The sequence below is a fragment of the Taudactylus pleione genome, unplaced genomic scaffold, assembly GCF_031769625.1.
Source record: "Taudactylus pleione unplaced genomic scaffold, aTauple2 ptg000025l, whole genome shotgun sequence".
NCBI classification, from domain to species: domain Eukaryota; kingdom Metazoa; phylum Chordata; class Amphibia; order Anura; family Myobatrachidae; genus Taudactylus; species Taudactylus pleione.
Window position 1 is genome coordinate 3,736,195 of NW_028284427.1, and position 288,358 is coordinate 4,024,552.

At 42.7% G+C, this 288,358-nt stretch overlaps 1 protein-coding gene and 1 pseudogene across 1 annotated transcript; both read right to left on the reverse strand.

The window, feature by feature from the left end:
- Positions 1 to 61,887: 61,887 nt before the first annotated feature.
- On the reverse strand, positions 61,888 to 220,498 carry FGF18 (fibroblast growth factor 18). The gene is made up of 4 exons (XM_088451459.1): positions 220,388 to 220,498; positions 188,999 to 189,185; positions 83,584 to 83,690; positions 61,888 to 62,154 (listed from the first exon to the last, which is right to left on the reverse strand). Exons 1-4 carry the CDS (start codon positions 220,496 to 220,498, stop codon positions 61,888 to 61,890), a joined length of 672 nt encoding a protein of 223 aa, XP_088307585.1.
- Positions 220,499 to 238,808: 18,310 nt separating this feature from the next.
- LOC148539631 (5S ribosomal RNA) lies at positions 238,809 to 238,927 on the reverse strand (annotated as a pseudogene).
- Positions 238,928 to 288,358: the final 49,431 nt, after the last annotated feature.

Consider the following 288,358-nt stretch of genomic DNA (forward strand, 5'->3'; position numbering starts at 1 on the left):
AGCTGCAGTTGGCAGTAGGGGTGTGCACTTGCCACTTTTCGTGTTTTGGTTTTGGATCTGGATCTTTCTTCGTGTTTTGGATCTGGATTGGTTTTGCCAAAACCACCCTTCCGTGTTTTGGGTTCTGGGTTTTGTGTTTTGGATCTTTATTTTATTGAAAAAAAGCATAAAAACAGCTAAAATCACAGAATTTGTGGGTTTTTCTGCTTCTATGCTATTATTAACCTCAATAACCTTAATTTCCACTAATTTCCAGTCTATTCTGAACACCTCACACCTCACAATAGTGTTTTTATGTCCAAAAGGTTGCACCGAGGTAGCTGCATCTTACTATGCTAAGAGATACGAGTGGGCGGCACAAACACGTGGCCCATCTAGGAGTGACACTGCAGTGGCAGACAGGATGGCAGTTTGAAAAACTAGGCCCCAAACAGTACATAATGCGAAGAAAAAAAAAGGTGCAAGATGGAATTGTCCTTGGGCCCTCCCACCCACCCTTATGTTGTATAAACAGGACATGCACACTTTAGCAAACCAATCATTTCAGCGCCAGGGTCTGCCACACTACTGTGGCTGAAATGATTGGTTCATTTGGGCCAACACAAAACAAGCTGGCAATTAATCTGTCCCTGCACAAACTGGCTCTACGGAGGCAAGATGTCGTCCTCATCCACCGATTCCTCACCCTCTTCAGTGTTGTGTACATCCTCATCTTATTTCCTTAATATGAAAGGTCTCAACCCATTTCACAAATTCTTGCTGGAACTTCTAGAGTTTATTCCCAATAGAAATTATTTCACTTTCAATGATAAATTCTTTCTGCAGACACGTGGGACTGCAATGGGCGCAGTCTGTGCACCCACGTACGCCAACGTATTCTTAGGATGGTGGGAGGAGGAGCATGTTTTCAACGATAGAAATGAGATCTATACATGCCATGTAATAACTTTGCAACGATACATCGATGATATTTTTATGATCTGGCAGGGGACGGAAGCGGATTTACATCGTTTTATAGATATCCTAAATGACAATAATTTCAACTAAAACTGACCAGAAATATCAGCAAGAATATGGTTAATTTCTTAGATCTTAATATTATCATTGGAAATGAGGGCCGAATTGTGACTAAACTCTATCGGAAAGACACATCTACAAACAGTGTCCTCCACCATAACAGTTCGCACTTTCCTCCAACCGTGAGGAATATACCCAAGGGAGAATTCTTAAGATTAAGGAGGAACTGCTCCAATAACCATACTTTCAGAGAAAAGAGTGTGGAACTATCCCATAGACTTCTCAATAGAGGTTACAGTAAGCGCTCCATTAAACATGCCCAATACCAGGTATCCATGATGGAGTGTCACACGCCGGCCTGGAGACCCCAGAATCAGACCCCGTCGCTTACCTGTGCGGGCGCTGACCCGCGCTGTCTTCTGGCTCCCGCGCTGTACGCTCCTTCCTCTTCTCCCAAGGCAGTCTCCGCTGTTGTCCTCCGGAGGGTCCCGCTGCTGTGCTGCTGCCACGCCGGCTCCTGCTCACCACTGGTCCCCGCTGACTACCTCCAGGAAGCGCTGTCCTCCGGTCCATGGGCGCGGCCATCTTGGATTGCCCATGTGACCCCACTACCACCAATGAGGAGCCTTCTCCTTCTCTCTCAGCCTGTCAGCTCCCAGTGTCCACTATAAAAGGATCCCCAATGCTCACACAAGTTGCCAGTGCAACTAGTTTCTTAGTTTAGCTAAGTAGCCTTCCCACGGCTATCCAGCCGCTCCACGTAGCCGCTCAGCTACCAACGTCTACCCACGGCTATCCAGCCGCTCCACGTAGCCGCTCAGCTACCAACGTCTACCCACGGCTATCCAGCCGCTCCACGTAGCCGCTCAGCTACCAACGTCTACCCACGGCTATCCAGCCGCTCCACGTAGCCGCTCAGCTACCAACGTCTACCCACGGCTATCCAGCTGCTCCACGTAGCCGCTCAGCTACCAACGTCTACCCACGGCTATCCAGCCGCTCCACGTAGCCGCTCAGCTACCAACGTCTACCCACGGCTATCCAGCCGCTCCACGTAGCCGCTCAGCTACCAACGTCTACCCACGGCTATCCAGCCGCTCCACGTAGCCGCTCAGCTACCAACGTCTACCCACGGCTATCCAGCCGCTCCACGTAGCCACTCAGCTACCAATGTCTACCCACGGCTATCCAGCCGCTCCATGTAGCCACTCAGCTACCAACGTCTACCCACGGCTATCCAGCCGCTCCACGTAGCCACTCAGCTACCAACGTCTACCCACGGTTATCCAGCCGCTCCACGTAGCCACTCAGCTACCAACGTCTACCCACGGCTAACCAGCCGCTCCACGTAGCCACTCAGCTACCAACATCTACCCACGGCTATCCAGCCGCTCCACGTAGCCACTCAGCTACCAACGTCTACCCACGGCTATCCAGCCACTCTACGTAGCCACTCAGCTACCAACGTCTACCCACGGCTATCCAGCCGCTCCACGTTGCCACTCAGCTACCAACGTCTACCCTAGGCTATCCAGCCGCTCCACGTAGCTTCCTAGCTATCTCGTTACTGCCACATTCCTCAAACTCCTGTCAGTTCGCTGCACCCTCTCATGCGGAGAAACTTCATTAAGCCAAGCCTCCTCCAGCGAGCGTCTGCGCCAAGTAATACAGATCCAAGGCCCAGTCCGGGAACACAGCTCCTAAATTCCACGCTTGTGACAGTTTGCACTGGCCCGATGGACTCAGCAAGTGGTCAAGGATCTGGGATAGAAGCCTCGCAGGATGTACTATCCCGTCTGGAAAGACAGGAGACCTCTCAGGCTCAGCTGATCCAATTTATCCAAGGTATGTCGTCACGCCTGGACAACATTCAGTCCTTACTGGCTCATCCCGCTCCCGCTGGCTCCCAAGCCGCCTCTCCTCCTGTGGTGTCACCTGCTCCTCCAGTTCTACCTCCTGCTCGTCTTCAGCTCTCCCCTCCGAGCAAGTTCGATGGCAACCCCAAATTATGCAGGGGTTTTTTAAATCAATGCGAAATCCAATTCGAGCTACAATCCACCAACTTTCCAACAGCCAGAACCAGGGTGGCATATATCATCTCTCTACTCTCTGGCCTAGCACTCGATTGGGTCTTGCCCCTTTGGGAGAAGTCGGATCCCCTGCTCTCCAACTACCCCGAATTTGTTGCTACATTTCGCAAAATCTTTGATGAACCCGGAAGAACCACCTCCGCATCAGCTGATATTCTATGCCTCCGTCAGGGCAGCAGGACCGTCGGCCAATACGTAGTCCAGTTCCAGACTCTGGCTTCAGAACTCAATTGGAACGAGGATGCCCTCATCGCTGCCTTCTGGAGTGGCCTTTCTGAAAGGCTCAAAGACGACCTAGCTTCCCGTGACCTTCCAACCAGTTTGGATGGGTTAATCTCTCTCTGCAACAAGGTGGATCTCCGTCACAGGGAGCGTGCCTTGGAAAGAGGCAGATTTGATCGTGGAAGGCCACGTCCAGTTTCCCGCTTACCCTCTCCTCCTCTGGGCGAAGAACCCATGCAGGTCAACCGCTCTCATTTATCGGCTGAGGAGCGTCAGAAAAGGCAGAGGCAGAACCTCTGTATGTACTGCGGATCTCCTCAACATTTAGTTAAAACTTGTCCCATTCGTCCGGGAAACACCTCCTCCTAACTTATGAAAGAGAGGTTAAGTTAGGAGTTGCCATTGAATCACAAAGGAAGTCTGATTCCACCATCCAGGCTCATTTAAAGTATCCTCGAGGTTCCAAAGCTGTATTAGCTCTCCTGGATTCCGGAGCGGCAGAGAACTTTGTCACTACTGAATTTGTCCAGAAGCATCAAATCCCCATGGAAGCATTGCCTCGAGTCATCACTTTAACCGCCATCGATGGTAGTCGCATTTCTAGTGGAACCATCACCCATCGTACAACACCACTTAAACTTACCATTGGGGTGCTCCATTCCAAACAACTATCCTTCCTAGTGATTCCCAAAGCCTCTCATTCTTTAGTCCTCGGATTACCCTGGCTACAGAGACATTCACCTCAAATCGATTGGACCACCATGCAAATAATCTCCTGGGGTTCCAATTGCTTCAAAGGTTGCCTTCAGCGGGTAATACCTATCAGATCTTCCGTTGTACGGGACTCTACAGACCTGCCCAAAGCCTACGATGGGTTTCAGGACGTCTTTAGCAAACAGAGCGCAGACCTGTTACCTCCCCATCGTGATTGGGACTATCCCATAGATCTGATTCCCGGGAAGAATCCTCCTAGGGGCCGAACCTATCCTCTATCTCTCCCTGAGACTCAGGCCATGTCGGAGTACATTACGGAAAACTTAAATAAAGGCTTCATTCGACCTTCCACATCTCCAGCAGGGTCTGGATTTTTCTTCGTAAAAAAAAAAGATGGTGGCTTGCACCCGTGTATTGACTACCGGGGTCTTAATGAAATAACTATTAAGAATCGCTACCCTCTTCCTCTCATTACTGAGTTATTTGATAGAGTCAAGGGAGCCACAGTTTTTTCCAAACTCGACCTAAGAGGAGCCTATAATTTAATTCGTATCCGTCCAGGCGATGAATGGAAAACGGCCTTCAACACCAGGGATGGGCACTACGAGTATCTCGTTATGCCCTTCAGCCTCTGTAATGCTCCGGCTGTCTTCCAGTTTTTCGTCAATGAAATCTTCCGGGACCTCTTGTACAAGTGTGTGGTCGTTTACTTAGACGACATTTTGAGTTTTTCTCAAGACCTCCAAACTCATCGAGACCAGGTCAAACAAGTCCTTCTGAGGTTGCGGTCCAATCAACTGTTTTGCAAATTAGAGAAGTGTCTGTTTGAGGTCTCAAGTGTACCATTCCTGGGATACATTATCTCCGGAACAGGCCTTCAAATGGATTCGTCAAAACTACAAGCCATTCTTGATTGGTCTCTTCCTTCTTCCTTAAAATCCATACAAAGATTCCTAGGATTTGCCAATTACTATCGCAAGTTTGTAAAAGGTTTCTCGACTCTGGTAGCTCCGATTACAGCCCTCACCCGCAAGGGAGCAGATCCAACTATATGGCCCGTCGAAGCTACCTCTGCATTTCAACTTCTTAAGCAAGCCTTCATCTCCGCTCCCATCTTAAAGCAACCAGACTCCACCCAGCCCTTTATCCTGGAGGTGGACGCATCCTCTGAAGGTGTCGGTGCAGTGCTCTCCCAGCGATTTAAAGATGAAAAACTTCATCCCTGTGGTTTCTTTTCCCGGAAGTTTTTGCCTGCAGAGAAGAACTACACCATTGGAGATCAAGAGTTACTCGCCATGAAACTAGCCCTCGAAGAATGGCGATATCTTCTAGAAGGAGCTCATTACCCCATTACCATTTTTACTGACCATAAGAACCTCCTTTATCTTAAATCTGCAAATTGCTTGAACCCTCGTCAAGCCCGGTGGGCAATGTTTTTCTCCAGATTTAACTTCAAAGTCTCCTATCGCCCCGGTTCACAAAACCTCAAAGCCGACGCACTCTCCCGTTCCATGACGAGCAACCCTGATCTACCCATGGAACAGCCCCAACCAATCTTGAATTCCGCTTCCTTCGCCTCTACCCAATTGTCTTCTATACCCCCGGTTGGGAAGACTTTCGTCGCTCCGGAACTCCGCAAGAGGTTATTGCATTGGGCTCATGCTTCCCGGTTCTCTGGTCACCTGGGTATGGATAAAACCCTAGAATTTATCCAGCGGTCCTATTGGTGGTCTTCGATGAAAAAGGACGTCAGGTCTTATGTGTCTTCATGCATCAAATGTGCCCAACACAAGATACCTCGGCGGGTTCCACACGGTCAACTCCAACCTCTTGCAATTCCATCTAAGCCATGGACTCACCTATCTATGGATTTCATCTCTGATCTTCCTCCATCTCGGGGCCACAACACAATTTGGGTTATCGTTGATCGTTTTTCTAAAATGGCTCATTTCGTACCACTTACTGGGCTTCCGTCTGCACTTCTACTCGCCCAGAGCTTTATAAAAGAGATCTTCAAGCTCCACGGCCTTCCTCAAGAGATCATCTCCGACAGGGGAGTACAGTTCGTAGCGAAGTTCTGGAGGTCACTCTGCTCAGCCCTTCAGGTAAAACTCAAATTTTCTACCACTTATCATCCCCAGACCAATGGTCAGACCGAAAGGGTCAATCAAGACCTGGAACAGTTCCTGCGCACTTTTGTCTCCTCCTCCCAAGATGACTGGATTGAACTTCTTCCTTGGGCCGAATTTGCCCACAATAATCATTATCACACGTCCACCAGCTCAACTCCTTTTTTTACAGTTTTTGGTCAACATCCTCGAGTGCCAGATTTCCCTCTTCTTCCCACATTAGATGTGCCTGCGGCCAAAATGTCCCTTCAACGATTCTCCAACATCTGGGAAAAGGTTCGTTCCTCTCTGACTAAAACGTCAGCCCGGTACAAGAGATTTGCTGACCGCCAAAGATGAGCGGTTCCAAATTTCCGACCTGGGGATATGGTCTGGCTCTCTACCCGAAACCGAAGACTCCGAGTACCCTCGATGAAATTTGCTCCGCGATTCATTGGTCCATTCCCAATCATCAAAGTCTTGAATCCTGTGGCTTACAAGTTAAAGCTTCCTCCATTTCTTCGCATTCCAAGTTCCTTCCATATTTGTCTTTTAAAACTACTAGTCTTAAACCGATTTCAGAAGGTCCTGCCTAAAGCTTCTAGTGTTCAAACACAGCAGGGAGAGGAGTTCGAAGTTGACAGAATCTTAGATTCCCATTGTCGATACAACCGTCTTCAATACCTTATCGACTGGAAGAATTATGGTCCGGAGGAACGAATCTGGATAAATGCCTCCGATGTCCATGCACCCCGTCTGGTCAAAGCGTTCCATGTGAAATTTCCTCATAAACCAAGGAAGTGTCCGGTGGCCACTCTTGAAGAAGGGGGTACTGTCACACGCTGGCCTGGAGACCCCAGAATCAGACCCCGTCGCTTACCTGTGCGGGCGCTGACCCGCGCTGTCTTCCGGCTCCCGCGCTGTACGCTCCTTCCTCTTCTCCCAAGGCAGTCTCCACTGTTGTCCTCTGGAGGGTCCCGCTGCTGTGCTGCTCCCACGCCGGCTCCTGCTCACCGCTGGTCCCCGCTGACTACCTCCAGGAAGCGCTGTCCTCCGGTCCATGGGCGTGGCCATCTTGGATTGCCCATGTGACCCCACTACCACCAATGAGGAGCCTTCTCCTTCTCTCTCAGCCTGTCAGCTCCCAGTGTCCACTATAAAAGGATCCCCAATGCTCACACAAGTTGCCAGTGCAACTAGTTTCTTAGTTTAGCTAAGTAGCCTTCCCACAGCTATCCAGCCTCTCCACATAGCCGCTCAGCTACCGAAGTCTACCCACGGCTATCCAGCCGCTCCACGTAGCCGCTCAGCTACCAACGTCTACCCACGGCTATCCAGCCGCTCCACGTAGCCGCTCAGCTACCAACGTCTACCCACGGCTATCCAGCCGCTCCACGTAGCCGCTCAGCTACCAACGTCTACCCACGGCTATCCAACCGCTCCACGTAGCCGCTCAGCTACCAACGTCTACCCACGGCTATCCAGCCACTCCACGTAGCCACTCAGCTACCAACATCTACCCACGGCTATCCAGCCGCTCCACGTAGCCACTCAGCTACCAAAGTCTACCCACGGCTATCCAGCCGCTCCACGTAGCCACTCAGCTACCAACATCTACCCACGGCTATCCAGCCGCTCCACGTAGCCACTCAGCTACCAACATCTACCCACGGCTATCCAGCCGCTCCACGTAGCCACTCAGCTACCAACGTCTACCAACGGCTAACCAGCCGCTCCACGTAGCCACTCAGCTACCAACATCTACCCATGGCTATCCAGCCGCTCCACGTAGCCACTCAGCTACCAACGTCTACCCACGGCTATCCAGCCGCTCTACGTAGCCACTCAGCTACCAACGTCTACCCACGGCTATCCAGCCGCTCCACGTAGCCACTCAGCTACCAACGTCTACCCTAGGCTATCCAGCCGCTCCACGTAGCTTCCTAGCTATCTCGTTACTGCCGCATTCCTCAATCTCCTGTCAGTTTGCTGCACTCTCTCATGCGGAGAAACTTCATTAAGCCAAGCCTCCTCCAGCGAGCGTCTGCGCCAAGTAATACAGATCCAAGGCCCAGTCCAGGAACACAGCTCCTAAATTCCACGCTTGTGACATGGAGAGAGAAAAACTTATCTTCTCCAATAAAAAGAATAACCCCGATACCAACAAAATACGATTTTTGGGAATTTCTGCCATGAATGGCGGCAGCTACAGGATATAGTAAATAAACACTGGCATGTCCTCTTGCTAGATTTAAATTTGAGAGATGAATTGGAGCAACAAGCATCCTTTAGTTGGCGGAGATCTGCAAACTTGAAAGATAAATTGACTATGAGTCATTTCAATGTAAACTCTAGGAAGACCAGTAAAATTCAGGGTACTTTTCCCTGTGGGAAGTGTAAGGCCTGCCAATATATGACAAGGATGCACACAGTAAGGGACAGGTTCCACAATACCATGGAAATCAGACAATTCTTCAATTGCAATGCCATGGGGATAGTCTACTGTTTGGAATGCCCTTGCAATAAAAGATATGTGGGGATGACCACACGACAATTCAAACAAAGATTACTTGAACATGTGGGAAATATCAGAAACGCCTCAAGTGACTCTCTAAAAATGAAGAAACTTACATCAGTGGCTAGGCACTTTTTGGAAAAACATGGGGGTTCCCCCACAGATCTCAAAGCATTTGTCTTGGAACATGTGAGATTGGGAATCAGAGGAGGGGACCTTACTAGGGTCCTCCTACAGAAGGAAAGTCAGTGGACTTTTAGACTTCAAACTGTGAACCCCTTTGGTCTTAATGAGCACATTAATTATACAGCCTTTTTAGGATAACCATTTTCTGCACACTAGATGTCATTTGGTACTTACAGTAGGATAGTATATTAGTATTTGTACCAAGTCTCGGTTTTTCTTATTATATTTATATTAACTCTTCATTTGGTTCTAATATTTATGTCCTCTTTTTGCTCCTTTACTTTTATGATTTAGTTTTTATGTCACATTTTTATTCACTGTTATAATTTGATACTCACATTTACACAAGTATATATTATTATATTGGACTCTTTTTCTATACTTTTATTCTTTCATATTGTCCATAATAGACTTTCCTTTCACTTATTCACTAATATTTATAATATTTATTGTATTTTTACATTTTCTATGCCTCATCCTTCCATCATTTATGATCATATACACTTATATACACCAAATCATGGAGACACAGAGTTCCTACCTATTTATTGTAATTTTTTTATTTTATTATATATATTTTTTTATTTTAATTTTTTTAATTTATTTTTTTATTTATTTTTTTGTTTTGAAATAATTTTTTGTTCTGAAATATCTGCTCATTTTGTATTATATATAAATGTGTTTATCATTGGAGTTTTTTATTGGAATATAACACTTCTTTATTAATTTGTTATTATATTCGATTTGGTTTGACGTGCTTGCTATTAAAATTGTGTTTATTATTTATGCTATTGGAGATCTCTATATAACACTCTTTCAATCAGTTATTTATTTATTTTGTATCTACCTATTATTATCAGGAGCGTTTCAATGAACACATTGATGTGCATCTAATAGCCAGCACTGACACTCCATTCCCCTGTCATATTATCAGAGACCGACCTTTTCTAACCCGCCCACCATATGATTGGTTTCACTAAATGTAGTAATGGCCGTCTGATTGGCTGCCATCACCTTTATAGATGGCCCGCCTCCGTGATGTCACGGATCCAACTAATGAAGCCGTGTCAGGTGAAACGCGCGTCTTGCTTCCGGGTAGTCTCCGGAGTGCACGTGGAGACTCCCGCTGTTGGGACAACACTGCTGCTACACAGCCACTATTGGTATCAGGTATTTACTCTTTTCGAGGGACACCTGGGCAGCACCATCTCATTTAATGTTCCCCCTGCACTGTGATCTCATATCAGAGGGGTGAGTCGTGTCATTTGCTGACCCGGTGATGTTTTCTCCTTTTTTCTCAATCCTTTGGGTTGAAGTGGAGTGTTAGCGGTGCCGGGGAGCCAACGATTGGGAAATCTCTCTTATTTATTCTGGCACCAGGAATATTATATCACTTAACTATTACCACTGAACACTCTTATCTGTTCTCCAGGTGTATCATATTCTCTCACTGTCCCGCTAGGTAGCCTGAACTTTATACAGCAGGCTATTTATGGAGTTGACAGAGGAGTCTTTTTGGACATCTATCTGACTATTTTTCATACCCTCATGGTATATGAGTTAGGTCCGCTCATGCTCCATTCACTACAATATGTACATGGAGTATAGCAGCAACCTACCCCTTACTAATAAGTGAGCGGTTACTTTTCTATTTCTATTTTAGTATAATACCTTATTTTTTGCATTTTCCTTCATGTCCTTAACTTTCATTATATCTTTATGATTTATATGTAATTTTGAATATGTGAATATTTTTGTGCTGTGGTCTTCATAATTCAGCATTGTGCGAACGACTCATTTATCTGGACATGTATGATGTATTATGCCGCAATTTTTGTTGGGCAATATATGCTTTCTGAATAATTGATTTAGGGACATACAGAGGATAATTGGTGGGTGGACATATTCCACCACAATATTTAGATGTAGCAGCGTTTTGTCTCAATATTTGATATATATTATTCTGATTATCAAACTTATTGTTATTTCATTAGATTTTTCACCCTGGCTATTTTCAGATTTTATTATGGGTGTGCTATAATGTATCATGTTTTTGCAACTATTAGAGACCATATGTGATGTCTTAAAACCTATATTCATTGTACTTGGTTACACAATATAAATCATTTGTGACTATTTTTTGGTCTCCTGCATGTTGTATATCTTTATATGAGACTTCTATTTTCTATTAAGAAGAGACTTTGTTTTTCATACCCAATCACTAGCAGGTAACCATCGGATGGTTATTTAATTTGGTATATTCTTTAATACCCTGCTTTACTATATATATGTTGTTTGTCCTCCATTTTGTCTGTCCTGAATTTTATCTATATTTCTTAATAAACGTTAAGTTTTATTTTTTTAAGCAGAAGAACTGTGCCCCTACAATATAGAGTACTTTCTTTTTCCTTTCTTTCACTACATCCTCATCTTCACAGAGTATTAATTCTTCCCACTGGAATCCACCACCACAGGTCCCTCTGTACGTTCTGGAGGCTGGTCTCCCTGGAAGAGTTGATAATTCATTTTTATGAACATCATCTTCTCCACATTTTGTGGAAGCAACCTCCTACGCCTTTCGCTGACAAGGTTCCCGGCTGCACTAAACACTCTTTCGGAGTACACACTGGAGGGGGGGCAACTCAGGTAAAATAGAGCTAGTTTGTACAGGGGCCTCCAAATTGCCTCTTTTTCCTGCCAGTACAGGTACGGACTGTCTGACATGCCTACTTGGATGCTGTCACCGATGTAATCCTCCACCATTCTGTCAATGGTGACAGTATCATATGTAGTGACAGTAGACATGTCAGAAATTGTTGCCAGGTCCTTCAGTCCGGACCAGATGTCCAAACTTGGTCCTGCCTGCCCTGCATCACCGCCAGCGGGTTGCTTAGGATACCTAAGTTTTTTCCTGGCAGCCCCAGTTGCGGGAGAAAATGAAGATGGAGCTGTTGACGTGTCACGTTCCGCTTCAACTGACAGTGTTTTCACCAGCAGGTCTTTGCACCTCTGCAGGCTTGTGTCAGCTGGAAAGAGAGATACCACATAGGCTTTAAACCTAGGATCAAGCATCTGAACTGACTTCACATGTGGCAAGTTCGAAGGGCTGGAGAACCTTGCACAACACGGAAATCATTCTCCACTGCGCTTGAGTCAGGTGCATACCCCCTCCTTTGCCTATGTCATAGGTGGATGTATAGGCTTGAATGGCCTTTTGCTGCTCCTCCATCCTCTGAAGCATATAGAGGGTTGAGTTCCACCGCGTCACAACCTCTTGCTTCAGGTGATGGCGGGGTAGGTTCAAGAGTGTTTGCTGGTGCTCCAGTCTTCGGCACATAGTCGCTGAATGGCGAAAGTGGCTAGATATTTTTCGGGCCACCCAAAGCGTCTCCTGCACGCCCCTGTCGCTTTTCAGAAAATTCTGCACCACCAAGTTTATTGTGTGAGCAAAACATGGGACGTGCTGGAATTTACCCAGATGTAATGCCCGCACAATATTGGTGGCATTGTCAGATATCACAAATCCCCAGGAGAGTCTAAGTGGGGTAAGCCACTGGGCGATGATTTCCCTCAGTTTCTCTAAGAGGTTGTCGGCGGTGTACCTCTTACTGAAACCGGTGATACACAGCGTAGCCTGCCTTGGAACGAGCTGGCGTTTCTGAGATGCTGCTACTGGTGACGCTGCTGTTGTTGCTGCGTAAGGTGATACATCTACCCAGTGGGCTGTCACAGTCATATAGTCCTTAGTCTGCCCTGTTCCACTTGTCCACATGTCCGTGGTTAAGTGGACATTGGGTACAACCACATTTTTCAGGACACTGAGGACACTTTTTCTGACGTTTCTGTATAGTCTCGGTATCGCCTGCCTAGTGAAGTGGAATCTAGATGGGATTTGGAACCGGGGACACACTACCTCCATCAATTGTCTAAATCCCACTGCACTAATGGTGGATACCGGATGCACGTCTAACACCAACATAGCAGTCAAGGCCTCAGTTATACATTTTGCTTCAGGATGACTGCTGTCGTACTTCATCCTCCTCGCTAAGGACTGTTGGAGGGTCAACTGTTTAGTAAAAGTAGTGGTGTTCCTACTTCCTCTCTGGGATGATGAACGACTCCCAGCAGCAACAGCAGCAACAGCAGCAGCGGCAGCAGTAGGCGTAGCAATGCAGGATCCTCTGGAGGAATCTCGGATAGGAGAGTCAGTCATGCCAGTGATATGGCCTGCAGGACTACTTCCGATCCTGACTAAGGAGGAAATTGACGAGGAGGGAGTTGACGGTGTGGTTTGCAGGCGCTTGGATACAACAGGACAACGGGATTTAGGTGTCCCTGGACTGCTTACGGTCTTAGCCAAAGTTTCTGAACTTGACAGTAACTTTTTATGAACACGCTGCTGGTGCCATATAAGGGACGTGGTTAATGTCCCTACCCCTACTTATTTCACCTTTACATATGGTACATATGGCAATACAGTTGTTGTCCGAATTTGGATAGAAATATTGCCAGACCAATGAGGTGGAATGTTTGGTCTTCTGCCTAGGCATGACCGTGATGGGCTTTTTCATCCCACGGACAACAACTGTCTCCCCCGGAGCCTGATTTAAACAAACCACATCACCATCAGAATCCTCCTCGCCAACTTCCTCCTCAGCGCCAGCTACACCAGTATTCTCATCCTGTTGTACTTCAACAGTGACATCTTCAATTTGCATATCAGCAAGTGGACTGTGGGGGTCATTCAGACCCACTCACGAGGGAAGTTCGTTCGCAAGCTGTTCGATGTTGGGCGAATTCGCATGCGCACGACGGAGGGAGCTCCGTCGTGCGCATGTGCGAGACCCGAATAACGACGGCAAAGCCGTCATTACAGGTCTCGCACCAAAGGGGGCGTACTGTCAATGGTGACTGACAGCACGGCCCCTTTGGTGGGAGTGCCGGGGGCATGGCTGTCAGATGGAGGCGTTCCCATAGGAATGCCTACCGTCTGAGTCCTGCCCCACTGACATCAGTAATGATGTCAGTGGGAGTGATTTTGGCTCTGATAGTGCCAAAATCACTCCTGGGCTTACGGCCACGAGACCCTACCGCAGGGTCTCGTCGCAAGCCCAATGGTCGCGATGGTCTTGACCATCGCGACCATCAACATGGACGCTCGCTATAGCTGTGGACGATAACCCACAGCTATTCAAGCGTCCATGAGGCCGCTCCAAAAACAGATAGGAGGGCTCTGATTCAGAGCTAGCGCACTGGTCAGAGCGTTCGGCTCTGAATCAGGCCCAGTGGGTGCTCCTTTCAGCATTTGCAGGGGGCGTGCAAACGGTGGAAAGAGCCACCTCTTCCCGTCCAGTGCTGGGAAGGTCAGGCATCGCAACCACCACCATACTTGGACTCTCCTTGGGGATTTATGATATCTTCTTAGAACGCACAGTTCTTCGCTGTGCTTTTGCCAGCTTAACTCGTTTGATTTTTTTAGTGGGAGGAGGGCTTCCATCATCATGTGAAGCTGAACCACTAGTCATGAACATAGGGAAAGACCTTGGTCCTCCATTTATGTTATATTGATATATACGTGCGGCTAAGGTGCACACAAGCACAGAAAATAATTTTTTATTTTTGTTGGAGACTAGGGCACTTTGTGGGTTACACCACCCTTTAAGAAATGAGCCAGCCGGCTCTTTACTTATGGGACGCAGGCGCACGCTTGGTGCTGCTCCTTTGTTGATGCACGTGCAGCTACAGTGCACACAATTCACAAAGACAGAAAAAAAAGAATTTTTTATTTTTTGTGGATCGCACTTTGAGGGTTACACCACCCTTTAACACACAGACGCACACTTGGCGCTGCTGCTTTGAGGATGCAAGTACAGTGCAGACAATTCACAAACACAGAAGAAAATGTTTTATTTTTGTTGGAGTGCACTTTGGGGGTTACACCACCCTTTAACACACAGACGCACACTTGGCGTTGCTGCTTTGAGGATGCACGTACAGGGCACACAATTCACAAACACAAGAAAATATTTTATTTTTGTTGGATTGCACTTTGGGGGTTACACCACCCTTTAACAGACAGATGCACGCTTGGCACTGCTGCTTTGAGGATGCACGTACAGTGCACACAATTCACAAACACAGAAAATATTTTTTTATTTTTTTTGGAGTGCACTTTGGGGGTTACAGCACCCTTTAACGGACAAGCCAGCCGGCCCTTTACTTATGGGACAAAGGCGCACGCTTGGCGCTTCTCCTTTGTTGATGCATGTTCAGTCACAGTGCACACAATTCACAAACACAAAAAATATTTTTTTATTTTGTTTGGAGTGCACTTTGGGGGTTACACCACCCTTTAACAGATGAGCCAGCCATCCCTTTACTTATGATACAGGCGCACGCTTGGCGCTACTTTGTTGATGCACGTGCGGCTACTGTGCACACAATTCACAAACACAAAAAATATTTTTTTATTTTGTTTGGAGTGCACTTTGGGGGTTACAGCACCCTTTAGTGGTCAAGCCAGCCGGCCCTTGACTTATGACAGAGGTGCACGCTTGGTGCTACTTTGTTGATGCACGTGCGGCTACTGCGCACACAATTCACAAACAAAAAATATTTATTTATTTTTTTTGGAGTGCACTTTGGGGGTTACAGCACCCTTTAATGGACAAGCCACCTGGCCCTTTACTTATTGGACATAGGCACAACGCTTGGCACTGCTCCTTTGTTGATGCACGTGCAGCGTCAATGCACAAAATTCACAAAAACAGAAAATAATTATTTTTTTTTGGAGTGCACTTTGGGGGTTACAAGCCAGCCGGTCCTTTACTTATGGGACACAGGTGCACGCTTGGCGCTGCTCCTTTGTTGATGCACATGCAGCCACAGTGCACACAAATCACAAACACAGAAAATAATTTTTTATTTTGTTTGGAGTGCACTTTGGGGGGGTTAAAGCACCTTTTAATGGTCAAGCCAGCCAGCCCTTTACTTATGCACGTGCGGCTACTGCGCACACAATTCACAAACAAAAAATTATTTTTTAGTTTTTTTGGAGTACACTTTGGGGGTTACAGCACCCTTTAAAGAACAAGCCAGCTGGACCTTTACTTATGGGACACAGGCGCACTGCTTGGCGCTGCTCCTTTGTTGATGCACGTGCAGCCACAGTGCACATAATTCACAAAAACAGAAAATCATTTTTTATTTTTTTTGGAGTGCACTTTGGGGGTTGCAGCACCCTTTAATGGACAAGCCAGCCAACCCTTTACTTACGGGACACAAGCGCATCACTTGGTGCTGCTCCTTTGTTGATGCACGTGCAGCCACAGTGCACAAAATTCACAAAAACAGAAAATATATATATATTTTTTTTGGAGTGCACTTTGGGGGTTACATCACCCTATAACAGACAAGCCAGCCAGCCCTATACTTATGGGACACAGGCGCATGCTTGCTGCTGCTCCTTTGTTGATGCACATGCAGCTACAGTGCACACAATTCACAAAGGCAGAAAAAAAAGAATTTTTTATTTTTTGTGGATCGCACTTTGAGGGTTACACCACCCTTTAACACACAGACACACGCTTGGCGCTGCTGCTTTGAGGATGCACGTACAGTGCACACAATTCACAAACACAGAAAATATTTTTTTCTTTTGTTTGGAGTGCACTTTGGGAGTTACACCACCCTTTAATAGACGAGCCAGCCAACTCTTTACTTATGACACAGGCGCACGCTTGGTGCTACTTTGTTGATGCACATGCGGCTACTGTGCACACAATTCACAAACACAAAAAAATATATTTTTTTATTTTTTTTGGAGTGCCTTTGGGGGTTACACCACTCTTTAACAGATGATCCAGCTGGCCCTTTACTTATGACACAGGCGCATGCTTGGCACTACATTGTTGATGCACGTCCGGCTACTGCGCACACAATTCACAAACACAAAAAATAATTTTTTATCTTATTTGGAGTGCACTTTGGGGGTTACAGCACCCTTTAATGGTCAAGCCAGCCGGCCCTTGACTTATGACACAGGCGCACGCTTGGCGCTACTTTGTTGATGCACATGCGGCTACTGCGCACACAATTCACAAACAAAAAATACATTTTTATTTTTTTTGGAGTGCACTTTGGGGGTTACACCACCCTTTAACGGACAAGCCCGCTGGCCCTTTACTTATGGGACACAGGCGCACCGCTTGGCGATGCTCCTTTGTTGATGCATGTGCAGCCACAATGCACAAAATTCACAAAAACAGAAAATAATTTTTTATTTTTTTTACAGTGCACTTTGGGGGTTACAGCACCCTTTAATGGACAAGCCAGCTGGTCCTTTACTTATGGGACACAGGCGCACGCTTGGCGCTGCTCCTTTGTTGATGCACGTGCAGCCACAGTGCACACAATTCACAAACACAGAAAATTATTTTTTATTTTGTTTGGAGTGCAATTTGGGGGTTAAAGCACCTTTTAATGGTCAAGCCAGCCGGCCCTTTACTTATGACACAGACGCACGCTTGGCGCTTCTTTGTTGATGCACGTGCGGCTACTGCGCACACAATTCACAAACAAAAAATAATTTTTTATTTTTTTTGGAGTACACTTTGGGGGTTACAGCACCCTTTAAAGAACAAGCCAGCCGGTCCTTTACTTATGGGACACAGGCGCACCGCTTGGCGCTGCTCCTTTGTTGATGCACGTGCAGCCACAGTGCACAAAATTCACAAAAACAGAAAATATATATATATTTTTTTTGGAGTGCACTTTGGGGGTTACAGCACCCTTTAACGGACAAGCCAGCCAGCTCTGTACTTATGGGACACAGGCGCAAGCTTGGCGCTGCTCCTTTGTTGATGCACGTGCATCCACAGTGCACATAATTCACAAAAACAGAAAATCATTTTTTTATTTTTTTTGGAGTGCACTTTGGGGGTTACAGCACCCTTTAACGGACAAGCAAGCCAGCCCTTTACTTATGGGACACAGGCGTAAATTGCTGCTTTGTTGATGCACTTGCAGCCACAGTGCACACAATTCACAAACACAGAAAATAATTTTTTATTTTGTTTGTAGTGCACTTTGGGGGTTACAGCACCCTTTAACGGTCAAGCCAGCTGGCCCTTTACTTATCACACAGGCGCACGCTTGACGCTACTTTGTTGATGCACGTGCGGCTACTGCGCACACAATTCACAAACAAAAAATAATTTTTTTTTTTTTTTGGAGTGCACTTTGGGGGTTACAGCACCCTTTATCGGACAAGCCAGCCAGTCCTTTACTTATGGGACACAGGCGCACGCTTGGCGCTACTTTGTTGATGAATGTGCGGCTACTGTGCACACATTTCAGAAACACAGAAAAAATATATTTTTTTTGCACTTGGGGGGAGCACCCCTGATGGTCAGAGCACCCCGTGGACATCACTACAGCACCCCTTTAGGACTGGGACACTGCACAGGACTTTGGAGTGGACACAGCCCCTATGGACAACTGACTGCACAACACAGTCCAGCCAGCCCCTATGGACTTTGGAGGAGTGGACACAGCCCCTATGGACAACAGCAGCACAGCACAACACAGCCAGCCCCTATGGACTTTGGAGGAGTGGACACAGTCCCTATGGACAACAGCAGCACAGCACAACACAGCCAGCCCCTATGGACTTTGGAGGAGTGGACACAGGGCCTGATTCAGAGCCGGACGCTCTGACCAGAGCGCTCACTCTGAATCAGGGCCCTCCTACCTAAACTTTGGAGCGGCCTCCTGGCCACTCGCTTAGCTGTGGGTGACCACCCACAGCATATGCGAGCGGAAAAAAAGATGGTCGGGCTTGTGACTAGACCCTGCGGTAGGGTCTCGTTGACCGCAAGCCCTGGAGTGATTTTGGCTCTATCAGAGCCAAAATCACTCCCACTGACATCACTAGTGATGTCAGTGGGGCCGGACCCAGACGGTAGGCGTTCCCATGGGAACGCCTCCGTCTGGCAGCCACGCCCCCGGCACTCCCACCAAAAGGGGCATGCTGTCAATCAACATCGACAGCACGCCCCCTTTGGTGCGAGACCTATAACGACGGCTACCCCGTCGTTATTCGGGTCTAGCGCATGCGCACGATGGAGCTCCCTCCATCGTGCGCATGCGCACTAGGGCACCATCGACCCACTTGCGAGCGCTCAGCGCTCGCGAGTGGGTCTGAGTCAGGCCCACAGCCCCTATGGACAACAGCAGCACAGCGCAGCACAGCACAAGACTACACTGCACTACACTACACAGCCCAGCCAGCCCTAACTCCCTCCCTCCCTCTTCACTGTCCATAGCCAAGTGAGAAAATGGCGCCAACGCGGGTATCTTATATAGAATCCTAAACCCGCAAGACCCGGAAGGCGGGATGATGACGTTTTGCCTCGATTTCAGATCCGAGTCAGACGGGAAAAGTCGAGCCTGACTCGGATCGGCCTCAGATCGGCGGGGCTCGGGGGGGTTCGGATTTCAGAAATCCAAACCCGCTCACCCCTAGTTGGCAGTCCTGGCTCGAAGGGGGCTTCTAGTCTCCTGTTGGATTCCGGCATGGATCCTGATTCCAATGCTTCTCTTACAGTCAAGTCCCTGTGTCAATTTCTGGCAGCTTTCAAGACAGATCTTACTCAAGACCTTACTGCAGCCATTCGAGGTGAAATCTGAGCTTTCTGCTATCAGTACCGGTACTGAACATATGGAACGTAAGATGGAGGAGCTGGTCGTTTCACGAAACGATCTTATTTCTACCCATGACCAGCAACTATTGAAAATGGAGGCCTTTAAAAGATAAATCGGCAGATATAGAGGATCGCTCTCGGAGAAATAATATCAAAATTCTGGGTATTCCAGATTCTGGGCCTGATTCAGACCCACTCGCGAGCGGCTGTCCGCTCGCAAGTGGGTCGATGTTATGGACTGAGCATGCGCACGACGGAGGGAGCTCCTTCGTGCGCATGCGCCAGACGCGACGAGCGAAGGAAAGTCCTTCGCTCGTTGTGTCCGATCAAAGGGGGCGTGCTGTCAATGTTGATTGACAGCACGCCCCCTTTGGTGGGCGTGCCGGGGGCGTGCCTCCCTGACGGGGGCGTTCCCACGGGAACGCCTCCCGTCAGTAGCCGGCCCACTGACATCACTAGTGATGTCAGTGGGAGTGATTTTGGCTCTGATAGAGCCAAAATCACTCCGGAGCTTGCGGTTCAAAACCTCAACCGCAGGCTCCGACTCGCAATTTCGATGGACGCGATGGTCTCGACCATCGCGGCCATCACAATGCACGCTCGTATAGCCTGTGGGTGGTGACCCACAGCTATACGAGCGTCCAGGAGGACGCTCCATGAAAATGGAGCCCGGCCCTCATTCAGAGCGTACTGCTCAGAGCGTACTGCTCTGAATGAGGGCCTCTGTCTCTATTTCAGAATTATGATGCTCTTCCGCAAATTGCTTCCTAACGTGGATGATAAAGACCTTCTTATTGATTGTGTCCACCGTCTCCCCAGACCTCTTTTCTTTTCAAGTTCCCTTCCGAGAGACGCTTCTCCGTATCTCTCTCACTAGGCGTGAACGGTATTCTCCCCATTGAAGTTTATGCACACACATGCCTTAGATGCGAACATGCGAGTCACGCCATCCATGCTGCGATGCACTCGAACCGCGGCATAGATGAGCATGGCTACATCTGTATTCGCAGGGCTGCAAGGTTTTATGGATGTGAGATAGCGGTAGTGGGAGGTAGTGATCGTCTCTATGCTGGTAGTGCGACGGCATTGTGATTGCAAATATTAGCATATTTTTGCAGCAGACCTGCATGCAATTATGGAGCTGCGATCGCAATAGCGATCCTTAATGAATCAGGCCCATAATCTGCTTATTGAGTGGTCTTGTATAACACAATACTAAGTTAATGTCAGAATGACTGACATATTTTCTTTAAGGTCTTCATAATATGTGTGCGCTATATAACTTAATAATGTTAACACTTCTGAAGTTAATGTTGAAAGTGATGCAAACCAAGTGCTTGTCAGCAGGTGTGTGTAGCTAGGCATGGGTTTTCCCTCCTGACTCAGATCCGAAAATGAGGCAAAACTCGTCATCCTCCTGCTGTCGGATTGTCACTGGTTTTAGATTATATAAAGGTCCCCACGATCGGTGCCATTTTCATTCCGGCTGTGGAGAGAGAAGCTAAAGCTAGCAGAAGTAGTCAGTCTCTGTCAGTCACTCAGTGTGTGTCCAGTCAGGGTCTTGGCCTGAAGGCTGCTGCTACGTTGCCAATAAAGGGGCTTAGGCTGCAGTAAATAAAGGGGGGCTTCCTTCAGTGGGTGTTGCAGCTGCTGTGTCACTTGTCCTGTCAATTAACTGTGGCTGCTACTGTGTTGTGTCTATCAGGCTAGGGCTGCAGTCCATAAAGGGGTGCTATGTTGTCCAGGAGGGTGCTCTGTTAATTAGGGGTGCTCTTCCCCAGTGTAAAAAATGACAGTATTTTTTTCTTTTCTTGTTTTGTGTGTGTGCTGCTGCCTCCACGTATTTGTGACTCTGCAGGTGGTCTGTCCGCACTCGGCATGGGTGCTTTGTTGTCCATAAAAATGGGGTGGTGTCTGTGTTGTTCATCAAGGGACTGCTGTCTCATTCAGGGGTGCTCTTCCCCAGTGTAAAAAAAATAAAAGTGTTTGTGTTCATTAGCAACTTAGCTGCGTTATTATTGTTTGGTGGCACTGCCGGCCAGACCACAGTTTATTGTTCACGTATTGTGACACTATAAGTCATAGCGCAGTGTGTTATTCTTATTCATAAAAATTATTGTGACACTAAGTGGTAGCGCAGTGTGTTATTCTTTTCTTATTCATAAACACCTCTTGTGACACTGTAAGTGGTAGCACAGTCTAATATTAATATAACAATTTCATTTCTTTCCTCAATCGTGAATAAATGATTATCTACACGCCGACTACAAGACCACAACAAAGTGCTAAATAACATGCGTTATATATAAAACATAATGACATCACTGTAAGTAGCAGCGCTGTGTGTTATTCTTTTATTATTCATAAATACTGTAAACTTGTGACACTGTAAGTGGTATCGCAGTGTGTTATTCTTATTCAGAAACATTCTGGTGACACTGAGTGGTAGCGCAGTGTGTTATTGTTTTCTTATTCATAAAAAAATCTTGTGACACTGTAGGTCATTGATACCGCAGTGTAATATTTAAAATTGGTACAAATTGAAATGTGTGCTGTACCCCACTTCATTTGTGTTTGTTGATATGGAGAACAATCAGTTGAGAGGAGAACAGGAATCGCATACTAGGCTGGAGCTGCTGCCAGTGCCACCAGGCATGACAATACTAATCCATATACATCATCTATTAAGCCCTGTATGACATTGGGCATTGGGATTAAGTCAGGGCATCTAAACTCAAGAACCAATATTTTACAGTGGTAAAGGAAAAACATCAAAGGGAAAGTTAGCTGCAGAAAGACATAAAATTGTCAATATGCCTTTCAACACATGAAGTGGCAAGAAAAGGCTAAGGCCTTTGCCTTTATTTATGACTGGTGGTTCTGCCTCTTATGATAATGTAAGCACAAGTGAACATGCTGACATAGAAATCAAGGATGCTTCCGTGGAAGCGCACCAGGATGAGCAGAATATTTGTGTAGCTGACGCTAATAAGGATGTTGTTGATAAGGATGTTGTTTGTGTAAATCAGGCACCAGTGGAAGAAACAGTTATTACCCATGATAAGGAGAAGCCCATTGTCATGCCTGGGCACAAGACAAAAAAAATCCACTTCTTATGTGTGGAATTATTTCTACCAAAATCCGGACAACAATTGCCAAGTCATCTGTACCCTTTGTAAAGCCAGAGTAAGTAGAGGTAGGAACCTTAACCATATAGACATATCCTCCCTGTTTCATCATCTGCAGCGCATCCATTCAAAAGTTTTTGTGTTTTGTGTTGACTCATCTGCATCACCAGTGGGTCTTTTAGGAAAGTATAGTTTTTTCATGGCATATGCACTTGCTGGAGAAACTAAAGGAGAAGCCATCACTTAATCATGTGCCACTTGAGCTGACAATTTGCTTACCATCAACTCTTTGCATCTCTTCAGATCTGTGTCCATTCGGAAGAAGAAAACAACATACTGTATGACTTAAACCTTATATCTTAAATCTTGCGTTTGCTCTGTTCAGCTTGTCCACATATCTGTGGTTAAGTGGACAGTGGGTACAACGGCATTTTGGAGGACGCTAATTAAGTTTTTTTTAATGTCCCTTTACAGGTTGGGAATTGCTATTCTAGTGAAGTAGAATCTTGAAGGGATTTGGTAGCGTGCACACAGGACCTCAATTAACTGTCTAAAACCCACTGAATTATTGGCGGATATTGGACGCACATCTAATACCAGCATAGATGTTATGACATCAGTGATCCGATATGCAACTGGGTGACTGCTGTCATACTTGCTCCCCCTTGCAAAGGATTGTTTAACAGTCAATTGTTTTTTAAAGTACTACTAGTAGGCTTCCTGGTCCCCTTCTGGGATAAAAATCCACTCCCAGCAGCAACAGTAGGCTGGATTCTTCTGGGGACAGGACTGATGTGAATGAGTAATTTTTGTAAATGCCTCACCTCCTCCCTCATACATTTTCTTCAGAATCAAAAAATTCTGTTAAATTTACTACTAATCAAATCTTCCTTTCCCTGCCTTCAACTACATACATAATACAACTTTTTCAGGCCTCTTGAATAATAAAAACATTTGTTTCCTGATGTGCCATGTTGGAAGTTGAACTGCCACTGCTGCTGCAATCTTTGACATGCGGTTGCTGAATGCCAAAAATATCCAGAAATGTTTATGGCCACAGAGCATCTCTTGCATGCCCCTTTCATTTTAAAAAATTATTCTGAACCACCAAGTTAATTTTGTGGGCAAATTATGGGACATTTTGTTCACTCATGCTCTCCCCTCCTCCCTCATAAATTTTCTTCGGAATCAAAAAATTAAATAAAATTTACTACCAATCAACCCTTCCTGTCCCTGCCTTCAACTACATACATACTCCAACTCCCCAATGCCTCTTAATTAATGAGAACATATGTTTCCTTATGTGCCATGTTGGAAGTTGTTTGTGCCACCCACTGCTGCCGCTTAGCTTAGTCAGCCAGCTAGCTTGTTGCAAATCTGGGCCTAAACCGGATGAAAACAATATTGTGAGCTGTGAGGTGGTGAAAATTTACTGAAAACTAGTGGAAATTAATGTTATTGAGATTAATAATTCTGTAGAAACAAAAAAACACAAATTATGTGATTTTATCTGCTTTTATCAATGTAAAAAAAATAAATAAAAATATAGATCCAAAACCAAAACACGCAAGGGGTGCTTTTGGCAAAACCAAATCCAGATCCAAAACACAAGGAGATACAGATCCAAAACCAAAATACGGGGGTCGGTGCACATCCCTAGTTCACATACATAATTTTTTTTACAATATGCGTTAAAGTGTGTTTTCTAGGCTTTATTAATTCCTGTGTATTACAGTATTGTAATGAAGTCCTTAAATATGGCTTTTACTGTTTACTGTTTCTTTCAGTTTTAAGCCCATACTGCAGTCAGGGAAAGTTCATTGTACAAACTTAATGGAACAAAACTGTACATGTAGGTGGCAGCAATCACTTTTAGATGGATTAGCCTCTGATAACAGATATACCAGAATATTTAAACATGAAATTATTAAAGGGTATAAGTAGTATCTTTAAAAATACAATTTATTTTTATGTGGAGAAACATAGGAACCAAAACCTTTTTAATGAGGTAGTTTTGGGAGGGGGGGGGGGTATTTTTCAATTTGCCCTGGGCGCCAAAAATCCTAGATATACCTCTGCTGAAACCTAAACACCTCCATCCCCCCACTACTATGGTGTTTCCGTCTATTAAGACCTCACTTATTGTTTGGGATAAATTAGTTTCCTCTGTTGAAGAAATGTCCCGCCACTCCTCTGCCCTTTCTCTTAAAGCTATTGCAAAATTGATCCCAAATCTTAATATATCTTTATGGAGCTCCAGGGTACTTACTACCTTAGGGAATATTACGGATGGTGGTACCCTAATGCCATTTTCTACTCTACATAGCCGTTACTCTCTCCCTTTCACCGAAATGATTAATTACTTTCAAATTCAACACTTGTTTATTAGTGTGGTATGCTCTCTATGGCCAATACATCCAACCTGTAATATTATATGGTCTCAGCTTAGCCGAGGGGGAGTATTTCCTTTTGGTATCAACTGCTTTTGGGATTATGTTCTGTTGTTAAATCTGCCTCTCAACTTCGTTTGGAATCGGGTTTAGTCATCCTATTTCTGAAGCCCAATGGCCTAAAATCTATGCTATGTCTTTTAAAATGTCAAGATGTATGAACCATGTTGAAATGCATGTTAAATTGTTAAATAGATTGTACCTCACCCCTGACAGATTACATACTTTCTACCCATCCTGTACTAAGATTTGTTGGTATCAGTGCTGTCAACATTGCCTGGAAAATGGGCGCTGCGGGCATTTTCTTGGCGTTTTGCACATATGCAGTAGGGAAAACACTGGGAAAATGGTCGCGGCACCATTTTCCAGGTGACCTGCGCATGCATTGTAGACTCTGGGCACACTCTAGTCTACCGGTGCAGCACTGCACTTAGTGCACAGCCGGCCACCAGAGAGAGAGGAAGGGGTCACAGACAGAGACTGCACATGGGCCCCCTTCTCTCTTGAAACACCCCTGATTAGGCCATATTTGTATTGCAGCACGAGCTGCTTTGGCTCAACACTGCAAACAACCACTCTGCCCCCTTTATTTTGAAGGTATTCCATAAAGTCCATTTCCATTTCTTAATGGAGACAGAATATATACCATATCCCTCTTCCTTATCTTCTCCAATAATGCAGTGGATGGTGTGGCAGGAGTATGTTACTGATGAAGAGGGTGCACAATTTGTTCATAATCCTTTTTTGTCTGACCCTTTACCGTTTAGTTTGAATTAAACCATGGAAATCTTTCTGTGATGCTGACTGGGGGTCAGATAAGGATGACTGTAATCCAAACATGGGATACCTGCTTGCCACTGAGGTGGACATGACACTTACAGAAACTGCCAAGAAATCCTTATGGTTCAAAGAGACTTTATGTGAGTTAAGTTTTCTGAGTCAGGATCAACATTGAGTGTGACAACAAGGGTGCAATCAACTTATACTTAACTACGGAAGCACATTACCATTAGACATCACTTTCTCTGTGAGTTAGTGGAGAAAGTCTGTTAACATAACCTTTGTACAAGTGAAGATAATGTCGCAGATATGTTAACAAATGGACTGACATTGATATGCTCTTTAGATAAATGTTTTTTTAATTCATTTTCCTGTTATTGTATTATATTTTGTATTTTATCTCTTATTTGTTCAATATTGTTTATTGTATTTTTTATGCTGTTTCTATTATGGAGTGTACCCCTGATATGTTCTTTCCCTTCCCCATTCCCCTCTTTTTTTGTTTTGTATCCTTCCCCTTTATATTTTGAAAAATGTAATAAATACTATTGACGATTAAAAAAACAATACACTTTACATATCTCAACAAAGTGCACCAGTAACCAGAAACATGGGGTATGTAATAAACTATGAAACAAATCAACACTTCAAACATATTCCAGTCCATATCTGTTTCAGGAACACATTTAGTAGTTGTGATGTCAGCCCATTTGTTAAGATAACCTTTGTAACAAGTGAAGATAATGTTAACAGACTTTCTCCACTAACTCACAGAGAAAGTGGTATCTAATGGCAATGTGCTTCCACAGTGAAGTATAAGTTGATTGCACCCTTGTTGTCACACTCAATGTTGATAGGCTCATCTTGACTCAGAAAACTTAACTCACATAAAGTTTCTTTGAAGCATAAGGATTTCTTGGCAGTTTCTGTAAGTGCCATGTACTCCACATCAGTGGTTGATAGGGCAACAGTGGGTTGCTTTCAGCTTGCCCACCTGATGGTTGCATCTGCTAGCACAAGCAGGTATCCCATGTTTGGATTACAATCATCCTTATCTGACCCCCAGTCAGCATAACAGAAAGATTTTGAAAACTCTAATTTTAAGGAAGTTAAACCCAAGTATTTTAGTATACTTTTACCTGAGGCCCAGTGTTGTATCTGAGGGTTAATGGCAAACTGACTCATCCAGCTCACAGCATGTGTGGTGTCTAGACGAGTTCCAATGGTTGCATACATTAAACTTCCAACAGTGCTCTGAATAAGGAACTTTCTTCATATCCTCTAAATTTGCCTTGTTTATTAGTGACATGACTTTTGTTAGTTTTTGTTAGTTTTGTGCCTTTGTCAATGGGAGTACTCACTGATTTTGCATCTGACATGGCATACTTAGTATTTCTTCAATATATCCCTCTTGATCAATTGTGACAGTTCATTTTTTAAAGTGATGTAAGATTCTCAAGCCTAAAGCTTTGTACACACTATGTTATGTGACCTAGCTGACAGTGGGGGTTATTCAGATCCGCTCGCGAGCGGCAGTACGCTCGCAAGCGGGTTGATGTTCCTCACTGCGCATGCGCACAACGCCCGAGGAGCGACAGGCTTTCCATTGCTCCGGGTCTCGCACCAAAGGGGGCGTGCTGTCGATGTTGATTGACAGCATGCCCCCTTTGGTGGGCGTGCCAGGGGCGTGGCGGCCAGACGGAGGAAACACCTGGATGAGAGTTCTTTGAGTCTGAAAAACATGCAAGTTTGCATGTTCTGTGGCTTTATTACATTGGCTGAGTGTTGTCTGTAACAAAGTGGACACACTGAACATTATGGTCAAAATACCAGTTAAAACTAGAGATGAGCCAGGACATTTTTGCTGGTTTTGGTTTTAGATCTGTATCTTGTGTTTTGGATCAGGATATGGTTTTGCAAAACTGCCTTTGCGTGTTTTGGATCTGTATTAGTTTCTAAAAAATCATAAAAACAGCTGAAATCATATAATTTGGGCCTTTTTGTTCCTACAGTATTATTAACCTCAATAACAGTTATTTCCAGTCAGTTTTGACCACCTCACAGTTCACAATATTGATTTCATCCAGTTTAGGCCAAAAGGTTGCATCGAGCAAGCTGGCTGACTAAGCTAAGCGACAGCAGTGGGCATTGTCAGGATCAGCTGTTACTCACTGTGATGCTGGCTTCCCCTGATTAGCCTTGCGGTCAGACACCAGTTGCGGTGGCAGGTGACACACTGAGTATTCTCCCCGAGGCCCTGTTGACTTCCACGCAATACTCCATATCGGAGTTCCCGTGGCAGTGGTCATGGGCTCAGCCAAGTTGTCTTTCTCACCTGACTGGACCCTCCACCAATGGTAGCCTTGCCAGCTCTCAGCTGACTCTCTCCTTCAATGGACTGCTACCTAAGGGTATAAAGCAAGACTCCAGCAAACATTAAGTTGCATGAACAACTTCGCTTCTGCAGTAGCTGCTTGCTTCAGATTGCTGTTCTAGGCTCCACGCTGTTGTATCCTGAATGTGCTTCCACCAGTCTTTGCTGTATTACTCCAGTGTGCTACATCAGGCAATGCCGATATTTTTCAGTGATATTCAACATCGGTCACTACCAATATTCTCCAGTAATATTCGTCATGGGTCACTATCAATATTCTCCAGTGATATTCATCATCGGTCACTATCGATATTCTCCAGTGATATTAATCATCGGTCACTATTGATATTCTCCAGTGATATTCATCATCGGTCACTACCGATATTCTCCAGTGATATGCAATTGAAAAACTGGGTACATTTGAAAATCTACCATGTTTTGCCCACCCAATCAACTTGGTGGTTTAGAAATTTTTTTAAAAATGAAAGGAGCATACATGACCTGCTGTCTGTGGCCAAACAATTTCTGGACATTTTTGAGATTCATTAACCACATGTAGAAGATTTCAGCGGCTGTGGCAGTGCAACTTCCAACATGGCACATCTAGGAAATGAGAGTTGCACTGCTGTGGTAGACAGGACGGCAGTTTAATAAACTTTAAAAATGTTAGTCATCTACGCCAAAAGACCGTCAGCAATGCCCCAAACAGTGCACAGTACTTATATATCCACTGGGGTACAGCCTGCAGCATCACAGCACTTATATGGATACTATTTGAAAAAATTGGCTGCGCTCAATTCATCACACTAGGTATATATATATTATGAACCACACTATAGTGAAAAATATATAAAAGGATATTTAATATGGCAGTATTGTACACAGATAAAATTATTCAAAAATATGTGGAACATATATATGTTCCTGATAGAAAATACATACATACTTGCAGCGCTTGTGCTTTATGTATCCGTCACTGGAAGTAAAAATGCTCCTGACGAAGGTGTGTAGACACACGGAAACGCGTTGAGCCCATATAGCTGATCCTGTGGTATCTGATCTAAAAAGCAGCCACCTTTCTCCCTTCAAGCGGACCCACCATCCTGACTATTATACAGTAATATGCTCTCTCAAACAGAAAGACTCCAGTGATTCCTAAACAGCTAAGGAGCTAATATCGAGAGCCACATTCCTCAACTGCTCCTGCAGATACCTATTTCCACCGCTCCTTCGTATACAGGGGGAGTTCGGTCGGGCATCTAAACCAGTGTGAAGCTTCACCGGGTAGTTTGTCCATCATGTGAGACCGCAAGCGACTGCTCCCAGGTGTTTGTGCAGCTGAGCCGGCCGGCGGCTCCACCAGTAATTACATACCACTTGATATGGAGCGAAGCAACAATACTAAGAGTTTCCGTGATGAGAAGGAGATATTTTTACTTCCAGTGACGGATACATAAAGCACAAGCGCTGCAAGTTTTGGGATAGACACAGCATTATACGTGGAATACTGAGACTCCTGATCTGTAGATCACAGACATTATTTCTACCAGAATCGGGTGAGCTCATTCCGTATTATCTAATAGCAACATTCTATCCAATTGCTGCAATAATTTACAAGCTGCCACAGATACAGTGTATCTATATTCAAGAGAAACATTTTACTCATTCTTTTTCTGGCATTAATATGACCAGGAATACTGACTACATTCATTCAATTTGTTTTATTTCTTATTGATATCAATTATTTGTTGTTTGTATGTATGTATGTATTTTCTATCAGGAACATATATATGTTCCACATATTTTTGAATAATTTTATCTGTGTACAATATTGCCATATTAAATATCCTTTTATATATTTTTCACTATAGTGTGGTTCATAATATATATACCTAGTGTGATGAATTGAGCGCAGCCAATTTTTTAAAATAGTATCTGAAGCAATCACACAAATTCTTCTTTTTGGCAGCAGTCTCTTCTCACATAGCAGATCATCTAGGAAGCGCTATCTTCTTCAGTTTTTTTTTATATACTTATATGGATACACTGTATACTTATATGGATATAACTGAAGAAGACAGCCTGCAGCATCACAGTGTTTATATGGATACCGTGAGGTACAGCCTGCAGCATCTCAATACTTATATGGATACACTGGTGCATGGCCTGCAGCATCACAGTTCTTATATGGATACACTGGTGCATGGCCAGCAGCATCTCAATACTTATATGGATACACTTTTGCATGGCCTGCAGCATCACAGTTCTTATATGGATACACTGGTGCAAGGCCTGCAGCATCACAGTTCTTATATGGATACACTGGGATGCAGAATAAAAAACAACAACTACATTTTAACTTTTTTTTTACTTATTTTTTTTACATTTTTTAAAACTTTTCTTGACTTTTTTTTATAGCCCCTGGATGGACAGCACAGCCCCTGGATGGAGACTCAGCACACAGCCCCCTGGATGGAGACTCAGCACACAGCCCCCTGGATGGAGACTCAGCACACAGCCCCCTGGATGGAGACTCAGCACACAGCCCCCTGGATGGAGACTCAGCACACAGCCCCCTGGATGGAGACTCAGCACACAGCCCCCTGGATGGAGACTCAGCACACAGCCCCCTGGATGGAGACTCAGTACACAGCCCCCTGGATGGAGACTCAGTACACAGCCCCCTGGATGGAGACTCAGGGCCCGATTCAGAGCCGGATGCTATTTGCGCTCGCTCGTTCAGAAAAAGAGGCCGGATATTTAAATAGAGCGCTCACTCTTTGCGGTCTGTTGACGCCTCTATGTCTGAGCGAGCGAACAAAATATGCGCTCGCTATTTTGTAAAGACGCCCCCTGGCCGTTCGCATCCTACGTCATCTCCGCTATTTATTAGATTAATCGAGTACATCGAAAGGCGTCTGAACTGCTCGCAGTGCTTGTGGTTGGATTTTCCTACCACAATCATGCGAACAGTTCAGGCTAAGAGACAACCAAGTGACGTGGCCGATGACGCTGCTTTGTTAATTATGCACTCCCATTAAACGCCTGTTTTGACCGTTTGGCACGCCTGCGTTCGGATCTCCACTCCCCGTTTTCAAGCACCTTCCCCTGTTACCACCCACAAATGCCTCATCCTGTCACTCAAATTACCAGGCACTCGCTATTTTGCGAACACACGATTTCCGACCGCACTGACTGGTTGGCGCATGCGCATTACGACCCATGCGCAGATGTGCAAACATCGCTCGGAGCGAACGAGCGGCCGCTTACGAGCAGCTCTGAATCAGGCCCTCAGCACACAGCCCCCTGGATGGAGACTCAGCACACAGCCCCCTGGATGGAGACTCAGCACACAGCCCCCTGGATGGACCACTACATCTCGCCTGTCTGCAGATAATTTTCCACCTTGTTGAGCAGAAGTGCGTCCCCAACATCTCACCTGTCAGCGAATCATTTGCCACTTTGTTAAGCAGAAGTGCGCCCTAGACTTCTCACCTGTGTTCAGAGCAATTGTTAAGTTTGCTGTCACTACAGCATGCAGCCACAGTACCACTGCCACTACAGTATCCAGCCTCAGTTCTGCTGTCACTACAGCATCCAGCTCCAGTACTGCTGTCTCTACAGCATCTAGCCACAGAACCACTGTCACTACAGTGTCCAGCCTCAGTTCTACTGTCACTACAGCATCTAGCCACAGTACCATTGTCACCAGGGCCGTAGGGAGGATGGGATGGCCGGTACCTCCACACAGGGCAGAATCCTTCCAGGGTCACTGGCCACACACTTTCCGGCTCCGGAGGTCTGCAGGAGTAGACGTCTTGCAGTGGTGCGTGGCGCACCAAGAAGGCCAGCGGATGGTCCCGCTCGCCGTTCCTTCCTTACCTGTATGGAAAGGTAAGTGCTCAGGGGGAGGAGGGGGGCAGGGGGGAGGGAGAGGGGCAGCAGTGCTGCACAGGGTGCATTGCCATCCAGGTACGGCACTGATTGTCACTACAGTATCCAGCCTCAGTTCTGCTGTCACTACAGCGTCCAACTTCAGTACCGCTGTCACCACAGTGTCCAGTCTCATTACTGTTGTCACTACAGCATCCAGCCTCTTTACCACTGTCACTACAGCATTCAATCCTCAGTGCCATTGTGCTTCCTTGTTCCACTGGTGTAAAGATTGGAAGCTATACAGAGGTACAGCATATTTCTGGAAGAAACATCCACTAGGGCCACCGTAGCAGAATTCTCTATTCCCGTGAGTGCCAGTCACCTGATCAAAGGACCGTGACCTGCCAGCTGGGTGCAGCTAAACCCATATCCTGCTTGGAGGGGTCACTGGAGACCACCTCCCGGCTGGTTAGACTCTGCACCTTTGGTCAAGTCTCGCCAACGACTGGTACTCGTGGATGAGAGCAGCTTGTGTACAGGCCCCATATCTCAGACTTCCTCTTAGCCCTCAGCTTGCACCCCTCAGCATGGAGTTCCATACAGCTGGTCGTGACAGTTTGTTAAGGCCAAAAAAAATATGCAAGCCACTGGGTTGGAGGATAAGATTAGGGTTTTCAAGTTGCTTTCTTGAGTGGAGGCTCATGAGACATTTCTGGGGGTTGTGGGGCAACACCTGTAAGAATTTTCGGGAATATATCATCTCCAGCTACTTTTCGAGTGCCACCAACGAAATCGCCTGTACCTGGTTCTTCTGAGACTCTCAGTCCACTCTCCTCTATGGCAGGTGAAAGCTTTAAGTCTTGTTTCCAGTGGGCATAACCTCCTTATAAGTTTTTCTCAGGTTTTGGAACAACCAAAAGACTTCAGGAAGACTTCAGACTGCCTCTTAGCCCTGAACCTCAGCTTGCACCCCTCAGCAGGGGATTCCATACAGCCGGTTGTGACAGCCATTGCGATCGGGACTGCAATCGCAGTGACTACGCAGACCTATCATAGAGTGATTGACAGAAAGTGCAGTTTGTGGGTGGTAGTGTGTGGGGGGGGGTGGTCTGCTGAACGCAGGTGTGCCAGTGCGTATGAACGCTGTTGTAGAGGCATGCATAAATTAGCCACTGCGATGCCCTAAGCAGCCTGAGGCCTGATAGCATGCGTGGAAGTTAGCAATTTCTGAGTAAGGTCAGGACTTGTGTAAGTGTGTGTGAGATTGTGATGGTAATCGATTTTACTGATGTTTTTGCAGTCTTGCTAAACATTACAGATGTGTGTAAGGTTAAGTGGGCGTCCTTAGCTAGTGCAGCGACGGCATTGCGATGCATACTATCGCAGTTTAACCCTATTGCATTTGCAGTTGTGTTCCATTGTGAATTAGGCCCTTAGTAATTCTGTGATGATTGTCCTCGATTCTGAGCATCAAAAGTAGTGATGACAGATTCCCCTTAGACAAATTGCAGATATGAAGGACATATTTAAAGATTTTCACATTTAAAAACTAGAGTATTAACTTAGAATTGATTCTTGGTAAATTGTCATTCTATTGAATTACATGTTGTTTTCTTTGTTAACATCACTTATAAGCACCAATAAATTGCATTTCTATATTCTAATATAAAACTGAGTCTCAGAATATATTTTAATGATTGACATAGAATCAAAAAAGTGGCAAAGGCTTACAGGGATTAAAGACAACTAGTAGAAACCCGTCGAAAGTGACAGTTTTCTTTTAAAAGAATAAACTCATATCAAGCAACTAATGTAAACTTTATTTTATTGACAACATTTTTTTACAAATTCATTCCAGGAGTTCAGTAAAGACAATATTTTGAGTCCATCCATTTGTGGCATCTAATCCAGGTGCATCCTCGTGAGTGATTTTTACTGGAACAGAGGGCCTGATTCAGACCCGCTCGCGAGCGCTGAGCTGTTGGTCTGTATTTCATGTGGCCTATTCTTATCCAATCCACATTCTCTATAAGTAAACAGTAAAGGGTATAGCATCGGGTCAGTGAGTTGATGCAGTGAGTTGATATTTTTCAGGTATTCAGTCCCAGATCCCTTAGGGAAGACCTTCAATTCATAGTTTCCTGGAGGATCACCGTCTTTGGTCATGAAAATGGCAGTGATTTCATCTGCTGACGGCAAATTGAATCGGTTCTTGCTCTGGTCATGGATGTCAGGTGGTTCTGATAGTAAAAACATTTGAACTTTGTATGGCTCCCTGCTTTCCTAAGTGCCAATTCATTCTCTGCCTTCTCAACTTCTGCCATCATCTTGTACTTGTGGACTAAAGGGTTGACTTTGAGCATCATTTCATGCAGTTCAGTTGCTTCAGAAGTGTCAATAATGTAAAGTTGTGCATAAGATCGCTCAGAAACATTCTGGGGATGCAAAGGGTCAAATTTGTAATGGAACTGGCCATTTATCTTAAAAGTATATTGGCCACGTCCTACAGGTAAGAAAGCTTCATTTGCAACAAAAGAAGCTAATGACATCGCACTGTTGTATTTCCTGATGTTGTCTAACCACTTGCCTGGCACGGTCGTATCAGATACGACCACACCAGGCTGAGCTTTCCCTGACATGGTCGTATCTGATACGACCAGTCATAAATGCCCACCTTCTGGTCCCTCTGCAAGCATGACTACCTCTCCAGCATATCCCGATCACTGCTGGCCACAGTGATTGGGCAGCATCGACAACCCCCCTCCCGGTGCACTGCCATTGAAGCAGCAGCCACAGCTCATGTAGCCGCAGCTGTTGCTGTGACCCGATCACTGTGGTCAGCAGTGATTGGGCAGCCAGCCCCAGCAGCCGTGGCTCTGGTAGCAGCTGCTGCTGCTATGTATCCGGGCCGCCAGCGGGACACCCTCCCACTGTGGCTCCGGAACTACAGTGATCACTACTTGATCATTGTGTAGAAGCAGCAGCGGCTCTGGTAGCCACCGCTGCTGCTATGTATCTGGGCCGCCAGCGGGACACCATCCCGCTGTGGCTCCGAACTACAGTGATGTACCCAGGCAGCCTAGCAGCGCCCCGCACACTCCCTCCCCGACCTCAGCTCCTCCTCCTCCCCCCTCTGGTTCTGACCTCAGCTGCTTCCTGTGACCTGTTTACGTCTGCTCCCTGGTACCGTCTCGATCCTGTGTCCACCAATACCTGAATAGGGGAACCTAACCTTAGGGCAGTGACCTGTGTGTCGGATGCAGCCAAGCCCATACCTTCTTGCGAGGGTCCCTGGTGAATACCGCCGGCACATTAGACTCCGCGCCTCAGGTATAAGTCTAGCCAATTCCCTAAATATGGGCCGCATCCACATTCCATCCGAGAGTTGTGACAGAATACTCTGGCCGACAACATTTATGCTACTGGTAATCCATCACCATGAGACCTGCTCGAGAACTTACTTGCTAGAGTCGAGAAGCAAGGACAAGACCAGGCTCAGATTATGCAGTGTTTGCAGACACTGATGCAACAAGTCGGTGTCGCTCAAGCACCTCCGGTACAACTAGGTCCATCTACCACGGCACCAGCCGCCGGGGCTTCCGCACCAATACGGATTCTGAATCCAACAAAGTATGATGGGAACCGACAGGCTGTCGTGGATTCCTGAACCAGTGCTTGATCCAGTTCGAAGTCCAGGCAGCAAGTTTCTCTTCAGACAGAACTAAAGTGGCTTATATAATCTTGCTATTGTCAGGTCAAGCACTGGCTTGGGCCTCTGCATTGTGGAAAAGGAATGATCCGCTTGTCAACAACAGTGCAGAGTTTCTGAGAGCCTTTCGGAAGGTCTTTGATGAACCTGGACGAGTATCCTCTGCCTGGTTGGCCATCTTGCAACTGAAACAGGGGAACCAATCTGCGGGACAGTATGCCATACAGTTCTGAACCCTTGCTTCAGATTTGGGGTGGAACAATGAAGCCTTGGTTGCCGCATTTATGCAGGGACTGTCGGATCAAATTAAAGATGTCCTTGCATCCAGGGAATTGCCAATGTCCTTGGACGACTTGATCTCCTTGTGTATCCGAGTAGACCTTCACCACAGAGAGAGAGCACGAGAAAAGGAACAGTTCTCTGGGTGAGATGGTATCCAATCAAAATATCCATTGGGCCTCAAGTTTATGTAACAATGAGTTACTCGATCACCACCTCTTGGCTGTGGGGGGATCCAATCTATCATTCTACACCTCAGGGATGATAGCTGATGGCCATTTTGTTGCCAATGTCTGGCCACTGGTTTATTGGAATCATCAGTGCTAATTGCAGCCTGTATCGAGCTTCTGTGATTCGCCATCCGATCTCTAAATTTACAAGTCGTGAGGCCCACATAGGCTAATCCCCAAGGACATGTAATCAGGTATTTCACATGATCCAACGCGCAATATAGATTAAATTGAATCGGTATCCCACTATGGGGGTGGGGAAATGTTGAACCGGTCACCATAGATCGACATGTCATACAGTTTGGGCACTTAAAACACCCCTTCTGTGTTGATTTGAGCCATGTTTCACCTGATTCTCTATCTGGTTGGCATAAGGGACGCATCAAAAGTTGTTTCAAGTTGGGACCTCTTCGATAAGCCATAATAGGAGGCCTTTGCATATTTTTGCTTCAGAGCTGGATCGGTGGCCAGTATCGGCCAATGTTGTTTGAATGTTTTATTGAGTTTATAGGCCTTATTGTCATATCGGCTTGAAAAAATCATCCTATTAGGACTGGCTGCATCTGGTGTTAATGATATGGTGGTTATTTTTCTTCTTGCCTTTAACAGGCATCTCTCAATGACAGTGCGCAAGTAACCACGTTCAATAAATCATGCCTTCATGTCCAAAATTTGTCTCTCAGACATTTTTTCCTCAGAATTTAGCTGCAAGACTCGTAGGAACTGGGAGATAGGCAGGCTCTACTTTAACCTTGGAGGATGTTGGCTGGTTGCATATAGTAACGTGTTACGATCAGTCTCTTTCCTAAATAAGGTAGTGTATAGCCTCAGGTCTATTTTAAAGACTGTCACGTCCAAAAAATCAATGGAATCCTTATTATTTTTTGCAGTAAATTTGACTGGACTATTTAGGCCATTGAGAACTACCACCATCTCCCAGAACCTCTCCTCTGTATCATTCCACACTACAAATACATCATTTATAAAATGATTATATTGTAGAATCATTGGGCCAAATCAGGGTAGAATATTGGTACATTCATATTTGTGCATATGTAAATTAGCGTAAGCTGTCGCTAAATTACTGCCCATGGCGGTCCCGGAGCACTGCTTATAGAATTTGCCCCATAGTGGAAGTGATTTTCAACAAGTACCACTTCCAATAGCTCAAGTTTAAATTCAATCGGTGGTCCATTATGGCCAACCTTCTGCATAGACTCATGCATTGCCTCAATACCCTCTTCATGTGGTATGATGGTATATAGGGTGTTTACATCTAGAGTAGCTAGTAGCTAGTAAAGTCTCCTCACCAATAGATTCAATCCTTTTGATCTTATCTAGAAAGTCACCTGTATCTCTTAGGTAACTAGGGGTCAATTGAACTATTGGCTGCAAAAAGCTATCAATAAACTGTGCTATGGGCTGAAGTACAGAGCCCTGGGCTGAGATTATTGGATGCCCAGGGGGGTTCTGTAGGGTCTTATGAACTTTAGGGAGGGCATATAGTATGGGGCATTTAGGATGATCCACCATCAAAAAATTACTCACTGCTTCTTCAAGCCAACCATACTGTACTGCTCTATGAATCAAAAGATCAACTTTTTTCTTTATTAAGTGCATAGGATTGCCAGTGCATAGCCAGTATGTGTTAGTGTCAGCTAATTGTCACCGAATTTCACTGTCATAACTATGCCAATTCATTATTACCACCGCACCCCCTTTATCCGCAGGGCGGATTACAAGGCTGCGATTATTCCTTAATGTTTTTAATGCTGCCCTTTGATCTTTGCTTAAATTATCATAGGCAGTCTGATTCTCAGTATTCACAATTTCACTTTCAGTGATCCTTAAAAAGGTCTTAATGCTTGCGTTAGCAGATTGAGGATCAAAGTTCCCTGGTTTTTTAAAAGACACCTGATTAACAGTCTCACTTGATTCGGAATCAGCAAAAAATTCCCTGAGGGGGAGCTTCGTCCCAAATCTAAAGTGATCCACCTGAAACTCAAATGGATCATGTCGTAGTGTTGGGACAAAGCTCAAGCCCAGTGATAACAGTGAGGTCTCAGCAGAAGATAATTGGTGATCAGACAAATTAAAGATAAGATATGTGAAGGAATCCCTGCGCTAATTAATATGCATAAGGGTTGATATGGATGAACTGACAATCACCACACTGCTATAATTATTTATAAATCTTTACTTATAATAAAATATAATATAACTATATCAAATTGACCGGTCAATGTACAATGTAAAAGTCACCATATTATAGTGATGCAATTCTTAGATACACTATCACAAAAATGTAATGCTGAGAGAAGTGAATCCAAAACATAAAAAAACATATAATATGCAATAGGTGTCTTATATTAAATGTCTCTCATAGATAGTCTCAATATAAGAGATAAAAAACAAAAAGCAAAAATCAATCATCCAGGTCACAGGGAAAATATTGGAATGTTTCACACTAAACGTGTGATCCCGCTGCAATGCTCTCACCAAAGCGCTGATCCTATGTAATATCAGACAGCCGGCTCCATATTATTAGGAATCCTGGGAGGCATCTAATGTTCAGCTCCGTTTAAGTAGATGACATAATGTCTATTTCCAGGTAAGTAAAGCCAGGTAATTGCTGGAGGAGGCTGCGTCCACGGAGAGACAGTGTATGAGCGGCTCACCTGATGGTGCAGTAAAGGTGCTTCAGCCGCGTCTCAATCCCAGCCTCTACTCCGACTGCCAGCAAACGTCATCCGGGGTCACTGAAATCCACGTCCCAGCTGCTGAACACCACCAATGTGTTTAAATGAGTCCCAATGTGTCCTGGAAGGATACCTCTCACCGGTTTCGCTCCACAATATTGGGGCTTTATCAATGATACAATGTCGCGACATTGTATCATTGATGTAACCACAAGATTAACCTCTATTAATCTTGCGGCTACGATGTAGCGGTTCCCACCATAGACTTCAATGGGGATTTCTCACCTTAGAAGTCTATGGGAGACACAGGCTAGCCGCATTCAGCTAATCAGGGAGCTGCTCCGACGGAGATGCTCCCTGATTGGCTGGCGGCCCCTTCACTGACGGGGCACACGTGTGCCCCAGTAATTTACGCGGAGCAAAGGTATGTGTACAAACATACCTTTGCTGTGTCCGGAATGGATCGGGTTTTTGCGCTTTTTTTATATTAACCCCTTGGATTGCTAGTGGATGTGATCGACGCATAGGAGAGGTGAGTATGGATTTTTGTTTTTCAGGTACACCCCTATGGATTACTTTGGATACTAGGTGAGTATGTGTGAGTGTGAGTGTGCATGTATGTTTTATTAAAATTTTACATTCACGTTGTATGTTTGTTTATTTACGTATTTCTTTAGTTGTGGAACTACAAGTGCCAGCGGGCCCGTAATGCCCCGCATGCTGATATTTGTTGTTCTCCAAATACCAGCATGCAGGCGAGGCTTGCTGGTACTTGTGGTTCTACAACTAAAGACAATATGGAAACTTTATTTTTACACTTTACACTAACACTATCAACCCGGCACCCACGGGCATAGGGTGCCGGGGATAGCCCCGGGCTATCAGTCTAGGCCTGGGGTGCCCTGGAGAGGGGGGCCCCTTTATTGTGGGGGTCCTCAACTCCCCAGGGATCCCCGGCCTGGACTGACTAGCGGTCAGGGATAATGCTTTGGCTGGGGAAACCGGTGAAAGGTTTTCCCTGGCTGTGGCATTATCCCCCCGCTAGAAAGAGTTCGGTGCTGGTTCTGGAATTTTCAGGGGACCCCTACTTGTTTTGTCCCCTGATATTCCAGAACCAGGACCAGCTCAACAAAGCCCTGTGCTGGTTCTTAATATACAGGGGCCCCCTACGCATTTTGGCCCCTGTATTTTTAGAACCAGAACAGGCTTTATAAAGCCCGGGGCTGGTTATGCTTTTGGGGAGGGGGTGCACGTCATTTTTTTAAAAAAAACAACATTTTACATAAGTACACACAGAAACATGTACATATCTCATGGATATGTGCATGTTTCTGTGTTAATCTGACCTGCTCAGGATGTACTCGCTAGCCTGAAGCAGGTCTATTATTTGGGGACTTTTGGTAATCTTTTTTTTGCGAGTCTGAAACAGACACTCTATTACATTGGGCAAGTTGATTGTTTTCAATGTGAAAACATCTGGATGCGAGTTTGAGAATGGAGAGTTTTAGTAACTCTGAAAAATGCGAGTTTTAGTGAACAGACACCCTATTACATTGGAGAGTTGTGAAAAATTGCGAGTTTAGCACCAAACTCGCAATTTACCAAAACAGACTACCTATTACATTTGGCCCTATATGTTTTTTATATTTTGGATTCACCTCTCTCAGCAATACATTTTTGTGATAGTGTATCTAAGAATTGTATCACTATAATATGATGACTTTTACATTGTATATTGACCGGTCAATTTGATATTGTTATATTATATTTTATTATAAGTAAAGATTTATAAGTAATTATAGCAGTGTGATGATTGTCAGTTCATCCATATCAACCCTTATGCATATTAGTTAGTGCAGGGGTTCCTTCACATATTTTGTCTGTCCAACACACCCGATTCACAGGTGTGTAACTGTGTTACCACTAGCACATTTTTTTTATCTCTGCTGCTTTATACAACAATTTTTGCAACACACAGGCAGGGCTGCCATTAGAAATTGTGGGGCCCGGGACTGACAAAATAGGCAGGGCCCCTGGGCCCTCCACCCCCCTTCCCCCGCTACCGCATGAATCATGACTTACCTTATAGCCTTGAAGAATGAGCCTTCCTTCTGCCATTCTCCTCCAGGTCTGTCTGGCGCTGCTCATCACATGCCACGGCTCCTCTGACATCTTCCTTCCAGCGGCGTGTCATGATGTCATGCGCACCGACTCCAAAGGAAAATAAAATTTGTATTGAACACCGGCATACGCAGGATTTTCGGGGGGGGGGGGGGGGTCTTATATACCCACACATATGCACACATATATAATATATACAGGGTATAGCATATATATATATGTGTACATACATACATACAGAGTTTCAACGTTTTGAGATTTTATTATCTCGTCTTCAGGATACATCCTGAAGACGAGTTAATAAAATGTCGAAACGTTGAAACTATTTGCCTAGCTTTGTTGCATTATTTTGGAGTGCCTCCGTTCACTTGCTGCATTTGGATCTCTTGCTGGGACACCTTGGAGGGCACCCGTGAAGTTTATCTGAATGGTGTTTGGAGTGCTGCCCGTCTGGTGATTTATATATATATATAATTATATATATATATATATATATATATATATAGTTCATTCCTTTAGTGTGGTGTAGCAACCACACACAAAAAGGAAAAGGCGTCACTCCTGGACTTTGTAAAAAAAATATTATATTAAAGTCATCAAATATACAAATAGTCTGGTCGACATTTCAAGGTCTTACGACCTTTTCACAGTCCTGATGAAAAGGTTGTAAGACCTTGAAACGTCATCAGACTATTTGTATATTTGATGACTTCAATATAATATTTTTCACAAAGTCCAGGAGTGACGCCTTTTCCTTTTTCTGTGTGGTTGCTACACCACACCATAGGAATGAACTTTATATACGCTGCAGGAAGGCACCTGGTGGTATTCTCTTCTTCCTGAGTGCCGAGCGACAAGCTGCATATATATATATATATATATATATATACACACACATATTATACAGTTTATAGCAAACATGTATATATTATATATAACACACATATACACATTAACACATACATGTACATATATACACACTAACACAGGCATACACACACAGTAGATACACTATAACACATACATATATAATACACATATATACACACTAACATATATATATATATATTATATATATATACACACTAACATACATACACATATATACACTGTAACACAAACATACACATATATACATACTAACATATATATATATATATATATATATATATATACACACTAACATATATACACTGTAACACATACATACACATGCTAAAACACAGTACATACTTATTATTACTTACATTTTGATGCAACAGGAGGTTGCTAATGATAGCGGGCACCTCGCATCATTAGCCCCGCCCCCTCCACAATGCCGCGATTCGTGGGTGTATGGGGGGTGGAGCTTGTCACCTAGGCTCTGCCCCCATTGCAGTCACAGGCTGTAGAGGGGAATCTGGCCGGCCCATGGGAAGGGGAAGGGTAAGTGTGAGCTGTACATCGGGGGTAGGATCGGGCACGGGCCCCCTCCCATACTGCAAGGGTCCGGGCACGGGACTCTAGTCCCGGCAGTCCCCCCCTGATGGCGGCCCTGCACACAGGTAATTTGAGTTTATATATTTAAATTTAGTCCTACTAGCGCTGGATGGTTGTTTTTAGTTTGAAATTAAAGATAGGGTTCACATCCGCTTTCTGCGACGACTTCTCCTTGCAACCGCCCCTCCGCGGGTGTGGTCTACATCTTTTGGGGTAATGATCACTCCTGCCCCTTCTACTCCTTGACCTTAAAAAACACTCGGGGGTAAGGTATCTGAGTGATCAGTATCAGAAGCAGTCGCAAAAGAAGCAGTGTCATCCGTATCAAGTAAAACAAAATATCACAAGATAGCACATATGCCACCAATACACCTTTAAGACATATGCACACAACTATCCTTTGTGGGGTATATGATACAGAGTTGAGAGGCTCAAACAGTACTCCAGTGAAAAATTATTACTCTTAAAAAAAAATCTTTCATATAAAAAATATGAAAAAATCACGTAAGACAGATAACTGGATCCAATGCAGCAAGGGCTCACTGTATATATTCATAGCAAAGTTTTCTTATTTTAGAATAGGTAGAGAAAGGAGGGGGATTTAACCCCCTATTGTACCTCAGCACACTGAATAATACCTGCAACAATATATGAAGACTATATGGTCATAGAAATTCAGAGATATTAGTTGCATGCATTTGCAAATACATGGGAGGCTGCTGGGCCACGTCACGGCTTCTCTGTTACCAGCAGTCCCTAACACTAAGGGGTTCACGTCCGGGGTGCAGTGCACCCCAAAAAACGTCCAGCCCAGGACCCCCCCAGGGCATCACACGAAAATGGAAAAAGAGTGACAGTGCAGTGTAAAGTATAGCTGTGTGTGAGTAATCATTAAGTGTGAAATGAGAGGTTAAAATATATGTGAAAATACATGAATAATAAACAAACATAAAAGGTGATGTGAAAAGCAACTATGTGTATTAAGTGGTGATGCCCTGAGGAGGCCCAGCAAGACCAGTCCCGGGGGCCCTACGCCCAAATGCTCACCCCAAATGTAAAATATACCAATTCTAAGGCCTCATGATAAAGGCACATATATAATTTTGTCAAATGTAAGGCCTCATGATAAAGGCACATACATAAATGCATCCAAATTGAGAGCCAGCTTACCTGGGAGTCACCCCTGGGAACTCCAACTAGCACTACTAAAACCAGCATGCCCTACTAATGCTGGCTCCTTCATGCAACTCATAACAAACAAACAAAAATGGCAGCTGCTCAATCAATCTAGCAGTACTAATCAGGTGCATGAAAGGGAGGGGTCATACTAAGTAGAGAAAGGAGGGGGATTTAACCCCCTATTGTACCTCAGCACACTGAATAATACCTGCAACAATATATGAAGACTATATGGTCATAGAAATTCAGAGATATTAGTTGCATGCATTTGCAAATACATGGGAGGCTGCTGGGCCACGTCACGGCTTCTCTGTTACCAGCAGTCCCTAACACTAAGGGGTTTATGTCCGGGGTGCAGTGCACCCCAAAAAACGTCCAACCCAGGACCCCCCAGGGCATCACACGAAAATGGAAAAAGAGTGACAGTGCAGTGTAAAGTATAGCTGTGTGTGAGTAATCATTAAGTGTGAAATGAGAGGTTAAAATATATGTGAAAAATACATGAATAATAAACAAACATAAAAGGTGATGTGAAAAGCAACTATGTGTATTAAGTGGTGATGCCCTGAGGAGGCCCAGCAAGACCAGTCCCGGGGGCCCTACGCCCAAACGCTCACCCCAAATGTAAAATATACCAATTCTAAGGCCTCATGATAAAGGCACATATATAATTTTGTCAAATGTAAGGCCTCATGATAAAGGCACATACATAAATGCATCCAAATTGAGAGCCAGCTTACCTGGGAGTCACCCCTGGGAACTCCAACTAGCACTACTAAAACCAGCATGCCCTACTAATGCTGGCTCCTTCATGCAACTCATAACAAACAAACAAAAATGGCAGCTGCTCAATCAATCTAGCAGTACTAATCAGGTGCATGAAAGGGAGGGGTCATACTAAGTAGAGAAAGGAGGGGGATTTAACCCCCTATTGTACCTCAGCACACTGAATAATACCTGCAACAATATATGAAGACTATATGGTCATAGAAATTCAGAGATATTAGTTGCATGCATTTGCAAATACATGGGAGGCTGCTGGGCCACGTCACGGCTTCTCTGTTACCAGCAGTCCCTAACACTAAGGGGTTCACGTCCGGGGTGCAGTGCACCCCAAAAAACGTCCAGCCCAGGACCCCCCCAGGGCATCACACGAAAATGGAAAAAGAGTGACAGTGCAGTGTAAAGTATAGCTGTGTGTGAGTAATCATTAAGTGTGAAATGAGAGGTTAAAATATATGTGAAAAATACATGAATAATAAACAAACATAAAAGGTGATGTGAAAAGCAACTATGTGTATTAAGTGGTGATGCCCTGAGGAGGCCCAGCCAGACCAGTCCCGTTTATTATTCATGTATTTTTTCTGGGCTGGACGTTTTTTGGGGTGCACTGCACCCCGTACGTGAACCCCTTAGTGTTAGGGACTGCTGGTAACAGAGAAGCCGTGACGTGGCCCAGCAGCCTCCCATGTATTTGCAAATGCATGCAACTAATATCTCTGAATTTCTATGACCATATAGTCTTCATATATTGTTGCAGGTATTATTCAGTGTGCTGAGGTACAATAGGGGGTTAAATCCCCCTCCTTTCTCTACTTAGTATGACCCCTCCCTTTCATGCACCTGATTAGTACTGCTAGATTGATTGAGCAGCTGCCATTTTTGTTTGTTTGTTATGAGTTGCATGAAGGAGCCAGCATTAGTAGGGCATGCTGGTTTTAGTAGTGCTAGTTGGAGTTCCCAGGGGTGACTCCCAGGTAAGCTGGCTCTCAATTTGGATGCATTTATGTATGTGCCTTTATCATGAGGCCTTACATTTGACAAAATTATATATGTGCCTTTATCATGAGGCCTTAGAATTGGTATATTTTACATTTGGGGTGAGTGTTTGGGCGTAGGGCCCCCGGGACTGGTCTGGCTGGGCCTCCTCAGGGCATCACCACTTAATACACATAGTTGCTTTTCACATCACCTTTTATGTTTGTTTATTATTCATGTATTTTTCACATATATTTTAACCTCTCATTTCACACTTAATGATTACTCACACACAGCTATACTTTACACTGCACTGTCACTCTTTTTCCATTTTCGTGTGATGCCCTGGGGGGGTCCTGGGCTGGATGTTTTTTGGGGTGCACTGCACCCCGGACGTGAACCCCTTAGTGTTAGGGACTGCTGTTAACAGAGAAGCCGTGACGTGGCCCAGCAGCCTCCCATGTATTTGCAAATGCATGCAACTAATATCTCTGAATTTCTATGACCATATAGTCTTCATATATTGTTGCAGGTATTATTCAGTGTGCTGAGGTACAATAGGGGGTTAAATCCCCCTCCTTTCTCTACTCAGTATGACCCCTCCCTTTCATGCACCTGATTAGCACTGCTAGATTGATTGAGCAGCTGCCATTTTTGTTTATTTTAGAATAGGTGCTAGAAAACTTGCACTAGGGCAACAAATAATATTATTCCAAAGTTCAGCACTCACAAAAACATATCCACAGCAGCGGGGTGCCCATCAGCTGTATGTCCAACGTCCAGGAATTCACCAGCAAATATATTTGGAAAGGATGGCACTCACCAGTAAATGCAGTTTAGTTTAATAATCAGGTCATATTAGGCTCACATACAAAGCGACGTTTCGGTCCTCCAAGGGACCTTTTTCAAGCAGTACTGCCTCATAACTGTGTATCCAGACAACAAATACAGGTCCCAGGCATAGAAGTCACACCTACCTGTATCAGCCAGCCACTTAAATAGTGCCCTCACAGCACCTTTGCCGCCTTCATCACCGCGTGCGTTCCACTGCTGGACCGCAACTCCCGGAAGTGATGTCACTTCCTCACCGGCGGACTCGTCATGGCAACAGCAAACAATACTTCATAATTGCAGATATAGTGGAGATACCTTACCGCTATTGTCCAACCACATATACATCACAGCTCCAACTCACCACAGGCTATATGGTGGGCATCCGTGCAGGCATCAAGTGAATAGATGCAAAAAGTGCTAATACACTATATATATTTTTTTCAATATATACAATCTTTCTCTTAGAAAATATCAGTTATGATTGATATTGCTTTTGGAATATAAAATAATATAAAAATTACATACAGGTTTTAGAAAAAAAAATATAAAAATTAGTAAAAAGTAGTTTTTTGATAATATATAATATGTTGGTATAAGTATAAAATTGTATATAGGTGATTATATTATACTATGTTCTATAGATTAAGATCAGCCGGCTGCCTACATGGTTGTACCTCTTTAAACCTTACATTCATGTACACACATACAGTATATTCTCCATTATATGCTGCACTCACGTTAACCTATTGGGCTTTATATATATAGTGTATTAGCGCTTTTTGTATCGGACGTGAACCCCATAATGTTAGGGACGCCAGTATAGAGGAGCCTTGACGCTTGCCTGGCACTTATTCATATATTTGCAAACGTATGTAACTAATACCTCTGAATTTCTATTATTATGTAGGATTCAAGTATTTTTGTTGATATTGCTGCAGTGTGCTGGAGGGAATCTCTTTTTTTCTCTGTGGTTCAGTGTAAACCCCGCCCTTTACAAGCACCTGTGCAAAGTCATTAAGCTGATGTGAGCGACCCCCATACTTTGCAGTACTGTGAGGCATGAAGGGAGCCAGCATTGGGAGGATATGCTGGGCCATATAGTGCCATTTGGAAGTTTCCAGAGTACCTTCTAGGTGAGTCAGCTCTCGGCTTATACATGTGCGGTTATCATGCAGTACATTCATTTGTAATTATATGACCCAGAGTGGGTGCTACTATTTGGTAGAAACAATTATTTTGGGGTGAGCGTTTGGGCGCGGGGCCTCCGGAGTTGCTCTGGCTGGGCCTTTTTCAGGGCATCACCACTTAATTCACATGATATTTTTTCATCACTGTTAGATTTGTTTGTCTATTATTTATGTAATGTTAACTCTTTCTCATTATATTAACACTTATTGATTTATCTTTACACTTCACTATCAACTTTTTTCCCTTTTTCGTGTGATGCTATGGGGATGGTTCTTGGCTAGATTCTTTTGGGGTTCCCTGCGTCTCGGATGTGAACAACATAATGTTAGGGACGCCAGTATAGAGGAGCCTTGATGCTGGCCTGGTGCTTATTCATATATTTGCAAATGTATGTAAGTAATACCGCTGAATTTCTATTATTATTTAGGATTCAAGTATTTTTGTTGATATTGCTGGAGGACAAATCCCTTTTTTTACTGTAGTTCAGTGTAAACCCCGCCCTTTACAAGCCCCTTTGCAAACTCATTAAGCTGATGTTAGCAAATACCATACTTTTTGTTTGCAGAATATATAGATATACAGATGTATCTTTTTATATTTTTGCTGCAATTACACTAAAAAGCCCTTCTTGGCACGCCACGTCCCATGAGGCTCTGTTAGCACCGGGCGTCTTCTTTATGTCTTTTTTCGACGTAAATGCATCTAAGTCGCAATGTGAGGCAAATAGGACTCACATGCAGACTGTACTGATTAATTTAATATGCAACACTTGTATATCTGAGTACGACTAAAGGCCCCCATACATCAGAGATTGATTGCAAATTGCACAATTGCTGCAATCGATTGTGTATAAAACTCTTTCCCTTTTTCAATCGATTGTGGCAATTATGCAATCTGCAATCAATTGAAAAAGGGAAAGATTTTTATGCACAATCGATTGCAAATTGCTCGATTGCTGCAATCAACCTCTGATGTATGGGGGCCTTAAGTCATACTCAGATATACAAGTGTTGCATATTAAATAAATCACTTTCTGAGGGGTCTATTTAGGAGATAAAGTGAATGGTGATAAAGTACCAGTCAATCAGCTCCTAACTGCCATTTTTCACACACAGCCTGTGACATGGCAGTTAGGAACTGATTGGTTGGTACCTTATCACCATTTACTTTATATCCTAACACAGCTTAGTAAATAGACCCCTGAATCTGTATACAAAGTGCAATAATGTAGCAGCTGCAACTTTTTTCATTCCAAGTTATACCTAACTTTCTTACTGACAGCCAGTTGTCTATTTATACCTTGCAAACAAAGAGTTAATTTCAGTATAATAATATTTCATGAGGTAAAGTGCTGGGAATGAAGAGTAATATAAACTGAGGAATTGTAGTGAAGAAAGGGTTAATTTTGGCATTCTGATGTTGCATTGCTCTTATTGAATATATTATATGCATAAACAGCAGAAAAACTGCATAGAGAAATTTTAACCATATAGCAGGGTGTACGGTCAGTGAATAGTATACAATAGTCCAAATTAGTAAAAACAAAAAGTATAGTCATCCATAATAATGTATAATTTAGCTATACTTTGTAGAAGGACCTTAGCAAAAGGACCTTTCAAAAATTGCCAGAATAAATATAGTTGCTCAGGTCGGTGACATGATTACTGGAAAATGGCATAGCTTGCATCTTAGACAGGTCTTTTAACTTGACAGTATCTCTATCCAGGTCTTAATTTAGCAGATGGGGTCCACCGGAGGTCAGCTTTGGGAAACCACGAAAGTTTATGGAAAGGTATATTACCCCTTCAGTTTCTGTACCTGGAAGTGATGTGGAGTGAGGGCGGCAGTGCTGTTCCCTGCCCATACAGTCTACAAAAAAAGAAAGTTGTCCCCTCACGGGCTCGCTTCACTCGCCATACAACTGGCACAAGATTATATTCCCCCTCTATGCCCACGTGCATTATAGGGAATGAGGTTGGACAGTGGCTGATGACGTCAGGCTACAAAAACTGAAGGGGATCTATCCACTTCCTAACACCTAGTTATTTTACTACAATCCTTGTATTTCCATAATACATATACACTGCCTTCTAGTTTTAACAAATGAAATCCCTCTCCGCAATATGGCTAAATACTTATTTATTTAGCAATATTGGTTGCCTTTAATTCTCAGAAATGTTGGTGCCATACACTGTGTAAGGCAGGTTTAAGAAGAAAAAAAAAAAGAACAATTACCATGAGCCCATTAGCAGGTGAGGTGAGTCTTCAATGTAAAGTATTTCACTGAGGTATTTGAAAGATCTCCTGGATCAAAAAAAAATAAATACTAAATCAAAATGTTCTAAAGAATAAGACTATGGCTATGGAGCCTGTTGTGATGTTAGCCCTGAGTCTATATGTGTAATAAAATTACACTGTTGTCATACAGTATGTTTTAGTAACAGTATATAAACTATTATGTTGCATGTCCCATTTGTTCTCTGTGTTTTTATTTTTGGAGTTCTCCTTCCCAGTCTACAAGCGTCAAAGCTTCTGAACTGATAAAACATTGTCCTCCAAAGGATTTTTATTAGAACCCTTACAAAGCACTTCATGGCATCTCGTTTCAGAAGATACTAAATTTTGCGACCCTACAGATTCCCCCAACTTGCCCTGAAATCAATGCACTGGATGATTTTATGTAAAATGATACATATTTTGCTTATATTCTAAATTAAACTTTAAAGAAGAGTGCAACCCAACATAACACCATTTAATTGCTTCCATTGTCTTGCATTCATGACTACTAGGTAAAAATGACCATTACCATAAATACAATACATATTTTTTCGAAAGTACAAGTGCTTCAATGTACATACTGCAACTTGTTAAGCCATACGCATATTTCTAACACAAATTATTACTAAAATCAAGTGTAGTGTAATGTTAAAGAGCGGAGGTACAGGCACAGGCAACATAAGTTTGAAGTAATCATTTATTGTATTGAATGCAAAACAATACATATTATTATTCATAACAAGGTCTGGACTAGCTGTCAAGAACTTCCTGAATTAAATGTTTTTAATATGACTTGTTTTAGTAATTTATTTAGAAGTAACTTAAATACATGAGTAAGCCTAGTCTTTTGACTGGCATCATTTAGAATAATATCAAGAAGTTAAAGTGGTTGGAACATAAAAAACTATACCATAAACATATCATAATACTATGAAACCTAAAACTAATTGTTAAAGTTTATAGTAAACTTCACAGATAAACAAAATCTTCAATAATTTATCAGAACTAAAGATATTGTACATTATTCTGTGGTCAGTGGGGAAGCATTTTTATTTACGTCTATACACCTTGCTTCCTACCTATAAAAACTTCATGGAATTTGATATCACACGTGTGATGGCGATATCTGCAGTACATAATATCTTAAGTCGTTATGTGGTCTTAGAACGTTTGAATATATACAATATGATACTTGTGAATGTCACAGGATGCTCTTTCACAGTAGTACCTCCTTATTTGGGGAAACACACAATTGTGAGAAAAGATGCCAGCAATGTTTGCTCTGGGCTATGGGAGAAGTTGGGTTGATCCAGGGGTGTTCTGTTATAAATGCAGACTTTGCATTTCTGAAGACGCAGAGATCATTTCTCAAGCCTATAATGGGACCTTCCAAACTTTGGGAATGTATATAGGTGCACTTTGAGTTTTTGACCAATGTAATCAAAGATGTCAAACAAGTGTAACATGTGATAGTCGATATGTCCTCTCACTCTAGTGATTAATTTGGCCAATAAAGATAAAAATTGGTTATTTTAAATAAAGGATGATTGGTGTTACAGTGGAAGATTTATTTTTTTGCTGTTTTCACTATTCCAGCCATCCACATCCACCCTGCTCCCTTCTACAATAACCCTAAAATAGTGCATTCACTAGCAGAAAGTGTTTATGGCACATTCTGCAGTAACTGGTTCAAACCTCCCAACAACCCTGTGCAGTACAAACAACATCCTGACTTCATGGAAAAGTCCCATGAAATGGAAACTAACATCTGGGAGACATAGTGAATTGTGTGTGTGTGTGTACAGTGAAATGTGTTAGTTGGACAAGTAGATGGACCTACTGATATAAAGAAGCACTGAGGAGCCACATTTTTTTGCAATTTCTAAATTACCCTTTATGTATAGCTTTATTTCACCAGTTACTTATATAGCTCCAGCATATTCTGCTTTGCAATTGGGAACAAACAGTAATAGAACAAGACTTGATAATAACAGACAGACAAAGAGGTAATAGGGCTTTGCTGGCAAGCTTACTATAGGAAAATAGGCATTCATACACAAAGATAGATGCTACCTATTGATATTGGTCCAGCCAGATTGCAGAGGTTCTTGGTGGGCTGTATGATCCACTCACACAGGACTGTTGGCTTAGGGTTAGGAGGAGGTGAAAGTGAAGAAAGAGAGAGTATGTAAAGTTATGTATGGACTGTATAGAGGGGGTGTAATTGGGTAGGCTAATTTATGGAGGTTATGTGTGCGGTTCTGGAATTTGATAAACTTGTCTGAAGATTTGAGTTTTCAGGGAACGCTTGAAGGCTTGGAGACTAGAGGAAAGTCTGATTGTGCATGGAAGGGCATTCCACAGAGTGGGTGCAGCCTGAAGAAAGTCCTCCAACTGAGCAGGTGATGTGTGTGGATTAGAAATGTAAATCTTGTGCTAAGCGGAGAGGTCGGTTGGGAGACATCTTGAGATAAGCAAAGAGATTAATGTTGGTATAGTTTGGTTAATAGCCTTAAGTGTAAGTAAAAGTATTTAATTTTGAATTAAGCAGAATACAGGTGACCAATGGATGGATTGACAGAGTGGAGTAGCAGACGATGAAAGTTAGCCAAGAAGATCAGCCTTGCAGTGCCATTCAAAATTATTTCTAGTGGTGGGAATCTGTTTTGGAAAAGATCAATAAGGAAACTATTGCAATAATCAATGTGGAGGATAATGAGTGCATGAATTAGAGTTTTTACTGTGTCTTGTGTAAGATATGGTCATATTCTGGATATGCTTTTTAGATGAATGTAAAATGATTTGGAAACAGATTGGATATGAGGAACAAAGGACAGTTCACTGTAAAGGATGACACCGAGCTTCTGGGGTAGGGTTGATTGTTGCATTACAGTGATAGAGATATCAGGTTGGTAAATACAATTGGCAAAGTGGAAATATTAATTCTGAGATGACACCCAAGATTTCAGTTAATGCCCCCTTCCAATCATTCTGGCTTGAGGGAAAAAAGGAGAGTCATGGTAAAACTTACCTTGGTTAACATTCTTTCTTCGAAGTTCATATGGTCCACAGGGAGACATTGGGGTGTAGGTGGGACCTGGAGGACCAGACACCAACAGCAAAGATTTTTAATCCCAGGATGCTCTGGTCCTTCCCCCTATACCCCACCCACAGCCTGAGGGAACTTCAGATTTGTTAACAAACCCAAAGCAGGAGCAGGATAGGAGAGAAGGAAGACTGGTACACTCAGGAATCACACTCTCACACAGAGAAGGAAACAAGTGACCAGGAGAAGACAACCCATAGAAGCTAGGAGCGTCAGGGCGGGTGCCCTGTTAACCCTATGGACTTTGAAGAAGAAAAGAAGATTTATGGTAAAACGTACCTTGGTTAACTCTTTCTTCAGAGTCCATAGGGCTGCACAGGGAGGCATTGGGGATGTCCCAAAGCAGTTGTTCAAGGGCAGGAATGCTCCTGAGCTGACAGGAGAGCCCTATGCCCAAAGGAAGCATCCTGAGAGGCAAATGTATCAAAGGCATAAAACCTAAGAAAGTTGTGGACAGAAGACCAGGTAGCCACTTTGCATAGTTGTTCATCTGAGTCGCCACGTCAAGCTGCCCACGAGGGACCCACAGAGTGAGTAGAATGAGCAGAGACTGTAGTTGGCACAGGAAGGCCCATCTGCATGTAAGCCTGTGAGTCATACAAATCCATCTGGCCAGAGTCTGTTTGGTAGCTGGCCATCCCTTTTTATGGAATCCATATAGGACAAGAAGGGAGTCCGATTTCCGGTTGGAAGAAGTACGGTCCACGTAGTTCAAGAGCAATGACCACATTCAAAGAAGCCTCACCTGCCGAGAGGTCTGGTGAATTAGGCTGAAACCACAATTTCCTCATTCAGATGGAAGCGAGAAACCACCTTGGGAAGGAAGCCTGGGCATGTTCAAAGAACATCCCTGTCCTGATGAAATGTCAAAATGGGGGAGTGACTTGAAAGTGCCCCTAAATCAGATACCCTACAGGCAGATTCTATAGCCAGAAGAGTCTTTGCAGTGAGCCATTTGACATCCACTGATTCCAGGGGTTCGAATGGAGGTTCCTGAAGTGCTTGGAGAACCACTGATAAATCCCTTGGAGCCATAGGAGGAACAAAGGGAGGTTGTATTCATAGAAAACCCTGCATGAAGGTGTGAACATCCGGTATAGGAGCAATTCTGCACTGAAACCAGATAGACAAGGCAGAGATGCTAGGCAGAGGCCTAGATCCAATCCAGCTTGAAGAAAGGCAAGAATGCTAGGAACCTGAAAGACTTGAGGGTCATAGTTTCTTGGAGTACACCATTGGAAATATGTATGCCATATTCTGTGGCAAATCCTGGCTGAGGTTGGTTTACATGCTTTTAGCATGGTCTGGACCAGAGAGCTGGAACAACCCTTAGCCGTTCGGAGGGATGTCTCAAGAGCTAAGCCATTAAAGACAGACGAGCTAGGTCTGGATGTAGACATGGACCCTGAGACAACAGGTCTACTCATAGAGGAAGCTGAAGAGAAATGTCTATGGAGAGCCTTTGAAGATCGGAGTACCAGTGACGTCTGGGCCAGGCTGGAGCTATTAACATGACTGTGCCTCCATCCTGTCTGATCTTTCAAGCACTCGAGGAAGCAGGGATATTGCAGGGAAGAGATATGCTAAACGGAAGTTCCATTTCACTGACAATGCGTCTATGAAGGCCGCTTCGGGGTCCTTTGTTCTGGCTCCATAAATTGGAATTTTGTTGTTGTGTCTGGAAGCCATGAGATTCACCTCCGGAATACTCCATTTGTCAACTAGAAGCTGAAAGACTTCCAGATGTAGAGACCATTCTCCTGCATGCACGTCGTGACGGCTGAGGAAATCCACCTCCCAATTGAGAATCCCCAGGATGAACACTGCGGAGATGGCTTGGAGATTGCGTTCAATCCAGGTGAGAATGTGGGACACTTCTGTTATTGCTGACTTTATTTTATAGGGAGAGGTGCGCTCAACTGATCAAATTTGCTGTGTGTGTATTCAAAACTGACAGTATAGAAAATAGAGATTAGCGCTAGCACAAGTCACAAACAAATGCAGAAAACATACATTACATTTCTGCAATGGCACGAAAATCAACTTCACAGACCACAGTGGCTGGTAGGATATAGTGCTGTATAACCTGGTCCGTGAGAGAGGTATACAGGGAGACTGGACCCTGCGTTTCCCGGATACCTGCTTGCCTAATATGGCTGCTGGCATCTCTAAGGGGGCGGAGGTTGAAGGAGGAAAGCTCAGGGTACACCAAGATTGCAGAGTGCCTTATCCCCATGTCTTTACAATATGCCTCTGCGCCAGTATCGTTATGCCCCAGTGGTCTAGTGGAGTAGTGGGTGAGCCAGTGTCCATATCAGCGCCTCCGGTCTGTCTGCTGAGACCAGAGGCAGGACTGCACTAAGATGCGGGTCCCCGCAAAATGGGGTTCCGTCTTACCTGTCCCCTGGATTCCGGGCTGCAGTCTGGGGTCCGGGGAGCCTGCTAGCTAGTCCTCCTTCGAGCCCAGCCGGGAGTACCTAGCACAGGTTTGGTGTAACGGCGCCGTGGAGGGGTGATGGAGCAGCAGCACAGATGTCTGGAGGACAGTCTGGTGCTGCACGCCCATTTGGTAAAAAATAAAACAGTAAATAAAATTAAAGCTTGGGCTGCTTTATGCAGCCCTTTGTTACAATGGTGGTCCAGCTCCTTCAGGACACCAATGAAACTGACATGCTGTGTGCAGGGTATAGGGGGGATGGAGCTGAGCATCCTGGGATTGAAAAGCTTTGCTGTTGATGTCCGGTCCTCCATGTCCCACCTACACCCCAATGTCTAACTGTGGTGCCCTATGGACCCTGAAGGAGAAACTTATTTTATATTTGTTCATTTAATTGAGTAGATAAAAACTTTGTTGTTCTAAATCCACCATAAACTAAAATAATAATTTTGGATTTAGCTTAATGAGATAAAATAACAAATGAATGCTTCCATGTTTCTTACACTGGTCCCATATGGGTCTCGTGATGCCATGCCATGGTCTCCTCTTTCCTAAACAAGCTGTATATATGTACAGATGTCCCTACTATGTAAAACATGGAGGTGGCCAGCCATCAGCTTAGCTTACTTCAAACAGGCCAATTAGAAGGAGTAAATAGGTATGGGGATTGTTAAATCAATTGAGAAGCTCAGCAACAAAGCATATATGTGTAAGAAAAGGAATTGGTATGTTCAAATCCCAACGCTGGAAGACCGGTATGACAAGATCCCGACAGGTAATTTTTTTTACTATACCTAACCCACCCCCCCTAACCCTCCTTTAGGGGTGCCTAACCTCCCCCCTAGTGCCTAGCCCCTCCATAAGTGTCTAAACCTACCGCCCCCCCTCCCCACACCCTAAACCTCCCAGGGGGGTGCCTACATCCTGTAAGAAAAATGATATACTTTTTTATTTAATCTATTTGAATATATGTAGTTAGTTTTTTTTGTTTTACACGGAGTTATACTTTACTGGGACCCAAGTTGGTAATTTAAAATTTAATATTTTTAATAGGTATGCACTAAAATCTCACTATATTAAATTTGCTAAGATGGTGAAACATAAAAAGTTAGAATTGTGCAAAAGAGATGAAAATTAATGTGTACAATAAAATATGCAAAACAAAACCGTTATCAATTTGTCATTGTTTCAATATGATCAGTGTTTAGTAGCATAGTGGTTTATTACTTATTATAGTTTATTCTGTTATTTATGTTGCAAATAATTATTTCTAAGGTTAAATGCCTTCATCAGCTCCTAGAAGTAGCAAATTGTATCAAACAATGCAGTGACTAATATTGTGTATAGTCAGTTTTCCAAACTGATACAATGTCTTCTCTTCCTATACTTAGATGCCTTATCCTTATGTATTGCCATGCAATGCTTATAGTGATTATTTGTTAGCTATGCAGTATACACAAATATATGTTGTAGTTCTGAGTCTCTTAGCTGTAAGGTTAAATCCCACACAGCAGGTACATGTTAGTATATAATTGGTCAACACACCTAGTATTAATGGGTCTCCACTACATGTGATATATAATAGTAGTAGTTCCCATTATATCATACTTCTTTTCATCATGATAGAAATATCATCACCCCTATGAGAGATATGTATAAATATAAAAATAATGTCTGATTAAATTGGACATCAAATGGAAAGATATAGAAGATCTGACATAAAGGAATAATTTATATGTTTATAGCGGATAAACTCAAAATCAAATTTTATATAGGATATCTATCTGAGAAATCATAAATAAAAACATCAGATGATGTGTTTTAACATTATACTTAATATTATGAAGTAAATTGTTCATATTTATATTTTAAGAAGTGGATGTTGATGGATTACTATTAAGATTATACTACCATTCTAATAATATTAAACATGATTGATTTGCTGACAACCAATCAGAATTTAGGGAACATAAATCACTGTCGCTATGTATACTTCTTTCCATCATGATAGAAATATCACCACCCCCTATGAGAGAGATTTATAAAAATATCTGATTAAATTGGACATCAAATGGAAATATATAGACGATCTGACATAAATGAATAATTTATATGTATATAATGGATGAACTCAAAATCAAATTTTATATAGGTTATCTGTCTGAGAAATCACAAATACAAACATCAGAGGATGTGTTTTAACATTATACTTAATATAATTAAATAAATTGTTCATATTTATGTTTTAAGAAGTGGATGTTGGTGGATCACTATTAAGACTATACTACCATTCTAATAATGTTAAACATGATTGATTTGCTGACAACCAATCAGAACTTAGGGAAGGGGATTTAAGGAAAAGGAAATTACATGACAGGTGATGCCTTGAGAAAGCCTAACTGGTGAAACATCTGTAGGCTATCTGTAACTGATTGTCAAGGTCATGTAACTAAAATTCAATGTTAAATATGTTGATATATGCATATAAATCCCAGCCATTGATGTCAAAGTAAAATGATATATGCACTATACATAGTGCTGAGACTAATTGCTATTGCCTACAATTAGTGAAAGCTATGTTAAATATATGAGGCCTATACTCCAGCTACTGATGTATAAAATGATACATGTACTATACGCAGTGCTGGGAATGATTGCAATTGCCTAAAGGTTCAGCTGCACTATTGTATACATGAATACCCAGAGCTGCAAAGGTTAACATTTTTACCTATAAAATCTTTTTTATGGTATGTGATTCACACACACATGATGTAATGGGAACTACTACTATTATATATCACATGTAGTGGAGACCCATTAATACTAGGTGTGTTGACCAATTATATACCAACATATACCTGCTGTGTGGGATTTAACCTTACAGCTAAGAGACTCAGAACTACAACATATATTTGTGTATACTGCATAGCTAACAAATATTCACTATAAGCATTGCATGGCAATACATAAGGATAAGGCATCTAAGTATAGGAAGAGAAGACATTGTATCAGTTTGGAAAACCAACTATACACAATATTAGTCACTGCATTGTTTGATACAATTTGCTACTCCCTTCTAGGAGCTGATGAAGGCATTTAACCATAAGAAATAATTATTTGCAACATAAATAATAGAATAAACTATAATAAGTAATAAACCACTGTGCTACTAAACACTGATCATATTGAAACAATGACAAATTGACAACGGTTTTGTTTTGCATATTTTACTGTACACATTAATTTTCATCTCTTTTGCACAATTCTATTTTTTTATATTTCACCATTTTAGCAAATTTAATCTAGTGAGATTTTAATGCATACCTATTAAAAATATTAAATTTTAAATTACCAACTTGGGTCCCAGTGCACCCATTAAAGGTACTTATTTTTCTTCTTTGTATATGTGATTTCTATAATGTTTAAGTAGTGGGTAGCACCTCAGCAAGCTTTATATTTATTCTGTTGATACCGATTAATTGATTAACAGCTAATTGGAGAGAGGACCAAATAAACTGTAAACTATTAATTACAAAACAGATGGCTGATGCAGGATTGGTGCTCTATTTGTAACTACTGGAGTTATACTTTAAACTTGACATCCATATACTGTATGGGTCCTGATTCAGAGATGGACGCCAATGCAATCGCAGCTGCGATTTTGCACACAATACAACAGCAAAAATATGCTGTCTGCAAAGATCACCCAAGCATACGAACACCCACTGCTGCCTTCTTACCTTCGTGTGAGGATGCATAGCTGTGTAAATATCGATAACACCGCCGCACATCGGGAGCTATCTTGGCCTTGCAGCAGGTTTGGCGTTGGGAGCTCTTCAGACATGCAGAGCTGCTTATGCGCTCACAGTTGTAATTTAATGGACAGACAGCCTGCATTTCTCAGACCACCCCCAACGCTGGCAACCTGTCACTCACTCTGCAATGGATTCCTATGCGTCCATATCTGAATCAGGCCCACAGTCAACTTGAAGAAATGAAACAACAAACTTATGAGTGGAGTGATGACATAGCCAGCCTTCACCAGTAATCAGTCACATCGCTACAAAACACTGTACTTGCCATGAGTTTCTTTTAAAAAAAAAAAAAAAAAAATTATATATATATCTATACACACAGGTTGAGCCTCCCATATCCAAAATGCTTGGGACCAAGGGTATTTTGGATATCGGAATATTCCGTATTTTGGAATATTTGTATACCATATTGAAATGTCTTAGGAATAGGGCCCAAATCTAAACACAGAATGCATTTATGATTCATATACACCTTATACACACAGCCTGAAGGTAATTTTATACAATACTTTCAATAATTTTGTGCCTCAAACAAAGTTTGTGTACATTGAACCATCAAAAATCAAAGATTTCACTATCTCAGTCATGCTAAAATATTCCGTATTTTGGAATATTTGCATATGGGAGACTCAACCTATATATATATATATATATATATATATATATATATATATATATATATATATATTATATATTTATTTTTTTTTCAATTCTATTTTAACATTCTGTTTTATTATAACATTGAACCAATTTGGAGCAAGCAGTCTACATTTGAAAAGGTAAATCAGAATGCCAAAATCTGACAATCTTGGATACAAACATCTGTAAAATAATAAAATATTTATAGGGAATAAGCTGGAGATACATTTTCCATCAACTAACCTGTTTATTTTTCACATGTATAGACACCAATGAATTAGAGATCACTATCGAAAAGTTACTGTACATGTCAATTGTCAACATATGTGTGAATGTGTTTTGGTACCGACAGTGGGCTTTATGCTATTCTGTATGCTCATGCTGAATGAACTTTTGCTTTTCTGGAAAAGCAGGAGCGCATAACACCTTGCACAGGACATTATGTAACTACAACCAATAATTACAACAATGTTCCTCAAAACTCCACAAGGTCACATCCTAAAACTGCAGCAGGAAATTGATTTGCCAAAATAAACTGATTATATAATACATATATATAAAACTAAGTGTATATATATATATATATATATATATATATATATATATATATATACATATATATATATATATACACAGTACTATGTCTTTTGCATGTACTGAAATATATTTACAAAAGTACACATTGTTTGTGAATGTTAGGAAATCTTACCTAAAATGCATTCAGGCTTTTAACCCTGTATATGAAGGTATGCTGGCTGGGTTATAGTACACAAAATAATCTCTTCAATACCTAAGCTTGTAGCAATACCAACAAGTACCTATTTATGCTGAGAATAATAATAATGTGTTCCTGAAATGCTGGCTATCCAGATAGCTTATCAGTTCATTATATTAAATGTAACACATGAACAAGAAAAACTTGTTAACTGAGTTAAAATAAAACACATTTTGTGAAAAATGCATTTTTGTTAGCATTGGTTTTGTTGTTAGATATGTCTGAAATACTGAGGCAGCATTACTTTGTTTATTTTGTATATACAAAAGTGCAATAAATAGCTATATACATATTATAGATGGAAGAGAGGCACCAAATCTACATAGTGCACATTTTTCCAGTAAAATGTGAAAATCACAACTACCATAGTTTTTCCAATAAACTGAATTAAACAAAATGTTTAAAATGTTGGAAAGTGACCAAAAGTAATTTCCAAATGTTCTTGTAAAAAAAAAATAACATAGACTTCACATCTTAATACTAATATACACACACCACATTTATATGTAGCTTGTTCTAATTGATTGTATCAGATGATGAAGTCATTTGTATGTATTAGCAGCATTCTTTAAAAGTGAGCCTAGTGCAGGATCACACAAATGTGACACCTTATGTCATTAGCATGAAATACTGTATTGAGAATTCCAAAGAAACTCAATGACTCATTGTGCTCACTCAGTTACTTTGCTAAAGGTGGCAGCAGGTAATAAATAGGATATTGCAAATCAATCATCTCACTTAGGGAGAATAAAGAAAAGAGCTTTGGTTCTTGTTGTTGGTTCTCTGCACAGAAGCTATGCATTGTAAAAGATGATAGCACCTACATCAGTTCAAATAGAACAAAGTCTTTTCAAGTCACAGTGAAGTCTCCCAGCATTCCTGGTTACAATTTTTAAACACAAAGTACAAAAATAAAGCTTTATCCTCATTTTTTTTTTAAACTCACAAATATTCCTTTGGTGCAGTAATGTTGTATGAGTGACATTAATCCATTTAAAGATTATTTAATAAAACCTCTTTTGCAGAAATCTAGTGCAGAGCTATATCTAAATACCTAAGTGCCGTGTTTTTGGTTTCTTTTTACATAATATCTTTTGGAATAAATACTTAGCACTTTTTTATTACACAGAAATCCTATCTTGTTTTGCTCTAGATTTAAACTTAAGGTTGTTTTATTAAATAAGATTGTTTGTTTTTTCTTAACTTGGCTTTGTGGGACGTATTCTTTTAGTCCTCTTTGTTACTGTGGTGTATTTGAAAGGCTTCTGCAGCTCCACCAAACCTTTTGGGTATCTCTTCATAAAATGCACGTCTTGTTGGTTCTCTCTCGTTTTCGGGCCTTTCCGGGGCCTTCCTTTTTTGGTGAATCCCACATACCAGCCTGAGTATTTAGCTGACATAAAAGCTGTGTAGTTGTTTTCTAGCACTTTTTCAATGAAGACACACTCCTTGCTAGTTCCATCGGGCTGAAAGATACATAAACGAAAATAAAATAAGTACTGCATAATATTTTTTACATAGAAGTAGACCTGTAGATGGTTGTTGGATCTCCCTCCAGAACAAACTCTGCCTACTGTATTGTTTTATTTTTTCCAAAGGGTGGAATGCAACACGGGGATTTTAGTCCGTATTACCTCAAATGGGGAAAGATATTGCCTGTGAGATCGGGGATGGGGTAAGTTTTTATCTATATTTCCCGTGTCTATGCAGCTCGGCTGAAGTTGTATTCTGGGCATAAGGTTATTAGAATTAATTAGAGAAACACGCCCCTTAAGGAAAAAAAGGGGTGTAAACACACACTTTCTGCTATAAAGACCTGGTCATTTTTTCTCACACTCACACCTTGAAAAAGACCTATATATGGTTGAAACACATTGATGTATCACTCTGAAATGCTGGTATCCTGATCCTAAGAAGGTACTGCTGAGTAGGGGGAGCGTTAACACCCCTATAAGTATGAGATTGTGCCTTTCATAAAAGGTCATTGATGGTGCGCATTTTTATTGTGTTTGTGGTTACATGAATAAATGTTATGGTTTTACACTATGGGCCGTATTCAATTAGGAGCAAAAAGGCAGAGGCCGGACTGTTTGCCATCAACGGAGGTTTTGCCGCGCGTCCCCGCATTCAATTGCAAATGTGCGAAAACGGGACCCGGCGAAACTGAAATTGGCAAAAAGTTCAGTCAGTTTTGGGGAAGTCAGGCTGACACCCCTCTAAAGATGCTCTGACATGGGGGTTCACCCCCGAATAGCCCTACTAAAGGTATTTGGGGTTTTTAAATGGTTTCAATAGGCGCTATTTATTTATAGGGTGCAGGATGGTTCCCAAAACATTGCACCCCAAAACCCCAATTCTGAACTTTTTTCTGCCGGGTATTCATAGGCAAAACTTTTTACATTGCATTGTGTTATCGCGCTGGAGAAACTACGCTAAAATTGAATATGGGGATAAGTTGAAACCGGCAAAAAAGACTTCATCGGCAAAAAAGTATTGCCGAAATGGACTTTTCGAATTCTAGTTGAATACAGCGTTATATATGTTGTCCCCCTAACCTTGTTTTTCATATACCGAGTCAACGTTTGTGCTGACACCGACAGGCTATAGTGTTGAAATAAACCCTATACTGTTGGAGGAACCAGGTTATTTGTCAGAAGCTTTTACAGGATTTCTAGTGAAGAATCTCCATTCTACAGAAAAGTGACTATATTGTCTTTTGGTGTTCTACCTTGAATCTTTTTGACTGTGGGACCTACTATTCTGGGATTTAGTATCACCTTTTGTGCTTTATTTGACAGTACCTAAAAAGAGCGCTTGAGACTATATCATTATTGTTGATTATATGGGGCATATGTATCAAAGCTTGATGTGAGATATATATCACCAACCAATCAGCTCTTAACTATAATTTTTTAAACACAGCCTTCAAAATGTAAGTTAGAAGCTGATTGGTTGGTGATATATATCTCACATCAAGCTTTGATACATATGCCTGGTTTGTGATTGGTGGAGATCACTAGGAGCATGACATATTTCTCAGCAGCTAGGACAAAAGTATTCATTATTAGGATGGCGGGACAGTCCCATAAAACTTGCATTTTTAGCAGAGCTAGTGGCCTTCTCAATAATGAAATGTTGAAATCCTGACTGTATATTGATTTAAACTCGAGATTAACATTTTATATATTAATACTTCTCTTCTTCTTAGAGGCCCAGTTGTCTGCAGCTTTTTCAAAATTGAAATCTGTAGGGTCTGGTCCCTCTACTGGCATCAGCATCAGATTATTTAGGGGTCTATTCATTATGTTAAATATCGGGGTCCGAGCGGCCCCCGATAATTAACATACTAACTCGCCGCTAGTGCCAGAGCAATTCATCATTGCTCCGGCGCGGAGACAGCTGATCCGAAAATCAGCTGTCTCCACGAAGCAGCTAGCAGCTTCACCTTTTGGAGCAGTGAAACTTAGCACTGCCGAGCCGTCTTGGCAATGCTAGTGCGCCTGCATGACCCTGAGTTCATGCATGCGCTCAAAGCCCTGATGTTCGATGGAAGGAGCCGGACAGGGGTGGAGGGATTCGAAAGGATCCATCTTCGCAACCTTGGGACTCCTTCACATAGGGAAAGAGCAGGGTGTGTGTTGAGAGTGGGAGCAAACCCCATCTGAAGATGGTGAGTGCTCAGCAGTCAAGCTCCGAAAACATTGTATTTTCGGAGCTTGACGAATTTCTGTCCCCATTCCAGTGTATGAGGACATCAGGCCACATCAGAAGTGAAAGGTAAGCAGGAGATATATTTGATATTTCCTGTTTTACCTTCACTTCATTTCTATAAAAGCATTTTCTCCTACTTTTGTAGAAATTCAGTGATGATGAATAGACCCCTTAGTGTGCTCTGCTGCATGCCAATAATTAAACAGGTCTAAATTTTAGAGTAGAAAATTCTCTTAGAGCTGACCAGACACTTGGTTTTTGCACACAAATATTTTTTTTTAAAAGCGACCCTGATACTGCATCACTTAATTTTTTTGACACAAAAAACAAAATCAAGAGCTGACTGGATACTGCCCACTTGCTTTTTGCACACAAATATTTTGTTAAAAGCACCCCCCGATATTGGCCAATGTTTTTTTGGACACAAATACATTTTTTAACAGCAGTCCAGATACTGCACTAGTTGATGTTTAGACACAATTTTTTTTTAACAGCACCCAGGTATAACCCGAATGCTTTTTGGACACAAAACATTTATTAAGAGGAGACTAGACACAACATGTGTCCGCTGAAACGCAGAGGGTGGATGCAGGCGATCTCTCCACTCGCTTCACTGTTCACTGGCAACCACATGCCCTTTCTTTTACACTGGTGGAGGAATAGCTCTGCCCTTCAATCTGACGCCTTCCGGGAACTATAACGAGGCCACTGACATGGCCAATAAGTTGTGCTGATGTTCTATATGAAAGATCAGTGCAGAGTGACGTTTGGGTTTGGCGGACCGCACTACACAGTAACAAGCACACCGTCGCCAGGTAGTACACTCTTACTACCCGGCGGTGGCGCCCACTGCTGGAGCCGGCCTGGAGCTCACTCATGAGCTCCACCTTCCGCCTCCCGCAGTAGGTGATGGGAGAGACGTCATGTCTTTATATGAAATTAGTTTAAATGTATTTTTTACTTTTTAATTTCTTTCATTGTTGTTGGTACCTAGTAGATGAGCAAATTTTACATTTTTATAGGTTATTTACATACATTAAACGTTTGTCTAGAAGGTTTTAACCCCTTCTTTGACGCTAGTAACCTCATTTTGGACACACTTGATTGCACAGACAATTTATGCACTAGACATACTTTGCTTGCATCTCACTTGTAGGCATTTATATCTTCATCAGCATTTTCAGATTGTAGACACCTTTCTAGCACTGGCACTTTAAATATCTTGCACATGATACCTTATTGAAAAAATGTTATTCTTATATTATATTGATTTTAAGCACTGTTTGGTTCTGGTTATCAAGTCCACCGTTCACTATTCTTATGCAAATTGCAGATCACCACTGCTTTAAATCTCTTGATTGCGTCAGGACCGTTAAAGACAAGCAGCATCAGAACTCATCAGCATGCTCAGAAGAAACACTACATTACTCACCCCAAAGACGCTCCCTATATGCGACCCAGGCAAATCTCTCATACTCCTCAGCTGTGACCAATGATACACAGCCCGCATGTCTGCTCCCCGCTTCGGCTACACTTCCGGTGCTCACCCGGCATCCCTGCGTTCCACAGGTATGACGCGCTTCCTGTTGTGTGGAGTTTGCATATTCCACATCTCCAATAACAAGGCAAGCAAACCTCCGCTTCACTCGTGCACTCCAACAGAGGACACACTTCTCAAAACCTATAGATCCATATCACTAACTGCTTAGTGGCACACTTCAAAGTGCCAACAAGGATCCATACCCAAAAAACTTTATAAATCCATTATCTAAGATTGTTCCCTTGCCTAATCGCATCATAGGACTGCCTCAAGGAGTGAGTAACTAACAAGGTGCTAAAGTATAACCCTGTAAACCCAAAACACAAATCTTACCAACTCTACATGCTTTTAAAATCCAAAGAGACACAGAAAATAAATGAAAAATAATAAAGGAAAAGTAAAGAACGAACTTATACACAACAGAAATGATACAAATACTGCATAGCCTATTTAACCAATTATTCCCACACTTCAGAGAAAGCATTTATAATTAATGTTTTCATTAAGGCCCCTTGGTGCAATCATATCCAGCATAAAACTCCAATGGGCCTTTTTTTTGCAACAGCAAGTTGTCCCTGTCACCACCCCTATCTGACTTGGGCACATGGTCAATCAGCATTGATCTTAACATGGCTACTTGACTTGTCACATAAAGAAGTGTATTCCTATCTGTAGCTTTATGGAATAATGCTGTACCAAGAGAACCATCATGTTTAAAGATGGACACATCCAAAAATTTAATACTTTGCATCTCTACCCTACTTTTGAATTTAATAGGAGTCTCAAGTGCTTTCAACTCCTTAACCAGATTTCTAAATGAGTCGGCAGTGCCACGCCACAAAATCAAGACATCATCAATAAACCTAAAATAGTGCAGAATGCTGGGACCAAACTTTGGGTAGATGTAGATGTATTTCTGCTCATACCCCATTACCTAAAGGCCCACCTCTCATCTTCAATACAGGTTCCAGATTGTGCTCTCGAATTATACAATGTTACTCTATTAGAGGGTAAGCTTGGAGCACTTCTATAGAAACTACACAAGATTCACCTAATAGTTAGCCAAGCATCTGTGGTAGCTGGCCACACTGCCTCTGGTGGCTGGTCATACCCCTTATGCTCTAGTTTGACACTGCATTCATTCCAATGGGCTCCTTCATATTAATTAACAAATTTCAATGTGACTTTTTAATTGCTTAGATATAAAAAAATATAAAATTTATTTTAAAATGCTTTAATTTCAATTTAAGCTCTAACACAATTTGAAAAATAAAACAAGTCCATCATAAAGTACCATTTAAAGTGATACAATATTTAAAATTCAATTTGCCAAAACCTTGAAACAATGATTCAATATTGCAAAAGTAAAAACAGTATAATCACACAGAAAGCAGGATTTAAGCTAGTTTAAAAATGTGTGGCTTTTTCAAGGGTCCTTGGTAGACTGCTACTGACTGTAGGATAGTTGTGAATTTATGATTTTTTTAAAATTAATAATATTATTACATAATGATAAATAAATCAATTCAGCCAATATTGAGGCAGTACTTAAAAAAAATAGTTGTTTTTTTCAGATTTTTTTGTGATTTGGAAATGTAGTCATCTGAGACCAAAGCCTGCCAGATATATCCATGAAACTTGGCATGAGGTAAGCTTTTGTGCTAGACTGTGTTTTTGTTTAAATTACATTTATCCAAATTGATAAAATAAGTTTAAATGTTAAAAAAAAAAATAGACGTTTTATGAGAAAAGCATGCCCCAGTATAAACAATCAGTACAGGACATGTGTGTGCCGGGGGGAGGCCTGTCAGGAGTTCAATGACCTCACAGTGGCCTCTTTTCACTTACTGTTAAACTTAGATTTGAATTAAACAGACCCCTGGTATTAATAACAATATCCGAGGCTAGGGGCTTTCATGGTCCTCTTCCAAGGTGGGGGCTTGTTATAAAATAAATTGCTCACTAATGACTTTTGGTTGAATCTTCAAATAAAAAGGGAGTGTGGGGGAAGGGGGTTAAAACTATTTTATGAATTATCACAAAATCCTTGTGGATGAAGCTAGTAAAAGTTACTTGCCCTGTTTTTTTCTATTAAATAAGACAATAATTTTAATAAATATTATTATTTTCAATATATAAAATATATTTCTTTCTATTTTTATTGTCTTTTTAACAATATACTGGACAGCCTTTGACACACTTTTTTTTTTAAATTAGTCAGATTTCTTTAAAGAAAGTCTTTGGTATTAAAATTACAACAAATTGCAGAAAACATGTGGCTCTGGATTGAAAGCTGAACACAGAAATGTTAATCTGGAAAGCAGCCAGATGAATCTGAGACATGAAAATAAGAAAAAAAATCATATTTCTTAATTCCCGTAAAATGTTAAATTCAAACAACATTTTTATTTTAAATTTCCGCAGAGAAAGAAATTTTCTTAGGTCTATGATTACACGTTTTTTTAAGTGTTCTATATTAAAGGGCAGCATACAGAGTAAAATCTTTTTTACCTACTAAACAAAGATAACTATTTTTTTATGTAACATGCCTTAGCTGAAATAGATAGTTGCTTCTTCCATAATATTATGCATGGGTTGTTTATCTGTGATAATCAGGGTGAAGGGAATAATTAAAAAAAATATTAAGCAGGCACAACTGGTGCAACAAAACCACGTATTTTCTTCTGGGTTCTTTTTTCGTTTTTTCGAACAGCTGGTGAACATATTTAAACATTCCTAAGGCAAAAAATATTCAAAGCAAGTAAACACAATTCACACACATGAACAAAAATCCATTGCTCAGCAGACAGAATCAACCTACACAGGAAAGAGTCTCTTTTTTCCAAAAGACACAGAGGAACTCCGTCTGCTTAAATGCTATCTGGCAAAAGCCAGGAACTTCCCGCTGAGCTTGTTCCAAATTAAATTTTATACTCATCCGACAAGCTTGACACTTACAGTGGGCACTCCAGTAAAGTAAGCGCTCAATTTTAATAAGACAAAGTACATAACAGCACAATGTTTTGGGGATTAGTGCGCATCCATGATCAGTTTCATAACTGCACCTAACAGTGCACCAAATAAAATTAATACAAGTGCAGGAAAAAATCAACAAATTATACTATTCAGCACATTGGAATGACGTTTTAAATGAAAAGTACATATTGCAAAACAATAAATAAAACAAGCTAATCACATAAAAGAAGCATGACTCAGTTAAGTCCTTGTTTTAAAGTTTCATAAAGCATCAAGTGATAAATAATGCCATACCCTGAAACACATTTGAGTAATAGATGTAAAGCAAAGCATCAGAATAAAATCCACAATTCTCAACCAAGTACCTGCTAAAAACAGTGGACCAAATATACAATTTCAGCACTCCGTCCTACACCATTCTGCCAGGTATTTGTTCCTACAATGACAGGAAGCTCTTCTCTCCCTTCAGAGATCTCAGGACAGATTAAGGCAATAAACTGAATTCTTAATTATGTTCCCTTAAGATACTTCTTATCAAATTCCAGTGTCACTTGTACATACCAAAGAGAAGGATATTTTTCTACACTTACAGGGGTATTCAATATGAAACGTTAACCTCGCCGTCGAAGTTTTCACCGCACATCGGAGATTTTGTCGTCGAAAAAGTATCCAGCGTGCCCCCGCTTATACCCGTATTCAATATGAAATCGTCGAAAACGGCACCCGGCAAAAGTGAAATCAGCGAAAACTTCGCTGATTTTTGGGGAAATCACCCTAACACTCCCAAAAAGATGCTCTGACATGGGGGATCACTCTGGATACCCCCGATTAGCCCTGCTGAAGGTTTTTGGGGTCTTTAAACTGGCTCAATAGCTGCTATTTTGGGGATTTGGGAAGGTAGTGAAGAATAGTATTTAGAAGTTTTTTTGGCTGAAAATAACTAGTCCCAGCAAATATGGGGTACTTGAAAATGGGGGTGAGCATATTTAAAAGTTGCTAAAGTGAACTTTTAAAAAATGTGAAAAATCCACTTGCTGTAAACACCTGCAATGAAAAAAACACCTGGGGCATACTTGGGGACCCCCCTAGATTGTAGTTCGCTAGTTTTTAACTTTGTACCCCCCAATTTTTTTTTTCGCCCCCAAAATGAAAGTGCTTATTTGGGGTCCTCTGAGGTATTTTTCAAAAAATTTTTTACACAGTTTACCTTTGGGAGACTGTCTGAAGGTTGCAGAGTGGTTTCGGAAATGTTGCACCCCAAAACCCCAATTCTGCACTTTTTTTCGCCACCCATTCCTTGGTGATACTTTTTCGCAGGGTTGAATGCAATATACTTTTCGCACCGGCGAAAAGTTTTCAAATTGAATACGGTGTAAAAGTAAAACCAGCAAAAATGACGTCATCCGAGCGAAAACCTCGCAGAAACTGCGTTTTGGCTCCATATTGAATACCCCTATTAGCCCCAATATCATCAATCCAGTTAATGGCTGTATAGGTACTTCTGGTATGTTCTCCTTGTACCAAGTTTAAAAAATTATCGAGACTTGTCACCCACTGTCTAATAAAACATTGCAAAAATGTTCATTAATGATTGCAGATACTGAAGGGATGAGCCCCATTAAACTTCTGGTAAGTCTGCACCCCTCCACATACTCCTATAGCACACTGCTGCCATTTTTCATCTTGCCCCGGGCACCAAATACCCTAGTTACACCACTGAGTCTGACCCTGAATGCAGCGAATAAGAAAATGCTTACAGAATTTCTAACCCTAAACCTACAAACAAAGTTACAGCTTGTATTGTTATTAGTCTTCCACACCACAAATTATGACACAAATAACAAATAGTAAAATTGGGCAGCACAGACGGTGTAATGGTTAGTGTTACTGCCTCACAGCACTGAGGTCATGGGTTCGATTCCCACCACGGCCCTAACTGTGCGGGGTTTGTATATTCTCCCTGTGCTTGCGTGGGTTTCCTCAGGGTGCTCCGGTTTCCTCCCACACACCAAAAATATACTGCTAGGTTAATTGAGTCACACCAAAAAATTAACCCTAGTGTATGCGTGTACATGTGTTAGGGAATATAGATTGTAAGCTCCACTGGGGCAGGGACTGATGTGAATGTCCAGATCTTCTCTGTAAAGCGCTGCGGAATATGTGTGCGCTATATAAATAACTGGTAATAAATAAATAGGGGGAGTTTCCAGTCATCTACAAACCCCTCCCCCCTCTGCTGGTCCCATCCCAGGGATTAGTAACCTTAAAGCATGCAGCTTTGGATCTTCCTGATCTGTTCCATTCCAGTAAATGATAAGCATCAGTCTATAATAAAAGTTTGCTGTATGATATAGCAAGAATGAGGAAATGGCTAAAGCGGCAGATAAGTAAAGAAGAGGTCAGCAATAAGTAGAATCCAAGTCACTGCTAAAAACTCTCTTCAGGCATCATTATTAATATGAATATAGCTGCAAGTTATGGAAGGAGCCCGGTGCCAGTAAGGACATACATTCAGTTTTTATATATACAGTATTCTAATGTTTTCAAGTTTTTATTTTCACTTCTCCAATTAAACTATTAAGTTAATAGGTTGAAGTATTTATGTATTGTACTTTTTACTTGTGTGGAATACAGGTACAACAGCACACAAAACACATCCATGAGTCTGTTAAATTAATATTGCATAACTCCCAACATGACCCTCTCCAGGAGGGACACAATGCTCTGGACCTGGACTGCCCTGGTAATTTATGATTGGTGGCGGCTCCAGAGGTGGGGATGCAGTACAGTCCAAAATTCAAATAGGGGAGTTACACCAACTGCCAGTGAGTCCCAACCAGTGATGTTTGGCAGCGTGTGAAATGACAGTTGGTGTGGCTCCCCTATATGAATTTTGAACTGTGCTGCAGCCCCACCTCTTACCAGGGAAGACCAGGACCACCAGAGCATTGTGTCCCTCCTGGAGAGGGTCATGTTGGGAGGTATGATATTGTATGATCTGTTTATAAAGGGATATCTTATGATTTGTTTAGAAACACAAAATCTATTTACAATGTTATTTGTCCATGTCTTAATATGTTTTTAATTGAATTTTTTTTCAAGACCTTGCCAATGATGACGCCAGGGCCGGATTAACAAGGGACGGGTGGAGCTGCAGCTCCAGGCCCTCCCATCAAAACAGGCCCACAGCATCTGTCCTGCTGCTATAGGCAGGACATTTTTTCCTGCTTCAGCAGCCTGCTAGTGGCCATCCGAGGCCCCGCCCCCATCTGTGGGCCACGACCCCCCCCAATAGGTGAGGGGTCACCTATTGGGGCTTAATTAAAGATGCCCCGGCAATTAGAGACTGCTCGCTATTGATTTGTTGCCTGGAAGGGACACGTCACAGCAACACGGCTCTGCTTCCTCGAGTTCCTCTATTCCACTCAGCCCCACCCCCGTGATGACTGTGCAGTAAGCAGTTGTGTGTACAGCCTGTAACTACTGATGGATGTAAAGTGGTCTTTCTACTTCAACAATCCAGATTCCAGGACCAATTAATTCAGATGCAACATACATAAATGTATGTATGTATGTATGTATATATAATATAGTATTTATAATATATATAATGTGTAACACACATATACTTTACACTCAGCTGGTGTTCTTTGGCACTTAGTTATTTTGTGTATGTAATGTATGTATTATATGGACTTTTTTTATTCCCTTTTCTCATTTCTCCCCATGTTCTGCCCCACCATGTTCCTCCCATCTCCACCTGTGTGCCTCCTATCTTTCCATGTTGTTGAATCGGTCTTCCTCCTGTCTCCCCCTGTTTTTCCTTCCATCTCTCCTGTTTTTCCCCCTGTGTTCCTCCCAGCCTTTCTCCTTCCCGTCTCTTCCTGTTCTTTCCCATTCCTTTTGTCTCTGCCAGGTCACTGTGCAGACATTCCATGTGGGTTCCCATGTGCAACCGCAGATGCCTTTTTTTATATGTGGCAGTCACAGGGGCGGATTGGGCCACCGAGACAATGGGTAAGTTCCATCCTCCCCTTTGCCAGGCCGGCTTACCCAGCTTGCTAGGCCGGGCCACTATGCCTACCAGCCCAGGCTGATGATTTATGCTACTGTCACTGGCCGGTTGGTGTACGCCGTGGATCGCAAAACCGGAAGTTGTTAAAGACTCCGGCTAGCAGGCACTTCCGTGTGCTGTTAGCCAGGAGCAGCTCTACAGCTAAACCTGCACAGTGATCCTGGCAGCCGGCGTGCCCTGCAGTTACGGGGTCTGGCTCTCCTAACATGCCTGGTCTCCTCGCTGGAAGCCCGGGAAGATAGGCAGCAGTGGTGCCTAGTAGCGGGGAATACACAGGGGAGGACACACAGATTCCAGTCCGGCCCAGGGAAGGGAAGTCCTGCCCAATGCCCATGGACACACACAGGCAGGCAACCAGGCTCTCACCCTCCATCAGCAGTGATAATATGCAAGGTGGTCTGTAGATGAGATGAGACCCCCCCAGTCCAGCTCAGCTCCCAGAGCCAGCTCTCACCAGGCAGGGAAACATTGAGGGTCAGCCCAGGAAGAAAGGCCTAGCAGTGACCAGAGCTGTCCCTGTTATTTATCACAGCTATAGTCAGTCTCTGGTCTGAGATTTCTATATTGCACATTCTTACACATAAATGCATACCAGGGAAGGGGCTTGTAGCAGCATTAGCAAAAAAGTCGCAGACGCAAGGAAGTCTGCGACTGTGTCCAACTCAGAATCAGACCCTATGAGGAAGGATTCCGCCCCCTTGACAGGCCCCACTCCATCAACAGTCCCCGCCCCCATTAGGGTTGTTTTCATAAATTTCCCAGGCTCGTTTTCCATCCCAATCCGCCCCTGGACAGTCACCAGCTGGTGTTGTAGAGGAGCCTCAGTTCAGGCCGAGGGGCCCATTTATTATTGTTTATTTGCAGCTATATCCACAAAACAACCACAAATATTAAGTTTCCCCCAGATGTATATCTCCAATACCTGCTGCAATCTCTTCATTCCTGCTGGCAGCCGCAACCCCCATAGGTTTTTATGGGAGATGCGATGCTGCCAAATTTACAAACAACCGGAATACGATGCATTCCAGATATTGGCCCCTGTAGCTAACGCCATCTGAAGATGGTGTTAGCCGCTGTAGCCTATGGGCTACACTGTGCATAATTATCTGGTGGAGGGTTCCTCCAGAATCTTCCCCGGCTATGGCAGGTGTGCATGGGCAGTCAGCATGACTGCACATGCTCAGCAGTCCCAGCAGCACTCCAGGCACATAGCAGGGACTGGATCCTTTCGGAGCGCCTATCCCTGCATGTGCCGGATGATACGTTCCGGTGATATGATCGCATTTTGCAATGCGATCATGGGTGATAATGTCATGCCCCCTAGTGAACGAATTGGTGTGGAGGTGGTGGGTTGGGGGGATGAGTGGAAGTAGGGAGGTGGGTGACAGTTAGAAGAATATATTCTAACTATTAATTACATTTAAGGCAGTCTATATTATTAGCATCTTGTAGTTGCCTTTAAAGTACTTTCCCACTATTAGTAGACTTTCCCTAGACAGTCTTAATCAAAAGACAGGGGGCCTAATTCAGAGGTGCACACTATGTTGATGCTGCATGCAAGTGCCCGATATCTTCAGCCTACATATGCGTACGAGTCACACTGCATATGTGTCCAGATGGTTATCGCCAGGAGTTGCAGAGCAAATTTGGATGCAGAGAAAGGCAAGTTCAGTGGCGTTCCTGGGAGGTGGCAGGGCGGTAGCTAGCCAAATGCGGGTGCGTCTAGGTCAGCAACTGAGTCTTTTGTTACAGTTGCACTGGCACCGGTGACCATGTTTAGTCAGACATTCTGCACCACCACAGGGCCGGTGCAATGTCCAATGGCGCCACCAATGCAGGGCCGCAACTAGGGGGGCCTGGAGGTGCACGTGCACCGGGTGCTCCGCTGCAACCGCCGCCAGTGTCTTCCAGCCCAGCGTCGCAGGGGGGCTCCAAGCCGGACACCTGCTGACATTTTATTACCAGCTGGCACCCGCCTCCTTCCCTGCAGTGCCGCGGTAGCCGGAGGCTTGAGTTCTCTCCTGAACTCCAGCTTCCGGCTCTCCCCACGGTCACTATTGGAGAGATGTCATGACGTCGCTCCCATAGTTCCGAGGAGCAGCTAGGCGGACCGGACGGCGGCAGACATAGGATCGGGGTTTAAGGTAAGTATTGTTTTTTTTGTGTAAGCGGCATTACCATATGGGCATTACCATATGGGCCCTACTACAGGGGCATTACTATGGGCACTACTACAGGGGCATTACTATGGGAGCATTACCATATGGGAACTACTTTATGGGCACTACTACAGGGGCATTACTATGGGAGCATTACCATATGGGAACTACTTTATGGGCACTACTACAGGGGCATTACCATATGGGCATTACTATATGGGCACTACTACAGGGGCATTACCATATGGGAAATACTGCGGGGCACTACTACAGGGGCATTACCTCAGGGAACATTACTATAGGTGCACTGCTGAAGGGGGATTTACTATAGAGGCACTGCTGCAGGGGGCATTACTATGGTGGAATTACCAGGGAGGGCGCCAAATTACTGTCTTGCCCCTGGTGACAAAAATCCTAATTTCGGCCCTGACCAATGGTGTATGTTTGTGTGCACAGCGGCGGATTAGCACCACAGCTGGTGGGTGTCTCATTAGATGCAGTGACAGCTGCAGTAGTGTGCACCTCTGGCCCTGAGTACTCATACAGTTCTTCTATATTATATATACCAGTTATCTCTGTATATTAAGTGACATCTTTATTTATTCTATCATTGGTGGCTGTGTGTTCTCTCTAGCAATTTAATTTCACATGTATTGTAGTTATGATATGTCAAGTGACTGTTATAATGTATGTTCCTTGTACAGCACTGAGGACTCTTTGTCGCACCTTAAAAATAAATAGGGATAATAACCTTGATGTAGTGTGGTGATTGGGGTGGTTTCGGAGTGGTTGTGGTATAGTGTTGGGGCATTGATATTGGGTGGGCATAGTAGTATTGCGGTAATGAGTGGTATTGCTGTAATGTGGGTTGGTATTGGCAATTACTGTAATGTGTAGCATTGGTGGGCTATTGCTGTAATGTGGACAGGCTTGGTAATTTCCAAATCAGGTACTCTCAGGTACAGGGGTAACATCCAGCCCTTGTATAAATGTTACCCTCTGTACCTAAGTGTACCTAATTTTGAAGATACAGATTACTATGCACACATTGGGATTCGAGGAAACACCATATAGAGAATTCAGATCAGCATTGACCAAAGTGGTTTTAAGTTACATACGCAATTGTCTATGAGTTATAGTACCAAATTTATTGGTGCACAGTGTGTGCCACCCATATATATATCTACTATATAAAAATTAAAATGTGTCCTTCTGTCTTTCTATACAAATCCACAGTTTACAAACCAAGATCATGAAATTTTACTAACAAGCGTATTAAAACACGGCGGAGGTCTCTAAAATAAATTGAAATCGAAATTACTGTTAATTTTTAAATAATTAAAAAACACATTTTTGCATAGCATTCGCCCTCTTCAGGTCAGGTACGGAATTAGAAAAGGATTTAGCCCACAGTTTACAAGCCAAGATCTCTCATGGGTCTACACCTAAAACACCAAAGAAGAATGAAAGCATTGTCCTGTTAGGTTTATTGTTAGATGCAGATTTGGAGTACATTCTTCTTGGGCCATCTGCAAGGTCAATAATAAAAATATTAATTTTATTTTTGTTTCATTTCATAATTTGATTTTATAACATGCATTTTGCTAAATACTAAGGAATTATGGAATTTTATTCTGTAGCATATAATCTAAGTCTCTAAACATCATTTACTATGGCTCTCGCATGGAGTTTACAGTACTTTTTAAATGCTGTATGAATTTATTAGGGATGAGCGGGTTCGGTTCTCAGAGAACCGAACCCACCTGAATTTCGGGGATCCGGGGAAATCCGAGCCAAGCTCGGATCTCCCTGCCTGCCCCGGATCCCTCACCTGAGGCTAAACCTCGCGATGCCGCTGTCGGGTCGCAAGGTTTTGTATTGAGCGGGCTTAACGCTGATTGGCTGAGTGAGCCGTCTGTCACGGCTCTCAGCCAATCAGCGTTAAGCCCATTTAATATGCACACAGGAAGCAAAAGAAGATGGTACCCGCCATCCCTCGCTGCCTGACACCGCCGACACCCCCCATTGCCGACACCGCCGGCACCTCTACTGGCAGCATCCCCCGCTGCCTATACTGCCGGGATCCCTGCAATGCTGCCCCACATACTCAGGACACCCTTAGTGACCCCTACACTGCCGGCACTCCCACACTGAGGACACCACCAGCACTCCTGTACTGCCGACACGGTCAGCGCACATGCACTGAGGACACCGCTGGCACCTCCCCGCTCTGCTGATACCACCGGCATCCTGCATTGGGAACACCCTTGCACTGCCAACACAGTCAGTAAACCTGCACTGAGGACACTGCTGGCACCCCCGCACTACCAAAAGTTCATGGTTAAATGGAATTTCACAAATCGCCAGTGTTTAATTTATAAAGTTTAGGGTGGAATTCAATTATCTGTCATATTTTACCGTGTGCTAATTGATCTCCCGGGGCTATTAAATTAACCCCAAAGGCAACTCGCAGGCTGCACTTAATGGGATTTATTTCGGGTCTGATCAGACATGAAAATAAATCTCCATTATCGAATGTGTTAACGGGTGCCGTGTGTTAACGTGGGCGAATCACACCACGTGGGAACTATCAGTAGCCGGAGCCAATCAGTGGCCGCTCTACAGTCAGCGCGGCCGCTGATTGGCTCACGGGACGTGCCAGCTCCGTGCATATCCCGTCAGCTGGCATTCGGGAGCTATCAGTATGTGTGGCAACACACATACTGATAGCTTTTGCGTGGTTCGTGTAAAATCTAGGGATGAGCGGGTTCGGTTCCCTGAGAACCGAACCCACCCGAACTTCGGGGATCCGGGGCGATCCGAGCCCAAGCTCGGATCTCCCTGTCTGCCCCGGATCCCTCTCCCGAGGCAAAACCTCGAGATCTGCTGTCGGATCTCGAGGTTTTGCCTCGAGCGGCCATTTAAAAAAAAATGCCTTTGCCTTTAATGGGCAAAGTGCTGATTGGCTGACAGAGCCGTCTGTCACGGCTCTCAGCCAATCAGCATTATGGTGCTCATTTGCATGTAGCACGGACTCGTGAGATCCGTGCTACATGCATCTGTGTGATTGACAGTGACACAGAGCACAGATGGGTCAGTGAGACCCGTCTGTGCTGCTGTGTATTTCAATGACACAGATGCACGCACGGACCAGGAGATCCGTGCTACTTGCATCTGTGTCATTGACACAGAGCACTAACGGGTCCGTGAGACCCGTCTGTGCTGCTGTGGTAAATAAAAAAAAAAAAACCTGTGTAAAAAGAGAAAAAAATGGCGTGCCCCCCCCCCCCAAAAAAAGAGCAACCAGCCCCGGGCATTAGTGACCCAGTGCTGGGTGTGCTTAAATACAGGGGACAAACGACATAGGGGTCCCCTGTACTTAAACACAACCAGCACCGGGCTAGTCAGAACCAGAGCTGGTTGCCAAAATACGGGGGACAAACGACGTAGGGGTCCCCCGTATTCTGCGCAACCAGCTCTGGGCTCTGATCCGGTCCTGGTTCTGGAAATACAGGGGAAAAAAATGAGTAGGGTTCCCCTGTATGTTCCAGAACCAGCACTGGACTTTTTCTAGCGGGGGGCTGATGCCACAGCCAGGGGAGCCCTTTCACCGGGCCCCCCAGCCGCAGCATCAGCCCTGACCGCTAGTCAGCCCAGGCCGGGGATCCCTGGAGAGCTGGGGACCCCCCCAATAAAGGGGTCACCCTCTCCAGGGCACCCCAGGCCCAGGCTGATAGCCCGGGGCTATCCCCGCCACCCCTGGTGGCGGTGGGTGGCGGGTTGATTGTGTGGTGTGGTGTAAATAAAGAATATCAAACATTGTCTTTACAAGTAGAACTGCAAGTCCCAGCAAGCCTGCCCCGCATGCTGGTACTTGGAGAACCACAAGTACCAGCATGCAGGGCATTAAGGGCCCACTAGTACCTGTAGTTCACCTGTAAAAAAATGTTTAAAAAAAACACAGGACACACACACCGTGACAGTATAAGTTTATTAAACATACATACACACACACACACACACACACATGTACACATACTCACCTATGTAACCCTGTAGCATCGGTCCACTTGTCCGGTAAAGTATCCATAGGGGACCTGTGAAAAAAAACATACTCACCATCTCCTATGCGAGGTTCTGTCCTCTTCGTTCCAAAGTAGGCATCCCCGGACTTGGCAAAAAAAAAAAAACGAAAACGCGATCCACGAACTTAGTACCGTTCTATAGAACGGTACTTCCCGAATGAGAGCTTAGCGGCGGGGTATCACCATGGAAACCCCGCTGCTAAGCGTTCATTGGCTGAGAGAGGCCATCTCCCGTCTCTCTCAGCCAATGAACGGCTCCCTCCATTGTAGTCAATGCTGGGAGCCGCAAGGTTATTAAAGTTTACCCTGCGGTTCCCACCATTGACTACAATGGAGGGAGCCGTTCATTGGCTGAGAGACGGGAGATGACCTCTCTCAGCCAATGAACGCTTAGCAGCGGGGTTTCCATGGTGATACCCCGCCGCTAAGCTCTCATTCGGGAAGTACCGTTCTATAGAACGGTACTAAGTTCGTGGATCGCGTTTTCGTTTTTTTTTTTTGCCAAGTCCGGGGATGCCTACTTTGGAACGAAGAGGACAGAACCTCGCATAGGAGATGGTGAGTATGTTTTTTTTCACAGGTCCCCTAGGGATACTTTACCGGACAAGTGGACCGATGCTACAGGTTACATAGGTGAGTATGTGTACATGTGTGTGTGTGTATGTATGTTTAATAAACTTATACTGTCACGGTGTGTGTGTCCTGTGTTTTTTTAAACATTTTTTTTACAGGTGAACTACAGGTACTAGTGGGCCCTTAATGCCCTGCATGCTGGTACTTGTGGTTCTCCAAGTACCAGCATGCGGGGCAGGCTAGCTGGGACTTGCAGTTCTACTTGTAAAGACAATGTTTGATATTCTTTATTTACACCACACCACACAATCAACCCGCCACCCACCGCCACCAGGGGTGGCGGGGATAGCCCCGGGCTATCAGCCTGGGCCTGGGGTGCCCTGGAGAGGGTGACCCCTTTATTGGGGGGGTCCCCAGCTCTCCAGGGATCCCCGGCCTGGGCTGACTAGCGGTCAGGGTTGATGCTGCGGCTGGGGGGCCCGGTGAAAGGGCTCCCCTGGCTGTGGCATCAGCCCCCCGCTAGAAAAAGTCCAGTGCTGGTTCTGGAACATACAGGGGAACCCTACTCATTTTTTGTCCCCTATATTTCCAGAACCAGGACCGGATCAGAGCCCAGAGCTGGTTGCGCAGAATACAGGGGACCCCTACGTCGTTTGTCCCCCGTATTTTGGCAACCAGCGCTGGTTCTGACTAGCCCGGTGCTGGTTGTGCTTAAGTACAGGGGACCCCTACGTCGTTTGTCCCCTGTATTTAAGCACACCCAGCACTGGGTTACTAATGCCCGGGGCTGGTTGCTCTTTTTTGGGGGGGTGCACGCCATTTTTTTCTTTTTTTACACAGGTTTTTTTTTTTTTTTTTACCACAGCAGCACAGACGGGTCTCACGGACCTGTCATTGCTCTGTGCCAATCACACAGATGCATGTAGCACGGATCTCCCGGGTTCGTGCTACATGCAAATGGGCACCATAACGCTGATTGGCTTCCTGTCTGCCACTGCAGTGCCACTCCTAGATGGGCCACGTGTTTGTGCCGCCCCCTTGTGTCGCTTAGCATAGTCATCCAGCTTCCTCGGTACAACCTTTTGGCCTAAAAACAATATTGTGAGGTGTGAGGTGTTCAGAATAGAGTGGAAATGAGTGGAAATTAATGTTATTGGGGTTATTAATAGCGTAGGAACAAAAAAAGGCCCATTTATGTGATTTTAGCGGGTTTTTTTTATTTTTTAAGAAAAAATCCAGATCCAAAACACAAAACCCAGAACCCAAAACACGGAAGGGTGGTTTTGGCAAAACCAATCCAGATCCAAAACACGAAGAAAGATCCAGATCCAAAACCAAAACACAAAACACGAAAAGTGTCCGGTGCACACCCCTAGTAAAATCGATTTTTGTTTTGCCAAGTTCCTGGATTACTGCGGAGACCAGCACCAGGATATAGGTGAGTATGTATTTTTTTTTGCAGAGCCATTCATTAAGGATATTCTACTGGACAAGGGGACAGACACATCTGTTATAGGTAAGTATGTGTGAATGGGTAGGTGTGTGTAATAAAGTTATACTGTCACGGTGTGTGTTTTGTCTTTTTTTAACTATTTATTTTACAGTGAAGTTACAGGTCCCGCATGTCTGCTGGCACGTGTTGTACCACAAGTTCAAAATGGCAGGCATGCTGGCACTTGTAGTTCCACTGTAAAACACAATAGTTTTACATTATTTGGCCCCCCCCATTACCTCCATACCCACCGAACCAGGGGTATGGGGAAGAGCCCCGGGCTTCAGCGTAAGCCTGTGGTGCTCGAGAGGGGGGGGACCCTTCTTTGGGCGGTCCCTGACTCCCCCGAGATCACCGGCTTGCGCTGACCGATTTGGGGTGCTAATGCTTTGGACCTGGAGTCCCGGTGATTGGGACTCCGGACTGTGGCATTAGACCCCAGTCGGTTGGGTCTGGTGCTGGTCTTAAATATAGGGGGATCCCCACGTTTTTTTTCCACCTATATTTAAAACCAGAACTGGTCCCTGCAGCCTTGGGTTGGTTTCTAAAATACTGTGGAACCCTACACATTTTGTTCCCCATATTTTTAGAAACCACCACTGGCTGGCAAGCCTGGGGCTGGTTTGGCTTTTGGAGGGGGACCTTATGTCATTTTTTTTGTAAATTTTTACCCCTTTTTTTTACAGGTTAAACAAAACGGGAATTTTCGGGACATATTCAAGGGACCCCCCCTAAAGATGTGTAGACATAGGGGATCACTAAGGGTACCCCCATTTTTAACTCCTGAAGGAAGTCGGGGTTTCTAATTGAATTTAAAAAAAATGCTTTTTGGGACTTAAAAATATGCTAATACCCATTTTCATGTACCTTAAATTTGATGGTACCACTTTTAAAAATGAAAAAAAAAAGCTAAGTGCTCTTCTGCATCACTTCTTCGGGAAAAAAAACACCAGCCGCGGCTATTTAAAAACCAGACTTTGTTTTGCAGCCAAAAACGGGGTACCCATAGTGATCCCCCATGTGTGGACATCTTTAGGGGGGTCCTAGGATTATTTCCCGAAAATCCCCTTTTTGTTTTGCGCCGATCCAAGTATCCCCTGGTCCCGTTTTCGCCTACTTTCAAATTCAATACGGGGATACGCGGGCACGCGCGTGATACTTTAACGCCTACAAAACAGGCGAAGTGAGCGTTAAGTCCGGGCCGCGTTAAATTATCGTGGCTCGGCTCAAATTGAATACGGGCCTAAGTCTGTGAACTTATCAATTATTCTATATGCTAACGCCCGTTAACATGTTCATTTAACGAGCATTAAAAAGGGGCTTGGTGAAAAAGGGTCTGGAATTGAATAGCCCCAGACGAAGTCCAAAGCTACCACCCTTTTTCACCCCCATTAATTTAACAGGGCTACTTGAATTCAGCCCTTAATCTCACCTATTCAAAGTAGTGCAGGACTTCGTCTTCACTCCTTTCGGCAAGTACACAAACATATACACAAAACGTTTTTCTTAGTTTTATCTTAGTCAGATTTCACAACTTTACACAACAATACAATAACAGGTCACCTTATACTTTACTACCATGATTCAAATTAATATTTGCTCATACCATGGGGCTTATTCAAAGATGGGAGCAAAGGAAAAAAAGTAGGTAACTTTGGAAACCATGCTGCACTGCAGGTGAGACAGATGTAAATTATGCAAAGATATTTAGATTTGGGAGGGGTGTGTCCAACCTCAATCTAAAATTGCAAACTATATATAACACTATCCAGTATTTGTGGGCTACATGCAAAAGCCGCCATTATTTAGCCTGCATGCAATAACAAAAAGTATGTGCACCCCTTCCATTGGATTGTGGATTGTTCCAGATAAAAAGTTACTTGCTTTTTTTTTTTTTTTGCTCCCAACTCATAATTAGCCCCAATATCTCTACTGTGGCAGCAAAGTCTAAATTTGTCATTGTGGATATGAGCAATAATGTAAAATATTAAATAAAAATGATCAGACAATGTACATTGTTTTTTCTAATGACACATTTTAAAACTGCATAGTGAAATTAGTAATTTGATGACACCATTACCAGGGCTTCTATGACAATCCTGCTTCTTGACACTGGAAACTTAATTTACGAGCGAACATTTCTAAAAATTCATACTACCGATGTACTTGGATAGGTTGTTCTGCTTGTTTTACTGCATCAGGCATCCAAAATGTAGCCTGGACCAGAGAAAACATCAGGCTATAAGGATGGTTTGCTGTCTTTAGTAGTATATAAATGACTTACCTTCCCAACAAGCTTGCCTTTTCGATTCATGCAAAGGTAAAATTCTGTCTCTTTTCCTTTAATCCGGACTTGACTGCCAAAAGTGTCAGTTTCCACTAGCAGCTGGGCTTAGAAAGAAAAAAAGAAACATTATTTAACTGAGCTGCATTACTGTTATTTGTGCGAGTAATATAATAATAATAATAATATAACATGTACAAGTATGCATATATCTAATATATAGGGCTCGATAACAAATTAGCCGCAATGATCTCGCATGTTCGAGTTATCACGGCAATAGCCGTGTTTTATGCAACCAAACCTCGCACAAAAGTGCTTGCAGCCCCATAGGGCTCCGAGCAAAATTGTGCAAATTCGGGCATAGAGCCGGCTGTGAGGGGTGCAAGATACGGTGCCGTCACCAGCGTTTTAACGACATGACAACAGCAACTTGCACCCTTCACGGCTAATTGGATGGACCCTATAGATAGATTTAAACTGGTCATACTTCCATATTTACTAATGTATGCAAATTAGGAAACATGCATCTCAATACGTGGGTTTTAAAAAAAATTCGAAATATATTTTAGAGCCATGGTTTTAAACCTGGGGTAATTCATCAATAAACAGCATTAAAATGATTCAGTTTTATTCAAATTCAAGCTTATGCTTTCCCCATAAATTAGCTCCTTTTGTCATCTCTGTGTACAAGACGGCGGCTGAGTCATTAGCATACTTTCACAAGTGCGGATCTGACCTGTGTCATTTCAGTGGCTGCATCCTTCTATATCTTCTTTCTCAAATAACTTGTAACTAAATGAAACAGTACTGACAAGGGAAATGGGAAAGAGGGAAGTGGCTTAAACAGCAAAATATACAGGGCATGATACAGAGTTTGGAATAGAGTATAAACTGTGCATCTTGGTAAAACCATACTGCACTGCAGGTGGGGCAGATGTAAAATGCGCAGAGAGATTTAGATTTTGGTGTGGCGTGCCCAAATTGAAATCTAAATTGCAGGGAAAAAATAAATCTGTATAGCATTTGTGGGCTACATGCAAAAGCAGCCAGTATTTACCCTGCATGCAAAAAAAAATTATGTAATTGCACCCCTTGCCTTGCAACATGGTTTGTTCAGGTACAGTTACTTGCTCTAACGTATTCCCAAATCTGAGATAGCTCCACGGTACACAATTATAATGTTATGAAACTGACTGGACTGAGGGCCTGATTCAGACCCGGTCGCAAGCGCTGAGCGCTCGCAAACGGGTCGATGGTGGCCCAGAGCGCATGCGCACGACGTAGCCGGCTCTGTCGTGCGCATGCGCGAGACCCGGATAGCAACGGGTAATCCGTCGCTCCGGGTCTCGTACCAAAGGGGGCGTGCTGTCGATGTTGAGTGACAGCACGCCCCCTTTGGTGGTCAGGCCGGGGGAGTGGATGCCCAGACGGAGGTGTTCCCATGAGAACGCCTCCGTTTGGGGCCGGCCCCACTGACATCACGAGTGATGTCAGTGGGAGAGACAAGGGTCTCGTCGCAAGCCTGATGGTCGTGATGGTCTTGACCATCGCGACCATCTTCCTGGCCGCTCGCTATAGCTGTGGGTAGTCACCCACAGCTATGCGAGCGGCCAGGAGGCCGTTCTAAAAAAAAAAATAGCCTGGTCCGGATTCAGAGCGAGCACTCTGTCAGAGCGTCCGGCTCTGAATCAGGGCCTGAGTTTACACACCCTCTCAGCCCTTGTGATGACAACATCTGTTACAATTCCTGATCAATGATTCCACATGTGTGCTCCATTAGACATGGTGACATCTCATAGTCTGAAGGTGTGGAGTTCAGTGTGCTGATATATGGGCTGTGTGACTTGATGGTGGAGCAGTTATCACTTGTGCGTGAGCCGGAGTATGTCCCTCAGGCACCTGTTCCCCTCAAATGTGTTCTCATCAGATTAGATGATATAACTTTTTGCCCAGCTTGTCCTTCCCGCAGTGTATTTGCATTTGCACAGTCTTGCCTTGTGTGAAAGGTATCAATCTCTGTGCAGACTTGGCATAATATGCCTTCGCTGATTTCTTAGCAATGGCTGTAAATGTGATTCAACTCTTTGTAGCTGCGATTTAACCATGAGCATCATGGTACTGGCTAGTGGTGGAACTTCCAGAGGCAATGGAAGTATTTGCCTCCGGGTGCCAGCTGTCAGGGGGGCACAGATAAATCCTTCTATAAACGCTACCTGCACCCTGCTTATCACTGCAGTGGTGCATGCAGTTGGTATAGCTGAATCAGGTCCGGGCAGCCACTGTCGCTTGATGGTGGCTTCCTGGTATAATAATTATGTATTTTTTTTCTTTATTGTGACACCACACCGATAACAGAGGAGCCAGCCACACCGCTAACAGAGGAGCAGCCGCCCAGAAGACAAGGTAAGTGTGTGTGGGCTGCAGATGATGGCTGCAGAGACATAAAAATGATGGCTGAGGTGATGGAAGGATGCTGGCTGAGAAGACAGAAGGAGGCTGGCTGGGAGACAGAAATGGTGCTGGCTGAGACAGAAGGGGTGCTGGCTGTGGTCGCTGAAGGGGGTTGGCTGGGGAGACAGAAGGGGTGCTGGCTGGGGCCACAGAAGGGGGTTGGCTGGGGCCACAGAAGGGGGCTGGCTGAAAAGAAAGGGGGCTGGAGTGATAGCAAAGTGCTGACTGATGAAACTGAATGGGTCTGGAAAGAAAGAAGGGGGCTGGCTGACTGGAGAGGCAAAAGGGGACTGGTTGGGGAGACAAAAGTGAGCTGGCGAGAGAGACAGAAGGGGACTGGCGAGAGAGACAGAAAGCGGCTGCCTGGGGAAGCAGAAGGGGACTGTTGAGAAAGAAGGTAGCTGCTGGGGAGACACTGGGATATATTGAGACAGAAGTGCATGTGCTAGCTGGGGGTGGCATTATTGTCTATTTCTCCTCCAGTCACTGGGTATAAACGTACGCCCCTGGGACTGGCAAGGAGTGACAGCAGGCGTTGAGCTGCCAAAGGCAGAACATTTGTAGGAAGGTTACAGACGTTCAAGTTTCTCCAACAAATACTTGGCAGAATGCACTTCCATCACTGCAAAGCCATTGAATTCTAGGTACAAAAGGTTGCAAGTAACATGCTGAAAGTCCCAAGTCTGCAAATTCTTTGTATTCTCCGTTCATGCATTGCCTAAAATTGTCTGTCATGAGGTGTCATGGAATGCCCACAAACTGCAAAGTGTTGCTTGTATTTAGCGTGATACTGGATAAGTTAGGTAAGTACAGTAGTCATTTCCCCTGATGTTCTTTCGTTCACCATTCGAAAACATCTGCCATGGTGGTTGAACAGGGCATGCCAGGAATTTTATTGTTTATTTAGTTTGATAGGAATTATACAAGTTACATGGTGTACACTGGGAAACTTCTCTTTCAATTTCATCATAGATAGATGACCAAAAAATGGCTGCCCTTGGCCAACATTTTATGGCATTGATACCTAGGTAACCCGGATTCATTTTTTCTATATAATACTTTTGCAGGGATTATGGGGCTGATTCATCGGTGTACGCAGTTTATATATATTTCACAACTGGGCGATGTTTTGTCTACTGTGCATGTGTCTGAGCCGCACTGTGCATGTGTTGCGATGGTTATGCGATGGCGGTCGCAGTGTGGATTTTGACACATTTTGATTGACAGCCAGCGACCTTTTGGAAGTGGTGACTAAAATACAGGTGTGTCACTACTGTTTTCGGGGGGAGTCGCAGCCAGCGACTGCATCTTAGGACACAATGGTTCTGTCCCCAGTGTCTCAATTGCGATGGACTTTCTGAGCAACCATAGGGTTGCTCCAAGGTCCGATGGTGCCACCTATGTTCCCATTGTTCATCCGATGCTGCATCTTTGGATGCAAGTGGCGGATCTGAGAAGCTGCCAGCAGGCGTCTCTCTAAAAGGGACAGCTCCTGTGACATTTGCATATCTTATAAGATCCACTGCGACTGAAGATGCAGCTCAGATCTGATTTGCATCCACCTCTGTATCAGGCCCTATGCCCTCATTTCCTGTTAGTCAATCCATCCATCATGGCAGAGAGAGCAAGGGATATGTAGTTAGTCATTCAGAGAAAGCATTGAAGTACAAGTTTATTCTTACGGGGTGGTCTGTTATACATATATGGATTCATTTTTATCAGGGGTTAGTTTGATTCCTTTGTTCATTAGCAAGTGACTCAAGTATAAAACCCTGTAGACTCTGAAATTACATTTGTTAGGGTACAACTAGATTAATTTCCCAAGGACTTGATGTAGGTATCATTAATTCTATACTGAATTTTACTGCAGAGTATTCCACCTCCTGTGCCTGGTTTATTAATTATTCTAACAAGTAACCAGCAAATTCTACACTGAATCCATGTGCTATTGTTTCTAATGCCTTTTGATTTGTAAAAGTAGTTAATTTGATAGAAGGATTCTCTCCAGTCTATTGACTGCAGTGTAGGCATGATTTATTTCTAGTCCTAGAGGTTTGGTATGTGTTGCCTGTTTACTTAAGCCATTTTATTGCAAGCTTTCTTTTGGATGGCCAATGGGGATTTTTCATTAATTAGTGTCCACAGTTGCCTGCATCTCTGTATAATACTACTTTTGTACCTAAATTCTGAGTCTGACCTGGAGGTTGGAACAGGGTTCCAAACCGGATCAGATCCGGAATTTAGGCGGCGCCTTCCCAGGATATTCTCAAGTCGGCGCCGTTCACACCGGAGCCAGGTCTGCAGTGACCCAGCTTTTCCGGCGTTGAAGTGGATGCTTGGAGATGATATCATCTCCAAGCACCACTGACGCCGGCCAATCAGCAGGCATGTGGCACTATCCAGGTCATCGTGACCCGTATTGCGCCGTTTGCACTGCAAGGTTTCATGGGTTATTCTCGGGTAAAACCCTGCAAGTTACCTGGGTTGGATTGCGCGTCACTCCATCCGGGAATCCAACCCAGTCCCCTTTTACACCAAGGAGCTACCCGGGTTAACCCTGCAATGACATGGGTTTTAGCTCTGGTGCATTTTTTCAAAGTGCATTTTTTTTAAGTGCTAAACTGTAGCATTATACCTGTGTTAAACCAAAGATAAACAGAAGGAGAATACTCTAAGTTCCATCTTTCAACAATCCACTCGATATTAGGACAAACATAACAAAGAATTGTAATTCAAAAACTCATCACAACAAACCTCGGCTGTCTACATATCCAGGACTGTTACAACTGGACTCCCTGAACGGTTGCGGTAAGAACTCAACACTTCTATTGCTATTAATAATGCTGGCCTTCTGATTTTCACTTATATCTCAATGCATACCGTATTGGGGTCCATGTCCGTTTGCCTCTTTCCACTTGGAAATACTGTCTTTTGTCTTAGATCTCTTGCCTAGCCTCACATCCTTTATCTGCTTACAGTCTACGTTATTATTCAAAATCTGCACACATTAGATCCCCACATTTATTCCAATCAATAACAATCTTGTGTTAATGTGCACACATATTTACCAACACTGTTCTTTCACTTGCATTTCTGCAAATCTCTTGCATTCATATTTCATTTATATTTCCAATTTTCATCCGTCTAGTTTACTTATCAACACCATGACAAGGTTTTCTTCAACTCCCTCCTTCACTCAGTCTCTACCTAATCCTCTGCTCTGCCCCCTGCTTCCACCTTTATCCTTTCCCCCTTGTCTCTTCCACCTCCTGCTCCCCCCTCCTCTGTCTGCCTACTCTTCCCTCCTCTCCCATTACTCCACTTTCATCCTGTTGTACCCCCCTTTGTCCTACTACACCACCGCTAAACCCTTCTCCTACACTCCTCTCTCTGTCACTTCATCCCACTGCCATCCACATCTCCATCCCTGCTCACCACCTACAGGTTCCCTTTCTAGCTCAGGTGCCGCACCATCGCTAAACTCTATTCATATCGGCCCCCCAAATTAATCCCATCTCCATGTTACAGCAACACTAATAATCTTATTCATATCTCTTCCACAAATGCTATGTCTCTATCCTGTACCCTCTGGAATGCCAGGTCAGTCTGCAATAAACTGGTCCCCATCCATGACCTTTTTATCTCCAACTCCCTACATCTCCTAACCATTACTAAAACCTGGATTTCACACTCTGACACCACTTCTCCTGCTGCTCTCTTCTCTGAGGGCCTCTCCTTCTCCACCCCTCCACCCCCCACCCCCGGCATGGGGGTCGCCATGGTGGTGGTATTTGGGTCCTTCTCTCCACCAGTTATCTCTACCAGCTAAATCCCTCTGAACCATCACACATTCCCCACATTTGAGGTTCATGCTATACGCCTCTCCAACCATTAAACCTCATCGTATCTGTCATTTACCATCCCCCTTGCCCTCCCTCCAAATTCCTTGACAACTTTGCTTCCTGGCTCCCTCACTTCCTCTCCTCAGATCTTCCCTCCATTGCCCTAGATGATTTTAATATTCTTACTGACAATCCCACAGAATCCTCTGCCTTTGAACTCCTTACCCTCACCTCTTCATTTGGTCTCACCCAATGGACCTCATCACCCTCCCATGTGAGTGGGCACTCACTTGACCTGGTCTTTACTCACCATTGTGATATTTCTGATTACTCCAATTCCCTATTCCCCCTCTCTGACCATCACTTTCTCTCTTTTAACTTATCTCTCTCTCCTTCCCCTCCTCTACCTCCTAAGACTACCATTACTAAGCATAACATTGAGGCTATTGACACTGTTGCTTTTTCCTCCCTGATTGACTCGCTTCTTTCCTCTATCCTTTCTCTCTCCTGTCCTGACTCTGTTGCTCCAGCAATAACTACTCACCCTCACAGATCCACACCACAACCCTGGCATTCCAAATACACCAGATAAGTGCAAAAGTGTTCATGAATAGCGTCAGTGGAGGAAATCACGCTCTAGGGCAGACTTCCTCCATTTCAAATTTATTCTCTCATCCTACAGTGCTGTCCTGTCACTCTCCAAACAATCATATTTTAAGAACCTCATCCCAGTCCTCAAACCTTGGAGTCTCTTTGCCACTTTCAACTCCCTCCTCTGCCCTTCCCCTCCTCGCTGTCTGCCCTTGACTTTGCCACCTACTTTACATCTAAAGTTGTCTCCATACATGAGGATATCATATCCCATCAGACCCTCAACATTCTGCCCCTCCTTTCCCTGACCACCCCTCCCCATCTGTCTCACCAACTAACATCTTTCTCCCCTGTTTCTGGAGAGGAAGTCATGGCCCTCATCCAGTCCCCCCCTCCTTCCACCTTCCCTCTTGACCCAATCTCTTCGCGTCTCCTCTGTTACCGGTCTCTTTCTGCCTGTTCCCATCTTGCCCACCTCCTCAATCTCTCCCTATCCTCTGGCACTGTCCCTTCTGCATTCAAACATACCCTTGTCTCCCTCATTCTTAAAAAACCTACCCTTGATCCCAACATACTCTCCAACTACTGACCCATCTCTCTCCTCCCTTTTGTTTCCAAACTCCTTGAGCGTATTGTTTCCAACCACCTTTCTTTCCTCTCTCCCTCCTTGACTCATTTCAATCTGGCTTCCATTTCTCCACTCCACTGAAACTGCCCTTACAAAAGTATGCAATGACCTCCTTGATGCCAAATCCAAGGGCCACTACTCTCTGCTCAGTCTCCTTGATCTCTCTGCTGCATTTGACACTGTAGACCACCCTCTCCTCCTGAAAATCCTTCACTCTCTTGGTCTACATGGCACTGCCCCCTCCTGGCTTTCCTCCTACCTATCTGATCATTCCTTCTCTGTCACCTCTCATGACTCCTTCCCCCCCCAATTCCACTAACAGTAGGAGTTCCCCAAGGTTCTGTTCTTGGACCTCTCCTGTTCTCCCTATATATGTCCTCTTTAGGTGAAATCATCAACTCTTTTGACCTCCAATATCATCTCTATGCTGATGATACTCAAATCTATCTTTCCACCCCTGACCTCTACCCCTCGCTCCTTACCCGTATCTCCAACTGCTATCCCTTCCTGGATATCCCAGCGCTTTCTTAAACTTAACATGTCTCAAGCTGGGCATCCACTATACAATTTTCTGTCAGATATCTGTCCAATCTGGCTGGTTGGAATGAAAACCTGGTAATGTATGGGAGCAAATGACAGTGGTTTTAAACACTGAAAAAAGGACAAACAAAATTGTTTTAAATGGTTTTAATCAATTTGTCTAAACAACCATTTTTGGCTATTTTCCAGTGTTTGTGAGCAAATGGACAATTGTCATTTGCTCCCATATATTACCAGGTTTTTCATTCCAACCAGCCAGATTGGACAGATATCTGACAGAAAATTGTATAGTGGATGCCCAGCTTAAGACTGAGCTGATCATCTTCCCACCCTCTTCCATTACCTCACTTCCCACAATTTTATTATCTATTGATGGCCCAACTATCTCCTCTAGCCCCAAAGTGCTCTGTCTTGGAGTTATCCTTGACTCCTCATTCTCCTTTAAACTACACACCTCTCACAGTTCTGCCGTATCCACCAAAAAATATCTCCAGGATTAGACCCTTCCTCACCCCTGATGCTACTAAAACCCTCACCCACTCGCTGGTCATCTCCAGATTGGGCTACTGTAACCTTCTCCTAGCTGGCCTCCCAGTCTCCCACCTCCCTCCACTACAATTGGTCCTCAATGCTGCTACTTGGCTCATCTTCCTCTCCAGATGTTCTACATCTGCTTCCCATCTCCTTCAAGCCCTACACTGGCTCCCCTTTCCCTTCAGATGCCAATTCAAGGTTCTTACACTCGCCTACAAAGCCCTCACCAAATCCTCTCCCACTTACAGTACATTTCTGACCTCATCTCCCTTCACACTCCCACCCATCCACTGCACTCAACTCCGCCTCCAAGATTTTGCCTGTGCTGTTCCCTGCTTTTGGAACTCTCTCCCTCTCCCAATCAAACGCTCCACCTCTCTACAAATCTTGAAACGGGCTCTCTCAAGACCCACTACTTCATCAAGATCTTCCAGCTCTCATCCTAACCCCCTTCATGCTCTTTCCTCTCTATCTACCCTTTCTGTGTCATGCCTGTCTGTCTGCCCCTCCCCTTTAGAATGTAAACTCTCATGTGCAGGGACCTCATCCCTCTTTACATTTTATTCTACTCCTTACTCCCCACAAGGGCACCTAACACTTGACTGCTAACTCCCTGCTGCTTATTGTGAGTGTTTTAATTGCTATTGCAACAATGTAAATAAACCTTGTCCTGCACTGTAATGTGCTGTAAGTTACTTGTTTCTTGTTCACTTATTAGTTTATGTACTCTGTAAGGCGCTGCAGAACACTTGTGGCACCATATAAATAAAGGATAATAATAATTAGGATCTTCCATTTAGCAACCCCAGATTAATATATCATCAACAATAATTTTGCATAACTTCCAGCAATCATTTCTGGATTACAACACAAGAGAACACCTGAGAAAGAGATGAGTGAGACATCTTGGTGGAAGCATCAGCCATAGCCAAGAGATATCCTGAGTGATAGATCCATCCTAACAGAGGATGAGAAATAACCTGTAATTTACAATGACAAATGTTTTACTATTATCAGCACCAGCCCTGATACTGTCTTTGCACATTGAAAATATACTGGAGATCACTGCATTAAAATTGGAACAAAACCTGGGAAGGTTTTTCTTACTAGGATGCTCTCTGTACTGAATAATGGTCACTAGGATGTCCTCTGCACTGTATAGTGATCTCTAGGATGCTCTCTGTATTATAGGGTGATCACTAGTATGCCTTCTTTTGTATTTGGCAAAAACTAGGATGCACCTGTATAGCAGTCATTGAAATTATACCTGTTAAAAGGGTTTCCATTTTTACTTCATTTATTCTATAGATGTGTTGTAAATTTGGAAAATATAAGAACAGTTCTTACAATAAATACCATTACACTTTTATTGATAGGCATTGTAAATATTAAATATACAGTATTGTGTGTGGCAATCAACAGTTCACTAAAAATGTTTAAGTTTCTACAGCTTAAAAAAATTGCCCCCAGTTAATCACATTACAATCACTGTCTTTTCAGTGTGGACACATACGACTGATTAGTCTGAACACATTATTTTGTATTAAGGACATGCCTGTTCATCACTGCAAGCTATACTGGAAGTCATATGTTTTACCATTTCTATATTAATGTTATCTTCCCCTCCTCAGAAACAAATGTGTATATTTTTCAACAGCCTTCAACCAGGTAAGTTTAGCAGTACTGTATGTACTTGTATATTTTTAACTTCTCTGCAAAGAAGTATTTATGCATTTCCTTCTTGAATTTGATACCTTTGTCAGCAATGTGCTCATCAAATATTAGTAGATTTATTTGCCAGAGAACTTGTTCGACAGTATGTCTGCCAACACGTGACAACCACGGGTGTTGTGATGAACCCTAGAGCTTTCAGTATTTCGGAAGTTCAACCCCAGCCCCGGCTATGAGTGCTGGTGATGCATCAATTCTTTTGTTGGGGGGCCATTTTATGTAAATGTATTACTTAATTTTTTTTTTTTTAAAAAGAACTAAAATGCCATTCATCATCTTTAAGTTGATTATGATGCATGGTGTCTCAAGTGTGCTGCTGCATCATAACACATGTAAAATATATATTTATGCTCTTTACACTGTCTATGAGGTTCATTGGTACAATGTATGAATATATCATTGCACTTCATTGATACAGTGAGGGTCTTTGCACAAGACCCCATGTTAGATCTAGCCACAGCTAACCAATCATAGTGACTCTCTCACGCTCTAACCAATTTAATAGGGTGAGAGGTTAGAGAATGTGAGAGTTTAGCAGTAAAACTCTCACACTAATCAATGATCGAGTTATATTTTCAAAACAGGAAACACCTGGAAGAGAGTTTAAATCTTGAGAGTTTGTTGAGTCTGAAAAACATGCAAGTTTGTATGTTCTGTGTCTTTATTACATTTGCTGAGTTTAAAAATGTGAGAGAAGATACATTACTTACAGTGCTGGGACAGCAGAATTCCTAAGGGGTCTATTTACTAAGACGCTGCATTAATGCCACTCCTGCTTCGCCTGTTACTGCTGCAAAGCAGGAGCTGGCTAACGGAGCAGTTACTAAAGATAGACCAGCCGAGGAGGGTGAACGTTAAGTCACCCGCCCGGCGGTAACAGCTAACACTCCCTTCCCCTGAAAGCCCTGTGTTACTCACCATCTCCAGGCTCCGTCCGGCAGCAGCAGCGACTTTTTTTTTTCCAACAAACTTTATTTAAAAACGGCCAACCTGACACAGCTGAAGTCCTGCTTCTCCAGTCAAGAGAAGCAGATAACGGCAGCTATAGGAGGCGATATCAGCGCTGGAGTCAGCAGACGGTAAGTGACATCTCCTCTTAGTAATACCTGGGAGACTTAGTGCTGCCATTGGTGTTTATGGCAGCGCTAAGTGCCCCAGGTCCAGTGTGATATTGTAGCCTGCACTTAGCGCTGGCAGGCTACAGGCAGAGAAAATCCCTTTAGTACATACTGAGAAGCGGTATGTACAGGGATTTTCTCTGCCTTTAGCGTTTTTCCCCCTTTTCTCCCCTTAGTAAATAGACCCCTAAGTCTTGGTCATCAGTAGTCCCAGGTGGGACTGAAAGAGACATCTTTCTTTTTGCTTTTTGTGGACTCAGCGGCGCCTTCCAGGCAGCTACCTAATGGTAACACTGGCTCTGATCACCAGGGGTGGATTGGGAACTAAAAGTGGCCCTGGAATAATTTCTAGAAGTGGCCCCAAGCGGGCGACTCCAAATCAACTGTAGGTGGAATTAACATTAAAATAGACAGGATTAATACATCAATATCATAGATAGATCGATCGATCTATCTAATCTATCTCTGGGCCTGATTCAGAGCCGCTCGTAAGTGGCCGCTCGTTCGTTCCGAGCGATGTTCGCACAACTGCGCATGCGTACGGACTGTAATACGCAAAATTACAAAATTACGTTCGCATGTTTTGTTCGCTCGTTCAGACATAGAGGCGTGAACAGACCGCAAAGAGCGAACGGTTCATTTAAATAGCCAGCCCCTTTTTCTGGACGAGCGAGTGCAAATAGCGTCCGGCTCTGAATCAGGCCCACTGTTCCATCCATTGAACAAAATTCAGAGCATCACTCTGCGGGTGGATGTTACAATGAAAACGCAAATATCGGATTGGCTGATATGGCATAAACCATAAGGAGGGCCATGCTATTGTATTACAACAAAAATGCACCTTAAAGCCCAAAAATAAGGAACAGTTTGTAACTTTCCTCTTGGCCAATAGAAAAGTATAAAAGCTGACCATAAAACCCCTGCAGATTTGCAAAAGTTAAAAAGCTTGAAATTTTTAATCATTAAATAAAGTATTTTATCAAGTGATTTAATAGAATAAAGACCCAATTGTATTAGTACAATAAAATGGCAGGCCAAGCAGCAGTGGTGTAACTAGGGCAGGTCGAGCAGGGCACATGCCCTGGGCGCCGTGGGACCGGGGGCGCGCAGGGGGGTCGGGCGGTGCCGGCCACAGTACCGGCCCGTCCTAGATAGCCAGTGTAGTGCCGACTGCAGTGAGTGCGGTCAGCACTACACATTTACACAGGACCGGCGCTAGGCTTCCCAGCGCCGGTCCTGTGCTGCACAGCCGAGCCCCTTCCCTCCCCCTGAGTGCTTGCCCAATAGCGCCAGGAGGAGGTTGGCAGGCGGGCTCATTCTGTGAATTCTAACACACACATCGCCGCCAGCGCGGCGGCGATGTGTGTGTTAATCAGCAGCCAATGAGTCAGACATTGGCGGCTGCTGCACACACATCTCCGCCAGCGCTGGCAGAGATGTGTTTGTTAAACAGCAGCCAATGAGAGTCAGATAGACTCTCATTGACTGCTGCAGTGCCCACTGCAAGACCTGGCTCCCTTGCGCTCCTACAGTAGGTAATGGAATAGAAGTCATGACGTCTCTCCCATAATGCAGAGCGCGCCGGCCCGGGAGGACTGACGTGCGGACGGCGGCAGGAGATGGAGCGTGGATTCAGGTAAGTTTTTTTTTTTCTTTTTTTTTTCATTTTCAGTGTGTATTTGTCTCGGGGGCACTTATACTGGGGGTACTGCTTGAGGGGGTGGGCTATTACTAAGGAGGGGACCACTACTGGGGGCACTGCATCATGGGGGACCACTACTGGGGGCACTGCATCAAGGGGGACTCCTACTGGTGGCACTATATAAAGGGCACTGTATAGGGGCGACTACTACTGGGGGCACTGCATCAAGGGAGGACTCCTACTGGGGGCACTATATAAAGGGCACTGTATAGGGGGGACTACTACTGGGGGCACTGCATTGGGGGGACCACTACTGGGGACTACTACTGGGGGGAACTACTACTGGGGGCACTGCATCAAGGGGGACTCCTACTGGGGGCAATATATAAAGGGCACTGTATAGGAGGGACTACTACTGGGGGCACTATATAAGGGGCTTACTACTGGGGGGACCACTACAGGGAGCACTGCATAGGGGGGATAACTACTGCGGGCCTGCATAAGGGGGACAACTACTGGGGGCACTGTATAAGGGACACTACTGGGGGCCTGCATAAGGGGGGAACACTACTGGGGGCACTGTATAAAGGGCACTGCATATGGGGGATCACTACTGGGGGTTCCGTATAAGGGGAACTAATGGGGGGCTGCATAAGCAAGACCACTACAGGGGGCACTGTGTAAGGGGTACTGCATATGGGGGACCGTTACTGGGGGCCTGTATAAGGGGAACCACTACTGGGGGTACTGTATAAGGGGCACTACTGGGGGCCTGCATAAGAGGGACCACTACTGGGGGCATTGTATACTGGGAGTACTGTATAAGGGGTACTACTGGGGGCCTGCATAAGGGGGACCACTACTAGGGGCACTGCATAGTGGGGACTGTATAAGGGGCACTGCATTAAGGTGCATATGGAAAGAAATGTTCCCAGTGACAAGAAAGGAGCGTGTGTCATGTTGACACGCCCCATTTTTCAGTGGCCACGCCCCTTGCGACCACGCCCATGGTGGGGGGGCTCCATTTGTAAATATGCCCTGGGCTCCACATACCTTAGTTACGCCACTGCCAAGCAGTGAAGGAAGGAGTTGCTGAAAGCTCTCCGTCCACTCCCACCCTATATATCTCTGGGAGCATGCATGGGCGTCCGCAGGGCCGGATTAACAGGGGGGGGGGGCAGGGGCGATCGTCCCTGGGGCCCCACACCTGAAGGGCCCCCACACCCATCGGGGTTAACGTGAACCAGAGAAGACGGAACCAGTTCCGCCTCCTCCAGCCAACTTAACCCTGGCGCCGCAGGGAGGCATTATTTGCCAGGAACCGCTGAGATTGCAACCAGCGGGCGCCCGGCTCCTTCCCCGCAGTGGCAGCTGGGGCCGGAGACTGGAGCTCGTTCGTGAGCTCCGGCTTCCGGCTCACTCAAGCCCTGATTCAGAGTCAGATGCTCTGACAGAGCGCTCGCTCTGAATCAGGGCCGGGCTATTATTTTTTTAGAACGGCCTCCTGGCCGCTCGCATAGCTGTGGGTGACCACCCACAGCTATAGCGAGCGGCCAGGAAGATGGTCGCGATGGTCAAGACATGGGAACGCCTCCGTTTGGGCAGCCACTGCCCTGCCCCGCCCACCTTTGGTACGAGACCCGGATTACCCGTCGCTATCCAGGTCTCACACATGTGCACGAAGGAGCCGGCTCCGTCGTGTGCATGCGCTCTGGGCCACCATCGACCCGGTTGCGAGCGCTCAGCGCTTGCGACCAGGTCTGAATCAGGCCCTCAGTGCACTATGGAAGAGACATCATGACGTCTCTCCCATAGTGTAAAGGAGCAGCCGGGCGGACTGGACGTGGACGGCAGCGGGGCTTAAGGTAAGTATTAGCTTCTTTTTTTTTTTTTTTACAGTGCAAGCGGCTTTTCTACTGGGGGCATTACTCGGGGGTGGTATTACTACTGGGGGTATTACTCAGGGGGGTAAATTACTACTGGGGGCATTACTCAGGGGAGGGGCATTTCTACTGGGGGCATTACTCAGGGGGGGCATTACTCAGGGGGCATTACTATTGGGGGCACTACTTCTGGGGGCATTACTATTGGGGGCTCTACTATTTGAAGGCGGGGCATTACTACTGGGGCACTACCACAGGGGGCACTACTACAAGGGCCACTACCACAGTGGGTATGACTACTGGGGGCATGACTACGGGAGGCATTACTACTAGGGCACACACAGGGGGAATTATTATTAGGGGCACAACTACAGGGGTATTACTACTGGGGGTAGTTATACAGGGGGCATTACTATTGGGGACACTACCACAGGGGGCATTACTACAGGGGACACTACTAATGGGAGTATTGCATAGGGGAAACTGCATAAGGGGTACTACTACTGGGTGCACTGCATATGGGGCACTGACACTACTGGGGCCCCCAATGCGCGTACCCCCAGTTCGTCACACTTAATAGGGGCCCCCACGTTTGTTGCATAGAGGCCACCACAGACCTTAATCCGGCCCTGGGCATCCTCAAATGTCAGCGGCTGCAGGGAGGGGATATCTGCAATTCCTCCCAGAGACAGGATAGCAAGGGACACACACAGAGGAGGGGCAGTTACAGGGAGCAGGAGGAAGGCAGTTGAAGGAGGGTAGTTACAGGGAGCAGGGGTTGCCGTTAGAGGGAATGGGGGTTTTAGTTGCAGGGGAACAGTTACACTCTGCGGTAGTGGGAGGTGCAGTAGTGGCAGGGAGGCAGTTACAGGTTCCAGGAGTGGTAGTTACAGGGTGCTGTGGTGAGAGGTGCAGTGGTGGAAATAACAGGGTGTAGGGGCAGAAGATGCAGGGTGCAGAGGTGGAAGGTAAAGAGTGCAGGGGTGAAAAGAGCATATTGCAGGGGCGTGCAGTTACTGGGTGCAGAGGTGTACGGTAGAGGGGCAGAGGTGGGCAGGTGCAGGGGTGGAAGGTACTGGGTGCAATGGTGGTAGGTGCATATAGCAGGGGTGGGCAGTTACAGGGTGCAGAGATGGAAGATGCAGAGGTGTCAGTTGTAGGGAAGGCAGTTTCAAGTTCAAGGTGCAGGGGTAGCTGTTGGAGAGGGCATATTCAGGGTGAAAGGGGACAGTTGCAGGGAGGCACTAGCTGGATGTCAGTGATGGGTAGACACAATGGGGTAGATGTATGATAGCGGCACTTAACGTGCTGCTATAACGCTTCCCGCTTTGCCTCTTTACCGAGACGAAGCAGGAAGCACTACCGATGAGATGTAAGAACATCTCATTGGCCGCAGAGGGGGAGCGTTAACTTCCCCCTCCGGCTCTACCCGCTAGAGACCACAGCGCATCAGCCTAGTGCTGATGCCCTGTGTCTCTGTCGAGGCCAGCTCCACTGAGCATGCACGGGATCTCACAAGTATCGCGAGATCTCTGAGTGCAGCCTGGAGCCAGCAGCAGGGATAGCGCTGTCCCTGCTGTGGAGATAAGGCAGCACCAGGCTGCAGCTGTCGATAAAGACAGCTACAGTGGGCCGAACGGTCAGGCGATCTGACCGTTCGTACATGGCCCAGGCTATCGGCATAGCGCCCCTGTCATTTACCGCCCAGACCCCAGATCATACATCGGGGAGAAGCGGTATCATCGTGCACCTAACGTGCGCTGATACCGCTTCTGGGCTTCTTACATCTCCCCCAATAGGAGTTGCACACAGAGGATGGGAAGTTACAGGGAGGAAGTTAAACATTACCTTAGGGGTGGTGCAGGATCACAGCTCCAGGCACCAGGCATGAACAGCGTCCCTGGTATCTCAAAATATAAGGGCACTGCAGGAGTCAAATGCCGAAATCCCACAGCAGCAGCAGCAATAGGCATGATGGAAATGGCCAGAGAGTGAACCAACGTAGTGCTCAGAGACTAGACAGATATGTGCAGAGCAGCAGGAGACCAGAGGGGAGATCAGCACACACAGGCAGCGATGACAGGAGTCAGCCGGGCTCCACACCAGCAGGCAGGGTGCAAATGGAGTCGCACGCCCATGCAGGTCCACGCAACAGCGTGAAGGCAGCGGGGTCAGACACAGGCAGAGAGCAGTGACTAGCTGTCAACACCCTACAAAGATAATCACTGCCGTGACACTGCAGCGGCCCCTGCCTACACAGCAGCAGAAGGCCGCAGGTGTCAGACGGTACAGGGAACATGACAAAGTTCCTTTCACTCACCAGGACCATGCATTGGTAGAGGCAGTCAGTCCGGCAGGTCCACAGCAGTGCAGGTAAGAGACCTCTAGCTGGCATGCTCCAGCTCCATGTTGGTGCCGTCCACTAGGTGCATAGAGGTGGCCACGGGGCAAAGTGGACCAGAGAAAGGCATCAGGGGTGACTGGTAGGAAGAGAGAGTGGGCCCTGAGTGGAGGAGAACTAAACGGGTATGATCACTTAATCCAAGAGCAGGAAGTGGCAAAAAAAATGATGTAAAAAAAAAAGGAACTTTGCCGATAGGCAGCCCCACAGGCTCATCGGCCCACCGGGAATAAATAAATGTTATGGCCAATCTGCCCCTGCTGACCACCACTCACATAATAGCAAAACATATCTTTATATAAATTGTTTAAGTGATCATATGCTTACTAAACAGCCTCTATGCAGGACCAGCCCCAGGTCTGCTCTCATCGAGTGCAAGAATTTCTTTAGTGCACCACTCCAACCCCCCCGACACACAATGGCCCCCACTGGTTGATCCTAAGGAGTGGAGCAATCGCCCCCCCCTAGCACAGACAGTCCGCATCATGCACTGAGCTGAGCAGCCTGTGTTCAGCCTGTGCTGTGATCGGAGCCTGTGTAAAGCGCGGAGAGCGCATTACACAGGCTCCGATCACAGCACTGGCTGAACACAGATTGCGACTTTGCAATTCCATCCGCTGCTGAATCACCCCCTGTGTTTGAAATATGTCAGTTAGGAGCTGATTGGTTGGTGCTTTAAATCTCTCCACTTAGCACTCTCGAAGACTAAGTACATCTCCCCCATATACATCTCAAGACTAAGACTAAGTACATCTCCCCCATATAATGCTACCTACTTTAAAGGCTTATGGAGGTGTGCTGGGGGAAAATATTGTGATTGTCTTGTCTAGATAGCCCCTCCCTTCCAAACCTATCTCAGCCTATAAATAGAGCAACTTCCATTTTGTGTATTCTGTGTGTTACACTAAGGCTGCATGGGGATGTAGTCAATATGCTGGCGAAACAAAGACTGACAGACATAATGCCAACAACAAAATCCCGAAAACCAAAATACCGTCATGGAACGTACACTGGCAACTGTAATACCGACAAAAACAGAATGCCGACAACAGCAAATACGGACTGGGCAAGAGTCCCGACACGGTCAAAATCCTGATGTAGAAACATAAATCCCAAAATTCAAAATGTCGACAATACAATCGTAAGTATAGTGGGGCCGGGTAGGTGTTAGCTGCGGGTTAGGTTTAGGCACCCCGGGGGGAGATAGGGTTAGGCTGCGGGAGGGGGAAGGTTAGGGTTAGGCTCCAGACAGGCGAGGTTAGGGTTAGGCACCATCGGGGGGAGGTTAGGGTCAGGCATTAAGGGAAAGGGTTAGGTTTAGGCACTTACTGGGAGGGTTAGGGTGCGGGGAAGAGAGGTTTAGTGTTAGGGTGCAGGAAAGGAGGATTAGGGGGTGAATAGGGCAGGGAAATAATACTTATTGTTCCCCTGTTGGGATTGTAGGCGTCGGGATGCCGCTGTCAGTCTATTGACAGCCGGCATCCCAACTGTCAGGATATCATATCGATTCCATTTCTAGAGTGCATACAACAATTTCAACTTAAATATTTTTTATTTGATTTCTATTAGGACATAACTGTCTACTGCAGTCTAACCCCTGTGAAATTTATATTCCAATAAAATACTTGAGCCATAGAAAGTAAGGATCTGATTTTTCATGTGGTTCAAAATCTGCCAAATAGTAGTGCCAATATAAGCAAAATATTTCATCTCCCATGTACAGTAATGAGGAATGTGTTGGCACTCTATACATATAAGATAAAACTTATAAGTGGAAGAGTAAAAGCCACATAATAGTTTGAGTATGTAAACTTCACACGATAACCCAGAAATGTTAGAAAAAATTCATACAATATTAACCAAGAACAATAAAATGCAGTATATCCAATGGCTGTCAGGTATCACTGGAAAGCTTAGAACACACTTACCTATGTGTGTACCCAGTGATGCGACACCTAACGGTCTGACATATTGGGCGTGCGGTACACATTACATGATCCAGTGCCCGAAGGCCCCCTATATGTTGGGCACTGCCTCCAGTCACTTATCTGGCGTCGGCACATGGGTCCATCAGCCCTACATGCAGGTGGATGGCATGACCCCAATGGATGACCTGGAGCATGCATGGTCATCCATAGTGGGCACACATTTGCTGATGTGGACGATATGTCGGCCCGATCCACCGGATTAGACGACATATCATCCAATGTCTACCCACCTTAAGAATTGGCTTTTGAAGTTTTTAGCGCATCCTGTTAACTAAGATAATGTTGTTACTAAGGGGCCTATTTATCATAACTAAAATTCTCTGGACGTAATTAATCGCATGGAGTTCTACCTAATTACCATATGAATTCATCATCCCTCCTCCCCATAACTATCTATTTCGAAAAGCTGTCATTTTTGCGATGACAGCTTTTCAAGAAATAGATAGTTTTCCCTATCTACACTAACTTACCGCAGCTGGAATCCGTGCTGCGCATGCGCTGTTACATCCGTAAAAGCAGCGAATGCGCAGCACTGCCTACAGCTGCGGTAACTCTGTGTTCCCCCCCCGCGCTCCCCGCCTTACCTGCCCACTGCAGCCGCTTCTGGCTCCGTCTGCTGTTCTGACAATGTGCTCTCCAGGCAGAACACAGTAACTAATGTATGGGGAGTGTGGAAATTAACGCAGGCGGACTTAACCAGGAGATATCAGTCATATCTCCTGTGTTAAGTGTCTTCATGAATAGGAGTCTATGCCAGGAACCAGACGCTGACACCAATGTGGGCCTGTACGTTCTTTAAATGCCAGGGCCTATTTTTAGTCCCAGTCCGGCCCTGGGCTCAGTGTATGGCCCCCCATTTGTAGCAATCAGAGCCAGGCTGGCTCAGTCAGTTTATGTGCCACCTCCTCCCACACACCCCAGTTTGTAGCAGATGGCTGGCATACTAAGGTACTCAAACACTGCAAGCAGAAGCAGCCTAGCAAACGCTACATCAGAAGCACATAACTCAGGGCTCAGACTCACCCTCTCCGATCCCCTCTGGGCTTGCTCCTGTCACTGTGTGATGTCATACGCGTATGCATCATGACAGGTCGCACGCATAACACAGGCATTCAGGTGTGCGCTGGAGCTGGCACCCAGCAGCTGTCTAATCACAGCTTGCCCAGGGGCCCGGAACTAGGCCAGCCTACCACTCGGACATTTCCAGCGGAGCTCCCGGTCCGCTGGAAATTAGAAATGTCTTCCTTGATTCGACACTGTCGTTGGGCCCCCTGGGACTCGCCGGGCCCTAAGCAGCCATCTGGGTTGACTAGCGGTAAATCTTCTACTGGTAATAAGATATCTTGATTATTGTGAAAAGAGAACACTACCATAATTACAAAAGGGGCCATACTATCCCATTTTCAAATAAGGCTGAATCTGTATATGAAGTAGGGGTGAGCGGGTTCGGATTTCTGAAATCCGAACCCCCCCGAGCCCCCCCGATCCGAGTCCGATCCGAATCAGGCTCGACTTTTCCCGCCTGACTCGGATCTGAAATCGAGGCAAAACGTCATCATCCCGCCTTCCGAGTCTCGCGGGTTTTGGATCCTATATAAGGTACCCACGTCGGCGCCATTTTCTCACTCGGCTGTGGACAGTGAAGAGGGAGGGTGGGAGTTAGGGCTGTGTAGTGTAGTGTAGTGTAGTGCTGCTGTTGTCCACTACTTCAAAGTCCATAGGGGCTGGCTGTGTTGTGCTGTGCTGCTGTTGTTAATAGGGGCTGTGTCCACTACTTCAAAGTCCATAGGGGCTGGCTGGACTGTGTTGTGCAGTCAGTTCTCCATAGGGGCTGTGTCCACTCCAAAGTCCTGTGCAGTGTCCCAGTCCTAAAGGAGTGCTGCAGTGTTGTCCAGGGGGTGCTCTGTCCATCAGGGGTGCTCCCCCCAAGTGCTAAAAAAATAATATATTTTCTGTGTTTGTGAATTGTGTGCGCAGTAGCCGCACGTGCATCAACAAAGTAGTGCCAAGCGTGCGCCTGTGTCATAAGTAAAGGGCCGGCTGGCTTGACCGTTAAGGGTGCTGTAACCCCCGAAAGTACACTCCAGTCCAAACCAAAAAAAAAATATTTTCTGTGTTTGTGAATTGTGTGCGCAGTAGCCGCACGTGCATCAACAAAGTAGTGCCAAGCGTGCGCCTGTGTCATAAGTAAAGGGCCGGCTGGCTTGACCGTTAAGGGTGCTGTAACCCCCGAAAGTACACTCCAGTCCAAACCAAAAAAAAATTATTTTCTGTGTTTGTGAATTGTGTGCGCAGTAGCCGCACGTGCATCAACAAAGTAGTGCCAAGCGTGCGCCTGTGTCATAAGTAAAGGACCGGCTGGCTTGACCGTTAAGGGTGCTGTAACCCCCGAAAGTACACTCCAGTCCAAACCAAAAAAAAAATTATTTTCTGTGTTTGTGAATTGTGTGCGCAGTAGCCGCACGTGCATCAACAAAGTAGTGCCAAGCGTGCGCCTGTGTCATAAGTAAAGGGCCGGCTGGCTTGACCGTTAAGGGTGCTGTAACCCCCGAAAGTACACTCCAGTCCAAACCAAAAAAAAAATAATTTTCTGTGTTTGTGAATTGTGTGCGCAGTAGCCGCACGTGCATCAACAAAGTAGTGCCAAGCGTGCGCCTGTGTCATAAGTAAAGGGCCGGCTGGCTTGACCGTTAAGGGTGCTGTAACCCCCGAAAGTACACTCCAGTCCAAACCAAAAAAAAAATTATTTTCTGTGTTTGTGAATTGTGTGCGCAGTAGCCGCACGTGCATCAACAAAGTAGTGCCAAGAGTGCGCCTGTGTCATAAGGGCCGGCTGGCTTGACCGTTAAAGGGTGCTGTAACCCCCAAAGTACACTCCAGTCCAAACCAAAAAAAAAATTATTTTCTGTGTTTGTGAATTGTGTGCGCAGTAGCCGCACGTGCATCAACAAAGTAGTGCCAAGAGTGCGCCTGTGTCATAAGTAAAGGGCCGGCTGGCTTGACCGTTAAGGGTGCTGTAACCCCCGAAAGTACACTCCAGTCCAAACCAAAAAAAAAATTATTTTCTGTGTTTGTGAATTGTGTGCGCAGTAGCCGCACGTGCATCAACAAAGTAGTGCCAAGAGTGCGCCTGTGTCATAAGGGCCGGCTGGCTTGACCGTTAAAGGGTGCTGTAACCCCCAAAGTACACTCCAGTCCAAACCAAAAAAAAAATTATTTTCTGTGTTTAGCCGCACGTATATATCAAATCGATATAACATAAATGGAGGACCAAACTTTCTCCGATAAAAATAAAATAGAGAAAGATCAAGAACCACTTCCTCCTAGTGCTGAAGCTGCTGCCACTAGTCATGACATAGACGATAACATGCCATCAACGTCGTCTGCCAAGGCCGATGCCCAATGTCATAGTAGAGGGCACATACAATCCCAAATGGCAAAGTTCAGGAAAATGACCTTGAAAAAGACATTTAAATCAGCTGAAGAGAAACGTAAACTTGCCAATATGCCATTTACGACACGGAGTGGCAAGGAACGGCTAAGGTCGATCCCTAGTATGTTCATGACTAGTGGTTCAGCTTCACATGACGATGGAAGCCCTCCTCCCACTAAAAAAATCAAAAGAGTTAAGCTGGCAAAAGCACAGCGAAGAACTGTGCTTTCTAAGAAGATATCACAAATCCCCAAGGAGAGTCCAAGTGTGGTGGTGGTTGCGATGCCTGACCTTCCCAGCACTGGACGGGAAGAGGTGGCTCTTTCCACCATTTGCACGCCCCCTGCAAGTGCTGAAAGGAGCACCCACAGTCCACTTGCTGATATGCAAATTGAAGATGTCACTGTTGAAGTACAACAGGATGAGGATACTGGTGTAGCTGGCGCTGAGGAGGAAGTTGGCAAGGAGGATTCTGATGGTGATGTGGTTTGTTTAAATCAGGCGCCGGGGGAGACAGTTGTTGTCCATGGGATGAAAAAGCCCATCACGGTCATGCCTGGGCAGAAGACCAAACATTCCACCTCTTTGGTCTGGCAATATTTCTATCCAAATCCGGACAACAACTGTCTTGCCATATGTACCATATGTAAAGGTGAAATAAGTAGGGGTAGGGACGTCAACCACCTAGGAACATCCTCCCTTATACGGCACCTGCAGCGCGTTCATAAAAAGTTACTGTCAAGTTCAGAAACTTTGGCTAAGACCGTAAGCAGTCCAGGGACACCTAAATCCCGTTGTCCTGTTGTATCCAAGCGCCTGCAAACCACACCGTCAACTCCCTCCTCGTCAATTTCCTCCTTAGTCAGGATCGGAAGTAGTCCTGTAGGCCATGTCACTGGCATGACTGACTCTCCTATCCGGGATTCCTCCGGAGGATTCTGCATTGCTACGCCTACTGCTGCCGCTGCTGCTGTTGCTGCTGCTGGGAGTCGTTCATCATCCCAGAGAGGAAGTAGGAACACCACTACTTTTACTAAACAATTGACGCTCCAACAGTCCTTAGCGAGGAGGATGAAGTACGACAGCAGTCATCCTGAAGCAAAACGTATAACTGAGGCCTTGACTGCTATGTTGGTGTTAGACGTGCGTCCGGTATCCGCCATTAGTGCAGTGGGATTTAGACAATTGATGGAGGTAGTGTGTCCCCGGTTCCAAATCCCGTCTAGATTCCACTTCACTAGGCAGGCGATACCGAGACTGTACAGAAACGTCAGAAAAAGTGTCCTCAGTGTCCTGAAAAATGCCGTTGTACACTATGTCCACTTAACCACAGACATGTGGACAAGTGGAACAGGGCAGACTAAGGACTATATGACTGTGACAGCCCACTGGGTAGATGTATCACCTTACGCAGCAACAGCAGCAGCGTCACCAGTAGCAGCATCTCAGAAACGCCAGCTCGTTACAAGGCAGGCTACGCTGTGTATCACCGGTTTCAGTAAGAGGCACACCGCCGACAACCTCTTAGAGAAACTGAGGGAAATCATCGCCCAGTGGCTTACCCCACTTAGACTCTCCTGGGGATTTGTGATATCTGACAACGCCACCAATATTGTGCGGGCATTACATCTGGGCAAATTCCAGCACGTCCCATGTTTTGCTCACACAATAAACTTGGTGGTGCAGAATTTTCTGAAAAGCGACAAGGGCGTGCAGGAGACGCTTTGGGTGGCCCGAAAAATTTCTGGCCACTTTCGCCATTAAGCGACTGCGTGCCGAAGACTGGAGCGCCAGCAAACACTCTTGAACCTGCCCCGCCATCACCTGAAGCAAGAGGTTGTGACGCGGTGGAACTCAACCCTCTATATGCTTCAGAGGATGGAGGAGCAGCAAAAGGCCATACAAGCCTATACATCCACCTATGACATAGGCAAAGGAGGGGGTGTGCACCTGACTCAAGCGCAGTGGAGAATGATTTCCGTGTTGTGCAAGGTTCTCCAGCCCTTCGAACTTGCCACACGTGAAGTCAGTTCAGACACTGCCAGCTTGAGTCAGGTCATTCCCCTCATCAGGCTTTTGCAGAAGCAGCTGGAGAAAGTGAAGGAGGAGCTAAGACGGAGCGATTCCGCTCGGCATGTGGGACTTGTGGATGAAGCCCTTCATTCGCTTTGCCAGGATTCCAGGGTGGTCAATCTGTTGAAATCAGACCACTACATTTTGGCCACCGTGCTCGATCCTAGGTTTAAAGCCTATGTGGTGTCTCTCTTTCCGGCCGACACAAGCCTGCAGAGGTGCAAAGACCTGCTGGTGAACACTCTGTCAGCTGAAGCGGAACGTGACACGTCAACGGCTCCTTCTTCATTTTCTCCCGCAACTGGGGCTGCCAGGAAAAAACTTAGGTATCCTAAGCAACCCGCTGGCGGTGATGCAGGGCAGGCAGGACCAAGTTTGGACATCTGGTCCGGACTGAAGGACCTGGCAACAATTTCTCACATGTCTACTCTCACTGCATATGATACTGTCACCATTGACAGAATGGTGGAGGATTACATCAGTGACAGCATCCAAGTAGGCATGTCAGACAGTCCATACCTGTACTGGCAGGAAAAAGAGGCAATTTGGAGGCCCCTGTACAAACTGGCTCTATTTTCCCTGAGTTGCCCCCCCTCCTGTGTGTACTCCGAAAGAGTGTTTAGTGCAGCCGGGAACCTTGTCAGCGAAAAGCGTAGGAGGTTGCTTCCACAGAATGTGGAGAAGATGATGTTCATCAAAATGAATTATCAGCTCTTCCAGGGAGACCAGCCTCCAGAAGGTACAGAGGGACCTGTGGTGGTGGATTCAAGTGGGGACGAGTTAATACTTTGTGAGGATGAGGATGTACACACTGAAGAGGGTGAGGAATCGGTGGATGAGGAGGATGAGGATGACATCTTGCCTCCGTAGAGCCAGTTTGTGCAGGGACACATTAATTGCCAGCTTGTTTTGTGGGGGCCCAAACGAACCAATCATTTCAGCCACAGTTGTGTGGCAGACCCTGGGGCTGAAATGATTGGTTTGTTAAAGTGTGCATGTCCTGTTTATACAACATAAGGGTGGGTGGGAGGGCCCAAGGACAATTCCATCTTGCACCTCTTTTTTTTCTTTGCATTATGTACAGTTTGGGGCCTAGTTTTTCAAACTGCCATCCTGTCTGCCACTGCAGTTTCACGCCTAGATGGGTCACGTGTTTGTGCCGCCCACTTGTGTCGCTTAGCATAGTCATCCAGCTACCTCGGTGCAACCTTTTGGACATAAAAACACTATTGTGAGGTGTGAGGTGTTCAGAATAGACTGGAAATGAGTGGAAATTAAGGTTATTGAGGTTAATTATAGCATAGGAGCAGAAAAACCTACAAATTCTGTGATTTTAGCTATTTTTATGCTTTTTTTCAAAAAAATACAGATCCAAAACACAAAACCCAGAACCCAAAACACAGAAGGGTGGTTTTGGCAAAACCAATCCAGATCCAAAACACGAAGAAAGATCCAGATCCAAAACCAAAACACAAAACACGAAAAGTGGCCGGTGCACACCCCTAATATGAAGTGCTGTGATGTAGGGGTCGCGGCTTTTACTCACACCAAGTTCCGCTATATCTGCAAATTTGTACATACTGTATTTAAAAGAAATTACTGTGTAGTTAAAGTTGCAGCCCTGCAGCTCTGGTACAGATTGAGTGGTGTTTCGCTGCATTTGCAGTGCAAATAAGATGCTCACTCATGCCACATGTCGTATTAAGGCTTGGTGTGTGAGAACACATCTGTTGTCCCAATTTGTGCGCCACAGATTATGCCATTAAGCCACACCATGTGTACCGCCATACAGTTCAATACTAAATATGTGTCTTAGTCGCATCACTAATGCAACAAAAGTACAATGTACGAGTACGCTGGACAATGCCGCTAGCATTGCATGCAGCAGTGGTGTGCGATTTAGATGCTAGCCTGGGAAAAAAGATAAAAGAACCAATATGAGTGAGCCACGCCATGCCTCCTGCCAGGCAACATCATGCTCAATCTGTGACTTTATACCTACTCTATTGCAACAAAAATACTTATCCCAAGCACCAAGTGACTTTGGATGCACCTACAATGCAACACAGATGTCTAATTAAGATGTAGGTCAGAAATTGCTACAAGTGGCAGAGCATCTAAATTGCACTATATGGTGCAGCAGTGGCGTCACAAGGGGTGTGCGGGCCATACCCAGGTGTCACCAGCCAAGGTGTGACACCAAAGTGCCGACTCAGACTGGGCTGCCGAGGAATCGGGTAATTCCCGGTGAGCCCGACTGTGCTGTGACCATGCCTCTTTCTGTAAGGGGGTGGGGCTTAGTGAGCCGTGAACAGAGGGGAGAAGGGGTACACTGCATGAGCAGATTGGACCACCGGGACTTTTTCAGGGCAAGGAGGTCCCCCAGTGTCGGGCTGCATGAAATCCAGCGCAGGCTCAGTGTCTAACATTGGTCGCACTGGCAGCATCACTGCAGGCTGCTTCCAGGGCCGGTGCAAGGGCGCCCTAGGCAAAGATTAACCTTGCCATCCCTGCTCCCACAGCAATCTAGATAAAACCTCACTCACACGTATTTAACCAAAATTTGGGAACAACATTTGTGTCTACGCTCAGGACAGTAATATGCTACACATCAGTGCCCCTAAAACATAATATGCCACATAGTTAAGCCCTTAATACATGCTTATGCCAGAAATCAGTGCCACATTCACAAAATGCCACATAAGTGCCCAATATGTAGTTATATCACATATAAGTGACCAATATGTAATTATACCACACAAAAGTGCCCAATATGTAATTATGCCACACATAAGTGCCACAGTACATATTTATGCCACACGAGTGCCGCAATGCATAATTTTGCCACACAATGCACATGAGTGTCTCCAACCCAATAATCATATCATAACACATGTAAATACATCTGTTTACCTCAGGCCAGGTTGACTCAGAGGCAGACAGAGGCTTTAAATTGGTGCTGGCTGTGGAACTTTGACTCCAAAATGGCCATGGAGGCAGAAAACAGAGATGTCTTAGTATAGGAGGAAGTACCTTCCTCCAATCCAAACGACTCTCATTTGGAGCTCAGCGTCCAAAAGGGGCCAAGGTGCATTTTTCCATCTGCAAGATGGGCAGTGAGCAACGCCCTGCTGAACCAACAGGGCATGAACCTACACATCCTGTCTGTAAATCTAATAAACATTGTTGTATACTCAGAGAACCCAATTTTTCAATTTTTCGCCTCCATTTACAACCTCCATTTATCCCCAGCAACCCATTCACCCATCCTGTCAGCGCCCATTAACCCATTTATTAACCATTACATTTCCCCCTATCCATCACCCTTCTCAAGAATCGATGAATGAATGAACCCCCTATTAAGCCATTCCCTCATAAACCCACAAATCCCTACTGAGAATCCATTAACCTATTCCTCACCATTCGATTATCATGTCACCTTCCCAGCAGCCATTAACACTTTCATCCCCCCTACCAGCTCCCATCAATCTATTCACCCAATAACACCCCCCACTTAGCACCTAACTTCCCTCCATCCAGCACTGATTAACCCATTAAACAATCATGTCACACACATCCCAGCATCCATTAAGGCAGGGGTGGGGAACCTTTTTTCTACCAAGGGCCATTTTGGTATATATGACATTATTTGTGGTCCCGGTTCAGGCGACGCCCCCTCCGATTGCTGTCACACAGGGCCACACTGGTGATTACAGCATTGCCCGAAGCATCCTGAGGATGCTCCAGGGAGCTGAAGGGCAGCGCTGTGACCATCTGAAGCATCTTAAGGACGCTCCACACACACATACATACACAGACACACACCTATATACACACATACTGTACATGCACAGACACACACTTATATACACACATACATACCCAGAGACATACCTACAGTATATACGCACACATACAGACACACCTATATACACATGCATACATACAGTATATACACACACCTATATACACATACATACATAGACACACACACATACATACACAGACATACACCTATATACACACACAAATACACAAACACACACATATATATATATATATATATATATATATATATATATGTATATATACATACATTCTCCTCACCAAGTAATTTGACAGCAGCTCTTCATGTAGACTGGAGGGGTGGAGCACTTTTCGTGATTGACAGGCTGGAATTCCCAGGTACAGAGAAGACCCAAGGAGAGGGAAAGGGTGGCCACTACACTACCTGCATGTTCTATGTCACTGAATTCAGATACATGACAGCCAGAAGGGTTCTTCTGATATGACGCTCCAAACCTCCCTGAACCTCCCCCTCGCCCACATGACCCTGCCCTCTGCTCTCTGCAAACAGTCTAGAATAAGAAAAAAGAACTACGCTGGTAAACCAATAATCTCAGCTTGAAAACGTCAAGAGAACTGGACGAAACGCGTTGCTGTGTGCCTACTGGGAGTTCTTGTTAATTAATATCATGATTGGAATATACACCTATTTACACCTAGAAGAATTGATTACTATAAGTGCACTTTATATCCAACTGGCTGCTAAAGGGCCCCTATGAGATTTAAAAACAAGTGGGGCTGTGCAAAAGAGCCTGCTCAGAGTAAAAAGGAACCAGATGATCACATCCACTATCTACCTGGGATCTTAAATAGTGCCTCACTCATCAGCCAGGGAGGACCGGCCAGGAGAGAGGGACTGTGAGTATTATGCTTATATAGCCGCTTAACCCGGATCCTGTTTGTTCCCTGACAGTAGCCGAAGACCGGCAAATAATCATGGGCATAATACGGGCTGCCTGCGTCCACGCAAGTGGGACTGTAACCAAAAGGCCAATAACTACGAGCTTTCTAAGGGCTGTATACTAGCCAAGGAAGTGGGACTGTGATTTAAAGCTACAGGTATTATGCTTATTATACAAATCGAGACTATCTTGTTCGATCTTTTGAGATTAAATTGGACTTTATCCTTTCAAGATTAAATACCGGTGTAACCAATAATAATATTTTTTTGCTTATACAAACTGCATTTTGAAACAGAACAGTTATTGTTACACCTGAGTGTCTTTATTTGATACTGTGTAGACACTGCAATTAAGGATAACATTGGAAGTTCATTTACCCAATGTAAAGTGTATTCAGTAATGCTTGATTGATTTCAATTGACGTGTCTAATCAGACAACAAACTCATTTATGTGCTGACATTTTAAATCTATTTTTATTATCTGTATGTTCAGGTCTTATTAAATTAATATTATGAATAGCAATTGCGGTCTAGATTATTGGTGTACCAGCGCAATTCTTATGGGCAAATTTTGCAGAAGGTAACTAAATTTGCTAACTTATTGGTTCATGAGCAATTTGGTTGTGTGTGCCTCTCTGCAATCAGTGACAGGGAACATACAGGCAGTGTGGTGGGCACCCCTTCCCTTTCCTCGGGTTTCCTCAGCAGCACGCAGTGACCGCACAGTTGCTGCTAGATCCAAGTTGGAGAAAGGACCTGTGTGACGTCACAACCATGTGACCACTGCAGAAGGGGCGGACTGTCCCAGTGTTACCATACAAGTGGGCATAGAGGGGAAATATATTTTAGTAGCGAGCCACCGTGCCCGAAGTGAAGCGAGCCCGCGAGGGTCCACTTTTGGCCCCCTGCTCTGATCCTTGCCCCTCCCTCTTTGGTCGCTGGTCATGTGGGTGTGACGTCAGAGGTCCTTTGCAGCACCCATTTCTAGACCTAATCGTGACCGCACACATCAGCTTTGAGCTTCTGATGCTGACAGTCCAGGGAGACTAGCAGCCTGGAATCATGAGATCGCAGTGCAGTAAGGACAGGTATCAGCGGCTGCAGCTGACTAGACCAGCAGCCGCCACCAGTGCAATGTAAGAAGGAAGTCAATTGTTATATGTGTGACCATTGCTGTGTGGGTGTGGCCAGTGCTGTGTGGGCATGTATTCAGTATCAGCCCCATTGTTTCCCTAAATATGTAAAAGTTGAAAAATTGGATCGTTTTATGAGGAAAATAAGAAAACAATTTTAATACTTATCATTTGTGAATATCTGGTCATGAATACTGTTGCCCTGTCAATTGGAGACTGTCACTCTTTCTCTGTTTGGCCAGGATGTACTAACAGTGGCGCTACTTACCGCCAGTCTCCGCATGCCTACTGATCGCATATGCACTAACATATGCGATCAGTACCGCAAAGAACAGCTCTTCTGATAAGAGCTGTCCTTCGCGAGCCGCTTTTCGCTGTGGACTTCCGGGTTTATGACCCGGAAGTCCATCTGCGCATGCGAAGACTGAAGCGGCGACCGTGGGGCATGCTGGGAGGGATCTGATTGGATCCCTCATACCAGCGCTAGGCAGTAGAAGCCCATAGGCTTCTATAGGGTAATGCCAGTAAAAGCTGGTGTTACCCTCCACATCGGAGAGCCGGCGGCCAGGTGATGGTACATACTGAAAATGCGGTGAAACCCCGAAAACTGGGTTTTTACCGGATTTTCCGTTTAGTACATCCCAGCCTTTATATGAAGGTAGGCATGGGCCTCCATAGACTGATACTAAAAGAATAGCTGCCATAAAGTGGGTTGGGGCTTAGGTGAGAACCTTCCTATTAGTACATGTGGTCACACTCCTACTAACCTGCACAAGCAGAATTGGCTGGTACAGGTGAATCTGCACCAGGTGTGTGTGTGTGTCATCCTTGCCTACTTTTGAGAAAGCACAATAAAGTGAAATGCACATCATGCCCTATGAATATTTTGGGTAACTACCTTCCTAACTAGCTTTAAATAGGCAGGTAGCTATCCATGACTTATTTTTTTTTATAACAACGGTCCTGGTTCAGAGCCACACGAAATTCTGATGTTCACAGAGTTGAGCGACGTTTTACTACTGCGCATGCAGGAAAATGCTTAAAAACTCCTATGCAGACTGTTACACAGAGTCTGCGCACAAAGGTGCTATTACAGTTGAGATGCACAGTATCAGATTTGTATTGGAAAAGCGTTGCGCGTTCCTGGGTGATGACTGGGAGATGGCTAGACAAACACATTGAGATGGTCAGTCTTATGGGCATTTTATGGGAGTGTCATAGGCGTGTCGCTAAAGTCTTTGCATATACAGATGCTCAGTCATTTACTCTGGATGCCATACTCAGATGGAAAATCTGCACCTGCGATAGGGCTGCTGCAGGTTTTCATGGTGCGACTGATGGTTTTGTCTAAAGATGCACCAGGCAGTATTACATAGTCTACAGATGCTCATAGTAGTCATCTCAGTCCTTTCACATTCATACACATGGATGTACACCACGGAAGGGCTTTGTAGTGGTATTTATATAAAGTCACAGATGGGTGACCGCCCAAAGATGCAGACAATCAGGGCTATGGGGAGATGAAGCTGCTATTGGCTGCTGATGTTAGATGCACAGTGATACTCGCATAGGTCCTAGACTGCAGCCCTTATATTGTGAGAATACGTTATAGCATATACTAATACAGTGCCTACAGTTGATATAGCATTGAGCCAGCACAGACCAATCTAGATATTTACTGTACTGTTTGGTGAAGGATTCTAGATAACACTACTTGGTTAGTAACCTTTTATTAAGATGTACAGTATGATACTAATTATAGTCATAATAATGTTCACCTATAAACTTACATATGGGTCCTAAGTCAAGGACCTAATATTATTTAGTCATTTTCTTACCAGCATTTGCAAGAATATTGTGCCTACAAATTTGTTTACCATTGAGCCAGTATGAACTGAGCTACTTCACAGTGAGAACATCTATGGTACTGATCCAATGTGAGCCTGACTCACCTTTTTGCTGCCAATCTAATATCATACACTACTACACCACTATATTTTCCTTGTTTTACATTCAGTAAGAGTGAGAGTTTAAATGTATGCATCTGAATGTGAGTGCTCCACTTGAGAATACCATTTCCTCCTTACTACAATATGTCTTGGGAGTAACCCCCATCTTCTTACATTGGGACAGAGTAATATACTATCACTTACTCCTTTGCACATGTTTCCCCTTTTCTTCTTCAAGATTAAAATGGGTTTTTGGGGCCTATTCATTATGTTAATCATTGGGGGCCTCGGTGTCCCCTGATAATTAACAATGATTAGGCCCTAAAATCTTCTTTTAAACCTGAAGAAGAAAAGGGGTAAAATCTGTACAGTAGTGAGTGCTTTGGTGCAGAGACAGCTAAACCCAAGATCAGCTGTCCCTCGCAAATGCCTGAAAATTAGCACTGCCGAGTCTGACTCAGCAGTGCTAGTTCGCACTTGTGTGGACTGGGCTTCATGCAGGCATGTGAAGCCCCAGCATCCAGCGGAAGGAGCAGGGCAGTGGCACTTACCAACCTGGAACTCCTTCCCATAGAGAAGGAGTAGGGTGCAGGAACAAACACCATCTGAAGATGGCGAATGTTCCTGCAGTCAAGCTCTGAAAATTTTGTATTTTGATGAATTTAGGTCCCCATACTAGTGCATGGGGACAGCAAGCCAGATTGGGGCTGAAAAGTATCAGTGATATCTCCTGCATTACCTTTATAATAAATATCCACCATACTTAATTTCTACAAAAGTAGAGGAAGGTGGGGCTAGTTGTTACAAAAATAAAGAAATTCAACAAGAATAATCTATACAAATCTTAATACAAAAAGCGTTAGAAAACTTTGTACGTTTATCAGAAAATCACATTTGGCCTATAATTGGTATATAGTCTGATGACAATGACAGACCTCAATCATCGTCTTCACTGACAATTTCTGATTCACAATTATTGCAAGTAAATGCTACTGCATCACCTCTTACATAGGCAATATGAGCGCACCCTTTACATGCATTACACTGGATCCACTCCTGGCCAGGTTACGACAGCAGGCCTGCTCTGCTCTGTCCATGTAGCTCCGCCCCCTGCTCACAAGGAAGTCACACTCTCTCTCTCCAGGTAAAAAAAAGGTCCGCTGCCACTGGGGGGGAGTGGGGCAGCCTGCTATGCCACTCACAGCAAGTGGCGCCCCTAGGCAGGTGCATCATGTGCCTATTGGGAAATCCCCCACTGACTGTGGGGCACGTTGTTACAAGTAACAACTTGCCTCCGAAAACAAAAACTTGCCGGAAGTGACATCAGATAACCAAGATGGCCATAGTTCGATTTCCGTGCTTCAATTCACAATTATAACGACGAAAATAAATACACTAATGGTCTCTGATTTTAATAAAATGAATGATAAACCCTTACCTTTAACAGTCCAGCCAAGACTTAAAATCTAGATTAAAAATATTACTTTGGAACAAGAATAGGGAGTTTGTTTAGGTACCTATTACATAAACATGTCTGCATTAGAGTCATTTCGCTGAGCACTGACGGTAACATGTTCAAACGGCCATGGGCTGCATGCAGGAAGGCCTCCAGGAGACTTGTCCACTCTTCTGGGCATCCAGGAGAGCCATTCCGGAGAGTAGACAGGTATGTCTACTTGGAATGAAGATGATTCTTCCTTATGGATTCAGTAAATATTACAAATAGGAGCAGCATGGGGGAGTGTTTATTTACCAATGTGTGGCCTGGGGATAGCAGTTGTCCTGAGCCCTGTGAGCTTGAGCTGCAGATCGATTATCTTCCTGCAGACGCTGGAGGGCGATCCTGTTAGGATTTCCCTTCACCGTGGCCAGCCGAGGAGACTGGGGTGGAATTGGGGATGTAGAGGGACCAGCATAGTACACTGAGACTGGTAGCTGCAGCAAGAATTTCATCAGGCAGCCGCTGGTGGGCAGGTTGCATCAGATGTGATCGTTTCAGCGAAAGTCCAACTTGAAATGGTTGTATACGATGGACTGCACCATGCAAGTGGTTAAACTAGCCCTGATACTAAATAGTGCTACAAACCACTGGAAATCACTGTTTTTGGGATGTCTGATCGCAATTACTACATTAATAAATAGGCCCCTAATAGTGAAATGGAAAGTTCCAAGGCAGCAAGTGGTGCTGTAGGCAGCTTAATAAAATTTGTATTAAAGTAAATTCAAATAAAACACAATGTTAATCCCAATCTTTAATTTGCAGTTTGATCATTAATTCCAGAAATGTAATCTAGTTTTGTTTGCTTGTATTGATGTATTTTACCACATCCAAAATACACTCAATTGTTGGGCCCCATAGCAATATTCTTTTGAGGGCCATAGCAATCTGTTCTAGATTATTCTCCTGTTCATGGACAGGAAAGCCCTAGCTGGAACAGGAAGCCCAACATAAGGTCTGTGGAGATTGGGGTCCTCCAGTGCAAATGGACTAAAATGGACAGGACTTTCTTACCTCCATGAACCACAGAGGCTGTATGGGCTGCTTTGAGGTAGTTCTGCCACCACTCCTTACCGCAGAAGGGAAAAAAGTCTCTTAATGATCAAATTACTCATTACTCAAGTTTTGTTGGCTGAGAACAATAAAGTTGTCAGTCACTAATTTAACTATGAATAAAAACAGGACTCTTTTCTAAAAGCAGTCTACAGAATCCAATATCTAAATTGTTATCCTTCCATTGTGTATACCAAGAGTGATAAACCGCACAATATGATTGGAAAACATGATTCTATAGAATAAAATGTATACATTTCTTATATCTTAGATGAGTTATACTTAATTATCTGTTTTTATTTCTCTATTCTAAGGACTTGGACACTTCAATATACCCCAAAAAGTTATGATAACTAAAGGGACTGTTGTACTGACACAGTTATGTAGTATATTACTAAATGTAAGTATAAAAAATGTCCATGACTTTGATATTATACTTAAATACAAGTTTTGAATTTTTCTTTTGTTTCCAAAAAATGTCCTTTACAGATAATTTACTGGAGTCTTTGTGGGAGTACAGTGCACTGTACTAGGGCTGAACCATAGTTCTTATTAGGGCCCCATTTATAACTTTTTCTGCCACTAACCAGAGCTTTGTTAATTTCTGACAATTCCTCACCTTCTATCTTGGCAATAAGCAGTTGTAGCTCTTCAGGGGTCAAAGTGGGCAGAGTACAGTAGCCCTTTCGGATTGACTGGCCCGTCAAAACAAGGTCATATAGTCTGAAATAGAAAGAATGGAAGTGATCTGCAATTTTAGGGATGTCATTCTTCTTATGACCAGTAAAATAATGCAATTAGCCAGCTGCCATCACAATCTCCTGGCTACAAGAAAGGTATGCTTTCATTCACGTCTTATATCATTGGTCAGTGCACATTTATTTAATTGTAACTCTGTTTTTAACATTATCCTGAGACAATATTTGAATTGCGTTTTCTTATTAAACCCCCCAATGCATATTGCAGATGTGTTATCTGAACTATGTTCTCTACACTATTATTGTTCAATTTCACTGCTATGGAGGGGCACACATAGAAGTGCACATACATAATATCAAACTTTGTTTTCAATGTATTAGTTAAGTGATTGAAAAATCTTAAAATAGAAATGAGGACAGAGCAAAATTCCCATTTATAGAAGAAAAACATGTCCACCCACATTTTTGAAGCTTCTCTGACCTACATTTGTCATAGTATTATAAATACTAAATAAAGATGTGCCAGCTGATTTGGTGTCTCCTATTTAAGTCCATAATGTTAAAGAGCTGCATACAGGCTTTGGCGTGCTTCTCAAGTCTGCTTCTTAAGCATGTCATCTAAAGCCTGAATTAACATGACTTTGTGCTGGATTTGGACCACTCTTGAACTTCACACATTCTACAAGGTCTTAAGCATAAAACCCATTTCACTGGGTTCTATCACTTTGTCCCATCGTTTCCTTATGCCACCATCATGCTCCATCTGAAGTATTGTGTAATGCCTATTACATTATTGCCTCATTTATTATATTGCCATATATTGCCTTTCCATTACCATTCACAACTTGCATTGATTCTACACTGTTCATTTGCCATTTTTGACTTTCTTTGCTTTGTCTCTTATAACCACAGTGGTGTGCCCATGATTCTGTCCTCATTGGGCCACAGCCTCTGCTATATGCCCTCACTCACTTCTCCTACACACAACCTGGGACTATATACATACCAGCAAGGCCCCTGCTACACCTAGGGCACACCTTCTGGATCTCTGCATCATTCTGCTGAAAACTGAAAGTGAGGCTTTGGCCTAGTTTGTACCGGTACCCAACTACTGTCCCCATATGTTTTGCTTTGCCTAACTTGACCAACTTCAATCTGCCATAATGCAGCTTGGACTACCCAACAAATCACTACACTGCTCCCCATGCCATGTTTTTCATGGGTAGGATGCCAAACATTTAGCAGTGATGATTCTGTGGGTTTCTTGTATTCCACATGTAGCTTTTTGCTTTCTGTATATCACACGCTACTTTTTTGTACTTCTTGGTTATGAATCATATCTATATATTTTGCTTATCCCACCCATTGTAACCTATGCAGTGGTCCGAAATTGCTACCTCATCTGGTATGTTTATGGGTAGGATGAACAATCTATGGTACTGATGACTCTCTGTTATCTTGCTGCTAGTATTTTATATTTCATACTTTGTTTCTTCCGATAGTGTGATCATATCTGTATGTATCGCGTATACCACCCATCATACCTTACGTACAGATGTGTCCTTATAAATCCTTGCTGCAGCCATGCTAAAATAGCCCCTCTTGGCGCGTCAGATCCAGTGAGACTCTTCTAGAGCAGGGTGTCTCTTTTTGCCGAAAATGCGTTGATTAATTTCATATGTGACACTTGTATATCTGTGTGTGACTGAGGGCTTCATTCAGAGGCGGCCGTACGGTCTACGACCGCACGGCCGCCTCGATGTTTGTCCAGTGCGCATGCGCACGAGGGAGCCGGCTTCTTCGTGCGCATGCGTGAAACCCGCTACGACCGACAGCGCTGGTCGTAGCGGGTCTCTTTCCAAAGGGGGCGAGCTGTCGATGTTGATTGACAGCTCACCCCGTTTGGAAGGCGGGCCGGGGGGGTGGCAGCCCAAACGGAGGCGTTCCCATGGGAACGCCTACTGTTTGGGGGAGGCCCCACTGACATCACTAGTGATGTCAGTGGAGAGCTTCCGGCTCTGACAGAGCCAGAAGCTCTCCGGGGCTTATGACAAGTGAGACCCTACCCTAGGGTCTCGTCGTAAGCCCCGATGGTCGCGATGGTCTCTGACCATCGCGACCATCACCCTAGCGGTCGTTAGAGCTGTGGGTGTAAACCCACAGCCTAACGTCCGAAACAGAGGCGGCCGGTCAGGATGCAGTTTCTGAGCGACCGCTTGCATCCTCCGACCGCCTCTGAATGAGGGCCTGAGTCTCTGAATCTGTGTACGAAGTGCTACAATGTAGCAGCTGCAGCTTTTTTCATTCCAAGTTCCGTTGTGGTTCATATACAGACACAGGTGCACACAGATATACATGTGTCACATATCATGTTAATCAGTACAGTCTGCTCGTGCGTTCTAGTCACATACTGTAACATTATGACTTAGATGCATTTTCATAAAAAAAAAGATGCCAAATGCTCACTCATGTCAGGCAAGTCGCACTGCGTGGTATATTGAGGCTAGATGTATGAGGACACCTCTGTAATATGTTCAAGATTAATGCCTTGTCTTTTACTTTTGTGGGTGTTATTAACAATTCATGTAACTGATGATTCTGTAAGTACATTGTATATTGTATTTTATACTTTGTATTCACCTACTGTAACCATTGTAGAGTGTTGAAGATGTATGCTCAATTTCAAATGTATGGAGCATACTTATTAAACCAATTTTAAAGGAAATCCCATGAAAACTGAAGTTTTTTGGGGATACACACAACATATAGTTATAACCTGGATGTATGACAGGGGTTCCACAGCAGAATTGGGAGGTATCTGCTCTGGTTCCCCTCTTTTCGTTCACAGTAGCGGCCCCCAGAGGTTTATATGAGGCTGCTATAATGTGAGATTAATGGAAGATTTATGGGCTACATATCAAAGATATTACTGGTAATTAATATATGGGCCCCTATATAACTAAATATTATTAATATTTTTATCATTATCAATATTATTATTATTATTAATAATAAATAATACAATTATGCTGACAAAGAACGGTCTTGTCTAAATGTCAAAATGAGACAAAAATAAAAATCTTGTTCACCATATAAAACAAAAAAGTGCTACAGTGAAGTTGTTCCAACATTGTAAGTTATATCCATGACAATTGTTATTAGACATAAAAGAAGTGCATGAGAATTGCCTTCTGTATACAGAACAACAAAAAAATGCATATTGTTTGTTCATATATAAATAGGGGTGATGCTAGGGTTTTAGTCACCCAGGGCAAAGGCACAGTTTGCCTATCCATGCCTGGATGCCATGAGCTGGATTAAGCCTTTAGAGGGTGGTCTATAAATAATCAACCATGATAAGGGCAAAGACAGAGAATACAGTAGGAGGAAGTTCCCAGTAATGATCCATAACCACTCATAGGGTTCAGAGGTGGAGGCAGAAGCACCCACAGCTGCGTCTATTGGCGTACACGCAGTAATACCAATTGGTATGTCCTTAGACGCCACCATCAGTCACACCACCAAAACTTGCACCAGCCCTATAGCAGGTGCAGTTTATCCAACCTAGTATGGCCTCCTATGTGAGCGTACACAACCACCTTCATTGACACCCCATAACATGTCCATAAGACAGACCATCTCCGTGCGTGCACAAAGCCACCTCCCTGCCATTGCCCAGAAATGCCTACTACATTTTTAGTTCACTTCTTCCTGTGTGTGCCTGAAATTACAAGTACGACTCTGCACGGATACAATAGGGATGCATGCACAGTAGCAAAGAGTCGCTCTACTACGTCCGACATCTCTGAATTAGGTCCTTAAGCGGCCCATACACGGGGCAATTTTACACACGATCGATCGCAACGATCAATCGTGCATATCGTGTGTGTTTTGGCATGCTGTATGATGGCGATGCCCGTCCCCGCCGTCGTACATCGGCATCGTAGATCTTATGGAAAAACCATAAGATCTGTGATCCATCATGCTGTTAAATAGGTAAGCAAAGCATCTTGTAAGGTGCATCGTTTACCATTCACAACAGCATGCGATGCATTGGGCTGAATTTGAAAATGTACCTAGGTGTCGTACGTTTTCAAATCGCACCGTGTATGGGCCGCAATAGTGTAGTAGTCAGTTATATCAAGTTACATTATATTATATATGCACATAAATTAATAGTGGGCTTATGTAGTGTTGAGACAAAAATGACAAAACTGAGATTTCCCACAACATAGTAAAGTCCAGCATAGACACATCTAATTTGGATATTACCCTGGACATCCATATACAACATTTTCTAGTATTTTTAAGACGAATAACATTTACTAACATACGCAAACTACTGTATATTACAAGGTCCTTTTTGGTGTAACTCGCTACAAAACTATGAACAAAGGGCTTTTAAGTGGGGAAGAGGGGATCCAGACTAGGGGTGTGCACCGGCCACTTTTCGTGTTTTGGATCTGGATCTTTCTTCGTGTTTTGGATCTGGATTGGTTTTGCCAAAACCACCCTTCCGTGTTTTGGGTTCTGGGTTTTGTGTTTTGGATCTGTATTTTTTTTTAAAAAAGCATAAAAACAGCTAAAATCACAGAATGTGTTGGTTTTTCTGCTCCTATGCTATTATTAACCTCAATAACCTTAATTTCCACTAATTTCCAGTCTATTCTAAACACCTCACAATAGTGTTTTTATGTCCAAAAGGTTGCACCGAGGTAGCTGGGTGACTATGCTAAGCGACACGAGTGGGCGGCACAAACACGTGACCCATCTAGGAGTGATACTGCAGTGGCAGACAGGATGGCAGTTTGAAAAACTAGGCCCCAAACTGTACATAATGCAAAGAAAAAAAAGAGGTGCAAGATGGAATTGTCCTTGGGCCCTCCCACTCACCCTTATGTTGTATAAACAGGACATGCACACTTTAACAAACCAATCATTTCAGCGCCAGGGTCTGCCACCCAACTGTGGCTGACATGATTGGTTCGTTTGGGCCACCACAAAACAAGCTGGCAATTAATCTGTCCCTGCACAAACTGGCTCTACGGAGGCAAGATGTCGTCCTCATCCTCCTCATCCACCGATTCCTCACCCTCTTCAGTGTTGTGTACATCCTCATCCTCACAGAGTATTAACTCGTCCCCACTGAAATCCACCACCACAGGTCCCTCTGTACGTTCTGGAGGCTGGTCTCCCTGGAAGAGTTGATAATTCATTTTTATGAACATCATCTTCTCCACATTTTGTGGAAGCAACCTCCTACGCCTTTCGCTGACAAGGTTCCCGGCTGCACTAAACACACTTTCGGAGTACCCACTGGAAGGGGGGCAACTCAGGTAAAATAGAGCCAGTTTGTACAGGGGCCTCCAAATTGCCTCTTTTTCCTGCCAGTACAGGTATGGACTGTCTGACATGCCTACTTGGATGTTGTCACCGATGTAATCCTCCACCATTCTGTCAATGGTGACAGTATCATATGTAGTGAGAGTAGACATGTGAGAAATTGTTGCCAGGTCCTTCAGTCCGGACCAGATGTCCAAACTTGGTCCTGCCTGCCCTGCATCACCGCCAGCGGGTTGCTTAGGATACCTAAGTTTTTTCCTGGCAGCCCCAGTTGCGGGAGAAAATGAAGAAGGAGCTGTTGACGTGTCACGTTCTGCTTCAGCTGACAGTGTTTTCATCAGCATGTTTTTGCACCTCTGCAGGCTTGTGTCGGCCGGAAAGAGAGACACCACATAGGCTTTAAACCTAGGATCGAGCATGGTGGCCAAAATGTAGTGGTCTGATTTCAACAGATTGACCACCCTGGAATCCTTCAAAGCGAATGAAGGGCTTCATCCACAAGTCCCACATGCCGAGCGGAATCGCTCCGCCTTAGCTCCTCCTTCACTTTCTCCAGCTGCTTCTGCAAAAGCCTGAGGGGAATGACCTGACTCAAGCTGGCAGTGTCTGAACTGACTTCACGTGTGGCAAGTTCGAAGGGCTGGAGAACCTTGCACAACACGGAAATCATTCTCCACTGCGCTTGAGTCAGGTGCATACCCCCTCCTTTGCCTATGTCATAGGTGGATGTATAGGCTTGAATGGCCTTTTGCTGCTCCTCCATCCTCTGAAGCATATAGAGGGTTGAGTTCCACCGCGTCACAACCTCTTGCTTCAGGTGATGGCGGGGCAGGTACAAGAGTGTTTGCTGGCGCTCCAGTCTTCGGCACGCAGTCGCTGAATGACAAAAGTGGCCCGAAATTTTTCGGGCCACCCAAAGCGTCTCCTGCACGCCCCTGTCGCTTTTCAGAAAATTCTGCACCACCAAGTTTATTGTGTGAGCAAAACATGAGACGTGCTGGAATTTGCCCAGATGTAATGCCCGCACAATATTGGTGGCGTTGTCAGATATCACAAATCCCCAGGAGAGTCTAAGTGGGGTAAGCCACTGGGCGATGATTTCCCTCAGTTTCTCTAAGAGGTTGTCGGCGTTGTGCCTCTTACTGAAACCGGTGATACACAGCGTAGCCTGCCTTGGAACGAGCTGGCGTTTCTGAGATGCTGCTACTGGTGACGCTGCTGCTGTTGCTGCGTAAGGTGATACATCTACCCAGTGGGCTGTCACAGTCATATAGTCCTTAGTCTGCCCTGTTCCACTTGTCCACATGTCCGTGGTTAAGTGGACATTGGGTACAACGGCATTTTTCAGGATACTGAGGACACTTTTTCTGACGTTTCTGTACAGTCTCAGTATCGCATGCCTAGTGAAGTGGAATCTAGACGGGATTTGGAACCGGGGACACAATACCTCCATCAATTGTCTAAATCCCACTGCACTAATGGCGGATACCGGACGCACGTCTAACACCAACATAGCAGTCAAGGCCTCAATTATACATTTTGCTTCAGGATGACTGCGGTCGTACTTCATCCTCCTCGCTAAGGACTGTTGGAGGGTCAATTGTTTAGTAAAAGTAGTGGTATTCCTACTTCCTCTCTGGGATGATGAACGACTCCCAGCAGCAGCAACAGCAGCAGCGGCAGCAAGAGGTGTAGCAATGCAGGATCCTCCGGAGGAATCCCGGATAGGAGAGTCAGTCATGCCAGTGACATGGCCTGCAGGACTACTTCCGATCCTGACTAAGGAGGAAATTGACAAGGAGGGAGTTGACGGTGTGGTTTGCAGGCGCTTGGATACAACAGGACAACGGGATTTAGGTGTCCCTGGACTGCTTACGGTCTTAGCCAAAGTTTCTGAACTTGACAGTAACTTTTTATGAACGCGCTGCAGGTGCCGTATAAGGGAGGATGTTCCTAGGTGGTTAACGTCCCTACCCCTACTTATTTCACCTTTATATATGGTACATATGGCAAGACAGTTGTTGTCCGGATTTGTATAGAAATATTGCCAGACCAAAGAGGTGGAATGTTTGGTCTTCTGCCCAGGCATGACCGTGATGGGCTTTTTCATCCCACGGACAACAACTGTCTCCCCCGGAGCCTGATTTAAACAAACCACATCACCATCAGAATCCTCCTCGCCAACTTCCTCCTCAGCGCCAGCTACACCAGTATCCTCATCCTGTTGTACTTCAACAGTGACATCTTCAATTTGCATATCAGCAAGTGGACTGTGGGTGCTCCTTTCAGCACTTGCAGGGGGCGTGCAAATGGTGGAAAGAGCCACCTCTTCCCGTCCAGTGCTGGGAAGGTCAGGCATCGCAACCACCACCACACTTGGACTCTCCTTGGGGATTTGTGATATTTTCTTAGAACGCACAGTTCTTCGCTGTGCTTTTGCCAGCTTAACTCTTTTGATTTTTTTAGTGGGAGGAGGGCTTCCATCGTCATGTGAAGCTGAACCACTAGTCATGAACATAGGGAAAGACCTTAGCCATTCCTTACCACTCCGTGTCGTAAATGGCATATTGGCAAGTTTACGTTTCTCTTCAGATGATTTAAATGTTTTTTTCAAGGTCATTTTCCTGAACTTTGCCATTTGGGATTGTATGTGCCCTCTACTATGACATTGGGCATCGGCCTTGGCAGACGACGTTGATGGCATGTTATCATCTATGTCATGACTAGTGGCAGCAGCTTCAGCACTAGGAGGAAGTGGTTCTTGATCTTTCCCTATTTTATTTTTATCTGAGAAAGTTTGGTCCTCCATTTATGTTATATTGATATATACGTGTGGCTAAGGCGCACACAAATACAGAAAATAATTTTTTATTTTTGTTGGAGACTAGTGCACTTTGTGGGTTACACCATCCTTTAAGAAATGAGCCAGCCGGCCCTTTACTTATGGGACACAGGCGCACGCTTGGCGCTGCTCCTTTATTGATGCACGTGCAGCCACATTGCTCACAATTCACAAACACAGAAATTTTTTTTAAATTTTGTTTGGAGTGCCCTTTGGGGGTTACAGCACCCTTTAGCGGTCAATCCAGCTGGCCCTTTATTTATGGGACACAGGCGCACGCTTGGCACTACATTGTTGATGAACGTGCGGCTACTGCGCACACAATTCACAAACACAAAAAAATATATTTGTTTATTTTGTTTGGAGTGTACTTTGGGGGTTACAGCACCCTTTAACGGTCAAGCCAGCCGGCCCTTTACTTATGACATAGGCGCACGCTTGGCACTACTTTGTTGATGCACGTGCGGCTACTGCGCACACAATTCACAAACACAGAAAATATTTTTTTTTTTTTTGCACTTTGGGGGAGCACCCCTGATGGACAGAGCACCCCCTGGACAACACTACAGCACCCCTTTAGGACTGGGACTCTGCACAGGACTGAGTGGACACAGCCCCTATGGACAACTGACTGCACAACACAGTCCAGCCAGCCCCTATGTACTTTGGAGGAGTGGACACAGCCCCTATGGACAACAGCAGCACAGCACAACACAGCCAGCCCCTATGGACTTTGGAGTAGTGGACACAGCCCCTATGGACAACAGCAGCACAGCACAACACAGCCAGCCCCTATGGACTTTGGAGGAGTGGACACAGCCCTTATGGACAACAGCAGCACAGCACAACACTACACTGCACTACACTACACAGCCCAGCCAGCCCTAACTCCCACCCTCCCTCTTCACTGTCCACAGCCGAGTGATAAAATGGCGCCGACGCGGGTACCTTATATAGGATCCAAAACCCGCGAGACCCGGAAGGCGGGATGATGACGTTTTGCCTCGGGGGGGCTCGGGGGGGTTCGGATTTCAGAAATCCGAACCCGCTCACCCCTAATCCAGACTCAAGTGTGACTACAGAGATCCTGCTGTCAATAAGTGTCCTGTGAATCTGGTGGTACAGAGGTTAAAATGGACATGCTCTTAAAAGAACTGGCTTGTTTTACCTTGCTGTCAGGAGATTTTATGCAATGCAGTCTGCAGAAATAGTGTATTACTGTGTTTGGCTATATATAAGCTATACAGCATACAATCAGTATGAGTGCTGATCTTTTATATGATAAAATGGAATGCTGATAAAAATTACGTCAACACATTGGCTTGTAAGGATAGTTGGTTTGAACACTGACCCCTCCCACCAGCATTAGTGATATTACTTCCACAGAGTTCTGGCATAACTCACAGTTGAAGTCTCCAAACTGTTATTTCGCATACATACTCATCACATGTCATTTCATGATGAAAACACATACAGTGCTGAAAATCAACCAATAATAACATTAAAACATTGGGCCTGATTCAGAGCGGCCACGATGATGGTCACGATGGTCAAGACCATCGCGACCATTGGGCTTGCGACGAGACCCTTGCGGTAGGGTCTCGTTGCCGCAAGCCCCAGTGGACTTCCTGCACTATTAGAGCAGGAAGTTCACCTACTGACATCACTCACTACTAGTTTGTAGTGAGTCCCGGAGCGAGTGCTTTTTGCGCTCACTCCGGGGCTCGCACGTGCGCACTGGGCCACCATCGACCCGCTTGCAAGTGGGTCTGAATCAGGCCCATTATCCACAACCACAACTGTGTAACAGTGTAGAAGGAAGGAAAAGGCACACATGGGTGCACAGTCCATACGCACTCTAGAGAAGAAAATGTGAGGACGTTCCCAAAACTACAATAGTAAAGATGAAAAGTACTGTAAAAAGGTAATGCTAAGGCTAATCTATACAATAAAGTGAAGTGCTGATAAAAAGTATGGTATCGCGCTGGTGCACCTATCACTGAGTCAAATTTTTTTTCACACACTCTGAGCACCCCATAACCCTGACTCCGTTCTCCCCTAAACAAATACAAAATAAGTACACTAGCCCTTTATAAAGTACAAAAATACAATCTCGGCAGGTGAACTTGCACATTATGGTCATCGCACATAGGGCCTGATTCAGCAAGGAACGCACGGATGCAGACGCACGCACCCGTCCGCTGCGAGTTTATGCTAATAAATGCATATGCATGCAGAATAAGCAGACGCCTAGCAAAACACAATACCTCCCACTTCTCTTAACGTGCGTTCTGTTATACCACACAAGACAGTGGAAACACCGGTAACAAAGAGAACCATCAAACACATTGGCATAATAGTGATTGACCTGACTCCAGGCAGGATGTGTGCCACTTCCTGCGTGCAACTAGACCTCAGGCTACGGCCGTCGCCGCAATCGCTTAATTATGCACGCCCATAAAACGCCGTTCAAATGCACAGACACGCTTGCGTTTGCCCTCCACCCCCACAAACGCCACTTACTGTCAATCACTGTTCTCTAAGTCTACGTTTCCTCTGCACACACAGTACCCATCGCAATAGCTAGTTAGTGCACACGCACTGCGATGCATGCACAGAGTTAAAGACATCGGCCGAGTGCGTGCGTTCTCTCCTGTGCATTCCTTGCTGAATCAGGCCCATAGACTATACTTACCGACTTCTAGATTATCTTCTCTGGGAGTTGCCTGGAGTGGAGATGCAGGTGGGCGGCAGGACCAGACTATCTGCGTCATTAAGCTCTGCCCCCTAGCTGTATGCTGGGAATCCCACATATTTTACCCTAATTGGACAAAATGACACGATTCTCATAGAAGAGATGGAATAAAAAGAGATGGATGAAGATGAGGAGAAAAAGAGGGAGTGGCGCTGAAGAGAGAGAGAAGGAAAAAAAGAAAAAAAAATCCAGGCAGCACCAGGGACAACAGTCAATAATTACCGCCGTCTCCAGAACCTGAAGAGGATTTAGTTAATATAAATGGCAACTGGCAGCCAAAGTTGCCAGGAGGTTTTTAGTCTATAGCAGTGGTTCCCAAACTTTCTTGTATAATGGCGCCCTAGAGTATCAGCATTGTTTTCTCGGCACCCCTAAGTTTAAGTTTATTATAGGGAAATTTAGAAAAAATTCTAGTAAAATAGTACAGTAAAGTAAATTGTGCTCACCTGTCATCCTTAGGTTCAGTTATGTGGTGGTGGACGGGTTTACACTTATGTTTGTTCACATATTTACATTACAATGGCCATAAATAATTTGATTTGGTGCTGGACTACCAACCTGAGGCACCCCTGCAAGTGTCCCAAGGCACCCCAGGGTGCCATGGTGCACAGTTTGGGAACCACTGGTCTCTCGTCTTAAGCAGTAGCGTCATAAGTAGCGCCATAAGACTATAGTCTTAACCCGCACCCGGGTGTCACCCGCCGAAGGCTGACACATAAGTGCAGATTCCTCAGTGACAGGAGCCGGGTGTTGCACTGTAGCATTACGTGCAGCACTCGGCTCATGACACAGTGAGGGAGCACACAAACAACCCCGGCCCTACAATCCTATCCACACTGGGTGTCACCACGGTGAGGGACGCCACTGGTCTTAAGCTGCACAAAAAATGCCAATTGCAGCTTTAATGTTAGTGGCTGATAATGCTTGTGCTTTGTGAAAAAAATCTTTCCCACCATTTTACTACTGCTTGTTTTCTTTGATACTATGAACAGAACACTGATTGCCAACAACTGATGATAATTATTACGTAAAAAGAAAGTCTGAGTTTATAATTATTATTTTATTATGCAAGCCCAAATTTATTGTAGGCACCAATGTTACATGGCTACATTGTATGGTCTTCCAGATACAGCAAGGATACTGTTTATCACACCAAACTGTTCACCAAACTGTACAAGGCCAGAAGACTTATCTACTGTACAAATGTTTTGGAAAGATGACCAATTTACTTCCTCCATGAACTTGGCAAAATATTTTTTTGAGTACAACACATCCATGTGGAATATTTCAAACATGGTAAAGTTAGATAATAATGGGTATCCCATTATCAAAGATTACAGAGCAATAAGCAAAAGTATGAGTTGTGTAAAATGTCAGAGAAGATAAGGCTTTATAAGACAGAACTGAAATCTTATCTAAAAGGATAACAATTCTAACATAGATCTCTCTGACATGAGTGAGAAGGACTGAGCATCATTTAGGTTTGAGATTGTCAATTAAAGAGAAGGTAACAGACTGATGAAAGCAGATAGTTATTTTTTAGTTTTAATGGCCTAACATTTGGTACACAGTTAATAGCAGGAGTCTTAAGAAAACAAATTTAAAATTAATTTCACACAATCAAAATCCCTAAAACTTCTGGGGTTCTAGGCGACCTCCATGGACCCCACCATAGACTTCAAATTTACATTTGCACTATTCTGTGTGTGTGCAAGTGGTATTTATTGCTGTTGTATAGACATTTTGGGCAAAATTTACTAAGCGGAGGGCTCTAAACCCCGGCGGTTTGGTGGTGGTTTAGCGGTGGTTTTGCTATCTGCAGATTTAATAAGGCCAAAACCGCTGCAAAATCACTGCAAAACCGCCATCAAAACAAATTTTAGAATAGAATGGAACAGGGCTGTCATTTAGAAACCGCCACTAAACCCCCAGGGTTTAGAACCCGCTGTCAAGCCGCAACTGCGGTTCAGAACCCGCTGCTTAGTAAATTTTGCCCTTTGCCTTGTTCCAGTCATTCCTTAATTTGTGTTTCTGGAATGTGTTTCAGTACTAATTTGAGTTCAGCCTGAAATAAAAAAAAGTTTTCACTGGGCACCACCTTATATTTATATAGCCTAGTTATGTCTCTGCTCTCTAGGAAAAACATGCAGAATTACAGGAAATTAGGATTGTGGCAATTTGCAATTCCCAATTGCGAGCAGCCAATCAGTCAAAGCTTCATGGTGTTATCCACTGGTTTTAGAGCATCACACAACCTATATTATTTATACCTATATAAATCCTGTATTGTGCTTGTCAGAGCTTGCCAATGAATAGTAGAATTTCATTAGCAGGAAGATTAGCTAAATATATCTCTAATCCTAGTCCCATTGTTACTGAAGAGACAGCAGGACTAGGATTTGAGATATATCTAGCTATTCACTAGGGAGACTGTTAGAGGCAGGGGAGTAGCGAGGGTGGTTCCAGTGGAGCTTGAGCTCCGGGCGCCAAAATGTACAGAGGGCGCCATTTAGGTTTCCGGAATTAATGGGGTGCTGCACAGTACGATGGCCGCCTGTTAGTTTCATCTCGGTTTGTTTGCTCTATATCCTAAATATGTTACAGATCTGAGATCCGTTTCTACATTTTATGCTCCCTCAAGCTGCTCAGATTGCCTCCTCTGTGATCATCTTCTGTCACCTCCCCTTACCTGTCAGATTGATTATATTCACTTCTCACCTCTTTAATTCCCTCCCCTCTCTACCCTGTGATCGACTCTTTGCCCCTGTCCACTCCTTTCTTATGGGCTTCTGTCACCATCACTCTCTGATCAACTCTTTGTCCCTCCCCTCTCCTTTCTTATTGGCTTCTGTCACTACCTTTCTCCTCTTCTTTCTTATTGGCTTCTGTCATCACCTCTCTCCTCTCCTTTTCTTATTGGCTTCTGTCACCACCCGTCTCTCTCCTTTACTTATTGGCAGGTATGAGTTAAAAAAAACCTCACTGCTTTGCTTTTTAAAGTAATGAGGTGTTCCTAGGCATGACCATAAAGTGTTATTTGAAAGGTCTTTTAAAAATACTGTATTAGGAGACCTGAAATAATGGTGGCAGACAGAACATGATTAGTAGTACTCACAGTAATATATGTGCAATGTATATTTGCGAAGTAGGAGCATAGCTGAGAAGGGAGCTTCCCATAGGTGTTCCCACTCCAGTGACAGCTGCTTGGGGCAGTAATTGCAGTAATAAGCTGTGCACCCTGTGGAATCTCACTCTAACACATGTACTCTGTCAATTTATGTTAAATGATCAGAATATATAATACAATCTGCACTATTGACTAATAACAATGATTCAAATGATCTAAAAGTCAGATCCTAGGGGCTATACATAAATAAAGCAGTGTCAAAGGAGCTACCTCTTAATGTCAGATAGAGTATCACCGAAGCATTCTATTCCCCCAATGGGACCTCAATGCCCAGTGTGATACTGCCACTGGTTGCTGATTTTCTCTTCATTTTAGTATTCAGGCTGGCCATACCACACTGGCACAGTTGAGTACAGGGAGGGGGGCCGCTATGACATCACTTTCTCCGGGCACCATGGTTCCCACGCTACTCCTCTGGTTAGAAAATCAGCCACTGGTTGCTGATTTTCTCTTCATTTTAGTATTCATCCACAGGCTGGCCATACCCCACTAGTCCAGTCTACCAGCCCCTGTACAGGAGCCATCTTGGGTGTCCTCTTTGTCTCAGGTTATGACGCAGCTAGTGGGCCATTTAGCTACTCCCACAGTGGCCTCCCTTAATAGGATACCCACAGCAGTTCCAGCCTGCTATGTTTGTTCCCCCTGTAGATTCTTCCTGGATGGAGGTTTATGCCCACTCAAGTCAGAGAACGACTCAGTCAGCTGCTGCTTTTCAACAAATGTTGCAAGCAAACAGACCAGTAGCCTTTAAAGCACCTAAGAGGACAATATTATTTTATCAGTCTGCTCAGCATGTAGATTCAGATGCATCATCAGAGGAATCAGATGATGCGCCTGGTTCTTCTCCAGGGTCTATCTCAGGAGAGGAAGACCATCCTTCTGCAATGGATGTCCCTTCTTTGGTGAGGGTGGTCAAATCAATCCTAAATATACAGGATGATGAGCCAGCTCCTAGACCTAGGGCTTCAGTGTTTAAACACCAGAAGGTGGTAAAAGCTGAGTTTCTCAAGTCTGAGCAGCTCACTGAACTTATGGAAGAAGCATGGATAAATGGTTCCATGTTACAAAAAGATTAGCATCTTTGATTCCTTTCCCACCTACTGAATGTACTAAGTGGGAGGTCCCTCCTAATGTGGATGCTCATGTGACACATTTAGTCAGGAGTGCTACCTTGCCTATACCGTCTGCATTCTACCTTAAAGACCCTACATATAGAAAACTTGAAACATGTCTTAAATCAGTGTCTTCATTGGAACTGACATTTCATGTCTGGAGCTGTTACTCAGCCAGCTATGGCTAGGGCTTGGGTATCCAAGGCTGTTGAAGAATGGTCAGGGGCATTGGAGGATACTCTACCAAATGCTACCAGAGAACAGCTGTCATATATCTCCCACATACGGGAAGTGGCATCATATTTGGGAGAGCTGCAATTGATGCTGGGCTCCTGGCTTCTAAAGCGTCAGCAGCTTTGGTTGCTGCTCGTAGGGCCCTTGGGTTAAGGTCCTGGAAAGCAGATATGGTATCAAAAAAGGCTCTGGAATACTTACCTTTTTATGGAAACATACTTTTTGGAGCAGAATTAGATAAAATAGTGGCTACTCTGATAGCTTCAAAATATGCAGGTCTGCCATCAACAGCTACATCAAAGTCCAGGCAGTCTTCTTTTTGGATCTTTTGCCCTCAGGGAAGAGCAAAAGGACAGTCTTCCTCCAGAATGTCTAGCTCTTGCAGGACCACCAAGCAGCAAGCTTAGAGATCCTGGCTGATCAGACATCCATCCTCTAAGCTGGGCGACAAACCCTCTGCCTGATGGGGCGGGCCTCCTCCTGGGGATGTCAGGGTAAGAGGCTAACTGCTTCAATTTGCGGACCACTGGCATCAAACAACAACAGAGGCCTGGGTCCGAGAAGTGGTTTTTCAGTGGTATGCCCTTACTTTCTGTTTAAACATCAGAATGTGGTAAAAGCTGAGTTTCCTAACTCTGGCTACTGGCATTAAACAACAACAGACTCCTGGGTCTGAGAAGTGGTGTCTCAGGGGTATGCCAACACTTTCCGGAAGCATCCTCCCCAGAAATTTTTTTGCACAACTCCCCCATCAGATTCCATCAAGGCCTTAGTCCTCCAGGAGGCCATTTGCTCCCTGCTGAGGGCAGGGGTGATAATCCCAGTTCCTGTGAGTCAACAAGGAAGAGGTTATTATTCCAATCTATTTTTGGTTCAGAAACTCATCTCATCATCCTATTCTAAATCTGAAAACCCTCAACAAGTTTATCTGGGTACCCAAGTTCTGTATGGAAACTCTTCGGTCTATTATTTTGGCGATGGGACCTAGGGATTTTATGGCTTCCGTGAACATTCAGTATGCATATCTGCATGTGCCTATTACACCATCCCACCAACAATTTCTACAGCTTGTTGTCCCGGAACAACATTACCAATTTCAGGCACTGCCCTTTGGTCTATCAACGGTCCGTCAGGTCTTCTACAAAATAATGGTGGTTATGACGGCCTACCTCAGGCATCAAGGAATCAGAATGCTGCCATACCTGGATGATCTTCTGATATTGGCACAGTCTCCAGCTGTTCTACAGCACCATCTCCAACTGACCATTGCATGCCTACAGAGGCACGGCTGGATAATCAATTGGAAGAAATCTTCTCTTTCTCCAATACAGCAGATGGTACATGTTTGATTTTCAAGCACAAAGGGTGTTTCTGCCAGAGAACAAAATTTCGGCCCTAATATTGTGAGTACACAAATTGCACCGCAAGCAAAAGGTATCCATTCTATCAGCAATGCAGGTCCTGGGGTCAATGGTATCCTCCTTGGTAGAATATGCTCAGTTCCACTCCAGGCCTCTGTAACAATTGACCCTCTCCCAGTGTAATGGGCATTATCATCTAATAAGGTTCCAAAGGATCCTTCTCACTCCGGAGGTTCATCTCTCTCTCTTGTGGTGGCTACAAAAGGCTCATCTGGACAAGGGTCGCCCATGTTGGATTCCAAATTGGGTGCTCCTCACCACGGATGCCAGTCTTTGAGGATGGAGGGCAGTGACAGGTCATCATACCTTTCAGGGAAGATGTACAAAGCAGGAAAGTCACTTGCCCATAAACATTTTAGAACTGCGTGCAGTAAACAAAGCACTCATCCTGGCACAGGACCTACTCCAAGGCAGGCCGACCAAGATCCAGTCCGACAACGCAACCACAGTAGCCTATCTCAGTTATCAAGGAGGCATGCGAAGTGATGTACATTCTGATCTGGGCGGAACGTCATCTTCCGGCTATCTCGGCAATATTCATCCCGGGAATCCTCAACTGGGAAGCAGAATTCCTAAATCATCAGGACATACACGCCGGAGAGTGGGCTCTCCACCCGGGGATTTTTCAACTCCTGGTGAAAAAATGGGGCCTACCAGACATAGACCTCATGGCCTCATGTCACAATCACAAGGTCCCCATGTACAGGTCCAGGACCAGAGACCCCTCAGCCTACTTCATGGAAGCACTGTCAGTAAGATGGACTTCAAGCTGGCATATCTCTTTCCTCCATTTTCCCTCCTCCCAAGGGTCCTCAGGAAATTCAAGCAGGAACAGTGATACTAGTAGCTCCTGCTTGGCCCAGACATCATTGGTTCACTGACATACAGAATCTATCCATAGACACTCTGTTTCCTCTTCCTCTATGGCTGGATCTGTTAGTGCAGGGTCCCTGCCTGCATCTGGACCTACCTCGTCTGTCTTTGATGGTGTGGCTCTTGAGTCTTCCATCTTAAGAGCTAAAGGTTTCACCAGCTCTGTGAATCAAATGATGCTTAGGGCACAAATGCCTTCCTCTGCTATTACAGAGTTTGGCATTCTTTTGGTCAATGGTGTTCCCACAGAAAGTATGACTCTAAGGTTTTCAGGATTTCCCAGGTACTTGCTTTTCTCCAGGCTGGGTTAGACCTCGGTCTCCGCCTGGCCACTTTGAGAGTACAGGTTTCTGCGCTGTCAGTTTGGTTCCAGTGAAATATTGCTTCTCTGCCAGATGTTAGAATTTTTTTTCAGGGTGTTCTCCAAGTGCAGCCACCCCTTGTCCCACCGGTGGCACTGTGGGATTTGTCTTTAGTTCTCAAGGGGATTACAGGCTCCCCATTTGAACCTCTGGACTCAGTGGATTTGAAGTGGTTGACACTTTTTCTCCTCGCTATATCTTCTGCATGCAGAGACTGATTTTGCAGCATTCTCTTTTTGCTCCCCCTTTTTGATTTTTCACCAGGATAGAGCTCTTCTTCGTACATGGGCGGGTTACCTTCCTATTTTCATGTACATGAAGAGATTGTGGTTCCAGCTTTTTAGTCTTCAGACCTTTCTGTAGGTGAAGCCTCCCTGGATGTGGTTCATACTCTCCATATCTATGTAGATCGTACAAACTCTTAGAAAATCAGATGCTTTGTGTTATAGGGTTTTCACAAACGAGGCTGGCCAGCTAATAAACAAACTCTGGCTCAATGGTTGCGTATGACTATCTCTCAGGTTTACACGCAGGCTGATCTCCCTGTTCCAAACATAGCGACAGCACATTCTACTTGGTCTTTGGGACCATCGTGGGCGTTTCGTTGTGGTGCCTCTGCTTAATAATTGTGCAAGGCAGCTACATGGTCTTCTGTCCACACCTTTCTTAGGTTCTATGCCTTTGATATTTTTGCCTCTCCAGATGATTCCTTTGGGCAGCGGGTGCTCCTTTCTGCTCAGAAGCATCCCCACCCTTAAGGGCTTTAGGACTTTCCCATGGTATCCCTGTGGATCCATATGGACCCTGAAGAGGAAAATAAGAGTTATGGTAGACTTACCTTTGTTAACTCTTTTTCTTCGAAGTCCATAGGGTCTACAGGGCACTCACCCTGACGGATCTGCCGCAATTGGATATTTTTTCTTTCAGTCACGGAGTTCATCATCTTGTTTGAGAGTGTTTCTGGTATACATTGTTATTTCTTCTCCTCTTTTCTTCTCCTGCCTTGGGCTTGTTTACAAAACTGAATGCCTGTGGCCAGGGGCAGGGTATATGTGGAGGAGGACCAGGGGATTCCTGGGAGCTGAAAGCTTAACTGTTTGGTGCCTTGATCATGCCAACCACAGTCCCCCACTACCCCATTGTATCCCTATGGACCATATGGACTTTGAAGAAAAAGAGTTAATAAGAGTTATGGTAGACTTACCTTTGTTATCTACTATTACAAAGTAATGATGATAATCCCGTAATAATGCTACTGATTCCTATTTTACAGGGATACCAAATGTGTGTAAAGTACCTGTTAATGTGGTCTTTATTTTGGGCTATAATATCTATTAGCCAAAATGTTTGTGTCTTTATGTTTTTTTTTTTTGTTTGTTTTTTTATGTCTTTAAAAAAAATTTGGCCTAAATCATGACAACAAACTATACCATAATTGATGTCAGACATAACTGCAGGGTACATGAAGTAAATCCAGTCTTTTACTATGGTGCCACTATGAAACTTTTGAAGAATAAACCCTGGTAGGCTCTTTTCCTTAATTGCATATCTAGAGACTTACTGTACTTAAAGACAGGGCTATCGTTGCCAATGTGGGATCTATTGTGGTGGCACCCACTGTCTGGAAAAGGCACAGTTGTTTCAAAGGGTTAATAATAATAATAATAATAATAATAATAATAATAATAATAATTTTATTTATATAGCACTTTTCTCCTAAAGGACTCAAAGTGCTTTACATTTACACTACAAAATACAACATAAGCTTAAACAAGGGACATTAGTGAAATGCTTGGGTGAAGAGGCAAGTCTTGAGTCTATTTTTGAAGGATTCTAGAGTGGAGGTCTCTCGAACTGTGCGGGGAAGTGAGTTCCATAAGGTTGGAGCCACAAAACTGAAAGCTCAACCCCCAGACAATTTCCGGGAGATTCTTTACATGGTGTTTTATGTTCTGTTCTTTTATCTCTACAATCTATATTTTTGTAGGAGTCATAGTCTACATGAAGAACCAATACTACATATCTCAACATTTTCTCTAATGTCATATTTTTGAAAGAAAAAAATCTTCCATTCCATGTTTTACCCTATCTGGCCCAGTTACTGTAACTTTTCCTGTGAACTCCCAGTGGAAGAGAGAATTCCTTAAATATCTAGCTAAAGAGGGTTATGTATATAATGAAAGGCATCCTGCAGCCAACAGTAAAAAAAGAAAAAAGCGGACACATTTGGAGTATGTGTAAAGTATTTTCCGATAAGGTAAAGAACAAAAATCAGATAAGACAGAAATTCCATCATTTAAACAAATTCAGACAGGTTTTACAACAGCCAAAAGCTCACTAGATTTTTTATTTTTTATAAAAAATTCATAAAATTACTCCCTGATTTGGATCTCAGACCTACATGCATACAGTATTTCAAAGGAATTCTAGAACCATAAAACTTCACCAGTTGGCGAGAGTTTACAAGAACAGCTCCACATTTTCTGCAGTAGAACAGTTTCCTAGTATGCTTAACTAAACATTCTCAGTTGAAAACCTGGGAAGAAATTTTTCATCATCAGACGTTATGTATAGAGTCTAGCCTCTGTTTGTGCCAATTTCAAAGGTCATCTTATAGAGATCTAATATCTTACACTCAAAAAATCAGTATTACAGGTATTGTTTTAAATAATTCAAACATGTTCTACTAAACAAACTAATTATTCTTTTAAAAGAATATTCACTTAAATATATGTAAATAATAAAAGGAAAATGCCATGGAAACTACATTGTGTTCTAAGCAAGTAAACTAATTTGTGGAGAAATAATAGATTTGGTGAGAGTTTCTAAAGTTCTGGAATTGTGATGAGTCTGGGGCAACAAAAGTATATTGATATAATAATGAGTAAAGTGATATTATTAATTTTAATCTTATGTATATAGTTATACTATGTTATGATTAATAACATATCTTTGTGAATAAAGTTTATTGAATTCATAGACTTTGTTATAAACCTTTGCAAAGTAATTTGATTTTATATTCTTATCTTTATGTGACAACTAGCTAAAGTACCCGGTGTTGCCAGGTTTAAAACAGGTTATTCAGCTTCGGACGGAGTTGCAAAGCTCCACACAGGCAGCTTTGTAATTCCGTCCTTGCAATTATGGTAATGCAGCAGGAGGCATCACGTCTCCTAAAAGCATTTCATATCCAAGCTGCATTGTACAACGCAGCATCAGATAATCTGCTAGAACATCGGCAGGCTAAGTGACCCATGGGGGCATGCAAGCCGGCCGCAGCAGATGAGAGGCCGAGGATAGGAAATCTCCATCGGCCGGTGGAGATCCTGGCCTCTTCCTTCCCCCTTAACGGCGTGACACGACTCTGTGAAGTTTTCATCCAAATCCCGAAGGCCCAGAACAGGCTCCCCAGGTCAAAGTTCTGCTCAACGTACACCAATGGGAGGTCTGACCGGGACCTCAACCCCACTAAAACCTGTCCAGGACCCAACTGGATCACCTCGCATTGGTTTCATCCCAATCGGTGCAGGGGTGTCTAAATACATAACCAGACAGACAAACAAATAAATAAACAAAGAGACAGACAAATTTATTTTATATATTAGATTAACCATAATTCTTGTACTTACACTGTACCACATGAAAATGTAACTGTACCTATCCCTTATTTCGGTATCCCTATTGTATCCTTATGTTTCTTACAGTACATAAATGTAATAAAAAATATTAAACATAAGTTACGTCGTCATTTTTAAATATTGCATTGATAACACAATTCATACACATAAAATAATGAATCAATTGTTTGTGTTCTTGTTTCATATAGACTGATTGTTTACAATCGATGTCCACATTCAAAGGTATCAATATCAACAAGCAGCAAAGCCTAGATGCAAGGAACGCATCTAACAGTCACATGTAAGCCTCTTTCAGATGATTGGCACAGAGGTAAGAGGCCGATTCAGGTCGTCATCTAAACTATGACTATTATCCAGAGAGAACTCCTATAGGTATCTGCCTAACAATGCCACCTCAGGCTAAATTGTTACCTGTGTTATGGTGAGTACACACTGGCCGATATATTGGGCGATCAATTGTTCAGCCAATATATCTGCTGGCCATCGGCCTGTGTGTACAGACAATATGTCTGTGAACTGCGTCGTTCACAGACATATCGCATTGGCTGTGCTGCACAGTCGATAGACAGATATGTCTGCAGACATATCTGTCCATCGGCAAGTGTGTACAGGTGATATGCAGACCGCCCATACACACACAGCGGCAGCTGTGTGTGTATAGTTTATTTAATGGGAGCTTCCCTTATTAAGAAATATTAATAAGGACTTGCATGTCCGCACTGACCACGGCAAGCAAGGATTTCCCCGGCTGATGTCACATACCAGCCGCACTGCTCAGGCTGCAAAAGGAACTCTCAACTACACACACTGACCAGCTATATACCCTGTTCAGCCGGAATATTTTCAAAGAGACATCAAACAAGGAGAAGGCGGCCGCCTAACAACAAGAAGTCATCTCTATAGAATAGGTAAGAAGCACCTTACATAATAAGACTGGTCAATTCTCATATTTTGTTCAAAGATCGTGCTATTTAAAATAAAGAAACCACATTGTAAGTATTGCAAATAAACACTGCGGGACAAATGTGAAAACTCGCACATATTTAAACTCAGCCTATGTAATAAAGACCCAGAACATGGAAACTTGCATTTTTTTTTAGACTGAAAAAACTCTCAAGATTTAAACTCTCATCCAGGTGTTTCCTGTTTTGAAAATACAACTCGATCATTGAATTAGTGTGAGAGTTTTACTGCTAAACTCTCACATTCTCTAACCTCTCACCCTATTACATTTGGCCCTGCGTGTCTATGGAAATTTGGCCTCCCTGGAACAACTCCCTAAAAGTGGACATTATATGCACTTTAATAGCATCCAATGTATTAGTATGTGTTTTTATCCTATTTGATTGTATATGGAATTGTTCTTATATCATATTTTTGTAAATTTATCTGTTAATATCACATATGAATTTTACAACACACTGCCACCCATATATTGAATAAATATACAATTATACAAACAAAAACATAACTCGAGGCTATTTTTCCACTATGCGTCTACACAAATAAATTCTTTTAAACTAAGTGTACACGTGACACACTGAAAAGGGTCACTCCTGATTGCCGGCAGCAAAAGAAAAAAAACTCTTTTAAAACTACCTCAGGGAGCGCAGATCACACTATGCTATTTAAAAAAGGTAATTATGTAGTGTGAGTGTGGGTGAGTGTGAGTGATTCAGTGAGTGTATGTGTAATAAAAGAGTAAAACATATGGTGTGTGTACTGTCGTTTTTTAATAGTTCTTTTACAGGAGGGATAGCGGCACCAGCAGAACCTTAATGCACTGCGTGCTGGTACTTGTAGTTCCACAAGTACCGGCATGCAGGGAAGGCTAGCTGGAGCCACTACCCCACCTGTAAAAGACAATAATAGTTTTACAAACGTTAATGACCTCAACAACTCTGCACCCACCAGTCTGGGGTGCGGAGGATAGACCCAGGCTTCAGCCCAGGCCTGGGGTAACAAGGAGAGGGGGGTCCCCACATCCCCTGAGATCCCTGGCCTGGGGACTAGTCTGGGGTGAGAATGCTTTGGGCGGGCGACCCTGTGAAGAGGGTCCCCTAGCTGCGGCATTACAGCCCAGCTAGTGGAGCCCGGTGCTGGTTTAAAAACACAGGGGATGAACCCCACCCCATTTTTTCTCTGTATTTTTACAACCAGCGCAGGGACCATGAGCCAAGTGCTGGTTCATAAATACGGGGGACACCTACATTTTTAGTTAGATATATTTTTAACCGGTGCTGGTTATGCTGGGGGGGACCCACACAGTTTTTATTTTAAATGTAACCATTTATTTAATTTATAACATGCAGAAACATACACGGATCACAATGATCTGTGTATGTTTCTGCTAAACACACTGCTCAGGAGGGGATCTATTTTAAAATTCTATTTTGGATCTAGTTTGCTTAATTTACACCTGTGATTAAATCATGATTCTTGGTAAATTCCTGTGTTTTATTCTTGTCTATAGAAAGTACTTGTGAGTTGGCCAAAGGTGTATTTATATCTATTTGCAATTTTACCTGTGTTATATAGAGAGAATCATGATTTCTCACCCAAGTTTGCCTTTAGTAAAATTTCTGTGTTTGAAAAAGTGGTCAAACACATCCGTGAATGAAGCCTCGGACCAACATGATTCTTAGTAAATTTACCCCTCAATGTGTCTATAGAAATTCTGGGAAGTGTGCATGAGATTGGAAAATATTGCAGAAATAGTGTCCAGTATGTAATAGAAACTGTGAATAAAAGTGCTGCAGAAAGAGACAAAGTATATTAAAACTGGATATACAATACAAACATTTGGAAAGAATAAAGCAACAAATATGAAATGCTTTTCTGTGATTTATTTGTTATATTTTATTTCCCAAAGAATTAATATTACTAACTCACTGTAACATGGTATTTAATTGGCTTTGTCGGTAAGTATGTGGTTACCATTTATTTCATATGTTTCCTTTTATGTAGCAATTTCTGTGAAATGTTGCCAATATGAGTACATGGCTGCAGTAGGCTGGAATTTCTTGTACTTTACAAGGAGAGTGGCTGATTCTTAAGTTTGCATAATGTCATTTAAAGGAATGCTATATGTGAATTTGCTATTATTTAATCTATACAAGTTTGGTATTGTATCCTCTGCAGAATTGGACATGCTTAGTGTAATATCTAAATTCTATGTTTCCTGTTGGTAAGATTAGTGAGAAGTTTCACGTGTAAGTAATACCCCTTTTGCACCTAATACCAGGTTCAGCCCAGGTCAGTAAACATGGGTTTCAAGCCGTGTCACAGCGACTTGAGACTTGTTTACACCGCAGGCTGGACCCGGGTTATTGCCGGGGCTTCGCCTCTGCTGGCATTTGGAGATGGCATCATCTCCAAGCACCGGTGAGCCAGCTCTCCACAGGGTGTTAATGAGATCCGAGTCGAAAGACCCAGATCACCTGTTCACACTGCAGGGTTACACGTGGGTTGTTACTGTGTTAAACCCTGCTCGCTACCCGGGTTTGATTGCTGGGTCACTCAATCCGTGAGTCCAACCCTGGACCCTTTTACACTGAGCCACTTCTCGGGTTGACATGGCAATAACCCTGGTTTATTTGACTGGTGTAAAAAAGTTATAAGTATCAATGTCCAGACTCTTTGCTAAGTACTTCCGGGTGGAGGATTCAATGTCACTTTGTTCACTAGACTAAGAAAATACTGAAAGCATGAAGATGCTTTTTATGTGATTTATCAGTACAGAGAATTCTGTATCTTCTTTTTTTAATGCAGGAATGGGGAACCCTCGGTCCGCAAGACCATTTTATCAGGCCCGGCCAGCTGTGGCTCTCTTCCCTCTCTTTGTTTTTTTCTGGGCAGCGATGAGCCCTGAGCACTTGGCTCAGATGCTGCCCGGCTGTGCGCGGTGCCGCAGTGTGACATCAGAAGACACGCAGGTGCCATCCAGCCCCATGCTGCTCGTCCTCCTTCAGCCCGCCTGCAGACATCTTAAGCGGAGGAGGATGCAGAGCAGAGCAGTGGGACACGGAGCTGCTGAATGTCTGAGGGATGGAAGGAGGAGGGAGTGAGCCCTGCTGATGCACTCCCAGGGCGCCTTGGTGCTGCACCCCCACACCCAGTGACTGATGACTGTGTGAGACAGTGGGTGTCTGTGCCTGCTGGAGCACCCATTGCTGTCTGGCTGCTGTAGCTATTTTAGAGGAGAGGATACTTACTGGCCTGGGTGAGTCTTTTAATTTTCCTGTGGGGCTGGGCTCTATATAGCAGACAAGTTGATAATTTTGTATGGCCCGCAAATGATTTTATAAACATCAAAATGGCCCTCGGCAGAAAAAAGGTTCCCCACCCATTTTAATGAATGAGATTAGGTGATTTATGTGACACAGATGTTATGTGACACAGTGAGTACTGACCTCGTTAGCGACGGGACCCGGTGGGGTGCCATCATCGGTAAGTGTTTACACACTTGCTGATGCTGGGAACGACGGAGCGATAGCGGGGGCCATGCTGCATTCAGCGGCATGGCCCCCGCTAAGGATATCATCCTTTGGACGTGCATGTAGGTACGTAGGCCGATGTTGCTGATGATGAGCGGGAGCGTGCATCCCCCTGGGGGACTTAGGTTTAGGTGGTGGTGGTTAGGTTTAGGCACATAGAGGGGGGATTAGGGTTAGGCACTGGGGGGAAGGTTAGGGTTAGGCACCCCTAAGGGAGGGTTAGGGGAGGGAATTAGGTTAGTCAATACTTACCTTAGGGATGATCAGGATTTTCACCCATGTCGGGCAGCCGCTGTCGGGATTCCAACCGCATGCGTCCGGCGGTAAATCATAGTGATTGCATCTAAAAGAAGTTGTCCCATATTCATAACACTTTCAAGGATGTGCTAATAGGATTGCTCTGTATCAATTCACATCAATTTCACATGCCACATTATCAAGGGAAGAATTCAATGAATTAATAGAATTCATATGTTGGGATAGTTAATCCTACATCAGATCAACATATCACTTTCTCAAGTAATACTGAGCACCACAACAGTAGTAGATGCAACAGAGTGATCATTGGCAGGATAAATCATGCTGTCCATGATCCTCAAAATTTAGTAGAAATTTTAATTGAAAATGAAGAAACTATTGAAGCGGTAGAGAAACATGTTAAGGGCAGCATCCTTTACTGGCTGTCTGCATACTGGACACATTCATGAAACTGCATGTGACACATGAAATACAATTATAGCAACCAGGTTTCTTTTGTAAATACATTCAGCGTATTCTGTTGTATATCTGAGACGTCTGTCTTCGCCATTAAATCTTTTAAACTTTTGCCTTAAAGCTCATCATGGGAATTTTGTCTTGCAGTGCTGGAAGATCTTTAACGCTTTTAATTATTGTCCAACAAGCTTTAGTGGCCCTAGATAATACCGGATTATCTGTTGTATATTTAGTAACAAAGGGGATTTTTGATGTCAAAAAATTTCTATTCATTGGTTTTAAAATACTGGCTCTAGGTAAAGATAAAACTTCATGTTTGGAGTGTAATAAAGTTCTATGATTGTAACCCCTTTGTCTACATTTGTGTAAAGTTAAGTCCAAAGCTTCTTCCACTTGGCTTATATCGCTTGTAATTCTGGCAACTCTTAGCATTTGAGACCTAGGAAGGCCCTTAATCAATGCAGGAGGGTGAAAACTAATGGATCGCAACAAGGTTTGAAAATAATTGAGGAGGTGACGACATTTTCCACCAATTTGATCTTAACAACTAAGTAGTTGATATTGTCACAGCTATAGTTATAAGCTAATTTAATTGGTGAATTATAAGTTGAAAGGATATTGAGCAACCGGTCGCTAAACATTTTAAAAGTGCTAACCATCCTTTAACAAGTTTGTGTTATAAAATCATCGACCATCTTCCACCACTAATATGCGGAGGAAGCAGAGCAAAAAAACTGGCACATATGGAATCCTGATGGATTTTCACATTGGATACCATTGCACCAAGAGGCCTGATTGAAAAAATGGCAGGGAACATATTTTTATAAGCATTGTTATTAGTATCTTTTTTATTTAGTGTCAAGTAATCTAAATTGATAGGTAGTTCTCATTTATATGTATTTAAGTATACTGATAGTAGACATGTTATCTGTGTATAGGTTGTCAGTGTTTTTTTACTTATTTGCACTTTATACACGATTTGCAGTATTTATTCTACCTTCCATTAATTTTCTCCATCTTCACAGACAGGGGGGCATATGCAGGTGTCCTGAGTTGCCATGGTAGTGGTCGAAGTCATTGTATCTCTCCCCTGTTCCGATGCACCTGGCAACCGTCCTCAGTTTCCAGGTGAGATGGACCATTATACACAATACTTATGGTAAGCGCTGTTTGTTAGTTTGTTTTATACACAACACCTTGAAGAAAAGGTCCACCGCGACCTTGAAATGTCGGTCATGTATTAACTATTTTCTGAATACACTTTTGTAACAAACCCAAGGAGTGCCGCCTGCTTTTTTCCATCTGTGCAATCGGGAACTATTCCAGTATACTTTACCTAAGGAAGGCACCATAGTATTTTACACCTGCACAGTATTATATATCTATATATATAATTAGAACTGTGCAAACGTTTTGGGCAGGTGTGGAAAAATACTGCAAAGTGAGACAGCTTTCAAAAATAGAAATGTTAATTTATTTAACAAAATGCAAAGTAAATGAACAGCAGAGAAATATAAATTAAACAAATACTTGGTGTGACCACCCTTTGCCTTCAGAACAGCATCAATTCTTCTAGGTACACTTGCACACAGTTTTTGAAGGAACTCGGCAGGGAGGTTGTACCACACATCTTGGAGAACTAACCACAAATCTTCTGTGGGTTTAGGCTTGCTCAAATCCTTTTGTCTCTTCATATAATCCCAGACAGACTCAATGTTGAGATCAGGTCTCTGTTGGGGTCACAGCATCACTTCCAGGACTCCTTGTTCTTCCTTACACTGCAGATAGTTCTTAATTACATTGGCTGTATGTCGTCGTCCTGCTGCAGCATACATTTGGAGCCAATCAGATGCCTCCCTGATATTAATGCATGATGGATAAGTACCTGCCTCTATTTCTCAGCATTGAGGACACCAACCATTAATCCTGACCCTCCGAACAGTAGATGAGCAGTGGCAGTTCTACATTTTTGGGGCCCTGAAGCTTGAACTGTTATGGGGTCCCCTTTGCAACCAGCAAAAATAGGGCAACATCCAACAAGGTCCAAAGGGCCTTGCTGCCCTTGCAAGGACCTTGAGGCACACATGGAGATTTAAAAACTGTCCAGAGAGTGAGAGACTGTAGATAGATAGATATATGTATAAACCCCCCAGAGAGTGAGAGACTATAGATAGATAGATGTAGAAACCCCCCAGAGAGAGAAATTGTAGATACATAGATATAGAAACCCCCCAGAGAGTGAGAGACTGTAGATAGATAGATGTAGAAACACACCAGAGAGTGGGAGACTATAGATAGATGTAGAAACCCCCCAGAGAGTGAGACACTGTAGATAGATAAATTTAGAAACCCCCCAGAGAGTGAAACACTATAGATAGATGTAGAAACCTCCCCAGAGAGAGACTATAGATAGATGTAGAAACCCCCAACAGAGTGAGACACTGTAGATAGATAGATGTAGAGAGTGAGAAACTGTAGGTAGATAGATGTAGAGAGTGAGAAACTGTAGATAGATAGATAGATGTAGAAACCCCTAAGAGAGAAAGAGACTGTAGATAGATCACATACAAAACCAAAAAAAGGTCTCTCCCCCACTCTGCATGCTCCCGCCTCTGAGCTGCATGCCATCCCTCAGTCAGCTCAGATTTTAGTTTGTGGTCAGCACTGCAGGGTTCTGGTAGATGGGACAGCACAAATGGATATGGGAGCAACTAGTGGCACAGGCAGTATTGCACTCAGCAGTGACACTGACAGCAGTTTTCTATTCTGCGTCCGGCCGCCTCATAAGAGCCATCCTCCGGTCGGAGCTGTAGACAGAGTGTCTGCCGGTCAGTACTGATCAGGGGAGTTTCTGGGTACTCATAAACCACCCCCTACATGCACTACTGTAGTGCATAGTCTAAGGTCAATATTACGTACTTCAACCTATTGACTTATCATTCTATCACTAAAATAACCTTATTTTAATAACACTCAAAAAATTCCATTGATTTTGTTCACTCGTTACAAAAAAATTTGCTTCAGGGGCCCTCCGGGCTTAGGGGTCCTGAAGTTTAAGCTTCATTAGTTTCACAGTAGATCCGCCTCTAGATGGGTGTACCTGGGTCCCACTGGTTTCTTCCAGTTGCGAGCTGATGGCACTGCTGGATATCTTCCGATTTCAAAGGGACTTAAGCATGATGTATCTTTGATCTGATGCACTGAGTTTCCTTGGCTGACCACTGCATCTACGGTCCTCAACATTGCCCATTTTTTGCTTCTTCAAAAGAACTTGAACAGCACATCTTGAAACCCCAGTCTGCTTTGAAATCCTTGCCTGGGAGAGACCTTGCTGATGCAGTATACCTTGTGTCTTGTTGCTGTGCTCAGTATTACAGTCAGGTGCATAAATATTGGGACATTGACAGAAATTTCATATTTTGGCCTCTATTCACCACCACAATGACTTTGAAATGAAACAAACAAGATGTGATTTAACTTCAGACTTTCAGATTTAATTTGAGGGTAATTACATCCAAATCAGGTGAACGGTGTAGAAATTACAACGGTTTCTATATGTGCCTCCCACTTTTTAAGGGGTCAAAAGTAATGGGACAAACTAAACAATCCTAAATCTAACTTTCACTTTTTAATATGTTGTTGCAAATCCTTTGCAGGCAATTACAGCCTGAAGTCTGGAACGCATAGACATCACCAGACGCTGGGTTTCATCCCTGGTGATGCTCTGCCAGGCCTCTACTGCAAATGCCTTCAGTTCCTGCTTGTTCTTGGGGCATTTTCCCTTCAGTTTTGTCTTTATCAAGTGAAATGCATGCTCAATCAGATTCAGGTCAGGGGATTGACTTGGCCATTGCATAACATTCCACTTTTTAGCCTTAAAAAACTCCTTGGTTGCTTATGCAGTATGCTTCGGGTCATTGTCCATCTGCACTGTGAAGCGCCGTCCAATGAGTTCTGAAGTATTTGACTGAATATGAGCATATAATATTGCCCGAAACACTTCAGAATTCATTCTGCTGCTTTTGTCAGCAGTCACATCATCAATAAATACAAGGAAACCAGTTCCATTGGCAGCCATACATGCCCACGCCATGACACTACCACCACCATACTTCACTGATGAGTTGGTATGTTTTGGATCATGAGCAGTTCCTTTCCTTCTCTTCTCTTCCCATCACTCTGGTACAAGTTGATCTTTGTCTCATCTGTCCATAGGATGTTGTTCCAGAACTGTAATGGCTTTTTTAGATGTTGTTTGGCAAACTCTAATCTGGTCTTCCTGTTTTTGTGGCTCACCAATGGTTTGCATCTTGTGGTGAACCCTCTATATTCACTCTTGTGAAGTCTTCTCTTGATTGTTGACTTTGACACATATACATCTACCTCCTGGAGAGTGTTCTTGATTTGGCCAACTGTTGTGAAGGGGTTTTTCTTCACCAGGGAAATAATTCTTTTGTCATCCACCACAGTTGTTTTCCGTGGTCTTACGGGTCTTTTGGTGTTGCTGAGCTCTCCGGTGCGTTCTTTCTTTTTAAGAATGTTCCAAACAGTTGATTTGGCCACACCTAATGTTTTTGCGATCTCTCTGATGGGTTTGTTTTGATTTTTCAGCCTAGTGATGGCTTGCTTCACTGATAGTGACAGCTCTTTGGATTTCATATTGAGAGTTGATAGCAACTGACTCCAAATGCAAATGTCACACCTAGAATCAACTCCAGACCTTTTACCTGCTTAATTGATAATGAAATAACGAGGGAATAGCTCACACCTGTCCATGAAATAGCTTTTGAGTTGATAGTCCCATTACTTTTGGTCCCTTAAAAAGTGGGAGGCACGTATTGAAACTGTTGTAATTCCTACACCGTTCACTCGATTTGGATGTAATTACCCTCAAATTAAATCTGAAACTCTGCAGTTAAAGCACATCTTGTTTGTTTCATTTCAAAGCCATTGTGGTGGTGAATAGAGGCCAAAATATGAAAATTCTGTGAATGTCCCAATATTTATGCACCTGACTGTATATACTGCGGTTTTCATGTGTGTATATTTTTCTGCTAATGTTCAGACTGTAATTGTATCCAACACTACATAAACCCTATTAGCAGAATATTGTGCAGCAGGGGTAGTATACTGGAGTAGGCAACCTTTTAACTTGTGGCTGCTGGACTGTGTCTGTAGCCTGTTAGCAGTATGTCACAGCGGAAGACGTGTCTCGGTAGAGCACACTGGGTGTTATTATATTTGTCCAATTGGAAATCAATGTACTTGGCCACAGTGTATAATGTTGTCCTAAATACTGCTGGCTCAATAGCCTGCACGCGGTATGGATGTCCTAGTCTTCTGTTCCACAACTCTTGATTGGCTGGATTCAGCAGCTACCATTGCACATCTTTCCACTGTGTCTAGGGTATATATAGCTGTTGGTACCGGGTTGCTGCAGCAATTATAGTGCCCCTTTGGTTGTACACAATGCAAAGGCCCTTTGCAAATTCAACAATGTATTCTGTCCTTTCAAGAACACTTATGGAAAATAGATTAATTCCTAGTTTAGGAACAAATAGTACATCTTCAATGTCGCTGACAACTGCATTGTTTTTCACTTTCATGCATAGAGTAATTGACCAGACTTTTGTGGCATTTAGGGTCTTGTCTCCTATACCTCTGACTTTTACTGACTAATGATTTGAACCTACTTTCATTACAGCTGAAATCCCTTGTGGCTCCTGAGTCCATGTGGCTTGCTACTACATTCAAGGCTGACTCATTCCTGCTGTCATGTGTAGGTGATGATGTGCCACTTTGTACCACTATCTGCATTCTGAGGTCTTATGTCCAAACTTATGACTCTTAAAATAATTATACCTAGGCTTTCTGTGCTTTGAATTTTTAGACATTAGAACAGAATTTTCAGAATTTATTTCGGTAGGTATGCATACTTGAAACTGCAATAATTTAGCACGTACAGTCTCTGTCGTTAGCTTCGTAGTACTGGACTCCAATGCTACTGCCAGGAAGTAGTACTCTTGCATCAGATTTTGAAGCATTGCCATTGCAACCTCCTCATCATCTATTATGATGCCCCCTGAAGTCAATTGCTGAGAGATGTCATTCTATGTACTTGTTCATACTCTTACATGCACTAAGCTTTGTTGCATATAATAAGCATCTCCGGTTAATTCTTCTCATTAGCACTTTATATTCATAAGTCATTTGCAGAGTTACCCACATTACATGTGCAGTCACTTTTCCTGTGGATGATGGAATAAACATGTGATTCCACAGCAAGACCAATTGTACCTATAGTGCTAGCTACATATTTTGAATTTGAATTATCACCAGGATTGCTAGTAACCTTCCAAAACTTCTCTCTTTAACTGCATCCCCATGGCAAATTTCCTTGTAGCACAGGTTTCTGCTCCTGTCAGCTGCTCAAAACTCATCCCTACACTGTACATTTTTCTCATACAAGTGAATAAAGGTCCGTATGTACTCACTCAGATCCATTTTTTCCGTTTCACTTGCAACTTGTTGATCTTGGTATCGGGCTGTTCTACACCGAGGGTATCTGAACTTTAGCCAGAATCATGCATGTGATGGCCTGGGTTCAGATGCCACCTGCACTGGTTGCCTGTAACTGGAGTGTTTAAGTAATATCTTGTGGGCTGCTTAAGGGGCGAGCAGTGGCTGGGCCCTTAACTTATTAGCAAAGTATTGCACAGCATGGGTATAATGCTGGAGTCCACAACATATTGACTTGTTGCTGCTGGACTGCATCTGTTACCCATTAGCAGTATGTCACAGCAGAAGATAAGTCTGGGTTCAGCACACTGGGTGTTATATTTATCCAGTTGGAAAACAATGTACTTGGCCAGAGTGTATAATGGTGTGAAATGTATTGCACAGTATGTTGGTGGCAGTTAGTCCACACGTGGCAGAGTTTAACTAGTTCTTAGAAACAACAAGTCAGGCCTCCTGCTGAGCTCTGGTAGGTTCCAGAACCGCCAGCTCAGTTACTCAGTTGCAGTGTGGATGGAGGCAGGGCAGGAGCGCTCATCATCAAATAAACCCCATAGGGTTTGCAGGAGGTGAAGCTATCTCAGTGATATGTTAGTGGTGTTAATCTAGCTAAGGGCCTGATTCTGAGTCGCATGCATCTGTGGCCACTTCTCCATATGGCTGCGGCAGCCATTTTCCTTCCTTATGTAATGCAAAAATCCACCAGTGCATGGCGAATATCTGTACATCTGTATGTGGAAGCCTATCCTGACCACTGTTTTTACATTCAGAGCCGTCATCATTAATATCAGTACTTCCCCCATCCCATGCTGGGTGCAAGAGATCCTTCATAAACAGGCATCTTATCTGTGTCTGCATGTTATGAACAAGCACAGATGTCACCTTGCACTGCCACAGTCCCATGATATGAGCCGGATCAGTTATGTGCATATGCATGGACATTGCCCAGTAGCCACCCAGAAATGCCCATTGCACTAAGAGATTAATCCAGCAATGAACGGACCAATCTGTATACACTTGCAAACTCCGTCCGAGTCTCCCATGGCATCTTTTTATCAATGAAACAATATGATTAAAAATAATGATGGCAAAGTGAAGGAATGAATTAAAAAAAACTCTGTGGGTGCTGTAGGTGCTGGATTGCTCACAATATTTGTCTTGCCACTAACCATGTCTATGCTTTGCTTATGGGTGCTGGTAAAATGAGCACCTGCAATCACTTAAAAAAGTTGACTCCTATAAGTGGAAACAAGAGGAGATTTATCAAACATTTAGAGGACAAGTGGAGGTATTGCCCCATAGCAACCAATCAGCTTCTAGCTATCATTTTATAGAATGTACTAGATAAATAATACTGTAGGTGGAATCTTACTGGTTTGCTATAGGCAACTGCTTCACTTGTCCCCTTTAGTAGTTTTGATATGCCCCCCCCCCAATTCTGAAATACATATTTTGAAAAGTGTTACTATATGGTCACTGTATGGTAATTTACTGGAACACCATATCGGGAATAAAAATACAGTAGGGGATATGATCACTAGCACACGCAGGGGGGGTTTCTGAGTACCCAGAAACCTCCCTTGCTGCAAAATGCAGCGATTCACAGGTCAATCAGGAGGAGGTGGAGCCAATATGCTCATGTTGTTGGTTTGTCAATAACATGGCATTTAATAACAAACTGATCATTGAATTAAACCATGGTAGATGTTTTGGCGTATATTTACTAAGCTGCTACAAGATTTAAAATGCAAAGTACTGGTATTGAATTTAATATTATTACTGTTTTAAATACTGCAGGCAGAACCACCAACAAGTAAATATAACCCTTCATCTCTTACTACAGGTATTGGGCCTGATTCAGTGCTGGATGTAAATCCTGTAGCCACTGCATCTTTGTGAGTAATATGTGAGCGTTTTACAAAATGGTGGTGTGCCATCTCTGTTTTGTAGGCATGCCAAAGCCCAGGTTTGCGTCTTCCGACACAGATTTCCTGGCCCTGGTAGAGTGAAAACACCAGACATCGTACATAACCTGAGGGATACTCAGACGCAACAGCGGATGCCAGAAGCTTGCAGGAGGCATCTATTTACACACAGCAGCTGCATCCAAAAGTCCACCTCTGAATCAGGTGCTAGAGCCTTAGCAACTGCGCACGGGATTGCAGTGTGACACGCCCCCGAAGTATTCTTTGCATGGCTCCATTTGAGTCACCACCCTCTGTAATCACCCACAGACGGTCCTTGACTGTCAATCACTTTGCAAATAAATCTTCTCTGCTACCACGGTTGCAAGCCCATCGTGGAACATGTTGCTACTGTATTTGCAAAATCATCGGTACTGCAAACGTCTTTGAATAAGGCCCCTTGTTACAATAATTAAGTAAATTATTTCTTACTAAAGAAAAAGTATTACTAAGGAAAGATAAAGAAATGCATTATCATTCTGTGAAAAAAATAATAAAATATAACATCTGTACGTGGAACTTCACTTAAAAAAAACTTAAGCTGCAAGGATTTCTGCTAACATATTGTATTATATTTATGACAGGGTTGCCTACCCTCCCGATTCTGGCGGGAGCCCCCCGATAAACGGGTGCAGCTCCCGCCCCCCCGGAAAGGCATGCAAGCCTCCCCTGTCTCCCCCCCACCAGTACCTGATAAACCCCCTTCTGCGGGGGGCCGCTGACGCGATTCGCGTAATTTTGGCCCCGCCCCCTGCTTCACAATGCCTGTATTTCGGCATTGTGTAGCGGGGGCGGGGCCAAAATGACGCAAACGCGTGGCCCCGCCCCCATGTCACACCCGGAAACTGCCTTCAGCCCGATAGTCGGCAAGTATGATTTATGACTACCATGTATATTGTTCCACCATTTTATGCAGCACTGTTACAGAGAAAGTTTTTAATTTCCTATTGTTGTCTAAGGGGCTGATTCAGAGATGCACGCTAACCTGATGGTTAGCGCACATCTCCGATGGCAAGTGATGTTTGCAGGCACATGATCTGCACTGCGCATGTGCATTACAGGTCTGCGATCCCGAACGCAGTTTCTGGCTGGAAAGGGGGTGGTGACGGCCTCCATTTCCCAAAATTGAGGCGTTTCGCTGCCATTGATGTGAAGGGAAGAAGCCAGGATCTTCGTCAGCTGACGGAGACATCTTGGCCTCTTTTGAGCAACTGTGATTGTCGGCTTGAGTGACCCCATGAAGGCGGCAGAGGATCACGCAAATGATTCGGTGCTGTATCCACGGGCGCAGCTCGGATCAGTAATGCATGCTGGAGGCACGCCACCAGAGCCGTAGCTAGTGCTCTTGGCGCAGGCCACGCCCCCTCCAAATGATGTCATGTGGAGGGGGCATTGCCTGCACCTGGTGCCAGGAGCATTCTCAGGATGCTCCGGGGTGCTGTAAGGGCAGCATTGTGACCACCTGGAGTGTCCTAAGGCACCTGGCACCTGCTAGCCAGATGCAGGAGCTGTGGGGTGAGCGGCGGTGACACCCACTGTACGGATACACCTCTCACACGCCCCTACTTACGGCCCTGCAGACCGCCTCCTGCTGCATTATCATATTAGTGCTATCTCAGCTGCTACCATGTTAGCAGCTGCGATAGCAAATCTGTCGGAGCCTGAATCACCCCCCAAAATTGCTTAACACACAAGCACACACATGCACTATGGTGTTTTTTTGCCAAAATCCAATTAATCTACAACTGTTTATTTGTAATGTTTTTATGGAAAAATTTTATAAAAAACCCATTAATCAAATAAAAGCATTTCAACACTATAGGAAGCATTCAATAAGCCGTCAATTTGAAATAATGTTTTTAAATTAGTCATAAATTGCTGCCATTCCAAAAGCAGCTAACTTTTTATCTGTTCTATGTTGAGTGAAATTTCTTGAAATAGAAGATTGTTGCTTTTTCCCCAGTGAAAACCAATCAGGGGCGTATTTATAATGGGTGCAAGGCCCACACACCGCACACCCTGCACTCTATTAAATATACTTACCTCTCTGTCGGTCCAGTGCTGGCTGCAGCGCTGCAGAAATCACCGGGAAAATTACCACTGCGGACATTTCCCCGGTGATTCGCGTAAATGTCCAGTGATGCACAGTAGAGATGTCCCGAGAATGCGGCGCGGGCATCATGTTCCCGGAGACCTGCGCAGTAGACTCTGGCACAATGCCAGTAAGGATTCTACCTTTGAACCTCTATATACCCCTGCCTATACCTTCTGATATCCTGCCTATAAACCTCTAAGGATGACGCTATTTTGCGTACGCAGTTATACAGTAAATAAAGACTCCAGACCTAGAACCTGTGGTTCCAAAGCACAAAGTATTATTCAAGTAAAAGTACAGTCAGTTACATGCTAGTTATAAGTACAATTTAGCGCAAAGGAATTATACAGACCCAAGTACAGTTATACATATGCAGCGCTCTGGACCAGATGTAGGCATCAGCAACAAACCCCTCGTCAATCAGCATTCAGCACGAAGACTCGAAACCCAGGGTCAGAGCACACATATTTATACCCCCCAGAAATAGACAACACAATAGAGAAGTTTGTTGCTTATACCATTGGTCCTAAAGGAGAGGGCATATGTTACAAGGCATCTAACAGGTTGGTTCAAATAGACACAGTCCAGCGTCTAACAACTGGTGGTCTCTGGTTTCCCACCTCGTGCAAATCCTAACAGTTGGTCATATAATGGACATTTTGTTGCTTGAAGTCTCTGCGGTCCATAAGTTGAGAATGCCGGTTGCGATCTCTACATCGATGTTACCGGAATACTGTTAAGAGAGTACGCATCAGTACAATACCAAACATGACTTACTTATCATGTATAAAACCTTAGTTACAAAATAATCTTTATTTTATAGCAATTATAGTAAATGTGTATACTTGAATCTTATACCTTAAAGCTTATGGAACCTTGTATGTGAATATGTAATGTGTGAGTATGTGGGGTTTGATGTAAAGACGCTAGTTAGGTTTATCTGATTTGGGGCAGATGTGCACGCATGCAGCTAATAAATAGCGTTCGCATGCAGGATATTGTGCATTCGCTACTGAGCGTCATGTTAGCAGCTTAACTGTGCGTAATGTGCGGTGTTCATGCATGAGATTCCATACACATATATATGTGTATACATATTTTTATATACATATATATACACACACACACATCTCATTCCTTATTTACAGTTTCAAACTGTAATGCAAATGTGTTACCCCCAACTGTGAAGCTGGAGGCCATTCTGTCTGGGTGTGGGACTAAAACCTGTTTAGGATTCAGACAAGTTCAATTGTGTAGATCAATGCCTGGGTTATATTACAATTGCCACAACTATACTTGCCTACATACAGGGATTCCCAATTTGTATGTAAAACACTCACAGTATCCTGGTGCATTGTCTATTCTATTTACTTTTCTCAGGGGCTGCATTTCTAGTTGTTTTTGGTAGATTATCAAAAACATTGCTATCTGTACTTAGCTCGTGAGTTGTAACTTAAAATGGCGCTGGTCGCAAAATGGCGTCTTGCAGATTCTTGTTTCTAAAATGGAGTCTAGCTTCCATTCGCAAGATGGCGTCACGCACGCCAATTTCTATGCTGATTCCGTCTCAGCCACTAATCCAGCTTCGACAGTCCACCCTTTGATAGCGAACAACATGCTATCACATCCTGATTTAAAATTAATTTAGGCATACATTTATATATATTACTTAATGTTATTAGGGGATGGCACAAGGTGGTTCTTAATCCATCAATAATGTGTCTCTAGGAGGGGACATAAAACTACCATTATAAGCACACCGCGGACCTTGGGAGATCATGTGAAAGATGTGGGGATGCACCAGTCCTACAAAGGAAGTTTTGATGGGGAATTAGGGACTTACATTATTTGAGGTGTTTTTAAAACAACATTTTGATAATACTTTTTATGCACATCTAAATATAATACATTATATGATATTATTTCTAGTTCAGAGTTGTAATGCAGTTCTACATTTATCTCAGTATTCATATGGGTACTACTAACCACCATCATAATTTCGCTCTTCCGATTTACCTTATTTTTACATTTTCCACACTTCAACACATTAGGAACACACTGGACACATATGCCAATTATTATGATGACAATCAGTATAAGGATTAAGAATTTGCCTATGCTGGCGATCACTTCCTGGACCCATTCCCCTAGACCTGAGAACCATTTCACTGGGTTCAGCCATGAAACCCATCCTTCTATCTTCTCCCCTACTTCAGACACTGAAGCATTATGGTTCGTACGAAATTCCCATTTTAGCTGCAGAATTTCATCCATCTTTCGGTCTATCACCTCCTTGGGGTCGCTGGTATCATTGGTGACATAGGTGCAACATTTTACTCCAAATTGGGTGGCCAACTTTACGCAATACCCTCCAGTAACAGCAGTTAAATAATTTAACACTAGCCTGTGTTGCACCAGTTCTTTCTTGTATGCTTGCAATTCTGTCCCTGTATACCTGAATGTGTCATCGTACATCTCGGTGATATTATCTATTAATTTAGCAAGTTCCTGAATATATCTAAAATTTAAAGTACCCCGAGCGATCCTGGTGGGATCCAATGCGACTAAAACTTGAAAGCCAGTTGTCTCACTAATTAATTGAGTGGCTTTATGCACGTCACCAGGTATCATATTTCGTTTGCCTCTGTGTTCATATTGCATGTGAAGATATGGTGATGGTGTGTTTTTATGGATACTGAGCATTTCACCACGTGTAAGGGTCATAATTTCTGGAAGTAGTCTTCCCAAATAACATAACAATTACGGTACTAAGATTGGTCAGACACTCCCCTGATTTGGCATAGCACTCCTCCTCCTGACTCCACTCCATCAGCACTGCCATCAGCTCCCATCTCCTCTATCGGTCCTCCATCACAGAAACTGGGTATCCCCAAACAAACCAAGATGACGGAAACTCTGGAAGAAGAATACAAAAATGAACACAGCAGAACAATCCCTTGCTGCGACACTGATCTACAGTTTTCTTTTAGCTCAGGTTTCTCTCTGTCACCTTTTTAATCCTCCCGGCACAAGCTTGCAATCGACAGGTCCACATTATCGGCCTCGTCTCCGTTTTGTATCTCCACCGGTTGGTTAACCTCCCTGTAGTGAGTGGAATGTATCTTCCGCGGCCACCCTTTGAGGATGTGGTACTTTGTCAACAACGTCAGATACGGACCTTTCCACTGATCAGTCAAACAACCTGAGCTAAAAAAATTCAGATCACAACAAATTCCCCAGGTTCGACATCATGACAGTTTGCATCAGACATGTTGGAAAATAAAATTTTCAATTTCAGTTGTTCTTACTCATCTTCGTGAGTAAGAACAACTGAAACCTCATTATCATATTTTCACCTGAGGCTGCCTGTTAAACAGTATCTCAAAGGGGGGACAGATAAAAGAAATGTCAGTCTGGAATGATCTTGGTTTTATTACCCATCACCTTACACATGTTCTGGGAAACGTCACCTGTAAAATGAGTCCCCCTATCACTTTTAATAATTCTAGGGATATAGTATCTGCATACAGGTTCCTGCAATTAAATCTTGTTATTAATAGCTACTGCTCTAAATAATGCCTGGGCCCCTGGGTTGGATAGTATTCCGAGTATTTGACCTTAGCCTGGCATGGCTGCCGTTTATCCTTAGCAACCTTGTGTCCTGTGTGTGAGAGATAAAGCACAACAGTTTAATATAATTTAAACATGACCTAAATACAACAATAAATCGTCCACATTTTACATTAGAACAGATCCATTGTCAGGTTGAAAAGATTGTAAACAGTCATATAAGGCCTGGGAGAAGATACTGGGGTTGCCTATGAACCCATGGGAAACCCGTGTTCATGTGTGGTGTTCTTCACTTTGCAGTACTTACTTATGTGTCCCACTTGGTGACAGTTAAAACATCTTTTTCAACGGGGTGGTTGAAAGGATTGTTGTGGGAGCTGAGCAAGAGGGAAAGATGGTGGGTATGGGTAGGAATGAAGCTTGTGGGTAGCAAGGGACCTGTGGTTGTGTATGATATGTGGGGTAAGGATGTGTTTGCTGTGGTGTGGGATTGGTGAGGACGTGTAACTGTTCAGGTGCAAGTGTGTGTATAGGTGCAGGTGTGTCTACTGGCTGTGATGTTACAGTCATCCCTTCCAGAGCTTAGATACTGACAGCCATTAGTTTTTTGCTCTGGGTCTCTCTCTTCTTTGAGATGTACTTATCATGTTCTATGGCAGATTCTATGAGTGTATCTATTGTGACTCCCCTCCAGCCAGGTTGTGAGGTCTGAACCAGAGTCTTTAAGTCTTCTTTAAGGCCATCCATGAGTATGGTGACAATCATTCCCCTGTGGTGAGTGCTATCTTTAATATCTTCTAAACCAGTGTACTGGGTGATAGTGTGCAGAGTCCGGTTGCAATAATCTTCTGCAGATTCACTCTCCTTTTGCTTTATGGTGAAAATTTTGTTCCAGTTAACTACTACTGGAAAATATATACCCAATTGAGTTATGATGCGGGAAATATTATCTTGGTTTACTTGGTCTGTTAAGGGAACGTCACCATCCAATACACAATCTGTGATAAATTTTGTCAAGTCGGTATTGCGTGGTAGACAGGCCCTTAACACCACCCGCCAATATTTATTAGTTGGCTCATGAGAACTACCCAAATTCCTCAAAAATCTTTGACATTTGGCTAGTTCCTTTTTGGGATCGGGGAAATCATTTATGATGGAATTTAATTCTGCTCTTGTTCAAGGACAATGCATTACCACTTCCCTCGTGGGCACTACACCGTTCGCATCTGCATTTCCATTCGGAACAGTTATTGTCCGAATGGGATGCAGACCGGTAGCGCTGCTACTGTACCTTTGATCTTGTTACCTGGCTGGGGGTTTAGTCTGCTGCTGCTATGTATGATACTAACAACTTCCTCTATGGGTGCAGAGGGGGCTAGCACTTCCCTTACTGTTACTGATGGCGATGACGGCACCACTCGTGATTGTTGTGGTGCAGCATCTATCATCTGTACAGCATGGGAAATGGCAGACATTACAATAGGCTCATCACCCACATCATGAACATTTTCTTTATAGTTGCTTAAGAGAGGGTACAAATTACTTGTTACATTTTTAAGGGTATTTTTGATAACTGTACTTGCACCTCCATCCACATAAGGTGGAGGTGGTGTGCGTGAACTGCTGGCAATACCTTCTACAACGCTACCTTGCCGAACATGCGCGCCATTTTGCGGCTCGCTCGTATTGCAATTTAGCGTCACGGATGCATTCTCTGGCAATGCGCTCATAACGCTAGTTTGCGTCGCTTGCGTATTTATAAGCCACGCATCCCCTTCATGCTGGTCTCGGACATTATTCAATACATCTTTATCAAAACTACCAATTCTAGGAAACGGTTTAACACTCTTCCTTGTCATATTAAACCATAAATCACAATACCTGGTTGCATTGGCACTGTACCTAATATGCATAATATGCCGCGCCGACCCAAGTGGCGCTTCCAACAGCAGCAAATCATTTAACATCTCTACCGATCGCTTGGCCCTCATCCTGGGAGAACCCTAAGTTTTTCAATAAAGATTTAAATTGGTGAAAGACAGTCTAGATACTCTCACTTACCTACGGAAGAAATTTCCAGATGCCCCCGCTCACCTACAGAAGAAATTTCTAGATGCCCCCGCTCACCTACAGAAGACATTTCTAGATGCCCCCGCTCACCTACGGAAGAAATTTCTAGATGCCCCCACTCACCTATTATCTCTCAGCTCACAATCACAAATTTCCTAGTGTGGCTCAACCACAATGCTTAAATAACCCAACCTAATTATTGAACACTGCAATCACACTGAGAGCCGATCCCTACAACAAAGACAACATGTACACCTGCTGATGTGTATAGAACGGTAAGCTACTTACCAAGCTACTTGGCCAACTCCTGCGCCTAGTACTTAAGGGTCATACAATGCCCTTAACCTTTAGGTCCCGTGTTACACCCTAAACAAATACTCACAATCACACACTCTTTTACTGCGCAGAAAGCTACAGGTTAACCCAATTATTGGCAACAATTGAAAAGAATGTAAACCTCAATGGCTTTGTTTAAACACGTGGCAGCACAACTGGAAGTACGTATACATTATTGTGCAACCAGCTGCATACATAATAATGCGACTACCACACAACCGTATAACAACCTTTAGCTGTGTACACAAAAGTGCATCTTTACTGTGCGCAAAACTGCGACTCAGCCACGTGTTCAATACGGCGGCACCCCATTAAATGTTAGGTTCTATCAACAAAGGAAAACAAACTTTTTCCTCTCTTGTCCCTGGATTCTAGTCAGCATCCCTGGCTCACACGAAAATGGGTAGCGATCTCTCAGCACCGAGCGGTTGCAGTTAAACCCTGCATGTGGCCACTCCACCCTTTGGTGAGATATCGATAACCGTATGAGCCGTGTGAGTGGGCAAGTGACTTCACTACGAGCCTGAAACTAAGGATTCTACCTTTGAACCTCTATACACCCCTTCCTATACCTTCTGATATCCTGCCTATAAACCTCTAAGGATGACGCTATTTTGCGTACGCAGTTATACAGTAAATAAAGACTCCAGACCTAGAACCTGTGGTTCCAAAGCACAAAGTATTATTCAAGTAAAAGTACAGTCAGTTACACGCTAGTTATAAGTACAATTTAGCGCAAAGGAATTATACAGACCCAAGTACAGTTATACATATGCAGCGCTCTGGACCAGATGTAGGCATCAGCAAGAAACCCCTCGTCAATCAGCATTCAGCACGAAGACTCGAAACCCAGGGTCAGAGCACACATATTTATACCCCCCAGAAATAGACAACACAATAGAGAAGTTTGTTGCTTATACCATTGGTCCTAAAGGAGAGGGCATATGTTACAAGGCATCTAACAGGTTGGTTCAAATAGACACAGTCCAGCGTCTAACAACTGGTGGTCTCTGGTTTCCCACCTCGTGCAAATCCTAACAGTTGGTCATATAATGGACATTTTGTTGCTTGAAGTCTCTGCGGTCCATAAGTTGAGAATGCCGGTTGCGATCTCTACATCGATGTTACCGGAATACTGTTAAGAGAGTACGCATCAGTACAATACCAAACATGACTTACTTATCACGTATAAAACCTTAGTTACAAAATAATCTTTATTTTATAGCAATTATAGTAAATGTGTATACTTGAATCTTATACCTTAAAGCTTATGGAACCTTGTATGTGAATATGTAATGTGTGAGTGTGTGGGGTTTGATGTAAAGACGCTAGTTAGGTTTATCTGATTTGGGGCAGATGTGCACGCATGCAGCTAATAAATAGCGTTTGCATGCAGGATATTGTGCATTCGCTACTGAGCGTCATGTTAGCAGCTTAACTGTGCGTAATGTGCGGTGTTCATGCATGAGATTCCATACACATATATATATGTGTATACATATATTTATACACATATATATATACATATATAGACACACACATACACACACACATCTCATTCCTTATTTACAGTTTCAAACTGTAATGCAAATGTGTTACCCCCAGCTGTGAAGCCGGGGGCCATTCTGCCTGGGTGTGGGACTAAAACCTGTTTAGGATTCAGACAAATTCAATTGTGTAGATCAATGCCTGGGTTATATTACAATTGCCACAACTATACTTGCCTACATACAGGGATTCCCAATTTGTATGTAAAACACTCACAGTATCCTGGTGCATTGTCTATTCTATTTACTTTTCTCAGGGGCTGCATTTCTAGTTGTTTTTGGTAGATTATCAAAAACATTGCTATCTGTACTTAGCTCGTGAGTTGTTACTTAAAATGGTGCTGGTCGCAAAATGGCATCTTGCAGATTCTTGTTTCTAAAATGGAGTCTAGCTTCCATTTGCAAGATGGCATCACGCACGCCAATTTCTACACTGATTCCGTCTCAGCCACTAATCCAGCTTCGACACCAGAGTCTACTGCACTGCCGCAGAGGAGGGGGCCTGATCTGAGCCTGCACGCGGGCCCCCTCATCTCATAAAGCGCCTCTTGCAACAATTACTGAACGACATGTTTTAATTATACTTTTTGAATAGACTATTGCAAATACATTTCACAGAAAACCAAAGCAAAGATTTAATGATACAGTAGCTTACAATACTTTATATGTAACACCATTATAGTATGTAATATGCAAAACTGTAAATGTTTTGAACCAGTACCTACCACCAGACTCCTACACCTCTGTGATCAAAGTAGTATTAGTAGGTATATATGTTACAAGAGATACACACTAAGGCCAAATATGTAAATTGGTATAAAAGTATTCGTAAAAAAGGAGAGAAAAGGTGTCACATGTAGGTTTATGTGCACAAATGAGATGCTGCATCCTTAAGTAGAAGGTATGTACAATGCCAAACAAAATGAAAAAAGATAGGATGCACTGTCTCAAACAAGTGAACAAGGTTAATCATAATAACAAATGAATGTACTGTATAAAAGCATAAACACAATCAGGGGCGTATCTACCCATTGGCCAGAATGGCACTCGCCAGGGGTGCCGGCTGAGGGGGGGGGGGCGCCGTCCGGCAGTGCCTCCCATGGTCAAGGGGTAGAAATAGACAGGACTGCCGTGGAGTCTCAGGTACGCCCCTATGATGTCCGTCCAGGGCCTGGGAGCCGCTGGTGAGTGAGAGGGAGTCACCCACCCCCTACTTCTCGGCACCACCTCCTCACCCACCCCAGCACCTCCCTGCCCATCCTCCCCCAGCCTCCTCCTCCCTGTCCCCGGATCGGCCTCCCCGGCAGCCGTGGCTGACTCTCCCTCTCACATGCCGCCGGGCACCGGGGAGCGGAGGATGAAGGAGGGTACCTGACGGCTGCTCCTGTACGCCTGACAGTGGGACACCCGGGCTCGTGGCTGACTCTGTCTCACATGCCGCTGGGGAGCGGAGGATGAAGGAGTGTACCTGCCGGCTGCTCCTGTGCGGGCTGACAGCGGGACACCCGGGCAACCATCTCACATGCCGCCGGGAACCGAGGAGCGGAGAGTGTGGGATGGTACCTTCCGGCTGCTCCTGCTCCTGTGCGGGCTGACAGCGGGACCCCAGAGGTATGTGACAGGGTGTAGTGTGACAGGCTGAGTGTGAGTATGTGACAGGGTGTAGTGTGACAGGCTGAGTGTGAGTATGTGACAGGGTGTAGTGTGACAGGCTGAGTGTGAGTATGTGACAGGGTGTAGTGTGACAGGCTGAGTGTGAGTATGTGACAGGGTGTAGTGTGACAGGCTGAGTGTGAGTATATGACAGGGTGTAGTGCGACAGGCTGAGTGTGAGTATATTACAGGGTGTAGTGTGACAGGCTGAGTGTGACTGTGACAGTGCGTAGTGTGAGTGTGTGACAGGGTGTAGTGTTACAGGTGACAGGGTGAGTGGGGGTATGTGACAGGATGTAGTGTGAGTGTGTGACAGGGTGTAGTGTTACAGGTGACAGGGTGTAGTGTGAGTGTGTGACAGGGTGTAGTGTTACAGGTGACAGGGTGTAGTGTGAGTGTGTGACAGGGTGTAGTGTTACAGGTGACAGGGTGTAGTGTGAGTGTGTGACAGGGTGTAGTGTTACAGGTGACAGCGTGTAGTGTGAGTGTGTGACAGGGTGTAGTGTTACAGGTGATAGGGTGTAGTGTGAGTATGTGACAGGGTGAGTATGTGACAGGGTGTAGTGTTACAGGTGATAGGGTGTAGTGTGAGTATGTGACAGGGTGTAGTGTTACTGTAACTGGCAGGTGAGACATGTGGGCTGGCTAGGGAGAGGTTTTAAGTACAGTGTGTGTATTTATACAGAAAATATGGGGGGAGGGGGCGCCATTCCATTACTTTGGCATGGGCGCTCGGACCCCTAGATACACCCCTGAACACAATAGATATACAAATGCAGATGAAATAACACAAGCCAGAATTCGCTGTCTCTTATATTGAGCTTGTTGGAAGAGCGCTAGATATTTATAAAAAACATGAATATATATGATGAAGAAAGGTATATGGTTAAAGGCTGTAAATAAGAGTAGGTCCACAGATGTTACATAATGACCATTGCCAATATGTAGGCACACTCAATTGGACTTTTGTAGTCCAAAATATAGGTGATATAATGTACAGAAGGAACAATCTCACCATGAGTTAGTTAGTACTTCAGGTTTCTTATATTTATCCAGTGCTCTACCAAAAAGCACAATAAAAGACAGCAAATGGTGGCTTATGTTATTTCATATACATTTGTATTTCTATTGTGTGTTGTTTAAGCTTTTATACATTAAAATTGTTATTTTTTACCTAAAGGCTTGTTCATTAAATAAAGACAGCACATCCTATCTTTTTTTATAGTATTTGGTATTAAACTATGTTTTAATTATAGTCAGTATTTCCCCAGCATGTGTAAATATTCATTTTCCAGAGATCATCCAAATATTTCAAATATGTAATTCTGGCAAAAGTTACCAAGTGTTCTCCTGATATAAATATTTAACTAAACTGCTGTGACATAATTAGATTAGCTGAGATTAAAATTTGTTATCAAGATGTGGGCCAATGTAAATGTCTATTTTAGAGCATTACAATTACTATTATCAGGGCTGCCATCAGATATGGTGGGGCCCGGGACTGACAAAATAGGCAGGGCCCCCAGCCTCCCCCTTTAAAACAGCAGCAATTATGTAGTATTAGTATTTAAAATGGGGTATTAATATAGTAATTATACTGTATCTGCCATTGATAATGGTGTCTGTATTTGGCTAACTTTTCAATTTGAACACATCTGGTACCCTTCGGTCTCTCCAGCCCAGCCTTGCTGTCCAATACTTGTCTCCAGCCCCAGACAGTGAGACCCAGCCCAGCCCCATCTAGTGAGCCCCAGCCAGGACAGTGAGACCCATCCCAGCCGCCTGACAGTGAGCCCCAGCCCAGCCCCAGATAGCGAGCCCCAGCCAGGACAGTGAGACTCAGCCAAGCCCCAGATAGTGATCCCCAGCCAGGACAGTGAGCCCCAGCCCAGCCATAGACAGTGAGCCCCAGCCAGGACAGTGAGACTCAGCCAAGCCCCAGATAGTGAGCCCCAGCCAGGACAGTGAGCCCCAGATAGTGAGCCCCAGCCAGGACAGTGAGACTCAGCCAAGCCCCAGCCAGGACAGTGAGCCCCAGCCCAGCCACAGACAGTGAGCCCCAGCCAGAACAGTGAGACCCAGCCAAGCCCCAGATAGTATGAGACCCAGCCAGGACAGTGAGACTCAGCCAAGCCCCAGATAGTGAGCCACAGCCAGTGAGTCCCAGCCCAACCCCAGGAAGCCAGTCCCACACTTACCTTGTTCTTCTTGTTGCTCTTCAGTCCTCCACACAAGCCGCGGTTCCTCTGTCCACTCCAGTGTCTCTCTATCAGCGCCGCGACATCATGACGTCACGCGCGCCGGTCGCCGGGTCATCATTATCCAACCTGAAAGGGAATCTGTCTACTTCACTCACCCTTGTGGCAGGCTGGGAATCGCAGCGGGCAACGGCAGCAGCAGCAGGTAGAGTGCACAGGCGAGCGGATGGTGAGCATTCCCCCTTGATAGCAGTCCCAGCAGTTCCCCTCCTGATGGCAGCCCTGGACGCGTGGCAGGTGGGTAGGAGTGGGCGGGCCCCCTACGTATCCGGGCCCGGGACTCCAGTGCCGGCAGTCCCCCCCTGATGGCGGCCCTGACTATTATATTGCATTTAGAACATAATATAATTTTAATTTCCCCAGTAATTCATGGTCAAAATAATGATAGTTAAAGTCAATAACAATGTTGTAATTAAAGTCCCCTCATATCTCTGGCAATGATGTGCAGCATAAATAACGCTGATACTACTGTTCTGAAATGCAGAGTCAATCTGAGTGCTTGCTCAGTCAGCCCGTTGTGGAATGTAAGAAAGGATTAGGTGGAAGGTAAGTTACCACAGGGTACTGCAGATTTCTGAAAAAAGTTAATTGAGAATTGTTATACTGTGAATTTTCTGAATCCACATGATTTCTGTTACAAAATTAGTAGAATTTCTTACACTGGACAAAAATATTTGAATGTCAGATTTTCTCATCTGAAATCTTTCATCTTTGAGAGTGACAAGTGAAATTTGGTCCTTGTTGATTTCACTGAAACACGACAAAGCTATAGCCATTGCTAAGCACACTGTCTAAGGGAAGTAGAAGACTAGCCTCTAGAATAAGGGGGGCTTTTGCGCCATGTTGGGTAAAACTTTGTAAGGTCTTCTGTATTAAGGAAAGAAATATACTTTTTCACATTAACTTTAGTTACAGTATTTCATCTATTCTCTCCCTAAAGAGAAGGTGGCATATAGTGTCCATAGAAGCCTCAGCGTCATCTATCACCATATTTCAGACTAAGGCCCAAATTTATTAATGAACGATAATCTTGTTATCACTGTTACTAATATTAATTGGTGCGCTAAACAATCAGCTCCTAACTATCATGTGTTTATAAAATAACAGTTAGGACCTGATTGGTTGTAGCACCATTTAAGATTAGTAACGAGTGATAACAAGAATATAATTCTACTCTTACACCTGCCAGCCCTTTCCTGATGATATTTTATTCACATTAGCAATCAACATTTCCATAGCTCTAGTAATGAATACAATGGGAATATGACCTTCTAAAGATAACTAGAGCTACCGCATATTTTCTGTTTTAAAGTTTCTGTCTTTCTGTCTATGGAGTTGTTCAAATTTGTGCTACAATCCTTTGCTAATCATGTTTTCTACCTTACAAAATATCTCCCATGATTTTGCAAAGTTACCAGCTACCAAAATTATTTTGTCTTTTATTTATTAATATTCTAACATCTTGCATATTTGGTCATGTACTAAAACAGTTACTTCCCTTTCATATGATCCTCAAACATAAAATCTTTCTTTTGAAGTGGTTGGCTGTCATATAACTATAGAGTTCCCTTAGTAACTATAAATTATTATATGAGCAACAAATCATAATCATGACCAGTTTCTTTCCCTTCCATTGATGAATACACATATTTTCCATCTTAAATGATCATTGTATCATTTGTGGAGACAACAGGCCAAACTCACAAAAAGGTGGTTAAATACAACTAACTTTTATGTTTTATGTGGAATTTTTACAGAAATTTTACAAGTATTTTATTGCGAAATACTTGTCTTGACCATAACGTTTAAAAGTAGCCTTAAAAATTGGGTTAGGCTTGGTTTTGTTTGGCAGAATAAATGTCTTTTGTTAAAATAAAAAAAAAAAGCTTCAAAAGTGAGAAATTGAAAAAAATATATATTGATATAAATGTCTATTTTTGGAAATAATTATTTGGGCATAGAGGATGATCAGTGCAGGTTCTTGCTTTGTGTCATATTCTATGGATCTCCACCCACCCTCCCCCCTTCCCCGCAGGCAGCATATTTTTGTTCTGTATGCCACTGATAACCCACAACATGCCCAACTATAGTAAACTACAATGTCATTAAGATTGGTGGATAACAACCTGGTGGGGCTCCCTGCTCAGTCCGCAGTGCCAACTATTGGTTGGCATCTGTTCTCCCTGCTTATTCCATGAAATTACAGGTGATTGGTGCTCATATCAGAACAGCTCTTCTGTTTCTGGTGATGCTCATATAATTAACTAGTAGGTTATTTTCTCATATAGTTGTAAATATATTAATCTTCAGGGATTTAGTTTATTTCCTCATTTTCATTCTGAATAGTAAATTGTAAGAACACTAATGACACGATAAAAATGAAATGCTTATGTATTCATCTTAATTTCAGCAAATGACCGCTGAACCATAAGGTGCATCAATGATATATTATCCAACAAATAAACGTCTGCATTTGCTGACTAGCCTTATTTCTTACACATACTTTAGATTTCAAGTACAGTGTATGCAAAAAAATATCATAAAATCTATGCACATGCATAACACTCTTTATAAGGATGTTTTTTATTTTAGGATATTTTGGGAAAGCTGAATTTAAACAACATTCCAGTAAATCAATTAATTAGAACATTGCTTAAAACCTCCAGCTCTGGTAACTTTTCAAAACATTACTTAACTTCTACTAAATGCTGACAGCAAACATATTAGCAAACATACAAACTCTCTCTAATGAATGAACTGTGAAGGACTTCTAGCAACAAATAGAAAATACGTGACTAGGGTGTCAAAAGTCATGGGATAGCAGTATGTAAAGAAAATGATAGGTGGTGCCACCATACTGTGACATCTTGGAAATGCCCAGACCTGCATCAGTTGTAATCTGACATCTTGTGAATCAGTTTGATCACCGGCTAGGCTGCTCATGGTAAGGTTACATGAATTATCAGAGTTCGAACGGGGCATGATAGAGGGTACCCAACAGATGGGACATTCCATTTTCGAAGTTGTGCGGACATTTAACATTTCTCAATCTACAGTGTCACATCTGTACTGCGAATATCTCATGGAAGGCATTACCGCCCACCGTAAACAGCACAGTCGTTGACCATGGGTGCTTAATCATCGTGACCAGCAGCATCTGCCCAGAATTGTCCGTGGTAACAGACAAGCGACACTGGCTCAAATTACATCCACATTCAATGCCAGAGGTACCAGACGCGTATCCAGCAGGTCAGTGCAGCATTATTTAGCTTCCATGGGATATGGGAGCAGAAGACCCTCCAGAGTAACCCTGTTAACACTACGACACCGGACACAGCACCTCACCAGGGCTTGTGACATTGCTAATTGGACCCTTAAGGACTGGCAACATGTGATGAGTCATGGTTCCAGTTGTTTCAGGGTGATGGTAAGGTTCAGGTGTGGCACAAACCCCATAAGGCCATGAACCCCAATTGTTAAAAGGCACTGTACAGGCTGGTGGTGGTTCCATAATGGTGTGGGGTGTGTTCATGTGGCATGGTTTTGGTTTGCCTGAACGCGCCATTGACCGGTAACTGCTACATTGCATTGCTTGATGACCATTTGCAGCTCTTCATGTACCCCTATAACAATTGAATATTACAGCAGGATAATGCACCCTGTTATCAGCCCCAAGTTGTCCAGAATTGGTTTGAGGAGCATTCTGGAGAGTTCAGATGAATAGTGTGGCCACCACGTTCGCCCGACATGAATCCAATTCCAATTTATGGGACATGGTGGAGAGGTCCATTCGCACTCAAGATTCTGCACCTACAAATATCAGGGAGCTGTAGGAAGCTATCCAGACGACATGGGTTAACATCTCTCCAAAGGTCTTCTGTCCACTTGTGGTATCAATGCCACGTCAAGTTGTTGCACTTCGCCAGGCTAGAGGGGATCCTAGACAATACCAGGCACCTATCTTATGACTTTTGCCACTTCAGCGTATAAAGATACTCAAAAGAAATGCTGTAGAAACTCACCTATATTGAACCCAGAGAGGAAATCTATATCCTGATATAATCTGACAACCATAAATCAAAAATGAAGAGAGACATTATAATTCATGTCATAATTGACATGCATATAGAATGCCATGTGTGACTTCATGTGCAAAGAATGTGCAATAATGCTCTCAAGGTTACTGTTTAATTCAGATGCTCCACACAGCATGCTTTTAAACTTTATGCAGGGCTAGGGAAATTATTTAGCATTTGTTTTGTTTAGGGGGTGCAGGAAGTGGAGGCCTGGTGGCAGAGAGTTTTTTAAAAAAAACAAACTCAATGCACTTTAGGTCCGATATATATGCACACACGCCAACGTGATCACATTTTTAACAGCACTTTTTAATTACAAAGATTTTTCTAAACACCTTTATAATGCTTAGAGTGATAGTGATTTCACTGAAATGTGACACAGCTATAGCCATTGCTAAGCACACTGTCTAAGGAAAGCAGAAGACTAGACTTTTGAATAGGGGGAAAGGCCTTTGCACCATGTTTGGTAAAACCTTGTAAGGTCTTCTGTATTGAGGAAAGAAATGTGCTTTTTCACATTAACCTTATAGTATTTTATTTATCCTCTCACTGAAGAGAAGGTGGCTTACTGTTTCCATAGAGGCCTCAGCAACAACACTTTGTAACTACTTTTACACCTGCCAGCCCTTCCCTGATGATTTTTTATTCACATTAGCAATCAACATTTCCAAAGCTCAATTTTATTTATATAGATTGTACTACACACTATTATAATGCTGAAATGTCTCATTAGCATTATTTATTATTATTCATTTATTATCACCATCATCATCATCTATCACTACCATCACCATCATTACTATCACCATAATAATCACCAGGGATGGGAATACAGAAGACAATTGAAGGTAGTTGCCTGTTCACACCATCCCTGAAGGGGGCACAATGACCTCCTCCATTACTCCATGTTCTGCTTTATGCATCCCAGAGCAGGAAAAAGCAGGGAGCGCAGGGGGAATGTGCCGTGATTTTCCCTAACCTGGAGTCCGGTCTCTAGGAATGGATCTCCAGCAAGGAAACTGCACCAATGTACATAAAAGGAGCAGGACAGAGCAAGGGCATATTTAGAGAGGAAGGGGCCCGTGTGCCTTCCCCGTCCGGGACACCCTCCTCTCTTCCAGGTGGCCGGCAGCCGACTGACGCGGCTGGCCGACCACAGGAGCGTTAGTAGACTCTGGGCCCTAGAGTGTGCCTGGAGTCTACTGCACATGCGCAAAACACCGGAAAACTGTCCGCGGCGGCCATTCCGTCTTTTTGTACAACGCTGACACCCGGCGCAGGACCTCGGAGAGGTAAGTTTTAAATAATATTGGGTGCAGGGTGTGCAGTGCGGGCGCCCCCTGGACCCAGGGCCCGTGTGCACTGCGTACACCCTGCACCCATTATAGATACACCCCTGGGACAGAGGCTGGAGTGCATAATCCTTCTATCCTTTGTTGGTTCATCCCTCTCATGCAATTGGGACCTGCTGCCTCTGTTGTTGCTGTGGGAGCAATAAATAGCATGAACGGAAGACCCTGATCAGCAACAGGTAGTGTTTGTGTATTGGGGTGTTTGCAGAGCCGACCCTAGCCAAATTAGTGCCCTAGGCAAGATTTTGGTGGTGCCCCCCCCCATGGGATCCTGAAAAAGCGTGTGGTCCACAGAAGGATCATGGTCTCACTGTGCTGTGACCGCTTTCCCCATTGTGCTGCACTCCCAGCACCCCTCACAGATCATAGTCCAGCACCCATCAAAGTACCTTTCTCCCAGCACAGATCACAGCACAGTACCCCTCACCCAGCACCCCTCACCCAGCACAGCACTCATCTCCCAGCACAGCACCTAAGCTAACCACTAGCCGTCGTCCAGGTGCCCCGTTCCCGCAAACTGCCGCTGGCTGTTCCGCCACAGCCCGCTCACTGTTTGCTGCTGCCAGGCCCGATCGGATCTGTCGGCTGAGCTCCGATCATGGACAGTAGCAGCTGCCATAGTTTCTGCCCAACCAGCATCAGGTGTCCCAGCTGTGCCTACCCCAAACTTCTGCCGGCCCTAGGTGGCTCCGGGTGCCCCTAGGCATTACAAATGCCCTAGGCATTTGCTTAGTTTGTCTATGCCTAGGGCCGGCTCTGGGTGTTTGTAGTTAATTGGAGGAGGAGAGTGTGTCTGGATGCTGCTGGAGTGTTGGAAATTAATGCAGGCAGAGTGTGTATTTAGTTGCTGCTAAGGTGTTAGTAGTGGTTGCTGTGGGAGAGTGTGTCAGGGTGCTGCTGTAGTGTTAGCAGTGAGGGCCTGATTCAGACCCACTCGATAGCTGGGCAGTGCGCATGCGCGAGACCCGTAGCGAGTGAATTTTCGCTCGCTGCGGGACTCACTACTAGACAGGGCGGCAGTCGATTGTTATTGACAGCTCGCCCCATTTTGTAGGCGTGCAGGGGGGGTGGCTGGACAAACAGAGGCATTCCTGAAGGAACCAGTGATGTCAGTAGTGAACTTCATGCTCTATTAGAGCAGGAAGTTCACTGGGGCTTGCGGTGGACGAGACCCTACCACAAGGGTCTTGTCACAAGCCCGATGGTCGCGATAATCGCGACGATCGCCAGGCCACCCGCTAAAGCTGTGGGTGGTCACCCACAGTTTAGCCTGGAGGCCGGTGAAAAAAAACCCATCCCGTCCTGATTCAGAGCGAGCGCCTCTGAATCAGGGCATGAATGCAGAGGGACAGTGTGTGTCTGGGTGCTGCTGGAGAGTTGAAAGTGAATGTGGGGAAAGGAGAGTGTGTGTGTTGGGGTGGAGCTGAGGTGTTGGTAGTGAATGTGATTTGGGAAGCAGTCGGGAAGCCGACGGACATAATCCTGACCGCCGGCTTCCCGACTGCTTAATCCCGGCAAGGCACTAATGACAGGCGTCGAAATCCCGATGCCTGTCATTAGACCTACGCCGGAGCCCGACACCCAGTTTATTGATCGAAGGTAAGCCAGGCGCCAGGCGGGAACAGCCACGGGCGGGACTTAGGGTTAGGCACCCCCCCGGGAGGTTAGGGTTAGGCAAGGGGGAGGGAGGGTTAGGGTTAGGCACCACCCCGGGGGACTTAGGTTTAGGCAGCGGGGAAGGGGGGGTTAGATTTAGGCACTTAGAGGGGGGTTAGGCACTTGGGAAGGAGGTTAGGATTAGGCACCCCTGAAGGAGGGTTAGGCTTAGGGGGTGGGGAATTAGGTGGGGAATTAGGTTGTCCAGAATTGGTACTTACCTTAGGGACGATCGGGATTTCCTCCTGTGTCAGGCAGCCGCTGTCAGGATACTGATTCCTGTGGGTTAGGGAGTGTGTGTGTGTAAGTGCTGCTGGGACTGTGAGGGGGCACCACCAACTATCTTGCTACCGGGCTCCTGGCATGAATTTACGCCCCTGATTATCAGCCTCCATCATCATCTACCATCACCATTGTCTGTCATCATCATCATCTATCATCATGCTCATCATCCTGTATCATCATCTATCGGCGATTTTCAGCATAATTTATCATCATCACTATCGTGTGTGACGAAATACAGTAGAGTGATTGAGGGCAAAAGTGCATCCTCCATAAATCATTTGAAAAGCAGATGATATACAAACAATGACACTAGCAATAATATATACTGTATAGATATGATTCGATGTTTCTGATATTCTGTTGTAATATTTATGAATTCTAGTAATTAATAGACTTTGCAAATGAGTCATTTTTAGATTACTATTCATACTAGCAACAACATATAACTTTTTTGTAAATGAGTAGCAGCATGTCCCATGTATATCAGATGCGTGTCTGTGTGTAAACTATCATTTCAGCTTGTGCAGAACTGTGTTCAGCAATATAAAAAACTCACATAAAATGTGGAAATAGTTTGTCTGCAAAAAGTCATTTATATACCACATGGGACCACTGATTAATATACCATTATAAAATATTGAGGAATATTTTACTAACAGGTTTTAAGTATTTTTCTCTTTGGAGTTTTATAACTACCCGTGTTGGTTTATTGGTGACAGCTGGTGGTGAACTTTCAGTATTATAGAATGACAAAAATAAGGTTACAATCAGGCAGCTAGAGACATAGGAGAGATGACCTCATGCTCACCTAGTGCCATGTTGAGCTATATTCTGGCTTTGCATTCTCCCACTGGTTACAAGTCTACTAAATTTGGTTGTCAGTATACACAAATGAAATACTTTATGCTGCGTTAGTATGTTGGAAATGAGCCTAATGATGTGTTATGTTGGATGCACAGAAATTCCACTGACTTTCTATAAATTTCCCACTATTTCAAAATGAAAATAGTGAGTAAATATTTCAATCTAAACATTTTCATTGTGAAGAATGAAGGAAAAAAAAAAAAAATGACCCTGGTAGTTATTCACTGATGACAGCTTTGTTGACTTCATATTATTTGTAGTTTTGTTGCAGTAAGACATGTACCAAATTGTAAGCATTCATACTGGTACAGTAAGCAGTTTGGCCTGCCGCAGTTTTGTTGAGGTGTGTTAGTGAATTCATAACCAATAATCTGTTGCATACTGACCTCAATCAAGTTACAGTAATTTCCATATATATTAGGGATGGTCATTGATGGGGATGGGGATTGAAAGATCTATAGTAAAAAGGTAGATAATGTCTAGATAGACAAAAGATGTTAGAAAGTCAGTAGGTCGACAGGGACTAAAGGTCGACATGCAAGAAGGTCATCGGGTACAAATGGTCGACATGATCAAAAGGTTGACATGTAAATGGTCGACACATGTTTTTTGTTTGTTTTTTCTAACCCTAATCTTCACCCTAACCCTCCCCTTGGTGCCTAACCCTAACCCTCTCCTTGGTGCCTAACTCTAACCCTCCCTCTTGGTGCCTACCCCAACCGTTGGGGTAGATGCCTAACCCTAACCGTCGGGGTAGGTGCCTGACCCTAACCGTCCCTTCTAGTGCCTAACCCTAACCGTTGGGGTAAGTGCCTAACCCTCCAGTAAGTGCCTAAACCTAATCCTAAAAAAATATCCTAATCCTAAAAAAAATCATGTATCGACCATTTTTGTATCGACTCTTTTCATGTCGACCTTTTGACCCTGTCGACCATTTGTACATGTCAACCTTCCTACATGTCAACATTTTGTCCCTGTTGACCTATTGACTGTCTAACATCTGGTGTCTATCTAGACATTGTCTACCTTTTTATTGTAGATCTTTAGACCTGATCCCCATTTATGGGTCTAGCACCAATGGTTTACACCAACAATGGGCATCGCTGCAGTGACTCCAACTCTGTAGAGGCAAGACTCGGCAGGTGATTGGCCAATCAGGAAAGCATGCAGGGCTATGTGGGCTGCATCAGGGTGGAAATAAGCTAAGTTCCTCCTATGCCAGGGGAAAAACCATGAAAAACAATATCAATATTTTGGGTCAGACACATCTTTTGCACGGCAGCCTACATACTAGCTTATGCTAATGCAAGAATGCACCCATGTAATCCCAACATCAATGTGTCTGCATGTGGAATGCTATCCTGCCCACTGTTTATTTGTTTGCAGCCGCAACGGTCATTATTAGTATCTGGACAAGCACCTGCTCCCTGCTGGGTGCAAAAGATCCATTAAAAACAGGTGCCCCATCTCTCTCCACACATTACTGAAGTTGGTTTACACACCCACGACACTCCCACAGTTGACTGTGCATCCACATACATGACTGCCACCCAAATACCACCCAGAAGTTCCCATTTCACTTGGTCAAAGCAATTCATCTGCACTTGTGATCTCAATCCATATGTGTGTTCTGGTCCTGTGCGTTTGTGCAATTGCCAATTTCTTTCTACAGCCCGTGTGCAGTATGCTGAAATCTGCAAGTTCTATCCGCAAACCCACTTGCGTCCAACTCAGGATCAGGCTCAGTCAGGTTCAATCAGTTTATGCAGTAGTTTCTTTACCACTGTTTTCTGAGGTGCAATTTGAAGTTCTGGCGACTTTAGTTTTAATATTAATAAAGACTAAACTGACTAAATTAATTTCAATATTAATTTTATTTATTAAGCTTTTCCCAACCGCAGAAAGTGAAAAAAGGTGTAAGATTAAGTGCAGAGGGGAATATTTGAGCAAATCCTTGTATATAACAAGAACTGAAGTAATCAGGAACTGTGCATAATAATAACCTTACACAATACCTTGACCACAATAAAAAAAACTGCAGTCTGGAATTTCAAACATCAGTACTTTTTTTTGATGATTAATGATAAAAAACCAATTGCTTGTGCTGTAAAAGTCAAGCTAAGGATTGATGTTTATACACTTTAATTACACTTAGAAATCTATTTAGAAAGGAGTGATAACCCCATCATCCTGCTTTTTTGGCTTCTACAGATTTACCAACAGATAAACAGCAGAGAAATCATTGATTTCTCAATTTATACCTCTATTTTCACTTTTTAATGCTGTCCCTGTAGCCAACTATGACCACAAAGTTAATCTATTGAATCGATTAAGTGACAAAACCTGTTTTTTTGAACACTTTATTAAAAACATAATGCTATCTCAGGATGGTGTTATGCTTACTTTGATCTTGCAGTGTATCGGCAATATGCTGTTGTACGGTGCCTAAACTGCATCACTGGAGAGGTTGGTTTATGCAGGATCTCTCCAGTGGGTGTAAATTGTTAAAAATGTGCACAAACACATTCGGAATGCTGCGAAAAGCAGCATTATAAATTATAGAGTATATATTTATAGAGTATATATTATGCATTTATAGACATGTATTATTTGCAATCAGCTGTTATGAGCGAGTATTGATATTAATGCAATTTTTTATCAAATAAAGGAAATATATTTGTGTAGTTTAGCTCATAAAATTAGCTATTTGGCTAAATCCATTGAACAGGGAAGCCTAACTTGAATTTTTAATACTCATATTTTGAATGTCTTTTGATTTAGAGTCAATAACCTATTTGTGGTTTCTAAATGGATTGAACCATTTAGAAAGAAATTTATATACCACTATATTTTGTTCTATAAAAAGGGTATCAGTGCTCACCTAATGTTCCAAGTTGATACCAGATTTGTAGCAGATTCTACACTCTGGACAAATAATGAGATGCTTATTTTAATAATATCTGAAATGATTTCACTGGTTTCTTACTGCTTCCAGAATTAGATTATAACAACGAAAATAATGCAAAAAAAAAAAAAAAAGGTGCATGCTGTTGAGTACCATCAGGTAAAAAAGACGTTTTTGGAACTATCTATGAGAAATTATTTATTTGTTAACAGCTTTTTTTTATATAGCGCAGACATATTCTGCAGCAATTTACAGCTGTGTGCTGAGCTGCAGTGGGGTCAGGGAGGCTGGTGCTGCTGAGAAGCAGCAGCAATCTCCGCGGCCTGTGGGTGGGGAAGCTATAACACTGATTGCCCTCCCCCCTTGATTTGCCCCTGACTGAGGGGCTGACAGCAAGCACCCCTCTCCTCAGCTTGCAATAGCATGGCATAATGTGTTATAAGGGGCACTAATACTGCATGGTATAATGTTTTATATGGGGCACTACTACTGCATGGTATAATGTGTTATATGGGGCACTACTATTGCGTGGAATAATGTGTTATGAGGCACTAATACTGTGTGGTGTAGCGTGAATTAGGGGCACTACTACTGCATGGTATAATGTGTTATAAGGGGCACTACTCCTGCATGGTATAATGTGTTATAAGGGGCACTACTCCTGCATGGTATAATGTGTTATAAGGGGCACTACTCCTGCATGGTATAATGTGTTATAAGGGGCACTACTATTGTGTGGAATAATGTGTTATGAGGCACTACTACTGTGTGGTGTAGCGTATATTAGGGGCACTACTATGCGGTGTAATGTGACTAAGATTGAAATGACGGTTCTATTATGTGGCCACGCCCCTTCCCAGTGAGACCACACACATATTTTTGGGCGCACATTCTCTCTACTTTACAATGTGAAGGGGAACAACAATGTGCACAGATGTCCTCCTTTGGGTTCAGCACCCCAGTCCTAAAAATTCCTACAGTGAATTCTATCCAATCCTCTACAACTGCTGAGTTAGGGCTTGGTCATTTGAGAAAATGCCTTCTCTTTTCTTTGTGTGTGACCTACACCAGTGACGTGCCAGCTTTACCTAACAGAACCAACCAAATACCAATGTCTGACTTTGACACGTTTGAAACCCCTGCAGGATGAGCTCTGTTGTGTGTATTTTAATATAGAGAATGCTGTACACTTGTATGTTGTTAATTATTAATGTTGTTATTAATTATATTTGTAAGCGCATAGACTAAGAAGTAGGAGGAGTCAGGAATAGTAATGGGAAGAGCCTACATCTGGGGCCAGATGTTGATGCTGAGGTGGGTCTGTGTGTTTTGAATGACAGGGCCTATTTTTAGGCCCAATCCGGCCCTGGTTTAGAGAAATAAATAAATATAATTGGTTATTTTCAAGTGGGTGATAATATGAGGGTCAATTAATTAATGAGTTAATACTTTAATAGAGTTAATTAAGATGAAAGGCTTAATGCTTTTATTTGGGTTAATTACAGTAAAGTTTTTTTATTAGACTGAGTTAGGTAATGAGCGTGTTAATAAATATTAATATAATTAATTGATGCAGGGAGTAATTAATGATTAGGATGCGGGTGTTCATGACTTACGGGGCTAATTATGTTGAATGGTGTTGCTATGATGATGCTAAAAATGTAATCATTTTTTATTATGAATTAGTCAGTGATGAGGAGATGATTTGTCTAGTAGTCAAAAGAATATTCTTCATATTGTATGCTCTCTGTATTGTGTGGCGGTCTCAAAAAATGTGTCTTGTATTGTATGGCAGTCACAAAAAATCTCTCAGTATTTTATGGCAGTCACTGCAATGTGTGTGCTGGATGCTCTGTTTACTGTATGGTAATGACTGCGTTCTGACTATGTTGCTTTATACTGTTTCTGTAATGCGTGTGTTTGTCAGGGGTTGTAATGTCATTTCAAGGGTAATTTGCAATTTGGAAGCAAATACGGTTTTTAGATGTTGATATGTGAAATATCTGGGCTGGGGTGACTATTTTTCCAATTTTGCTTACCTCATGCCAAAAGCTGGCTACACCACTGGCATACATATTCCTCAGAGCTTTACAGAGAATATTTCACCATTTACTTCAATCCCTGCTCCAGTGGAGCTTACAATCGAAATTCCCTACCACATACAAACTAAACTCATGCAAACACAGAGAACATACCAACTCCACACAGAAAGGTCCCTGGTGGGAATAGAAATGCCGATCTCAGTGCTGTGAAGCAGCAGGCTAATCATTGTACCACTGTGATGCCCCAATTATCATGAACGATGTTCAGATAAAATAGTGTGGTCAATATATATATTTTTAACTCTTTAACATTTAAACCATTCCAGACTAATAATATTTCTTATGACGACAGAACAGTATTATTTCACATTTATGTTACAAAATTTTATAACTTGCGAATGTTATTTATTGTACATATGGGAGAGATTTCTTATACCTCTTTTCCACCAAAAACCCGGGTCCGACCAGGGTCTTTGGACATGGTTCCAACCTAGGTCAGACCCCATTTACACTGCACCTTAGATATGGGTTACTCCCAGGTCAGCCCTGTTCACACTGAACCCAGGTCTGCCCTGCTAAACCTGTGAGGTCATAAAAAGTGGGAGGTGACTGCTCCACAACCACCAATCAGCTCATTTTAGGCATGACCCAGGTTGGATAACCCAGGTTGCACCATTTACACTGCACCATTGCCCGGGTCCATCCTGGGTCCAACCCTGGTAGCTACCTGGGTTGGATTGCCTGGTCACTTGACCTAGGTTACTTTTCAGGGACTCTTTTACACTGAGGTGTGACCCGGGTAGACCCAGCAAAAACCCAGGTTTTTGCTCTGGTGTAAAAGGGGTATAAGTTACCACATTTATTAGTAACTCCAAGCAACAATTAAACAATTATTTTGTTCAGTCCATCCAAGCTAAGCCTTTTTCCCACTGGTGTTAATTACACTTTATTTACAAGTATTTTTAATGCTAGCAAATTAATGTAAACCATTATATTTTATGTTTCTTGTACCCACTAACATCACTAGCACTTTTCATCACTTCTGTATTGTTCCATTTACATTATTTTTTGAGGGAATTCATTCTGTTTTATACAGACTGAAAGCATACAGGGAGCTACAAATAAGCTTCATTACACTAATAGCAGACACGTGTGGCCAATTGCACTTGACATTCAGTGAGATATTTACAAGCATTATTAAACACTACCACAAGTCCAGCAGGTACATGGCTACAGCTGTCGTACTGTCGTCAGTATATGTTAATTTGCCAAGGACTACAGCCTGTCTGGCAGCACAATGGCAGCGATACACAATCATTTCATCAAAAGTGAGGTGATCATTATTGGGCCTATTGGTAAACGCTGTAAATCTGACTGATGCTTGTCTGCCTGTGAGGCCGTCTTCCAGCTGCAGTAATAGGCCTCAGTGAAGCTGGAAAAATTCCAGTTTCTCTTCCTCTGCCAAATTCCTGGATTCCAGCTAAATTGTATTGCTATGTGTGGCCCTGTCCGACATTAATCCTATCACTTGGCATGTATGCCAGGTAGCAAGATTTGCTGAAGCATAGACAACACACAGGCTTTAAACTCCTGAGAGCAGGAATCTTTTTCCTATTGTATTCAAATGTCTGATGTTACAGTATATCCCATTTGTTTGTTGTATATGCAGCAAGGAAATGTCACCCATTTATTTGTGAAAAAATCCAGGACACAATTATACTATTCCCACTAACCCTGCCACTATATGTGAATCAGAAGTTATAATTAAGTAGAATGTAATGGGGAAAAAAACATTCAGCATTAAAAATGTGAAGTGTAATACAAGAGAGTACAGTACCTCACACCTTCTGTGAAACAGTATAAACTGACTTACACATGCACGTATATATAGTCATGTGCAGTACCTCAATGTCTCAGTGGCTGCAATAGTTTACTGGACAATTCTTAGTAAATCTCTTGACAAATATGACAGCAAAACTAAATAAAAGTTTCAAGTTTCAATAAAACATTTTGGAATGAAGTTGCAATACAGAATATTAGAAGTTAAATCAGATCAGAGAAGCATTGAAGCTTGTAGATAAGGAAAATGCAAAAGGACCAAGAGGTCTATTCATTATCGGTGGCCGTATGGTGATTGAGGGGGTCTATTCATCATCGGTGGCCATATGGTGATTGAGGGGGTCTATTCATCATCGGTGGCCGTATGGTGATTGAGGGGGTCTATACATTATCGGTAGATGTATGGTGATTGAGGAGGTCTATTCATCATCGGTGGCCGTATGGTGATTAAGGAGGTCTATTCATCATCGGTGGCCGTATGGTGATTGAGGGGGTCTATTCATCATCGGTGGCCGTATGGTATTTGAGGGGGCCTATTCATCATCGGTGGCCATATGGTGATTGAGTATCCAACACGCCACGGTGGATACTTATCACTGTAGTAATTCAGCATTGCTCTGAAAAGCAGCTGTCCCCGCTATCGGTAACAGTGATACTTCTGTAGCAGTGTTACTTACCTCTCCTGTTGCTGGCTGCTGCGCATGTGGGACCTGAGGTCACAGATGTACAGAGCCGCTAGTCACGCAATCAGGAGGCGGCAGAGGGATCCGCTGAATATCAGGTGGTTCTATCAGACCCCTGGTGATGAATGGCTCATTACCTAAAATATGCTAAAACTAGCACTTTCACATGTGTAACGGGCAATTACAAAAAACTAAATCTATTTTTTTTCTAATAAATAATGTTGCAAGTAAATTCCACATGGCTACAATATGTATAGAAATAAGATACTGTTATTTAACTGATGTGTTAATAACAAATAGAGCTCAATTCAATTCAACGCGAATTGAATAGCGCTGGGAAGGAGCTCCTGGAGCTATTCAATTCAGCGCACTGTTATGTTGTACAGTGCCCATTCTCGTGCCTTAAACATGGTGTTTAGTCTCTAGAACCTGCATTCTCCGACTTAAGTGCCTGCCGCGATGCTATTTCCGCCATACTAAGGGCAGAAAACAGCATCGTGCCAGGAGTTTTGTCGGATTTCTGCTTGCACCCCAAGAGGGGCGCGAGGAGAGATCATTCAGTCGGGCTTAGCAGCACGCTGACTTGAATAGCTATGGGAGCTCCTTCCTGGTGCTATTCAATTTGTGTAGAATTGAATTGAGCCCTATAATAGAGGATAAGGTAAAAAGAGTATTCCAATTTTTAAACCTTGAAGGAATGCAGCAAAATATGTAAAAACTAAATCAGTATTTGCAAATGCTGAAGCTGAGAAAAGTCTAAACCCAAAATACATTTTAAGTAATTAAATTACAAATAAATAAATAATGAAATCTAATAAATACAGTATTGTGCCACTGAAATACAAAGTAAGAAAAATAAATGCAGAAGATTATGAGAAAGCTGATGTATTTTCCCCCTTTATGTAGACTGTCTAAGACACTAGACTAGAGCCCCATGTCTCTATTTTTGCATTTACTAAAGAAGTGGAACCAGTTTAGATTCTAACAAACAAACATTAAGGAAACGCAGTTCATAAAAATTCTTCGACTATTAAATGTTGTATTATTAATATAAAAGAGGAGGTACAATTATGTCTAAATAAGATTAAGACAAATAAAGCATTTAGTTCATATTACATCCACCCACATGTGCTAAGGGAGTTAAATTCAGTAATTAATATTGTATATTTATGGCTTAATACTACATCAGAAAGCAAAAGTTGCATTAATCTTTAAAAAGAATTCTAAAATGGAACCAGACACATTAGGGACCTATTTGCTTGACTTCAGTTGTGGGTATAATTTGAAAGAATTATGAGAAATATTTGTAATAATTTCATAATAAAGTAGGCCTTATAGACTAACGTTAATCTTCGGTGCAGTATATACACTAAATCACATGAACCATCCAGTAATTACATTTTATCACGGTAGTGCAGGCGCGGGGAACCTTTTTTCTGCCGAGGGCCATTTTGATATATATAACATTGTTCGCGGGCCTGGTGCAGCCACACCCCTCTGTGTGATGTCACATGGGGCGGGGCCACAACGCCTGTGATTACAGCAATGCTCCAGGGAGCTGCAAGGGCAACGGTGTGACCATCTGAAGGGTCCTAAGGACGCTCCAGACGGCACTGCTGCATAGATTCTGGCTGCAGGGTGCCATTCTAGGAACCTTGCTAACCAGATGAGGCTAGCAGAAAAAAAGCTCGGAGGGCCAGACCAAATGATTCCGGGGGCCTTATTTGGCCACCAGGCCTGAAGTTCCCCATCCCTGCTCTAGTGCAAGCACGGGCTCCGAGAAGGGAAAAGATGGGTCTAAATATGTGGGTCCGTGTCAGTGCTAACTGCTTACTATTTTACATGCATTTTTTTCAGAAGGGGCATAGCCTTTACTCCTGGGCTTAACCTCTGTGTCACCCAGGCCCCCATAGACCCCGAGTGCAAGTTAAACAGTGGAAAGAAATTATAGCAAATGAGCTTCACTGAGCCGAGGAGTCGTAACGGAATAGTGGTGGTTGAATCAAACCTCTATTTATGGGTGAGACCCATGTGGTAAATGCCTGGTGCCTTCAGAGAGGTCAATAACACCTGGAAGGCTTCCAGTCTGTCCCTGGAACCAATTAAGTAATCAGCAGCCCACATGGAATCTGATAAAAGGTGCTGCAAACCAATTACCAGAGCTGGGTCACTGGAGTCTAAGCCCTCATAGAGGAATCCATGTCCAGTACCCAGTTCCCAGCACCCTCTGTGAAAGCTGAAGTAGAGACTCAGCACAAACCCAAACACTCTAAGAGAGGACCAAAGTACTGTAGGTCAGGAGCTGCGATGCTGAGTGTAAGCAATATAATTGCAGAACAGAAAAGGTAATCTGAAGTTCAGTAAAGTTCACTTGAACAGCAATGAGCAGGAGAGTTGTAATAAGGATATTTGCTTGTAGTCAGGATCACTGTAGGCAGAAGACTTGGCACTTAGAAGCACTGGGAAAGTCTATATGATGCCAAGGAGACTTCAGACTACTATACAGACTGGAAACAAGTCACAGGCTTGGACCGTAGTTGAACCAGATAGGACCCGGACGTAGGACCGAAATGGATCCAGGGACTTAAATCGGAATACAACCAGAGACTTGAGCCAGTCTGGGACCGGAGGTAACAGAAGATTAGCCTGAGTGGAACCGGAGGCTAGAACCGGAAAGCGACCGGAGACAACAGTAGTTTAGCTGGAGTAGAACCGGGGGCTTGAAACAGAATGGGACCTGAGAGAACAGCAGCTGAGCCAGAGTGCAACCGGCAACGTGGACTGGAATGGGACCGGAGAGAAGAGCAGCTGAGCCAGAGTGAAATCGAACGCCTGAATCGGAATTGGACAAGAGAGAATAGCAGCTGAGCTGGAGTGGAACCAGAGGCTTGAACCGGAATGGGACCAGAGGTAACAGCAGTTGAGCCAGACTGTGACTGGTGTTTGAACACAGGCTGGTAAGGTGCAGGCTGGAAGTAGGACACAGAACTGCAAAGTGAATGGAGCAAACTCGGATGTAGTGGCTTGCAGGAATCCAGTGATTGAGATTGCAGAGAGGTAATCCACACACAGAAGAGTATTTTACCACATTGTTCCTACAATGTGGCAGGTGCAGGTTTAAATAGGTTGCTCTTGTCAGGGATAGGAGGAGGTGGTCATGTGAGCGCAGGAGACATGTAGAGACTGGATACTAGTGCTCACCTAATCAGAGTCAACATGGCTGTGCCCATGACTGAAATGAAATGAAATGTAAGCACTCTGGGACAAAGTGAACCATCTTAATAAAACACCAACGGACAAGGTAAGTCATGGTTTTGTGACAGATAGTCTATTATATTCCACAATGACACCACATTTCAGCATAGGTTATTTATGATAAGGGTGGTATAGGTGTAGAATATTTTACCACAAGACAGAAACGTATTGTATGACTCCATCAAGAAATAGGAAATTGTATATATAGCTATAATTAGAGGAGCTATACATGTTATTTATCCAATAAAAAAAGAATGAATCCTTAGTAAGTGGTGCACTAAAAGCTGCCCATAAGTAGATTCACACATGAAACCTCACCAAGTTTCAATAAAACATATAAAAACCAAAAGGTGTGACTCAATACAATCGGTGCTACAATGAAACAAAATCATACACTCCTTATAACAGATGTCGATGATCTCCGCATTATTCAGACAGGTGCTACCATATTGCAACAAGTGTTTTATTATGTATACATTCCTTACAAGCGCAGTTCAATCATTTGTTAGTGGATGATATCCGCAGTAGTCTAGAATTTCCTTCTTCTCATTTGCGCCAGTAAACGTGTGATAACATAGAAAAGAAACATATATATATGTATAGAACAGGTTTTTTTCGCAATTTGTCCCAATGAGAATCGCACCCTCTGGTATAAAGAGGATAGGATAAGTGCAGGCGTACCCAACTCATACCACTGTGCATATAAAGGTTTCTTTTTCCACCACTGTGTTTGTATAGTAGATATCCCGTGTCCAAGAGAATCATCAATATGTGATTCACATTGGGACAAATTGCGAAAAAGACTGTACATATGTATATTTGGGGCAGATGTATGAAGCTCTGAAAAGTGGTAAAGTGCAGAGTGATAAACGACCAACCACTCAGCTCCCAACTGTCATGTTACAGGCTGTGTTTGAAAAATGACAGTTGGGAGCTGATTGGTTGGTCATTTAACACTCTGTACTTTATCACTTTACAGAGCTACATACAGTTTTTTGACATCTATCATAAGAAAAACTTATGATTTTGTTTCATTGTAGCACCAATTGTATTGAGTCACACCTTTTGGATTTTATGTGTTATTTACCAAATGTCATTTTTTGTTATTTTTTGGGATTTGTTTTTCTCTCCTGTGCTGCTAAATTGGATTATTAGTTTATAAAAGATTGAACTTGTTATACGTGTTCAATTATTAATTGAAATGTAAATATGTAATGATGTAAGTAAAAATAGACAGATCACTCAAAGGCAGGCTTGCCATATCATCCCTTCAATACGGGACACATGTGACTTACATAGGTCCTGTGGCTGATTAAAACCAGGTGAAATGGAGACTTGAAGTCAGCCAGCCACAGAATATGTGTAATTCATGTGTGTCAAAAAAATAAATGGATGATATGGCAAGCCTACTCAAAGGTCACCGCAAAGAAAAAAATAGATAACACAACAATATTTTACTTCCTTAACAAAGAACTTATCAAAAATGTATATTAGTGATGTTAATTGTTAACAATCTATCTGAAAGTGAATGAACTTACCATATTTATCTCCATCTTCTCCCTTTGCACTTATTCTTCTTCCAAGTATCTGAATGTGCTTTCCGCTTGTTTTACTATAAAGCTGGTAAAGTCGGAGCTGTTTTCTGCTCACATCATCTCTTCCTCTTGTTTGATTTTCCACATGAATACGAAAGTCCACATTTTCCTCAGCAGCAGAAGCAAACATCTGGTGGATAAAATATAGATCACACAAAGTGTTTTATAACAGTAAAATACATTTTCAAAATGTTATTAATAGCACAAAGGCCCCTTCTTCAGGTGTTTTTCACAGTGTAAAAAGACATTCACACAAGGAATTCCATTTACCTCCTGGTTACATTTAGGAGGCAGAGCATACAGAGCACCGCCCACACAGAAATAGGGCTGCCATAAGGTGCATACCCATTACACAAGTGTAGCATGACTCTACAATTACAGCATCGCTCAATTGTTCATCATCCTGTGCAGTGGATATTGTACCCACACTGAATGATATGTCGTACAGTGCAGGCACCCTCCCTCATCCCCGAACATGCGCAACCTTTTCGATATCGGCAGGGTGGCCTGCATGTTCAGGTGATGACAGATGCCGACAACGACCAGCGGGAGCGCGCATCGCTCGTCGTTGCCGGCATATTCACTGCACGATTAATTAACGATAACGTGATCCAGGCATGTCAAACATGCGGCCCACGGGCTGCATGTGGCCCAAATAAACAATTTCTGCGGCCCCAGAGTGTGGGCTCACATATATATATATATATATATATATATATATAATATGCGTCCCACACTCCTGCCACAATAGGAGCACATCTCCGATCGGGCAGTACAGGCTGGCAACAGTGGTCTCTGAAGCGATCGGAAGCCTCTGATCACTTCAGTGGCCAGCGTTCCCAGTGATGCAGCGCACGAGTGACGTCATGACGTCGCCCGTGACGAGCGGAGCCTGCATCTGCCACACTGGATCTAATTAGATAAAGTCAGCGGCAGCGTTTATGCCGGACGTCGAGGACTGGAGCTGTGCCCAGCGGCTGTCATGAAGAAAGGTGAGTATTGCACAGACAGGTGAGTGGGAGGGGGCACAAAATAAGGGGCATTACTGGGGGCTCTACATAAAGGGACATTATTGGGGGCACTACTAAAGGCATTACTGGGGGCTCTGCATACTGGGGGCACAACTTAAAAGGCATTACTGGAGGCACTATTAAGGGCATTACTGGGGGCTCTACATAAAGGGGCATTACTGGGAGCACAACTTAAGGGGCATTACTGGGGGCTCTGCAAAAGAGGCATTACTGGGGCACTACTAAGGGCATTACTGGGGGCTCTGCATAAAAGAGCATTACTGGGGACTCTGCATAAGGGGCATTACTGGGGGCTCTGCATAAAAGGGCATTACTGGGGCTCTGCATAAAGGGGCAATACTGGGGGATCTGCATAAGGGGCATTACTGGGGGCTCTGAATAAAAGGGCATTACTGGGGGCTCTGCATAAGGTGCATTACTTGGGGCTCTGCATAAGGTGCATTACTTGGGGCTCTGCAAAAAGGGACATTACTGGGGGCTCTGCATAAAGGGGCACTAAGGGCATTACTGGGGGCTCTGCATAAAGGCGCATTACTGGGAGCTCTGCATAAGAGGCATTACTGGGGTCTCTGCATAAAGGGGCAATACTGGGGGCTCTGCATAAGGGGCATTACACTGGAGGCACAACATAAGGGGCATTACTGGGGGCTCTGCATAAGGGGCACTACTGAGGACATTACTGGGGGCACAACATAAGGGGCATTACTGGGGCACTGCATACTGGGCACTACATAATGGGCACAAATTCAGGAGGCATTGCAAAAGGGGCAGTAATACAGGGTAGAATTGCATAAGGGGCACTACTACAGGGGGCATTGCATTGGTGTTTATTAATAATAAACCTTTAAAAATTGCATATAAGACTTTTTTTTTTTGATGCGGGCCCACACACTCGTAGACTTTGAATATTCGGCCCGGTTGGTATTTTGAGTTTGACATGCCTGCCGTAATCGTTCAATCGTTCATTTTTATCGTGTAGTGGATACTTAACATTACCTTTACATTTCTAATGAACTACACACAATTTGGTATCAAAATAAGTGTTAGAGGTTATGCAAAACATTTTGGGATATTTTTAGGGTTGCACAATAAGCCAATTCATTTGTTTTCTTGCCTCCTTTTTAACTTCAATCTGAAGTGTGTCGCTGACACCGTTAACTGGAATTAAACATATGTGTTTGGGACTATCAGCCTTAAAGACCATTGCTAAATAAAGGGTATCGCTGGACTACTTTACAAGCCAGTAAAATACCTAAAGCTGGAACACTATTACGTAAATGGACATGGTCTGGCGAATATTTATTATCTATTTGTGCCTACAGGGTTTTTTTTAGCTTTTTTATGAATATTCATGCATGCATGTCTACAATTTAATGTTATATGTGTCCACATTAATTTATTCATTCTAGTACTGTTTTATAATTTGACTTGTGTTATTAAATTGTACTCACACATTCTTTTAAACTAGTGCTGCTTTATATATATATTTGTATTTTTTGCATGTCGGTTGGCCTTTGCTTTTATTCTCCAAAGCAGTACAATGTAATGTTATTTCTATTTATCTTTGTTAAAAAGTACATGTGGTCTTGTAGGATTTAATTAAAAAAAAAAGTAAAATGTGAATGTCCAACTCCTGATAAATATAATAAAAAAGAGCTAAATGTCTTTATCTGCTCCATGTTTTCTGCTATCTGACTGCCAGGTAATGATTAGCCATATCTGCGCTCCACTAAGATCAATGGCTCTCTGTACTGAAAGACTGTCACTACTAGTATGCTTTTTAAATGATACTGTGGTCCCTGGAATGCTCTCTATATTGTATAATAGTCACTGAGATGCTATCTGCATGGCAATACTAGGCTCTCGGCACATCTTTGAAGTATTGATTTGCACTTATTGCTACAGTTTTACTGAAGACTAGCTACAGGATACTGGTGGGTGTCTATTAAACTAGAATAGCTTGGTCTCAATATGTATATTAAGTAAACAATTTACTGAGTAGAAGGGGCAGTCTGTGCATATCCTACCCATCCACACTTAACATGGCAGAAGGTATAGTACAGTGTAAATATTTTTTAGTTACTGGGAAATTTCAGACTGCCATTAATAATACTAGTGCCCAAGTGCCACCCCTTAGCAACTGCTGCCCCTTCGCTAATGGAAAATTCACCACTGGCCACTGGGATATACTCCTGAATGTCTTATATAGCTATTACCAATTCTTGGTGAGGTATAAGGAACACTTATGTGATTACATTTTAAGGCTATTATTTTATAATTATTTTTGATAAATTGTAGAAAAGAGCCTCACTTTATCTTTAATAATATTTAAAACATATTTGATCTGCAGAAAACATAATTTTCATATTTCATTCCAGATAATACATCTACAATATAAAACATATTTATTTTCATAAATACATTTCCATTACTTTTTCTCTTTTCAAAATTTCCTTACTACTATATGGTTTCCAATTTCATAGAAACTCTTCTGCACAGATGGCCGTCTAATGTTTGAAATATGTCTTTCCATAATTTACTGGTTTCCTGAAAAGCACTTGCAATAGAAGTTGAAAAATATATATAGATATTTTTTAGAATTATGTATTTTACCTCTTATGTCTATATCGTAACAATATTTACTTGAGTTCATTACAAGACTTTTTGAATTTCATAAGCAATGCAGATATTCCAATTCAGTGCTAATGGATGAAAAAATGTCCATTTCATCTGTATTTTTCATTTGCTCTAGTTACGGACGATTGAAAACACTCTTAAAGAAAATGAAAATAAAGTAAAGGTGCGCACACACTAGACGATGTGCTCACGATGCAATATCGTGAGCGCTTTCCCTAGAACTCTCCCCGGAGCATCAGGATACGATATAGTTTGTGAGAAAATAATAAATCTGCAGTGACATAAAACCTCGGTTTTAAACAACAAAGTAAATCTTTGTATTCTTTATTTCTGTTTGAGTCCAAATTGTTACCAGGGGCCACTGAAATGCAAACAGTATGAAGCTAGCTGGGTATTAGATTTGTCTTTTTTAGGAACACGGCATAAAATTAAGTCAACTAAAGGTGTGTACACACTAGACAATATTTTACACGATTTGCACTATTTCGACACATCAGAACGACAAACTGTGTAAAATATGTCCAAATCGTGAATGTCCACTCGCGATCATGATGCCGATGCGCATACCCACTGGTCGTACATCGCATCTTCAGATCTTGCCTACAGCAGGCAAGATCTGCCAATCTCGTACACGACACACTGGATATAGTGATAATTATTCTACTCTCCAACATGATTAGTCACAAGTGATAATAATATTATTAAGAAGCAGGTTCACACCACCATAGACTGCGAACAGAACGGCGACTTCAGTGCTTAATTGAATCTACCCCTTAGAGTTGATAATAGTGTATTAGGGCCAAATGCAAATAGCCTGTGAGTTACAACAAGTACCACTCACATTCTATTACATTTGTCCCATAGTCTTTAACAAACAGAGGGCCTGATTCAGAGCCGGACGCTATTTGCGGACGGTCGTTCCAAAAAAGGGGCCGACTATTTAAATTGAGCGCTCGCTCTTTGCGGTTTGTTGACGCCTCTATGTCTGAGCGAGTGAACGAAAAATGCACTCGCTATTTTGTAAAGACACCCCTTTGCCGTTCGTAACACACGTCATCTCCCGTATTTATTAGATTAATTGGGTACATCGAAAGGCATCTGAACTGCTCGCAGTGCTTGTGGTAGGTTTTTCTTACCGCTATCACTGCAAGCAGTTCAGGCTAAAAGACAACCAAGTGACGTGGTCGATGACGCTCCTTTACTAATTATGCACTCCCATTAAACGCCCTTGTGACCGTTTGGCATGCCTGCGTTCGGATCTCCACTCCCCCGTTTTCAAGCACCTTCCCCTGTTACCACCCACAAACGGTACATTCTGTCAATCACATTAGCAGCCTCTCGCTGTTTTGCGAGCGCACGATTTCCGACCGCAATGACTGGTTTCGCATGTGCATTACGACCCATATGCATGCGCAGTTGTGCGAACATCGCTCAGAGCGAACGAGCGTCCGCTTACGAGCGTCTCTGAATCAGGCCCAGACTGTGTAATAGTAAATAGTGGTTTACAAAACCCCAAATGCATTGTATAGCCACCATATATGGCTTAAAGTTGGCTAGAATCTTTTTATTCTATTACAAAAGGTACCAATACTTAGGAAATGGTGCAAGTACTCACCTAAAGTTACAAGTTGATACAAGATTTGTAGTAATTACTATACTCTGGACAAGTGTTCAGATGCTTATTTTATTGATATCTGAAATAATTTCACTGATTTCATCTATTTCTTAAAACTAGTTATAAGAATTAAAAATGAGAATGAAAAAAGTGGCGGTACTGCTCTGTTCGAACAGGAAAAATATATATTTAAAAAGTATACTTACATTTCACTTTTGTTAAAATATAAGGGTGTACAGACTGTATAAATAATTAGTCTGCCCTACACAAAACACACACTATAATATATATATATATACTGTATATATATATATATATATATATATATATATCGTCATAGCAAAATCGCACACACTTCCAAAGTATGAGATGGGTGCTTGATCTCAGTCATTTTTAGCAATGTTCCTTTTCCCAGCTCAAACATTGAGACATGACAAAAGTTAGATCAGCACTCCAAAAGATTTGCTAAAAAAACTATTCTTAATGCATTTAATGATGCAGGCATTTAGTCATTCATATTAAAGTGCAGTAATTGTGCATAATAAAAATACAGTACTTAACAGCACAGGCAGTGGAGGACGCATAGTTTCTGGTCCCAACCCTTTGACAGCTGTTTCGGTGTTTCACCACCTTTCTCAGGGGTCTGCCATAAAATAAGCTCACCAAATAGAAGTATAAATAGCCCTTACAATAATCACCTAAAGTGCACTCACCTGACTCACCCCTCCTTCCATAGCGTCGCCTACACCAGGTCCCCTCAGGCAATCACCGGCAGACAGAAACAATCTGCTCACCTTCACAGACTGGGGGACGCAGATCAGTTCCGTGTACCAGAAGTGATGCCATCGGGCCCAGCGGCATCACTTGTATCAAATAACAAACACTAAATCATGACACTCTCGTCTCAGAAGTAGATCATGTCTATCGCCACCTATCCTCAATGTAGAAATGTAATCTATTGGCATAAACTGGAAAATACTGCCTGTGCTCAGAAATGGACAATTGACACACCCTGTGCATTTAAATGCACTGTTCTGTGGACTTTTTGTGTTGTTAATTCTCGGGCTGACATCCAAGTACATAATTCGCTCTATCAGATTCGCACTACATTTGTAACAGAACATCGGGTTGTTTTGACAACTAGGACCAAGATTTGGATCAGTCTTTAGAATATGTCAATGTCTCAAGATTGCTTTACGTATCAAGAATCGTGATTCTTGGGGGACAAGAAATCCTCCCTCCGCAAGTCCAAGCATTTTTGAATAGACAGGTTCACCTCTTTGGAACTGTATCCTCTATTGATGAATTCCTGTTCCATCTGGTTTTCTGCATCTGAAGTATCCTTGTAACTCGCACAAGTTGTGAGTAGGGAAGTCCATGTTTTAATGGTTGTGGGTGAAAGCTACTGGCCAATAACAATGTGTTCTTATCAGTGGGTTTGCTGAAGACTTCCGTATGAAATTGATTCTCACTGATCGATATTGACACATTTAAGAAGTCAATGGTAGAGGGACTACTAACGTGCGAAAATCTAATAGAACTTTGGATCGTATTTAAATGCTCAACAAAGCCCACCAGTCCACACCATGAAGAGATCATCTATAAACCGTACATAAAAAGCAATATACTGTGAATAGATTGGATTTGACATCAGATGGGTCTGCTCATAAACATACATGAAGAGGTTCGCATACGATGGGGCCATATTGGACCCCATTGCCGTAACTGTCAATTGTAAATAGAATGAACTATTAAACATAAAATAATTCTTATGTAATATGACCTCCATTAACAGCAAAAGAAAATCAATCGGTGGCCATTGTGTGGACTGGATGTGATCACACATCTTACAACATTCATTCCCTCAATGTGCTCAGTATTTGTGTAAAGACTATTTACATCTAAGGTTACCAATAAACAATCAATAGGTGGCTGACCAAAAAAGTTCAATTTATTTAAAAAATCGGATGCATCCTTTAGAAAATAAGGAGTGTTCTAGACTACTGGTTCGAGATAGTAGTCTACATATTGAGATAAGCTTTGACTTAATGAGCCTTTTGAGGAAATTATCGGCCTCCCTGGGAGATGGATCAGTGACTTATGAATTTTGGGCAGTAAATATAGCAACGGTACCTTAGGAAAATCCTGATTCAAAAATTTGACTGTTTGGTCATCAATCCAGTTATTACTTAGACCCTTTTGAATTATGGAATCTATTTCCATTATTGTATAAGACAATTTCATGTAACATGTGTTGTCAGTTAACTGCCTATCACATCCTGTATGTAGTCTGAATGATTTAATATAACTACCCCCCACCTTTATTGGTGGGGCAGATAATTATATCACTGTTATCATGTAGTGTCTTAATGGCATAATTCTCCTGCTTGGTAAGATTACCATAGCTGATTTTCTGTTTATTAATGTAGGGTATAGTATCTCGCTTGACTAATCTCAATTGAAGTATTGTTACATGGAGGATCAAAATTACTCCTGACCCAAAAAGGGCCAATAGATTCCTTTAATTTACTTTGCTTGGAAAATAAATCACGACGTTTTAATTGACGTTGAAACTTGAATAATTCAGTCTCAAAATCAAATGATTTTTGTATGTGTGTTTGTACAAAGGAAAGGCCTTTCGTTCATACAAACATCTCGGCGATGGTTGGCTGATAGCTGGACAAATTAAAGATCACTATTTCTTTATGTTCTTCAGTGATTTGTTTGATGCATTTCCTATGCTTGACTCCCCCTCTCCTACAGGATCTTTTTTTTTCCTTTGTATTTGCTTCGTGTATCTATATTTTTCCTTAAAAAAGGATTTCTACTCATTGATGACTGATCTGAGTTACTTTGTGAAGTATGTGAATCAATGTCAGTGTAGATGTTATCAAATCTCCTTCTATTAGTCTGACCCATTATCCAGGGGCACCTCATGTTATAATTTGATACCCAGGGATATACCCTAACGTCTTGATAATCCTCTTTGACTATTCTAAATTTGGTTTCCTTGAAGGTTAACAAACCTGTTCTAAAGGAAACAATATTATTCTCTAATTTGGTCAGCCAAACACTATTCGTGTCTGTTTTAAGAATATCCAGACCATTAGCTCACAAGCTGTAATCTCTCTCTTCAAAATATCCATGTCGGAGTTTACTTGCTGTATTACCAATACCATTAAATCGAAGCTACATTGGTTAAGTATCATGCACCAATGTTGCAGAGGTACAATTAGTGAGAAAGGTATGGTTAACAAATTATTGTCTAATGATCTAAAGGTGAAAATAGTGTGATTAATAACCTTTTCAGAGAAGAAAAAAAAAACAGAGAAACAATTTTGTGGATAATTCTCCATGATAATAACTCATACAAGGGTGGTTCAATAAATAATGTAACAAGACCTCTCATTGCGTAAATTTATTGAACTCGTACATATACGTATAATCAATAGTATGGCCCTTGGTACAGATTATAAATAAAATAATTATTTTAGTCCCCATACTTGTCTAAAGTACACACTGAGTAATGTGTATCCAGCTGATATGTCGGCCAGACGTATCGGATCCTGGGTACACATCAGAAAGATTTAATGAACGACGGAACGATCACTAATTCTATCCTTCATTACAATGCATGGCGCTGCATGCGATATCGTCAGGTTTGATGTGCAGCACATCAAACCTGACGACATTGCATGCTACCATGGGAGCGTGCACATCATGCATACACACTGCACGATATGCACGATATGTCATTCCGATTTGGCCAAATCGCCTAAATCAGAATGACATGATTTCAGTGTGTACCCAGCATAAGCATTTGTTCCAACGGTACATCTATAAAAGAAATCAGTGTCGAGCACCTGAAGCCAGGACATGATGGCTTGCTGAAATTCACTGTTGGTTGCGAATCGCCTTCCACCCGGGTACTTCTGCAATGGTCCAAAAAGATGGAAATCACTCGGTGCCAGGTCAGGGCTATAGGGAGGATGGTCCAGTACCTCCCAGTGGTAGCAGCGTAACAACTCATGTGTGCAGTTTGCTGAGCGTGGCCTGGCGGCGTTATTGTGTAGCAGAACGAGGCTTGTTTGCAGCAACCCAGGTCGTTTTCAACAAATTACCCTCCACAACCACTCAATGTGTCACAATAGTGGACAACATTCACAGTATCTCCCTTGGTGAGGAAATCAACAAGAAGCACATCCTTATGGTCGCCGTGGCCTTCTTCGCTGAAGGAGTTGTTTTTAGTTTCTTTGAAGGTGGGGACGATGTGTGTTTCCATGTCATGGATGCTTGCTTCATCTCCAGTGTCACATGATGCATCCACGTTTCATCACCTGTAACAAAACGCTGGAGGAACTGCACTCCCTCCTCATGGTACCACGTCAAATGCACGAGAGACAATCCCACTCTTTGGTACCTAGCGTCAACACTTTTTACTGTACCCCAGTTGCACAAGAACGAAGTTGTGCACAGTACCCACTGAGATGTTCAGTTTGTCAGCAATATCAGTAACTCGAATGCATCTGTCCTCCTGAATCAGACCTTTAATGCGGCACAAATTGTCATCTGTGGTGGACATGCTTAGCCAGCCAGATCTCTGCTCATTTGAATGTCTGTCCTGCCATTATCAAAGGCTGTGCACCAAACCCAAACCTGTTTCCGTGACATTATGTTATCACTGTACACCTTGACAGGTTGGTGATGAATTTCACTGCTAATGATTTGCCCTTTAGATGCAGAAGTTTGATCACACTACGCACCTCAATGTTTGACCATGTTTCTGCCAGCCCTGTCATTTTACACCTGATGTTAGGGCAGTATGACTGATATGAGGAGGCGCAGTCTAATGGCTGTGAGGGGAAGCAGTGGTATACCTGCTCTGGCCTTGTGGGAAATTAGAATGAGATAGAGTAAATTACAAACATCAGAAATCTTGTTACCTTACTTATTGATCCACCCATGTATAGAAATATGCACAGTAATAGATCATTTGCAGATAATATTCAAGGGACTCCACAGGTATTTTTACTTTTCAGCAATTAAATTAGAGTATAGTTACTGATGCATTCAGCAACTTTGTTTATGTACTGAGAAAGCTAGGCAGTGATATTAGGCCAACAAACTCAAGCGTAGTATGACATATAAAGTATCATAAGGAAAATAAAACAATTTTGCCCTATTAAACATCACAAAAATGATTTCATACTGAATTATTTTGAGCAATAAATCACGCTGTGTTCATAGGCTAAGAGTGGAAAGTACATTTTCTGGGTAAGTAAATCCACATACAATAGCATCATGGTAACAGTTAAATACTCCATACAGATTTATGTTGCAGCACAGGATAATCACACAAGTATCTATTAGCAATTTTATTTATGTGCTGTGACAACTGGGTAGTGATTTTAGCGCAAACAAGGAGTAAATTCACATATCATAGCATCATATCGTTGTCATCCAATGATAGGACAGCAAAATGAGAGAGTGTCCTGGAACAGTGGGCCTGAGTTTGGCATAGAGCAAAAAATAGAAAGTGCACCTGGACAAACCATGCTGCAATGTAAGGGGTGCAAATGCAATATTTTTTTTGCATGCAGAGTAAATACTGGTTGCTTGTGCATGTAGCCCACAAATGCTGGACACATTTATTTTGACACTGCAATTTAGATGTCAGTTTGGACACGCCCCTCCCAAATCTAAATCTATCTGCACATTTTACATCTGCCCCATCTTACAGTAGATTTAAGGAAACCAGCATGGTTTTACCAAGATGCACAGTTACTTGCTCTTTCCTAACTCTGAATCAGGCCCAGTGTTGATAAAAAGTTAAGTGATGTGTGGGTGTCAGATCCCATGTCTGGAGTTAGGTTGCCTCTGATATACTGTTAAGTACATTACAGGGAAAAAATGTTCCATGGGAGAGATGATCCACACCAAAAGAATGAATCATACAGAGGGTAAGCAATCTCCTCCTGCTGCTGCTGATTGTGGTATTCCACTAGTTGGGAAACCAGAAAGGGTTGGAGCGAAGTGGGTGGGAGATCTGATAGTTAGATCTGACTGTCATCAGCATAGAGGTGATATTGGAGGCCAAAAGAGCCGATGAGCTTATCTAACGAGGAAGTATAGAATGAGAATAGGAGAGGTCCAAGAGTCATGAGAGGAGATGGAGAAAGAATGGTCAGAGAGGTAGGAGGAAGGCCATGGCATGGCAGTATCATGCAAACCAAGGGGGTGGAGGATTTGCAGGAGGAAAGGATGGTCTACAGTGTCAATAGTAGCACACAGGTCAAAGAAAACAAGCAGGGAGTAATGGCCCTTGGATTTAGCAGCAAGGAGGTCATTGCTTACTTTAGTGAGGGCAGTTTCTGTGGAATGGACAGGATAAAAGAAAAGCCAGACTGAAATCGGTCCAGCAGGGTGTGAGAAAAATGAAAGGCAGTGATGGGGTTGTAGACGATATATGATCAAGAAGTTTGCAGGCAAAGGGGAGGAGAAAGGTGGGTCGGCAGCTAGAGAGAGTGCCAGGAATGAGGGAGACATGGATATGCTCGAATGCAAAGGGGACAGTGCCTGATGTGAGAGAGAGATTCAAGAGATGGGCAAGATGGTGAGAGGGAGCAGAGGAGACCAGAGGAGACAAGGGGTAAGGTGTAAGGAAGGGAGGACCAGATTAGGGACATGAGTTCATCTCCAGATACTGGAGAAAAATAAGTTAATGTTGATAAAGTTGATGGGAGGGGTGGGGAGAGACAGAGTAGGAAAAAATGGGACGGGGTGCTAAGGGTCTCGTGGGAAGTGATGTCCTGATGTATTGCTTCAATTTTAGATGTGAAGTGGAGTCAAGGGCCGAGAGTGAACAGGGGAGATGAGGCAGGGATGGGCAGAGGAGGGAGTTGAAAACGGTGAAGAGAAGATGGGGTTGGATGACTGGGATGAAATAAAGGTATTGGAATAAGACTTTTAAGAAAGGGAAAGGGCAGCACTGTAGGTTGAGAGAATAAATTTGAAATGGAGAATGTCAGCATTGATTTATTCTACTGATGCTCTGCGGTAGAACAATTTTGCAGGTATATGGTGCATTTGGAATGCCAAGGTTGAGGTGTGGATCTGTGAGGGTGTGTAGTGACCGCTGGAGCAGAACAATTTTGCAGGTATATGGTGCATTTGGAATGCCAAGGTTGAGGTGTGGATCTGTGAGGGTGTGTAGTGACCGCTGGAGCAGAAGTAAAAGAGACATTGTATAAGCAAACTGCAGGACAGGAGAGAGAGCCCATGGGGAAGAGAAGTGGGTCAAGCAGGGATAATAAGGATTCAGGGATCTATTTACTAAGCAGTGTTAGGAGACAGAGTGAAAAGTGATAAGAAAGTGATAAGGTGCCAGCCAATCAGCTCCCAACTGTCATTTTTCAAACACAACCTGTGAGATGACAGTTGGGAGCTGATTGGCTGGCACCTTATCACTTTCTTATCACTTTACACTCTGTCTCCTAACACTGCTTAGTAAATAGACCCCTTAGTGTCAACAGCCTCAACATTATGCTTAATTATGGTAACCTTGGGAAGCAGAGGTGGAGAATGGGTGAGGAATAAATTAAAATAGAGAATACGATGGTTAGAGAGAGGGAACAGGGAGTTTGTGAAATCAGAATTATCACATTGGTGAGTGAAGACTAGATCAAGTGAGTGTCCATCGGGTTGTTCTGGGATTTTGCAGAAAACTGGTATCAACGTACCTTGTCACTTTGTGTGTCTGCCAAAAGCAGGAAGACATTGGAATTGGTCCCTACCCTTGTTGCAGAGGATTGAATGTGTGGCTCAGCAGAGGTATATATACCCCTTTGCTATATCATTGTTTAGTAGACTTTCCCTTGCTTTTGTTACTTCTATTATTTGTACTTCTGGGTGTTTGTGACCTGAATTTCAGAATTGGCAAATAGGGCTCACTATGGACTGAATCAGATAGTGAGTATTAGCAAGTATTCCTCCTTCATTTAGATCTCTGTAAGGGTGCACCTGTATTGTGACAATAGACAGTCAAATGTTGTAAAGGAGAGCATAACAAAATTTGTTAACAAATTTCTAAAAGACTGCATGGGTATTGCTGAGACCAAAAGTCATTACAATATGCTGCCTGCGGCTCAAGAAACACAGGTTTGTAAAAGTAGAAGCCCCTCTAATATGAGTGGCAAATAATTTTTACTGTAATGCTACTGATACTCCATTAGTCTAGGCAGGGCATATATACGAAACATCATTCTTCTGGATAAAAGAAAAAACCCTAACAGGGAACACAGGGCCTGATTCAGATCCGCTCGCATCCAGCGTATGCAAATTTGTCAAAGTGACACCTTGGGAAGCGATCGCTCGCCAAGGTATAAGCACACCCACTTTGGCTGTGCGAGCGATCGCTCTGTGTATGTAGACACCCATTAGCCCATGTTGAGACGCCCACTGGCGCACTTCATCTCCAGGAAGTGTATTAAAACATTGGTACATCAAGCACCATCGGAAGCTAACGCAGCGCTTGTGGTTGCCTTACCCTGCCGCAAGCACTGCAAGGACTTCAGTGTAAAAAACAAGCATGTGACGTGTACTATGATGCTGCCTGTTAATTATGCACGCCTTAAAAACGGCATTGAAACACTGAGGCACGAGAGCATTTGCGCCTCCACACCCCTGTTATTAGTGCCCTGCCCCTGTTACTACCCACAAACGGCCTCTCCTGTCACTCATTTAACTGGGCTGTCTTTGCTGGGCGAGTGAGCGGGCTGAAATCGCACAAAGTAGTTCGCATACGTGCAGAACGAAGCGTGCGCATGCACGTTCGCAAACCATCTGGCCGCTTGCGAGTGCACAGCACTCGCAAGCGGGTCTGAATCAGGCCCACAGACTTTATAATAAATCTCATATCAATATTTATTTTTATATATTTATCTATGACTTACAGTAGATTTAAGGAAACCATGAAATAGGATAATGCCAGGGATGAGGACAATAGAGCAAATTGTATTGTATAATTTGTGGGGAGGCAGTATACCAATGCTGTTGTTAAAGACTCCAGAATATTCTTACTATTGTGAAAAGAGAGAGCAAACAGACAATGTATAGGTTCCCACAGATGTTATTAATATGTAAAAAAGAAACTTCAAAGAAGCTCTAATTGAAGATAGAAAAATGGTTGTAGGGCAAGGGAATATCCAGAACAAGGACACTGAAAGCTTTATAAATAATAAAGAAATATATATTTAGAACAGAGTGCTACAACTTGATGACAACACAATTTTTAGCAACATTTTGGTTTCTGTCCGGCAAGACCTGAGTCATGAAACTAGGGGCGTCTTAAGAGAGGAGGGGGCCTGTGTGCACTCCCTGTGCGGGGCCCCCTCCTCTCTCCCCGGTGGCCGGCAGCCGACTAATGCGGCTAGCCAGCCACCGGAGCCTTAGTAGACTCCGGGCACTAGAGTGTGCCCGGACTCTACTGCGCATGCGCAGAACGCCGGAAAATTGCCGTACTGTGTATGCGCAGTAGAGTCCGAGCACACTCTAGTGCTCGGAGTCTACTGCGCATGTGCAGAACACTGGAAAAATGGCCGCGGCTGCCATTTTCCGGTGTTCTGAGCAGCGCAGACACCCGACGTGGGTCCACGGACAGGTAAGTCTAAAATAATATGGGTGCAGTGTGTGCGGTGCCCCCCTGTGCCCTGCACACACTGCACCAATTATAGATACGCCACTGCATGAAACTCAAAAACTGATCCTGGTGAGATCTTCACCTATAGCAAACCTTTTGTTCCATGGAATGCGACGTGTTTGCCACAATTAATTTGTCTCCATGTCTATGACTTGAAGTATTTGCAATGAAAGTGCAGTTTCACTATATGCAAGAGACTATGGGGGAGAGGGAGATGTATTAAACCTACTAAAGAGGACAAGTAGAGAAGTTGTTCTTAGCACCCAATCAGCTTCTATTTATTGTTTACCAAGTACATTCTATAAAATAATAGCTAGAAGCTAATTGGTTGCTTTAGAGGGTTTGATACATCTACCCCTACAGTATGTATCACTAATGAGTAAATAGAGGTTACCACACCAAGATATATGAAAAGGTAGCCAGGAGAATACTTTAGCAACAGAGGAGAGCAATGCCAGAGCCATCCAATGCTAATCCAAACATGATGTGATGGCTGCAACAAGTGACTAGTGGCAATAGATGATCCAACAACAAGGCTAAATTAGAGTCATGTAAACAAGGTATCCCTGCAGGTGGTAAACAATTAGTACAGTCAAGGTCACAAGCAGTAGATGATCTAAGCAGCATACAAGTAGCACCAAACAATGGTCAATCCAGTCTGCAAACAAGTAGCAGAGCAGGGGTAAACAGGCAGCAGAAAGGAACAAAGACATAACAGTGGAAACTATAGTAGAACTTTGCAACCAGCTAGGATCTCTACTGAAACTGTCATTAAAATCTGCGAGCACCAGCCAGCACACAGTATGAGACCAGCCTGTACAGAAGTATCCAAGTAACAATTACAATACTCAAACTGATCTTTAATAACTACAGAGGGTTGGGCCCAATTCAATTTTTGCTCCGACTAGGCACGAGTGCTGTGGGCACCTACATTTCTGCTCACAGCCACCTGAGTTGGCGAGCTGATATGTGTGAAAAGACTAGCTTTTGGGCGTCCAAAGGTCACTTTCTGTGCTGCGCCCATTAGTCTAGATGGGTTTAGCCGATTTGCATGGCTAAACTCAGCGCTTTTGGGTGCTATGCAATAATTAATGAGTACCCAAAACAATTTAATTGCTCCATCGGGCACCCTTTAATTATTGCTGCCCACAAAACAATTAATTATATCTGAACTTGGTGGACTTGTTTTTTTTTCTACCTCACTGTTTTCAGATTACATAGATATATGTATATATAGATGTAAATAAATGGAAATATACAAATAGATTATGTATCATGATTCAGATTGTTGATAAAAATCAAAATTTTTAATTTTGATAAAGAATTTTCCTTAAATACATTTTACCATTTTGAAGCTAGTTGTTTAAAAAACTGCATTTGGAAGTGAACCTGGCTGTAAGATCACAATCCCTCAATGTACAGAACTGTAAATGCACTTTATAAATAAAATATAATAATAATTACGCAAAAGTGTAAATGTCACTTAAGTCCAACCTATTCCTATAATTTTAGTAGAACGATTGCAATAAAATTAGCTTTTCAGTTATCCTAAAAAAAATATTCAATCCATTGGCTGTACATTTGGGGTCATTGTCTTGCTGCAGAATAAAATTGGAGCCAATCAGATGCCTCCCTGAAGGTATTGCAAGAAGGATAAGTACCTGCCTGTATTTCTCAGCATTGGAGACACCATTAATCCTGACCAAATCCCTAAATCCAAATTGCTGAAATGCAGACCCAAACTTGTAAGGAATCTCCACCATGCTTCACTGTTGCCTGCAGACACTCATTATTGTACCACTCATATTGCTAATATTATTAAAAAGTATAATGTGTAAATACTCCCAGTGGTTCTTGAAAGATTATGCCCTTCTGAATTTACTATAGGGTCATTCCAAGCCAAACCATCACAGCTTCCAGCCTGACTATCAGATTTTCATGAAATTTGGTAGGATGATAGTTGACATAAAGCAACTTTCATATGTAAAATTTTAGCCCTCAGTGATACACGGTGTACATGCAACAGGGCTGCAAACATGACAAAAAATGTATGCTTACAAAGACAACTAAAATGAATCATAACTTTGCTTCTAATTGTGGTAGAACTTTCATGTTGATCTTGTTTTGAAGCTAAGGGACCATAGTTTTCATAAAAAAATGTATTTATATGTATAACATACTTTATGTACAAAAAAATGTAACTGTTTTTTATATATTCAATTTAAAAGTCACCTCATATGTAAAAGTCAATATTTAAATATTAAACTATTTTTTTATGAAGACTATGGTCCCTTAGTTTAAAAACAAGACCAACATGAAATTTCTATTAGAACACATTAGAAGCAAAGTTACGATTAATTTTAGTTGACCTTGCAAGCATAAATATTAAATTTTTTGTCATGTTTTGCAAACCTATTGCATGTACACCGTGTATCACTGACGGCTAAAATTGTACATATGAAAGTAGCTTTATGTCATCTATCATCCTACCAAATTTCATGTAAATCTGAGACGGTCGGGTTGAAAAGTTCCTTTTTTTGTTATGATTTGGCATGGAGAGACCCTATATTTCTGCTGAAATTTGACCTAAAACTACTTCAGATTTGCACACAAGTCCTAAAAGTAGATAAAGAGAACCAAATCAAACAAAGACAAAAAAATTACAAGTGCTCATTTTTTTATTGAGGAAAATGATCCAATATCACATATCTGTGAGTGGCAAAAGTATGTGAACCTTCCCTTTCAGTATCTGGTATGACCCCCTGATTCTAAACATTTCCGGTAATTGTTTAGTCCTGAACATTGGCTTGGAGGAAGTGTACCCCATTCCTCCGTACAAAACAGCTTCAACTCTGTTATGTTGGTCGGTGTCCTCCCATGAACTGCTCGCTTCAGGTCCATCCACAACATTTCGATTGGATTAAGGTCAGGACTTTGACTTGGCCATTCCAAAACTTTAAATTAATTCTTCTTTAACCATTCTTTGATCAAATGACTTGTGTGCTTTGGGTCGTTGTCTTGCTGCATGACCCACATTCTCTTGAGATGCAGCTCATGGACAGATGTCCTGACATTTTCCTTTAGAATATTCTGGTATAATTCAGAATTCATTGTCCCATCAATGATGGCAAGTCATCCTGGGCCAAATGCAGCAAAACAGCCCCAAACCATGATACCACCACCACCACCGTGTTTCACAGGTAGTATAAGGTTTTATTCTGCTGGAATGCAGTGATCTCTTTTCTCCAAACATAACACTTCTCATTTAAACCGAAAAGCTCTATTTTGGACTTTTCTGTCCAGAAAACATTGTTCCAATAGTCTTCTAGCTTGTCCAGGTGATCTTTAGCAAACTGCAGATGGGTAGCAATGTTCTTTTTGGAGCAGTGGCTTTCTCCTTGCAATTCTGCCATGCACAACATTGTTGTTCAGTATCCTCCTGATGGTGGACTCATGAACATTAACATTAGCTAATGTGAGAAAGGCCTTCAGTTGCTTAGAGGTTATCTTGGGTTCCTTTGCGACCTAGCAAACTATTAGATGCCTTGCTCTTGGCATGATCTTTGTTAGTTGACCATTCCTGGGGAGTCTGACAATCTGTCTGACTATTGATTGGTGGAGTACAAACTCTTTAGAGATTGTTTTGTAACCTTTTCAAGCCTGATGAGCATCAACAACTTTTCTTCTGAGGTCCTCAGAAATCTCCTTTGTTCATGGCATGATACACTTCCACAAACATGTGTTGTGAACATCAGACTTTGACAGATCCCTATTCTGTTAAAAAGACAGGTTGTCTACTCACACCTGATTGTCATCCCATAGATTGAAAATACCTGACTCTAATTTCACCTTCAAAATATCTGCAAAACATAAAGGTTCACATACTTTTGCCTCTCACAAATATGTGATATTGGATCATTTTCCTCAAAAAGAAAAGATCATGTCTATTTTTTTGTCTCATTTGTTTGATGTGGTTCTTTTTTTATACTTTTAGGACTTGTGTGATAATCTGAGGTAGTTTTACACCAAATTTCTGCAGAAATTTAGGAAATTTTTGAAGGGTTCACAAACTTTCAAGCGCCACTGTATGTGTTAAACATACACATTATGCTACAAAGAAACCCCTGGTCACATATTATATGCCCCATTGCTTGTGATGTAGCTATGTGTGGGAACCACCCAGTGTGTGGGGGCTCCTGGTCAATCACCTCACCTGCCCTTTCAATCCTTCTTATTACAGAGTGCATCTTAATGACCACAATACAATACATAGAGCATACCAGTGACCACCATACAATACAGAGAGCATTCTAGTGAACATAATGCAACATATAGAGCATACAAGAGACTTCCGTACAATACATATCTATAGGGATTCGGTTTATTTTAGGTTTTAAGGTTAAGTAGGTGGATCCTGTGCTATGCAGCTATATCAAAATTTTATATATTATATGGAAAAAATAGATTGCTGCTATTACATGTAATCGAGCATATCATATTCAGCCTGCATTGCTAGGCTGAATCTGCCTCCATTTATTTTTAGCTCTTGTGGGGCCAGGATACTCTGATTGGCTGTGACACATACAGGAGTGAATGCACAGCCGCACGATGCAACCACTGTAAATAAGTGTCCATCACTAGCATTAAATAGTGACACCCTAATTTTTGTGCCCAGCAGCCTCAGTGTCACTCTACAAGTCCCAATGCCCTAGGCTGCACCCTGATCTGTCTACTAGTCAATCAGGTGCTGACTTGCAACATTAAAGTCTTTTAAAGCAGAAATGGTCAGGTTACCTCCACACAGCAATGTATGCCAAGAAAAATGCATCCACTGCAACATTTTATTTAATTTAAATAATTTCACTCCACAAAAACTAAATCTCATCTTTTGCATTTCCATAACCCTAGGAATCTGGTGTGTTTACTCTGTGCTAAGGCCTTCCATCAAACTATTCCCTTCAGGCTGTCCATGCTTCTGCTTTTCTGCACCCTCTGCCATGGTGTTCTGCAAACCCACGCTGAGATGAACAACATGACAACCCAACTTGGATGCTACCAACCTAGAAATACTGTTGCCAAGCCTTGCCTTGTCCCCTGAATATTTAATCCATTGTCATCATTGATATTTTTGTGTGGCTACCCTTGTCCGTGTATTTCTCATTAGCACACTTTCAATTTAATACAAAATAAGGTTAATAACAAAAAACATGATCATACTGATAAATTGTCCTTAACATAGAAAGTTAACTTATTCAGAAAACCTTTAATAGATCAGCATATAAGTAGACACACAATGAATACAATTTAGCAACAGGTTAAACAATATGTATTGCCAAAATATAATGTTTATATATAACATTTTTTCGCCTTTCTATTAACATTCCGAGGCCTGGGAGGAACTCCTCAATTTATTACTGTATCTAAATCTATAAAAGTTAAATGCATAAATGTTCTGGAAACTCTGATTTATACAAAATAAGATCTTTTTTTTTTTTAATTAGGAGAACCATTCTTTGTTATGATAGATTAACAAGGAAAAGTATAACCACATTTCTCTCTAGAAATTGTAAGGTACAAAACTATGCTCATATATATGTAAAGCCCTATATCTGTCAAAAAAAGTTTTTTTCTTTTCCCTCTATTTCTCCTGCCTACTCTTTTTATATGTATGTAATTAGACTTTGATATTAATTACATAATTTAATGGAATCAAATAAAGAGATTTATAATATATATATATTGCAATCATTAATGAGATAAATTCTCAGTCTACGACTAACACAGCACATGAAGTCAGGCTACAGCAGTAGTGGTTTATGGTAGTGACGGAGCCAAAATCGACAAAAGCTGGCATGTTGTAAGTGGGGAAACAGAAGCCAGTGAATGATGAGTCCTATTCTATGAATAAGGCAGTAAAGTGCAATATGAAGAATATCTAAAACTATAGAAATAATGAGCATGTTTATGTCTGTTTTCCAAAGACGATACTAAAGAACGGATGCAGGGTGAGCACTTGTTAGCGTAGTGTATTTTGCATATTTAACACTACGCATGACTAAAAAGTGAATGTATACAAATGCGCAAATGCAGAGTGGGGTTCTTTATGGTTGCATCAAGCTTTAGAACAGGCAAGGCAGAAACTGCATTGGAAGTGACATTCTTACAAATGTAGAATTCAGAGCATTATGGATAGTAAGCAGCATCTTAGATAGTTAGTTGCATCTCAATAAGATGCAGACCAATGTATTTAACCTGTGAAATCACCAATGAATAAAGCATACGGACTGTAGACAGTGGCGTCACTAGGGGGTGCGGGCCACATCTGGTGACAACAAAATATCAGAGCAACTCTCCTATCTTGGTGTCACCCCCTCAGATGGTGTCACAGAGCGGTGAGCAGAGGTGATGGATAACAAATGCCTAGGAGAGAGGCATTGGGGCTGTCCTGCGGCTCCTGGAGCACTGAGCAAGCTCCCAGCATGGCGAGAATGGGAACACCCTAAAAATGGCATGCATCAGGTGACTGGCTTAATTTAAATGAGGCCACGCCCCCTTCTTGTGCGTGTGCGTTACTTCTGATTAGTTTATCAAGTTATTGATCCATAGAGGATCTATTCCCTACATCGTAAAGCATCACCAACCAAGTACCTGCATATTGACACATTTGTATGGCTATGATATTGAATGTTTTACAACATAGAACATTAGCTTATTGAAACTAGAGATGTGCACGGACCACCGTGTTTTAGTTTTGGCAAAACCCCCCTTAAGTGTTTTGGTTTTTATTCAGTTTTGGATTGATAAAAACAACTAAAATCATATAATTTGTACGTGTTTACATATTCGTTTTTTAAAGCAGAGTTCCAAATTTACAGCAGACCAGAGCCGGGACTTGGTTCTACTTGGAACCATCTAAACTGCCCCTCTGAAATCAAGATGGTGGGGAGGACTGTGCCCTCTAGGGGTGGCGCCCCTGTTCGACCACACTGGTCGAACGCCCCAAGAGCCAGCCTTGGTGGGCTGCATACCTGCACATCTTCGTAAATATACGAGTGTTGCAGAGTTGTATGCATCTCAGTAATTTCTCTGTGATGGCCCAATTGGTGCTACAAGCTATATGCATGTAAGAGAACCATTGCATGGGAGTGTCACAGTTACTAGCTGCTCAGAGTTGAGCACATGCAAATTCGGTTGTATATTCAGCACCTAGCATAGGCAGACCCTCCAACATGACCCATTCTATCAGGTACAAAATGCTCTGCTCCTGAACTTCAATCTTAATTTGTAATTGCCGTCACCTGTGGTGAAACACTTTTCTTATCAATGAATTAGTTCAGCACAAGTGACAGCCCATAAATTAGGAAGGAAGTCCTGGAGAAGAGCATTTTGTATCTGATGGAAAGGTCACATTGGAGGGTCTGCATAGGGTGCCGTTGATAGTTATAACGTCTGCTCTCGCAGATGGAGGAGTGTGGCTGTGCATAGATGGGCATTTAGTTGCATCAGCTTTCCATTCACATTCTGTTTGTACAGGCATTTGGAATTGCATTCGCATTACGAGCTTTTTTAAAAGTTGTATGCGGAGAACACAAAAAAAATCATACATGTTACGTACTTCAAAAATTCTCCTTTTTCAGTAATATTCCACACAAGGCTATGGTTTTGTACATTAGATACATGAATAAATATTATGAACCAGATCTTTTACTTGAGTATAATTATTTAAAGATGTTTTTTTTTGTATGTCCTTGATTTTCCGACCATTTTAATTTCACACCCTGCCTTTTCCATGGGTGGTCCTACTGACATTCACTGATACTGGCAAAAACTTCCATGCCGTGGAGTCCTGCCTATATTGGCAACAGATTCTAGACCATGAATTAGCTAAATGCAGTAAGGTCAACTATAATTGCTTTCTGCTGCTTAACACATCTCTTCTATTTGGCTAGTAGGTTTTATACTTTAAACACCAGTAGCTGATCAACTGTCTCTTTGATAATATTAGTCCAGATTTTTTTTTTTTAATTACCAGCTGTAGCAAACTAACGAGCTGCAAACCTCACGACAATCAGTTTTGCAAGTAAGAATTCTCCAAACACACTCCAGACCTGTTCCTAAATAAACATGGAGTTCCTTTCAATTTTCTGTCAACATAAGTGAGTGCCTTGCATTCATGGCACAAATCTAAGTTCCTGTTTTACTTGCTGTCTGTGCTGTACTGGTGACTACAACAGACATTATAATATTCATTTTATTTTTATTTTTCTGCCAAATAGTCTAGGTTACTACTTCTCAAAGTTTTTGTTATAGCATATAACTCCTTTACTGGGTACCTTTTTATGTCTTGTATAAAATGCTATAAATATAATATATTAAACATATGAAATAACATAAATACCCAATTGTGCAATATGGAGATTCAGCCAGTTTGTAGTATTGCAGTCTAATTGTTCACCCCTCTTCTTAGCATTTAAGCTCTCATGGGCTGGGCCCTCTTTCCTCACTTTCTTCCCTAGTACTGTGCTTCCTTCTTGTCTCATGTGTCCTAGTTCCCTTCACTGACTCTTAAGGGGCCTATCCATTTAACAACATGAAAGTCTGAACGTCCAGCGTTCAGACTTTCATGTCGCTGAGGTGCGGGCACCGGACTGAAAGAAGTTCACTGTACATCTTCAGTGCAGGAGCCCAACCTCCCTATCTATTAACATGCCGAACCTGACGACCGTCGTCAGGTTGACGGGCATGTTCAATAGATAGTCAGGGTCAGTAAGGACCCAGCGTGCACGTGCATCGCTGGTCCTTGCTGGTTATCCAGTTGCAGACTTTCTGCATGTTCCAAACAAAACTTCCTGGTTTTGGTCGCATCGTGCAGAAAGTCTGCAAATGGATAGGCCCCTTTATGCTGGGTAACCAGCAATGGGACAATGCAATGGAGCGATACACTGCGCCGTCTGTACAAACTGCGCATTGCAGTGGAGGACAGCGTAGTATAATTCCATGCTGCACTTAGCATCATGGCATCATTCATTTCATCGTACCGTCTGCTGTGCAGCACAGCAGATGGGACGATGCAATAAGCGACCCACGGGCACGCCCGTTCAGGAGTACACACTATGCTATCCGCACAATATATCATTCAGATCTGCGTTGGAACAATAAATCGTTCAATGGATCCACTTATACCCCTTTTACACCGGAGCTAAAACCCGGGTTTTTGAAGGGTTAACCCGGGCAGCTCGCTGGTAAAAAAGGGGAGAGAGTTGGATCGCCGGGTGGAGTGACCCGGCAATCCAACCCAGGTAACTAGCAGGGTTTAACACGGGCGTAGCCCGTGAAACCCTGCTGTGAGAACAGCGCACTCCGGGTCACGATGACCTGGAGTGCGCTGCTAGCCCGCCGATTGGTCCAGCTTCAGTGTCGCTTGGAGATGACGTCATCTCCAAGCGACCACTTTCACTCCGCAAAAGCCAGACCCGACTATGCAGACCCGACTGCGGTGTGAGCTGCGCTGACTCGGGAATATCCCGAGTCGGCGCCGGCAAAATTCCGGGTCTGATCCAGATAGGAACTTTGTTCCAACTCCGGGTCAGACCCGGAATTTAGGTGGAAAAGGGGTATTAGTGTATACCCAGTTTTACTCTGCATACTCACACAGACTGTGTACAGACTCATTGGTGCTCAGCTGCCTTCCATTCACTGTGACTCAGCACCAATTGTCAAGATAAGGTAAATCACCCAACCATATTCATGTGATAAGGGATTTGTCTAACCAAATAATTTCATGTGTTCCCAATGTCACGATTTAGATTTAAGGAAAGAAGGAAAGTGTTGAAGATATGACCTGCTGTTATTTAAACGTAGTTTAATAGTATAGAAAGAATGTGCCATAAAGGTCTATTTATAGACACCTGCCTGGACATCTCTTACAGAAAACAGCTGTCTAGGTGAGGAATGTTGTTCCATGAAAAAACTGTTTGAGTAGTCTTTCACAAATGTAAATTACTTCTTCAATGGGGATTAGTTATGGGTGTATGTGTGAGCTGATAAGGCATGAGCACTGCATTTGATATATTATTTGGCTTGCACATGTGCATTCCTATAGTGCACAGTAAAGAATTTGAGTATTTCCAGTCTGTGCTGTCTACTACTCCCATATGGAAACAAAATAACTATATTTCTCCAGCTAACATGATGGAGAAAAGATAAAATGATCTTTTATAATAGAGATCCCAATATTTCAGAAAGGTTAACATATCAGAGAAATAAACTGTAGACACAAAATAATTAGCTGCTGATATTTACAGCTAATAAGAGAATAGCTATCCATCTCACTGTCAGGAACTCTGGCTCTGATTCAGAGCCGGACACTTTGACAGAGCGCTCGCTCTGAATCAGGGCCGGGCTATTTTTTTTTTTGAACGGCCTCCTGCCCGCTCGCATAGCTGTGGGTGACCACCCACAGCTATAGCGAGCGGGCAGGAAGATGGTCAAGACCATCGCGACCATCGGGCTTGCGATGAGACCCTTGTGGTAGGGTCTCGTTGCTGCAAGCCCTAGAGTGCTTTCGGCTCAAACAGAGCCGAAAGCACTCCCACTGACATCACTTGTGATGTCAGTGGAGCAGGCCCCAGACGGTAGGCATTCCCATGGGAACGCCTCCGTCTGGGCAGCCACGCCCCCGGCCCGCCCACCAAAGGGGGCATGCTGTCACTCAACATCGACAGCACGCCCCCTTTGGTATGATACCCGGAGCGATGGTTTGCCCGCATGCGCACTGGGCCACCATCGACCCGCTTGCGAGCGCTCAGTGCTCGCGAGTGGGTCTGAATCAGGCCCTCTGTGTGTACTGCTTTTCCCCCCATATGAATGCTTTTAGACTGTCATATTGTATAGCATCATAAGATCTTGGTGAGGCAATTACATATCCATGTATAACAATATTTAATTTTGCATATGTAAACTGCAACAATATTGGGAGCCCATATATGAAAGAATCCTTGCTGAAACAATTACTGAAATATCTCAGCACTATTATATAACAGTCTGAATACAGTCAGATTCACAGTAAGTGGGAAATTTACTAAGAATCGTGTTGGTGTGAAATCCCTAATCGCAGCTCTGCGCCAAAATATTTTCCACTGCAAATCACATATTTACTAATGGTGCATACACACGTAGCAATTTAAAAGAATGATTTGAACGATAACGATATCAATATCGTTATTTTTCAAATCACTCTTTTAAATGTTCCCTACCAACTCACCATCGACCAGCGATATGCGGCCACGTATGGACGATAGCGATATCGTCCTTCGGCCGTGCATGCCGGTCAACTTGCTCGATATCGAGCAAATTACTATAGGGACCTGCAATCGTTGATCGCGGGTCGCTATATAGTAGTCGGTAAGTAGGTGGTGTGCTGGATGATCTGTATCAATCATCCAGCACACCAGGGAGGATGCATAATGATCAGCCAGCGATATCGTATCGCTGGCTGACCGCTATGTGTGTACACACCATAAGAAATATGTTTGGCTGACTATTGGCATTCGATGGTGATATTCACTGTGTTGTGGCGAGTGTGAATTCAGTCGTATTGGCACAAAATCACACATGAATTTGCAAATCTCAGTTGCACTGAAACTTGTACATCAATTCTTATAGATGGAAGGACCCGAACACCACCCCCATGGTGGGGGTGTGGGAGAAGGTGAGGCCCCCATAGGAGAGAGCTGCAGGAAAAGTGGTGTCAGAGGGTAAACTCCAGGCTTCAGTATTGGCAAGGAGATTCAGGGAGTTGGAGATGAAAAGGTCATTGGTGGGGGCCAATGTGTTATAGACTGATCTGGCACTCCAGAGGGCACAGGATAGATTGACAGGGTTGATAGGAGAAATGTGAATGAGATTGTCAGGGTTACTATAGCGTGGAGAGGAGATTACTTTGGGAGATCTAGGTGAATAGAATGTAGGGATCATTCGGGCTTCTTTGCTAGGGGGGAACCTGTAGGACGAGGGCAGGGAGGGAAATTAAGGAGACGTGGATGGAGGTGGGGTAAAGTGACAGGGATAGAAGAGAGGGAGGAAAGATAAGCAGTGGGGTAGAAGGATCCTTGGGGGTTATAAGATAAATAAAATGGAGTAATGGGGGAAGAGGTGAGGAAGGCAGAGAGAGAAGGGGAGATAGGAGGAGGTGGAGGAGACCAGGGGAAAAGGATAGAGGTAGAATCAGAGGGTAGAACAAAAGATTAGTTAGAAACTGAGTGAAGGGAGGAGTTGAAGACAACATGGTCATGGTAAGGATGAGGTACAGTGTCAGCACAACAAAAATATATTATAGAGTTTAGAAAAAGTGGAGATTTGATGGGAGCTATGAATACCTAATAATCTTTATACCCAAATGCCGCTATTTAGCGTTGTTAGTCGCACAAGAAATTATTGCTTTTTAGACTTTGAGTGTGGTTCCAAAGCACAAAAAGTTATTATTCACATAAAAGAATTCAGTTACACGCCTTGATCTAAATACAATTAGCGCAAAAGATTATACATTCACAAGGTACAGTCGATACATACGCAAGCGCTCTTGATCCAGATTTCCCGGCATCAAAGGTGACACCTCCGTCAAAAGAAAGAATATGATGACTACCTACTGGACATAGAGTGCTTGAATATATACCATACAGAGAGTGGGCAATACAATAGAAATGAGTTGGCATAGTCCCATTGGTTCTTCTTCTTGGTTCTTCTGTTATGATAGAGTTCATAGGTCAATTTGTACAGTAGTGGTTCTTACAAAGCTGGTAAAAGTTGACTGTCTGACACTAAGAAAAATAAAAAAATATGTAACAAGACGTCTGCACGGCAGCAACAATAAAAAAATGAATAACACTTTACAAAATATTTCCAAAAAATCATGTTAACAATCGTGAGGGAATGTTGCGCCTTGTGCGCACGTTATTTGCTGGATTTGTTGCATTTACAATCCAAAGTAGTTGAGCAGAGCAGAGCCGTCACTACACCTGTATGTGAATGTATTTTGTGATTACACATTTGATGTCTTGACTTTGTCTTTTCAATAGTGTATCTTTACTACACTCATTTTAAATAAGGGGAGTTATATTAACAGTTAAGTTTTTATTATTTTTTCATTATTCTGCATATATAGCTTTAAAAGTGCCCCAGAAAGACTTATTTTGTCCTTTGCTTCTCCGCAAAATATTTTATGTGTTCTATACAAATTATTTTTGGGAGCACCACCAACCAAGTCAGATTGATTTACTATGCAATAGACCAACATTTTGGTTTTTCATTGAATAAGATACACACTTTCTCAAATCTTAAGTTATGTGAATACTAGTGTGGACTCCATCCGTTTCTCATTTGCAGTCCTCATAGGAACCCTCTCTGATAGACTTTTATGACCATGCATATGTTGGCAGCCTTCATGCATTTTTTTAAACAAAAAAAATCATATTTGATTACAGTATTTTAATATATTTTATTTTATACATGTTACAGTACATCACAGGCAAAAAAGTACAAGTGGAAGAATGACTTCTTCATAGCCACCTTAAGGCAGGATGAGGATCAGCCAGGTAAATACATTTTCTGGTTAGTGGCTTCTTTTGTCTCAAAACACATTCAGCACTTTCAATTTACACATTTCTATTCTTTAAGGGCCATCTTTAGCATGCCAATCCGCCAGCCAACAACAGCAGCCTTCTAGCCCAACTCGGGTGAAAGAAAGCAGTCAATTGGCCCATACACCTCCACATTTGCCCACATTAGAGCCACTTGCTGGACCTGTGGAAACACAAAAATAATTCATCACCTTAGATATGTTTCTAGCAACACCTGTAAATCCAGAAATACCAGGGCCTCCCAGCCCACACTTACAAGAGCTGCCTAGTAATCCAAGTGCTGATGCTGCCTCTGCCTTCCTCACCTCAATGGCTGCTTTCATTATTCATCATGTGGAACTAATGGACACACAAATGAGACAGTTGCTACAAATTAATCACCATTTGAGTAAACGTAGCAGTAGCCTCACAGCCATTAATGTCAGCATAATGCAGCTAACTGACACTGTTGGAAACATTAATTCTAATATTAATGCAAATCTTAAAAATGTTGCCTGAATAATTTAATCCAACCACCGTGTGCTTGAGGTACAAACCAATGCAAACATGTACCAAAATCTAACAAATGCAATTAGGGATATGACCTCATTAGGTTAAGAAATAATTAACCGGTTACCAGAGCCACAAACTAGCAGCAGCACCAGTTTAAATCCCTCACCTGACCCAACACCACCCAGACATGGGTCCCGCACCAGAGGTGGTACTGCAGGTCCAAGCCGCTGTACACCATTCTCTATACAATGTCCTCAAAGAAAATGTTAAACGTTTGAATCATACATGTAAAAACACTTGACCATACATGTTGAAGGTCTGCTAAAATGGCAAAATATATAATATGCAGTACAAAGAAAGGCAATCTAAAAGTCAGGTAGTTTACCATGTTTGAGACACAAACATTCTAGGCTGATGGGTTTAGATGAGAAAAAGGGAAATTGACATTACTTGAAAAATGTATGGTGTTTAGTAGTATAAATTAATCTGTTTTGAAACACTTTTTCACAACTCCTAGCAGGAGACATTCCATGAGGAGCAAATGCTCTGCACCTTGACTTTCATCTTCATTTGTTGGACATCACATGTGGTAAAGCACCTGGTTAAGTACAGTAGTTCACACCAGTTTTTTTTCAGTAAGAATTTGGAGGTGTTTTGTTTTGCAGACACAAGTAACTTTTAAAACATTACAAACCACATTTTGTGTGAAGGTTCAAGTACCAAGGTTGTATAATATACTTACAGGTGAAATAGCTGGCAATCACTAAAGCTCTAACCTGCCTCCCTCTTTTGTGCTCAAAGGGCCTAATTCAGCAGTGTACACTAGTGCACTGCTGAACACAGATTCCCAATGTTGGGGAATCTGCACATGTGCAGAACGGGTCTGCGAGCCTGCACGCAAACTGGCAGCAGACTGTCAGTGATTGACAGTCTGCTGCCGTTTGTGGGAGGTGAGGGGGTGGCGATGCCCCCTGTTTCGGGGGAGGAAAGAAGCCAGGATCTCCGTTGGGTGACGGAGATGTCCTGGCCTCTTCCTCTAAACTGCAGCAGCCGGCTGCGTGACCCCATGGGTCAACGCAGCAGGCCGATGGTAAGCAGATTAGCCGATGCTGCGTTGGACAACGCAGCTCGGTTAAGTAATGTGCAGGAGATGTGATGCCTCCTGTGCATTACCATATCTGAAAGGATCACAACTGCAAAGCTGCCTGCGTGCAGCTTTGCAGTTACGATCCTTGCAGAATCAGGCCCAAAGAGTCACCAGATGTAACCAGTAACCCTGTCTGCTCACTGTCTAATCTGGTGGGGAAGACTGTTGCAAACACAGATTAGACAGCAGCTGAGCACAATGTTGGATATTTTAACAAAGAAATACAGCAAAATCCCACCATAATTATCAAATGTATGTTCTATCACAGATCTAGTGGTCTTATATGCATCTTTATGCTTGCACTCAGCACGAATATCAAGAAGGAACAATGGAGTCAGTAGCCAGCAGAAACATCCCGGATTCCCTGTAAGGCAAATACAAAAATGCAGATGAAGGTTAACATGACAGAATGTATAGGTGTATAGTAACAATGTAACCATAGCAATGTGTACTTACCCAGCAGCTATCCTTGGAGCATTTGTCCCAATTTAAACTTGCATAGAGTGATGATTGACTAAGAATAACGGCATCATGACATGATCCAGGATAGCCCACCACAACACTCATTTGTTGTTTTGCATCACAAACCACCTGCACGTTGGTTGAATGCCCATGGTGTCAATTAAGGTATATGTGGGCTATACCCTAGGTAGTCTCATCCCAAAACTGTGTTACATTCTGAGATGCTATAAAAAGTTAACCTGACATTATGCCACTGTGACTCCTAGCTAGGGAAGCAGATATAGGTGTAGGAGAGGGTCTTGAGTATAGCTAGGACTCAGGCCAGGTAGCAGGAGAAGGTGGCTTGTGATATTCCAATCACCTTTCCCATCACTGACTAAAAGTTCCCAGTAGCAAAAAAGTTCAGAACAGCCAGCAGTTTGTGTAGGTCTGATATGGCATCATGAGCGTGCAGTGTTTGGCTTAAGATTAGTTTTTTTAACGAGGTCATACAGGTGCATTAAGTTGTTGCGTTTGAGGCAGAACATCTGGATGACGTCGTCATCAGACACTGCATTGAGATTTTACTTGCCACGGAAAAACCTAGGCCTACGTAGGCTCTGCGGCATCTGTACCTGCTGGTTCCTCTGTTCTGTTTCCTGCTCCTGGGCCCTTTGAGTTAGCTGGTGCAATCCACATGAAGGAAGTGCCAGTACCCACATAACAGAAAAGCCTGTTTGAGCCATGTTCGGATCACAGACAGTGCTGACGCTGAAGTAGGTGTCTTTTATAAGCATTTTGGTTGAGACTGTCCTAATTGGAATGGTTTGCAAGTGCAAACACACCACTGTCTATTCATTTTGTTCATTGCATTATGATTTTGGTGTGAGACTGGTCATGTTGTCCTACATGATTCTTAGTAAATTACTGATTTGCATTGATGACAATTTTAATCATACAATGTTTGGTCCGATGGTAATATGCCGTGATTTGGAGTGCGAAGTCGCTTTAGTAAATTCTCGATTTGTAAACTCACAGGTTTATCACTGAAAATCACCAAATCACACCAACAGTGATCTCAATAGTCTCTTGTATTGGAACTCTGTCATAACGCCACCTTGCTTTCTCATATACAGTAGTGAGCAGGTTTGGAAAAAATAAAGCAAAGTAAGAATGCTTTCAAAAATAGAAGTGTTCATATTTTATTTTTATCAATATTTAATGTGACCACCCTTTGCCTTCAAAACAGCATCAATTCTTCTAGGTACACTAATGGTGGGTACACATTATACAGATATATCTGCCGACCGCCCATACACACCTGCTGATGGACAGATATGTCTGCAGACATATCTGTCCATCGGCTGTGCAGCACAGCCAAAGCGATATGTCGCGGGTACACACTGCCCGACGGGCAGCAGATACATTGGCCGATCAATTGATCGGCCAATGTATCTGTCAGTGTGTACCCACAGTGGGGGTCATTCAGAGTCGGTCGCAAGCGCTGAGCGCTCACAACTGACTCGATGTTGCCCCACTGGGCATGCGCACGACGGAGCCAGCTCCATGGTGCGCATGCGTGAGACCCGGCTAGCGACGGATGCTCCGTCACTAGGGGTCTCGCACCAAAGGGGGCGAACTGTCGTTGGTGAGTTTGGGAGGCGGGCAGGGGGCATGCCTGCCCAAACTGAGGCGTTCCCGCCGGAACGTTTGCTGTTTGGGGGCGGCCCCACTGACATCATTGCTGATGTCAATGGGGAGCTTCCTGTTCGATTAGAGCAGGAAGCTCCCTGGGGCTTATGAGTGCCCAGACCCAACCTTAGGGTCTGGTCGTAAGCCCCGATGGTCGCGATGGTCTTGACCATCGCGACCATCACCCATGTCGGTCGCTAAAGCTGTGGGTGTTAACCCACAGCTTAGCGATCGACAAGGAGGCGGTCGTTCAGGATGCAAGCTGCCGCCCTGATTCAGGGCGAACGCTTGCAACTAACGACCGCCTCTGAATGAGGTCCAGTATTTGAAGGAACTCAGCAGGGTGGTTGTTCCAAACATCTTGTAGCATGAAATAGAAACATCAAACAGATACACTAGGATATAAATGCAGTCCTATGACATTTAAAGCAGCTGACACTAATGAGGGACCCGGCCTGATATATTTTTATAGTGTTTGTGCTAATAAATTACATAAAAGTGTACCATATAAAGAATAAATATCCCAAGAGCTGTATCATAAAAATATTGCATAGAATTTATTTAATACATTCACCTACTGACTGCAGTCAAATAGATTATTATAAAAACAAATACAAAATAGATGTAATGAATATCTCTGTATATATAAAAAGATACACTGTAATGTTACAACTTTTGTTGTTTCCAGAATAGATAAATTGTAATTCGTAAAACTGAAAGGCAAGAGAACAAATGATCACTGCATCATTATAAACCACATAAGAAGCTGGTAAATTTTTTGTATATAGATAAAAACACTTTCCTGTAAAAACTCTCAGAAAGTCCCAGGACATGGATGATTTCAAAACACTGTAACATACTGTATAGTCAAATGTTCACTGCAAAATGTGCACCGTATGTGGAAGTTTTCCTTAGCCGTATATGTGTTTTTTTATTACACCTGTTGGACCTTTCATGGTCCCGGCTAGGTCCACTCGGTGTGGATAGGAGATGGAAGCGGCTCACAAGTCCCAACCATTCACGATGTTGGCAGGGTGCCTGTATTATTCACTCCTGCAGTCTGTCAAAACAGTGCCTGAGTCCCGGCAACTGGATACTTTATATAGGAGCAGATATAACAGCCTAACTTGAGGCTCTTACTCTCCTGGAAATCCTCACTCAACAAACCACACTCTAGGTTTATCCACACTGAGGCCCTCATTCAGAGTCGATCGCTAGATACAAGCGGTCGCTCTGAATGAGGGCGGCCGCTTGTGGTGTGAAGTGCGGCCTCCTGGTCGCTAGCTAAGCTGTGGGTTACCACCCACAGCTCTAGCGATCGACCAGGTTAATGGTCGCGATGGTCAGGACCATCGCGACCATCGGGGCTTGCGACGAGACCCTAAAGTTGGGTCTCGGCAAGCGCAAGCCCCAGGGAGGTTCCTGCTCTGATCGAGCAGAAAGCTCCCCACTGACATCATTGCTGATGACAGTGGGGCCACCCAAAAACAGCAAGCGTTCCGTCGGGAATGCCTCCGTTTTACCGGCCACCCCCCTGCCGGCCTCCCAAATGGGGCGAGCTGTCAATCACCATCGACAGCTCGCCCCCTTTGGTGCGAGACCCGTAGCGAGGTCTCGCGCATGTGCACATCAGAGCCGGCTCCGACGTGCGCATGCCCAGTGGGCAAACATGGACCTGGTTGCGAGCGCTCAGCGCTTGCGACCGGGTCTGAATAAGGCCCAGAGTGTGCTTTACTGCAAAGTCCTGACAAAGGAAACTTCTCTAATATGCCGGCAGCACGCCTCCAATTGTGCAGTGACCAGCCACCACATTTTGATAACACACAACTTTACTGGGTTTCCACTCACAACAATAACACTGTTCTTTGTACAATAGAACAAGAAACACTTCCTAGTGTCTAACAGGTGATGAGATACAATCCACACCTTACAATGTCAACACTAGAATATATGTTGTGCTGTGACACAGTGTGCGATAACCAGATGGATTTCTGTGAATACACATTTCACAGTTGTTGCCATCTAACTTATTTTAAAATAAAGCAGCTCTCTGTACTAAGCTGGTGTTAGCCCACTAATACTATAGCAGTTCACAACGTGTTATTGCATAGCATGGGACAAGCCCTAAATGTACAAATAAGGACAATGACCAAATTCCCACAAGACCTTAGCATTTTAAAACTTCATCTTTCTACTTCAGGGTCCATAGGGTATCCACAGGATACCTTGGGGTATAGGTGTGACGTCAGTCGCAGGGCACCAAAGAGTTAAGCTTTCAGCCTCCCAGGATGCACTAGGTCCCCCTCCTATACCCCGCCCCCGGGCCAAGGCACCTCAGTTTAGTTTGGTGCCCGGCCGGAGTCGGGTGCACCTGTTGGAGTGGGGGCTAGAAGAGCCCCTGAAGCTTTTTCTTCATGCAGCTGTGGCTGCACATCTGGATGAACAGCATGGACAGTCAGTCCTGACGTCCATGCTGTCTTCCCTACACCCCGCCGGTACCAGAACGCCGGTACTGATCCGGGGATGCTGGTGGGCGTCTGGGGTCACAGCTAGCGGTGACCCCAGATGCTCCGGACCATGGCCGGATTCAAGGGGGACAGAGGTAAGCAGCGGGGTCCCGCGGTGGGTCCCCGCTGATCACATGGTCCTAAGTCCCCAGGCAGGGGGCTCCCTGGGGACTGGCTGCAGCATGGAGCCAGGCGACCAACCTGCGCTTCCACTACCCCCTGGGACAGCGGACCGCAGCAGAGCGGTAGCGCTGCGGCATCCCAGGGGTTAAATGCATGCCAGGGGAGCGCGCCTTCCCTGTCTCACAGCCGGCACCTCCCCCGCTGCACACAGCCCTCTCTGCATGCTGCCGACTGGTCCTGTGGCAGCGCTCCTCCCCCAGGCCAGCCTCCTCTCTGCTCCTCGGCATGGTGAACGCTGCTGGAAGCGCTGGACGGAAGCATCGTGGTCTGGGTCCCCCAGCATACCTCTCCTCCGCTGTGGCTCAGGTCTGTGTATGCAGCGCTGTGTCCTACCAGGCCCTGTGTCTGTGTAGTTGAGTAATCAGCGCTGTTAGTGCAGGAATTGTTATTTCTCTGCATTGTATGTGACTGTGCTAGCGCTGCCTGTAACTTTTCTTCTCTAAATACGATCAGGAACCTCTCCATACTAAGGACGCTGATGCTAAGTCCAAAGTATATATTCCTGGACTTATTCGGGCGGTCCGCACAGCCTTGGTGATTGAGGACGAAGTTCCCCCAGCGGCTAAATCTAAGTATGCCTTTTTCAAAGATGTGAAGGGCGATGCCACAGTCTTTCCTCTTTCGGGTCAGTTGGTGGACCATTTAGAGGAGGCGTGGAAACAACCTGGCAAAAGATACCAGCCGCAGAGACGCCTGGCGGTGGCTTATCCGTTCGCGGATAATTATTTTGCTAAGTGGGAATCCCCTCCACAGGTGGATTCTCACGTGACCCGTCTTGTCCGTAGTGCCACATTGCCGATGCCATCCATGTCCTCCCTTAAGGATGCTACGGACCGCAAGGTAGAAATCTGCCTGAAGTCCGCTTATTCCCTTGCAGGGGGGGCAGCACGGCCGGCTATGGCCATTTGCTGGGTTGCCAGAGCGATGGAGCGCTGGGCGGATTCATTAGAGGCTTCTTTTGAATCCGACTGTCCGGCCGAACAGGCGGAGTTGATTGGCAATCTCCGTGATTCGGCCACCTACATCAACGAGGCGGCTCTAGACATTAGTACTCTGGTGTCTAGAATTTCTTCAGCAGTGGTAGCTGCTCGTCGCACCTTGTGGCTGCGATCCTGGAAGGCGGACGCAGATTCCAAGAAAGGTCTGGAAGCGTTGCCGTTTACCGGAGAAGTTCTCTTCGGTCCGGATCTGGATAAGATTGTGGCCACGCTGGCGGCAGCCAAATCTGCTTGTCTCCCGTCGGCCGCTGCTCCTTCTGGTTCGGGACCATCGTCCTTTCGGTCATCTAGGGCCCAGGGCAGGCCCAAACCACAGTCGTTTCCTCGACAGGCTGGCCCTAAGAAATCGGTCAAGCCCCGGAAGCAGGCATGGAGTACCAGACGTCCGGCCCCCAAGCCAGATGACAAGCCTGCGGCCTGACGGTCCGGGCCTCCCTTTGGGGGATCCCAGGGTGGGAGGCCGCCTGCTACAGTTCGCCCAGTGTTGGTCGACCACTACGACAGACACTTGGGTTCTGGAGGTGGTTTCCCACGGATACGCCCTCTCCTTCCGGCACAGACCCCCGGCTCGCTTCTTCACCACGGATCTCCCATCAGACCGGAACAAGGCTACGGAGCTGCGGAAGGCATTGCACACTATGCTCCAGGCTGGAGTTATAGTGGCTGTTCCATTCTCCCAGAGGGGCCAGGGTTTCTATTCAAATCTATTTTTGGTACAGAAACCCAATGGGTCATATCGTCCGATTCTCAACCTCAAAGCACTCAACAAGTCTTTGCGGGTCCCGAAGTTTCGGATGGAGACCCTACGGTCCATCATTCTGGCGCTGGAACCTGGGGACTACTTGGTGTCATTGGACATACAGGACGCTTACCTGCATGTCCCTATTCTTTTGCGCCATCAACAGTTCCTCAGGTTTGCAATCCGCAGCGACCACTTCCAGTTTCGGGCGTTACCTTTTGGCCTGGCAACAGCACCACGTGTTTTCACCAAGGTGATGGCGGTCATGGCGGCTTCTCTGCGGCTGCAGGGAGTCCGCATGTTGCCGTATTTGGACGACCTGTTATTGGTGGCAGGATCTCCAGAGCTCCTGTTACGCCACTTGGACCTGACCATTGCACTGCTGCAACGGCACGGCTGGTTTGGGATCCTGGTTTGGGCGGAGCGCAATCTTCCGGCCATATCAGTGGTCTTCATCCCGGGAGTGCTAAATTGGGAGGCGGACTTTCTAAGTCGCCAGGACGTTCATCCGGGGGAATGGTCCCTGCACCCGGACGTTTTTCAACTACTGGTGGACAGGTGGGGTCTTCCAGAAATCGACCTCATGGCGTCCTGGCACAACAACAAGTTGCCGGTGTATGGGTCTCGCACAAGAGACGAAGGGGCGTCTCTGGTGGATGCTCTGTCCGTCCGGTGGACGTTCCGGTTCGCATACCTGTTCCCTCCGGTCTCCCTTCTTCCACGGGTAATCCGGAAATTCAAACAGGAAGGATGGACGCTCCTGTTGATAGCTCCCGCGTGGCCCAGACGGCACTGGTTCTCAGACCTTCAGGGTCCGTCCGTGGACAGTCCTCTGCGGTTGCCGCTACGACCGGACCTTCTGTCTCAGGGTCCTTGCCTTCACCCGGACCTGACTCGGCTGTCTTTGACGGCGTGGCTGTTGAGACGGCCATGCTGAGGTCCCGGGGGTTTTCCAGCTCTGTGGTGTGTACCATGTTACGAGCTCGGAAACCGTCTTCCGCGAGGATATACCATCGCGTGTGGCATACGTTCTTCCAGTGGTGTCGACCGAGAGGTTATGCACCGCGGGAGTTTCGTCTGTCTCGGATTCTCGCCTTCCTGCAAGCGGGACTAGATCATGGGCTTCGCCTTGCTTCTTTGAAGGTACAGGTTTCGGCCCTATCTGTCTGGTTTCACCGTAGGATTGCTACAATCCCGGATGTGCGCACCTTTATGCAGGGTGTTCTCCGCATTCAGCCGCCCTTTGTTCCACCTGTGGCGCCTTGGGATTTGGCTGTGGTCCTGAGGGCTCTCCAAGGACCGCCGTTTGAACCACTGGGCTCAGTGGATCTTAAATGGCTAACAGCTAAGACTGTCTTCCTTCTGGCCATTGCTTCGGCCAGACGTGTTTCTGAGTTAGGGGCTCTTTCTTGTAGACCCCCTTTCTTGGTTTTTTATGGGAACAGGGCAGTGCTCCGCACTCGGCCCGAGTTTCTTCCCAAAGTTGTTTCCCGGTTTCATGTTAACGAGGAAATAGTTGTTCCGGCCTTTAACTCACCGGGTCTTTCCGTGGGTGAGGCCTCTTTGGATGTTGTGCGGGCCTTAAGGACTTATGTTGACCGCACTTCTTCGTTTAGGAAGTCGGACGCTTTGTTTGTCCTCTATGGCTTCCGTAAAAAGGGTTGGCCTGCTTCAAAGTAAACTTTGGCAGCCTGGATCCGTATGGCTATTTCTGAAGCTTATCTTCATGAAGGCCTACCGGTCCCTCCTTCTCTGAAGGCTCATTCCACTAGGTCTGTGGGTCCTTCGTGGGCAGCTCGACGTGGTGCCTCGGCAGTTCAGATCTGCAAGGCTGCTACGTGGTCTTCTGTCCATACCTTCGTGAGGTATTACAGGTTTGACACCTTCGCCTCTCAGGATGCTTCCTTCGGGCGGCGGATTCTCCTTTCTGCACAGGAGCGTCCCCACCCTTAAAGGATACTGCTTTGGGACATCCCCAAGGTATCCTGTGGATACCCTATGGACCCTGAAGTAGAAAATATGAGATATGGTAAGAACTTACCCTTGTTATCTCTATTTCTACGAAGTCCATAGGGTTCCACAGGACTCCCGCCCTGTCGCACCTGTGCTGCAGATGGGCTTTGCTCTGGTCACCGGTTTTCCGTCTCCCTCTGGTGAGAATGTGATTCTTGTATGTGTCCAGATCTTTGTTCTCTCTCTTCCTTCTCCTCCTCCGGCCTATGGCTTGGTAACTAACTGAGGTGCCTTGGCCCGGGGGCGGGGTATAGGAGGGGGACCTAGTGCATCCTGGGAGGCTGAAAGCTTAACTCTTTGGTGCCCTGTGACTGACGTCACACCTATACCCCAAGGTATCCTGTGGAACCCTATGGACTTCGTAGAAATAGAGATAACAAGGGTAAGTTCTTACCATATCTCATATTTTTATGGATGATATAAATATTCTTAGATTCTTAGAACCACACACTGGACAAACACTCTCACTCTTTAATGAGGTTTTGAATTAAGTATTTTACATGTACGATCACAGAGATAAAAGCTGAATTGATAGACATTAAAAAGGAATTGAATAAATGTAAAGATAATTCTCTCTACATGAAGTATTACACTTTCAATAAAAGGCTACAGTATAATAGTACAAAAATTATATTATAAGGAAAAAGAATAAAAAAAATAGAGATCAGAGGGACTATGAATAGGACTAAGGGAGGGATTTATCAAAGCTTGGAGACAGATAAAGTGGAGTGAGATGAAGTACCAACCAATCAGCTCCTAACTATCATTTTTTCAAACACAGCCTGATTGGTTGGTACTTTATCTCTCTCCAAGGCTTAGTACATCTCTCCCTAAGTCTGCACTAATAACAAGCTAAAGAAAACACTTGCATACACTTACAATTCTCCCAACAAAAGTCATTGTCAAATACTCCTGGAACTAAACCTACGCACAGAAATTCTTCTAAATTCTAGCAAAGATACAGTTCACCAATAGTGAAAACAAGGACTCAATATAATAGGTCTAGAATCAATATAATACCATGACCAAAAGATAGAAGCTCCAACAATCAACCCCTTTTCACTGGAAGGATTCGAACTTGAATCACCAACCAAGAGAGCATTTCAGAATTCACATGCACAAAACTTGGTTATAGAGGAGTCAGAGAAGGGAAGACGGTAGAAAAAAGAGAAAGAAATGCAGGAAATTGGTAAAACCAAATGGTATATTTAATTTGGCTAAAAAAAATCTAACAAAGGGGGTCATTCAGACCCACTCGCAAGCGTCAGTACGCTCGCAAGTGGGTCGATGTTCCCCACTGCGCATGCACACGACGGAGGGAGCTCCGTCGTGCGCATGCGCGAGACCCGGACTGCGACAGCCAAGCTGGCGCTCCGAGTCTCGCACCAAAGGGGGCGTGCTGTCGATGTGGATGGTGGGCGTGCCGGGGGCTGCCTGCCAGACGGAGGCGTTCCCATGGGAACGCCTACCGTCTGAAGCCGGCCCCACTGACATCACTAGTGATGTCAGTGGGAGTGATTTTGGCTCTGATAGAGCCAAAATCACTCCAGGGCTTGTGGCAGGGAGACCCTACCGCAGGGTCTCCGTCGCAAGTCCGATGGTCGCGATGGTCAAGACCATCGCGACCATCTTTTTGGACGCTCGTATATGCTGTGGGTGGTGACCCACAGCTATACGAGCGTCCAGGAGGACGCTCCATTTTAATGGAGGAGGGCCCTGATTCAGAGCGAGCGCTCTGGTCAGAGCGTCCGACTCTGAATCAGGCCCAAAGTCAGTTACTATTACTTTTTGCCACTACCTCTAAACACAGTTGTTTTCAAGCTTTTTGTAGACTTGAGCAGATGTTATATTCATCTGTTTTAAGAGATACTTCATTAATAAAGATCCAAAGATAAAACTCTTGATAACAGCTCAACTGATACATTTTGATAACAGTTGATGAACTTCAATGTATACATGATATGAACAGTCTTCTGCAAAAAAAAAACAATTCAAGTTTGAAATATCATCAGCTTCTCCTGGTTTAAGATATACATCATAACAGACAAAAAAAGATGACTCCTGTGGAAAACTAACTATCTCTTTCTTTCATTTGACGTTCAGGCTCATTTTGCCAAATGTCAATCACAGAAAAGGTTTCAAGGCAGTTGAACGGAAATGATCTTTTTATAATGGGATATCAATGGAACTTACGGCCTTTATTTCTCATTCAATACATTTTATTTTGGCACATATTTAGTTATGATCAGCAATTTTATTTACAAATTTTGTGGACAGCGATGGGAGACAGAATTGCCCTAAATCTGGGTATGCAATTACCAATATATATCATACACATCATATAGGGCTAAATGTGAGAGTGTAGCAGTAAACTTTCACACTTTTTAAACTCAGCCAATGTAATAGAGTCTGAGAACACACAAACTCTCATGTTTTTCAGACTCAAAAAACTCTCATGATTTAAACTCTCACCCAGATGTTTTCCCATTTTGAAGATAAAACTTGACCAATGTAATAGTGTGAGAATTTACTGCCAAACTCTCACATTTTCTAAACTCTCACCCTATAACATTTGGCCCATAGTGTGTACATCTGATCCGTCATTAATGATGGTTGTTCATTGCATCGTCCCATCTGCTGTTCTGCTCATGATGATACTCTAGGTAGTGTGCCGTGATTCAAGAAAGTTTGGGTACTGCAGCATGTAAGCATGTAACGTCACATCGCGCTGTTGTACACCATAGTGTGTATGGAAAGCGCAATGTATTGTTACACTGCATCGCACTGTCGCTGGGTACACACATCATGTAGTGTGCACCCGACTTACACTTTCCTAAAATCTTTATGGGTTATGTTGAGGACCAGTATATCTAAGGAGATAATTTCGGGGTGAATCTGGTTCACTATGCAAGATATATACAGTACATGATTTATTTTTTTATATGGCTGGTGGATATTGATTTGATCAATGAATTACTTTACCAAGCACCTTAATCACAACTTATTTGGTTAAAGCTTCCCTTGCACCTATATGAGAAGTAATATAACTTTTCTAGACATTTCCCTCTCAAGAATAGTATATTCAGGGCCAAATTCAGACCCGCTCGCGAGCACTCGCAAGTGGGTCAATGTTAGCCCAGTGCGCATGCGCACGACGGAGGCGGCTCCGTCGTGCGCATGCGCGAGACCCGGATAGCGACGGGCAAGCCGTCACTATGGGTCTCGCTACAAAGGGGGCGTGCTGTCGATGGTGAGTGACAGCACGCCCCCTTTGGTGGGCGTGCCGGGGGCGTGTCTGGCCAGACGGAGGCGTTCCCATGGGGAGTGGGAGTGCTTTTGGCTCTGATAGAGCCAAAAGCACTCCTGGGCTTGTGGCAGACGAGACCCTACCACAAGGGTCTCGTCGTAAGCCCGATGGTCGCGATGGTCTTGACCATCGCGACCATCTTTTTGGCCGCTCGCTATAGCTGTGGGTGGTCACCCACAGCTATGCGAGAGGCCAGGAGGCCACTCAAAAAAACAGAGAGACGGCCCTGATTCAGAGCGAGCACTCTGTCAGAGCGTCTGGCTCTGAATCAGGGCCTCAATCTGTACGTCAATGTTCTGTAAACCTGTGGATATGAACAACTTTACCTGCTGTAGTAGCAATCATAAACACAGCTGCATGTCTAATATACCCTACAGCTAACTCAGAAGGCAATGCAGAAACTAATCAGACATAGGGTAGATTTATTGAGCAGCAGTTTAGTAAAAACCCCAGGTTCTGGTGATGCTTCGGAAGTTTAGTGATCGCCGATTAGCCCAAACTGCTGTGAAACCATCATGATATAGAAACTTCCTTATTATCACAATGGAATATATGCAAACTGTCCAACTTACTATGTGTATCATTTTTTTAAATTGCCATAAAACTGCAGCAAAGCCCTCCCAAATATAAATGACTAGCGAGATTGTGGAAAACCACTGCCAACCAGTGGCGGCTCAAGTGGTGGGGCTGCAGCACAGTCCAAAATTCAAATAGGGAAACCACACCGACTGCAACTGAGTCCCGGCCAGCGATGTTTAACAGCATTTGGTGTGGCTCCCCTATTTGAATTTTGGACTGCGCTGCAGCCCCCCCTCTGAAGTCGCCACTGTTGCCAACTGATATATACTTGACTAGCTGATGTGCTCAGTTTCACCTGGGTAGACCTCAGATACTGTATTTACTATTTCCATTTCCTTCAACCCATTTTAACTTAACTTATATGCTTAGTTCAGTGGTACCCAAACCTTCTTGAATCATGGCACCCTAGAGTATCATCATTTTTTTTAATGGTACCCCTTGGGCAAAAGTTTCTTATTAAGAAATTCTGCAATCATTATTAAATTAAATAAATTGTGCTTAGATGTCACCCATAGGGTCAGTTATGTGGTGGTTAACAGGGTTGTGCTTTTGATTGTTTTATAATTGGCAGCCACCAGCACAGGTTTTGCCTATCACATGGATCATAAACAATTTTGATGTGGTCCTGAACCCACCAACTTGTGGCACCCCTGCAAGTGCCCTGAGGCACCCATTTCGGGAACCATTGGCTTAGTTAACTTTATACATCTGGGGTAAAGGAGCGTGGTAGTATCCATTTAAATAAATTGAGTTTTCTAAACTTTTTTCTTAATATGAATGAATTGAGGTTATAAGATGTGCTGTCTACTTAAGGATTTCTTTATAAACCACATTGGTGGTTCTCTCCATAGGTGCTAGGATCACAAGGCTGCTGGTTGAGCACACTCTGGAGAAGGCCTCGTAGAACTGCCCATGTGAGAAGCAGTCCTCCTTCAGCGACTGCCCCTGGGAATTGTTGATGGTCATTGTAAAGCAGACCTTGAGGGTGAACTGCAGCCTCTTGAACTTGAAGAGGTACTCTGATGGTATGAGTGGTATGATTGCCACTCCCCCCGAGCACAGCCAGTGAACACTGTGGCCTGTATGCTGTTCCTGTGGAGGGTCTTTACTTGCAGCCTGGTGCCATTGCAGAGTTTGCATGGGTAGAGGTTCCACAGCAACATCACTGGAACCCCCACTTTGAGGAGAGGCTTGTGGGTTGGAAGGCCAGGAGGGTTGAGGGTGTTGAGGAACTCCACGGGGTAGTGGACCTCATCATTCATTTGGACTACCGAGTCCACAGACCTGCACTCTATTTCTGCCCCTTAGAATGACTAAAATCGAGTGTCAGTAATGGCAGAAGCCGTGTTGTTCTTGGGGTCACCCACATAAAGTCACACAAAGCCTCCTGCATATGGTAGCACCTGCTGGGGACAAGGCAGCTCACTTACATAAATGTAATGCAGTCACACACGCAATGTACATCCTAAAACCCCTCTGTATATATCAGCACCTCCTGGGAACATGTGAGGACACTGGGCAGACTACACTCCAGTCCATGGCTGTCTGTCAGACACTCAAATCATTGACACCCAGGTCACAGACACCAGGGCTGGCAGCCTCCTACTTTCTACCCTTTTGGCATGTTCAGGATTGTTTTAAAACAAATCGAATTTGACTTTGACACATGGGTATCGACTCTACGATCACTCTTTATAACTGACTCAATTCTTTTTTACAGGTTATATCTCACTGTTTATTATATGTCTAACTTCCAGAGTATTAGACTTTCAAATCAATTCTATAGGTTTCAAAAGTTGTGAAACAGTTTGATGCTGACATTAATAATCTACACAGTTATATAGTCTTGACAATAGTTTAATTAAATTGTGAAACATTTGTTTGGCAGTGTTTCTATGCTATTTAATGTCAGTCCAGAGTTCTATACAGCTTTATTTTGATGGTCTTGATTATTACAGCTTCACCAATCCTAGATGGAATCTACAGGACTTCAAGGGCTTATGTTTACCTCAGATGATTTATCTAGATATTGATTTGTTTGTACATATCTTATTTTGCCACTAGATAAACTTAGTGGGCCTGATTCCAAGATTTATGCGATACCGATATTTACACAGATTAAGCAATGCTTGCCATTGCGCAAATGCCGCACTGTTCACATGTAGCAATTGTGATGCAATTACACTTGTACAGACAATTCACTCATAAAGTGAGTGACAGATAGTCAGCATTTGGGGGAGGTATTGGGGAGGTGGTTAGAAAAACGCAGGTGTGTCTGTTTAGACGCCATTTCATGAGCATGCATAAATTAACCATTGCAAACTCCTTTGCAGCTTGAGAGCTCCCAGCGTGTCAGAAGAGTCGTAGTGTATGAGGCTGGTCAGACCATACTTATAAGCTGTGTGGTTGCCCAATGTGCATCAATGTTACTGATGGTTACCCTGTTGCACGTCGTCAGACGGATATGAGAAGGCAGCATTAAGGAACCTAATTCAATTTATGTGTTTTTTAATGAGTGGTCCTCCACTCAGGGTTGCCAGTTATTTCAGGCACCCACTAAAATACTGGAGGCATGCTTTTATTTAATGGGCCTCTGAAGGTTGCTTTTAGGCCTTTATTGGACTTTCTTGGGGACAAATCACAATGTACATGCGCTGTATAACAGCTATGCTGCCTTGATGATAACTATCTTTATCTGATGGTACTCAACTGCAGTGAGCAACTGCTGCTCAATATGCTCTGCCATATACTCTGTGTATGTCTGGTGGTGATATATAGCTTGGCCATCCTGCAAAGCACATGGCATAATATTATGCAGTCTCAGGTTCACATACATTGCACTGATGTGTAAGATGCACTGGCATCTGTCTACTCCATACTTGCCTACTTTTGAAAAAGCATTTCAGGGAGGTGGTGAAAGCAGCACCTTTGAACGTGGCGGTAAAGTGGACGTGTACTGCTACATCTGAGAGGCGTGTCATAAACCTGACTTACATCCAAATGTAAAAGAGTCCCAAAGCAGTTGGTAAGATCTATATGCTGATGAAAACACACTGATACGTTTCAGGGCTTGCTCGTGTATTGTGTTTTACAAGGGGTTCCATATAAGTGATCAAGAGAATCCATGAAAACACATGTAGCCATAGGGATCATTGTGCCTTATAACCAATGCAGGGAAATGGCCCGGCGCTGCAGAGCAACACTCCGGAGACTACAGATAGGAAAATATAAGACTATATGGGTGCAGGGTGTGCAGTGTGGAGTCATTATAAATACACCCCTGCTTCAGGGTGTCAGGGAGATTACTACTATTTCAGGGAGTCTCCCTAACAATCAGGGTGAGTTGGCAAATGTGGTCTACTCAAAACCCACTACACCACACAATAACATACACCAACCAAGATAAACACACTGGGCCTGATTCAGACCCGGACGCTAAGCCGCAGCCAAAAGGGGCCGGGTATACAAATTCTGCGATCACACTGTGTGGTGTAAGGATGCCATCTATGTCTTAGAGAGTGACGGCAGTGAGCGAATGCAAGTGTATAAAGACGCCCACTTTCCTTTCTTAACACCCGTCTACTCCAGGAAGTGCACGATTAATCGGTAACCTCGAGAGCCATCGGAGCTGCACGCAGCGCTTGAGGTAGCCCCTACCACGCCGCAAGCACTGCAATCAGTGCTGACTGACATACAACCAGGTGACGTGTACAATGACGCCTCCATGCTAATTATGTACGCCCTTTAAACGTCGTTTAGACGCCCAGACACGCTTGCGTTCGCACCACCACTCCCCTGTTCACAAGCACCTTCCCCTGTTACCACCCACAAATGGCACTATCTGTCACTCAAGGTAGCGCTCAGTCTTTGTGCTACGAGTGCACAATTTCCGATCGAAGTGACTGGCTCGCGCACGTGCACTGCGATGCATACGCACATCGGCAGCTACGAACGAGTGCATCTTAGCGTCCGGGTCTGAATCAGGCCCACAGTCCAAACAGTAGTTTAGCTTATATTTGGTTAGTAAAGCTGGTAAACAAATATTACAGCTGTAACCCTAGTAATAGGCTCTGCGACATGTAGTAAATATCTAGCTTACTCAATAATTCACAGATAGGTGGTTTCAATAAAAATCATGAATTTGTTATGCTTAAGCACAATTTAAAAAATTTATTAAATAATAAAAATAAAAATTTTAATAAATACAAATAAATAATAAAAATAAAAGAAAGTGTTTGATGTGGATTAATACATATCAGTCATCTGGTTAATATTGCAACATTCAGTATAGCAATAAAACAAATTGCAAAGCAACAATAATATATCTTATATATAAATGTTTTCCTCAAATGGTAATAATCAGGAACTTTTGCTGTAAGGCAGAGCCAGATTAATACACCTAGGCAAGTAACTGATTTGTGCCCCCCACCATTGACCCATGGCTGCAAAAAACTATTACATTTTATATCATCATTTTCATCATCAATAGCAAGGTTATAGGGTAAAAATATAAGATCAGAAGTTTGGACTTACGTGACATCCTCAGATTCTACCATGATGCTCTTGATTGGCAGCCAGCAGGAGCACATCACCTTCAGCAGAAGAGGAGGAGGAAGGTAAGGTGTGAAGAAGGCAGAAGTGGGGGTGGTAGGCAGCAGGAAAAAATGGTTTGTAAAGGGAAAAGATGGGTAATGGAGGGTACAGGGGAAATGTCAATTGTAGGGGTACACTGTGCTAGTAGTGGGGGGTTATATATAATAAGACACATTATTGGAGACATATGCAAAGGAGGAAAACCAAAGAACAGGCACACAGATGGTGCATAGAGAGTGAGCCATACATACTGGGGGGTGAATTAAGACATACACCCTGGGTGATGGGGTAAGTAGTGCAAACAGCTAAATACTAAACAGAGATCTAAAGAGAGTAGAGCAGAGTTGCTCAGACAGGAACTGCTCACATAGTGGAGCACAGGTCCGGGAGCGTGGGAAATGCTGTGCCCCTATTGGAAACAGGGTTCTCATAAACTATCTGTCTACAGCAATAGGCAGAGCCGAATGCAGGCAGTTGTTGATTGTGAATGGAGGTACACCCACTGGAACCCTTGTCATTTTTGCACCACCTAATAAAATTGTGGTAATAAAAATTTTAAGCCATAGGTTCCTATGTGAGCCAAACCATACACCATCTTGTTGGCATAGACATACTTGCTTAGTTTTAGAGAGGTGGGTGTATTGAATTAAATGCATGTCTAGCTCCACCCATGAGGCATAATTGGTGCTGTGAGGGTTATGTCCAGTATGACCCCAGGCTACCACCAGACTTGCACCTGACACTTATGCTGCAAACACAATTAGAGAAAGGTGTTAGAAAGGAACACAGAGGTAAATAGAAACATAGAAATCAGTATACATATAACATTGGAGACATCAATATGAACAGGGTACAGAGATAAACACACAAGGGGAGGCAGAGCCACACACAAGGGGGGCAGAGCCACACACAAAGGGGGCAGAGCCACACACAAGGGAGGGAAAGAGCCACACCACACACAAGGGGGAGCAGAGCCACACACAAGGGGGGCAGAGACACACACAAGGAAGGGGCAGAGCCACACACAAAGGGGGGAGAGCCACACACAAGGGGAGGGGAAGATCCACACACAAGGGGAGGGGCAGAGCCACACACAAGGGGTGGGGCAGAGCCACACACAAGGGGAGGTGCAGAATCACACACAAGGGGGGCAGAGACACACAAGTGAGGGGCAGAGCCACCTACAAGGGGGGCAGAACCACACAAGGTGGGCAGAGTAACACACAAGGGGGCAGAGCCACACACAAGGGGAGGATCAGAGCCACACACAAGGGAGAGCAGAGCCACACACAAGGGGGGCAGAGACACACACAAGGGAGGGGCAGAGCCACACACAAGGAAGATCCACACACAAGGGGGTGCAGTGCCACACACAAGGGGGTGCAGAGCCAAACACAAGGGTGGGCAGATCCACAAACAAGGGGGGAGGCAGAGCCACATACAATGGGGGGTAGAGCCGCACACAAGAGGAGGAAGAGCCACACACAAGAGGGGGAGAGCCACACATAAAGGGAGAAAAGAGCCACACACAAGGGCGGGAAGAGCCACACACAAATTGGAGAATAAAACAGAGAGAAAAAGAGGCAGACACTGGGGGAGGAAAAATAGTAGTTGTCAGGGAGACACAGGCACAAACAAAAAAAGGGGAGAGGAATAAGTAAGGGGTCGACTGGGGAAATAGGAGTCAGGGCAGATAACATGGTTGCGCAGTCCATAAAACTCCACACCACACTTCTGCAGGCTGCCATGCTACAGACACTGCTTAAAGCAGGCAGGGCCAGCTAGGAGGCAGGGGCATTGCCACAATGTGCACAACAAAAGCAGTGCTGTGGCTGCTGTATTACTAAAAGACTACACGCTGCCTCACTATTTTAAAAGACAGCGTGCGATACAAGTGTTGTAGCTCCGCCCACATTATTCCCTCGGATTGCCGGGACATTGATTGCCCTTTCGGCATATTCCAATTTACGCTGGAGTCACTGTCTCCAATTAAGAAAAAAAAACATTGATTTTTACAAGCCGGAGTGGTTAGCAGGTGGGCCCTAGGCGACCCCCTGTACCGCCTTGTGGATAATCCGCCCCCGCTGTAAGGACTCAAAATAATAGACAACAAAGGAGAAAAAAGTAGGGCTAGTTGCTGGGGCACTCTTATTGACATTTTATATATATGATAAAATGTAACTTTTATTATACATCAATCAAAATGGTGCGGTATCATACAGTTTGGTGTTACTTGGCAGATGATATGGATGAATCACCCGTCAAAACCAGATCTCGTTAAAATAATGAAATCAACTGGTGAAATATTACTGAATTCTACATTCCACTGAGAAAAGCTCAATACAGATACAGTAATTGACACTGTGCAGGTATGATTGTTACATGGTTATATATTATTCATGATGCTTTGACCTGTGCAAAAATTAATCCCAAGTATTCTTATTTAACCTACAGCACCTGGTATTCCCAAGAGGTCTCCCTTCCAAGTACTGACCAGGCCTATTACTGTTTAGCTGCCAAGATCAGATGAGATTGGGCAGATCAAGTAAAGTATGACTGTAGGTATACTTGAACAGGGAAAGAAATGCACAATGCTTGGTCAAAGCAGAAATAAATGTAGGACTAGTAGGATGTATAGTCCATTTTGTTAGTAGATTGTAACATTCAAAAAAAGTAATGCAAAAGCAAACTTTTATTTGTGCACGTAGATACTGATGTGAATGACCAAATATTCTCTGTAAAGCACTGCAGAATATGTGTGCGCTATATAAATAACTGCTAATAAATAAATAAATAAACTATATAATCAGTGTGTCATCATATAGTTTGATACACATAATGACATATAAAGAAACATTAACATCAGAGTATCACATAGTTTAACATCAGGTAATCATATATATTCTCATGTACATAGGAAATCAATTCAGTGAATATATGTTAAAATATTGGTTAATATTTCACACAGCATCCTTGGTGCACAATTTAACATGTATCAATTATACAGTGACACTTTTCAATCCAAAAAGGAGCCGTAATGTATACACCATTGTAACAAGGTTCAAAAATCAAACTGGCTATTTCTCAATATTGTATCCAGCACTTGAATGCTCAACAGGCATACCCTTGTACAGGTGCAGACCTATATTTGTACACGTGGATTTATATATAATTCATGTGTCCTCGTATGGTACCATATATATCACACACGGCATGTGGAAAGATATTAACATGAGAGTATCACCTGATTGTGCATATAGGTAATCCTACATATTCCTGTACATTGATATCAGTAAAATAGAAATCAAATTTTTTTTTATTAACATATGCTTACACCTGGGTTAATATCTCACCAAGTGTCCTTGGTGCACAAGTTGATATGTATCGATCATATAGTGTCACTTCTTATTTAAGTAAGGAATGGTAATGTATACATCATTATATCAAAATTCACAGTCAAACTGACTATTTCTCAACAGTGTATCCAGCAAAGCAATACATCACGGGCATACCCTTATACCGAGGTAGAGATAAAAATAGAGCATGAATGCCTATCTCTATAAGGGTATCTACAGGCTAATATTGACAAATGAAACCCTTGCTATTTAACAGAGTGTCCCATAGGGAAACACATAGAGCCTGTCAGTGTGCAGCTAATTCAGTATCTGGACAAGGAGGTCCTACTGTATGTTTGCATATTGATACAATACCAGTCTTCACGATATAGTAGTTTGGAGTCCCGTCCATGTACTGACTAATTCTCCATGCGGTATGTGGAAAAGGGAGGGCGCGCGTTTTGCCCGGCTGAAGGCTTGTTCGCCTTATCCACCTCCGTGTCCAGATACTGAATCAGCTGCACACTGACAACTGACCCCTCTTCCTCTAAACTCCTTGGCCGCACTTCATCACTTGATTTATCTCAATGGACCTCTTCACCCTCCCATATCAGTGGACACTCACTTATTTTGGTCTTTACTCACGGTTATGATGTATGATTTAATTAATTCCCCATTCCCTTTCTCTGACCATCTTCTCTATTTTAACTTATCCCTTACTCCTTCTCCACCTGCCTCCCAAGACTACCATCACTGATCATATTCTTGAGGCTACTGACACTGTATTTTTATCCTCCCCACTCGACTCACTTCTCTCCCCCACTGTCTCTCTCTCTTGCCTTGACCAAGCTTTTCCCTATACAATGTCTCCCTTACTTCGGATCTTGACTCTGTTGCTCCTGCAGTCACTACTCACCTTCGTAGATTCACACCTTAACCTTGGCCTTCAAAAGGCACCATACTCCTGCAAAACTGCTCATGAACCCTGTGCAACAGTGGATGAAATAGAACTCCAATGCAGACTTCCTCCATTTCAAATGTATGCTGTCAATCTGCAGTTCTGCCCTTTCCCTCTCTAAACAGTTCTCCAACCCCTGTCATCTCTTTGCCACTTTCAACTCCCTCCTCTCTCCCCATACTCCTTGCACCCCTCCTCACTCTCTGCCCTTGACTTCACCACCCACTTCACATCTAAAATTGAATCCATATGCCAGGACATCACATCCCATCAGACCCTCACCAACCTATTCCTCCTTCCCCAGGCTGCCTATCCCTATCCTCCGCCAACCATTCTGCAAACTCTCCCCAGTATTTGAGGATGAAGTCATGCCCTAATCCGGTCCTCCACCCTATCTCTTGTTGCTTCCTCTGCTCCCTTTCTTCTGATGCCTGATCCCATCTAACCCATCTCTTCAATCTCTACCTCTCATCAGGAACTGTCCACTCTGCATTCAAGCATGCCTTTGTCTCCCCCATTTCAATCTGGCTTTTGTGCTCTTCACTACACAGAAACTGCCCTCACTACAGTCATCAATGCCCTCCTTGCTGCCAAATCCAAGTATCCCTCCTCATTCTCTTTGACCTATCTGCTGCTTTTGACACTGACAACCATCCCCTCCTCCTGATAATCCTTCATTCCTTCGGCTGAGTGATACTGCCCTCTCCTGGCTGTCCTCCTACCTCTCTGACCCATTGATCCATATTTCTCTATCTCCTTACAAGAGCCAGTCACTTTGGACTCTTGAAGGAGAGAGACTCACATAGGGATTCTGAATTCTATCATATTGTGCCCTATTTGTGCTTTCTTTAATTCATGTAGCCATAAGTTGATTGTATTTATAAGTGAGACCGAGTGATGCATATATAGTTTTATTGATCAGCCAAAATGTAATAAATTTACCTTTTGAAAACTTTGTGGTCACTTGATCAAACTAATGCCCCACTTGTTATATAATTTATATAAGCAGTCTGAATTTGAATTTCAAATTTGATGAGTACTATAATTTTGAATTTGATTTTAAAATTTACACATATATTAGATATAATACTTGTGTCCTCATTGGGAAATGTATAAAGCTTTAACTTTCATATATTTACCTATATATACAGGCTCAGAGAATTTACCTTTATCACAACAGATTCATGATCCTCAAATAACGTTGGATCTATTGGAGTATTCACAAACGCACAAATTGAGAGTCCCCAGTGTGTTATCAATGTATAACTCTGCATTATACACGTAAAGTCCTCTTTACCCCAATAGATACTCTCAGAAGAACTATATTTGGAGTTATGAGACTAACTAATTTGTATGCGTATCTGCACTAATATACGTGGTATCCTGAACAAGTTAAAATTTTAATATTTTACTGTATCTCATTAGATCAATGGGCAATTTTGGTGATGTTTACCTTAATTTAACATCCAATATCTACCACCGAAGGATCACAAACACATTACTAACTATATCAGAACATTAGAAGACAACATAGAGGCACATAGCTAATTTAATAGTTTCATACTTTTTAATTCACAATTTTGTCATTTTAAACATGTTCTTCACACTATACTTTTAAAGATATTTTGCTGCATAATGTGATTCTTCATTGATTTTAAACCAGTCAATAAAGGTTATATTTTATATGTCCTTTGTGCACCAATTACAGACTTCTTTTCTCTTCCTTTCTAAAATAGTACTACATTTGGTGGTAGCATTCCCCATACAGTAATGGATAGATATATACAGTCAGGTGCATAAATATTGGGACATTGACAGAATTTTCATATTTTGGCCTCTATTCACCACCACAATGGCTTTGAAATGAAACAAACAAAAAGATGTGCTTTAACTGCAGACTTTCAGATTTAATTTGAGGGTAATTACATCTAAATCAGGTGAATGGTGTAGGAATTACAACGGTTTCTATATGTGCCTCCCACTTTTTAAGGGGCCAAAAGTAATGGGACAAACTAAACAATCCTAAATCTAAATTTCACTTTTTAATACTTTGTTGCAAATCCTTTGCAGGCAATTACAGCCTGAATTCTGGAATGCATTGACATCACCAGACGCTGGGTTTCATCCCTGGTGATGCTCTGCCAGGCCTCTACTGCAAATGTCTTCAGTTCCTGCTTGTTCTTGGGGCATTTTCCCTTCAGTTTTGTCTTCATCAAGTGAAATGCATGCTCAATCGGATTCAGCTTAGGGGATTGACTTGGCCATTGCATAATATTCCACTTTTTAGCCTTAAAAAACTCTTTGGTTGCTTTTGCAGTATGCTTCGGGTCATTGTCCATCTGCACTGTGAAGCGCTGTCCAATGAGTTCTGAAGCATTGAGAATATAATATTGCCCAAAACACTTCAGAATTCATTCTGCTACTTTTGTCAGCAGTCACATCATCAATAAATACAAGGGAACCAGTTCCATTGGCAGCCATACATGCACACGCCATGACACTACCACCACCATGCTTCACTGATGAGGTGGTATATTTTGGATCATGAGCAGTTCCTTTCCTTCTCCATACTCTTCTCTTCCCATCACTCTGGTACAAGTTCTTTGTCTCATCTGTCCATAGGATGTTGTTCCAGAACTGTGATGGCTTTTTTAGATGTTGTTTGGCAAACTCTAATCTGGTCTTCCTGTTTTTGTGGCTCACCAATGGTTTACATCTTGTGATGAACCCTCTATATTCACTCTTGTGAAGTCTTCTCTTGAATGTTGACTTTGACACATATACACCTACCTCCTGGAGAGTGTTCTTGATTTGGCCAACTGTTGTGATGGGGTTTTTCTTCACCAGGGAAATAATTCTTCTGTCATCCACCACAGTTGTTTTCCGTGGTCTTCTGGGTCTTTTGGTGTTGCTGAGCTCTCCGGTGCGTTCTTTCTTTTTAAAAATGTTTCAAACAGTTGATTTGGCCACACCGAATGTTTTTGTGATCTCTCTGATGGGTTTGTTTTGATGTTTCAGCCTAATGATGGCTTGCTTCACTGAAAGTGACAGCTCTTTGGATCTCATATTGAGAGTTGACAGCAACTGATTCCAAATACAAATGTCACACCTAGAATCAACTCCAGACCTTTTACCTGCTTAATTGATAATGAAATAATGAGGGAATAGCCCACACCTGTCCATGAAATAGCTTTTGAGTTGATAGTCCCATTACTTTTGGCCCCTTAAAAAGTGGGAGGCACATATAGAAACCGTTGTAATTCCTACGCCGTTCACCTGATTTGGATGTAATTACCCTTAAATTAAATCTGAAAGTCTGCAGTTAAAGCACATCGTGTTTGTTTCATTTCAAAGTCATTGTGGTGGTGAATAGAGGCCAAAATATGAAAATTCTGTCAATGTCCCAAAATTTATGCACCTGACTGTATATTTTATACATTCATACTGTTAATATTGTAATGTCACATAGCCTTTTTGATTGATGCTCTGCAGTGCTACCTTGTGCTCAGTGTGCTCTGTTTTCTTGTGCTCAGTGTGCTCCTGGCATCAGTGCAATGTTCTGTATTACATTGTATGCTGGGGTCAGTGCAATTCATATACTGGTAATACTACTATGTCCCACAGCTCTACTTGTGGTTATGCTGGTATTACTTGCAGTGTTCTGCAATACTTTCCAAAAACTTTTTCTTTACTGAATACTTGTGATATGCTGGTATTAATGTCCTGCAGTACTGTACTTGCTATATGCTGTGGTCTGTATGATGTATTATATCCATACTTGCCAACTTTTGAAAACTAGTTTCAGGGATTATTTGCTAGCAGAATGTGGTGCGCCATTGAGGGGGCATGCCATGCTCCACCCAAAAGGAGTACCCAGCTCCACCTATGGGCACATCTATTTCCACTCAGGGGTGTATCCTGCAGTGGCAGATGAAAAATGTAGCACTAAGAGCAGCACGGGCACGGTAGAGAGGCAGGAGAATGCTGGTGAGATTAAAGGGGAAGTTCCCGCGCTCAACTATGGGTGATTGTAAAACAAAATGTTGATAATCCGAGCGCTTCACGAATATGAGGAAGATGCTGCAAAGGTGCAAGGTGTACACCCACAAAAACACCCCAAATAGACAGAGAAAAAGATAGGTGCACCTTGCACAAAAAACTCAATAGGGAATACATTTTTCAATAAAAATATGTTCAATTGACAATAAACAATAAATATCACCACCTGATTCAAGATTCCTGAATCAATTTCTTCCAAATGAATAATATAAATGAAAAATTATAAATAAATAAGAATAAGTCCAATGTCACCATCAATAATCCATTGGTCCAGTTAAAAAAGTTCCTTCATGATAAAATGGTACATGTAAACGTCTTCTTTCTATAGTACACTGGTCTGCCCAAAGTCACAAAAGCCACTCTTTTTCCTCTTCAAACACACTAGGGTACCTCTTGTTCCTCAAATATAAAAACAAGGGAAAACAAGAAAATCGCAATAGTGTGATAAACTAATTTTATTTTAAGTGACAATTAAAAGTGATTATGAGGCTGCGTACCAGACAAAAGGGTGTATAAAAACATTTGTAGAAATAACTGGGTACCTCCTGGGTTCAAGAATCCACCCACTTTGCTATTTGGTCTGGATCAGCTCCTCCTCAAACATCCAACAATGCATTTCAGCTTAAAGAAAGCCTTTATCAAGGTGTAATGGGCTAGGCCAAATGCTCCTATTTATATCCCTCCTCCTATAATTTCATTGGTCAACACTGTACCATGTGTGGTTAATAGGGATAAATCTTAATCCTTACAGCAATACAGATATACATAGTGTTTGGTACATAGCAAGTACCAAAGTTACCTTTGTGTGCCCCCATTTGTTGATAATTATGGATAATAAATACCCATCTTTGTTTTTATTATCGCGTGCGTTCCACCGCAATGCGCGCGTGGAACGCACAAACTTTCTGGTACTTTCAGCGGAAGTTGTACTCGGAGACTGCCCGCCGAGCGTCATCAAAGGTAATGCGTTCCACCGCACTCACTGTGTGGAACGCATACCTCCGTGTTAGCCACTGTCAAAACAGTGCTACGTCGTGCCCTCCGGCTGGACCGCCAGTGCTTCTTCTCCCCGCCGGAAACTCTAATATCCGCTGGGGTCTACATAGAAGCACAGCGCTCCACTGCGGTGGTCACGTGGGGTCCATATACTTCTGGTGATTATTAACGGAAGTGAATTCTCCTGTTGGTCTGACATTTCTGCGTTCCACAGACGCAGTCATCCTGGAACGCATGTGTCTCAAACATAAACATGTATAATTAATACATGTTTGGATGTATATTAATGGCCCATGTTTCTCACATTTTAACAGGGAATCTAAAATTAATATAATAAATGGTTTGTTTAAAACCCATCCAGTCTGGTTGCTAACAATATGGGGGACACAATTACAAAATATTAAAATCCATCCAAATAAATAATACATATATATAAAGTGCATATAGAAGGGTAATATAAGCGACAAATAAAATATTGACAATAATATAACTAATAAGAACTCTATAAAAGAACATATAATGGTATAAAAGTACTATTATAAAGGACTCTATTAAAAATCTAATAAAAAACACTTATAAAAACAATTATAAAAACCACTTAAGCTCGAAGTCCATATTCATTCCTTTGTGGTGAAGGGTCCCCATTTCATAAATTGTTTTCATTTCGGTTTGTGCTAGATTATTATCTATGTTCTTTTTTCTCCAATGTTTCTCCACCAATTTTATGCCTAACACTTTGTGGACCCCGTTAATAGAACTATTGTGGTGTTCTTTAAAGTGCTGAGATAATGAGTGTTTCTGGAACCCCTTTTTTATATTTCTTACGTGTTCAGACCATCTTTCTTTTAAGGACCGGGTGGTTCGCCCTATGTACTGAAGTCCACATTTACATTTGATTAAATAAATACAATTAGTACTGTTACATGTGATGAATTGTGTAATTTCATAGTTAACTCCTGTGTGACTGGAGCTATATTGTACTAATTTATTTGGTTGTGTCAGGTGATTTTTGCACATCTGGCACAATCCACACCGATAAAAACCTTTCGATTTGATCCTATTATTCCTCTTTAAAGGGACTGCACTTTTCACCAATTTGTTTCTCAAATTATCTGCTCTTCTATATATAGAATGGGTTTTTCTGGAATCAGAAGCTTTAAAATCTGGTCTCTTTGTTAAATATACCAATACTTCCTTATTAATTTTTCCACTAATTTATATTGTCCGTTATAAGTAGTAATGAAGGGTAATATTATTTTCTTTTCATCCATTTTCTTGGTTTTAGGCAATAATAATGTCTCTCTGTTGATTTCTTCCATTTCCTTCACCGGTATTTCCAATTCTTTTCTAGAATAGCCTTTAGCCACAAATCTATTTTGTAGAATCTCTGCTTGTTCAGAGAAAACTTCCCTTTCAGTATAGTTTCGTCTAACTCGCCTGATTTGACCTTTTGGTATATTTCTTAGCCACACTGGGTGATGATTACTCTTCATGTTAATATATGCATTGCTGTCTGTTGGTTTATTATAATTTTTAGTGTGTATATGATTCTCCTTAATATATATAAAAAGATATAAAAAATTATTTCTGATTTGCTGTAATTAAATAAAAGCTGGATATTAAAATCATTTTGATTAAGTTTATCACAAAAAGTATTTAATTCTTCTTCTCCCCCTTTCCAAATGAAGATGATGTTGTCTATAAATCTGTACCACAATATGATATTCCCTCTAAATTCATTATTTGTCCATATGTGGTTTTCTTCCCATAAGCCCATGAATGGATTAGCATACGAAGGGGCAAAATGGGTCCCCATAGCGGTCCCTCGTTTTTGTTCATAAAAAGTGCCTTTGTGCCAAAAAAATTTATTGTTTAAAATGAAATGAATACTATCCAGAATAAAATCAATTTTACGCTTACAAATCTCAGTTTGGTCTAAAAAGAATTTGGTAGCTTCTATACCCTTAGTGTGTTCTATGATGGTATAAAGGCTGCTGACATCCGCCGTTACTAAGATATAGTTGTCTTGCCATTCTATATCTTTGATTTTAGTGAGGATGTCTGTGGTGTCCTTGATATACGATTTTAATTTTATTACTTCTGGTTGTAAATGGTGATCTGTGAAGTGTGACAAATTAGAGGTCACTGACTCCGTGCCGGCCACTATGGGTCTTCCTGGGGGATCATCTAAATTTTTGTGAATTTTAAGTAATACATAAAAACTGGGAAGGAGGGTTTATCTCTGATAATATATTTGGTTTCATTTTCCGTGATTGTATTATCTTCTTTATACCTATTTAACAGTTTAACCAACTCTTTCTCAATCCATTCACTCGGATTTGCTTTAAGGGGTTTGTATGTGGTTCTGTCACTTAGTTGACGAGAAATTTCTTTTTCATATTTATTAGTGTCCATAATCACAATACCTCCCCCTTTGTCTGCTGGTTTAATTGTGATCATTTCATTGCTTTCAAGGTTCTTAATTGCTTCCCTTTCTTTTCTGTTAATATTGCTCTTGATTTTCTGCCATGTGGGTTTAATCTCATCTAACTCTTCGCAGACAGCTTTTTGGAAACTCTCAATAAAACACCCCTGATTATATGTAGGGTTAAAATTAGATTTAGGTTTAAATATTTCTATTTTGTTATTTTCAATTCCCATCTGGTTGTGAAAATATTTTTTTAAAGATATTTTTCTTACAAATTTTTGAAGGTCCACGTAGGTTTGGAATTTATTTAATTTAGAGACTGGGGCAAATTTTAATCCCTTCTGTAATGCTGAGTTTTCCTCTTGAGAGAGTTTATATGTACTCAGGTTATAAATTTTAGTTTCAACCAGATCCTTGTTTTCAGGTGCAATTTCACTGGTTTCTGGGTTGTTATTATTAGTATTTTTAGCCCCTTTTCCCCTGGATCCCCTTTTGCAATTATTTTTCTTTTTCTTTTTCGTTATACCTATTCTCAGAAGTCTCTGTTCCTTTTCCGACTCCTGTCTAAAAAAGTCAGATCGTTTAAAATCCTAAATCTATTTGTAGAATTTCCTTTATCTGGGCGATAATTATCAGAATACCATTCATCTTTGATGATATATTGATCACTAACCCGAGGTGTTCTATAACGTTTCTCATAATTTCTTATTTCAAAAGGTCTTTTGTCTCTATTGTCGTTGTTGTATCTTCTATTTTCATTCCATCTCATTTCCCTATGTGGAATTGGTCTTTCATTCCCTCTTTTGTCCTTATTTTTCCAATCCACCCTCCATGGAGTTTTATAGCTTTTTCTAGGTGGGGGTATAATTTCACTTATACAATTGCAAGGGGTACTAGTATCTCCTTGTGTATATATACTATCTGCGAATGATTTATCAAATTCAAAACTTCTTGGGATATCTTCCCCATTTCTTTCATTATTTCTATCTCTTAAAAACTTTTTTTGTTTTCTTAAGATAATTTCTTTCTCCTTTCTCGCTATCCTTTCTTTCATCTATTTTTCTAATTTAAGGTATTCTTCATGTTCTCTGCAAGGTTGAATTAATGTGGTTAACCTCGTTAGTTGTTCCTCTATATCACTCAAATTTTTCTTTCTTTCTTGTATAATGAGATTAATGATGAGAAAGAACATTCTTCTAAAATCTTATCCCATTTCAAATAAAAATCATCACTCTCCTTGTTCCCTGCTGTTGTCTTTTTAATTTTTAGACCTTTTGGTATCATCCCTTCCGCCACATATTTTTCTAATGTTGCGGTTTCCCACCATAATCTGCTCTCTTTATATAGAGTAGATTCTAATTTTTTCATATTAAACTCCAAATTTTCTTGTGATAATGAATTTTCAAAAAATTTTTTGTATATTCCCTGATTGGAAAACTGAATTTAATAATAATCTGCGTTGATCGCGATATCCCAACATGATGCAGCTCAGACTAAAAAGGGTGAACAAATGTGCAAGTAAAACAAAATGTTGATAATCTGAGCGCTTCACGAATATGAGGAAGATGCTGCAAAGGTGCAAAGGTGCAAGGTGTACACCCACAAAAACACCCCAAATAGACAGAGAAAAAGATAGGTGCACCTTGCGCAAAAAACTCAATAGGGAATACATTTTTCAACAAAAATATGTTTTATTTGCAATAAACAATAAATATCACCACCTGATTCAAGATTCCTGAATCAATTTCTTCCAAATGAATAATATAAATGAAAAATTATAAATAAATAAGAATAAGTCCAATGTCACAATCAATAATCCATTGGTCCAGTTAAAAAAGTTCCTTCATGATAAAATGGTACAGGTAAACGTCTTCTTTCTATAGTACACTGGTCTGCCCAAAGTCACAAAAGCCACTCTTTTCCCTCTTCAAACACACTAGGGTACCTCTTGTTCCTCAAATATAAAAACAAGGGAAAACAAGAAAATCGCAATAGTGTGATAAAGTAATTTTATTTTAAGTGACAATTAAAAGTGATTATGAGGCTGCATACCAGACAAAAGGGTGTATTAAAACACCATCAAGCATTTGTAGAAATAACTGGGTACCTCATATTTATATCCCTCCTCCTATAATTTCTTTGGGCACACAAAGGTAACTTTGGTACTTGCTATGTACCAAACACTATGTATATCTGTATTGCTGTAAGGATTAAGATTTATCCCTATTAACCACACATGGTACAGTGTTGACCAATGAAATTATAGGAGGAGGGATATAAATAGGAGCATTTGGTCTAGCCCATTACACCTTGATAAAGGCTTTCGTTAAGCTGAAATGCGTTGGTGGATGTTTGAGGATGAGCTGATCCAGACCAAAAAGCAAAGTGGGTGGATTCTTGAACCCAGGAGGTACCCAGTTATTTCTACAAATGCTTGATGGTGTTTTTATACACCATTTTGTCTGGTATGCAGCCTCATAATCACTTTTAATTGTCACTTAAAATAAAATTACTTTATCACACTATTGCGATTTTCTTGTTTTCCCTTGTTTTTATATTTGAGGAACAAGAGGTACCCTAATGTGTTTGAAGAGGAAAAAGAGTGGCTTTTGTGACTTTGGGCAGACCAGTGTACTATAGAAAGAAGACGTTTACCTGTACCATTTTATCATGAAGGAACTTTTTTAACTGGACCAATGGATTATTGATTGTGACATTGGACTTATTCTTATTTATTTATAATTTTTCATTTATATTATTCATTTGGAAGAAATTGATTCAGGAATCTTGAATCAGGTGGTGATATTTATTGTTTATTGTCAATTGAACATATTTTTATTGAAAAATTTATTCCCTATTGAGTTTTTTGTGCAAGGTGCACTTATCTTTTTCTATGGGTGATTGGTTCTGTAGCTGGTAGTGCAAAGTGTATCACAATTAAACAATATACTTGTGTCCCAAAATAATTTTTGGATAGTGTTGATACGTTGATTACAGATGGCCATCTGTAATCAACCTCTCGGCAGAGGTTCAGTGCAGCTTGGTACAATGACAGGGGAAAGTGTAGCAGCTCCGATGCGTAGCGGCCAGATAGCCTTCTTCAGGGATGTGATCATCCATCGGTTCACCATTTATTAAGGTTATATTTTCCTTACTAATTTTTTTAACCTGAGTACTCATGGTCCCCAATTCTTTTTGAATCTTTTCTTGATTTCTTTGATTTCTTGTTTTTGTTTTTTCTTGCTTTAGATTTTTGTTTTCAATTGCATTCTCCTATTGAGTATAAACTGGTACAGATTGTATCATATGATTTGAATGTTTATTCAAGGTTTTAAATTTATTGGTAAAATCATTTTGGGACACAAGTATATTGTTTAATTGTGATACACTTTGCACTACCAACTACAGAATCAAACACCCGTAGTTGAGCGCGGGAACTTCCCCTTTAATCTGACTTAAGAATAAGAGATAAGGTTCCTCTTCTAGCTCCTGCTGCCACTATGGCATACATGTGAGTGAGCGCATACCTAATAAGATTATTAAAGGAGAATGCTGGTAGCTGATCTCAGTAGTAATGTGGTGTAATAGTGCAACATAGGCACCTGCAGGGTGATAATTACAGTACAGCAATGTCTCCTTGAATTGGTGGAAAGAATGGAGGGAGCAGTTACACACTTACATACAGTCACTCACATGCACACATAAATACAGTCCCACACTTATACTCACACACATATACACACACATACAGTCCCACACATACATATAGCCCCACAAATATACACACACATACATACTGCATCACACACAAATATACATATGTACTGTACTGACTCACACAAATACACACGCATAGATATACAGCCATGGCCAAATGTTTTGAGAAGGATTTGGTAGGATCTCGTGGCTGCAAGCCCCAGTGGATTTCCTGCTCTAATAGAGGAGGAAGTCCACCTACTGACATCACGAGTGATGTCAGTAGGGCCGCCCACAAACGGCAGGCGTTCCCTCGGGAATGCCTCCGTTTGTGTAGCCACCCCCACGCACCGCCTCCAAAACAGGGCAAGCTGTCAATCACCATCGACAGCTGCCCCGCTTTGGTGTGAGACCCATAGCGATGGAGCACCCGTCGCTGGCCGGGTCTCGCACATGTGCACGCGGGAGCCGGCTCTGGCATGCGCATACGCAGTGGGGGACCATTGACCCGCTTGTGAGTGGGTCTGAATCAGGCCCACAGTCATGAATAAAGAATGGTACTAAAACATTCTCCAAGAGCAACTTCTCCCAACCATCCAAGAACAGTTTGGTGATGAACAATGCCTTTTCCAGCATGATGGAGCACCTTGCCATGAGGCAAAAGTGATAACTAAGTGGCTCGGGTACCAAAACATCCTCCAAGAGCAATTTCTCCCAACCATCCAAGAACAGTTTGGTGACAATGCCTTTCCAGCAGGATGGAGCAGCTTGCCATAAGGAAAAAGTGATAACTAAGTGGCTCGGGGGACAAAACATCAAAATTTTGGGTCCATGGCCAGGAAACTCCCCAGACCTTAATCACATTGAGAACTTGTAGTCAATCCTCAATAGGCGGGTGGACAAACAAAAACCCACAAATTCTGACAAACTCCAAGCATTGATTAGGCAAGAATGGGAGGCCATCAGTCAGTATGTGGCCCAGAAGTTGATTACACCCATGCCAGGACGAATTGCAGAGGTTTTGAAAAAGAAGGGTCAACACTGCATAAACTCAATGTAATTAAGCCTTTGACACTTATGAAAGGCTTGTAATTTTACTTCAGTATACCATAGTAACATCTGACAAAAAGGTCTAAAAACACAAACAGCAAACTTTGTGAAAACCAATAATGTAATTCTCAAAACTTTTGCCCATGGCTGTAGTCACAATTATACACAGTGTCCCCCCTCCCTGTTACTACCCTATACTGTGTACACTCACACTGTCTGCAGTGCTCCACTTCCACATGCTGCCGCAGTGCACACTGCCATGTATCCCTGCCCCTTTACCCCTGCACGGACTTCTCCCTCCCTCTTCCCTTCACTGTTCAGTTCCTGCAGCACACAGTGCACTTTTGCACTACTACAGTTGCAAAATCAAAGGCTGGGGGCCACATTAGAGGGGGCACTTACCACCTGTGCTCTCCTCCCTCCCTTAATCTGGTTCTGGGCTCCTGTTATTACTAAAATACTGCTCTCTTGCCCACCTCCCCATCCCTTCCCCTCCCGGTTATCTCTCCCAGCTCCATCACAGGTCAGTGTCACTCACTCCTGAGCACTAAACACTATAATTACTTAGTTAGGTAGGGGGCAGAAGGAGAAGCCACTGCTGTCGCTGAAGCAGGAGAGAACAAGTCTCGTCTCTGCCTGCACTGATGTCAACTCAAGCTCTGCTCTACTGCTTGCTGGGCGAGGCGACCGACCCTATGCACAACCCTGTGGTGTGCAGTCAGCCTTTTTCATACTACTGTCAGACCCGGGCTCTGTCACATCCAGACTTGCACATGTGCAGTCTGGATTTCAGACGGGGCTGTGGGGAATGCAGGGAATCTAATAAGTATTGCTGGGGAGCGGGAGGCTTGTAAAAAATTGGGAGCCTCCCACAAGAAGCGGGAGGGCTGGCAAGTATGATTATATCATATGTATGAATTACTATAATGTGTTATAGTATGGTTTGTTATATTGGAAATATACTAAAGGGGAAATTATAGTTTTTTAAATATTATACTGATGAGGACACATTATATTCAAAAACTAAATGGGGCACATATGATTTCTATTCTAATAAAGCAGCACATATTATTACTATTCTACTGAAAGGGGCTCATTATTTTAGTAGACTAATTAGGGGTACAGTTTATTTTAGATTAAAGGTGGTGCAGATTATTATTACTCTATGATACTCCACAGATAAAATTTATTAGATTACATTGGGTACAGTGCGGTGGACACAGGAATCTGTGGCTGTATAATATTATGCTGTGCCCTTTGTGGGATGGCCAAGCCCCTCCAATTGACGGCCACATCTACCAAAGAGCTAGTCATACCCCTTCAGTGGGCCCCTGCCATTGCATTTCCCTGGTGGGGACTTAATGCCTCAGTCTGACACTGCTGTTATAATATACACAGTCAGTATTTTTTTGATGAAAATATTCCAAACACAATCAGGTTCTCTACAGTTGTTTGTATTGGATCAATGCCTGGCGGTTCGATTTGGTATTAAATTTTATGAATCTATAAAATCGACTGAAATCGAACTGCAAATTCCCTTAGCAAAAAACCCTCATTTACTAATATTCGATTTTGCATTCCATTTTCAAATCGAATTTGATTTTGGTTGATTTTAAGAAGGGATTTTGTGTTCCGTTTATGAAATCCCTTCCAAAATCAAACCTCAAATCCCCATTAAAATCAAATGCAAAATATAATGCAAAATCAAACGCAACTTCCTCATTACTTCCTATTGGGCCAAATATATTACATGCACACTAACAGGCGACACAATTGGAAACACTTGTGCACACTCTAGAAAAGTGAAAGTGATATGCTCATCTTAAATATGTATATATATATATATATATATATATATATAGCAATAGACTTTCAAGTTAAAAATTCTCCAAAATAAATTTTATGTATGGAGGAGATTATAGACAAAAACCGATAAGAATGGAAAGAACCCCATATAGACATTCCAATGGCAATTGGTATCATGATAGATCAAATAGGAAAGTAACTCCCGAATGGAGAGTTCCTCGTAAAAGAAAAACCTTTAGAAATAGATATCTCTCGAATGAAGGTCCGGAGAGGGATATGACCTCTTCAAATCGTTTTTTTCCATTGAGGGATAATGACGATTCCTCTAGTTTTAATGAGGGCAGGCCTAATTTTTTAGAGAAAGAGAGGAATATAACACCCCATTGGTAGAGAAACAGTTTTGTAAAAGGGGAAAAGGGGGTGGAGAAGACGAAAAAAAAAAAAAAAAAGAGTTCCTAGGAATAGGAACAAAAGGATGAGAAAAACACACATATTAAGTGTTGACCAAATTAACACCCCCCAAATAGAACATGAAAATGGTAAAGATCGATCCCTTGTAAAAATATTCAATTTGAGTTCACATATTCTCTCTCAGGAAGAATTGTCTTTGTTACAAAGAGGTTTAAACTATGCCCCAACTAATCACATCAACTCATTTAACATCTATGTCGATGTGCAAAAATTAATTCGTAAATTGACTTTAAAAAAGTTTTTTGTAAATCAGCAAACTATGGATCCTAAGGAAGTGGATGATTTAGAAGTGGAGGAGAGGACCCTCACCCCGTTTCAGCCTAAATCTATCTTTTTTCCTCAGCATTTAAGGTGGCCATATATAGAAACCTTTACTTCATTGATTTTGGAAGATTTAAATAAAATAAAAAAATAAAAAAACTTCAATATGACTAACAAAGAGAGAAAAGCTCTAAAAGAATTGTATAATAACAAAGAACTGGGTATAAAACCAGCCGACAAGGAGGTTTGGGCCTATGACTAGCACAGATTATGAAACAGAAATCATGAGACAGTTACAAGATATCAAAACATATAGAAAATTAAGGGGAGACACTTCTGAACGTACCCAGTTGAAATTCTGACAGATGATAGAGAAAGCAGTGAATAAAAAGATCATTACTGATAAACAGGAAAAGTGCATCTTGATAGATGACCCTTCAATTACAGTGATTTATATCCTGCCAAAAGTGCATAAAAGTCTGGATCAACCACCCGGTAGACCTATTATATTGGGGTGAATTCATTAATGTCTAATTTGTCCAGCTTTATTGATTTTTTTCGTCAACCTTTGGTGACCTTGAATAAGTCCCATCTCAAGGACACTAAGGATTTTTTGGTGTTGTTAGACACCATTATATGGGAGGAACATTTTTTGTTGGTTTCGGCTGATGTTAGCTCCCTCTACACCATCATTGAACACAGTGATGGTGTGGAGGCAGCTCGTAATTTTCTGGGTTTGTTGGATTTACCTCAGAATCTACAGGATTTTCTTGTTGAGGGAATTGAATTTATATTGTTCAATAACTTTTTCCTATTTAAGTATAATTTCTTCCTCCAGAAAAGAGGCACGGCGATGGGCACCAGGTTCACTCCAAGCAACGCAAACCTGTTTATGGGTTTGTGGGAGCGTAATTGTATCTGGAATACTAATCCATTTGGAGCGAGCCTGGTGTCCTATGCACAATATATTGATGATGTTTTCTTTATATGGAGAGGAGGAAGGGACAGTTTAGATAACTTCTGTGAATTTCTTAATACTAATGATAAAAATATTATATTGACTTTTGATATACAGGAAAATACTATTAATTTCCTTGACATCACTGTATATATTGATGATGGCAAAATCCATACTAAGACATTCACTAAATTAACTGATTCTGGAGCTTATCTTTCAGCTACAACTTGCCACTACTCTAATTGGATTAATTCCATTCCAAGTGGGCAACTGAAAAGGTTAAAAAGAAATTGTACGAATGAAAAGGTGTTCACAGAACAGGCAGTAACCATGGGAAATAGATTTAAAGCCTGTGGATACAATAAAAATAAAGTGGATGAGGCTATTAATTTAACAAAAACTATGGATCACCAAAAATTATTGTCAAAAACTGAGATATACAAAGGGAAAGAATAATTTTGAATTTCCCTTCATCACTGAATTTACGAGTGAATATAAATTACTTGAAACATTGGTCTCTTACCACGTGATCCAGTGCTTGGGTCTATTCTACCTAAAAGGCCACAACATATTTATAGACGAACACCTAATCTTAAATCTAAATTGGTATCAAGTGTTCTACCAACTCCCCAGACATTATCTCACATTACTTCAACTGGCTTCTATCGGTGTGAAAAATGTATTGGATGTAAAAACATCAAAAGTGGGGGTACTAATAAGATAGAGTCTACCAATATTAATGGAAAGGAGATTAAAATTAGGGAATTTGCTACTTGTAACACAAATAATGTAGTATACACCATATGTTGTAAATGTGATAAAGTGTATATTGGGAGAACTTCCCAGCCCCTCAAAGTTAGATTGGGGAAACATTTATGAAATATCAAGAGGGGCCTTGAGATTCATTCCCTTTCAGCACACTTTAAACAGTGTCACAATAGTGCGATTTCTGGTATCACTTCATTTTGTGTTTTAAAGGTTATAAAGGGTAATTTACATTATAAGATTGTTCTAAAATATTAGCTAGAACTGAAATGAATTTGATTTTCGAATGTAAGACCCTAATACCAGGGGATCTCAATAATGATTTCGAGATCAAATGGTTTTTGTAATGTTATTTCATTTTTTATTATTTTTTTATTACTGCTGTATATATATTGATTTCATCTCCTTTTATAGGTCAATTATTTTGGGGATTGGCATATCCTAATGTGTATATTTCAGTTTACTTTTTAGATTCTATGATGTACCTTATGGATTTACCTATGATCATGACATCAGATTTCCAATTAAAAAAGAAAATAATACATCATTTATGATGAATACATATCACTGGATTTTTGATAAATTTCTGTTATATGTTTTATGTATATCATCCAATGAATTAGTGGCATAAATTGGGTATGTATTGGATGTGATTGTAATGATGTATACATTATGGTTTATTCCATTTGTTGCTATGGCCGCAAAGGTATTTCCGGTCCTCAGTCAGGAGGACTCTATAGTTTAACATCCATCAGATTCGGAGATGACGTCTGCGTTCCACTTCGCGCTGTGGGGCTCTGTCGGGGTGGACCGCAGCATCACTTCCGACAACTGACTTCCGGGCATGTCCTGGACGTATTTGTCCATTACATTCAGAGCGTGCATTGCTGTCTGGATCTCGGGGGATGCTGCGACATAATTTCCGGTCATCAAGGTCCCAGAGCATAACTATAATCCTTTGCACCCCGCAATTGGTGAATATAAATATTCACTGAGTTAGATTGTTTGTTAGATCCTGGGTTTATACATCCACCCAGTAGATATATCACTCTGTCCATTTAGTTATGATAAGGGGAGGCTAAAACACTTCTTACAACAAACCATGGTTGCCTTGGCAACACATGAAACTTCCTGTAATACATAGGCGGTTGTTATGGCAACACATGGAACCTAGTGGATTGATTAATGATTATATATAATGTAATCATCATATAACTACCTTGATATGACTATCGTACATGTATTTATATATATATATGGAGTTTGATGTGTTTTTTGTCTTTTTTGTACAAATTGTATTACAACGATTGATGTAATTTCCTTGATGCTCTTGATTGGCTGTTCATGGTTTAAATACTGGGCTGATTCACACTCTGGATACATCTTGATAAAGGCCCACTATAGGCCGAAATGCGTAAACTACACCACGAGTGTGTACAGTCTTTTTCCCTGTCATATCAGGTTTGCATCTATTTTTTTTTCATGTTTTTTATGGACTTATCCTCCATGCATTTTTTGTATCTTTTATGTATGATTGACCTTCTTGTGGGTCATTATACTTTTTAATTCATGATCACTCATTGGTGCTATGAGTGATCTGTTGTAATAAAAATTGGATTTTTTACATTCACTTGGACTGTATTAATATTTTTCTGGGAACTCATATCCTATGGAAAGAGGGTTTATACATGAAGATTAACCATCAAGATATCCGATAAAGAAACCTTTATACATTTAAAGTTCTTCATATTTACCGTGGGTGGGGTATGCTCCTCATCTGTGGAGATTTATAAAGATACCTTGATGTAATTGATCCCTACACTCTTATAGTGAGTGGGGTATGCATCTTCTTTCTCATTTCTGGTAGGGGGTATATATCTCTCTCCCACGGAGGTGAAATTAAAAGAAACCTTTTGATGCATGTAAATACACCACTGAGTGTGAGTTGGGGTACACCTGCACTCATTTGAATGAGTCTTCTTTATCATAAAGAATTGTTCGTATATAAACTATCAAAACTATAGTACACATGTATATTTTTTTATTATTTCTATGATATCACGTATATGGTGGAGAATGAAGAAGGAAAAATATTCTGGACTCCCATCACGGACACTATTTCCTCTAAAGGAAAGTAATTATTTTTGTCTATTCATTAGCGCCTTTTTCATTGAGTCACATTATTTTTGTTTTATTTATTTATATTGAAATGTGATGAGATATTTTATGTTTGAATCATTGTTTAGGCTGCTTTTTGTTGCGCCACTTACTAGGGGTTCATCCCATTTTTTTGATTTTAAGAAGGGATTTTGTGTTCCGTTTATGAAATCCCTTCCAAAATAAAACCTCAAATCCCCATTAAAATCAAATGCAAAATATAATGCAAAATAAAACGCAACTTCCTCATTACTTCCTATTGGGCCAAATTATGACATGCACACTAACAGGCAAAACAATTGGAAACACTTGTGCACCCTCTAGAAAAGTGAAAGTGATATGCTCATCTTAAATAAATATATATATATATATATATATATATAGAGCAATGAATATGGGGGCGCTCAGATAAAAAATAATATTGTGATTCCAACGAAATATGATAATAAGTGACACTCCTCATATGATCAATGAGTGGCTGCTAATTACACAATAAAAACATGTGCTGGTGTACACATAGAAAAATCAAACATACAAAGTGGAGTGTAACATAAGCGCCTAAACGTGTCCAATAAATGTGATAAAATAACTCATGCAGATAAAGAAAAAATCGACACTACTTATCTGGTGATATATACTTCAGTCACATGACCACCATTGGAATTATGGCATATGAAAAAAAGGAAGATAAATGCAATAGTGTGTACCGTTTTCAATAATCCATATGCATGGATACAATCAGCCTTATTAGGAACACATCAGTCCCAGAATAAACCCACATCACAAATAATGAAGGGTATAATACATAAATTTAATTCCACAAATAATGAACAATGGGTAAAAAACACACGTACAAGATATATAACAAAAAAAGAGCTTATCTGTCCATAAGAAATATTCAGGTACTGGGACTACAGTAACTGAATACCTCTTATGGACATATATACTGTATACATGTGTATATAGATATAATTTTTGTTTTTTTACAAAAACATTTTTGTTTGTCTGGCTATGTTGGCTGAACCCCACCATGGTGAGGGAGGGACCTGTGTGCACCTTTGCTATGGGGCCTTCAAAGAGCTAGTTATGCCCCAGTAGGTGCACAGTATAGTATAGCCTTGAGCAGCCATTATTCCTACAGCCAGGCTGCCCCACATGCTTTTGGGAACTTTTAAAGGCATCACAATCAATTTCCAGCCAATAGAATGATGTTTAGAAGCTCAAATCGACTGTCTCTCATTTATTCTATTTATTTTGGGATTTTGAATTTGATTTACATTTGTTTTGCAAATCGAATGTTAGTAAATGAAAGGATCCTATATTCGTTTATGGGAAAACAGCGATGTTTTGCACAAATTTGATTTGAAATGAAATTCAGTTTTCTGTTCGATTTGACATTTGATTCGGGCTTTAGTAAATCTCCAATATCATAATCTAATGGAAATTGAACCTAAATCGAACAGATTTTGGCAAATCAAACAGAATCCAAAATTGCTCTTTAGTAAATATACTCCCTGGTCACTTACACACTTGTCAATTTAAGATCGGAATGATGATTTTGCTATGTGACCACTTAATGTAGTGTGTAAAGATGTTTGTAATTTTTATTATAATCTCAATTTTATGGAAATAACTCAGTTTGTAACAGTTCTGACAGTTCTAATGGGACGCATGCTAAGACATGGGGGATGTAATTGCCTGGCGAGTTTCTGATAAGTTTCCAGCAAGTTTCAAGTCGCTGTATGTAATAGAATATGGATAGATTCAAATGGGGAGATTTATCTAAACTTGGAGACAAATAAAGTGGAGAGAAATAAGTACCAACCAATTAGCTTCTAATTGTCATTTTACAAGCTGAGCTTGAAAAATGACAAAAGCTAATTGATTGGAACATTATCTCTCTCTACAAGCTTTGATAACTCTACCCCTCTTTGCAGAGTTCTGCCAGAATCACTCTCGACTGGATGCAAGTTGCTGTTCCATCAGATGCAGAGCTGGATTAAGACCTCACGTGGCCATAGGCAACATACTGGTTTGGGGCCCCCATCCTGATCCATTCATACAATGAATACCTTTTCTAAACAAACTGGAGCTGAAGGAAAATCATACTAAGAACTCTCTCCCACTACAGAAACAAAAAATAAAAGACAAAGCAAATGAATCCACAAAAGGATAAAACATTTAGGCTCTACTCAAGGATAAGCGGTGATAGGTCAGATTTTCAATATGCAGTGCCTGCAATTCCGTTAGAACATCATAGCAGACCATTCTACCCAGTTACACCCACCCAGTCGCAAGTGGAGATAGGACTGAGACACATACGATTTTGAATTAGCACAGCTCCCTTCCCATTTTTGTGACTACCATACAAAACTGAGGGCATTTTTTTAGATCACCATGTACTACAGAGACCATTTGTGTGACCACCACACAATACAGAGAACATTGCTGCCATATAATACAGAGAGCATGCAAATGACTGCCATATAATACAGGAAGCATGTGAATGGCCGCCATATAATACAGAGAGCATGTGACTGACTGCCATATAATACAGAGAGCATATGAATGACCACTATATAATATAGAGAGCATGTGAATGACTATTATATACTACAGAGATCATGTTAATGACCGTCATATAATACATAGAGCATGTGAATGACCCCTATATAATACAGAGAGCATGTGAATGCCAAATAATACAGAGAGCATGTGAATTACTGCCATATAATACAGAGAGCATATGAATGACCACCATATAATATAGAGAGCATGTGAATGACCATCATATACTACAGAGATCATGTTAATGACCATCATATAATACAGAGATCATGTTAATGACCGTCATATAATACATAGAGCATGTGAATGACCCCTATATAATACAGAGAGCATGTGAATGCCAAATAATACAGAGAGCATGTGAATGACTGCCATATAATACAGAGAGCACTGATCACCATATAATACAGAGAGCATGTGAATGGCCGCCATATATTACAGAGAGCATGTGAATGACCATCATGTAATCATGTGAAGGACCATCATATAATACAATGAGCATGTGAATGACCACTATATAATACAGAGAGCATGTGAATACCATATAATACAGAGAGCATGTGAATGACTGCCATATAATACAGAGAGCACTGACCGTGACATAATACAGAGCATGTGAATGACCATTATACAACACAGAGTAGTTTTGAGACTACCACACAATATTATCCCCTCATCCTAAACAAATCTCTCCAAAAAATTATTAATTACTACAGGATGATCATAGCAGCCCCATTCACTATTACTGACCACCCTCATATAAACAGTCCCTTATCCATATCAGTAATTCCATTCACAGTCTTTACTGTACCTCCCTCTGTCTAATAAAAAAAAACCCCTTTATGTTCGCCTAATTGGAATAGTATCCATCTCTAAATCAGGCCCTTAGTTGCACTCTATCTAGACAAGGGATGCTATACTTCCTAAGCGTGACTTGAGTGAATTAATATGACCATAATACAATTCATGTTGCATTAGATGCATACATTTACTCAACATCCCACCCTCATTGAACAGGGCACAACTCGATGACACTTTATACAGGTTTTATACAGCCATAGAACACTATGTTCCTAATTCTGAGTTTCATGCAGGTCTGAATATGGCCACATTCAAAATGCAGATGGATTTCCAAATGGCATGCTATTACTACTATATCCAGGTCTTAATGAGTATGCATCGCACCACCCCAAGAGTAGCCATCATCATTAGTATCTGCACTTGAAATAGGTTTATACGCATGCGCGACTGCAAACAATCATCGATCTGCATCCGTAGTTGAACTTGTGATCGGTACTGAATCAGGCCCTCTATTCCCAAAGCTCAATCAGGCCCAATATGAACTGGAAGGAACAAAACATTTTTGAGTGACTAATCTTCACAAGCTGAGATTGTGTATGGAAACTGTGGACAGTTTGATAATAAATATGCACATGTTAAATATACTTAACATTGTAATCAAATGCTTTTCATATCACTGAAATGTTCTATAACCCATAATGAAAAAAGACTAATAAAAGCAAATGTCGGATTGGTCAGTGTGGGTTTGCCATTTGTGCTATTTGGATATTTAAATAAATAGTAGTTTGCTTTCGGGACAGAAGAGGTGTTCTCTATTTCTATTTTATCTAAAGATATTTTTATTTTCCCTAGAACTGGGTTCTTATTTAATATAGCCAGCCAGCCAGCAACTGAATGGCAGTTACCTTTAGACGTTGTGAATGAAGTACACACAGTTTTAAAGATGCATAGTAAAGGCAGACATACAAACTCTCATCAAATATAGAGGATTGGTTTTTCATACAACACTTTCAGGATTTCATCTATAATGAACTAGTATGTTTATCCACTAAAAGGTAATACAGGCTATAATCAGGGGTGTATTTATAATGGGTGCAGGGGGGACCCTGCACCCATATTATACTTACCTCTCCGGAGTCTGTGCTGTAAAAATAGCTCGAAAATGGCCACCACGGCTATTTTCCCGTCGTTTGCGCATACGCAGTACAGGAAAATGGTCGCTGCAGCCATTTTCCCGGTGACCTGCGCATGTGCTATAGACTCTGGGCACACTCTAGTGCCCAGAGTCTATAAGTGCATCACTGGCCGCGCACCGCTCAGTGGACTGCCGGCTCCCAGACGGACAGGAGGGGGCCCATGATGGAGACTGCACACGGGCCACCTTCTCTCTAGAAACGCCCCTGGCTATAATACAACCAACTACCTCATGTATAAAATGTACTTTACCTAAGTATACTCCAAAGTAATTGGAAAAGTCTGGAAGCTATAAATTCATATCTCTCAGAAATAGACAAATTATCAAGGGGATGGGGAAAGCTGAAACTCCAAGTCTCATTAACAAAGTAGGCTCAGCAGATGCTACCGAGGAAAAAAACAATTTTTTTTGTTATGTGTAGAGGACATGATTAGCCGCAAAACCCCCACCAAGAAACACTAGATATAGAACAGCCATTTGTTACATCATTTATACTTATTCTTACACCCAGCCAGCACGCACCTCATCCTCTTTTCTGCTTTTTACTTCTGGGCAGACCCTGCTCCTCTCACCATGCGTGTGATGTCATACACTCATGCGCCATGACGTCACACACACACAACACAGCAGGAGAAGGAACTAGCGTGCACTCCTGGAGCCGGCACCTGGCAGGCTGTCAGCACAGAAATTAGACAGCTGATGGAGTTCGGAGTCTTCAGCCAGACAGCGCTCTCTGGCATTTATGCTGGAGAAGCCCTCACTACAACCCTGGCCATGGGCCCCCTTTGTTGCCTAGTGGTAAATCCAGCCCTGATCAGATGTAATAGCCTGTGACTTGTAAATTCACTGGAAAATTGCCAGAGAGACTCACAGAATTAAGCGTTCTCTCTGGCTGGCAAGATTGCTCAAGCTGCATGTACAGTATTTTTTGCTTTCTGTCCCACAGAGCATAATAATGAACCACAATAAACATATCTAATACTTGATTACTACTTTATACTCAATTATGGGATCCTCCTAAAATAAATATCTTAATGGTCCATAATTAAATTAATTTATTATTGGAGCAAAAATTTTACAAAATAAGAACATTTTAAATAATGGAGACAATATTTTATGTTATTTCATGCCATATCGATAAACGAATGACAGAAGTACATCCATGCTGGCACTTCTAGTTCCACAGGTTTGTAATATAATTGGTGCTTCTATCATAATTAATTAATATTGGGCAATTAAAACAAAAATATATTGTCCACATAATTGTAAATGCTATTATTTTATACATTATTGCCCCCACATAATAAAGTGTGTGAGTGTGTATGTGCTCGCACAGTTGTGAGGCGCATTATTGCGTCACAGCACTGAGGTCATCGGTTTGATTCCATCAGGGCCCTAAATGTGTGGAGTATGTATATTCTCCCTGTGCTTGTGCAGGTTTTCTCTGAGTGCTCCGGTTTCCTCCCACAATCCAAAAATATACTGGTAGGTTAACTGGCTCATGACAAAAATGAACCCAAGAATGTTTGTTACATGTGGTAGGGAATATAGAGTGTAAACTCCACTGGGGCAGGTACTGATGTGAATGGGCAAATATTCTCTGTAAAACACTGTGGAATATGTAAACGCAATATAAATCTATACTTATAATAATGTTGTAATTGGTTGTGTCTGTACATAGAATTTTTTTTGGAGAAGTCTAATCCTGGGACTCTGTATGAACTATAGAGACGAAAAAAAAAATTTCAGAAATTTTGTTTGTCTGTCTGTTCCGGCATCACGCAAAAACTATGAGATGGATTTGTATTGCGTTTCCAATATTGTATAACTTAGTCACCTAGAAAGAAACTGAGGTACAGTATGTATTATCTCAATGTGACATCAGGAAAAGGAGCAATAAAGGAAAAACCAGACGCTTGATAGCATGCAGTGTGCAGGCTCCTCAAACATTTTTTTATTAGAACTTGCACAGGCTCCTCAAGTCCAAAATGATTACATGTATATATATATATATATATATATATATATATAAGTATATTTGGTTACTCACAAATCACATATCAATAGTTGGAATCGCTATGATTCACCGCCGGATGCAATTCCGGCGGTTGGAATCCCGATAGCGGCTGCCCGACATGGGTGAAAATCCTGATCGTCCCTAAGGTAAGTATTGACTAACCTAATTCCCTCCCCTAACCCTCCCTTAGAGGTGCCTAACCCTAATCCCCCTCTAAGTGCCTAAACCTAACCCCCCCTTCCCTGCTGCCTAAACCTAAGTCCCCCAGGGGGGTGCCTAACCCTAAGTCCCCCCCCGGGGGTGCCTAACCCTAACCCCCCCCTTCCCCTAGCCTAAACCTAACCTCCCAGGGGGGTGCCTAACCCTAATTCACCACTGGGAACCCTAAACCTAACCCGGCTATCCGCGCTCGGCACCCGACATCACTTTGATTGGGATGCCAGGCGCCGGTTTCCCGGCGTCTGTAAAATGACAGGCGTCTAGATTTAGACGCCTGTCATTTAACCCTCGCTGGGATTAAGCAGTCGGTAACCGGCTGTCGGGATTAGGCCCGCCGGCTACCCGACTGCATACCTCAATAGTCGAAGTTTCAGCCCACAGAGGACCTTTGTCAGGACAGCACAACCATCACAGAGAGACCCATACCCCACAGCCCATGCAGCCGATTAAAATAGCCATGTCATTTAGTGTGACTCCGCCCACCACAAACCGGAAATGGAATGCCGGGGAGCACACATGCTCAATCCCCAACACATAACAGACATCATGTAGAGACACCAAATGTATTAAAAGTATAACTGCCAGTAAGTCTGTATGGGATTACATGAAGAGAAATAAGTATTTGAGTAAGTCTACATCCACAGAAGGTCTGTGGTTAGTTCTCCAAGATGTTTGGAACAACCTCCCTGCCGAGTTCCTTCAAAAACTGCGTGCAAGTGTACCTACAAGAATTGATGCTGTTTTGAAGGCAAAGGGTGGTCACACCAAATATTGATTTTATTTAGCTATCTCTTCTGTTCATTAACATTGCATTTTGTTAATTGATAAAAATAAATTACTAATACTTCTATTTTTGAAAGCATTCTTACTTTGCAGCATTTTTTCCACACCTGCCTAAAACTTTTGCACAGTATTGTACATATATTGCACACCCCAAACACAGTTATATATACAGTATACTGTATGTATATATGTATGTTATATAGAAATACATAGATTTATATATCTCAAGATCTATTTTGCATAAAAATCCAACTAAATATTAAGCACTAATCAGGCAGCTTATCTTGACTCATGAAGTTGCCGTATATATGTCAATCCAGCAGATGGCGCACCAAGAAAAATACTATATATCATAGAATCGCTGCTCATATTACTTGCAACCTTTTGGTGTTATTGTAGGTTAAACTGCAAATATTGTTTTGTGATCAATGTCTACAATATAAAATATACATCTCAATATTATATCTCATATATTAGATGTCACTACTGTCATTGTAAAATTAGGTCTGCTGAGCAATAATAGACATCCACATGTTTATTTTGTTCTACCTGGACGGATAGCTCCAAATGCATATAGTTATCTCTGGCCAGAGCCATTTTCTGGTGAGATGGCAAATTGTCAGTCAGTTTCTGGTGAGTTTGTCCTTTCTCTCCTGCCACAAATCGCTGAAACTCTCAGTTGACTTTCATACTAAAGCTAGCCACACACCCAAAGATTAAAATTGAAAATGCAGAATGACATTTGTGATGCTGGCTTAAAGATATTCTTTCCAATTATCCAACAACTTGACTAGTTGGAATGAAAATCTGGTAATATAATGACAATCTGGGCAATGACAATTGACAAATTGCTCCCAAACACTGGAAATTGGACAAAAATGGTTGTTCAGACAAATTGGTTAATTCAAATGGATTTAACCAATTTATCTGAATTACCAATTTTATCCATTTTACAGTGTTTGGGAGCAAATGCTCGATTGTCATTTGTTCCTATACATTACCAGATTTTCATTCCAACCAGCCAACTATTTGGATGATTGGAAAGATAATCTTTAGGTGTATGGTCTGCTTAAGCCTTAAAATCGCCTTCTACAGTATTACTTTTGGCGACTTTGAAAGGAAAGTTGACGAAATCTCACTGCAAATTTCAAAAACCTCACTTGTGCATCCTCTTACATCCTCCCATAGATCCATTTACTAAAACTTTATCTACAAAGTATGCTAATAACTGCCAATCACATTATAGGTCAAATCGTTATACATAATTTATATTACTAAATGCACCAAATATATAACATTTCATTTATTGCATAGTAAAATATGGAAAAATCCTATGTACAGCTTCCCACAACCCTGATCTTATGTCCCAGAACAGAACCATGCCCATGGTCATAACATTATGATCAAGAAAACAGGTTGGTTATTTATAAACAGCATCTTAAACAATTGCAAGGATACGGAAACTAAACATGAAATAAAGTTGCAGGAATAAATTTATACAAAATACTTAAAAATGGCTTCCACTTTACTAGCAATACTAAACTCTCTCACAATTGACACTTATGTACATTTTTAATTAATTAACAAATATTTATTATGTTGCCCATTGTTATTTTTGTGTGAAGTAAACTAAATATGGTTATATTAATAAATATACGTGAATAAATATTATTTGAAGTACACCATATTTAAAATATGATACATCAAAGTTTCCATACTTCTGTTAGTGATGAACTTAACTACAAAGTAGCTCAAAGGAAACGATGAAAATATAAACAGATGATGTTCGGCATGAGTACACACACCCAAAAATATGTAATTTAGACTCATCCCATGCCAGGAAACATTGAAGAAATCACCTTTGTTTGTGAATGACATTAAAAGTACCCTTATAGCCATACAGAGTCACATTACGCACTTGGAAGGTGTTAGCTGAAATTTTCCTCTAATTTGGAGTATAAGAATAATTTCAGGCAGCATTTTTTTTTCTTTTATGGTAGTTACACTTAAGGGCATAGTTAAATGGAATCATTCCCTATGCAAAAACAAAATAGGGCATATTGTTTAAAATTAAATATATTTACTTTAAATATAAGTGGACACAGATGATACACTGACCTGTTTGGATTCTGTTCCACTGTTTGGCTACAGGATCAGGTTGACATCACACTTCAGCAATAGGTAATGCTGTGTAGGATGGATTTTTACCAGGTAATAAATTAACAAGAAATAGGACACATTCTCTTATCCACCTCCTAATCTGTGAGGTCAATGTCCAGTAAAAACAGACATGAGATAATTATTATTTTATTATTACGAGTTATTTATATAGCGCATACATATTCCACAGCGCTTTACAGAGAATATTTCTTCATTCACAACAGCTCCCAGTGGAGCTTACAATCTATATTCCCTCCCCATCAAGTGTACACACAAACACACTAGGGTTATTTATTATTTTATTTGTCAGGTGCCAATTAACCTACCAGTTTTTGGAGTGTGGGAGAAAACCGAAGCTCCCGAAGGATACCCACGCAATGACAAAATATGGTTATATTAATATAAATAAATATTATTTCAAGTACATATTTAAACTCTACACAGTTAGGGCCATGGTGGGAATTTAACCCACGACCTCAGTGCTGTGAGGCAGTAACCTTTACATCACCCGTGCTGCCCATATAACACAACAGCCTTCATTCATTCAGGGCCCCAATCTACGATCAACATACAAAAAGTAAGTAAGAAAATCACAAGTGCATTCCCCTTTTTTATTTTAAACATCCACTTTAACATAAAGCAGTAACTGGCTAGCATAAGTACAAACCTCACTTTGCGCTCTATTTCCTACAATCCGCATTTGTAATGCAGATTGTAGTGTGATATTCGCATAGCGATAAAGCTCTGTCCCTGTGAATCCCCTCCGCACACTAGTCACGGTATTTTCGCCAAAAATACTGTGACAAAGTGCCCGCGCATGCGCTGACCGGACGCCGCTGCTACCCCCCATGGTCAAACCCTCCCGCGACCCCCCCCATCCGTTAATTACACTTACCTGCATGATTCGGGCCTCCGGTGATGTCTTCCATGTCCTCCGGTCAGGTGATATCCCACACTACACTGGGACCCGATCACCTGATGACCGGGCCGCAGTGCAGCATGGGAGACCAGCTGACCAGAGGGGAGACCTGACCACCAGTCCATGGAGTCAGGTAAGTTAATTTTTTTTTTTTACTATTTTTTTTAATTTTTTGCAGTGATCAGCTTGTGGTCTGTTTAGACCACACAACTGATCACTGGGGCCGGCTCCCAGCTCTGCTCTGCCTTTTAGAGCAGAGCAGGTGTCCGGTAACCAGGAGAGACCCTGGATAACGCCACCTCAAGGTGGCATTATTATCACAGGGCCTCCCTAGGTATTTTTTTCACAATTTATTTTTACCAACTACCAGGCAGATCACATTTCCCATTACAATTATGGGAAATGTGATCTGATTACTAAAAATAAGTGATACTTAGGGATTGGAGTAGAATTTTAGGAATTCTACTCCAATTACCCTATAGTAACTGTAGGTGAAACTAAAATAATGTGAGATGGTTGTCAATACACCCTTTTTCACTTTATTTTAGTAAAAATAATGTTAATAAATAGAGCTCTTTATAATGAGACACTCTCTGTCAAGCCAAGCAAGTGGTACTACTGTTCTACAAAAAGTAAAGAGGGGGTCTCTTAGAGCAGTCCATGGAGTGCTACAAGGGCCACCCTCTCTTCCACACCTCTGCACCCTCAGGAATTTGCCAATGGATGCCAGCCAGCAGTTACATTACAGCTATATGTGCTATGAGTGTAGCAGAATACTCATACTCAATACAATCATACATTTCAGTATCTGTATTGTCCCTGGGAAACAGTCTCCAAACTTTCTGCCCAGACATAACAGTTACAGAGAAAGTACTACAGGTCACAGCTGAATATATGAGGGAGTCTGTTAGGGTGCTATTACTACTGTTACCCAAACTAAGCAATAATACCAGGGCCAGGCAGTGCTGAACCTTCTGCACTAAAAGCTCTCACATATCACATTGTTTTAGCAAATATGTGGTCTATGTACTAAACCTTGGAGAGAGATAAAGTGGATGGAGAAAAAGTACCATCCAAACAGCTCCTGTCACTTTATAGGCTTTGAAAAATGACAGTTAGGTGCTGATTGGTTGGTAAATATTCTCCATCCACTTTATGTTTCTCCAAGGCTTAGTACATAGAACCCTATGTTTGTTTGGTCTAAGTAAAACTTTTTTAATAGGTAGTAAAGTATAAGATTGCAGTGAACAAACATAAATAAATGAAGCATGTTTTATGAAAAAAGACAACCTTATGTTGTTACTGTATTTTACTAAGCTGATATTTACTGTTTTAAAAATCACATTTGGAAGGTTATAATTATTTATTTGGCACACATATCAAATAAGAAAAAAAGATTAGCTATGTTGTGTAGGATTTGCATCTAAAATACATATTCTGGAAAGATAAAGTTCCTATTTACAAAGTAACGATTTTGCCAATCCAGAGCATCAAAGCACCATTAATGTTTAGACCATTACTAGTATAGCATCCTGAAAGAGAAGTGCGCTTCTGCACAGACTCCACTCTTCCTGTTCTCCAGGCAGGATTCATGTCCTGTTCCAAGATAACCACCGAGTTCACTACTGAGCATGTGCAGGGGCTATCTTGTCTGTACTGTGAAAGAGTAACATGGTGTGAGACAGAAGCCTCCTACTTAACTCCTGGAGGGAACCCATTAATACCTGCTTATAAAGTCGTTCCAGCATCTCTGTTCTGCTACCCGTTTGCAGCATATACTCATCGGCTGATCAGCTGTAAAGAACACTCCACTCAAGCTCCATTACCAGTGTGCATATAACAGTGAGTATGGCTCTACCTACTATACATCAATAAACCAACACCACTTGTTAAGTAACTGGGTTTTCATTTTAAAATGCAATTATATATTATTTTATATGAATATTAACGAGACTACATTTTCTAGATTGTGTTCTTGAAACAGAGAAATAAAAAATATATGTGGATGCCAATGGATCTGAAAACTCATCTATTAATCACCCTCTTCCTATCAAACTCTCCACTTCTCTCCAAAATGTCAAACGGACTCTCAAGATCCACTTCTTCATCAAAGCCTACCAGCTTTCATCCTAACCTGCTGCACCATGCTCCTTGCTCACTGTCTCTCCACTCTGTGTCACCCCTGTCTGTCTGCCCCCTCCTTTAGGCTGTAAGCTCTCATGAGCAGGGCCCTCATATGCTTATCCTACTCCTGCACAAGTATACTAATTATTCAAAAGTAGTGTAATTAATCTCATATCATAAAGACTATTTTTTTATTGGTATGCTTTAAAATGTATCCAACTGGAATTTTCATGTGTTGGCAAAATATAGTTTAAAATATAGTGAAAGAATGTGCACGAAGTGTAGAGATAACGTGTAATAAAATAATTTCAAAATCCTGCAGCCAGTATATACTTTCTGTTGTACAGTATAAAGGGTTTATCAACCTATACTTCTAACTGTTCCCACAGTATTCATGTACTGTATCTTTGGTATTGGCAACAAAATTTTGTGTTGTCATTTATGGGACAAGAGTTCTTGTCAGTAGTGTGAGATATTCCTTTTATTATGACAGTAATACAGCCAGATCATATTTAGGAAGCTGTCATAGTTGGCATAGTATTATTAATAATATGATAGTAATACAGCCAAATTATATTTATGGGGAAATTCAATTAGCCCAAGTAAATGATCAGGGATGTAGCCTCGGGTTTTATCGCCCAAGGCTGTTCGCTTAGGCTCCTTTTTCACCCGATAGCTGTGTTGTGTAATGCCCGTTAAATGAACGTGTTAACACTGGTTAATGGGCGTTAACACACAGAATCCGTGTAAAGTGCACGGATTTGTGTGTTAATTAGCTGTTATCACGCAATAACTGCAGGGTTACAGCAGATTTATCTTGGGTCTCAGGAAACTGGAAAAGAAATCCCTGATAGGCGGGACTAGTTGAATAGGGACCGGCGTTCAATTAGCATAGAACCCGTTAACTTAACAGGGCTAATTGAATTCCCACAGTAGGATGCTATCATAGTTGATGTGAGGAGTCCATCTGTACAAAAATCATCAGATTGTCAGTCAGAATTATAATACATATACAATTCTCTATATTAACAGCAACCAATATATTATTTTTAGGTTTTCACAGGATTATATTTAGTCCTTTGTGTGTATTACAACATCATCATATATTCAGAATTTTTAGCATTGGTTATTAGAGGACACAAATTGGTATTACCTCGTTAATGCTATCTTCAATCTCAGTTTACTGATCCAGCTTATGGGCAGTATCCAGTAGTACAAATCACTACCAGGCTTAACCGTTTACTCACACTCTACATATACACTCAGTTAGATCTCTAAATAATTTAGTACATTCCATATGGGCCTCCATAAACATATCTATTTATTTATTATCTCTGTGTAAGCAACTGAATAGTTGAGATCTAGTATGAGCGTGATAGACTGTATGAACAGTTGATTAACTTTCTCTGTTCAATTTTCCCAGCTCTATTAGTGCATATTTCAGTAATTAGCAGCTGTTATAAGCATATAGGGCTGTATGACCAGATAATTAGATCACTCTGCTCCATGTCCTATAATACAATTTGTTACATTTATAAAGAATTTTTGCATTCCTATACACGTTTGTATATATCAGTTTCATTTCTTAGTGGATGACTCAGTGAATATCCCAGCTCTATGCCGCCCAATTGTATAATCACTGCAGTTTAATTGCTGCTTGTTACTGTAAGTAAGCTATATTTCTGTAAGTGGCTAACTAATTATCTCCACTTACTATCCTTATAGTTTAATTTATTTAATGACTAGGTCTTAACTATTATTCTTTGTATTATGGTGTATATTGAGTGCTGTCACCATATAGTGTGCTGCACCCAGTGGGGTAACTACAGGGTGACTAGACTGGCAAATGTCCAGGGGCTCAGAAGGTGAAGGGGGCCCATTGCTGCACACCCTGCGTGCTGTACAGCCACTCCGAGCGTCCTAAGGATGCTTGCAGCAGTGCAGTAATTATTCCTATTATTTGTTTGTAGTCCTAATTTTCATATTAATGATTATGTCCATCTGGGTGTTTTTAATATGAATTTATATATAGAACATCATAAATAGACACAGATTTATTTTTTCCTACACTTGTGTAAATATATGAATCACAATCTAGTAATAATCACTGTGTATTCATCCCTATTCTCAATAAGTATTAGTATCTCCATATAGTGTATGTAGATACAAAAATGTGCATTATGGATACCAGTTTCTGATCTTAATAATCATAATATCCATTAGGTATATGATGTATAACTGTAAATGTTTATTAATATGATTAAGCCACAATATATTATACAAAGGGTGTAAAAAATGCTAAAAATAATGAATTAGTCTTTCATGCAAATTAGTGAATCATTTGTCAATCCAGCAAGACAGTACGCTATGTGCATATTGTGCATATGTTTTGTGATTACTGAGGTGATAACTTATTATAAAACAATTTGATAAAACCTACTTTAATGGGTATATTCACTAAAGCGGGTGTTTATAAAAGTGGGGATGTTGCCCATAGCAACCAATCAGATTCTAGCTATTACCTTCTAGAAGGTGCTAAATAAATGTTAAGTAGAATCTGATTGCTATCGGCAACATCTCCACTTCACACTTTAGTAAATAAACCCCATTGTCTTTAAAGTATTTGCTCCAGATATTCTATATATTATTATATATTATGGACTTAGTTTATTGTCAATAATTACATTTCCTTTAGATAACCCCTTGGCATTTTCAAAGAGCTACCACTAGGTTGCATCATATAGGTATATGCAGTTTCTTATCCCAGTAATCATTACTCATACAATAGGATTTATTATGTGTTCATGTTCGGGATTATCATTATTCCTTTTTGAAAAAATGTCTGGCAACACTTGTAAGAGTTTTGAATTTCTGTTGATCCAATGTTGCATTTTAATGTTTCTTACATGTTCCATACAGCAGGGATGCGATATTTAGCACAAGCAGCTTCTGCTGATTAAAATAATATGCAGCATGCCTATGTTCTCTGTGCGACAGCAGGTGTAGCTGCATACGAAGCGCTAAGTTACAGTTTTACTGTAACAAAGCATTTTGCATGCAGATACACCCGCAGTCGATCACAGAATCGACTGCGGATGCTGCATATCACTTTAATTATCAGAAACTGCTTGTGCTAACTATTCGCATCACTGTGCAAATAAGACGCATTTGAAGGTAACAAGTTGCAGGAAAAGAAGCTCGGCGCTATTGAGTCATGCCACGACATGGCGCAACTATAATGGCTGTTTAGTGCGCAAGGAGGCTATATGTATGTAGACACATCTGTAACTCTAGTTGTGAGCTATCTATTTGTCACTCCTATGGGGTTCATTCCACAACTACACTGAAGGCAATAGATTACTCCTATAATTTTACAATTGATATAGTCAAAGATCTTTATTGTTCTACCATATCTATCGTTTATTTCCTTTGTATGTTGAAAGTATCCACAGGTTATGCATTCACCACATTGGTAACAGCCCTTTAATATCTTCTCAATTTTTTTGTCTCATAAAAAGTGGCTATGCACCAGGGAATCTTTCAACTCGAGTTGACTCTATCATCTAAAATTTCTGCTAGGTCATTATCAGTAACCAATATATTCCAATGTTTTTGGAGAATATTATGAATTTTTCTCCATTCATCGCAAAATGTGTCTATGAACCTTACTGTAGTCATTTTTATTTCTCTTGGATTCTTTGGGGCATATCAAAGATTCTCTTTCCATAATAGCTGCTGTCTTATATCCTTTTTTTTGATAATTATGTGATGATATTCTCTTGATTCTAACCTCTTAGTCAATTCCTTTACTCTTTTTTCAAAAATGTCTATTTCAGAGCAATTATGGCGCAACCATGGAAATTTACCTTTTGGTACCCCTTCTATCGTAGCAGGTAGATGGAAATTCTCATTGTGCAGAATGCTGTTTGTGGCAGTATTTTATCATATATATCTGAAATAATTCTTCCATCTCCAGAAACTTTTATGGTTAGATCTAAAAATATGATGGATTTCTGACTAATGTCTGATGTTAAGTTTAGATTCAAGGTGTTGGTATTCAGTTTTGTAATAAATTCAAACAAAAGATCACTCTTTCCTTCCCAGAAGATGAATATATCATCTATCTAAACCAACTTATTATGTGCTCCATATATAGGTCATTGTCCTCTGAATAAAAAAACATATTCTTTCTCTGACCGCCCGTGGTACAGATTGGCATATGTCAGAGCACATGTTGTGCCCATAGCTGTACCTCGGGTCTGTAAGTAGAATTTTTCATTGAAAACAAAAAGCCTCCTGTAATGGGATGCCATTTTGTAAAAAATGTGAGTTTTGTACTAAACTCACATTTTTTAAACATTTGCAAATGTAATAGAGTGTGACTATATTAAAACTAAAATTTTCTGGGTTTACTTAAATTCGCTAAAAACAATCTCACATCCAGATGTTTTCCCAAAGACAAGATAGAACTCAGGCAATGTAATGGATTGCTAGTTTGTAACCTCGAAACCTTACCAAGAATTGTGAAAACAATAGACCAGATTCAGATAGGCGACTTTACTGTCATATTATTGACTAAAAATCCCATTTTAACACAGGTAAACCCCATCATTAACAATTTCACCCCTTTTCAAACCACACCCACACTCACTGCACCTGTGTGGGTGTAGCATTATTGAAAACTTCACATCTGATCCATTTTAACACAGGTGAACCCCATAATCACCAATGACACCCTTTTATATACAACACCCACAACAATTGCACCGTTTGGGTGTAGCAATGGCATTTTTGCAGTCTTCAGTGGAGCTGTATGTCTGTGATTTGATCACTTTGGAAGGAGGAGGGTGCAGGAGCGGCACCAGATCCAGGTTCCTATTAGGCTATGTGCCAGGCATACCTATAAAGCAATGATGGACCTGGACTCCCTCTCAGATTAGGAGGTGGTTGAGCTTTATAGGCTCAACCGCACAAACCTCCTGAATTTCTCTGAGCAGGTGAGAGATAATTTTGATCCTTTGACTGGCAGCAGCAATGCATAAGCTCATGGGTGTTGGGGATTTACACAAGCCACTTTCTCTAGGCATTTAACTCAAGTGTTAGCTGCCTTGAAGATATTATGGCGTACATATCTCTCATTTCCCAGTCGTGAGTCCGAGTGGCAGGACCTGAAGGTAGCTTTCTATAGGCTCTCAGCATTCCCTAATGGGCTGGGACCTATAGATTGCACCCACATTGAGATCAAATCATTGCACTTGAGTAGCTATGTCTATGTAAATGGACATGGTTACCACTTCCCTCAATGTGCATGTGGTTTGCAATGCTAACCAGCGTATACTCAGTGTGATTGCAGGTTACCCAGGGTCTTGCCATGATCCCTATATCCTGTGCTAGTCCGCCTTGTGGGTGAATATTGAGGAAGGAAACATGCCAGAGTGCTGGCTACTTGGTATGTACCATTTGCTGTCCCCTTAAACATGTTTTTTGATGTACCAGGTGTATTTTACTGTGTGACTGCATGGGGCTTAGTACCTATCACACACTGAATGTTGTAATGTTATTACTCCATATGACAGAACATGTATTATTTTTATTTTTTACTTTAAAAAGTGTTTTAAAAGAAATTGTGTAAGCCACATGAAAATTACTGGCGTAAGTTCTCTGATATAGGTATTGTGGCCACTATTGCTTTGGTAAATGTTTGTCATTTTACAACAATGTTTAAATTGCATGTGTTGTATTTAATTTTTTAACCACTTATACACTATTAATACAATTTGAATAATACTACTTAAATAATACCACTTAAAAATATATTAATATACCCTTAAATATACTTTGCTGACTGTATGTAAAACATTAAAAACACACTGACATTGAAATTTACTATGTATTGTCAGATTTATAGTAAACATATGGCAAAGAAATGGTATATGTGTATAAATTACATAAATTATGAAAACAAGAACATTCTCAGCCAATGTGAGTAAGTAAACATATGAAATAAATTACATAAACAATTATTGTTTTGGGCCTGTGTTTCATTGGCCACTACCCTGTCCATTAACTTTGCCAGCATGGGGTACGAAGGCTAGGGCGGGGGGGAGGGGGGGGGGTAGCAGGTGACACAGACACAGATGATGCTTGCCCACTGCTAATAGCATTAGTTGATGCAGCCTCATATCTCTGCCTTTGTGCAACTAATTCCGTTGGACATTAACAAGGGCATCAGTTTGGGCCTTAATAGCTTGGGTGAGTTCTTGGAGACACATATCTGTTGTGGTCCACTCTCATTCTTGTACCCTGGGCTGCTATACAAATATTTGTTTGTTTTCTCATCTGATGGCTCATGTTGTCCAGTTGTTCTGTTTGTTTTTTCAGAAATGCCAACTGGGAATTTCGGAAAGTGTTCAGTGACAATGCCAAATCCTCCACTGATGGAGTTCACTTGGTCTTGCTGCTTGTCATCATTTACCACATCTGTTGCTGTTTCATCTGTAGGCACAAGTGGATTCATGGGTGTTAAGATGATCTCTTGTTCATCGGCTGCTTCAGGGTCCTCAACAACAGGTGGTCTGGGTGGTTTTGGACGTGATGGGCCAACAAAATTTTATTATAGGTAAGTAATCAAAGTAATTACTCCAAAATAACAGTAAAGATACGATTTCTCCACGATATATCCTGGTTAATAAAAAAACAAAAAAAACAAAAAAAAAAAAACACATTTTAGATAATTTTTTTTTATAAAAAATACAAAAGTACAGTATTAGGGATTGTTTTCTGTCTTAGGTATTAGCAGAGGGAGCTGCAGAGATGCTGCTGCAGTGCATTCCTAAATTTTCAAATAGGGGAGAAACAACAACTCCGAAGACAAACACTGTGAAACATCAGCGGATGGGACTCAGTGGCATTTGGCGTGGCTCCGCCATTTTTGTATTTTGTACAGCGCTGCAGCAACACCTCTGGAGCTGGGTATTATGTATTATGAGGTATTAATAGGAAAACGTATTTAGCCTTTATAACATTCAATTTGAATTGTATACTTTTGTTTCTTCTGCAACAATTCATGTTTTCCAGGATATATGTTATAAAATGGCACAAAAATAGACTCATTAATGTTATGTGACATTATGATTTTTTGACAATACCACAGTAATCCACATACTAATTCCAATAAACATTTTCTCATTGTCATTTTCATAGGACTTACCAGCATCGTCGTGATGACCACGTGGACGCGTTTTTTTGGAAGGTGCCTTCCACCTGATTGCTGCGGCTGAATAAAAAGAAATGAAAAACTTTTAGTGACCAATTTTAATGTACTGAATAAACATTTAATGCAGAATTCACAATGTTAATATAAAGCAAACCAACAAACAACATTTATAAATGGATATTTGAAATATTAAACATTGTTTGTGTTAATTTTACATTTACACTATGTTCAAATTATATTTTCTGGGCTAGGGCAAACCACAAAACTGTACGTGTTTAGTATCCTTAATAGTTTTTAATCATGGACTGTTTAATGTACTTTCACACTTAAAACAACACAGGGGTTTATAATAAAGTAGCCCTCCATGTAATGTGGAACAACAGTTCCCAGAATGCCATTGCAATACAAAGTTTAGTCATTGTTGAAAGTGTGTCAGGGTATGTTGGGAAGTGTTGTTCCACAATAGTAGGAGGACCATTTTTATTATAAAGAAAAACATGGTAAAAAATAATTAGTTTGGTAAAGTTTATAAAAGGGTTCAAAATTGCTTATTTACTCACCAGATGGTGCCCGGGCTGGAGGTCTATCTGTGTCCTCTATGTGGAGTCCTGGCAAGACTTTGGGTGGAATGACTTCTTTTAATTCTTCTTCATAAGAGGTACAATGCACAGGGATTCAATGTCCATCTCCTCTCCTGCGGGTCTGCTGCACCTCATCTGCCATTTTTTGTTTTAATACTTATTTTACATCATTAAAACATTTTTTTTCGTTTGCAACATCACGACGACATGAATTGACGGCATAACCGCATTGGTGATGCCCTCCCACACCTCCTTCTTCCTATCCATGCAAGTGCGGTGTGCCCGGTCTCTAAAGAGGTGATGGACAACTTGCACTATTTTCCTCATAAATAAAGCACACATTGTGGCCAGTGCAAGTCTTCCCAGGCATAGGGCCAGTAACCTCTTCCACCTGCTCCTCCAATTCCTCCTATGAAATCACCTCAACCTCCTGCACCTCACTACCTCCTTCATCTTCCTCACTCACTGCCTCACCCACAAATAGCTTCTCCTCCTCCATTCTCCTCTGCTGTCCTAGGGTCCTGGCCAGAGCCGTAACTAGACTTTTTGGTGCCATGTGCCAGTAAGAGCATTGGCGCCCCCCTCATTTTTAAAGGAACATAATACACCCAAAAAAGGGGAATGGCCTCATGGGGAAGGGCCAGGGAAAAGATAGGGGAGGCCAGGAGATGCTGGGGATAAAATATGAGGAAGCTACAAGTGAGAATGATAATAAACAGAAATTTGACAGGCCCAAACAGCGCCCCCTGACCTGTGGTGCCCTGTGCGATGACACCGGCCGCACTACCCTAGTTACAGCCCTGGTCCTGACTAACATGCTGTAAGCAACAAACTGCACTCTATGTGTGATTTTTTTTTAAACTATTCAATTTGCATTTTAAAACCTGCGAGAAGTGGCATGCGGCATCCGATTTGACCTGAAAACTCGCGCCCTCTGCATTTGCGAGTTGCGGCACCAAAATATGCAAGGTAGCGCAACTTGGATTTTTACTAAAAACTCGCACTCCATTACATGCCGCCCAAGAAGTAGTTTTTTCTGAGTACAAACTTTATAAGATGGATGGTAAAGTTGTCATATGCCCTTCTTCATCTCATATCAAGGAACTACTCCACCGCTTGCATAGTCTAAACTTGTGTACAATAATTCTACATCACATGTACATATCCAAGTATTGGATGTCAATACCATGTTCTCTATTTTTTACAATATGTCTAGTGTGTCTCTGGTATGTGAGGGTAATATTGTAACAAATCTGTGTAGTTGTTTGTCGATAAATGTGCTTGCCTTTTTAGTTAATCATCCTATATCCGACACTATTGGTCTTCCTGGTGGTCATTCCATATTTTTGTGTACTTTGGGTAAGACATAGAAAGTAGGTGTTCTAGGATGCTCGACCCATAGGTAAGCTGCAATTGTGCAGATGGTTGGGGCAATTTACCTTTTCCCTGGACCATCTCAGATTGGCGATAATACTACACGGTATAAAGAACGACAGAACAATACCTCATTCTGTCCATCATTACAATGCACTGCCGCACACACAATGAAATGCCCTAATAAGATAAACAGAAACATAAAATAGAATAATATGTTCAAGAGAAATGAGTAGTCAGGATACAGTATATCAGTAGCCTTGTGCCGCAATGAAGACATTCCATAGATGGATCCTTTGTGATCATCAAATGAATATTGTACGGGACTTTCCAAAACTTTAAGCAAACTTGTGTACTTCAAAAGGAAGGGGTGAGAATAGTGTAATATTGTTTAACATATTTGTTACATAAAAAAGACAAATTCCCATGTATGAAGTGAGATATACAATAGCTTATCTGAGATACTTATACAGATGTGTCCTCATACACATATTCTTTTTGCGTCATATGATATATAGAACTGCTGCCTACATTAGTAATATTACTTATTGGAATAAATATATGAATATATGTGCAGATTTTTATCTTTATCATCAGATGTAGCTGGCACTTCAATATAATATTGAGTCATATCTATATGGCAGCTATATTTATCTTATGAAACTTTAAATTAGATTTGCCTTGTGCTTTAGTAGTTTGAGTTATTTTTAATTTCTAACAGATTTGTGTAGCATCTGGCTTTTATTATTATTACATTTGTGCATTATTTATGGCAATTGCTATCTAATGAAACACAGCGTGAACTGAAAATAGAATGATGGTGGACATATCAAAGTGTGGGCAGTGCACTCATTTGGATCCTTGAATCTGTAGTAATGTGTGATTGCAACAGCAGACATGAAACTCATGCCAGTCAGGTGCATTTACTAATGTTTTATCTGCCAATAGGCTTTTTCACCAAGATAACACTGCATACCCCAAAGATAGCAAAGTCAGGAATTATTCCAAGAACATTAAATTGAATTTAGCTGCAAGCAGCACACCTACCTATGCCCATAGGCAAATAGCTTATCATAACTAGACTATTGACTATAGACTATTGACCTGTACCGCCTGCATTGAATGATGAGCAAGAGAAAGTAATGCCTGGTGACATTGCTATATTGCTTTATCTCTCTGTGACACAGACAGGGAGGTTACCAGTAGAGCAGAGTTGGAGATGTGGCACAGGCTTGCAAGATTAGTGGCAGTGATGTAGACTAACCATATCACTTGGAGTAGGCATGATTGAGCATCAGGAAATGGAAATGCACAGATTTTCACAGCTTTGGGTCTCAAATCTAAGAAAACTCAAGTCTGGAGGAGTACAGCTCTATTGCAGGGGACCCAGGATAGGAGTAAAGATAAGGAGCCATATACTATAAAGCTAGAATCACCAGAAAATGTAAGGTGACTCCTGGCAAGAACCCAGCAATGGAAGGGTCAGTTGCTGCATAAAAGGCAGAATCAGCAGTGTAACAAAGAAAGGTCCCTTAAACTTAATATATTTGGATAAATCTGCTTGAACAGAGTGTATGCAGATTGGCATTATGAAAAGAAGGTGTTTGTTGGATGACACCTGGTTTGTGATCCTTCTTTTAATGCTATAATACCTATGATTAGACCAGTGATTCCCAACTGGGGTTCTGCAGAACCCTAGGATTAATGAACCGAGTGTAGAAGTTCCACCAGGGACTTGACACAAAGGAAAGTGTCACAATTTGGTGGGAGCAGGATAAAGGAGACCTACAACACTGCGTGTGCATCTCTTGTACTCTGAGCTTAGGCTGACAGAGCAGCATGGCTGATTGACAGCATGACACAGGTATTCTGGTCACCGAGTTATTGGCAACAGGCTGCACTGCCATGACACCATTGGCCTGTTGCTGATTGGTGAGGAACAAGGTAACTAGATATGCTGTACAGGTAATAATATAATGCCAAAACTGTGCTCCTACAGTATAAGCAGCCTTTTTCCAAACAATGGTATCACCCAATACCAACAAAATAATAAATGTATACGATAAGATGAAAAGTTGGTGCTAATGAAAAAACTTTGAGATGCATGATTGGCTGGATCACATAATTCACCAAGTAGCAAATATAACTTAAACCAATGTGGGCAAAACAGCTTCAACCTCCAACTTGTGAACAGAGGAGAAAAATTAGCTATCCACTTACGTTGGTATGGGTACTTGTCCATGAGGAACATGAAAAATAAAACAAAGATTCACAAAGAGTGATAACGTCGAAGTGAAGAAGTAGGGTATTTTCCCAAACTTCTTATACCAACAAAACTGTAGAATCAGCATGCAAAATGGTCTTTATAGTGAAGTGCAGACCGAAAGTGGTTTCTTTTACGTGTGCCACAATGTAAGAAATCATAAAAAAAACATACATAATGTAATATTGCATTCACTAAGGGATATGAGGCATCTCCAAATTGCTTACTTACACCAAAATGGTTAAAATCTTAGCACAAATCATATAAACTTTAAAAATCCTTCTGCGTGTATTCAGAAAATTAAGGTTTATTACCCACAAACTGGGACACATACACCAATGTAAACAAGTCCCCAACAATGTAGAGACTGGCTTCCAATCAGGCAGACGTCTGATGTTTCTGCTCATTGCGTGGAGCACATTTGAAACGCGGAAGTGATTATAGTTAAAACAACAATAGAAACACTGAAAAAACATAAACTGGACACTTTTGACATACATATAAGTGAAATCATTAATAAATACATACATCTAGATAAATATTGTGCACATATAATACTCCAGTGAAGCAGATGTAAACACGGTGATCTGAAATCATCAGAAAGTGGAAGGAACTCCGATAAAATGTTCAGAGTTCCGTCCCATCAGAGAAAGACCAGAATATAATATACTGTACCTCTCTATGTAAAAAGGCATATTTTGTATTGTAGAACGCAGACAAAAATGTAACAAAATACATCTATCAAAACCCAATAAATTTAAAAATTATATGTGTAAACAAAATAGAAATTTTAGTTGTTAGGTAAGAAACCACTTGGTTTCAAAGTCTACATTGAGGGCCTAATTCATAGATGGGCGCTAATGCAATCGCAGCTGCCTTCTTACCTGCGTGCGAAGACGCATACCTGTGTAAATATTGGTAACATCGATGCACTTTGGTGGCCATCTTGCCCTTGCGGCAGGTCTCACCTGTCAAAGCCTTGGGAGCCCTTCTGACACGCAGAGCTGCGTATGCACTCGCAGTGGTTAATTTATGCTCACCCATGTAATGGGGTTTAAACGGCGTGTCTGTCTGTTTAAACCCCCCATTGCCACCCCCAAACGCTGACAAACTTTCACTCACTCTGCTATGGATTCCTATGTGTATCTGTACTCGCCATGCGATCGATGCACATGCATGGTGCGGATTATACACTTGCGAGATAGCAAACAATCGCTCGACTGCGTGTGTGTAATCGCCTTTGTGTCCAATTCTTAATCAGGCCCTGAGTCCTTTGGGAGTTAGAGTTCTCATATCATATATACTTTTCATTTCCATCTTGACTAATATACTTTCCTTATCTCCTTTACATCACAAAATTAAATGAGATAATTAATATTGCATTTATGAAAAAACCTTAGAATTTTACGGGTTTGTTAATGACTGTTCTGAAAGGGTACTACATTTTTAAAATTATTTGCTTTTCTATAAATAAATACTTTTTATATATATATATATATATATATATGATTTTAAGTTATTCGTCCTTTAATAAAATAATCTAATGTTTAAAGAAAAAAATGTTTTTATTAGTTTATATTGGCTATTATATTTGTATCTTACTGGTGGTGGTACTCATTTGAATATTTTAACATTGTCAAGATTTTTTCTCCTTCTTTTGTTTTTTTTTGAGAAATTCCACCTTAAGAGTAATTCTGGCCATACACGGGACGATTTATCACACGATTTGGACAGTTTCTACAGGCTGGACTGACCAATCATTTGAAAATAGTTGTATTTAGAGTCTTCTGCATCCCTGCTGTCGTCTAGTTGGATCACAGATCAGATGGTTTTGCAGAGAGATCTCAACTGATCGTGTAGGAATTGACACACATTATGTGATTGATCAAATCGTATGGTCTTATGTGAAATAGTTGCATTTAAAATACAAATCGTCCTGTATCTGAAGGGAAGAATTTAAGGGAAATCGTACAACTGATCTGACCAACTTCTGAATCTCACCGTGTATGACCACCTTAACCATCAGTTTACTTGATCTTATTGTTCTTCCAATAGGAATTGATTTACTTATGGACTTCACATATGAGTTATAAACTTTAATTTGACTGTACAGTAGCACTAATGTTTTATTCTAAGGTATACAGATATGCTGTACAGTACAGTACACTACCTGTCATCTAACTTATCAACTACATAGCTTTATAGGACACACAGCAGGGAACGGTGCATAAAACCAATATTGACTTTTCAAATACTTATCCCATGATCTATTTAATTTGTGTAATAGTTAAGCTATTGTACCACACTTTCAAACTACCTTTCATTTGGCAACACTCTATTAATTCCACATCACTGCCGTTTATTTTGTTGTTTTGCTTCTTTCTTATGTGAAAAGGTACCAGTCCTTGTCTTTGCCACTGTGGGTATTTTATCCTGTTGTGTGTCATCCTTAGCGTCTTAAGGAAAATGTTACTTTTTGAGGGAGTTTCAAATCAAATCATCATTCTGTATTTATAAAATATATATAATTTCCAACTATGTTGCCTGTATATGTGTGATTGCATATGTTCGTAATTTATATGCGGTCATATTCTGGCAGCACAGTGGGACAGTTGGGAGGTATGGTTTGAATCCTGGTCTAAAGTAGGGATGTGCAGGCTCGGATAGGTTCGAGTTTGCACGTGGAGTTCGGATTTTTCCCTCCAAAAAAACGGAACTCAGAACGAGGCAAAACGTCATCTTACATGGACGAACATCATCATTCCTGGTCTTTTGTCCAGGAATGATGATGTTCGTCCATGTAAGATGACGTTTTGCCTCGTTCTGAGTTCCGTTTTTTTGGAGGGAAAAATCCGAACTCCACGTGCAAACTCGAACCTATCCGAGCCTGCACATCCCTAGTCTAAAGTATGAACTGAAGATAATGACATTAGAGAAAATGCATTCACAAAACAAATCAGTAATTAATAGATTTTTCTAAATTCAATAAATCTCTCCTCTCTCTGCAAACAGTATCTCATGTACCTTATATAAATGGATTGGGTATGAAATCCCTACGTTGGAAGCCCAATGGTGCAGAATCCTGACAGCGGCGGTAAGTAATCTACCCTCCCTTAGTGGTGCCTAACCCTACCCTTCCTGGGAAGGTGCCTAACCCTAACCCCCTCCTTTCTGCACCCTAAACCTTACTCTCCCAGGGGGTGCCTAACCTTAACCTCCCACCAGGGGTGCCTAACCTTAATCCCCCCTACCCGCAGCCTAACCCTAATCTCCCCCCGGGGTCCCTAAACCTAACCACCCCATCCCCAGGCTAACGAGCATATTTACCCCAGATCCTTCGTTCGGGTTTCCGGTGGTCGGGATGCTGATGCCGGTATTCTGATCGTCTTCGGGATAGTTGCGTCAGCATTTTTCCGGCTGGTGGGATTCCGGCATCGGTATATTGACGGCCAGCATCCCACCCGCCAGCATATTCACTACCTTCCCTATCAACTAACACAGAGGTTCCTAAACGCAGTCCTCAAGGCTCCTCAACAGTTCAGGTTTTAAAGGTATCCATGGTTAAGCACAGGTGGTTATATCAAATTGACTTTGGTACTAATTAAATCACCTGCATTCAACCATGGATCTCTAAAACCTGAACTGTTGGGGAGCCTTGAGGATCATGATTGGAAACCTCTGAACTAACAGAAGGCATTCTTCTTCTTCTTCTTCTTATTATTATTATCCTTTTTTTATATGGTGCCATAAGTGTTCCGCAGCGCCTTACAAAGTACATAAACAAATAACTATACAAGAAGCCAGTGACTTACAGTACAATACAATGCAGTACAAAGAAAATGTTTATACACATTGCTGCATTAGCAATCATAACACTCAAAATAAGCAGTAGGGTGTTAGCAACTAAGTGTTAGGTGCTCTTGTGGGGAGTAAGGAGTACAGTAGTAGTATATGTAAGTAGAAGCACATGAGTGAAGAGGTTCCTGCTCGTAAGAGCTTACATTCTAAAGGGGAGGGCAGACAAAAAGGCTTGACACAGATGGGGCAGACAGGGAGGAAGGAGCAGGAAGGAGGGAGGAGGAAGGAGCAGGAATGAGGGAGGAGGAAGGAACAATGCAATAGTGGGTTAGGATGAAAGCTGGAATGTTTTGATGAAGTAGTGGGTCTTGAGAACCTGTTTGAAGATGTGGAGAGCCTGATAGGGAGAGGGAGAGTGTTCCAGAGTTAGGTAGTAGCATGGCAAAATCTTGGAGGTGGGAGTGGGAGCTAGTATTCAGTTCGCAGGAGATGTGGCATGCATTTGTTGAGCGAAGTGTGAAAGGCATTTAAGTCAGAGGGCTTGTAGGAGAGGGGAGGCAGATGTACAATGTTTGGAGAGGAAGATGAGCTGAGCAGTAGGACAGACTGGAGTGTAGAGAGGTGGGAGTCAGGAAGTGCAGACAGCGGGTGGTTACAGTAGTCCAATCTGAAGATGATCAATAAGTGGATGAGGGTTTTAGTAGCATACAGGGTGAGAAAAGGTCTGATCCTGCAAATATTTTTGAGATGGAAATTGCAGGAATTAGGTGTGGTTTGAAAGAGAGGGAGGCGTCCAGGATAACTTCATGACAGTGCACTTTGGGGCTAGAGGAGATAGTTGTGCCATAAATTGATAAAGAAATTGTGGGAATGGGTGGGAAGATGATCAGCTCAGTCTTAGACCTGTTAAGTTTAAGAAAGCGCTGAGACATCCAGGAAGAGATAGCAGAGAAACAGTTGGACATCTGAATGAGGAGCTAGGGGGAGAGGTCAAAGGAGGAAAGTATCATCATCATAGAGATAATATTGGAGGTCAA

What these genes read in the sequence shown, in the direction of transcription:
- FGF18 (XM_088451459.1), bottom strand. Translation starts at nt 220,498, where the DNA reads ATGGCTCAAACAGGCTTTTCTGTTATGTGGGTACTGGCACTTCCTTCA. An exon ending in AGAAGATGGAGATAAATATG is followed by an intron (nt 83,691 to 188,998) that starts GTAAGTTCATTC and finishes TTTCTTTCTAAG; the next exon opens with CCCAGCTGCTAGTGGAAACT. An exon ending in AAGGCAAGCTTGTTGGGAAG is followed by an intron (nt 62,155 to 83,583) that starts GTAAGTCATTTA and finishes TGTATCTTTCAG; the next exon opens with CCCGATGGAACTAGCAAGGA.